The 288,358-nt window shown below is 41.8% G+C and overlaps 5 protein-coding genes and 10 non-coding genes across 52 annotated transcripts; 5 read left to right on the top strand and 10 right to left on the bottom strand.

Annotated features, from left to right (window-relative positions):
• Nucleotides 1-104,216: 104,216 nt before the first annotated feature.
• On the top strand, nucleotides 104,217-154,119 carry CEP295 (centrosomal protein 295). Of its 13 annotated transcripts, XM_027959480.2 has the most exons (30): nucleotides 104,217-104,347; nucleotides 108,851-108,987; nucleotides 109,622-109,822; nucleotides 110,848-110,972; nucleotides 111,800-111,893; nucleotides 114,324-114,416; nucleotides 119,274-119,414; nucleotides 121,063-121,246; nucleotides 121,500-121,667; nucleotides 123,331-123,552; nucleotides 125,493-125,585; nucleotides 125,733-125,836; nucleotides 127,368-127,505; nucleotides 127,975-128,072; nucleotides 128,295-131,721; nucleotides 132,724-132,856; nucleotides 133,020-133,163; nucleotides 139,672-139,824; nucleotides 143,158-143,249; nucleotides 143,723-143,825; nucleotides 144,198-144,446; nucleotides 145,243-145,382; nucleotides 146,143-146,317; nucleotides 146,884-147,530; nucleotides 148,158-148,298; nucleotides 153,162-153,255; nucleotides 153,346-153,510; nucleotides 153,601-153,701; nucleotides 153,855-153,914; nucleotides 154,005-154,119. In XM_027959480.2, exons 2-30 carry the CDS (start codon nucleotides 108,874-108,876, stop codon nucleotides 154,041-154,043), a joined length of 7,638 nt encoding a protein of 2,545 aa, XP_027815281.2. In that variant the 5' UTR covers nucleotides 104,217-104,347; nucleotides 108,851-108,873; the 3' UTR covers nucleotides 154,044-154,119. The 13 variants fall into 13 exon arrangements, 12 of the variants coding, with proteins under 12 accessions (XP_027815281.2, XP_060260182.1, XP_027815280.2 ...); XM_060404199.1 differs by lacking the exon at nucleotides 139,672-139,824; XM_027959479.2 differs by having other exon boundaries at nucleotides 153,855-154,119.
• Nucleotides 143,333-143,412, top strand: LOC114110219 (small nucleolar RNA U2-19). Its single transcript, XR_003586545.1, has one exon. It is a non-coding gene; the product is annotated as a small nucleolar RNA U2-19 (small nucleolar RNA).
• LOC114110217 (small nucleolar RNA U2-30) lies at nucleotides 143,564-143,635 on the top strand. Its single transcript, XR_003586543.1, has one exon. It is a non-coding gene; the product is annotated as a small nucleolar RNA U2-30 (small nucleolar RNA).
• Nucleotides 153,703-165,819, bottom strand: TAF1D (TATA-box binding protein associated factor, RNA polymerase I subunit D). 17 transcript variants are annotated; one of them, XR_006057569.2, is made up of 13 exons: nucleotides 165,601-165,751; nucleotides 164,104-164,245; nucleotides 163,159-163,543; nucleotides 161,993-162,168; nucleotides 159,746-159,803; nucleotides 159,321-159,494; nucleotides 158,539-158,595; nucleotides 156,800-156,851; nucleotides 155,851-156,587; nucleotides 155,200-155,338; nucleotides 154,840-154,903; nucleotides 154,419-154,455; nucleotides 154,045-154,185 (listed from the first exon to the last, which is right to left on the bottom strand). XR_006057569.2 is itself a non-coding variant. In XM_060404206.1 (7 exons), exons 2-6 carry the CDS (start codon nucleotides 164,160-164,162, stop codon nucleotides 158,539-158,541), a joined length of 735 nt encoding a protein of 244 aa, XP_060260189.1. In that variant the 5' UTR covers nucleotides 164,163-164,245; nucleotides 165,601-165,751; the 3' UTR covers nucleotides 153,703-156,851. The 17 variants fall into 17 exon arrangements, 3 of the variants coding, with proteins under 3 accessions (XP_060260189.1, XP_027815286.1, XP_060260190.1); XR_009597898.1 differs by having other exon boundaries at nucleotides 155,200-155,246; XR_003586421.3 differs by having other exon boundaries at nucleotides 155,200-155,246; nucleotides 156,552-156,587.
• On the bottom strand, nucleotides 154,261-154,387 carry LOC114110211 (small nucleolar RNA SNORA25). The gene has a single exon (XR_003586537.1). It is a non-coding gene; the product is annotated as a small nucleolar RNA SNORA25 (small nucleolar RNA).
• LOC114110215 (small nucleolar RNA SNORA32) lies at nucleotides 154,692-154,813 on the bottom strand. The gene has a single exon (XR_003586541.1). It is a non-coding gene; the product is annotated as a small nucleolar RNA SNORA32 (small nucleolar RNA).
• Nucleotides 155,042-155,114, bottom strand: LOC114110209 (small nucleolar RNA Z40). Its single transcript, XR_003586535.1, has one exon. It is a non-coding gene; the product is annotated as a small nucleolar RNA Z40 (small nucleolar RNA).
• LOC114110212 (small nucleolar RNA SNORA1) lies at nucleotides 155,357-155,490 on the bottom strand. Its single transcript, XR_003586538.1, has one exon. It is a non-coding gene; the product is annotated as a small nucleolar RNA SNORA1 (small nucleolar RNA).
• On the bottom strand, nucleotides 155,963-156,099 carry LOC114110210 (small nucleolar RNA SNORA8). The gene has a single exon (XR_003586536.1). It is a non-coding gene; the product is annotated as a small nucleolar RNA SNORA8 (small nucleolar RNA).
• LOC114110223 (small nucleolar RNA SNORD5) lies at nucleotides 156,684-156,754 on the bottom strand. The gene has a single exon (XR_003586548.1). It is a non-coding gene; the product is annotated as a small nucleolar RNA SNORD5 (small nucleolar RNA).
• On the bottom strand, nucleotides 156,899-157,029 carry LOC114110216 (small nucleolar RNA SNORA18). Its single transcript, XR_003586542.1, has one exon. It is a non-coding gene; the product is annotated as a small nucleolar RNA SNORA18 (small nucleolar RNA).
• Nucleotides 158,740-158,867, bottom strand: LOC114110220 (small nucleolar RNA SNORA40). Its single transcript, XR_003586546.1, has one exon. It is a non-coding gene; the product is annotated as a small nucleolar RNA SNORA40 (small nucleolar RNA).
• Nucleotides 165,820-165,900: 81 nt separating the features above from the next.
• On the top strand, nucleotides 165,901-194,151 carry C21H11orf54 (chromosome 21 C11orf54 homolog). 6 transcript variants are annotated; one of them, XM_042238392.1, is made up of 9 exons: nucleotides 165,901-166,022; nucleotides 173,788-173,873; nucleotides 175,400-175,498; nucleotides 183,479-183,552; nucleotides 183,732-183,833; nucleotides 184,822-184,998; nucleotides 186,154-186,303; nucleotides 192,000-192,116; nucleotides 192,989-194,151. In XM_042238392.1, exons 2-9 carry the CDS (start codon nucleotides 173,819-173,821, stop codon nucleotides 193,160-193,162), a joined length of 948 nt encoding a protein of 315 aa, XP_042094326.1. In that variant the 5' UTR covers nucleotides 165,901-166,022; nucleotides 173,788-173,818; the 3' UTR covers nucleotides 193,163-194,151. The 6 variants fall into 6 exon arrangements, with proteins under 6 accessions (XP_042094326.1, XP_004019429.1, XP_042094327.1 ...); XM_004019380.5 differs by having other exon boundaries at nucleotides 165,901-166,052; XM_042238393.1 differs by having other exon boundaries at nucleotides 165,901-166,052; nucleotides 173,769-173,873.
• Nucleotides 194,152-206,486: 12,335 nt separating this feature from the next.
• On the top strand, nucleotides 206,487-235,426 carry MED17 (mediator complex subunit 17). The gene is made up of 12 exons (XM_012101554.5): nucleotides 206,487-206,891; nucleotides 210,320-210,486; nucleotides 211,197-211,416; nucleotides 213,320-213,456; nucleotides 213,547-213,631; nucleotides 214,806-214,958; nucleotides 216,514-216,644; nucleotides 217,970-218,154; nucleotides 228,872-229,009; nucleotides 231,584-231,701; nucleotides 233,348-233,507; nucleotides 234,858-235,426. The coding sequence occupies exons 1-12, from the start codon at nucleotides 206,642-206,644 to the stop codon at nucleotides 235,067-235,069; spliced, it is 1,956 nt and encodes a 651-aa protein (XP_011956944.4). The 5' UTR covers nucleotides 206,487-206,641; the 3' UTR covers nucleotides 235,070-235,426.
• Nucleotides 235,427-238,380: 2,954 nt separating this feature from the next.
• VSTM5 (V-set and transmembrane domain containing 5) lies at nucleotides 238,381-273,494 on the bottom strand. Of its 5 annotated transcripts, XR_009597908.1 has the most exons (6): nucleotides 273,364-273,494; nucleotides 246,908-247,234; nucleotides 246,671-246,811; nucleotides 243,228-246,564; nucleotides 241,717-241,843; nucleotides 238,381-239,152 (listed from the first exon to the last, which is right to left on the bottom strand). XR_009597908.1 is itself a non-coding variant. In XM_027959608.3 (4 exons), the coding sequence occupies exons 1-4, from the start codon at nucleotides 273,452-273,454 to the stop codon at nucleotides 246,521-246,523; spliced, it is 603 nt and encodes a 200-aa protein (XP_027815409.1). In that variant the 5' UTR covers nucleotides 273,455-273,494; the 3' UTR covers nucleotides 238,381-246,520. The 5 variants fall into 5 exon arrangements, 1 of the variants encoding a protein (XP_027815409.1); XR_009597907.1 differs by having other exon boundaries at nucleotides 238,381-241,843; XR_009597909.1 differs by lacking the exon at nucleotides 241,717-241,843.
• Nucleotides 273,495-288,358: the final 14,864 nt, after the last annotated feature.

Here is a 288,358-nt window from a genome sequence, read left to right as displayed (position 1 = left end):
TAAAATAAACAACAAGGACCTACTGTATAGCGCTGAAAACTATTCTCAATATCTGTGATAACCTATAATGGAAATGAATGTGAAGTAGAATATATAAATGTGGAACTGAGTCACTTTGCTGTACACTTAGAGCTAATACAACATTGTAAATCAACTATATTTCAATAAAATTATTAAAAAATAAAATTTAAATGCTTTAGAAACTATACTCCAAAATATTTTGATATTTTGGATATCTTTCCCACCTTAACATGAGTTCAGTGGACATAAACCCTTCTTTGCTTGATGACTCAGAGTCATATTTCTCTGTGCTATAATATAGAAATATATGGAGGGATTCTTGAAGCACTTCACCCTCTATGTCAGAGACTCTGGAGTGGCAGATGTTGAGTTTGGACATCTGCTAGCCATAGTGGGCTATAGCTGCTCCTTCTATTAGAATTACAGGTGATACTACCAGCACCTTAATGGAACAAGTTGCTGCTAATCTTTAGTTCGCTAAGAGACCAGAAACCACTCATCAAAGTGAGTTAAAATTGTGTCCAATATAAGAATAAATAAAAATAGTACAGATGAATCTATTTGCAAAGCAGAAATAGAGACACAGATGTGTACAACAAATGTATGGACACCAAGAAGGGAAAGGGGGTGGGATAAATCGGGAGATTGGGATTGATGTATACACACTGCCATGTATAAAACAGCTAGTGAGAACCTATATAGCACAGGGGATAGAAAAGGAAGGCACAAAACTGTGTGTAGGACATACATTAAGTTAACCCTAAAAATGCATTCCAATATACATTGCTCAGTCACTTCAGTCATGTCCAACTCTTTGCACCCCATGAACTGTAGCCTACCAGGCTCCTCTGACCATGGGATTCTCCAAGCAAGAATACTGGAGTGGGTTGCCATGCCATTCTCCAGGGAATCTTCCCAACACAGGGATCGACCCTGCAGCTCCTGTGGCTCCTGCATAGACGGCAAATTCTTCACCATTGAGCCACCAGGGAAGCACAATATGCAGACAAATACTGTTTGATTCCACTTACTTGAGGTACCTAAACAGTCAAACTGAGAGTCAGAAAGTACATTGGTAGAGGCCCAGGGCTGGGTGGTGGGGAGGGGTGGGAAGGGAAAATAGGGAGTTAATGTTTAAGGGGGACAGAGCTTCAGTTTAGGAAGGTGATGAAAATTCAGGAGATGGATGATGATAAAAATTGTACAACAATGTCAATGTACTTAGTGCCATGGAACCGTACAGTTAAATATGGCTAAAATAGTATGTTTCATATTATGTAAATTTTACTGCAATAAAAAACTTAGAAAAAAAATTTATCGACTCTGAGTGAAGAATCATGAAGCTGGACTCTTAAGAAAAGCGCGTGAGCTTAAGTTTGCTGATTTGAGTCTATCTGTTTTACTCACTCTGTATTTGGTTTTGCTTCAGGGTTTTTTGTTACTATTTTTGTCTTGAGGGACACTGGCTTTGGGGTTTTTTTTCTTCTTTGTCTTTATTCTAGGTCATCTACTTTTTTCAGCGAGTCAAGGCTGCCACTTAACTGCCTCCTGGTTACTCGCTGTCCCAGGGCCTAATCCCAAGCTTCTCTGTGTCTTTTCAGGGAGCATATTTTGATATTAGATGATTAGAATACTAGATTACAAAAATCTCTTTTCCCAGGTGGTTGTCCTGACTGGAACCGACAGTGATTTGTAATTAGCATAGTGACTGTGCATGCAGTATGTCGAGATTTATAAATTCTGGATTCTAACACCAAATCACCTAATCCATGGTCTGGAGCACAGCATACATTCAAAAAAAACCAATTCACCTCCCTTGAGACCATGTTCTTATCACTATGCCCAGACCTTATATGACATTGTGGCCTATAACTTGGTGATAACTTGCTGTTTTCTTTTTCCTGAGTTAAAAATAAAATGGCTAAAAATATATATACAAATGTGCACACACACACACACAAATAAATCCTCCTTGAGGTCCCACTAAATTTTAATTCATGGAAGAGAGACATGAATAAAGCTTATTCCTAAAAGTTTACTTACTAGAATAAACAAAGTTGCAGGAAGAATCCTGAGAGTAAAAAGTGTGCTTAAAGACAGCCCTTCAGAAGCATCAACATATTGCACACACAGGCCCTATGCTAACTACAAAGCATTGTCAGCTTGTCAGGACACCCACCTGGGAAAATGTATACCCATACTGGGCTATCATTGAGTTATTATTTGCGTTTAGGAGTATAAAAAGTGAATTTCTTTGAAAATATTCCATAAATCAGACAATTCTTCTCCCTAGCTAGTCTCAGTAGCCAGGCTTGGCAGAGTGGCCTACAGAAAGGGATTGAACCAGAGCGATGCTGAATACACACTTTCTTCATCGTTCCCTTTCATCTTACAAAAGGAGATGAATTCTAGTCTTTTGATTTGCCTGATGTACTTTGACAGCATGGATGTTCAGCTGCTCTTCCAAAGATGCTGAGTCCCAGTCAGACCTCTAATACAGCCATTAGTTCTTCCCCCTACTCCCAAGTATGGCATGCTCCCCAGATAATGATCCTTATACAAATAAGACAGTCTGTATTTTAAGACTCTCTTATGTAGTTCAATCGACATAATGGGTATACTGCAGGAGAGATGCATTTTAAAGTATTATTACCAGGAGAGTATTTCACAAATCCCTAAGTCATAAGGATAGATACAGCAATTTAGAAAGAGTTGAGCACAAAGTCTTTACGTGTGCATTTCATGAAGTGGATTGGACTTCATGAATTTCAATGTGGCAGAATCTTCCCTCTGCTGTCCTGCCATTACCAAACAAGATGCTTGTTATAAAAAAGAAATATGCATGACTGGTGAGGACATTGTGTTATTAATGACTGTGTTCTGCTCTCTGTAAAATCCTTCATTGGAAGTTGTCACCTGCGCTAAAAGATATGCACAAACTTTCTTACCTAAATTATCTTGCCGAAGACAGCCAGAAGATGCTAACTCCACAAATCTCTGAATAAAAAGGCAGTTTAACAAACCCTCATGTCCTTAGATTTAATGTAGGAATAAAATGCCAGAATTCTGACATCTATGGATGATTCTTCTCTAGTGAGCTGCAAGATATTTCTCTTTGTTAATTGCTCCGTGAAGTTAGTTTTAATAAGCAAAAGCTGTGTAAAAAGCCAAGAGACTTATATTTTTAATTTGTGAAAGTATGATTGGCTTATGAGGTGCTGTTTGTAATAAAATGCATGGAGCTAATTACTCTGAGGATATTAGGGAGGACATCTACAGAAGAGGTCAGGATTACCTCCACTGTGGGCAGGGAGGGGGTGTATCTGTGAAAGAAGCCCATGTGTCTTCCTTCTGACAGCAACCCCTCCTTCTGCTGAGCTCTTGGTTTCACCTTTCCAGGCCCTTTCAGGGTATTGTCCTTTGTAACACTGCCAGCCTTTCTTTTTTCTATCGGCTCCGCCCTCTCTGCACACAATCCTGCTCAAATCTTCCCTCACCCAAGGACTCTCCATGGTTCTCCACGTGGACAGATGGCTCCACTAGCCTACTCCTGCCGCCATCACTGTTTTAACCTGCTGCTCATTTCTTCAGGGCTTCCCTGGTAGCTAAAGAACCTACTTGCAATGCAGGAGATCTGGGTCTGATCCCTGGGTTGGGAAGATCCCCTGGAGATGGGAATGGCTCCCTACTCCAGTGTCCTGGCCTGGGAAACCCCACAGACAGGGGAGCCTGGTGGGCTACATAGTCCATCGGGTCACAAAGAGTCAGACACAGCTAAGTGACCAACAGTTCATTTCTTCATGTCGAAAGAACTGTGTTCACCTCTACCTCTCTTTGGAAATTACACTATGCAAAAATACAAATGGGCTTTTAATCCCAAATTTAACAGCAGGTGTGCTGTGTCCTCAATCTCCTCGTCTCTCTGGATCTACCGTATGGCTGGTGTTTCTGAGGAAGGAGGACCTCTCGGACTAAGCATGTGCAGAAAACCTCCTTCAACGTCAAAATGGGAAGAGGGGTGCCATCCCATAGTAAGTGATGCTAACTACCCACAGGCCTTTTCAGTAGAATCCATTTTAGCTAAGATGTGCACACATAGGAGGATCCTGAGACATAGCAAATATGGACTCAGAACCAGGCAAATCAAAATGATTGGCTATAGGAAACCCAGACGAAATGCCCCGTAAAAGTGATTCAAACTAACATGAGGGCCCAACTCTCTCTCTCTCTCTCTCTCTCTCTCTGAGTTCAGCTGTGTGTCTGTCAACATGTACTGTACTCTTTTTTTTCCTCCAAATAAGACACTTTACTTGTTTCGCTACTTTCCCTTTTCATGCGAATTCTTTGTTTGCAAAGTGAAGAGCAGGACCTGGTCACTGACCACTGGTCTCAGTTCAGTTTACTCACTCAGTTGTGTTTGACTCTTTGCAGCTCCATGGACTGCAGCACACGAGGCTGCAGAAGAAGGCTTCCTTGTCCATCACCAACTCCCAGAGCTTGCTCAAACTCATGTCCATCGAGTCCAGCCATCTCATCCTTTGTCATCCCCTTCTCCTCCTGCCTTCACTCTTTCCCAGGATCAGGGGCTTTTCCAACGAATCAGTTCCTCGAATCAGTTGGCCAAAATATTGGAGCTTCAGCTTCAGCATCAGTCTTTCCAATGAATACTCAGGACTGATTTCCTTTAGGATGGACTCGTTGGATCTCCTTGCAGTCCAAGGGACTCTCAAGAGTCTTCTCCAACACCACAGTTCAAAAGCATCAATTCTTCAGTGCTCAGCTTTCTTTACGGTCCAACTCTCATATCCATACATGACTACTGGAAAAACTAGCTATGACTAGATGGACCTTTGCTGGCAAAGTAATGTCTCTGCTTTTGAATATGCTGTCAAGGTTGGTCATAACTTTTCTTCCAAAGAGCAAGCGTCTATTAATTTCATGGCTGCAGTCACCATCTGCAGTGATTTTGGAGCCCCAAAAATAAAGTCTGTCTTTGCTTCCATGTTTCCCCATCTACTTGCCATGAAGTGATGGGACTGGGTGCCATGGTTTTAGTTTTCTGAATGTTGAGCTTTAAGCAAACTTTTTCACTTTCCTTTTTCATCAAGAGGCTCTTTTGTTTCTTCACTTCCTGCCATAAGGGTGGTGACATCTGCATATCTGAGGTTATTGATATTTCTCCTGAAAATCTTGATTGCAGCTTGTGCTTCATCCAACTCAGCATTCTGCATGATGTACTCTGCATATAAGTTAAATAAGTAGGGTGACAATATACAGCCTTGACGTGCTCCTTTCCCAATTTGGAACCAGTCTACTCTTCCATGTCCAGTTCTAACTGTTGCCTCTTGACCTGCATACAGATTTCTCAGGAGGCAGGTCAAGTGGTCTGGTATTTCCATCTCTTTGAGAATCTTTCACAGTTTGTTGTGATCCACACAGTCAAAGTCTTTGGCGTAGTCAATAAATCAGAAGTAGATGTTTTTCTGGAACTCTGTTACTTTTTTGATAATCCAATAGATGTTGACAGTTTGACCTCTGGTTCCTCTGCCTTTTTGAAATCCAGCTTGAACATCTGGAAATTCATGGTTCATGTTCTGTTGAAGCCTGGCTTGGAAGATTTTGTGCATTACTTTGCTAGTGTGTGAGACGAGTGCAATTGTGTGGTAGTTTGAACATTCTTTGGTGTTGCCTTTCTTTGGGATTGGAATGAAAACTGGTCTTTTCCAGTCCTGTGGCCACTGCTGAGTTTTCCAAATGTGCTGGCATATTGAGTGCAGCACTTTCACAGCATCATCTTTTAGGATTTGAAATAGCTCAACTGGAATTCCATCACCTCCACTAGCTTTGTTCATAGTGATGCTTCCTAAGGCCCACTTGGCTTTGCACTCCAGGATGTCTGGCTCTGAGTGATCACACCATCATGGTTATCTGGGTCATTAAGATCATTTTTTCAGTGTCCAAGGCAAGGCAAATTAGGTTTGAATCAACATCCAGACTTAATCAGCCCTGGTTAAGTCCCATGTCACAGCACATCTGGAGTCCCAGTTGGGAAAAGGTCCCAGGCAGCACATCCACTCCATGGGAGAGACTTCAAAGATTACAACCACTAGTTTAGGGACTAGAATTTGGTGCTGTCACTGATGCATCCCAACCTCAACCTCTTCCAGGAACCCTGTTTCAAGCTGCTTCGACCAAGGCCACCCAAGATCATTTCCTTCTTGAGACTCTACTTCATCTGGCCCTTATTGCCATCTGTGATCGTGGTTCCCAGTTTCTTTCTATCTCAGAATGATATTTATGTCCCTTTGCTCTCAGAGTCTCCCTAGATGTGGGCAAAAGCCTGGGTCCAGTCCTCTCCTCTTTCTCCACTCTCTAGAATCCACCTATTCTCATGCCTTCCACAGACACATGTTGTTGCTATTGTCGTTCAGTCACTCAGTTGTGTCTGACTCTTTGTGGCCCATGGACTGCAGCATTCCTGGCTTCCCTGTCCTTCACCATCTCCCAGAGTTTGCTCAAACTCATGTTCATTGAGTCGGTGATGCCATCCAACCATCTTGTCCTCTGTCGCCCCCTTCTCCTCCTGTCCCCAATCGCTCCCAGCATCAGAATCTTTTCCAATGAGTCAACTCTTTGCATCAGGTGGCCAAAGTATTGGAGTTTCATCTTCAGCATCAGTCCTTCCAATAAATACTCAGGGTTAATTTCCTTTAGGATTGGCTGGTTTGATCTCCCTGGTGCATGACCATCAAATCTTTCTCTCTGTGCTTCTGCCCAAGAACTAGTAAAGCATTTCCGGCTGCTTGTTAGAAAGTTCTCCCTACATGTGCTTCCAGGATCTCTCATTCATCTAAAACTAGATCTGCCGGATTTCCTTCAGACCAGCTCTTTCTTCGAACTTTCTTTTCTCTTTCTCTTAAAGATATCCAGCAGCCTAGACAAGACACGTTTTGATCCTCTTCTGTTTGGCCCCTTCATCCAGCCAGTCACCAACCCCTGTCCTTGTCTGCCTTCTTGAGGCATTTCCCAAGTCCTCTGCTTATCCCTACTGTTACCAATTGTGGCTAATTTAGTTAGGCTAGAACTTAATATTTTTCCCTATATGGTTTCAGGTTGACTCATTGGAAAAGACCCTGATCCTAGCAGGGATTGGGGGCAGGAGGAGAAGGGGATGACAGAGGATGAGACGGCTGGATGGCATCACACACTTGATGCACGTGAGTTTGGGTGAACTCCGGGAGTTGGTGATGGACAGGGGGGCCTGGCATGCTGCGGTTCATGGGGTCGCAAAGAGTCAGACACGACTGAGCAACTGAACTGAACTGAAGACTTGATCAAGAGAAGAATGTGGTGGCTATGAGAAGATTCTTGGATTTCCAGCTACAAGGAGGGGAACTGACTGGTGCCAGATGCTGGATTCTGAAATCCATCACCACATAAGCACCCAGGCTTCACTTCCCATGGGCCACTCTCAGTGACTGAGTGTGGCAGGGATACTAAAGCAGCTCATATCTATGAGATGAAAGGTTCCTCTGATGAACATGCCTCTGATTTTGCTTAAGGAATCCTGTGGTTTTGCCAAAGTCTCTTAGAACTATGCTGATCCATCCAACCATCATTTCTCCCTTCTCTCTTTCACCCAGGACCAGATATGCGTCATGGTCTGATGGCTCTTTCACCTCCCTCCTACCCTGACTCTCCAGTTTCCTGCAGAGTTGGTTCCCTTAAAAGTCTCTTGCATCATTAACCCCATTTTGGCTTCTACTTCGCAGGGGACCTAGAGTAATTCAAAGAATCTGTGCAAGTCTTGGAAGGTGGAGTGAATTCGCAGCCATTGCCCTCTGAAGGTCATCATGATGAGAAGTGGAGACAGATAGATGCAGAGGAAGAAGGGTGTTCCTTCTTATCTGGACTGTCTTGCTCTTGCATACTAGATGATTAGATTTCACTCCCAGTTGTTGGCTCTGATGACTAACAGTAGCCCAGGCTCACTACCAAATACATGGTTGCAGACCAGAGAAAGAGTAGCTACACAGAAGTGCCAACGTCCCACAGAGTTGCCTGCCACCTCTCCTTTGGGGTCCCACCCTGGAGGCTATGCACACCTATCCTCCAAGCTGAAGCTCTAACTTTCCACCCATGCCAGTGCTTCAGGTGGACTAGTTAGTGACTTTTCCTGAATGTCCCAACTCCCCCTGTTGGACCCTTACTTCCATGGCTTCTCTCATGATGCTTAAGGTCTTTATCTACGACAAATCCTTATTCCATATGCTCAGAGTAGCTCCGCTTTCCAGATTAAACCTTGACGGATCCACCAGCCCTCCAGTGCCTTTATTGTCAAGACTAAAACCACTGCAACAGTGGCCTAACTCTCTCCCGTCAATGCATCTGGACCATTGCTGCTAGACTCATCTTTATCATGACACTCAAAGGATGAATGGTAGCTCTCTATTGCCTACAAAACAAATCTGAACCACTACCAGGATCCTCTCCACAGGCTAACTTTCCATGTTTTTGTTCCTCAATCCCCCTTCATGAATTTTTTCTTCTGCCAAATTGACATACTCACTTCCCCCAGATACTTCTTGATTTTGCTCATTCTGCTTCTTTGGCAACACGTCCTATCTTCTGTTTCTCTGATCCATTTCTGATCCATTTATTGAAATCCAGTACATCCTAGAGAAGCCATTTCAAACTCAACCACCTCTGCAAATGCTCAGTAGGATATGATTGCTGTTTTTATTGAGCAATTTCCTAAAATTAGGGCCTTCTCTTGACATTTCTCTCCTATCATATGTGCCAGAAACTCTAATAAGGAATTTCATTTTTAATAGACCATAGTCACCACTAAAAAGGAAACAAGTATCATATACTGTTTAAATGTACATTTAAATCAAATAAAATGTATTTTTATATGAAGTTTTATAACCTTGTTTTATGAAATGAATTGCATCCTTATTCAATGCTGCAGACTCAGCTAACTTCAGCCAGATAGGTCATCAGGACCAGTGTGGTCAGGCTTGCGGGATTGGGGATGAAGAGACATCCTGCCCAGTTAGGAGATTGCCTAAATACAGAGGGATACAGAAAATAAATGAATATATTGACGACGATGATAGGGAAGGGGAGACTGGGATAAACCCATGGTGACTGGCTGGAATTGGAAATGTTGGTCTGAACTTGTATTTTTTTTGTCTTCTATCAAACCTCAACTTGAATCAGCCATGCCGCTGCTACTGCTAAGTAGCTTCAGTCATGTCCGACTCTGTGCAATCCCAGAGATGGCAGCCCACCAGGCTCCCCCACCCCTAGGATTCTCCAGGCAAGAACACTGGAGTGGGTTGCCATTTCCTTCTCTAATGCATGAAAGTAAAAAGTGAAAGTGAAGTCGCTCAGTAGTGTTCAACTCCTAGCGACCCCATGGACTGCAGCCTTCCAGGCTCCATATATCCCCTCCCTTTTGAACCTCCCTCCCCTCTCCCTCCCCATCCCACCCCTCTAGGTTGATACCGAGCCCCTGTTTGAGTTTCCTGAGCCGTACAGCAAATTCCCGTTGGCTATCTATTTTCATATGGTAATGTAAATTTCCATGTTACTTTCCGTATATCTCACCCTCTCTTCCCTTCTCCCCATGTCCATAAGTCTGTTCTCCATGTTTCTCCTTTGCTGCCCTGTAAATAAATTCTTCAGTACCATTTTTCTAGATTCCGTATATATGCGTTAGAATACGATATTTATCTTTCCCTTTCTGACTCACTTCACTTTCTATAATAATCCACTCCATTTGAGAACTGACTCAAATGTGTTCCATTTATGGCTGAGTAACTTCATTATCCATTCGTCTGTCAATTGACACCTAGGTTGCTTCCATGTTCAAGCTATTGTAAATAGTGCTGCCATGGACAATGGAATATGTGCGTCTTTTTCAATTTTGGTTTCCTCAGGGTGTATTCCCAGAAGTGGATTTACTGGGTCATATGGTATTTTTAACCTAGCTTTTTAAGGAATATCCATACCATCTTCCTGGAGAAGGCAATGGCACCCCACTCCAGTACTCTTGCCTGGAAAATCCCATGGATGGAGGAGCCTGGTAGGCTGCAGTCCATGGGGTAGCTAAGAGTCGGACACGACTGAGCGACTTCACTTTGATTTTTCACTTTCATGCATTGGGGAAGGAAATGGCAACCCACTCCAGTGTTCTTGCCTGGAGAATCCCAGGGACGGGGGAGCCTGGTGGGCTGCCGTTTCTGGGGTCACACAGAGTTGGACACGACTGTAGCAACTTAGCAGCAGCAGCAGCAGCATACCATCTTCCATAGTGGCTGTATAAATTTAATCCCCAGCAACAGTGCAAGGATACAAAATTGCAGGATACAAAATTGCAGGATACAAAATCAATACACAGAAATGACTTGCATTTCTATATGCTAACAATGAAAAATTAGAGAAATTAAGGAATCAACCCCATTCACCATTACACCCTCTCCAGCATTTATTGTTTATAGACTTTTTGATGATGGCCATTCTGACCTGTGTGAGGTGATATTTCATTGCAGTTTTGATTTGCATTTTTCTAATAATGAGCGATGTTGAGCATCTTTTCATGTGTTTGTTAGCCATCTTTGGAGAAATGTCTGTTTAGGTCTTTTCCCCATTTTTTGATTGGGTTGTTTGTTTTTCTGGTATTGAGTTGTATATTTTTTGTATATTATACAAATGAGCTGGTTGTGTGTTTTAGAGATTAATCCTTTGTTAGTTGTTTCATTTACTATTTTTTTCTCCCATTCTGAGAGTTGTCTTTTTACCTTGCCTATAGTTTCCTTTGCTGTGAAAAAGTGTTTAAGTTTAATCAGGTCCCACTTGTTTAAACTTATTTTTATTTAGGAGGTGGGACATACAGGGTCTTGCTTTGATTTATGTCATTAAGTGTTCTGCCTACATTTTCCTCTAAGCGTTTTATAGTTTCTGGTCTTATATTTAGATCTTTAATCCATTTTGAGTTTATCTTTGTGTATGGTGTTAGGAAGTGTTCTAATTTCATTCTTTCACATGTAGCTGTCCAGTTTTCCCAGCACCATTTATTGAAGAGACTGTCTTTGCCCCATTGTATATTCTTGCCTCCTTTATCAAAAATAAGGTACCCATAGGTGTATGGGTTTGTTTCTGGGCTTCCTATATTATTCATTGGTCTATGTTTCTCTTTTTGTGCCAATACCATACTGTCTTAATGATCATAGCTTTGCAGTACAATCTGAAGTCAGGAAGGTTGATTCCTCCAGTTCCACTCTTCTTTCTCAAGACTGCTTTGGCTCTTCGGGGTCTTTTGTGTTTCCATATGAATTGTGAAATTTTTTGTTCTAGTTCTGTGAAAAATGCCATTGGTAATTTGATAAGAAGTGCATTGAATCTGTAGATTGCATTGGGAGTATAGTCATTTTCACAATATTGATTCTTCCTACCCAGGAATATGGAATGTTTCTCCATCTGTTTATGTTTGATTTCTTTTGTTGGTGTCTTATAATTTTCTGTGTACAGTTCTTTTGTCTCCTTAGGTATTTCTAGATATTTAATTCTTTTTGTTGCAATGGTGAATGGGGTTGATTCCTCAACTTCTCTAATTTTTCATTGTTAGCATAGAAATGCAAGTGGTTTCTGTATATTGATTTTGTATCCTGCAATTTTGCTAAATTCACTGATTATCTCTAGTAATTTTCTGATACTACCTTTAGGGTTTTCTATGAACAGTATCATGTCATCTGCAAACAGAGAGAGCTTTACTTCTTTTCTGATCTGGCTTCCTTTTATTTCTTTTTCTTGTCTGATTGCTGTATCTAGGACTTCCAGAACTATGCTGAATAACAGTGGTAAAAGTGGACACCCTTGTCTTGTTCCTGATCTTAGGGGGAAAGATTTCAGTTTTTCACCATTGAGAATAATCTTTCCTGTAGGCTTATCATATATAGCCTTTATTATGTTGAGGTAGGTTCCTTCTATACCCATTTTTTAAGAGTTTTAATCATAAAAGGGTGCTGAATTTTGTCAAAGTCTTTTTCTGCATCTATTGAGATGATCATATGATTTTTAAACTTTCAATTTGTTAATATGGTGTATCACATTGATTGATTTGTGTATATTAAAGAATCCTTGCATCCCTGAAATAAACCCAACTTGATCATGGTATATGAGCTTTATGATGTGTTGCTGAATTTTGTTTGCTAAGATTTTGTTGAGGATTTTTGCATCAATGTTCATCAGTGATATTGGCCTATAGTTTTCTTTTGTGTGTGTTGTCTTTGTCTGGTTTTGGCATGAAGGTGATGGTGGCCTCATAGAATGAATTTGGAAGTGTTCCTTCCTCTGCAATTTTTTGAAAGAGTTTTAGAAGGATAGGCATTAGCTATTCCCTAAATGTTTGATAGAATTCTCATGTGAAGCCATCTGGCCCTGATCTTTTGTTTTTTGGGAGATTTTTTATCATAGCTTCAATTTCAGTGCTTGCTGAGTTGTTCATAAGTTCTATTTTTTCCTGGTTCAGTCTTAGAAGATTGAGCTTTTCTAAGAATCTGTCCATTTATTCCAGGTTATCCATTTTATTGCCATACAGTTGTTTGTAATAATCTTTATATTTCTGCCTTTTCAAAGTTGTAACTTCTCCTTTTTCATTTCTAATTTTGTTGATTTGATTCTTCTCTCTTTTAGTCTTGATGAGTGTGGCTAAAGGCTTGTTGATTTTGTCTGTCTTCTCAAAGAACCATTTTTTAGTTTTATTAATCTTTACTACCATTTCTTTCATTTCTTTTTCATTTCTTTTTGCTTAGATCTTTGAGATTTCTTTCCTTCTACTAATTTTTGGGGTTTTTTGCTCTTCTTTTTCCAGCTTTTCTTCTACTCCAGCTTTCTTTTGCTTCCCATTTGCATGGAATATATTTTCCATCCTCTCACTTTCAGTCTATATGTGTCTTAAGGTCTGAAGTGGGTTTCTTGCTGCTGCTGCTGCTGCTGCTAAGTTGCGTCAGTCGTGTCTGACTCTGTGCAACCCCATAGATGGCAGCCCACCAGGCTCCCCTGTCCCTGGGATTCTCCAGGCAAGAACACTGGAGTGGGTTCCCATTTCCTTCTCCAATGCATGAAAGTGAAAAGTGAAAGTGAAGTCGCTCAGTCGTGTCCGACTCTTAGTGACCTCATGGACTGCAGCCCACCAGGCTCCTCCGTCCATCGGATTTTCCAGGCAAGAGTACTGGAGTGGGTTGCCATTGCCTTCTCCAGTGGGTTTCTTGTAGACAGCATATATATGGGTCTTGTTTTTGTATCCCTTCAGCCAGTCTGTGCCTTTTGGTTGGAGCATTTAATCCATTTACATTTAAAGTAATTATTGATTTTTTTTTCCCTCTTGCCATTTTCTTAACTGGCATTGATTTTGTAGATCTTTTTTCTTCTCTTGTATTTCTTGACTATATAAGTGTCTTTAACATTTGTTGTAAAGCTGGTTTGATGGTACTGAATTCTCTTAACTTTTGCTTGTCTGAAAAGCTTTTTACTTCTCCCTCAATTTTCAATGAGATCCTTGCTGGGTACAGCGATCTTGGTTGTAGATTCTTCCCTTTCAGTACTTTAAATATATCCTGCCATTCCCTTCTGGCCTGCAGAGTTTCGGCTGAAAGATCAGCTGTTAAGCATATGGGAGTTGTATGTTACTTGTTGCTTCTCCCCTGCTGCTTTTAAGATTCTTTCTTTGTGTTTCAGTTCAGTTCAGTTCAGTTGCTCAGTCGTGTCTGACTCTTTGAGACCCCATGAATCGCAGCACGCCAGGACTCCCTGTCCATCACCAACTCCTGGAGTTCACTCAGATTCACGTTCATCAAGTCAGTGATGCCATCCAGCCATCTTATCCTCTGTCATCCCCTTCTCCTCCTGCCCCCAATCCCTCCCAGCATCAGAGTCTTTTCCAATGAGTCAACTCTTCTCATGAGGTGGCCAAAGTACTGGAGTTTCAGCTTTAGCATCATTCCTTCCAAAGAAATCCCAGGGCTGATCTTCTTTGTATTTAGTCTTTGCTAATTTGATCAGTATGTGTCTTGGCATGTTTCTCCTTGGGTTTATCCTGTACAGGACTCTTTGCACCTCTTGGACTTGACTGACTATTTCCTTTTCCATGCTGAGGGGATTTTCAACTATAATTGCTTCAAAAATTTTCTCATACCCTTCCTTTTGCTCTTCTTCTTCTGGGACCCCTATAATTTGAATGTTGGTGTGTTTGTTATTGTCCCAGAGGTCTCAGAGAATATTTCCAGTTCTTTCCATTCTTTTTACTTGATTCTGTCCTTCAGAAGTTATTTCCACCACTTAACTTCCAGCTCACTGATTTGTTCTTCTGCTTCAGATATTTTACAATTGACTCCTTCTAGAGTATTTTTAATTTCAGTAATTGTATTGTTTGTCTCTGTCTGTTTATTCTTTAATTCTTCTAGGTCTTTGTTAATTGATCATTGCATTTTCTCCATTTTGTTTTCAAGGTTTTTGACCATCTTTAGTACCATTATTCTGAATTCTTTTTCCAGTAGTTTGCCTATTTCCTCTTCATTTATTTGGACATCTGTGTTTCTAGTTTGTTCCTTCATTTATGTAGTATATCTTTGCCTTTTCATTATTTTTTTTTAACTTATTGTGTTTGAAGTCTCCTTTTGCCAGGCTTCAAGACTGAATTCTTTCTTCCTGTTTGTTTCTTCCCTCCTAAGGTTTGTCCAGTGGTTTGTGTAAGCTTTGCATAGGGTAAGATTTGTGCTGAGTGTTTTGTTTGTTTTTCCTCTGATGGGCAAGGCTAAGTGAGGTGGTAATCCTGCCTGCTGATGATTGGGTTTGTATTTTTGTTTTGTCTGTTGCTTGGATGAGGCATCCTGCATAGGGTGCTACTGCTGGTTGGGTGATGCTGGGTCTTATATTCAAGTGGTTTCCTTTGTGTGAGTTCTCACTATTTGATACTCCCTAGGGTTAGTTCTCTGGTAGTCTAGGGTCTTGGAGTCAGTGCTCCCACTCCAAGGGCTCAGGGCTTGAACTTGTTGGTGCTTTACCATCAGGAAAACAGGGTGCTCACATGCTGCTGATCCACGCGTGGACTGTTCAGATTTTTGGGAAAACAATGTGTCACTCCATCCTTCAGCTCAGGAACTCCTCTTGGACCTGAGTTCACTCCATAGAAGAAAAGAGGAGCAGGAGAACCCCAGCACCTTTCACCATTGAGGACCCCGCAAAGGCCTCACTGCTCCTGTGGACTCCTGCAGCTTCTGCCAGTGAGAATCTCCCAAGTCTTCACTAACATGAACCGCAGCTAAGGAGATTCTGAAAGCCCCTGCCACTCAGTCTCTCTGGAGCCAATATTACTGTAAATCAACCACCTCCCTCCAGGCCCTGTATGAACTTGTATTTTTATAAGTGTAGAAATAGGAGTGTGTGTGTGTGTGTGTGTGTGTGTGTGTGTTGCAGATTGCATTCTCTGGAAACAAACACTGAGATGAAGTTTGGAGTGTAGGATATTTATTAGGGGTCAAAATACATAGAAGGGGAGGGATTGGGCTGAAGGGGACACTGAACTGCGATGCTGGCCCAGGACTGTCTTGGTCAGCTCGGCTCTGGAGCGTACATGGCCTCTCAGAGTTGCTCCCTTTGTACCAAGATGGCTAATTTTATCCCCTGTCCTCAATCAGTCATTAGATGAGGGCTGGCTGAAAGGGTGAGATTTGGGCAAGGCCTGTCTCTGCACCAAGTCCTTTCTTGCAGGGGGTCTGAGTTGTGCGTTTTCATGTCTACCACGATACCTGTGTGTGTGTGCATGTGTGCACACACACATGTTTCTTAGCTCTGAGAGGGCCTAAGAATAACACCCCAGCAGACTCAGCACATACAGATATTCCTTCAAAGGAACCAATGCTCCTCAGAAAAAGGCTAATTACAGGGCTGATGCAGGGAAAGCATAAGATACGCCTTCAATGTTTTGTGCCATAAAGTAAGAAACTTCTAAAAATGATGAGTATCTGTCAAAGGAACGTGGGCACCATCTTAAAAGGGCTCATCCTCGCCAAACCTGCAACATTTCAGCATCAAAATAAATAAGGATAGTAACAAGTTATAAGCCACAGAATAAAACAGGGATTCATGAATGCACACTCATAATAATTAAGAAATTAAGGGAAAAGGAAGGATTGATCTTATCATAGAATAACAGCTAATAAATATAAAGGGTTAATGGAACTAAACAAATTGGAAATTATAACAAGAACAATTGACTCAGCAAGATTCATCAACAGATACTAAAATTAGTAGGCAAAAATTTCAGGACATGTAAAAAGTCTTGAACTATCTCCTATAAAATGCGTATTGATGACTTATGAAGTATGAAAGTCTTTTCGTTGTGCATTCACTAAGTTGTGTCTGACTCTTTGCAACCCCATGGACTGCAGCACACCAGGCTTCCCTCTCCTCCACTGTCTCCTGGAGTTTGCTCAAATTCACTTCCATTGAGCTAATGACACCATCGAAACATCTCATCCTCTGTAAATCTCTTCTTTTGCCTTCAATCTTTCCCAGCATCTGGGTCTTTTCCAATGAGTCAGTTCTTCGCATCAGATGGCCAAAGTATTGGAGCTTCAGCTTCAGCTCCAGTCCTTCCAGTGAATATTCAGGGTTGATTTCCTTTAGGATTCACTGGTTTGATCGCCTTGCTGTCCAAGGGACTCTCAAGAGTCTTCTCCAGCACTACACTTCAAAAGCATCAGTCCTTCAGTGCTCAGCCCTCTGTAAGGTCCAACTCTCACATCTGTACATGACTACTGGAAAAACCATAGCTGGGACTATATGGACCTTTGTAGGCAAAAGGCTTACAGTTCATCTTTAAAGCAGAGAATTCTGGTTAGACACTATCTTAACGCATGATAACAGAATGGAACATCTCTTTTACCATCTCTAGTGATCAGACAAATCACCACCACATGCCTCTTGATATGATTCACTGAGAAGAACACAGCATCACTTCTGTGGTATTCCTGCCACAAAGTGTGTAAACTAAATCTAAGCATAAGCAAGTATCAGGCAAACCTCAAATGAAAGACATTCTAAAAAGTAACCGGCCTGTACTGTTAAAAAAAATTGCGCTATAGTCATGGAATACCGAATTAAGATGGAGGGAGCTTCCCTGGTGGCTCAGTAGTAAAGAATCCACCCGCCATTGCAGTAGACATGAGTTCGATCTGTGATCCAGGAGGATCCCACATGCCATGAAGCAACTATGCCCTCGCTCCACAGCTACTGAGTCCAGGAACTCTGGAGCCCGTGAGCTGCTGCAAAAGATTAGCATGATACAGCGAAGATTCCATGGGCTGCAGCTAAGACCTGGCACAGCCGAATAAATGAGTAAAAAGCCATAATTACAGAAAGCAAATGACGAGGCACATGTAGTAAAAGGTTAATCCCACATGAGGGAAAAGGGATTAGGGGATGGGGTGGAGGCTGTACAGAAGTTCTTTTACTATTCTTGCCACTGTTCTGAAATAATTTCTGCAAAATTATATTAAAGAATTGTATTTTAATCAAATGATGTTCAGCCAGATTGTGGCTCCCCTCCTTTTCTGCTGGATCTGCTGGGAGTTCAGCCCCTTTCACCTTCTGCAAAGCTGGAGAAATACTGAAAATCCATCCATGTCTCTTCTGTCTCCTGTGTTGACAGGTGGGTTCTTTACCACTAGCACCACCTGGGAAGCCCAAAGGAAAGACATGAGCACAAGCCTCCATCTGTGACCCCATGTAACTAAAGGCAATCTCTGGATTCTTGCCACCTCCTCCTGTCTGTGGAGAAGTGAAGAAGCTTCTCTTTCACTCCTTTCCTCAGAAAGCTGAGTTTTTCAGGGAAATACTTTTCTGTTTGTTTTGTTATGAGCAAAATAGGTAGCAAAACACTGATAAAGTAATGTCTGACGTGCATTACTAGAAATTAAATGTGGTTTCTTTAAAATGCTAAGTCATTAGTTTTTTAAAAAAATATTAAGCATTGAAACTCTAAAAATTCATCTTAAACAATTCAACTTAAAAGCCATGATCAGGGGTCACATGAAAGCAGTTCTTTTACTACCTCTGTTTTGGTGCAAATGAGCTTGTTTGCAAACAGATTCACAGCCTTAGAGACCGAACTCCTGGTTACCAGAGGGGAAAGCTGGAGGAAGAAGGGAGAGTTAGGGGGTTTGGGGCAGACACGCACACCCTGCTGCGTTTAACACACGCAGCCGACAGCCCTACCGCGCAGCACAAGGAGCTGTTCCAGGGCAGCCTGGGCGGGAGGGAAGTCTGGGGAGAACGGATACATGTCCATGTGTGGCTGAGTCCCTTCACTCTTCACCTGAAATGATCACAGCATTGCAAATTGGCTATACCCCAATACAAAATAAGAAGGTTTTAAAAATAAATAAAATGGATAACCAAGTCCCTACTGTATAGCACAAGGAACTCTGCTCAATATTATGTAACAACCTAAATGGGAAAAGAATTTGGATAAGAATAGATACATGAATCACTTTTCTGTATACCGAAACTGACACAATGTTGTTAATCGACTATACTCCAATATAAAATAAACAGCTATAAATAAAATAAAATTACCTCCCTTTCCCCTCTCTTCCTTCCTTCGCTCTTTCCATCCTTTCTCTCTTCTTTCCTCCCTCCCTTTCTTCCTCGCTGCCGCTATCCCTTCCTTCCTTCCTTTTTGATGGCAATTAAGCACTGTGTGTGTAACCTCCCCAAGCAGATTCCCTGAGGTAGGGCTTCGGGTTCACAATGTTGTCCCCCACAACACCTGCCAGCAGGTCTAGCCTTTCCCGTGGGTGACTGGCTGCTCGATGAGACAGCAGAGGTCCCTGCCGGTGCTGAGAAGGACAGTGAGTCCCTTCCAGAGATTCACCTGAACTGTCACCATTGCTGATCTGAGAGTCAGGGTGGAACCAATCCTGACAAAGAGCCCACACTGCTCCGATGGAAGCAAAGTTCGCCTCTACCACTTCTGATCATGGAGCAGTTTACTGCGGAAGGCAGGGAAGTGAGGAGCTGGCTGTGAACCCACTTAGCAACATTTTTCTCTTGGGCTATTCAGTGTCAAAAGCTCTCAGCCTGACATTTTCAAGGGCCCTGCTGTGTTTCTCCTTAGGGAAGATTAATAATGCCAATCAGGATTTTCTATGCCTGTTTACTTGTTGTCAGGTAAGTTCCATCTCTTCCTTAAACTCTACAAGAAGAAAGTTCAGGGCTGGTTATGTGAGTAGTTCATTAACAGACTCTGCGCAGCATAAGCGCAATGGTGAGGAAACCACTAGTCACCACCTGTCCCCTAAGGGGACCAGGGAAGCCTGTAGACCTGAGCGCAGGCTCTCAGATTCTGTCAGAGCCTTTGGCCTTGGGCATGAGCATCAGGGGGTAGTGTTTCCAGGGCAAGAAAACACACAGTAACACACAGTAAGAAAATGTATGTGAACTATCTTAAAATCCTAAATACATATATTAAATCAACTTAATTTTTTTCGATATTTAAAATAAACTTTTCTCTGCATTTCGGTAACTTCCTAGTGACATTGCACTGCAATGGTTTTGCAGATGAATGGACCTCAGGTAGATGTTGCTCAAGGAGCAGAAAGAAGCCCCCTTTCCTTTGCTCCAATGTTTCTTCTTTCTCCACCAAGAGACTGTACTCAAACTGACCAACGATTAATATTTTTAATTGAGGTATAATGTATATACAGTAAAGCCAAAAATTCAAATTTTTAATTATTAATTGTATTAACTAAGTAAATAATATTAAGTGATTATATTGGAATGATATTAAAGTATATCAATGAAAAGGGATACATCCAGGCATATTGGAATTTACCATCTCAAATTCCATCACTTTGTTGTCTCAAGACTTCTCCTTCTCCCTAGAATTTATACACATTAACTGGTATTTTTTGGAAAAAACAGTGTGCTCTAAATGATCACTTTATGGAAACTAACAAAGCAAACAGTGTGGCATGTCGCCCTCTCAGTGTGCCTTGGGGAGCTAATTTTAAGCGTTTATCCAGGTGTTTTGCAACTGTGCTGCTGCTGCTGCTCAGTCGCTTCAATCGAGTCCAACTCTGTGCGACCCCATAGACGGCAGCCCACCAGGCTCCCCCGTCCCTGGGATTCTCCAGGCAAGAACACTGGAGTGGGGTGCCATTGCCTTCTCCACAACTATTCTAAATGTGTCTAAATTTTAAAAACTTCTGAATTAAAATTGTTCCCCTCTGTCACCTTTTTGAAGCTGGTTTTTCAGTCAGTTCAGTCGCTCATTCGTGTCCAACTCTTTGCAACCCCATGGACTGTAGCACGCCAGGCTTCCCTGTCCGTCACCATCTCCCAGAGCTTGCTCCAACTCATGTCCATCGAGTTGGTGATGCCATCAAACCATCTCATCCTCTGTCGTCCCCTTCTCCTCCTACCTTCAACCTTTCCCAGCATCAGGGTCTTTTCCAATGAGTTGGTTCTCTGCATCAGGTGGCCAAAGTATTGGAGTTTCAGCTTCAGCATCAGTCCTTCCAATGAATATTCAGGACTGATTTCCTTTAGGATGGACTGGTTGGATTTCCTTGAAGTCCAAGGGACTTTCAAAAGTCTTCTCCAACACCACAGTTCCAAAGCATCAATTCTTCAGCTTTCTTTATAGTCCAATTCTCACATCCATACATGACTACTGGAAAAATCAAAGCTTTGACTAGACAGACCTTAGTTGGCAAAGTAATGTCCCTGCTTTTTAATATGCTGTTTAGATTGATCATAACTCTTTATTCCAAGGAGCAAGCATCTTTTAATTTCATGGCTGCAGTCACAATCCACAGTGATTTTGGAGCCCCCAAAATTGACATGAAGTGATGGGACCAGATGCCATGATCTTAGTTTTCAGAATGTTGAGTTCTAAGCCAACTTTTTCACTCTCCTCTTTCACTTTCATCAAGAGGCTGTTTAGTTCTTCTTGGTGTTCTGCCATAAGTGTGGCATCATCTGCATATCTGAGCTTATTGATTTATCTCCCAGCAATATTGATTCCAGCTTGTGCTTCATCTAGCCCGGCATTATACCTAATAAATTCTCACACTGTTAAGAAAGTTCTAGGATGAACAACAGATTTCCCAACCTGGGGATCTGGCAAAGGGACTGGGAACCCTCTAGGAATTTGATTTTGGAGACCAGTGGGATTTGATTACAGAACTTCCACAGGACTGGGAAAACAGACTCTTGGAAGACACAGACAAAACCTTGTGTGCACCAGGACCCAGGAGAAAGGAGCAACGACCCCACAAGAAACTGAGCCAGACTTCTCTGTGAGTGTCCAAGAGTCTCCAGTGGAGGCGTGGGTAGGTGGTGGCCTGTTGCAGGGTTGGGTGTGGCACCGTGTGCACAGGACCTTTTGAAGGAGGTTGCCATTATCTTCGTTACCTCCACCATCAGGTCAAACAACAGGGAGGAAACACAGCCCTGCCCATCAACAGAAATTGGATTAAAGATTTACTGGCTATTTTAGTATAGCCATTTAAAGCACCTTTTAATTACATACTGCCAATCAAATGCTTGGCACCATGCTGTGTTTTATCCCAGGGAAGACACCAGTCTTTAATTACGGTTGCATTGTTTCTAATTCCACTTCCAAAGCATATCCACATCTGGGGGTGACAAGATGTAAAAAAAAAAAAAAAAAAAAAAAAAAAAACCCTACATTTCACGTTTTGCACTTACAATCGAAACTGCACAGGACACAATGGTAATCAGACTGTATTGTTTCGATCCTAAGCATAACGGTAGTGGGAGACGGGGCTCCTAATGGAAAGAATTAATCATGGGCTTGTTTGATATTCGTGGCAGGAGGAGATAATGTTGCTGCAGAGCAACACCCTTTTGAGGCAGCCCAGCCTCTGGCTGTGAAACCCATTCCCATGGGGTTTCTTTCCAACACGCCAGAAAGCTGCTTTACTCTTTAAATATGGAGCATTGTGCTTGCAGTATCCAAGGTAGGCAAGTTCTCCTACTGAGGTTCTAAAGCAGACAACAATAAGAACCTGGTTGTTAATGCCAGGCTGATGTCAGCTCTGAAATCCCTTTTCACTTGGTTGAGCCATTTTGTCCTCTGAATCACTTTGTTCTATTCAGCCAAATTTCTTCCAGCTCCTAAGAATGAGCAGCACATCTAATCTGTACTTTTCCCCAGGGGCTTCTTGTCGGAAGCAACGGCCCAGTGCAACAGACATGTTATTCCACAGCCAAACTCACATAGCCCTGGGACAGCCCGGTAATTCCTCTCCACACAGTTCCAGGCTCACTTTTCCAGCTGCCCCACAAGCTCTGAGATTTCCCAGCCTGCTGTGGGGAGTATGTCCACCCCCACCATACAGAGTCCCCTGGCCCCCAGACTTTCCTCTTTGCCTGAAAGAACCAGCAAGATATTGGTTTTCAAAAAGTTTTGCATAATGTAGTCATGCCATTTGAGGAGCCATTCAGTAAAAGTCTCCTGTCTCAAATAGAAGTAAGTGAACCAGAGAAAATACCTCTCAGAATGAAGATCTACTAGATCTAGACAGAGTTGGAAAAAAGGAAAGTCCCACATTCTTATTGTTTTTCGCTCGCTTGGTTGCGTCTGAGTCTCTGCAGCCCCATACACTACAGCAAATCAGGCTTGCCTGCCCCTCACCATCTCCCGGAGTTCGTTCAAACTCAAGTCCATTGAGTCAGTGACGCCATCCAGCCATCTCGTCGTCTGTTTCCCCCTTCTCCTCCTGCCCCCAATTCCCCGCAATCTAATTTACACGCACAGACACACATGACAGATTCGAGACACTGAACAGTCTGCAGTGTGGGGTGTAATTTAAGTCTGGGGAAGTCCCCAAACTTCTACCATCAGTCTCAAGCTCATGTTAATTGCTTTACCGATTAACATCACCAGATGTGAACAATCAGTCTCGAATTATCTTTGCATCCCAGCTTTGGGCCACAGTTGCATTCTCTAGGCTTCATAATTTGAGGCAGATCCTGGGACCCCAGGATCCTCCATTCAGTCCACTTATATCACTTAATCTCACTGCTTGTGTTAGTTCCCTAGGACTGCTATACCAAATTATCAGAAATTGATGCCTAAAAACAGTAGAAATTTGTTCTCTCATAGTTCTGAAATTCAGAAGCCCCAAATCAAGGTGTGGGCAGGGCCATACTTTCTCAAGAGGATCTCAGAAATGGCCCAGTCCTTGCTTGTCCAGCTTCTGGTGGCTGCTGGCACTCCTTGGCTTGTAGCCACCTCATTATAATTGGTGGCTCTATGGCCATTTTGCTTTCTCTTTTTATCTGTGTCAAATCTCCTTCTGCCTCCCTCTTGCATGCTACTGCTGCTAAGTTGCTTCAGCCATGTCCGACTCTGTGAGACCCCATAGACTCCCACCAGCCTCCCCCATCCCTGTGATTCTTCAGGCAAGAACACTGGAGTGGGTTGCCATTTCCTTCTCCAAGGCATGAAAGTGAAAAGTAAAAGTGAAGTCGCTCAGGCCTGTCCGACTCTTAGCGACCCCATGGACTGCAGCCTACCAGGCTCCTCCGTCCATGGGATTTTCTAGGCAAGAACACTGGAGTGGGGTGCCATTGCCTTCTCCAATGCATGAAAGTGAAAAGTCAGAGTGAAGTCGCTCAGTCGTGTCTGATTCTTAGCGACCCCACGGACTGCAGCCCACCAGGCCCCTCCATCCATGGGATTTTCCAGGCAAGAGTACTGGAGTGGGGTGCCATTGCCTTCTCCGCTCTTGCATGCTAAGTGGCTTCAATTGTGTCCCACTCTCTGTGATCCTGTGGACTGTAACCTACCAGCCTCCTCTGTCCATGGGATTCTCTAGGCAAGAATACTAGAGTGGGTTGCTATTTCTTTCTCCAGAGTATCTTCCCAACTCAGGGATCGATCCCGCCTGTCTTATGTCTCCTGCATTGGCAAGCAGGTTCTTTTTTTTTTTTTTTTTTTCCAAGCTAAATTTTCTTTGAGGCAAAATGCAGACCGCAGCCCAGGAGGCAGCAATCCAGATGCTGAAAGACTTCGCCAAGGATGCAGTGGGGGAAGGTCAATAGATAAGGCTTTTGTGAAGGCAGAGTTCAGTACCATTAAGCACTCAGTTGACAAAGTTATTCTGCTAGTCACAAGGATCTGAAGTCACCATGAAGGGATTTAGTGCTTCTCTAAATATGAGGACATGCAAGGACTCAGATCATAAAACCTGTTCCTGAAAACATTCAGCTACCTCAAGACCTGTCCCACCAGATTCGCTGGAGCACAGAGTGCCTCACTCCACCCTGAACCCCCTCGGGGGTGTTGAGGGTCAGCAGCTGCAGCGGCGCGGGGTTCAGCCTCTGCAGGGGCAGATGGCTAACGTTCTTGCTCATTCGTTTGGCGATGCACTTGGTAAGGGCGAATTTGTAGTCGACAGGGCCCCCTTGTGGTCAAAAATCCGACCACACTTTGGGGGTATTTCCTGACCATTTTGTCCCACATTGCCAGGAAGACATTCTCAGTTCTGAAAAAGGGTTTTGTTGATAAGCCACTCAATGGGCAGGCTGGTTCTTTACCACTTGGGCCACCTGGGAAGACCCCCTTCTTATAAGGATATAAATGATTTCATTTAGTCCCCACCCAGGCTTCCCTGGTGGCTCAGAGGTTAAAGCATCTGTTTGCAATGCGGGATGCTTGGGTTCGATCCCTGGGTTCGATCCCTATGTTGGGAAGATTCCTTGGAGAAGGAAATGGCAACTCACTCCAGTATTCTTGCCTGGAGAATCCCATGGACGGAGGAGCCTGGTGGGCTACAGTCCATAGGGTTGAGCGACTTCACTTTCACTTTCAGATGATCCAGGGTAATCGTCCCATTTTGAGATCCTTAATTTAATCCTATCTGCAAAGTTCTTTTGTTCTTCCATTTTTTTCTTTGTGCCAGAAAAGGTAACATTCATAGGCTCCACAGATTAAAACAAGGATATTGGGAGACCATTACTCAGCCTATCACACTGCTGCTGATTGCTAAAGCATTTCTCGTCTGTCATTTGAAGGCAGGGGCTGCTTAAGAGATGAGAGCTGGGCACTGCATGCCAGTTTGGGACACCCTGTAGGGCATCCCAGGGCTTTCAGGTGGCGCCAGTGGTGAATAACCTGCGTGCTGGGAGGTGGGAGGGAGATCCAAGAGGGAAGGGAGATATGTACACCTATGGTTAATTCATGTTGCTGTATGACAAATCAAACCAGTATTGCAAAGCAATGATCAATCAACTAAAAACAAATATTGAAGAAAAAAAAAAGAGACTCAAATTCAGTCCCTGGGTTGAGAAGATCCCCTGGAGGAGGGAATGGCAACCCACTCCCGTATTCTTGCCTAGAGAATCCCATTGACAGAGGAGCCTTGTGGGCTACAGTCCATAGGGTCACAAAGAACTGGACCTGACTGAGGTGACTTGGCACACACATGCTTGCTTAGGGCACCCCAGGGTCCTAGAGCCTTCCCTGATTTAAACTACAGAGTAAGGCAGAATACTTACTCCAGTTATGTTGAGAACCTCCAGACAGTGCAAGTAAATTACAGGAGGGTTTCAAGCTACCTTAAATTCCCTTTAGGAAGAGCCATACAGAGCTATTTACATTTGGCCTGTGTTTGATTCAAACAAACATCCCATGGGCAGTGTTTATATTTAAAGTTGTACAGAAAGTATACCATACTATTTGACCATCTCTCGGGTCACTCTTTGTTTGAGACAATAGTTCATTGTACAGGGAGGGCTTCAACAGCCTTTCAAGGGCTGGACCAGAGGTTAGTGACATTAGAGTGTTTAGGTTCGAGTCTTGAATTGTTTCTAGCATGACCTTAATCTAAAATCCACTCTGACCTATCATCCAGTTGCTGGCCTATGCCAATCAAATATACCAGATATTTATGCAATATTGGACTTTGTCTCAAGTGAGTACACACATTTAACTTATCTAAGAGAGAGCAGCAATGCAGCTAGGAAAGGAGAAACACCAGACCTCGGCTCTGGCGCCAGATTTAATGGACACTGCGTAGGTAGTGAGAAAAGCAATAGGAGAGAAATAAAACCCGGGGACCATGAAGCCCTGCTAGTAAGCTGGTGAGACACTGAAAGCTTTCTTCAAGAAACGTCAGCGTCTGCGGGTTTGGCTTACAACTTCTCCCCACCTTTACCATTATAGTCAAGTTTGTTGTGTACCAATTCTGAATGCATTCATATTGAAAATGCCCAATAATAATGATGTCCCTGAGCTGCTAATTGATTGTGAAATGCTTTAAGAGCTTTATAACAGAAGGAAGGTATAATTAGTTATTATTAGATCATGCAATTAATTAACTTTAAAGGGCAAACAAAACCTCGATGGCAAGTGTTTAGTCGTACAGTGGAAAAACAGACTTATCAGGCCACTATTCTCTGCTATTAGCAATGTTACCACATTACCAGAATGGAAAGTACATATTTTGTCACAACATGAAGTTTTGTAAATATTGTTGTGAGTAGAGATTTAAGTGTTTGTTTAGATACGATGCTTCATCGAAAATACAATTTGGCCATCAGATCTCCTGGTTCATTTCAGTTCAGTTCCGTCGCTCAGTCGTGTCTGACTTTTTGTGACCCATTAACTGCAGCACACCAGGCTTCCTTGTTCATCACCAACTCCTGGAGCTTGCTCAAACTCATGTCCATCGAGTTGGTGATGCCATCAAACCATCTCATCCTCTGTCGTCCCCTTCTCCTCCTGCCTTCAATCTTTCCCAGCATCAGGGTCTTTTTCAATGAGTCGGGTCTTCACATCAGGTAGCCAAAGTATTGGAGCTTCAGCTTCAGCATCAGTCCTTCCAATGCATATTCAGGACTGATTTCCTTTAGGATGGACTGGTTGGATCTCCTTGCAGTCCAAGGTACTCTCAAGAGTCTTCTCCAACACCACAGTTCAAAAGCATCAATTGTTCGGTGCTCAGCTTTCTTTATGGTCCAGCTCCCACATCCATATATGACTACCAGAAAAACCAGATCTCCTAACAGCACTCAAACATAAATGCTTTTTAAGTGTTTTACACAGCATACAGTTAAAGGCAAGAAGGGAATTCATGAATTCAACACTGTTAGAAGCCCATCAAAGGGGTTCCATATCTGTATATAGAAAAAAAAGGTCGAATATGAAAGCTTACTTTAAGGAAAAATATGTAAATAGTACTTACACAATTCTTCCTGTATGAATTAATATTAATATCATCCCCTTTCCTATTTTTGGAAACATCTTCATAGTTCCTCTGGGAACCATCAGCCTTCAGCTATAAGCTAGCAGAGAGTGACAGAGGGTGAGATTGTTGGATGACATCACTGATTCAATGGACATGAACTTGAGCAAACTCCAGGAGATGGTGACCTGGCATGCTGCAGTTCATGAAGTCGAAAAGAGTAGGACACAACTTGGCTGAACAAATTGAAAAGAGGGCTTCCCAGACTGCTAAGTGGTAAAGAATCTGCCTGCCAATACAGGAGGAGTGGGCTTGATCCCTGGGTCAGGAAGCTCCCGTGGAGAATGTAATGTCAACCCACTCCAGTATTCTTGCCTGGGAGATCCCATGGACACAGAGCCTGGTGGGTTACAGTCCATGGGGCCGCAAAAGAGTCTGACATGACTTGACTGAACAGCAACAGCACAACAAATTGAAAAAGGTCCCCAGGAAACAAAACTAGAAATTAAAATTTGGGCCCTGAGATTAGTTACCTTATTGACTAGACAGTAAGTTTGCTGAATGTGTTTCTATTCTATTTACTGGGGAATTATCTGGATTCTTTGCCAGTGACAGTTGCCCGATTCCACCGCCCTAAAGTGGGAGATGGGTCGGATTATATGGTCATGGGTGGAGCTGGTCTTGGAGCCCCGCAGGCAGGGACTCTGACCCTCCAATCTGCTCTGCTCCCCTTTGCATCTTGGTCTCATTATTTTATTGCAAGGGGGATTCCTCCACTCCGCAGGGACATGGCACAAGCTGCTTAGGGCCTCCAGACTTCAGACTTCATGATCTAAAGGAAGGAGGACTCTCGCTCTCAGATGGATTTGAAAAATGCTAGGGAAGGAGTCTTGTTGGCTGAGTTTGAGTTATATGACCCTACATGGACCATTCTCTGATGACAGGGGCATGGTATATATAACTGATGTCCTACTAAGTCATGTGCTTATTATAGTCTCCATGATTGGTAGGGCCAGATCTTTATTTTAAAATAAATAATGGCTGCGACGACGTGCAGAGTGCGGCCGAGAGGAGCTACCCTGCATCGGAGGTCAGGGGCGGCAGCCTAGAGGAGCTGCCCCACGCCCGAGGCCAGGGGCGGCGGCCAGGAGGAGCTGGCCCAGGACTGAGGCCAGGGGCGGCGGCTAGGAGGAGTGACCCCACGTCCAAGGAGCGGTAGCTGCGCGGGTGCCCGAGGGCCTAGAGGAGCTATTCCACGTTCAAGGTCGAAAGGGGCAGTGGTGAGGAGATACCCCTTGTCCAAGGTAAGGAGCAGTGGCTGCGCTTTGCTGGAGCAGCTGTGAAGAGATATCCCACATCCAAGATAAGAGAAACCCAAATAAGACGGTAGGTGTTGCAAGAGGGCAGACACACTAAAACCATACTCACAGAAAACTAGTCAATCTAATCATACTAGGACCACAGCCTTGTCTAACTCAATGAAACTAAGCCATGCCCTGTGTGGCCACCCAAGATGGGCAGGAATGGTGGAGAGGTCTGACAGAATGTGGTCCACTGGAGAAGGGAATGGCAAGCCACTTCAGTATTCTTGCCTTGAGAACCCCATGAACAGTATGAAAAGGCAAAATGATAGGATACTGAAAGAGGAACTCCTCAGGTCAGTAGGTGCCCAATATGCTACTGGAGATCAGTGGAGTAATAACTCCAGAAAGAATGAAGGGATGGAGCCAAAGCAAAAACAATACCCAGCAGTGGATGTGACTGGTGATAGAAGCAAGGTCCAATGCTGTAAAGAGCAATATTGCATAGGAACCTGGAACGTCAGGTCCATGAATCAAGGCAAATTGGAAGTGGTCAAACAGGAGATGGCAAAAGTGAACGTCAACATTCTAGGAATCAGCGAACTGAAATGGACTGGAATGGGTGAATTTAACTCAGATGACCATTATATCTACAACTGCAGGAAAGAATCCCTTAGAAGAAATGGAGTAGCCATCATGGTCAACAAAAGAGTCCGAAATGCAGTACTTGGATGCAATCTCAAAAATGACAGAATGATCTCTATTCGTTTCCAAGGCAAACCATTCAATATCATGGTAATTCAAGTCTATGCCCCAACCAGTAACGCTGAAGAAGCTAAAGGTAAATGGTTCTATGAAGACCTACAAGACCTTTCAGAACTAACACCCAAAAAAGATGTCCTTTTTTTTTTTTGATTTTTATTTTTACTTTATTTTGCTTTACAATACTGTATTGGTTTTGCCATACATTGACATGAATCCACCATGGGTGTACATGAGTTACCAAATATGAACCCCCCTCCCACCTCCCACCCCATATCATCTCTCTGGATGTCCTTTTCATTATAGGGGACTGGAATGCAAAAGTAGGAAGTCAAGAAATACCTGGAGGAACAGGCAAATTTGGCCTTGGAATACGGAATGAAGCAGGGCAAAGACTAGTAGAGTTTTGCCAAGAAAATGCCCTGGTCATAGCAAACACCCTCTTCCAACAACGCAAGAGAAGGCTCTACACATGGACATCACCAGATGGTCAACACCGAAATCAGACTGATTATATTCTTTGCAGCCAAAGATGGAGAAGCTCTATACAGTCAATAAAAACAAGACCAGGAGCTGACTGTGGCTCAGATCATGAACTCCTTATTGCCAAATTCAGACTGAAATTGAAGAAAGTAGGGAAAACTGCTAGACCATTCAGGTATGACCTAAATCAAATCCCTCATGATTATACAGTGGAAGTGAGAAATAGATTTAAGGGCCTAGATCTGATAGACAGAGTGCCTGATGAACTATGGACGGAGGTTCATGACATTGTACATTGTACGGGAGACAGGGATCAAGACCATCCCCATGAAAAAGAAATGCAAAAAAGCAAAATGGCTGTCTGAGGAGGCCTTACAAATAGCTGTGAAAAAAGAGAAGTGAAAAACAAAGGAGAAAAGGAAAGATATAAGCATCTGAATGCAGAGTTCCAAAGAATAGCAAGAAGAGATAAGAAAGCCTTCCTCAGCAATCAATGCAAAGAAATAGAGAAAAAGAACAGAATGGGAAAGACTAGAGATCTCTTCAAGAAAATTAGAGATACTGAGGAAACATTTCACGCAAAGATGGGCTCGATAAAGGACAGAAATGGTATGGACCTAACAGAAGCAGAAGATATTAAGAAGCGGTGGCAAGAATACACAGAAGGACTGTACAAAAAAGATCTTCAGGACCCAGATAATCACGATGGTGCGATCACTCACCTACAGCCAGACATCCTGGAATGTGAAGTCAAGTGGGCCTTAGAAAGCATCACTATGAACAAAGCTAGTGGAGGTGATGGAATTCCAGTAGAGCTATTTCAAATCCCGAAAGATGATGCTGTGAAAGTGCTGCACTCAATATGCCAGCAAATTTGGAAAACTCAGCAGTGGCCACAGGACTGGAAAAGGTCAGTTTTCACTCCAATCCCAAAGAAAGGCAATGCCAAAGAATGCTCAAACTACCACACAATTGCACTCATCTCACAGGCTAGTAAAGTAATGCTCAAAATTCTCCAGGCCAGGCTTCAGCAATACGTGAACCGTGAACTTCCTGATGTTCAAGCTGGTTTTAGAAAAGGCAGAGGAACCAGAGATCAAATTGCCAACATCCGCTGGATCATGGAAAAAGCAAGACAGTTCCAGAAAAACATCTATTTCTGCCTTATTGACTATGCCAAAGCCTTTGACTGTGTGGATCACAAGAAACTGTGGAAAATTCTGAAAGAGATGGGAATATCAGACCACCTGACCTGCCTCTTGAGAAATCTGTATGCAGGTCAAAGCAACAGTTAGAACTGGACATGGAACAACAGACTGTTTCCAAATAGTAAAAGGAGTATGTCAAGGCTGTATATTGTCACCCTGCTTATTTAACTTACATGCAGAGTACATCAGAAGAAACGCTGGGTGGAAGAAGCACAAGCTGGAATCCAGATTCTGGGAGAAATATCAATAACCTCAGATATGCAGATGACACCACCCTTATGGCAGAAAGTGAAAAGGAACTAAAAAGTCTCTTGATGAAAGTGAAAGAGGAGAGTAAAAATGTTGGCTTAAAGCTCAACATTCAGAAAACGAAGATCATGGCATCCAGTCCCATCACTTCATGGGAACTAGATGGGGAAACAGTAGGAACAGTGTCAGACTTTATTTTGGGGGGCTCCAAAATCACTGTAGATGGTGACTGCAGCCATGAAATTAAAAGACTCTTACTCCTTGGAAGAAAAGTTATGACCAACCTGGATAGCATATTGAAAAGCTGAGACATTACTTTGCTGACTAAGGTCCACCTAGTCAAGGCTATGGTTTTTCCTGTGGTCATGTATGGATATGAGAGTTGGACTGTGAAGAAAGCTGAGCACTGAAGAATGATGCTTTTGCACTGTGATGTTGGAAAAGACTCTTGAGAGTCCCTTGGACTGCAAGGAGATCCAGCCAGTCCATTCTGAAGATTAGCCCTGGGATTTCTTTGGAGGAAATGATGCTGAAGCTGAAACTCCAGTACTTTGGCCACCTCATATGAAGAGTTGACTCATTGAAAAGACTCTGATGCTGGGAGGGATTGGGGGCAGGAGGAGAAGGGGATGACAGAGGATGAGATGGCTGGATGGCATCACTGACTCGATGGATGTGAGTCTGAGTGAACTCCTTGAGTTGGTGGTGGACAGGGAGGCCTGGCGTGCTGCAATTCATGGTGTCACAAAGAGTCAAAAACGACTCAGCGACTGAACTGAACTGAATAATGAGGAGAGAGAACACAGCTACAGCGACACCCTCCTCCTCGCCCAATTAGGACCACTGTATCACCTTCACACATAGACAGGCAGACATCCCTGTTTGCAATGCAAAGGGAATGGTCTTTGATCTCAGACAGAACAGCATTTCAGTCATACCTCTAAATAGTTTCACGCGTGTGTGCTCAGTCGTGTCCAACGCTTTGCAGTCCCATGGACTGCAGCCCGTCATCCTCTTCTGTCCATGAGATTTCTCAGGCAAGAATACTGGAGTGGGTTGCTGTGCCCTACTCCAGGGGATCGAACCCATGTCTCTTGTGCCTTCTGCTTTGGCAGGTGGATTCTTTACCACTTGCGCCACCTGGGAATCCCTCCTGTTAAATAGTTTTATAACCTTAAATAGATTACTAACCCATTCAGACTGGTTCCAAATTGGGAAAAGAGTACATCAAGGCTGTATGTTGTCACCCTGCTTATTTAACTTATATGCAGAGTACATCATGCAAAATGCTGGGCTGGATGAAGCACAAGCTAGAATCAAGATTGCCTGGAGAAATATCAATAACCTCAGATATGCAGATAACATGTAGCAAAGAAGAACTAAAGAGCCTCTTGATGAAAGTGTAAGGAGAGTGAAAAAGTTGGCTTAAAACTCAACATTCAGAAAACTAAGATAATGGAATCTGGTCCCATCACTACATGGCAAATAGATGGGGAAACAATAGAAACAGTGACAGACTATTTTGGGAGGCTCCAAAATCACCACAGGTGGTTACTGAAGCCATGAAATTAAAAGACGTTTGCTCCTTGGAAAAAAAAATTATGACCAAACTAGACAGCATATTAAAAAGCAGGGACATTACTTTGCCAGCAAATGTCCGTTTAGTCAAAGCTATGATTTTTCCAGTAGTCATGTATGGATGTGAGAGTTGGACTATAAAGAAAGCTGAGCACTGAAGAATTGATGGCTTTGCACTGTGGTGATGGAGAAGTCTCTTGAGAGTCCCTTGGACTGCAAGGAGATCCAACCAGTCCATCCTCAAGGAGATCAGTCCTGGGTGTTCATTGGAAGGACTTATGCTGAAGCTGAAACTCCAATACTTTAGTTACCTGATGTGAAGAACTGACTTACTGGAGAAGCCCCTGATGCTGGGAAAGATTGACGGCAAGAGGAGAAGGGGACAACAGAGGATGAGATGGTTTGATGGCATCACCAACTCAATGGACATGAGTTTGAGTAAACTCTGGGAGTTGGTGATGGACAAGGAAGCTTGGCATGCTGCAGTCCATGGGGTCACAAAGAATCAGACAGGACTGAGTGACTGAATTGAACTGATCTGCACTGAACCCATTCAAAACCTTAGTTTTCTCACATTAAGAAAAATCAGGCGACTTCCCATGTGGTTCAATGGTTAAGAACCCACCTGCCAGTATAGGGGACACAGGTTTGATCCATGGTTGGGGAACTAAGATCCCACTTGAGGAGGAGCAACTAAGACTCAACACAGTCAAAAATAATTAATTAAAAAATCAGGAATTATAATACCTGCTCTATACTATATGATGATTAAATTAAATAATACCTGTGAACAAGTATTAGGTGCCCAGTAAATATTTATTGAATAAACGAGTAGCAGGAAGGGATCAGACACTAGGACTTAACAGGCGAAAAAGAAAAAAGACAGAGACCTCATTCCTGCCCTCAGGCAAACTGGTCAAACTACCTCTCCTTCTGGACAAGACCTTAAACAGCTGTGAGACCTCCAATCCTTCTGATATTTTCAAACTCCACATGACCCACCATGATGTTGTCCACATCCTGGGGCTGGATTCCAGCCGGGCTGCCTGGACCTGGTCTAGACAGCTCTCAGTTCCCTGCTCCAGGTCCTTCAGTTCTCAGCAGAGTGAACAGCTAACATATGGGTGTTAACTGCAATAATACTTTGGGTACGTTGTCTTCCTCCCCATGACTCTCTAAGTTGTCCCCATTCCACAGAGAGAATGGAAGCCCAGAGAAACTGTGCCATTTGACCAGATGATACAGCCAGAAGGAAGCAGAGTTAGTGTTCAAACCCAGATCTATCTGACCCTGGAGCCACCCTTCAACACTCCCTGATGTGGCCTCCAGCGCCTGAATCAGTCTTCCAGCCCACGGTGCCTGACTTTGCTCGTCTGCTAGCCCTCACCTCTCAGGGCTGGCTCTCAGCCCCTTTCCATTGACAGAACTCCCAGCCCTAAGCCCAGGGTACAGCTGTCACCACCCAAGCCCGGGGTACAGCCGTCACCTCCTAGGCCCAAGTTACAGCCATCACCTCCTAGGCCCGGGGTACTGCCATCATCTCCTGGGCCTGGGGTACAGCCATCACCACCTAGGCCCAGGAAACAGCCGTCACCACCCAGGCCCAGGGTACAGCCGTCACCAGCTGGGATGCCACACGAATCACAGGACACCAACTTCTCTTACCTCTTGCTACATCAGTGGCAGATGGGATGGGATTCTTCTGGTCCTCACTACTCGTTCCGTTCAGGAAGGGGCTTCCTCAGTGAGAGCCTTTGAATAAGCTCCTGCTTCCCCTTCATTTGCAGAACGCATTTTTCTTCAGTCAGAGGGGGAAAGAACGTGTTCTGTCATGGGCTGTGATGGAACACCCACCACGCTCCAGGATCCTACGTTGAAGTCCTAATGCCCAGAATCTCAGAATATACTTGGAGATAGAGCCTCTAAATAAGTAATTAAGTTTAAATGAGGAGGGGACATATGTGTACCTATGGCTGATTCATATTGTTGTTTGACAGAAACCAACACAATACTATAAAGTAATTATTCTGTTAAAATTAAATATTTTTTTAAAGTTTAAATGAGGCTCCCAGGATGAGGCCTGATCCAATATGACTGTTGCTGCTGCTAAGCTGCTTCAGTCACGTCTGACTCTGTGTGACCCCATAGATGGCAGCCCACTAGGCTCCCCCATCCCTGGGATTCTCCAGGCAAGAACAGTGGAGTGGGTTGCCATTTCTTTCTCCTCCAATATGACTAGAGTTCTTATAAGAACAGGAAGATGTGGGCACAGGCACAGCCAGAGGGACGGCCCTGCACAGATGCTGGGGGAAGACAGCCATCCACAACCAGAGAGAGAGGCGAGGGATAGGTCCTTCCCTCACAGCTCTCAGCAAGAAACAACCCTGCAGACACTTTGGACTCCTGGTCTCCAGAACCAGGAGAAAATAAATTGCTCCTATTAACCATGGACTTCCCTGGTGGCTCAGATGGTAAAACGTCTGTCTACAATGCGGGAGACCCGGGTTTGATCCCTGGGTTGGGAAGATCCCCTGCAGAAGGAAATGGCAATCCACTCCAGGACTATTGCCTGGAAAATCCCATGGATGGAGGAGACTGGTGGGCTGCAGTCCATAGGGTCGCAAAGAGTTGGACACAACTGAGAGACTTCAATTCAAATTCAACCATGCAGTCTGTGGGACTTGGTCAGGGCAGCCCTAGCAAATGAATACATCCTCCCACAATCACCCCCATCACCAGCAAACGAGCTTCTCTTGCCCTTCTCCTGGAAGGGGAATCCATTCAACAACCAGCTGCTGTGCAGGGGCCAGTAAGGCATCAGGGGCCACACTGCCATGGGGAAGGAAATAAGGCAGGTGTTTTTTTGTTTGTTTGTTTTTCTTTAAACTCTCTAATTATCTGGCTAACATAACCAGGAACAGCCAGTTCAAGGCGCACACATACAGATCATAACCCTCACTCTCATGACAAGGATCAAGATCAATAATCAGCTGTTGCACTCTACACACTAAGCCCAGATCTTTGCCTCAGAATCTTTTTTTAACACAGTGCTCTAGGAAATCACTACAAATAAGATAAAATTGCCACTTGAGATGAAACTTACTTGCCCTATGAGGCAGAAGCTGATTATTGCCCATCCAATATATATCTTCTTCCTTAATGAGACATCCTTGTTTTTATTCAATAAAAGCAGTATTTTTTCACCTTGTCTTCTCTCTAATACTGGTCAGTGAGACATAGTGGGAGATACTGTTTGGACGATGCCTCATAAGAAGGACAATTATCTGGAATTTGCTATTTTGCCATCCTTCCTCCTTTCTGGAATGAAACTGTGATGGCTGGAACTTTAGCAGCCATTATGATTTATGAGTTGACAATGAGGATAGATGCTAACACTAAGAATAAAGGGAAAGAGATAAAAGGAATCTTTTCTCGTGATGATTATACCAGCCTTTGATTGCCTACATCCATACTCTTATCTGTTTAAACTATTATTTTGTTTGTTTTCTCAATGCATGCTGCCAGTCTTAAAATTTGACCTGAAACAGTGGTATTTTAGAGCCACTGTAAAACTGTTTACTCAGCAACAATTACCAACTTCTCATGTGTGTCCTCCTATTACATTCTATTTTAGAGGCTGGAAAGCAAAAAATATAAAGATCTATGTTCCTTCCTTGTAGCTGGGGACCATATGAAATGTCAGCCAGTTCTGACCATGAAAATCTAAGAAGTCTGCTGGTGATTTTTGGAAAAGGCTCTTCCTTTTTCTTCCCTCCTCTTTCTGTCCAGAATGCAAATATGTGGCTGAGGGGCTCAGGAGCCAACTTCAACCATGAAGCAATAAGCATGAGGACAAAAGATGCCAACAAGTTAGAGATGGCAGGATGGAAATATAGGAAGGGCCCGGGTCCACTAGAGCATGGGCAATTACACAGGCCCTGGACTGCTCGTCTCTGAACCTCTAGTCATGTGGAAACAAAGGAACCTTATTTGTTTAATCCACTTTGGATGGGGTTGTTCTTATTTGTGGCTGAACATGTTCCTGACACCATCTCTACTCTAGCCCTTCACATCTCAGTTGAGACATCACCTCCACTGGAATCACCCCGAACCTTAGGTTGTGTTGATTTCCTAGGGTATCCAGAGCAAATTATCATAAACTGAGTGGCTTAAACCAACATAAATTTATTCTCTCATGGTTCAAGAGGCCAGAAACTCAGGGTGTCAATGGGGCTGATTGATTCCCATTGACTCTCCTAGAGGCTCTGAAGGAGACGTCACCCCCCAGGCCTCTCTTCCAGCTTCTGGCTGCTCTGGCAATCCTGATGTTCCTTGGCTAGAGCTGTATCATGCCAATCTCTGCTTCTGTCTTCACATGCCCTTCTTTCCTGTGCGTGTCTGTGTCCCTTCTCCTCTTCCTGTAAGGACACCAGCCACTGGATTTAGCGCTTACCCTAATCTAGTTTGACCTCATCTTAACTTGATCACATATGCAGAGACCCTATTTTCAAATAAGGTCACAGTCACAAGTACTGGCGGTTAGGACATATCTCTCAGGGGGACACATGTCAAACTACTACTGTGATGATAGTAATTGCTCCGTTGGGGACCCTTGGTATTATAATACCACATACCACACTCAACTCATTATATTGCAAACAGTGTTAAATTGGGGCTTCAGAACAGGTTATGGGTCCAGAGACCTCACCAATCATTTTGATGCCCTAGCCCCATTTTAAACCTCTCAATGACTCCACTTCTTTAACAGTAACAGGGAAATAAAAATACCTGCTCTGTCTATGGGCTTGATGTGAAAAGTCACTGAAATAATAGAGATGATGCAACTTTGAAAAACATAAAGATTTTTCAAGAAGTAAGGGCTTCTGGACTTCCTTTCCTTCTTCAACAGCATCATCATTATTTATCTCTGGTTTTCAAATTTCAAAGGATGAAAAGGAGAAGAAGAGTGAACTTGGGTAGCTGGGATTGATCAGTAAAAATAAGAAAAGGCTTAACTTGTTTTCCACTTGCAGAGGGTATCGCCAAAGGCAGCTTGGAGAGCGGGTCAGAGGAAAGCAGCAGAGGAAACAGGCTGGAGCTCTGGCTGGACCAGGGCTGAGTCTGACAGATGTGCCTCTGGGACAGAAGGCCGATGGGCCAGCAGGCCATTCACAAGCATCCCAGGCAGTCTACATCCTCCAAATTCTCTCTCTCATACCCACCTGGACCTCACAGCCTCTTTTTCAATATTTATTTATTAATTTATTTGGCTGCAGTTAGTCTTAGTTGTGGCATGTGGGATCTAGTTCTCTGACCAGGGATCAAACCCAGGGCCCCTACACTGAGAACTCAGAGTCTTAGCCAATGCACCACCAGGGAAGCCCCCTTGCTATCATTATTCAGGGGTTCTAAAAACATTAACTTTTTAAAACAGAAGAAAAATATAGTAATTTAATAAAAGCACATGTTACCCTTATTTAGATTAAATACATATGAATATTTCAGCATATTTAGCCCCCTAAATATGATCACAATTATGATACAAATCATAAAGAAACATTTGAAGACTTTTATATCCAAGGAGCGGTGGCTGTGCGGGTGCAGGAGGGCCTTGAGGAGCTATCCCATGTTGAAGGTCAGAAGGGGTGGCAGTGAGGAGATACCCCTCATCAAAGGTAAGGAGCAGCTGCTGCACTTTGCTGGAGCAGCCATGAAGAGATACCCCACGCCCAAGGTAAGAGAAACCCAAGTAAGATGGTAGGTGTTGAAAGAGGGCATCAGAGGGCAGACACACTAAAACCATAATCACAGAAAACTAGTCAATCTAATCACACTAGGACAACAGCCTTGTCTAACTCAATGAAACTAAGCCATGCCCTCAGGGCAACCCAAGATGGGCAGGCATGGTGGAGAGGTCTGACAGAATGTGGTCCACTGGAGAAGGGAATGGCAAAACACGGCAGTGTTCTTGCCTTGAGAACCCCATGAACAGTATGAAAAGACAAAATGATAGGACACTGAAAGAGGAACTCCTCAGGTCAGTAGGTGCTACTGGAGATCAATGGAGAAATAACTCCAGAAAGAATGAAGAGATGGAGCCAAAGCAAAAACAATACCCAGCAGTGGATGTGACTGGTGATAGAAGCAAGGTCCGATGCTGTAAAGAGTAATATTGCATAGGAACCTGGAATGTCAGGTCCATGAATCAAGGCAAATTGGAAGTGGTCAAACAAGAGATGGCAAGAGTGAACATCAACATTCTAGGAATCAGCAAACTAAAATGGACTGGAATGGGTGAATTTAACTCAGATGACCATTATATCTACTACTGTGGGCAGGAATCCCTTAGAAGAAATGGGGTAGCCATCATGGTCAACAAAAGAGTCCGAAATGCAGTACTTGGATGCAATCTCAAAAACGACAGAATGATCTCTGTTCATTTCCAAGGCAAACCATTCAATATCACGGAAATCCAAGTCTATGCCCCAACGAGTAATGCTGAAGAAGCTGAAGTTGAATGGTTCTATGAAGACCTGAAGACCTTTTAGAACTAACACCCAAAAAAGATGTCATTTTCATTATAGGGGACTGGAATGCAAAAGTAGGAAGTCAAGAAATACCTGGAGTAACAGGCAAATTTGGCCTTGGAATGCGGAATGAAGCAGGGCAAAGACTAATAGAGTTTTGCCAGGAAAATGCCCTGGTCATAGTAAACACCCTCTTCCAACAACACAAGAGAAGACTCTACACATGGACATCACCAGATGGTCAACACCGAAATCAGACTGATTACACTCTTTGCAGCCAAAGATGGAGAAGCTCTATACAGTCAATAAAAACAAGACCAGGAGCTGACTGTGGCTCAGATCATGAACTCCTTATTACCAAATTAGACTCAAATTGAAGAAAGTAGGGAAAACTGATAGACCATTCAGGTATGACCTAAATCAAATCCCTTATGATTATACAGTGGAAGTGAGAAATAGATTTAAGGGCCTAGATCTGATAGACAGAGTGCCTGATGAACTATGGAATAAAGTTCGTGACATTGTACAGGAGACAGGGATCCAGACCATCCCCATGGAAAAGAAATGCAAAAAAGCAAAATGGCTGTCTGAGGAGGCCTTACAAATAGCTGTGAATAGAAGAGAGGTGAAAAACAAAGGAGAAAAGGAAAGATATAAGCATCTGAATGCAGAGTTCCAAAGAATAGCAAGAAGAGATAAGAAAGCCTTCCTCAGCAATCAATGCAAAGAAATAGAGGAAAAGAACAGAATGGGAAAGACTGGAGATCTCTTCAAGAAAATTAGAGATACTGAGGAAACATTTCACGCAAAGATGGGCTCGATAAAGGACAGAAATGGTATGGACCTAACAGAAGCAGAAGATATTAAGAAGAGGTGGCAAGAATATACAGAAGAACTGTACAAAAAAGATCTTCATAACCTGGATAATCACGATGGTGTGATCACTAATCTAGAGCCAGACATCCTGGAATGTGAAGTCAAGTGGGCCTCAGAAAGCATCACTATGAACAAAGCTAGTGGAGGTAATGGCATTCCAGTTGAGCTATTTCAAATCCTGAAAGATGATGCTGTGAAAGTGCTGCACTCAATATGCCAGCAAATTTGGAAAACTCAGCAGTGGCCACAGGACTGGAAAAGGTCAGTTTTCACTCCAGTCCCAAAGAAAGGCAATGCCAAAGAATGCTCAAACTACCACACAATTGCACTCATCTCACATGCTAGTAAAGTAATGCTCAAAATTCTCCAGGCCAGGCTTCAGCAATACGTGAACCGTGAACTTCCTGATGTTCAAGCTGGTTTTAGAAAAGGCAGAGGAACCAGAGATCAAATTGCCAACATCCGCTGGATCATGGAAAAGCAAGAGAGTTCCAGAAAAAACATCTATTTCTGCTTTATTGACTATGCCAAAGCCTTTGACTGTGTAGATCACAATAAACTGTGGACAATTCTGAGAGAGATGGGAATACCAGACCACCTAACCTGCCTCTTGAGAAACCTATATGCAGGTAAGGATGCAACAGTTAAAACTGGACATGGAACAACAGACTGGTTCCAAATAGGAAAAGGAGAACATCAAGGCTGTATATTGTCACCCTGCTTATTTAACTCATATGCAGAGTACATCATGAAAAATGCTGGACTGGAAGAAACACACGCTGGAATCCAGATTCTGGGAGAAATATCAATAACCTCAGATATGCAGATGACACCACCCTTATGGCAGAAAATGAGGTGAGGTGAGGTGAGGTGAAGTCACTCAATCATGTCTGACTCTTTGCAACCCTGTGGACTATAACCTACTAGGCTTCTCCGTCCATGGGATTCTCCAGGCAAGAATACAGGAGTGGATTGCCATTTCCTTCTCCAGGGGATCTTTCCGACCCAGGGATTGAACCCGGGTCTCCCACATTGGAGGCAGACACTTTAACCTCTGAGCTACCAGGGAAGTGAAGAGGAACTAAAAAGCCCCTTGATGAAAGTGAAAGAGGAGAGTGAAAAAGTTGACCTAAAGCTCAACATGCAGAAAACTAAGATCATGGCATCTGGTCCCATCACTTCATGGGTAATAGATGCGGAAACAGTGGAAACAGTGTCAGACTTTATTTTTGGGAGCTCCAAAATCACTGCAGATGGTGACTGCAGCCATGAAATTAAAAGATGCTTACTCCTTGGAGAAAAGTTATGACCAACCTAGACAGTATATTCAAAAGCAGAGACATTACTTTGCAGACTAAGGTCCATCTAGTCAAGGCTATGGTTTTCCTGTGGTCATGTATGGATGTGAGAGTTGAACTGTGAAGAAGGCTGAGTGCCAAAGAATTGATGCTTTTGAACTGTGGTGTTGGAGAAGACTCTTGAGAGTCCCTTGGACTGCAAGGAGATCCAAACAATCCATTCTGAAGGAGATCAGCCCTGGGATTTCTCTGGAAGGAATGATGCTGAAGCTGAAACTCCAGTACTTTGGCCACCTCATGTGAAGAGTTGACTCATTGGAAAAGACTCTGATGCTGGGAGGGATTGGGGGCAGGAGGAGAAGGGGACGACAGAGGATGAGATGGCTGGATGGCATCACGGACTCGATGGACGTGAGTCTGAGCGAACTCTGGGAGTTGGTGATGGACAGGGAGGCCTGGCGTGCTGCGATTCATGGGGTCGCAAAGAGTCGGACACGACTGAGCGACTGAACTAAACTGATGTACAATTCTATTTTCCTTCCTCGTTTCCATTGTTTTGAAGTTGGTCTGTATCCTCCTGTGCCTATTTTATGTTTATCTACATTGGGCTACAGTTCAAGTGGTTGCAAAAGAGTTGGCCAAGACTTAGCAACAACAAAATAATATATGTAGGTAACTATTTTTTTACGTTCAGTATCATTTCCTATGTTTAAAACTTTTCATAAAAGCCATAATCCGTTGTATATATTAAATTGTTTTTTATTTATTTTTAGCTGCAAGGGTACTTTGTTGCTGTGTGTGGACTTCTCTGGTTGCGGCAAGCAGGGGCCACTCTTTAGCTGCAGTGTGAGGTCTGTCTCTTCTCGAGAAGAGGTGGCTTCCCTTGCGGCAGAGCAGAGGCTCCAGGGCGCACAGGCTTCCGTAGCTGCCGCACACAGGTTCAGGGGCTGCAGCGCACAGGCTCGGTTGCCCTGCGGCATGTGGAATCTTCCCAGATCCGGCATAGAACCCATGTCTCTTGCATTGGGAGGTGGATTCTTAACCACTGGACCACCAGGGAAGCCCTCCACACCTAGTTTTTTGTGCTTCCTTTTTTCATTCACTATGATTTTAAGATTTATCTATGTTGCTAAATATAAATGTAGTTTATTCATTTTAACTGATAATATGATTACATTATATGAAAAAACCACAATTTATTTTGCTACTTCCCTGCTGAGGAGCAATTAGACTCTTTCTAATTTTTTACATCATGCTGTTTCAATGAACAACCTTCTATTCCCCCTCATGCCTACATGAGTTTCTCTAGATCTACCAGTAACTCAAGTAGTGGGGTTAAAAGGTATATACATGTTAAATTTCATAGATATTCTACCCTTCAATGTCATTTGAATTAACCATTTTCTTCAATATGGTTTGAACTTTTGTGCTTTTTTAAGACATCCTTTTCTACACTTAATGTTCTGGAAAGAGTCACGTCTCTTTTTTTCCACCTGTTTACAAATAGGCCTTTTATCCACTTGGTATTTATTTTTGTGTATGTTGTGAAGTAGGGATCTAATGTTGTACCTCTCCATTCGAATGGCTGGTTATCTAGAGCCATCCTTTGAAGGGTCCATGTCTTCTTCTTTGACTCATACTCCACCCTGTTGCTATACCCATTCTTCTACATGTGATTCTGTGTGTGGATAGGGCTGAGCATCAGCTCTCTGCTCTGCCCGCTCTGTCTATTTTGGCAGGAATACTACATTTTCAGGTTAAGATAGCTTCATAATAAGTCTTTATAGTTACAGAGCAAGTAATTTCTAAATGCTTCAAAAATCTCTTGACTCTTCTAACTGCCTTTTAAGGAAAAAAAAAAAACTTAACTAGGTGATTGAAGGCTGACAACTTAGAGGAATAACGTGTTTGATGGAACAGGCTTACCTAAAAACTTTTCAGCACCTTTTGTCACTGAGCAGAAAGCACATTTGGATAGAATCTCATCATCACACACCTTCAGACAAGGAGAGGAGTCAAGGTGTCTGACTGGTGTGGCCTAGGCTGGCAAAGAGCTGAGGCAGGCCCTCCCGGATGATGAGGGGAGGAGAATGGCACACAGGGGCAGTGGCTCCATCTAGCATCTCCATGGCTTGCTGCAAGGAGCCCCCATTTACAGAGTCTCTAAGCCCCAGTTTTGTAATATGTAAGGTGGATATAACAATACCACTCATTCAGAGTTGTATTCTAGAAGATAGAGATAATGCGTCTAACACCCTGCCTGGCATACATGAAAGGAGATGCTTAATGAAGAGTAGCTTCACTTTTTATAATTATTAATTACCATCAGTTTATCCACCACCCATTCAGCAATACTGACAACCCTCAACTTCCTAGAATATATTTTCAAGCATCAGTTCAGGGTGCATTTTACCACTGTGGCAGACATCTCCAAAGAAAGTTGCTCAGTCATGTCCGACTCTTTGCAGCTTCAAGGACTGTAGTCCGCCAGGCTCCTCTGACCATGGATTTCTCAGTCAAGAACACTGGAGTATGTACCAAGGGATCTTCCCGACCCAGGGATCGAACCTGAGCCTCCTGCATTGCCATCTGAGCCACTGAGGAAGACACCCTGTCCTAATCGTGCAAAGATTCTTCTCCCACCAAGAGGTGAAGTCAGCTTCCCTTTACCTTGAATCTGGGCTGGTGATGACACTTGCCTTGACCAGCAGAATATGGTGGAAGTGATGACACTGGGCCAGTGCTGGGCCTTTCCCTTAAGACTTTCAAAGGTCTGGCACTCTACTCTCATGCTCTTGGAAGCCAGTAGCCACGTTGTAAGGCAGTCCAGACTGCCTTCCTGGAGGATGAGCCTGTGTGGAGAGACAGACTGCCGGGAGAACGGAGGTACCCGACTGACTGTCAGCACACCCCGACCCCAGACATGAGAGACAGGGGCCTTCGTGGACCTACAAGCAGCACATCTGCCAGCTGAATGCATTTGCTGGGTGACCCCGTGTGGGGCTGGAGAACTGCCCAGTCAGCCCACAGAACTGAGGAAAATAAGAAATCTCAATTGTTTTAAGTAAGTTTTAGGGTGCTTTGTTACCCAGCAGTTTGTTGTTGTTGTTCAGTGGCTCAGTTGTGTCCAACTCTGCAGTCCCATGGACTACAGCATGCCAGTGTGCCCCGTCCTGCACCATCTCCCAGAGTTTGCTCAAACTCATGTCCGTTGAGTCAGTAATGCAGCAATAGATGACAAATAATTGTAGACACAACAGCTTAAATACGATGGTTATATTCCCCCAATACTAGCAGGAAAGCCTGCTTAATCCATAAACGTGATACATTTGCACTGAGAAATAATAGAAAATTGGACAGATGATTCCAGAATACCTAAAAAATCCAAGGGGGCCCTGGGTATTGACATGCAGATGAAGATAAGAATTCCCCATCAGAATCAGACAAAATAGAAAAGGACTCACTGTCTATCTGAATTCCTATTCTTTCCCCAGGGGCAATCTGTTTTTTAAAAAGGAAAGAAGAGAGAAAGAATCATTAACAAAAACAACAAAAATAACTTCAGTTCCAATCACTCTTCAAATTTAGGCAGAATGACTTTCACAGCCTCAGTCAAGTTTGTCAAAAAGTAATTTTCGACCTAATTTACTTTCACAAGATTCAGAGCTTTTCGGAGGCTGGAGGAAAAATCCCTTTCTGACAAGGGTGAGAATGCAACTAGCTTGCATCCAAGGTTCCCCTCCTTCTGGCTACTTTGTGGGTGTCAGAGGCACCAAGGACAGGCCCCGCTGAACCCAGTAGGTGCCCTGCTCCTAGGCTGCCTGGAGAAACCCTCCGTGGCAGGACTGGGAATCTACTTTTGATTCCCTGCCATGGTTGGTCTGTTAGCCTCATAGTCACGATAGATTAGAACCAGAAATCCTGGTTTCTTGGGGGCTGTTACATAGCTAAGAATATGAAGAAACTTGATGTGGTTTCTTGTTTACACAGGGGTCAAATAGAGGTGGCAGAAGCTGAAAACCAATTTTGACTTCAGCTTTACTAACTAATTTACAACAATACAGGCAGATAAAAATCTTCCCAGAAAAAGAAAGCAGGCAGGTAAATTACTGTGGCTTTCTAAGTGATCTGTCATTTTTTACTTATCTCCCCTCTCTGTCTTTTTTTCTTTTTAAAAGCTGCTCCTTTGCTTCATTATTTCTGGATATAAATGAAAGACTTTTTGTTAGTAAATGGCCCTGAGTGAATGACACCATTTCCCAGCACGATATCTCTGTGTTTGGTGTCCCCTCCCCATACTTGTACACCCCAACCTTTTCCTTTGTTTCCCAAATCCAATTGCAGGCTGTCATGAAGCATTAGTGATTTTTAATTACAGAGTCTAATTACCGTGATAGAAATGGTCATGCAGAGAATAAGTCGGGCATACATCAACACTCTCCAACCATTCCACTGGGCTTCTTTCCGTGCCTTCCTGGACTCCCTTATTTTCCATCAAGAAGATGGCTGAATCCCCTTGCAACTTCTGGAATTAAGATGCATAAATTATGGGTCCATACAGTCAAAGCTATGGTTTTTCCTGTAGTCATGTATGAATGTGAGAGTTGGACCATAAAGAAGGCTGAGTGTCGTAGAACTGATGCTTTCAAAGCGTGGTGTTGGAGAAGACTCTTGAGAGTCCCTTGGACTGTGAGGAGATCAAACCAATCCTAAAGTTAGGATTACAGTCCTAACTGTAATCAATCCCAAATATTCGTTGGAAGGACTGATGCTGAAGCTGAAGCTCCAATACTTTGGCCACCTGATGTGAAGACCCAACTCATTGAAAGAGACCCTGATGCTGGGAAAGATTGAAAGCAGGAAGAGAAGGGGGTGACAGAAGATGGGATGGTTGGATGGCATCACTGACTCAATGGGTATGAGCGTGAGCAAACTCTGGGAGATGGTGAAGGACAGGCAAGCCTGGTGTGCTGCAGTCCATGGGGTCTCAAAGAGTTGGACGGGACTGAGCGACTGAACAACAGCAAACTACAGGTAGTTTGACATAACAGAGAAGGAATGATCTTGGCAGCCTCTAAACTCAACCTGACCTTGGGAAGACTTGCTAAGTCTCAGGTTGGTTTTGCCACAGAAAGAAACAAGGGGAGAGAATAACAGAGTTGAGAGGGCAGAATGGGCCCCCTGAACTGCCTTTGGTCATCACCTGTCACAGACTGGGCTGGACACTTTATCCATGTATTTTTCACATTGATTGCACAATAGATCTCTGAGTTAGGTGGCTCTATCCCCATGTTGCTGCTGCTGCTGCTGCTGCTGAGTCACGTCAGTCTTGTCCGACCCTGTGCGACCCCATAGATGGCAGCCCAACAGGCTCCTCTGTCCCTGGGATTCTCCAGGCAAGAACACTGGAGTGGGTTGCCATTTCCTTCTCCAATGCATGAAAGTGAAAAGTGAAAGTGAAGTTGCTCAGTCGTGTCTGACTCTTAGCGACCCCATGGACTGTAGCCTACCAGGCTCCCCCGTCCATGGGATTCTCTGGGCAAGAGTACTGGAGTGGGGTGCCATTTTGCGCCTCCACCTGGAATCTCCCCTCTCTAGCCATCTGGTCTTCTCCTCTTTCTCCTCTGGGATCACTCAGTCATCACCTCAGAGCGCTTTTCCCTGACCTCCCTCCCCTGGGCTCCGAACTCTCACAGCAGCCAGCCAGTGGCTAAGGCTATTACAGCTGCTATTCTATTCTGTATGCTAATCATTTGTTTACTTTCTAATCAACCTCAACTAGATCCCTGGAAGGAAGAATTTGATCTTATTCATCTCTGAGGTTCTCAAACTTAGCAACATGCCTGGCACAAGGTCTATGCTTAGTAAATGGTTGTGGAATGAGCTGAATAAATTACCCCCCTCCCTTCCCACACACGCTCCATGGTAAAGAATCTGCCTGCCAATGCAGGAGACACAGGTTTGATCCCTGAGTTGGGAAGATCCGCTGGAGGAAGAAATAGCAACCCACTCCAGTGTTCTTGCAGGGAACAGAGGGGACTGGTGGGCTGCAGCCCATGGGGTTGCAAAGCATTGGGCAGGATTGAGTACGCGGGCACTAGACTCTTGGGGGGGAGCGGCATGGAGCTTCTGCAGGTCCTTTCGATTTCCAAAGTCTTACCACAATAGCTTCTGTTTAAGTCTTTTGATTAAGGAGTCGGAGTATGCAGAGCATTGTGTCTGAAAAAAGGAGAGAGAGAAAAACTCATTACCCAAGTTTAAATTGATGTTAAAGGTCCCAGGGAATTTTCTGGCACACTCGGAAGAGAGGCATCCAGTGATACGCTACAGATAAGAACCAGGGTTTGTCTTGCTGTCTGTGTAGAGTGAATTAGCTGCTTGTGTAGACATCAGAGCAAGCCCATCCCTTTCCAACCCATCTGTACCCCCGGGGGTCACTAGGACCAGGGGAACACAGCACCTCCTGCTGCCTTCCTTCAGAATACCGAGATTTCAGAACATGTTGAAAAATATCCAAGCTGAAAATTGAATCTCATCTTGTTTTGAGCAGAATTGTGTCTCTAATTTTCATGCAGACTGAGAGGCCTCACGAAATGTGGGACCTTAGTTTCCTGACCAGGATTCAAACCTGTGTCCTCCGCCTTGGAAGGCAGGTTCTTAGCCACTGGACCATCAGAGTTGGGAAGATCCCCTGGAGGAGGGAATGGCAACCCACTCCAGTATTCTTGCCTGAAGAATCCCATGGACAGAGGACCCTGGCAGGCTGTAGCCCATGGAGTCGCAAAGAGTAGGACACGACTGAGCTACAAAGCACAGCACAGTGTCTCTAATGGATGCATGTACAAGGCACGGCTGAGGCCCTTTCCAGTCCACCTGAAACTGTCACAGCATTGTTAATTAGCTACACTCCAGTACAAAATAAAAAGTTTAATTAAAAAAAAAACAATAAAAGCAGCAGGATAACTAAAAAAGTAAAATTAATGATAATAAAGCACACAAAAAAACAGCACAACCATATGACATCTGGAAAAGGCAAAGCAATGGAGATGATAAAAAGATCAAAGGTTTCCAGTGTTAGGGAGAGGGAAGGAGGACTAAGTGGAGCACAGAGGGTTTTCAAGGCAACAGAGGAAACAAGTCCATAAGATACTGTAATGATGGATATATGTCATTATGCATTTGTCCAGACCCACGGAATGTACAATACTGAGTGATCTCTAATGTAAGCCATGGACTTTGAGTAATATTGATGTCTCAATGCAGGTTCATATATTATAATGAATGTGTCATTCTAGCAGGGGATGTTGATAACAGGGGATGCTAGGTATGTACTGGGGCAGGTGATACATGGAAAATCACTGTGTCTTTTACTCAATTTTGCTGTGAACCTAAAACTGCTCTGAAAATAAAATCTATTAGAAGAGCAAAAAAATAATATTGTGTTCCTACCTCCACCCCCTACTCCCTACCCCAGAATTCATATGTTGAAAACCTAACCTCTACTAGCCCCAGAATGTGACAGTATTTGGAGATTCTTCAAAGAACCATTTGAGTAAAAATGTGGACCTATGAGAGGACCACGATCCAACATGGCCGGTGTTCTTATAAGAAGAGATTTGGATGTTACAGAATCAACCCTGATGCTCACCACTTACAAAACCAACACTCACAAAAGGCAGAAAGGAAAGGTGCTTTCAATCGGAATGCTGGCAATCTGGGGTGGATTCAGCATCCCCTAAAAGCCACATCTGAAGATTCTGCTCGCTGTGAAAGGTTTTGAAGGGGAATAGGGAAGTCATCTCAGTTAATGGGGGGGGGGGTCAGACTCATCACCATTCCCCACTGTGTGCAGGCTTGTGTGCAGGCTTGTTGATTCCTTGTCATCTTCATCTAGATGTTATCTTGCTCACAGTTTGGTCACACAGTTTGCTAGGGAGAAGCTAGGAAAGAAAGGGAAAGAAGGGGAAGCTAGGAAAGAAAGGGAAAGAAGGGGAAGCTAAGAAAGAAATCTAGTCATCTGTTGATTACTTATTTTTCATTTCTATGTCCCTGATCTTACAGAAAGAACCGACAAGTTAGGCAAGGTATTGTGAGATTAAAAGATTTGAAATGTGCACTTGGGCCAGAAAAGAGGAGAGCATGAGGGTGCCTGGTTTAAAAGATGGTTACAGTATAGCTTTGAGAAAGTGACAGGAAAGGGGGCCCCCTGCCAAAGCTGATTTCCGGCACATGCAAAGAAAGGACAACATGAAGACACAGAAAAAGACGGCAATCTATAAGCCAATGAAAGATACCTCAGAGGAAATCAACTCTGCTGACACCTCAATCTCAGGCTTCCAAGGTTCAAATGGTGAGAAAATAAATTTCCCTTCTTTAAGCCACTCCGCCTGTGGTATTTTGTTATGGCTGTCCTTGCAAACTAAGGCATCCCCAAAAGGGAAAACCAAAGGTGCATACTGAGTCACTCAGTTGTGTCTGACTGTTCGGGACTCCACCGACTGTGGCCTACCAGGCTCCTCTGAACATGGGATTTTTCCAGGCAAGAATACTAGAGCGGGTTGCCATTTCTTACTCCAGGGGATCTTTCTAACCTGGAGATCAAACCCGCATCTTCTGCATCTCCTTTATTGGCAGGCAGATTCTTTACCACTGCGCCACCTGGGAAGCCCCCAAAGCTGAACAAACAACTTCAGTTTTCAAGCCCTGACAAGATGTTTTTAGTGGCCAAGTGATAGATGGTCCAAATGAGTCTGTTTCCTACACCAAGAAGGTGTGGGAAAGGAGCTTAGGGAGACTGGCAGAACCCTGCATGGTAGGATAATGTTCTACTTCTGTCACGGCCAGTGAAACATCAGTTAATAGTCCAAGAACGAACCAGAATTTTATTCAAGGCAAACCAAGGATTATAACCAGGGAGACAGGAAGCTCCAAGGACTGTTCCACCCACTAGAGGTCAAAGCGCAGTCTTAATACGTGTTCTTTTTCCTTTTTTTAATATTTATTCTCTATTTTTTGGTTAGGCTGAGTCTTAGTTGCCGCACGTAGTCTCTCTGCTGCAGCACGAGGCTCCGGAGCACGTGTAGTTGAAGTTGGGTGGCTTAGTTGCCCCACTGCGCACAGGATCTCAGCCCCTAGACCGCGATCGACTCAGTATTTCTGCACTGGAAGGTGGACTCTTAACTACTGGACCACCAAGGAAGCCCCTCACACACCTCCTTGAGAGAAAGGGTTATACATCAGAATAACATACTGACAATTTGCATAGCCCAGACCTGCACGTACCAGGCACACAGTGGGTCACTGTGACCCCCTACAGCAGGGTTCCCCAACCTCTGGGCCTCGGACCAGCACCTCCTATCAGATCAGCAGCAGAATTAGATTAGAAATAAGGGGCACAGGACTTCCCTGGTGGCTCAGTGGCAAAGAATCCGCCTGACAATGCAGGAGAGTGGGTTCCATCCCTGGTCCGAAATGATCCTGCTTGCTGGGGAGCAAGTAAGCCTTGTGCCTCGACTCTTGAACCTGTGCCCTCGGGCCCAGGAGCCACAACACTGAGCCCAAAGTGCACACAGCAGCAAAGACCCAGCGAATAAAATAATAATTTAAAACAAAGAAATAAAGTGCACAATAAATATAATGCGCTTGAATCATCCCCAACCATCCCCCACCCCAGCCAGTCTACGGAAAAACTGTCTTCCATGAAACAGATCCCTGGTGCTAAAAAGGTTGGGCCTTACAGGATTGAGAAAAGAGTGCTATCGCCTAAGAAATTAGCATGCTGGCACCAGGATAAAATTGCTCTTGCCAGTCAAGCAGGCATTCCTGTGTCCTCTAAAATGTCTGGTTAAGTGAACACAGGTGCAGGATGCACACCAAAGAGGGATAGTGGTCCAAACGAGCAGAGAGAGAATTTATGTTTAAAGTTTTTCTAGTCCCACTTTCAAATTAGTTTTATTTCATCGAGGGGCAAGAGTACTTCAGTGGACCATGTTGCAAGTTAGAAACATGTTTCCTCAAGTGGATTTAGATTGTAATGTGTGTGTTTGTGTGTTGTTAGTGTGCCAGTGTGTCCAAGTGCCCTAATAGTTGTATCTAGGATCACTCAGGAAGCAACAGTTAGAATTGGACATGGAACAACAGACTGGTTCCAAATAGGAAAAGGAGTACGTCAAGGCTGTATATTGTCCCCCTGCTTATTTAAATTCTATGCAGAGAACATCATGAGAAACGCTGGACTGGAAGAAACACACGCTGGAATCAAGACTGCAGGGAGAAATATCAATAACCTCAGATATGCAGATGACACCACCTTTATGGCAGAAATGAAGAGGAACTAAAAAGCCTCTTGATGAACGTGAAAGAGGAGAGTGATAAAGTTGACCTAAAGCTCAACATGCAGAAAACTAAGATCATGGCATCTGGTCCCATCACTTCATGGGAAATAGATGGGAAACAGTGGAAACAGTGTCAGACTTTATTTTGGGGGGCTCCAAAATCACTGCAGATGGTGACTGCAGCCATGAAATTAAAAGACGCTTACTCCTTGGAAGAAAAGTTATGACCAACCTAGATAGCATATTCAAAAGCAGAGACATTACTTTGCCAACTAAGGTCCGTCTAGTCAAGGCTATGGTTTTTCCTGTGGTCATGTGTGGATGTGAGAGTTGGACTATGAAGAAGGCTGAGCACCGAAGAATTGATGCTTTTGAACTGGGGTGTTGGAGAAGACTCTTAAGAGTCCCTTGGACTGTAAGGAGATCCAACCAGTCCATTCTGAAGGAGATCAGCCCTGGGATTTCTTTGGAAGGACTGATGCTAAAGCTGAAACTCCAGTACTTTGGCCACTTCATGTGAAGAGCTGACTCATTGGAAAAGACTCTGATGCTGGGAGGGATTGGGGGCAGGAGGAGAAGTGGACGACAGAGGATGAGATGGCTGGATGGCATCACTGACTCGATGGACGTGAGTCTGAATGAACTCTGGGAGTTGGTGATGGACAGGGAGGCCTGGTGTGCTGCGATTCATGGGGTCGCAAAGAGTCGGACAGGACTAAGTGACTGAACTGAACTGAGGATCACTCAGAATGCTGAAGAGGCCCATGTGCACCTTGCCCCAGCTAAGAGACTTCAAAGGGGACTGCTGCTGCTGCTAAGTCGCTTCAGTCGTGTCCAACTCTGTGCGACCCCAGAAACGGCAGCCCACCAGGCTCCCCCGTCCCTGGGATTCTCCAGGCAAGAACACTGGAGTGGCTTGCCATTTCCTTCTCCAATGCATGAAAGTGAAAAGTGAAAGTGAAGTCGCTCAGTCGTGTCCAACTCTTAGCGACCCCATGGACTGCAGCCTACCATGCTCCTCCGTCCATGGGGTTTTCCAGGCAAGAGTACTGGAGTGGGTTGCCATTGCCTTCTCCTCAGTTCAGTCCAGTTGTGTCCGACTCTTTGCGACCCCATGAATCGCAGCACGCCAGGCCTCCCTGTCCATCACCAACTCCCAGAGTTCACTCAGACTCACATCCATCGAGTCAGTGATGCCATCCAGCCATCTGATCCTCTGTCATCCCCTTCTCCTCCTGCCCCCAGTCCCTCCCAGCATCAGAGTCTTTTCCAATGAGTCAACTCTTCGCATCAGGTGGCCAAAGTACTGGAGTTTCAGCTTTAGCATCATTCCTTCCAAAGAAATCCCAAGGTTGATCTCCTTCAGAATGGACTGGTTGGATCTCCTTGCAGTCCAAGGGACTCTCAAGAGTCTTCTCCAACACGACAGTACAAAAGCATCAATTCTGAACTATTCTGTTAAGTTTGAGTTGTTGGTACAACTCAGAGATTTTATGAATGTTATTAATGGGATTTCTGTGTTCCCAGTGTTTAGGGCCAGAGAAATCTCTGTTAAAAAGAAACAACAGGAGCTTCATTGATGGTCTAGTGGTTAAGAATCTGCCCTCCAGTTCACGGGACACAGGTTCAGTCCCTGGTTGGGGAACTAAGATCCCACATGTCTCACAGCATGGACAAAAAAAAGCCAACAGGCCCATAATAAATGGCTCTTTGACCCTGAGGGGTAAGATGGGGAGGGAGGTGGGAAGGGGGTTCAGGATGGGGAACAGTTGTACACCCATGGCTGATTCATGTCAATGTATGGCAAAACCACTACAATATTGTAATTAGCCTCCAACTAAAATAAATAAATTAAAAACAATTTTAAAAATTAAAAATTCATGATACACACACAAAAATAAAGTGCCACCCAACTTGCTAGTAAAAAAAAATAGTGATAATAATAAAGTAATTATTGATACGAGTAAAAAAACAAAAGGAGGAGTCTCTTGTGTTTAAGGGCCCAAGTCAGCCAACCAAACCAAGACATAATACTCAACCTAACCTCAGCTACAATCTTCCCTTGAAACGTAACCTTTAACCAGTCTACTTGGAATTATCCCAGTTAGCACCAAATAGGCCCCTTCCATTCCCCTTCGGAGGGCAATTCTGCCTAAAACAATGCATTTGGGGCTAATAATTTCCCTTTTCTGCCCCTTTCCACCTTTAGAAAACTTTTATTTTCTACCACCCATTGGAGCTCCTTCTTATTGCTAGGTGGGATGTTGCCTGGTTCATGAGTTGCTGAATAAAACCAATTCAATCTTCAAATTTCCTCAGTTGAACTTTTGTTATTTAACACCCCCAAGGGTGAGGAGCAGAATTCCCACTGAAAGGTGATGGTCTGGTACACTCTGAGCTTCAAGGGAAAATGTCTCCTCCCGAGGACGGCGATCCTGCCTGGGAACTGGGTGTGCCCCTGGGGTTCCCCTACAAAGGTGAGCTCTGCTCGAGCTTCACCATTGACGTCAAGGACAGACACGTGGAGGGTTATCCTGGGGCCCCTTCCCCTCACCGACCCCCGTCTCCTTTCATTATCTTTACCTCCAGTTACTCCGGCTCTTTGGCGAAGCCTGATACACCCATTCATTGGCTCTTGGGTGATGATGTTGTAGAAAGGGAAGGGTTTGGACAGCAAAGGGCATGTGAACACTGCCCACTTGTACTCCTCAGTGATGCCCCACACAGGGGCAGCATCCTATGGGAGGCTTATACCCTGGGTAAACCAAGAGCGAGGTGACCCACCTCAGAGCTAGGATGTGGTGAGCACAGGTGGCGCTGGTGGTGTTCAGTCCTTAAGTCGCGTCTGACTCTTTGAGACCCCATGGGCTGCAGCACCCCAGGCCTCCCTGTCCCTCGCTCTCTTCCTGGGGTTTGCTCATGCTCATGTCTATTGAATCTGTGATGCCATCCTCCTCTGCCGCCATCTTCTCCTTCAGGAGGACAGGTGAGCAACATGGAAACGATAATCCCGGTGACTCGGGGGACTTCAGGGGAGGATCTTGATTTTGGGGTTATAAGTATGGGTTGCAGGTGTGAGAGAAAAAGAGAATTGTCCTAACAAGCCTTTTCAAAAGTGGGCTGAAACTCCCTCCTAGCCCTCACTCCCTGAATGGAAAGAGCTAGATTTAAGGTGACTTGTTTCTCCTGGATGTCTGGTAGTCTACTGCCTGGATGTTTTCAGAACAGCTCTGTTCAGGAGAGGATGGAGGCCCCAGAAGCACATTGCTCCCCAGGACTTGTGCGTAAACCCTCACTCAGTCACAGGTGGCCAATGGGGTCCACCAGGTGCCCTTCTCTGAGGCCTGTCTGGACTCACAAATGCAAGATCCAGCAACAGCATCCACTCCACAGACACCCAGCCATCTCCACAGCCCTGATCCTGACCATCCGGGAATTAGCAAAGATTTGTGCTGGCTTCCACTGTCCCCCTATTCTTTCTTTCCTCTTTCTATTGCTGTAAAACTGGGTAATCTTGTGTAATGCTGGTCCTCAATAAACCATATACTTTATGTCTTCCATTTTTAGGGAAAAGAGGCAAAGCACAGGTAAACAAGTTAAGATCAGAAATTTATTATTTTAATAATTTTTTCAGGGCACAAAAGAGGGCAGAAATAATACCTTACTTTACAAAGCCTGTGCTTAACAGAATGCTTTCATATCTGTTAGCTCATGGTCTTCACGGTCTTCCAAGGTTAGATGTTGTCTCCATGTAACAATTAAGGAAACTGGGGTTCAGAGAAACTGACAGATTTGTGCAGGCCACGTGGTTGGAAAATGATAAACTGGGCCTCAAATCCAGCAATGTGATTCCATGTTCCACACTCTTTAATATTATATGAGCATTGGTTGAGTACCTACTATGTGCCAGGCTTCCCACTGAAAGTGTGGCTTATTATCTCATTAAATTGTGCATACCTCTCATTACAAACAGAACCTTAAGGTCACATCCAAGATTAGCAGCATTCCAAGAGTGTGCCAGGGTAGCTCCCTATTCAGAAGCTTCTTTTCTAATGGCTCAGGGGAAAGAAACAATGCTAATTATCATGACTCCTGGGCTTTGAAAATCTGTTCTGGGCATAGGATCTTAAAGTTGAACTTGAGTTTAGACTTCAAGAGTTCAGATCAGTGCTGTCCAGTGGAACTTTCTGTGATGGTGGAAATGTCCTGAATCTGCAGTGTCTAATACAGTGACCACTAGCTCCGCATGGCTGTTGAGCACTTGAGGTGTGGCCAGTGTGACTGAGGCCCTAAATGCTTTGATTTCATCTGTATATATTGCTTTAAATTTAAATAACCACACCTGACTAGTGGCTGCCAAATTGGATAGCATAGGATTCCAGACTATCAAATCATGCCAGTTCAGTTCAGTTCAGTCACTCAGTCGTGTCCGACTCTTTGTGACCCCATGAATTGCAGCACGCCAGGCCTCCCTGTCCATCACCACCTCCTGGAGTTCACTCAAACCCATGTCCATCGAGTCGGTGATGCCATCCAGCCATCTCATCCTCTGTTGTCCCCTTCTTCTCCTGCCCTCAATCCCTCCCAGCATCAGGGTCTTTTCCAGTGAGTCAACTCTTCACACGAGGTGGGCAAATCATGCCAACTTGGATTCAAATCTCAAATCTGTATGTAACAACTTCTCCAAGCATCTAAGTGCCCTAAACTGAGCATAACAAGATCTGCTTAATAGAGTCAACGCATGTAAAGTGTCCAGGAGAAAGCCTGGCACCTAGGAGGTGCTTTTTATTTGTAAAGAGTTGCAATCTTCTGGTTAATGTCTTTAATCCCTGCCAGATGGTAAACTCTATGAGAGCAGTGACTCTATCTTATTAACATATGCATCCCTAGCAATTAGCACAGCCTGAGATAATAAAAATAAATTTTGGTGTTTCTTCCTTTAAAGCTCAACATTCAAAAAACTAAGATCATGGCATCCGGTCCCATCCCTTCATGGCAAATGGATGGGGAAACAGTGGAAACCATGGCTGAGTTTAATTTTGGGGGCTCCAAAATCACTGCAGATGATGACTGCAGCCATGAAATTTAAAGACACTTACTCCTTGGAAGGAAAGTTATGACCAATCTAGATAGCATATTAAAAAGCAGAAACATTACTTTACCAACAAAAGTCCATCTCATCAAGGCTATGGTTTTTCCAGTAGTCATGAATGTATGTGAGAGTTGGACTATAAAGAAAGCTGAGTGCCAAAGAATTGATGTTTTTGAACTGTGGTGTTGGAGAAGATTCTTGAGAGTCCCTTGAACTGCAAGGAGATCAAACCAGTTCATCCTACAGGAAATCAGTCCTGGGTGTTCATTGCAAGGACTGATGCTGAAGCTGAAACTCCAATACTTTGGCCACCTGATGCAAAGAGTTGACTCATTTGAAAAGACCCTGATGCTGGGAAAGATTGAAGGCAGGAGGAGAAGGGAATGACAGAGGATGAGATGGTTGGATGGCATCACTGACTCAACGGACATGAGTTTGAGTAAACTCCTGGAGTTGGTCATGGACAGGGAGGCCTGGAGTGCTCGAAGAGTTGGACACGACTGAGTGACTGAACTGAGCTGAACTGAACTGAACCGTGGCTGCTGACTCAGGGCTCCTGAAACCCTTGTAATTAACTTCTTAAGTGTTAAGAACCCTGGTGGCTCAGAGGTTAAAGTGTCTGCCTCCGATGCAGGAGACCCGGGTTGGATCCCTGGGTCAGGAAGATCCCCTGGAGAAGGAAATGGTAACCCACTCCAGTATTCTTGCCTAGAGAATCCCATGGACAGAGAAGCCTGGTAGAGAAGCCTGGTAGGCTATAGTCCACGGGGTCACAAAGAGTCGGACACGACTGAGTGACTTCATTTTCACTTTCACTTTAAGAACCCTGGGGGCATATTTTGTTCTAGTATTTGGTGTCTGGCCCTGTCCTGACGTAGAGCCCCTAGATCCCACATGAATTCCTAAGGGAAAGGAGCAGAGCACTGGGTCCATATTTTGCTCTAATGGGCAAAATATGGGTGGGTTTCCAGATGGCTCCTGGTTGGGCACTGGTCACTAGAAAGATCAAGTCACAATTAGAAACTTGGAATTTTTAGCCCCTTCCCCTCTCTCCAGAGAGGGCAGAAGGGCTGGAAATGGAGGCAACAATAGACAGTGTTTACATGCGCAAGCTTCATTAAAATCCCAGTGGCATAGGGTGCAGGGGACTTCCAGGCTGGGAACAGATCCATACCAAGAGGGGAACAAACCCCAGCTCCATGGAGACAGAAGCTCCTGTGCTCAAGGCCCTCCCTGACCTCACCCTTCCCACCTCTTCATCTGGTTGCTCAACTGTATGCTTTATCACGGGCGTCCCCAAGCTACAGGCCACAAACTATTATCTCCTGTCAGATCAGCGGCAGCATTAGATTAGAAATAAAGTGCACAATAAACATAATGCACTTAAGTCATCCCGAAACCATCTCTCCAACCTCAGTTGGTAGAAAAGTTGTTTTCTGTGAAATCAGCCTGTGGTGCTAAAAAGGTTGGGGACTGCTGCCTTTTCATATCCTTTAATAAACTTATAAATGTGCTTCTCTGAGTTCTGTGAGCTGATGTAACAAATTAATTGAACCTGAGGAGGGGACAAGGGACACTCCAATTAGTAACCAAGACCGATGGAAGCTGTGGATAAACTGGAGACCTACTACTCGTAATCAGCCTCTGAAGGAGGAAGGGAATGTTCTTGGTGGCCTGAGCCCTTAGCTTGTGGGATTTGACACCATCTCCAGATGGAGAGGATTAGATATGGAGTTAACTTGTAGGATACCCGGCTGGTGTCTCAGAGAATCACTTGTTGACAGGGAAGCCCCACATAGTTGGTGACCTGAGGCGTCAGCTCAGCTCTGAGAAGGAAGACTCACTGGGAGAAGGGAAAATTGTAGGTTTTTCTAGTATATACAGTATACATAGTTGATTGGGCTTCCCAGGTGGTACCAGTGGTAGAGAATCTGCCTGCCAATGCAAGACATAAGAGATGCAGATTCAATCCCTGGGTCAGGAAGATCCCCTGGAGGAGGGCCTGGCAACCCACTCCAGTGTTCTTGCCTGGAGAATCCCATGGACAGAGGAGCCTGGCGGGCTACAGTCTATTGGGTTGCAAAGAGTCAGACACGACTGAAGTGACTTAGCATGTGCCCCCCGCTCCACACACACACACCAATGTCCAATAAATATTTCTTGAAAAGAATTGAACACAGAATGTTAAACTGGGCTGAAGCAAGGCCACTAAAGGGTGATTGGTGCTCTCTGTCTCCTTTGCCTTCAACATGCATTTTTCCTGGGCTGCGCTCAAGGTAACACCATCTGCCAGTATCGGAAGGTATTACAAGAAACGATGCTATAAAATTTGCATTCTGCTGTTGTAAAGATGGAGCTGAGGATGTTGTTCACTCTGTTATGGTAAACTGTGAGATTTTATGAGGATATTCAGGATAAATCTCTGCCTTAGTAGACTATCACTTCTTGCATAGTCACATTCTCTTTATCTCATGACTCTCTCAACTATATAATGATGAAGCTTCCATGTTCACACTGGCTACCATAGGGTGTCTGAAAAGTCTGGGAATCTAAGATAAACTTATTTTTAAACCGCGTGTTAGTCATTTTTAACTAATATGCTTACTAATATGGATATATGTCCAAAATAAATGCACCAAAATTTTTCAGATTGTTCACCTGAAAAAAAAAAGGAGAATAAATACATTGTCATCCCTTTGTATTGAAACCTTTATTTTTGACACTCTGTTTCATATTTATTGCACATTTTTCTGATTAACGATTGGACCCACTGCTTAAAATTTAGAGGTACTTCATTTACAAAGATGTCTGGAGCTTAAGCATATTACTTGAAAAAGTAGTTGACTTGCTGTATAAGAATAAGCTTCCTCTGCATTTCCCGACTTTGCACCTGCTATGGAAAGCTTGCCTCGGAACTGTGGGCCACTCGTGCCCTGCAAGTAGGATAGCCCCTGCTTGCAGAAACTGGAGAAAGCCTGCAGGCAGCAACAAGACCCAGAGCAGCCAGAAATAACTAATCAATTGATTGATTGATTAATTAATTTAAAAAATTTTAAACTGTGGTCTGGCTTATCAAGGATTTTGCTGTTGTTCTTGTAAAGAACAGAGAACACTCAAAATCATTTTTGTTGTAAAATGAAAGTATTTTATTATAAAATAAAATTTATAAAAATTATAAAGAAATAAAATATAATACATAGATAATTTATTATTTTATTACAACATAAATAAATATCAACCCTGTGGACTGTAGCCCACCAGGCTCCTCTGTCCATGGGATTTCCCAGGCAAGGATACTGGAATGAGTTGCCATTTCCTTCTCCAGGGAATCTTCCTGATCCAGGAATTGAACCTGTGTCTCCTGCATTGCAGATGGATTCTTTACTGCTGAGCCACTGTGTGTGAAGTCGCTCAGTCGTGTCTGACTCTTCGCGACCCTGTGGACTGTAGCCCACCAGGCTCCTCTGTCTAGGAAAATCCAAATAAATAAATTTATAAAAATATAAATAAATAAGTTATTATTTTATGATGAAATAAATATCCACATAATCCACTCAAACTAACTAAACCAAGAAAGAAGAGTTTCTAGAAGGAAGTGGCATCGAAGTGACACTGAGAACTGTCTCAGGAGAGTCTGATTAGCCCTGAACCCACAGCACTCTCCTGGCCCAATCAGCAGTGGCAGCAGAGCAGGGTCCACCGCAGCACAAAGGTGGCTACAGCAGGAGAAAAGGGAAGAAGCGGCTGAGACTGATTTGTCCTTAAACGTTGTCTCCTCCATTCTCTGTTTAAGGCGTCTTCCCTCATAAGCTATCTTCAATATTTTGGGGAAAAGATGGAAAAGAGAGGTGGCAGGAGGGACTGAGGATTTGGGGAAGCAATGATGCAATTATCATTTATTTAACAAATATGTACTGAATGCCTACAATGTAAAACTGTATAAGACATGGTCTTAGCAAACCCAGGCAAAACTTACTCTCGATGCCAACTTTGAAACAAGTCAAAGGTTACAGCACCTGCTCTTCAGTCTTCATCCTTTCAGGCCAGGATGATAAAAGCCAACATTTGCAGTGATAACTCAGGAAGCCCAAGAGCTTCTATTATCACAGAAAGATGAACTTCTATGTTCATAGGACTGTCTGAGGACAGAAAAATGTCCTTGCTCATTTGGAAATATTTTCAACAAATCTGGACAAAAGAGGCTTCATAGTTAATTTTAAGTTAACCTTCTAATAAGTAGAACATGCCACCCTCCATCTAAGCCCTTTCTGTAAAAGATCCATGTCAATGAGAGTAGATAAGTAAAGAGCTGGGGAAAAAAAAAACAGAAAGGGACTCCATGGAGGAACATCATTTGAGGGTAGATATAATCTGAGAAAATGCTGCCTGCATGGTTTGTAGAGTCCTGTAAAGCGTATGAAAGATAGGCCAAAATAGGGAAACATCAAACCGAGCCCACATTAGACTAAGAAACTTCAGGAAGATCTTACAGGGAGCTGCTGTTTGGTAATTACAATGACAGATAACACACCAGATACTACTATGCTAGACACTCGGTATGCATGCAAACTAAATCGCTTCAGCCATGTCCAACTCTGCGACCCCATGGACTGTGGCCCACCAGGCTCCTCTGTCCATGGGATTCTCCAGGCAAGAATACTGGAGTGGGTTGCCATTTCCTTCTCCAGGGGATCTTCCTGACCCAGGAATTGAACCCGTGTCTCTTATGTCTCCTGCATTGGCGGGTACGTTCTTTACTGCTAGCACCTCTAGAGTACAGGATCTTATTTAAATAAGATATATATGTATACACACACACACACACACACACATATACACATATGCCTTGTATATAACTCTGGGAAGTAAGAGTTATTATCATTCTGATTTTATAGATGTGGAAACAGTCTCAGAGTGAATAAAGCCTTTTGATTTCTCAACCCAGTCTCTTTTTAAGAAATTTGCGGCCTAATTTAAAGTCTAAAGAGCAGAACATAACGTTGAAAGTATTTTAAGTAATTAGTTAGTAGTTGTCCAGAGACTCAATGCAGATAATTCTGCACTGGAAATAGATTCTGGCCCTAAATTAGTGATTTATCTAAGTGGGTTTTAATTCTACGATTTAAATCACCAACAACTTCCATCCAAACTCATGCAGAGTAGTCACCACCACTTATAAAAATCCATAAGGAGTCTGACTCATGAGTTTAGTTGTGGAACTCAGCCAAGAGGCTTTTTAACTCAAGCACACATGTGGTGGGGTAGTATAAACACATTGAGTCAAGACCAAATCTGACAACACAGAGGCCATCTATTAAAGAAAATCATTCAAAGATCACAGTAGAATTGTTAAAAATGACCATAAATCATGATGCAAATATTGCTGCTTATTAATGTTTTTATTATTGTCATTTAAAGTGAATGGCTTAGCAAACCATTTGTTTGTGTGGGGACACCCCAACTTGCCTCTAATAAGTTGACTTTGTAAAATTAGTGAAATCAACTTTGATATGGTAAATATTCATGGTATGTGAAGAAGTATGATACATAGCTCTTCTCTTTTAATTACATAAAAATGGATGCTTAGTTGTGTAAATACACAAATAAGACCTAGAAGGACACATCAAACAGTAAACTGCTTGTAATTATAGATGACTTTGTTTTTTGCTTTTTGTGTTTTTTGGTTTCCTCTTATGCACGTGTTAACTTTTAAGAAATAAATATTATTTTCAGAACCTTTTAAAAAATAAATTAATGAAATCAGACTATGCTGTAAAAACCAGGGCTGAGCGGCCCGGTGAGGGCTTCTCAGCAAAATCAACAATCAACAACAAGGTTGTGTAATGGACCAGGACAATGCATGCGGGACCCAGAAGGAATGAAGTTGCCTTTGGCAAGAATGTAAGATGAGGTAGTTTGGGAGCAACAAGAGAGGAAATAGCACTTGTGTTTTTAGTCTTGCAGTCACCAACGTAGGGGACACTATCCCCGGTACCCTTTTACTTTCTTTTTATTAACTTTATTTTTTTTAACACACACAAAAAATTTTGTATGGGGGTATAGCTTATTAACAATGATGTAATAGTTTCAGGTGAACAGTGAAGTGACTCAGCCACACGTATGCATGTATCCATTCTCCCCCAAACCCCGCTCCCATCCAGGCTGGCACATGACATTGAGTAGAGTTCCATGTGCTTTAGAATAGGTTTTTGTTGGTTACCCTTTCACTTTCTAGTTGGGTATTTCCTCCTGGCCTTATAGGCCTTTGCTTCACTCTTAAACAGAAGGAGTCTTTCCATTTCTCTACCATTAACTCTTGAGCGTGTTACGCTCCTCTCTCTTGGCTCAGTTCAGCTCAGTTCAGTCGCTCAGTCTTGTCCTCTTGTCCAACTCTTTGCGACCCCATGAATCGCAGCACGCCAGGCCTCCCTTTCCATCACCGTCTCCCGGAGTTCACTCAGACTCGCGTCCATCCAGCCCGTAATGGCATCGTATTAGTGTGATTCGGCGTTACCTTGCTTCACCGTGGTCCGCCCACTAGTGGGCACTCTGCCCCCCGCTTCCCGGCCTGGCGTCCTGTAGGTTCCTACTGCTCAAGTTCTCACACCAGATGTGCCCCTACTTGTGAGCAGCTGGCAGACACATCATCCGACTCGCTGTGACAGTCCTGGAGGTTGTCCCCAAAAAAGGATAAAAGAGAACATATTCAGTTAGTTTTTAATGCAGGCTCAAAGGACAAGGGGATATTATGAAACAGGTTTTCATAGGCTAGAACATTTAGAATATATAAGAAAATGGATATGGTGATGGCCCCTTAGGAGAGAAACCAAGACTGAATGGAGATGTATAAATCCTCTCAGACATTTTTGCTATTGTATCATTTTTTAAAAACAAGGTGTTTTTTTTTAATAAAGTAGAGTTGATTTACAATGCTATGTTAGTTTCACACGTTCAGTACAGTTCGGTCGCTCACTGTGTCCGATTCTTTGCAAACCCAGGGACTGCAGCACACCAGGCTTCCCTGTCCATCACCAACTCCGAGAAGTGGAGGTGGAAGTCACTCACTCGTGTTCAACTCTTTGCAATCTCATGGATTGTCCATGGAATTCTCCAGGCCAGAGTACTGGAGTGGGTAGCCTTTTCCTTCTCCAGGGGATCTTCCCAAACCAGGGATCAAACCCAGGGATCAAACCCAGGTCTCCCACACTGCAGGTGGATTCTTTACCAGCTGGCCCACAAGGGAAGCCACCAACTCCTGGAGTTCAGTCAAACTCATGTCCATTGAGTTCATAAGGCCAACCAACCATCTCATCCTCTGTCGTCCCCTTCCCCCACCCTCAGTCTTTCCCAGCATCAAGGTCTTTTCAAATGAGTCAGTTCTTCGCATCAGGTGGAAAAAGTATTGAAGTTTCAGCTTCAGCATCAGTCCTTCCAATGAATTTTCAGGATTGATTTCCTTGAGGATTGACTGGTTGGACCTCCTTGCAGTCCAAGGGACTCTCAAGAGTCTTCTCCAACACCACAGTTCAAAAGCATCAATTCTTTGGCGTTCAGCTTTCTTTATAGTCCAGCTCTCACATCCATACATGACTACTGGAAAAACCATAGCTTTGACTAGATGGACCTTTGTTGGCAAAGTAATGTCTCTGCTTTTTAATACGCTGTCTAGGTTAATCATAGCTTTTCCTCCAAGGAGCAAGCATCTTTTAATTTCATGGCTGCAGTCGCCATCTGCATGATTTTGGAGCCCAACACAATAAAGTCTGTCACTAAAGTCTGTCAGTAAAGATTGTTTCCCCATCTATTTGCCATGAAGTGATGGGACCAGATGCCGTGATCTTAGCTTTTTGAACATTGAGTTTTAAGTCAGCCTTTTCACTCTCCTCTTTCACTTTCATCAAGAGGCTGTTTAGTTCTTCTTTGCTTTCGGCCATAAGGGTGGTGTCATCTGCACATCTGAGGTTATTGATATTTCTCCTGGCAATCTTGATTTCAGCTTGTGCTTCATCCAGCCAGGCATTTTGCATGATGTACTCTGCATATACATTAAATAAGCAGGAAGATAATGTACAGCCTTGATGTACTCCTTTCCCTATTTGGAACCAGTCAGTTGTTCCGTGTCCAGTTCTAACTGTTGCTTCTTGACCTGCATACAGATTTCTCAGGAGGCAGGCCTGGTGGTCTGGTATTCCCATCTCTTGAAGGATTTTCCATAGTTTGTTGTGACACACAACAAAGGCTTTGGCATAGTCAATAAAGCAGAAGATGTTTTTCTGGAACTGTCTTGCTTTTTCAGTAATCCAGTGGATGTTGGAAATTTGATCTCTGGTTCCTCTGCCTTTTCTAAATCCAGCTTGAACATCTGGAAGTTCACGGTTCACATATTGCTGAAGCCTGGCTTGGAGAATTTTGAGCATTACTTTACTAGCATGTGAGATGAGTGTAATTGTGTGGTAGTTTGAACACTCTTTGGCATTGACTTTCTTTGGGACTGGAATGAAAACTGACCTTTTCCAGTCCTGTGGCCACTGCTGAGTTTTCCAAATTTGCTGGCATACTGAGTGCAGCACTTTCACAGCATCATCTTTCAGGATTTGAAATAGCTCAGCTGGAATTCCATCACCTCCACTAGCTTTGTTAGTAGTGATGGCCCACTTGACTTCACATTCCAGGATGTCTGGCTCTTGGTGAGTGATCACACCATTGTGGTTATCAGGGTCATGAAGATCTTTTTTGTAAAGTTCTTCTGTGTCTTAATATCTTCTGCTTCCGTTAGGTCCATACAATTTCTGTCTTTTACTGAGCCCATCTTTGCATGAAATGTTCCCTTGGTATCTAGTTTCAGGTGTATAGCAAAGTTATTTAGTTATACATTTTTTCCATATTCTCTTCCATTATAGGTTATTATGAACCTGTGCTGTACAATAGGTTCTTGTTGCTTAATTTTATAAGCAGTAAAGGAGGGCATGGCAACCCACTCCAGAGTTCTTGCCTGGAGAATCCCCATAAACAGAGGAGCCTGGCGGGCTACAGTCCATAGGGCTGCAAAGAATTGGACACGCCTGAGTACCTAAGCACAGCACAGCAGAGTGTGCATCTGTTAATCCTAAACTCCTGATTTATCCCTCCACCACTCTTCCCCTTTGGTAACTATTAGTTTGTTTCCAATGTCTGTGAGTCTGATTCTGTTTTGCATAGTAAATAAGTTCATTTGTATTGTTTTTTAGAGTCCACATATCAGAGGTATCATGTAATATTTGTCTCTCTCTGACTCACTTCACTTAGTTTGATAATCTCTACGTCCATCCATGTTGCTTCCAATAGCAATATTTCAGTCTTTTTAGGCCTGAGCAATATTCCATTGTATAAATATACCACAGCTTCTTTGTCTATTCAGCTGTTGATGGACACTGAAGTCACTTCTGCGTCTTCGCTATTGTAAACAGCACTGCAATGAACATTGAGGTGTATGTATCTTTTCAAGTCAGAGTTTTCTCCAGAGATATACCTGAGAGTGGGATTACAGCATCAAATGGTGGCTCTGCTTTTAGTTTTTTAAGGACCTTCCATACTGTCCTCCATAATGGTTGTACCAATTTACGTTCCCACCCACACTGTAGGAGGATTCCCTTTTCTCTGCACCCTCTCCAGCACTTATTTGTTGATTTAGTAGGTTTTAAAAGACCTAGAGAGTCACCTAATTGAAGATGAGACATAAACCTGATTTTTTAATGGACTCCTGGACAGCTGTTGACCCGCTTCTCCCACAGGCCTTACTGGAGTCCATGACTGAGAGGCGACCCGTTCTCCTTCTCTGATATCTGCCCTCAGCCTGAAGGGAGTCGGGGGCACGTGTCAGTAGTGTTCATATTTCTTCTGAACCATTGCTCATGTGTCTTTAAATAAGAAACACTTCTTCAGAGCTCTTTCCCACCAGGCAGTAAACGCTAATTATATTTACCTTTATTGAGCTTTTACTGAACATATGGCGTTCTAAGTGCTCTGGATGCGTAATATAATTTTTTCCCATTTCAGGTGTCAGTGCTGTCATAAGAGAGGTCTTCCCTGGTGGCTCAGAAGGTAAAGAATCTGCCTGCAAACAGGAGACCTGAGTTTGATCCCTGGGTTGGGAAGATCCCTGGAGAAGGGCAAGGCAAGCCACTCCAGTACTCTTGCCTGGAGAATCCCACGGACGGAGGAGTTTGCAAAGAGTCGGATACGACTGAGCGACTAACACCTTCACTGTCACAGGTGCTTGCAGGCCTGCCATGCGCTGACGCTGGGATTAGACCTAGCTTGTGTCTGAAGCCCACCCGGAATCCCACCCTCACTCTCCCCTCCTCCCCCTGTGTCACCCCCACAGCCACTGAAAAGACACGGTATCTGCAGCCACTCCTCACCGCATCCTCATCCTGGGGCTAAAGGAGGAAGCTAGCAAGGGCAGGTAGGGAAGCTTAGAAGGTCATTCTGGGGCTTCCCTGGTGCTCCAGGGGTTAAGAATTTGCCTTGCAATGCAAGGAACATCGGTTTCATCCCTGGTTGGGAAGATCCCACATACGGGGGGGCAACCAAGCCCAAGTTCTGTAACTAGAGAGTAGTCCCTGCTTGCTGCAACTAGAAAAACTCAGCACAGCCTCAAATGAATCAATAGAATTTTCACTAAAAAATGGTCACTCTAGGTAGGGACAGGGGGGACAATCTAAACCATCAGGAAAAAAAAATAATCAGGGAGATGCAAGCACTGACTCCTCTTCATTCTCTGTCACCACATCTTTCCCTCACACACACACTCACTCACTCCTAAACATAAACACACACACACACACACACTCCTAAACATAAACACACACACACACTCACTCCTAAACATAAACACACACACACACTCACTCACTCCTAAACATAAACACACACACACACTCACTCACTCCTAAACATAAACACACACACACACACTCAGTCCTAAACATAAACACACATATACACATACTCACTCCTAAACATAAACACACACACACACTCTTGAATACACACACACACTAATGCTTGACAGTTATAGATCCCACCGTTGAGAATTTTGTCTTCTAAGAACCTTAGGTTTTGGCTTTTCATCTTTTGTCAGTAGCATCACTAGAAGAGCCATCAGAAGGGAAGTTAGAAGGACCTGCCTGGCGGGTGCCCGCTGAGTTGACAGAAAAGCGAGCCACTCTGTGGGGCGGCACAGTTCTCGAGGAGCAGGGCGTGGGGCTGGGCGCAGCGGCCAGCTGCGGTGGGCGGGAACCCGAGAGAGGAGAGCGGGGCCACGGGCACTCAGGAGGGCTGAGAGGAGAAGAGAGGATTTTTGTTTTCTGTTCTGAAATTTACAAAGCAGTCGTAGAAATGAGAAAGCTAATCATCTCCCTTCCCCTGCCCCTGGCTGGTGCCTTTGTGTCTTTGCAGTTTCCTACAGCTTGTATCCCAGGCAGAAAAGATGTTGTTTCAAGTTCTGACAGGGGACTGGCTTGAAAGAGGAACTCCGAAGGATTTAAACCACTTTCTGAATAAGGGAAAACTCAAACTGTCAACAGTTTCATATTTTTTTCTTATTTCCCCTCACTTTTCTTCTATTTTTTTTCTTTCATTTCTCTCCCTTGATGCACCCCGATCTTTTCCTTTTTCCTGCCCTCCTTCCCTTTTTCCCCTTCTTCACAAAAACCATAAAGATGGAGCAGCCAATTAAGAGTGCTTCACGGTATCACAGCGTTTGGAGAATTAGGAAGAGTAAATGTCATGCCTCATTAGAAGATCGACAGCCCAGTGGGAAAATCCAAATAAAAGCCCTGGAGCAGAATTCCAGAAGCAGCTGGAGAACATCTCATCAGCAATAGAATGAGGAGAGGCGCATCTTTGGGGCTGGTTTTATAAAATCTGCTGCACTGACGGTGATTTTCACTGAGGTCAGCACCATAAGTACAGGGCCAAGCCTCCTTCAGTTCTCAGTAAATATTATCCCTTAGGATACTTTGGTGGAACATATCAGCAAAGTCTCTAGCATTATACACTGCCTTGCAGGCCAGTGTGACCCTTGCGTCAGAAGCATGGTCCAAAAAGGATGTGGGTAACTGTAGAGATGTCACTCCTAAGTGTTTGCGCTTCCACCTGGACACCTCAGGGGGTCAGTAAAGAACCTTGTACTAGGAGTTGGATAAAGCAACTAATGCCTACTGTGTGTCCAACCTAGGTAGGTAAGCTTAGAGCCTCTACCCTGGAAGCCTCCAAGTCTGCTGGGCGGGTAACACACAAAAAAAATTACATATACCTATGTATGTATGTACATATATATATATATATATTTACACACACACACACACATGCACAGAGATTAATCCAACAATAAGGCTAAGAATATATATGGAAGGATTTACTCTGCTTTAAAAAATAGAAACAGCTTGCTAAGAATCTATAGCCTCTATTTTCCTTTCCCTTACCAGTGACTTTTCCTTCTCACCTCTCAACTCACATCTAGGCTCATCCACCCACCCAAATGTTGACCTTATTCCTATCAAGACAGATGCCAAGGGGAGGTGGGGGAATAAAAAGAAAGCCAGCTGCCAACATTCCTCACCTCTCTGAACTCCTCATCTGACCCTGACCTCGGCAGCTAAGAGGGTCATGGCTCTTTGTGATTCCCCAGCCCTCTCACTTTTAGCCTATTTCTGATCAGAAAATTAACCCATTTTCTCCCTGGCTCCTAGACTTCTGAGTCACCTGACTTCTGTCTGTTCCTGTCCACTGATATCCCATTCCCATGGGTCTTTGGCTCACCCTCACCCAGTGGTCTAGGTTAATGCCTAGACCCAGATGTTCCAGACTCTACCTTCCCTTGGCCTGATGGAGTCCTACTCTGTGTCTTACTGAGTGGAAGGTCAAGATTCAGCATTCTTTCCCCAGTTGACTGAGCTACACTATAATAATGGAAAAACGGGGAAACAGTAGATTTCCTCTTGCTATGATGGATTAGCCTCACCTAGGTGAAGTGAACCAAACAGTAAGGCATGTGATCCAGAAGAGATCTCTGTGGCTCTAAGGGGCCAAATAAAGGATCACTATATCAGAGTGAGCCCCTTCCCCTTTCTCTTCATAAAGTGAACCCAGAGAACACCACAGAAGTTGTCAAGCATTATCACTACCTTGAAGAGCTCCAAAAAGTGCTGTAGCTAAACCCTCTCAGTGTCAGGAGGTACCAATAAGCTAGGTTTCTTGCAATCTGCTTCCTTATGTGGCTCAGGTCTCAGGAGGAGGGAGCCGTGGAGAGCTAGCAAAGTGCATGCCAGCTACTTCCCTTCTCTTTCTCTTGATCAATAGCTAGGAAAATACTGCTCTTATTTTTCAGGGGAGGCTGAGGAAATATTGTGAGTCTTCCTGCTGGATTAGACACCTCTAGGATGAAGGTACCAGCAACTTACTTATCTTCATACCCCCATCTTTAGGTCAGAACCTAACACAGAGTAACAGCTTGGTTAATGTTTGATGAACATATGATTAGTCCCTGATCGCTCACTTGGTAAAGAATCTGCCTGCAATGCAGGAGACCCTAGTTCGGTTCCTAGATCAGGAAGATCTGCTGGAGAAGGGATAGGCTACCCACTCCAGTATTCTTGGGCTTCTGTTGTGTCTCAACTGGTAAAAAAAAATCAGCCTGCAATGCAGGAGACCTGGGTTCGATCCCTGGGTTAGGAAGATCCCCTGGGGAAGGGAAAGGCTATCCACTCCAGTATTCTGGCCTGGAGAACTCCATGGGCTGTATAGTCCAAGGGATTACAAAGAGTCAAACACGGCTGAGTGACCATCACTTTCACGTTTACTCCATTTTGCATCTTGTAGTTAAATATTCTTTCAGTCAACAGTTCTTGAATTCAGTTCAGACATCATTCACAAAGGTTAAGGGACCTTCCTAAAATGTTGGCTTACAAGATCCAAAATGTTTAACTGAAGTAATGATTCTCCTTCTGCTTATGCAGCATATAATCTTTGGCTAAAAACAAATTCACCTGGACCCAGTCGAATCCAGATCTTAAGGTTTCCTTTCTCAAGGTTGGTGTCATTGAGCTAAGACCTTTAATCTGATATTGAAAGGTTGGAGTCTCAGGTTCAAGGAAGGTTGAGAGCAACCAGTTGAAGGCAACAGACTAAGAATTTTGCATTTGGGCAAATTTCAAACATTGTTGTAAAAATTGATACTGGGTTTTCTTCTAACATGGTCTGAATACTCATAGAGAGATGCAAGTCTCTCCCCACGCCTTTCCTCACAGGACTAATTCTGAAGCACTTAATTGTCATCTTAAATAATAATGATAACTTGGACGTGGCTTCTGGAAGCAGTGCAAGTGCCCAGCAATCAGTTTCCCTGAGGCTGAAACCTATGCGATGCTGCATGTGCACACGGGGCTCACTGAGGACTAGAGGAGCCAGCAGCCAAGCCAAGGAGGAAAATGTGTTTCCCTCAATATACAAATCCATCCTCCCAGAGACCACGCTAGGCCTCAGGGAGTTAAGGCGTTTTTTAGCCTCTTAAGTAGAGAAGGAAATGGCATCCCACTCCAGTATTCTTGTCTGGAAAACCCCATGGAGAGAGGAACCTGGCGGGCTACTATCCATGGGGTCATAAAGAGTCAGACCTGACTGAGCGACTGAGCACGCAAACCTCTGAAGGGAGTGGCAGAGGATAAGACGGTTGGATGGCACCACAGACTCGATGGGCATGAGTTTGAGCAAGCTCTGGGAGCTAGTGAAGGTCAGGGAAGCCTGTTGTGCTGCAGTCCATGGGGTCACAAAGTGTCGGACTCAACTCAGTGATTGAACAACAAAAACTTCTTGATAATCTCCCAGTTGCAAGGCTACCCCCTATACAGTCTGGCCTGAACGATCACAGCTGCTTGCCAATGCTTGACTGCTTCCTAGTGCAGACTGACTCCAGGTAAAACTGTGAAGGTGTCCAAGTTTGTCTCTGTGATCCCCCAGCCCAGCTTTCTGGGCCTTCCCCTCCCCACTCTGCCGCCTCCCTCTGACCCATCACCTGGAGCTACAGGCCCTCGGGCACAAGTTCTCAAGAAAGGCTCGACATGGACATTTAAATGACTAGACTCCCTGTTCTAAAAAGTGTTCACTGTGGAATGACAGTGTTTTTCCCTCCTAGCGTGCATTAGAGGGATGGGGAGAGATGTGTGTGGATGGATGTAGTTCTTCCCCAGCACCCTCGCGTTCGGTGGATGTGTTTTGAGCACTTCGGGAAGGCAGGATAGCGCTGGGCAGGGACTCTCAGCCTTGACTACCTGTTAGGGTCTCATGGGAGGCTTTTGAAACATAATGATGTATTGCCCTTTCTCCAGTCCAGGTAATCAGAATCTCAGTCAAGGCTTTTTTCGCTTATTTCATATTCTTTTCCGTTAAGTTTATAACAGGATTTTGACTGTATCAATAGTTCCCTATGCTGTGCAGCAGGGCCATGTTTCTTGTCTGTTTTATAAATAGTAGTTTGTTTCTGCTTAAGCCCAAACTCCTAATTTATCCCTCTGCCATCCCCTTGCCCCTTCAATAACCATAAGTTTGCTTTCTATGTCCGTGAGTCTGTTTTGTAAATAAGTTCATTTGAACCTTTTTCTTTTAGATTCCACATCGTATGATATTCATCTTTGTCTGACTTACTTCACTTAGTATGATACTGTCTGGGTCCATCCATTTTGCTGCAAATGTCAGCCAGGGTTTAGAACCATCAGCATGGCAGAACACATTTGGGCTCTGGCACTGACAGATACATGCGCTTCCCAGGTGGCGCTAGTGGTAAAGAACCTGCCTGTCAATGCAGGAGACAGGAGACCTAGGACCAATCCCTGGGTCAGGAATACCCACTGGAGGAGGGCATGGCAACCTACTCCACTATTCTTGCCTGGAGAATTCCATGCACAGAGGAGCCTGGTGGGCTACAGTCCATAGGGTTGCAAAGAGTCAGACACAGCTTAGCATGCATACGCTTGACAGATATGGGTTCAGATCCCATATCTGATACTTACAAGTTGTATGATTTTGCAAGAATTACTTAACATTGGTATGTCTCCATGCCTTCCTCTGCCAAATGACATAATATTAGTGATACCAGTCCTACTGAGGTATAAGGCAGTTAGATGACCAACAGAGCACCTGACCCATAACAGGGATGCTGTAACTTCGGTTTCCTACCCCCTCTACCTGGTCTTGAACGAGGTACCAGAAATCACACATACGAAGAACCAAGTACTACGACTATATCTATCGCTTCATAAACAGATACCTCTCTTTGACCAAAAAAAAAATATATATATATATATATATATATATATATATATATTTCCTCTAGCAGTTCCCAAAACCTATTCCTGAGAATTGACTTCTCACTTCTGGAGGCACATTAGAATCACTCTAACAATTTTTTTAAATGCAGATGGATTTTGGCTCCATCCCAAAGATTCTGACTTAGTTGATCTGGGATAGGACCTGGACACCAGTATTTTTAAAAAGCTTCTAATGTGAGTATAGGGTTGAACAGATATCTTTCTAGAACAAAGACCGATATATTATTGTGGAAAGAGCAATAAAAAAGTAGTCAAAAGACAGTTCTGCCTTCAAGATCTGCTCCTGCCAGTATGACCTTGGGCACATCACATAAGCTCTCCAAAACTGAAAATGAAGATAATATTATCTGGCTTAGAGCAGAGTCATAATGATCAGATAATTAAACCATAAAGCACTGTGCAATTTTGACTTATCATTCTGAAGATGACAGAGCCTGGGATTAGCTGCATGGTTGGCCTACAACCCTTCCCAAGATTGTCCTATGCCTAAGGGGTGGGATGGAGAATTTGGACGTGGAATACAAATGAATATGGTGTTGACCATAACAAGAATTTTGCTTGCTTCCTACAAATGAGGAAAGAGAAATTTTTTCTCTAGGCCCAAAATCCATCAAACTTTAAGGCAAATAGAAACAGCAAATTTCTTGCCATCCCGAGCAACAATTTATGTGACAATGTAAACTGTTGGTGGGACTTTTTTAAACTTTTTATTTTGTATTGGGGTATAGCCAAATAATAAACAATGTTTTTACAATTTCAGGTGAACAGGGAAGGGCCCAGCCATACATACACATGTATCCATTCTCCCCCAAACTTACATAGCATCCAGACCACCACACAACATTGAGCAGAGTTCCATGTGCTGTATAGTAGGTCCTTGTTGGTTATCCATTTTAAATATAGCAGTGTGTACATGTCAGTTCCAAACTCCCTAACGGTCCCTCCCCCCCATCCCTGCCAACAACCATGAGTTCATTCTCCAAGTGTGTGAGTCTTTTTCTGCTTGGCAAGTTCATTTCTATCATTTCTTTTCAGATTCCACATATAAGGGCTGCCATACAATATCTCTCCTTCTCTGTCTGACTTACTTCACTCAGTGTGACCGTCTCTAGGTCCATCCATGTTTGCCGCAAATGGCATTATTTCCTTCTATTTAATGGCTGGGTAATGTTCCACTGTACATGTGCACCACATCTTTAGCCATTCCTCTGTCAGTGCACATTTAGGTTGTTTCCATGTCTTAGCCATTGTATCAGTTCAGTTCAGTTCAGTCGCTCAGTCGTGTCCGACCCTTTGTGACCCCATGAATCGCAGCACGCCAGGCCTCCCTGTCCATCACCAAACCCGGAGTTCACTCAGACTCACGTCCATCGAGTCAGTGATGCCATCCAGCCATCTCATCCTCTGTTGTCCCCTTCTCCTCCTGCCCCCAATCCCTCCCAGCATCAGAGTCTTTTCCAATGAGTCAGCTCTTTGCATGAGGTGGCCAAAGTACTGGAGTTTCAGCTTCAGCATCATTCCCTCCAAAGAAATTCCAGGGCTGATCTCCTTCCGAATGGACTGGTTGGATCTCCTTGCAGTCCAAGGGACTCTCAAGAGTCTCCTCCAACACCACAGTTCAAAAGCATCAATTCTTCGGTGCTCAGCCTTCTTCACAGTCCAAATCTCACATCCATACATGACCACAGGAAAAACCATAGCTTTGACTAGATGGACCTTAGTCAGCAAAGTAATGTCTCTGCTTTTGAATATGCTATCTAGGTTGGTCATAACTTTTCTTTCAAGGAGTAAGCGTCTTTTAATTTCATGGCTGCAATCACCATCTGCAGTGATTTTGGAGCCCAAGAAAACAAAATCTGACAGTTTCCACTGTTTCCCCATCTATTTCCCATGAAGTGATGGGACCGGATGCCATGATCTTCATTTTCTGAATGTTGAGCTTTAAGCCAACTTTTTCGCTCTCCACTTTCACTTTTATCAAGAGTTTTTTTAGTTCCTCTTCATTTCTGCCATAAGGGTGGTATCATCTGCATATCTGAGGTTATTGATATTTCTCTTGGCAATCTTGATTCCAGTTTGTATTTCTTCCAGTCCAGCGTTTCTCATGATGTACTCTGCATATGAGTTAAATAAGCAGGGTCACAATATACAGCCTTGACGCACTCCATTTCCTATTTGGAACCAGTCTGTTTTTCCATGTCCAGGTCTAACTGTTGCTTCGTGACCTGCATATAGGTTTCTCAGGAGGCAGGTTAGGTGGTCTGGTATTCCCATCTCTTTCAGAATTTTCCACAGTTCATTGTGATCCACACAGTCAAAGGCTTTGGCATCGTAAATAAAGCAGAAGCAGATGCTTTTCTGGAACTCTCTTGCTTTTTCCATGATCCAGTGGATGTTGGCAATTTGATCTCTGGTTCCTCTGCCTTTTCTAAAACCAGCTTGAACATCAGGAAGTTCACGGTTCACGTATTGCTGAAGCCTGCCTTGGTGAATTTTGAGCATTACTTTACTAGCATGTGAGATGAGTGCAATTGTGCGGAAGTTTGAGCATTCTTTGGCATTGCCTTTCTTTGGGATTGGAATGAAAACTGACTTCCAGTCCTGTGGCCACTGCCGAGTTTTCCAAATCTCCTGGCACATTGAGTGCAGCACTTTCACACCATCATCTGTCAGGATTTGAAATAGCTCTACTGGAATTCCATCACCTCCACTAGCTTTGTTCGTAGTGATGCTTTCTGAGGCCCACTTGACTTCACATTCCAGGATGTCTGGCTCTAGATGAGTGATCTAGCCCTGTATACAGGGCTGCAATGAACACTGGAGTGCATATATCCTTTTGAACCATGTTTTTCTCTGGATATATGTCCAGGAGTGAGATTGCAGGGTCATATGGTAGCTCTGTTTTTAGTTTTTTAAGGGGCCTCCATACTGTTCTCTATAACAGCCTACTAATTTACATTCAGTGGGAGGTATTTTTGAAATACAGTTTCCACTTCCCAAATTTGTCTTCTTCCTACTCCTACAGTACTTTGTACTGACAGGTCTTCCAGGGAGACTGAAATAGTTCATTGTTTTAATCACGCATGTCCTGGGGATTGAGTTTAATTTAACTGTTTGTGCAGTAGGATGCTAGGATATTGTCAAACCTTTAGCCCCTGGCGCTATAAATCAGTCTCAATGTCAGCCAAGGGAAGTGCTAGGGTGTGAGTTAGCCTTGTGTCCGCAACTACCACTCATTACTTCCATAATAAGAAAATATAAAAAATAAATCTATTTATACACTGCTCTGCAGCAGATCTAACATATGAATCAAGGAAGCTCTACAAATGCTGCTCTGATTCTCTCACCCTTCAGTGTTCGGACACTCACGGGTGCCTGTGGCCACTTGCTGGCCCAAGATTTCTTTAGACAGTGGTTCTCAGCCTGGGTCCCATCGCTTGAGAGTTTGGTAGAAATCAGATTCTCAGCCCTGGCTTCAGACTTAGTCATTCAGAATCTGTATTTTCAGCTGCCTTTCCCACAAGTGATTCACATACACATTAAGGTCTGAGGAGCCCCCGTGACAGAGCCTCCCTTCACATCCTCCCAGATCAAAGTGGCTGTTACTATTTCCCCATCACACGGAGGAAGCAGCTGAGACTCAGATGGAAGCATTTACTCAACTACATCAGGACCACACAGCTAGTCCCTGAGAGATGGAGACCTAATCCCGCCCCCGCTCTGCTGGTTCCAAGAGCAGAGTGCTGCCCCCAACCCCCACCCCGTGATATTGCCCTTGTTGTAGGAGCTGTTGGTTTTTCTTTTTTAAGTGTCATTGAGGACACAGGGCCTGTAATTTATTTTATATTCTCTTCTGCACAAAACAGCTTCTCAGGGATTATTCTTAACAAATTAATTGCAAGAACAAATAAAACAGAAAAGCGGTGCGAGACACACCATCCAGAAAACAAAAGTGGAGAAAAGTCAGATTTCCACTGACAAGGACTTTTACAAGAAAGCCAGAGAAAAGCTTCAATCTCTGGATTTCTGGTAACCCTGGAAACCTGCACCTCTATAGAACAGGGATAAAAGTCCTCAAAAGACTAGGATGAAGATTAATAACATAATTAGGTACAAGGCAGATGGAACCCTTTGAGAAGGAAGTCAATACCCACACAGATGCAGAAAACCAATATAGAAAGCAGTCCCTGTCCCTCCACCCCCAACCCCACTGCTGAGCTGGAGGAGGCCACACACCCCGGGCTCTGACTGATGACACCACCCCTACCATTTTGCACTTTGGCCCTGCCTGACCCAAATCCCAAGTGCCTGCAGTCCAGGTAGTGCCAGATGCTGAAAGAGCAGCACTGCATGAAGGACATGCACCGGAATAGGTATGGGGAGACCAGCTGTGTGACCTTAGAAAAGTTACCTAATGTCTCTGAATCTCAGTTCCTGCATCCATTAGATGGGAGCAACAAACCTGCCCTGTCCCCATCTTGCACTTTTTAAGGATCAACTATATTAATCCATGGGCTTCCCAGGTGGGAATCCACCTGCCAAAGCAGGAGATACAGATTCGATCCCTGGGTCTGGAAGATTCCCTGGGGAAGGAAAGGGCAACCCACTCCAGTATTCTTGCCTGGAAAATCCAGTGGACAGAGGAGCCTGGTGGGCTGCAGTCCCTGGGGTGGCAAAGATACAACTTAGCGACTAACATGCTAATCTGTAAGAAAGTGCTTAAGAGATCATGATTTTCTTGTTGTGAAGCCTGATGTTATGTATGCAGTTATAATTACTAGTTTCTTCCTGGCCACAGCACTTGAAATTCAGTCTGGCTGGAGGTAGCCCTGTACTGTGCAGAAGCCAACAGCGTCCACGCTGCTTGAATTGTGTGTCAAGCTGGGTGCCAACAAATGAGGATGTGATAAACACAGGTCGTTTAGAAGGGACTGGGAATGATCCAGAAATGACCCCCCTAACAAAAAAGATCCTCCCCAGGCAAGCCACACTGCCTCATATTCCACTATTATGGCACTATTTGTTTAGTCAAAGTGTTTTCCTGGGAAAGCTTTGAAATGCAAATATTTCTGGAAAAGGTTAACCTGTTAACTGATTACAGTCTCTTATACTTTAGTATGAATTAGTCTATCTACAGATTCCTTGGGTATTGCCCTTAAGCAAAGTCCCCAAACAAGGGAACTGAATGGACATTTTGATAGTGGAGAAGAGAGAATGTTAGAGACGAGACCCCAGCTTGAGAGGGTCTACCCTGGGTCTACTCTACCCAGCAGGTCTGAGTGAGCGGTGCAGGTCACATAAAAGGGTGCTGGGGGAGGAGGGCAAAGTGTCTCCAACTCGTGAGATGAACACTAAATACAGGAATGGTAGACAGTGCTGAACCAAACTCACTTTCTGCTTTTTCTCAAGGTCTAAAAGGCCAGTCATTAGATCCTGTTTTCCTCTCTCTGATCTGACTCCCTGTTTGCCTTTCCTTCTTTGAGCAGAGTATACCTTGCTATTGCTCTAGGTAATGGAAAAAGAAACAAAGCTCACAATCTTGATTACTGCTCATTGTAAATCATTATTTATCACAGACATGTTACTATCTACAAGTCTTTCCTAATTGCACCATCTTTTTGGGTTTCCCTGGTGGCTTAGATGTTAAAGAATCTACCTACAGTGCAGGAGACCTGGTTTGATCCCTGGGTCAGGAAGATCCCCTGGAGAAGGGAATGGCTACCCACTCCAGTATTCTTGCCTGAAGAGAAAGGAAGAGCCTGGCAGGCTACAGTCCATGGGGTTGCAAAGAGTTAGACGCGGACTAACACTTTCAGTTTATCAAAAACCCTTTAAGGTGAGTTGGAGCTCTCTTTATACATCATGTTGCTGCTGCTGCTGCTAAGTTGCTTCAGTCGTATCCGACTCTGTGCAACCCCACAGATGGCAGCCCATTGGGCTCTGCCATCCTTGGGATTCTCCAGGCAAGAACACTGGAGTGGGTTGCCATTTCCTTCTCCAATGCATGAAAGTGAAAAGTGAAAACTGAAAGGGAAGTCACTCAGTCGTGTCTGACTCTTAGTGACCCCATGGACTGCAGCCTACCAGGCTCCTCCGTCCATGGGAGTTTCCAGGCAAGAGTACTGGAGTGGGATGCCATTGCCTTCTCCGTATACATCATGTTACCACTAACATAATGTATAAAGGAAAAAAAATGTAAGGTTCTAAAAGGACCCTTTAAGGCTGTAGACATGGGAAGCGTTCTAGAACCCATCACTTGTGTAACAGTGTGCTGCCTCAGTTCCTCCAGGGTGATCCGTGTCTACAGAGCTGAAGACAAGACAGTGTGAGGGCAACTCTAATTTAGGCCAGCAAAATGTGTGGCTCACACTGCCCTGATGAACCCTAGTGAGTTCTGCTCCCCAGGCCTGCACATTCATCCAGTTCATCCATGTGCCACCCAGTCACAGGTCAGTGGATAAAAACCACCCAGGGTATCTATGGTCACCACCCTTGGGTCACCTTTGCTGTGAGTTCCTGTGTTCTTCCAGTTTTGGTGGAGTCCAGCTTCACTGGTCTTCCCTGCTAATTTGGCCTCCACTTTTACCCATTGCACATGGCTTCTGATTTTAGATCCGAATATGTCCCCTAGAAGTCTTGACTCATTGTAGTAGACTGATAGACTCATCACCAAATATTCTGACCCTTCTCCCTGAGAGGATTATAAAAGCCTGTCCTGTTGAACTCCAGAGCAGCTGTGGGCCCCCTCGGCCAACGGGAAGCGGGCGGAAATGACAGTAAGGACATAGTTTGCCATCTTTCTCTCCCTCTGTCTCACTGACCTGAAATATTCCCTGAAGAGTCTACTTCAGAAAACGCCTTTCCCCTGGAGAACCTGGTTTCAGTATGGAGAACAAATTGGCAGCTGACTCGTTTGGGGACATAGGAGTGAGAAGTAAGTCTTTATTATCATAAACATTGAAATTTGGTAGTCTTATTTGTTACTGCGTGTAGCATGTGCTAAGTCGCTTCAGTCATGTCTGATCTGTGCGACCCTATGGACCATGGTCCACCAGGCTCCTCTGTCTGAGGGATTCTCCAGGCAAAAATACTGAAGTGGGTTGCCATTTCCTCCTCCAGAGGATCCTCCCAACCTAGGGATCGAACCTGCATCTCATGCCTCCTGCACTGACAAGCAGGTTCTTTCCTGCTAGTGCCACCTGGGAAGCCCAAAGTTATGGGCTTCCCATAAGTTTCCAGTAGTCCCAGAGTTTTCCAGTAGTCCCAGAGTTTTCCAGTAGTCATGTACAATGTGACATGACTCACTGGAGAAGCAGTCGAACCCTTCCCAGCCCAGGGATTGAACCTGTGTCTCCGGCATTGGCAGGCAGATTCTGATTCACATATCCTTGGATTTCTACCACTTTCACCAACTTCAGACAAATAAACAGACTGACAGCCTGCTAAATTTAATTCTAGCCCCAACATACCATGATGTTCGGAGTGGGAGGATAGACCCACCAGCCAGGGTAATACAACATACTCAGGTGTTCTGTGACAACTCAACCCCTGGAGAGAGCTGTGTGGTCTTGAGTCCCTTGATTTTGTCAGTGTTTCTGGGTTTAAGGCTCTAACAAAATCTCATCCCAGAATCTAGCAGTCTAGGGACTTCTCTGGGGGTCCAGTGATTAAGACTCCACACTTACAATGCATGGGGCAAAGGTTTGATACCTGGTCATGGAACTCAGATTTCACATGCTGCAGCCAAAAAGTAAAAATTAAAAACAACTCCCCCCCAAATCATGGCTGCTCACAGTTAGCACATTTCCCAGGGCCTGGATTTCTTGCTTATTGATGACATATATTCCAGGAAGAAATATTAGGGAGAAGGATTTCCTTCATTAAGTGAATGTGCTAAACTTGTTTATTTTTGTTTTCCCTCGTGTCCTCACCCATCTCCCCCAGGAGATTGTGGTACCTTGAGGATAGAAGCCATGATAGACTCAAATACCTATCAAATGGCCTGGTGTGTGATAAAGGCTCAATCAGTTCAGTTCAGTCACTTAGTCGTATCTGACTCTTTGCCACCCCATGGACTGCAGCACACCAGGCTCCCCTGTCCATCACCATCTCCCAGAGCTCGCTCAAATTCATGTCCATGAAGTCAGTGGTGCTCAATACAGGCTATTAAAATAAAATATAGGCTATTAAATAAAATAATGAATGATTAGATTCAAAATAGGGGGTCAGAGAAAGACAGACATTACATGATATCACTTATACATCAGTTCAGTCGCTCAGTCATGTCTGACTCTGCGACCCCACAGATTGCAGCATGCCAGGCTTCCCTGTCCATCACCGTCTCCCAGAGCTTGCTCAAACTTATCTCCATCAAGTTGGTGATGCCATCCAACCATCTCATCCTCTGTCGTCCCCATCTCCTTCTGCCTTCAATCTTTCCCAGCATCAGGGTCTTTTCTGATGAGTCAGTTCTTCGCATCAGGTGGTCAAAGTTTTGGAGTTTCAGCTTCAGCGTCAGTCCTTCCAATGAGAATTGAGGATTGATTTCATTGAGGATTGATTGCTTGGATGTCCTTGCAGTCCAAGGGACTCTCAGGAGTCTTCTCCAACACCACAGTTCAAAAACATCAATTCTTTGGTGCTCAGCTTTCTTTGTAGTCCAACTCTCACATCCATTCATGACTACTGGAAAAACCATAGTTTTGACTAGATGGACCTTTGTTGGCAAAATAATGTCTCTGCCTTTTAATATATTGTCTAGGTTGGTCATACCTTTTCTTCCAAGAAGCAAGCATCTTTTAATTTCATGGCTGCAGTCACCATCTGCAATGATTTTGAAGTCCCCCAAAATAAAGTCTCTCACTCTTTCCATTGTTTCTCCATCTATTTGCCCTGAAGTGATGGGATTGGATGCCATGATCTTAGTTTTCTGAATGTTGAGTTTTAAGCCAACTTTTTCACTCTTCTCTTTCACTTTCATCAAGAGACTCTTTAGTTCCCCTTAGCTTTCTGCCATAAGGGTGGTGTCATCTGTGTATCTGAGGTTACACAGATGAGGTTAAATATTTCACTTATACATGGAATCTTTAAAAATGATACAAATAAGCTTATTACAAATCAGACTCATAGACTTTGAAAACAAACTTATGGTTATCAAAGGGTGGAGACAAATTAGGAGTTTGGGATTAAGAGAAATGAACTACTCTCTCTAAAATAGATAAGCAACAATGTCCTACTGTATAGTTCAGGGAACTCTATTCAATATTCTGTAATAATGTATATGGGAAAGGAACCTGACAAAGAATGGCTATATGAATATGTATAACTGAATCACTTTGCTGTATACATGAAACTAACACAAGAAGTAAATCAACTATACTTTCATAGAAAATAAAAATCAAATTAGGAAAAAATTTTGTTGATTGGTGGGACTATGCTCCCTCCCTGTTGTTTCAGCTGAGACCAAACTATGGTGGAGGTGATGAAGATGATGGCAACCTCCTTTAAAAGGTCCCGTGCACACGCTGCTGCACTCGGTGCCCAGACTCTGCAGCAGGCCACCACCAACCCACGCCTCTGCCCGAGACTCCTGGACACGCACAGGCAAGTCTGGCTTAGTCTCTTGCTGGGTCACTGCTCCTTTCTCCTGGGTCCTGGTGCGCACAAGGTTTTGTTTGTGTCTGCCAAGAGTCTGTTTCCCCAGTCCTGTGTAAGTTCTGTAATCAAATCCCACTGGTCTCCAAAGTCAAATTCCTGGGGTTCCCAGTCCCTTTGCCAGATCCCCAGGTTGGGAAATCTATTGTTCATTCTAGAACTTTCTTAATGGTGTGAGGATTTATTTGGTATAATTATTCACAGTTTGTGGGTCCAGCTGAGACCACCATAGTCTGGTCTCAGCTGAGACAACAGGGAGGGAACACAGCCCCACCCATTAACAGAAAATTGGATTAAAGATTATCTGAGCATGGCCCTGCCCATCAGAACAAGACTGACCCAGTTTCCCTCATAGTCAGTCTCTCCCATCAGGAAGCTTCCATAAGCTGCTTGTCCTTATCCATCAGAGGGCAGACAGAGGAAAACCACAATCACAGAAACTAATCAAACTGATCACATGGACCACAGCCTTGTCTAACTCAGTGAAACCATGAGCCATGCTGTGTAGGGCCACCCAAGACAGACGGGTCATGGTGGAGAGTTCTGACAAAACATGGTTCACTGGGGAGGGCAATGGCAAACCACTTCAGTATTCTTGCCTTGAGAACCCCATAAACAGTATGAAAAGGCAAAAAATGCAACACTGAAAGATGAACTCCCCAGGCTGGTGAGTGCCCAATATGCTGCTAGAGATCAGTGGAGAAATAACTCCAGAAAGAATGAAGAGATGGAGCCAAAGCGAAAACAGCAACCAGCTGTGGATGTGACTGGTGACAGAAGGAAAGTCCGATGCTGTAAAGGGCAATATTGCAGAGGAACCTGGAATGTCAGGTCCATGAACCAAGGCAAATTCGAAGAGGTCAAGCAGGAAATGGCAGAGTGAATATCACCATTTTAGGAATCAGTGAACTAAAATGGACTGGAATGGGTGAATTTAACTCAGATGACCATTATATCTACTACTGTGGGCAAGAATCTCTTAGAAGAAACGGAGTAGCCATCATGATCAACAAAGGAGTCCAAAATGCAGTATTTGGGTGCAGTCTCAAAAACGACAGAATGATCTGTCAGTTTCCAAGGCAAATCGTTGAATGTAACAGTAATCCAGGTCTATGCCCCAACCAATAATGCCGAAGAAGCTGAAGTTGAACAGTTCTATGAAGACCTACAAGACTTTCTAGAACTAACACCCAAAAAAGATGTCCTTTTCATTATAGGGGACTGGAATGCAAAAGTAGGAAATCAAGTAGGAGTAGCAGGCAAAGTTAGTCTTGGAGTACAGAATGAACCAGGTCAAAGGCTCACAGAGTTTTGCCAAGAGAACTCATTTGTCATAGCAAAGACCCTCTTCTAACAATACAAGAGAAGACTCTCCACATGGACATCACCAGATGGTCAATACTGAAATCAGATTGATTATATTCTTTGCAGCCAAAGATGGAGAAGCTCTATACAGTTAGCAAAAACAAGACTGGGAGCTGACTGTGGCTCAGATCATGAACTTTTTACTGCCAAATCCAGACTTAAATTGAAGAAAATAGGGAAAACCACTAGACCATTCAGATATGAGCTAAATCAAATCCCTTGTGATTATACAGTGGAAGTGACAAACAAACAGATTCAAGGGTTTATATCTGATAGACAGAGTGCCTGAAGAATTACGGACGGAGATTCATGACATTATACAGGAGGCAGTGATCAAGACCATTCCCAAGAAAAAGAAATGCAAAAGGGCAAAATGGTAGTCTGAGGAGGTCTTACAAATAGCCAAGAAAAGAAGAGAAGCAAAAGGCAATGGGGAAAAGGAAAGATATACCCATCTGAATGCAGAGTTCCAAAGAATAGCAAGGAGAGATAAGAAAGCCTTCCTACATGAGCAATACAAAGAAACAGAGGAAAACAATAGAATGGGAAAGAGTAAAGATCTCTTCAAGAAAATTAGTGATACCAAGGGACCATTTCATGCAAAGATGGGCTCAATAAAGGACAGAAATGGTATGGACCTAACAGAAGCAGAAGAGATTAAGAAGAGGTGGCAACAATACACAGAAGAACTGCACAAAAAAGATCTTCACAACCCAGATAACCACAAAGTGTGATCACTCACCTAGAGCCAGACATCCTGGAATGTGAAGTCAAGCAGGCCTTAGGAAGCCCCGCTATGAACAAAGCTAGTGGAGGTGATGGAATTCCAGTTGAGCTATTTCAAATCCTGAAAGATGATGCTGTGAAAGTGCTGCACTCAATATGCCAGCAAATTTGGAAAACTCAGCAGTGGCTACAGGACTGGAAAAGGTCAGTTTTTATTCCAATCCCAAAGAAAGGCAATGCCAAAGAATGATCAAACTACCACGCAATTTCACTCATCTCACAAACTAGCAAATTCATGCTCAAAATTCTCCAAGCTAGGCTTCAACAGTATATGAACTGTGAACTTCCAGATGTTCAAGCTGGATTTAGAAAAGGCAGAGGGACCAGAGATCAAATTGCCAACATCTACTGGATCATTGAAAAAGCAAGAGAGTTCCAGAGAAACATCTACTGCTTTATTGACTATGCCAAAGCCTTTGACTGTGTGGATCACAACAAACTATGGAAGATTCTTAAGGAGATGGGAATATCAGACCACTTTACCTGCTTCCTGAGAAATCTGTATGCAGATCAAGAAGCAACAGAACTAGACATGGAACAACAGACAGTTTCCAAATTGGGAAAGGAGTACATCAATGTTATCTATTATAACCTACTTATTTAATTTATATGCAGAGTATATTTGTCAGATGCTGGGTTGGATGCAGAACAAGCTGGAATCAAAATTGCTTGGAGAAATATCAATAACCTCAGGTATGCAGATGACACTACCATTATGGCAGAAAGCGAAGAACTAAAGAGCCTCTTGATGAAAGTGAAAGAGGAGAGTGAAAACGTTGGCTTAAAACTTAAAATTCAGAAAACTAAGATTATGGCATCTGGTCCCATCACTTCATGGCAAATAGATGAGGAAGCAATGGAAACAGTGAGAGACTTTATTTTGGGGGTTCCAAAATCACTGCAGATGGTGACTGCAGCCATGAAATTAAAAGACCCTTGCTCCTTGGAAGAAAAGCTATGACCAATCTAGATACTATATTAAAAAGCAGTGACATTACTTTGCCACCAAAGGCATGGTTTTTCCAGTAGTCATGAATGGATGTGAGAGTTGGACTATAAAGACAGCTGAGTGCCAACGGATTGATGCTTTTGAACTGTGGTGTTGTAGAAGACTCTTGAGAGTCCCTTGGACTGCAAGGAGATCCAAGCAATCAATCCTCAAAGAAATCAGTCCTCCATTCTCATTGGAAGGATTGATGCTGAAGCTGAAACTCCAAAACTTTGGCCACCTGATGTGAAGAACTGACTCATTGGAAAAGACCCTGATGCTGGGAAAGACTGATGCTGGTAGGGAAGGAGACGACAGAGGATGAGATGGCTGGATGGCATCCCCAACTGGATGGACACGAGTTTGAGTAAGCTCCGGAAATTGGTGATGGACAGGGAAGTCTGGCATACAGTAGTTCACGGGGTTGCAAAGAGTCGGACGTGACTGAGCAACTGAACTGAATAAAAAATTTAATACAGAGTGTTACAAATAATTCACTACTATTTATTCTTCCCTATTCCTCTCTCTTAGTTCCCTTTCTGTTCGTATATCTATCCTAGGTGCACTTGTAGCAGTGATCAAATAACAGGAATATGAGTATGCATGTATGTGTGTTACACCAAGGTGTGTTACACCTTGAGCTTTTGGAAGAAGAGGGTATTTCAAAAACACACCTATGTTAAAAAATGAACCCTGTTGAAATAAAATAGGAGACAAGAGCTGCCACATCTTGTGGCAGGTTATTTGTTCATCATTCTTTAACTCTGCCACACCCCAAGGGGTTCAGCAGTGAACAAACTGATTCTGCTGTGCTGGCTGATTTTTATTGTGTTCAGGGTGTACACAATTTATTAGCAAGAGTTACAGCCATCTAGTGATCTAAATTATGCATAATAAAAATTCTAAAAGGTAACCCACATCCCTGCCTGCATCCAGTTTTGTAGACTGTGAAAAATAGCAAGCTTTTGGGTTGTTTTTAAATTGATTCTGGGTCTTTCCCCTCCCTGGCCTCAGGATCTGTCTGGTACTCAATCAACCCTTATCCACCTGTGGTGGGAATCCTGAATGCTCTCTCTCAAAGTACTGGAGTGGATTCCAGGGGCTTCCAGGGAATCTGGGTCCAATGAGGTAGGGAAAGTCTTTATTACTATCAACCTAGTATGCATTTTGAAGTGCTTTGGAAATACAGGGTGGTTTCCTCCCCCAAAAGTACATTCAGAAAGCCTAGTAAAATAAGTGAAAAATAAACAACTAAAAATAAATAAAGAAAGTATAGTAAATGCTAGTGCTTTGCTAATTGTGCTCTGTGACTACTTGCCTCGAAATCCCTCAGATGAGTGAGTTAAAATGTTGATTTCTGGACTCTGCCACAGATGGGCTGCTGGTGGGAACGTAAATTGGTGCAGTCACTATGGAAAAGAGTATGGAGATTCCTCAAAAAGTTACAAAGAGAACTACCATACATTGTGTAAATTATGGATATTTACACAAAGAGAATGAAATACTAATTCAAAAAGATATAGGTACCCTTAAGGGCATTGCAGCATTATTTACAGTAGCTAAGACATGGAAGCAACCTAAGTGTTGGAACCTATTGATGGAATCAATAGGTGAATGGCTAAAGAAGATGTGGTATACACACATATAAATATATATATACACATATATAATGGAATATTAACCATAAAAAGAAAGAAATATTGCCATTTGCAACAAATGGATGAACCAAGAGGGTATTATGCTAAGTGAAATAAGTCAGACAGAGAAAGACAAATACTATATGATTTTATCTATATGTGGAATCAAAAAAACAAAACAAATGGACAAGCATAACAGCACAGAAACAGAGTTATAAATACAGACGGACAGGTGGTTGCCAAAGGGGAGGGATAAAGGGAAAGGAAAGAAATAGGTGGGGGAGATTAAGACGTACAAACTTCCATTTGCAAAATAAATGAGCCACAGATATTAAATGTATACTGTGGGAAATACAGTCAATAACTGTGTAACATCTTTGTATAGTGACATATTGTAACTATATGTTGATACATATAGCTATCACCACCAGGCATCCTGGTGATCATTTTGAAACGTACAGAAATATTAAATCACTATGTTGTGTAACAGGAACTAATGATACGTCACTGTACGTATGTACGTAATGTCAATTCTGCTTCAAAAACAAACTCCGATTTTGTGGTTACCGGTGGTGAGGTCCAGGGAAAGGAGGAATTGGGTGGAGACAGTCAAAAGGCACAAACTTCCAGCTATAAGATAAGTTAGCACCAGGGATGTTATGCGCCATGTGATACATATAATTAACATTGCTGTATGTTATGTATGAAAACTGTCAAAAGAGCAAATCCTGAGTTCTCATCACAAAGGAGAATACATTTTTTTCCTGTTTAATTTTGTATCTATACGAGTGTTCACGAAAATTATTGTGATAGTTGGTAAGAATGTAAAGTGATATAGCCACTATGGAAAACAATATGGAGTCTCCTTGAAAGACTAAAAATAGAGCTACCCTATGACCCAGCAATCTCCCTATTGGACATATACCCAGAGAAAACCATAATTCAAAAGGACACATGCTCCCCAATGACATATACCCAGAGAAAACCATAGTTTAAAAGGACACATGCACCCCAATTTACAATAGCCAGGACACGGAAGCAACCTAAATGCCCATCCCAGAGGAATGGATAAAGAAGATTTGGGTGACTTCCCTGGTGCTCCTATGGTTAAGAACCTGCCTTGCAATGTAGAGGACAAAGGTTCGATCTCCAGTGAGGAAGCTAAGATCCCACAGGCCGTGGATCAGCTAAGCCCACATGCCGCAACTAGGAACTTCAGGCACCACAAGAATGTTGTGGCACCACAGTTGCCACAATGAGCCACCACAGCCAAATAATTTAAAAAATATTTTTTAGAAAAAGAAGATGTGGTACGTATACACAATAAAATATTACTCAGCCATGAAAAGGAATGAAACTGTGTCATTTGCAGAGATGTGGATGAATCTAGAGAGTGTTACACAGAATGAAGTAAGTCAGAAAGAGAAAAAAAAATATCATATATTAACATGTATATGTGGGTCTCTTGAAAGGTATAGATGAACTTATTTGCAAAGCAGAAATAGAGACATAGGGAATGAATGTATGGATACCAAGGAGGAAAGGGGTGGGTGGGAGGAATCAGGACATTGGGACTGACACAGATACACTACTGATTGCTGTTGCTCAGTTGCTAAATCATGTCTGACTCTTTGCAGACCCCATGGACACGGATATTTTATATAAAATAGATAACTGCTGGGAACGTCCTGTATAGCACAGGGAACTCTACTTATCCACTGTGGTGACTTAGTTCAGTTCTGTTCAGTTCAGTCGCTCAGTCGTGTCCGACTCTTTGAGACCTCATGAATCGCAGCACGCCAGGCCTCCCTGTCCATCACCAACTCCCGGAGTTCACTCAGACTCATGTCCATCGAGTCAGTGATGCCATCCAGCCATCTCACCCTCTGTCATCTCCTTCTCCTCCTGCCCCCAATCCCTCCAAGCGTCAAAGTCTTTTCTAATGAGTCAACTCTTCACATGAGGTGGCCAAAGTACTGGAGTTTTAGCTTTAGCATCATTCCTTCCAAAAGAAATCCCAGGGCTGATCTCCTTCAGAATGGACTGGTTGGATCTCTTTGCAGTCCAAGGCACTCTAAGCGGGAGGGGAATCCAAAAGGGATGGGATACATGTATATGTATAGCTGGTTCATACATGCAGCAGAAGCTCACACAAGATTGTAAAGCAACTATATGCTAATAAAATCAATAATAAATAAATTTATTGTGATAATCATTTCCTGATGTATGTAAGTCAAATCATTATTCTGTACACCTTATACAGTGCTATAACTTATGCACTGCTGTATGTCAACTATATATTTCAGCAAAACTAGAAGAAAAAATTGGCATGGCAAGTGTGGAAAGATGTAGAGACTAGCGTTTTTTTAAAATTCTGATCATCCATTACATTCACTTGTGGAAGCATGAAAGGATTAGTTGCTCAGTCGTTTCTGACTCTTTGTGACCCCATGGTCTGTAGGCCACCAGGCATCTCTGTCCATGGAATTCTCTAGGCAAGAGTACTGGAGTGGATAGCCATTTCCCTTCTCCAGGGGATCTTCCTGACCCAGAGAATGAACCCAGGTCTCCCACGTTGCAGGCAGATTCTTTACCATCTGAGCCATCTGGAAAGTGTCTTATAATCACCTATGGTGCTTCAACAAATGCAGATGGTCTGGGCTCCCATGTCCAAAGATTCTGACTTTAGTATCTGTAAGGTGGAGCCCAAGAATTTATGTTGTTAAAATCCCAAAAGTGAGGCAGGGTTGAGAGCCATTGGACCTAAAGTAATTAATATATTGGATGAAATCTGTTTTATAGCCACTGAGAAAATGTCAAAATGTATCCCAAGTATAAAACTTTTAATCACCATTGATGGTAAATGAATATTTATATCTTCCTCAAATTCATAATCCTTGGAGGGTATTTGAAAGTGGGCCTTTGGGAGACGATTGGCTCATAGGGGTGGAGCTCTCATGAGTTGGATTAGTGCCCTGAAAGAAGAGGCCCCAGAGAGCTCCTTTGCCCCCTTCCACAGTGTGAGGACACAGCAGAAAAACAGGCATCTGTGAAGCAGAAGAGGAACTTCACCAGATAACAAATCTGCTGGCACCTTTATCTTGGACCCTCCAGCCTCCAGAACTGTGAGAAATAAATGTCTGTCTATAAGCCACCTAATCTATGGTTATTCAGAGCATCCTGAACGGACTATAGTGTACTGGAATGGCTGTGAAAAGAGAAAAGAGAAAACTTTGGTCTGAACCCCGAGACAGCTCTGACCACTCATTATGGGGCCAGTCTCCATTGCTCTTCTGCCTCTTACTGCACAAAGAAAGAAGGGTTTCAAGAGGTGAACACCATGGGGAACCCAACTCCATCACTGATTAGCAGTAGGATCTTAGGCATAATAGTTTAACTGCCTGCTCCTCAAATGCCTCAGCTATAAAACGGGGATGACATTTAGCCAAGGTATCTCATAAGGTTGTTATGAGAGTTAAATGAATACTCTAACACCCTGATACTCAAAGTATGGTCCATGGACCAGCAGTATCAGAATCACCTGAAAGTTTCCTTGAAAAGTAGAGTCTCAGAACCACTGAATAAGAATCTGCCTTTTAAGAAGACATCCCTCCCCATGGCCACCCAGTGATTCCTATATAAAGTTTGCAAAACACTGCTTTACAGCACTAAAAAAAATTGTAGGGAAGTGTTATGAGGTGAAATAATCCTCGTCCTTAGAATCCTACAGTCTCATTGGAAAGAAGCAAGCCTTATATTAAACATGAACAGTTAAGAGATGGGGACAAAGCCAACAAAATCAGGTGCTAAGTCATGTCCACAGCTTTTCCATTCAAAAAAACAGCAGTAACAACATTATTTAACATTCTTTCTAGCTCTAATTATAATAATCAGTGCTCTCCAAATGTTTTCACAATCAAAAAACAAATAGTAATAATCTTTATACATCACAGTTATTGTGATAAAGGATAGGACTGTTCAAAACCAGAGTCCACTGGGCATAGCCTCTGAGGCTTAAATGAGCAGACAATCACTTGTGAAAAAGACATCTTGTGAAAATGCAGATTCTGAGATGAAGGCTGAAATTCAGCAGCTTGCAAAAGACGCTGCTTATCCATGGACAATTATTTGAGGCATAAGAGTTGGGGGCTCAACCTCAGGCACTGTACCAGCAGCCCGGTCCAGGAGGGAATAAATACCTCAGGACACCTCAGCACATCTGCAGCACTATGAATGTGAATTGCCATCCTCACTCACATTGAGTGAGCTCGTCATTTATATTGGGACCAGTGTTGTTTCTGCCCCAGGGATATCTTTAGTGCCTGATGCACATAGGATGAGGGCAGATGGGGAGACACCTGCTTCTGTGTATAAATATAGCACCACTTTGTGTTGAGGCATATGTCAGCCAATACCGCTTGCTGACAAGGAAAGGGAAATAGCTGGTGATTAAATGGTCCTGCAAGCAAGGAAACCTGTCAAAGTAACACTTTCTGAGTCTCCAGAACTGCGTATGTAGTTCTGTTCCTTTGCAGGAGCAGAACTGTGTGAGCTCACAGCTTCCAGGAGCTATACAGTGTTCTTTTTCCGGGACCTGCTTTATGAATAGATGTTTAACAGCTGTAGTCAGTTTGTCCTTCCGTGAACTTCCTGGGGAACTGACTTTGTGGCATTTTGTCTTGGTATAACATTCCTTTACCCAGATTCCTGGAACCACATGTCTGATGGGCCAGGTAGTCCTAAACCATTTCCTTCTACCTGGACCCATGATATAATACTTTGGTGGGAAATTTATCCACAAGAAAAGAATATACTTAGTAGACATGTCCAAGAAAGCCTGAGCAAGCGCAATATAACCATATTCTTATTGGAGAAATAAGAAATCACCAGGGAAAAATGAATAAATCTGACTGCATAATACATTTTTAAATTTTCTTTTGCAAGAACACCAAAAATGAGGTTGAAAGACAAAAGAAAAACTGGGAAAAATATTGTCAATTCAAACAAAGGTTGAATATACAAAGAACAAATCAATAAGGGAAATAATCATAACAGAAAGGCAGACAAAGAACTTAATCTGGGGATCCACACAAATAATGCATGTGCAAATGGTCAATAAGTCTAGGCATAAAAACATGCAAATAACCCCAAAATGCAAATGAAAAGAAAATATTTTGCCTAAAAGATGACTAAAGATGAAAAGCACTGACAAAATCCCTTTTGGTGAGCATTGGTCAATAGCGCTATCACATACTCTGCTGACGGGAATATCAATTGTCAAATGTGTCAAATATGTCTTTAAAATTCATAACCTGGGAGTCAGCAATCCCCCTCCTAGAAATCTACCTGGAGATCATTGCCCTGGAAAATGAATATTCATTCATTCGCCAGATGTGTATTGAGCCCTGATAGGCGCCAGGCATTAGATCAGGAGTTAGGCGCACACTGAGAACAAAACAAGTACAATGCTGGCCTTTACAGAACACACATTATAGTCATGGGAGACAAGCGACAAATACATTGTGTGTGTGTGTGTGTGTGTGTGTGTGTGCGCAGGCATGCGCACACGCAGTGATGATGGTAAGGACAATTAAGCAGAGTGAGGGCAATAGAAAACAGAATATGCTGTTCCCAACAGGGTGACTAGGAAAGCCTCACTTATAAAGAGACACTGAGCAGGGGTTTGAAGATGATTCCAGGCAGAGGGTGGGGTCTGGGAGGCGACCAGTGACACTGAGCTGAGTGTGGGGTTGGGTAAAGTGGTGGGAGCCAAGGGGGTTGTGTGCTGAGACCACACAGGACCTTGTCAATCACTATAAAACCACTGGATTTGACTGTCAGGGAAACAGTCAGGGTTGGAGGGCTTTGAGCAGAGCAGTGGTGGCAGACGACTGGAGTTTATAAAGGTTCTCTGGTGGCTGGTGGAGAAAAGGCTGGAAGTTGGCCCAAGCCTGAGCAGGAAGACCACTTGGGGTGAGGTTACAGTAATCTAGGTGGGAACTAACAGGGGAGGGGGACACAAAGTGGTTGAGTCATAGATATGCTTTGAAGGTAGAGCCAACAGGATTTCCTGAAGAGCAGATGTGAGTCATAAGAAAAATAAGGGAATCAAGGATGACTGAGATTTGGGGCTGAGAAGTTTGATATTTACTGGGGTGAGAAAGCTTGTAGGAAGAGGATGAAGTGAGGTCAGAGAACCCAAGGCTTTCAACCTGTCAGGTTTGAGATGTCTATTAAATGTCAAAGTAGAACTGTCAGGAAGGCACTTGGCTATGAATCCAGAGTTCAGGAAGGTATTTAGTCCTCAAATGGGCATACATGGAGATCAGGAAGGAATTTAGGGAGATGAGATGGGATCCAGTTAACAAAAGAAGGGGGAGTTTTGGAGAGACGAAAACACAAAAAAATTGCTACAAAATTGTTCTAATGGAAAAAACTGAAAATTAATGAAAAGCTTATCAATAGGGACTGGATAAGTGATTTAAGGGGTCTAAATACAATAAAATAAAACACAACCATTAAAATTGATAGTTAATATTCTGTATTTACATGATAATGTGCACATGTAGCTACACGGATGCGTAAAAAAATCATAAAACCAAACAAAATAAAAACAATATCATAGGAGCCTAACTAAATATGGTTAAAAATGCTTTATCTAGACAATAAGATCTGAAGGCAGTGTTTGCTCTCTCCTTTAGATATTCTGTGTTGAATTTTTTTTTTAATGGTGAATATACATAATTTGTTTAAAGGTATTTTCTCCACTTACAGTGGCTAGCAGAGGACAGTGCCCAGCCCTGAAGCCCTCTTAGAGGGTTTGAACAGTAATTTACTGCTTAATTTCAGGCCATTTTGAGACTCCCCCCTCTTTTCCCATTGACCCCCTCCTTCACAAACATCAGCTCAAACTCGGTCTCTGTCACTTATTATTTACTTGCTTTAGAGCAACATATTTAACAAGTATATCTCTTCCCTTGTCGTGATCTTAAAAATACGCCTCAGAAGGCCCTTGTGAGGCTCACAGAAGATGCTGTGGGTAAAATGCCTAGTAAGCTGCCTGGCTGCTGCTGCTGCTGCTAAGTCGCTTCAGTCGTGTCCGACTCTGTGCGACCCCATGGACGGCAGGCCACCAGGCTCCGCCGTCCCTGGGACTCTCCAGGCAAGAACACTGGAGTGGGATGCCATTGCCTTCTGCTATAACAGGCACTAAACACCAAGCTAGTATCACCCGGGCGCTCCCTGCTTGCGGCCATAGGGCAAGTCCAGCTAGCGGCACACACAGAGAGGAGGAGGAGGACCGGCTCTTATCAGCAGCAGTTGCGCTGCCTTTGCTTTTTCCTATTTCTGATGACCTTGGTCCCTCTTCTCTTGTCTAATGGGGTTTGGGTGGGGGGTCGGAGGGTGGAGGGGACGTGAAACAAAAGTCCCCACAGCGTCGCAATGCCCCGCACGCATTTTAAATTTGAGCAGTCTGCCCTCTAGCGGTAGACATGATAATTTCCACCCCTTTCCCCCCAAGTGAAGTGAAGTCGCTCAGTCGTGCCCGACTCTTTGCGACCCCATGGACAGTGGCCTGCACCAAGCTCCACCGTCCATGGGATTTTCCAGGCAAGAGTACTGGAGTGGGTTGCCATTTCCTTCTCCAGGGAATCTTCCCGACCCAGGGATCGAACCCAGGTCTCCCGCATTGTAGACAGACGCTTTACAGCCTGAGCCACCAGGGAAGTCCCCTTTCCCCCCAAGTGGAGTTGAAACAGAAAACACCCATCAAGGCATAAAGGACAGCATCTGAGGTGTCGCCTCACCTCTCACTACTGGTCCTGCTGCCGCCATGTAAAGAGAGAAAAGTGACTAAAAGTTGCCCCATCGCTCACCTCCTTGTGTTAAGACTTTGAAGGGCCTTCTGAAAACGCACATCCGTGCCTTTGCCTGGGAGGAGTGGTCCGCCTGAGAATCCTTTAGCTTGAATGAAGCCAGCTTGAGGAATGAGACTCAGAGGGATGAGGTTAGGAAATCCCACGGGAAGTAAGCCCAAAAATGAGCCATGAAGGCGTCCCCTGGCTGTTCCAAATGTAAAGAACAGAGGCCAAGATGCGTAATACAAGCACACGCGTTCCCATCTGTAGCATGGGCATGATGCTGATAATTCTGCGGTCAGCGAAACGCTTGCTAAACACAGATGATGTAATAGTTTCGTTATTTTAAGTCTCCCTGGACATAGCATGTTGGAACTGGTGTTGAAGGTGAAAATGGTGTATGTATGTAAAAAGACACCTTTGTTTTGACCGGGGCTAGATGACATCAGGGCATGAATCATGAAGTCATCAGGCTCTTTAGTAAAAGCTGCCGAGAGAGCGCAGGATGAGTAGACACCGAATGGAAGGTTTGAGGGAAGTTCCAGCTGTGGAGTTCTAACAGTGAAGTCACAGGAACAAAGGTGGGAGGGTAGGGAGAGAAAAGGGAGGGGGAGAGCACAGAGATTTGACATCTGGGAAAGGCTGTTGGAGATGAGAGACAACTCAGAGAAATAGGACAGAGGCTCTTCCTTTTTAAAAAACTTTTTGGTGTGGACCGTTTAAAAAGTCTTTATTGAATTTGTTACAATACTGCTTCCGTTTTATGTTTTGGCCCCAAAGAATGTGGGATCTTAGTTCCCTGACCAGGAATTGAACCCACACCCCCTGCATTGGAAGGCAAAGACTTTAACCACTGGCCCAACAGGGAGGTCCCCAAGGGGCTTTTTCTAAAGGAGAAAAGTCAATGAGTCCTCATGATCTAATCACCTCCCAAAGGCTCCACCTCCAAACACCACCACAGTGGAGGTTAGGATTTAGTATATGAATTTTCAGGGGACACAGCCATTCAGTTTATGGCTCACTGTCTGCTTGGTCATCTGACCACAGATGGGCTCTGCATCTTGTTTTTCTTTATTCTCATGGTCTAAATCCTCTGGAGATGGGCATGGCAATCCACTCCAGTATTCTTGCCTAGAGAACCCCATGGACAGAGGCACCAGGTGGGCTACAGTCCACAGGGTCGCAAAGAGTCAGCATGACTGAAGTGACAACACAAACTCAAGAAAGAACCTGGGCACAGCAGGTGTTCATTAAATGCTGAGTTAATGCATATAACTGAGTAATACAATCATATCATGATACAATAGTTAACCTGTGTGACATCACTCTAGGTATAACATTTCATAGGTAGGAGAAAACCTTCTTCAATAGGAGAGAAGACTTCATGAATGAGATAGGATGTAAGCTAGAAAAGGAAGATGTGACGTAGTCAAGTATGAAAAGCGCTTGCTACAACAGCGCCGCGAGTGATGTGATGTGCCAAACGTTCTAAGGGCTTTACCCCGGGAGCCCATTCAATCCTCACTACAACCTTGAGGGCAAGTGCTGACCCAGACCCCAAGCAGTCTGGCCTCAGTGTCTGCTCTCCTCCTCACCGGCCTGGGAACTCACATAAGCCCCAACTCAGAGACAAGACAGATCACAGCACATTGTGGTCCAGTTGAAGGATGACATGAAATAATGCTGGATGGATCAAAGCACCAACATCACAATAGCACCAACATCACAATAGCACCAACATCACAATAGCACCAACATCATAATAATCACGTTTGCACAGTAACACTACACTGGTGGTTTGCAAAGTGCTGCTAGATGCATCATTTTGTTTAACACTGACACAGTCCTGTGAGTTTGATATGGTGGATATTATTATTCCTATTTTACAAGAAAACAAACAAACAAACAAACAAGGCTCAACATGATTAGTGATAAACTAAAACCCTGAGCTCTGCTCTCTTCAGTGCCATATTTTGGAGGTTCTGGAAAGCTAATAAGAGACATTAGTGTTGATGTAGTCTGTAAAAAGAAACACCGTAGGTTTCCAGCAGGGCGGGAATGCTTATAGAGGGCTGTTTGTCTCAAAGATTGTCCCATGCCACCACTTTCTAGAATGCTGAGGAGAAAAACAAGTCCAAATATACAGAGATTGAAGCAAGCACAAATTTGTTCTCTCAGCTGTGCTTGGCAGTATTATAGCAGTTCAGAATTCCCTTCAATATGCCTGTTTCACCACATTACAAGCATTTAAATAAAATATTTTACCCCATCAACACACAGTGACACCATATGCATTGTATTATCAATACACTGCTCCCTTTAAAATTGCTAGAATATCTTAAATTCCCACCTGTCTTCTTCCTGGTGCCAAAGATCTATAGCTGGAGTTCCTCTCTCTAGAAAGCATAGAGCGCTCACTATATGTGCTGGGTCTCTGGGGTAGCAGACACATCAATTGTATCCTCAGGAGTCAATGTTTCCTTCTTTCTGCTAATTCTTTCTGCTAATCTGAGCCTCAAGAAACCCATAGACTTCTGATGGCTGCCTCACTAGTTCACCGGTTATGTGGCAGCCCCATTTTTGGCTCAGACAGAGCTCTGGCTGGGAATGAAAGCGTGTAAAGAACAAGCAGGCTGTTGCACTTAATGTGAAGTATTGTGAGAGCCTGTTCACATGTCTGCACTGCCTTTTTGAGGGTAGGATAGCGTCTGTCTTGTGCATTTGTTGTATCCTCAATATCTGGTTTATCACTGTATCCTCAGCCAAAATGTTTGGTTGGCACTTAGTAATTGCTCAATGAATAGTCAATGAATGAATGAAAACAATGGAACCAAAATGGTTATAACTGGATGATTACTATCTTGGGGGGCATATGCCTCATGGCATATGGGATCTTAGTTTCCTGACCAGGGGATTGAACCATGTCCCCTATGCTGGAAGGCAGAGCCTTCATCATTGGACCACCAGGAAGTCCCCAGACTTCCCTGTCTTTTTAAGTATATAACTCATAGTCTACACCCTCATTGCTTAATAAATATCAGTAATATTAATAAAAATCATATCAGCTGAAACAGATTTAAAAGATGAAACAAAATCAATTCATTTTCCTATTCTCCTCTCAATTTTCACTCTCCTTAAATAAATGGCCCAATTCCTCCCCACCTTCAGATATACCCATACGCATTTTAAAGAAATATTTATAGCTTTTAAAAGCCTTTCCGAGCCCATCTTTCCTCTCCTGCTGGGCACTCTTAATCTCACTTCTGTTAGCAGCTGTAAATTACCCTGAGATCCTATCACTTGTTAAGCCTTTTTGGTGTTTATGCCAGAAAGAGAGAAAGGCCAGTTGGCAGATGGCAGATGGAAATCTGATTACTTCTGTTCTTGCAATGATTCCCTTTCATCAGGACTTTATACATGAGAATTATTGAGGGTCCTCCCCCACCTCGACTTTAATGCCAATCTCTCGTACTGAATGTGGATAAAGATGAAGGGAACTCAGAGCAGTGAAATGATTCCCCATCAGAGAAACATGCTAACTGCTCCAATCCTGAATGGCTTCCATTGCAGCTTGAGGGGCAGCACTGCATAGTGACTAGTCACACTAGCGCTGTTACTGCCTAGGGAAAATTCTTCTTCTTGACCGTTGCTTATTAATGTTCATTCCTAGTTAGGTAGCAACACTAGAAACTAAGCCTATACACCTAGCCCTAGGCCAACAGAGTACAAAGGGACCCAATTAAAAATTAAAAACTGAACACCAATAAACACATTTAAAAGGTGTTTTGTGTTTGTTTGGTTTGGTTTTGTCTCCTGCAGTCTGAAGTGAGTGTATTAAAATAAAAGCCACAAAAGATTCAGTTTGGAATATGTTCCTATCCTTGGGTCAATCTCAACAGCAAAGGAGATAAATAGAGAACTGTGATTTGCCCAGTCTGGGTCACATGCCTACCCTTGCGGCCTGGAGGGCTGGGCCTGTAATGAGAAGAGGAGACAAAGGTGCTTATATATATATAATAGCTTCTAATGTATGCCAACAAAGGTCTGTTTAGTCAAGGCTATGGTCTTTCCAGTAGTCATGTATGGATGTGAGAGTTGGACTGTAAAGAAAGCTGAGCACTGATGAATTAATGCTTTTGAACTGTGGTATTAGAGAAGACTCTTGAGAGTCCCTTGGACTGCAAGGAGATCCAACCAGTCCATCCTAAAGGAAAACAGTCCTGTTGAAGTTGAAACTCTAATACTTCTGCCACCTGATGTGAAGAACTGACTTATTTGAAAAGACCCTGATGCTGGGAAAGATTGAGGGCAGGAGGAGAAGGGGACAACAGAGGGTGAGATGGTTGGACGATATCACTGACCCAATGGACATGAGTTTGAGTAAACTCCAGGAGTTGGTGATGGACAGGGAGGCTTGGTGTGCTGCAGTCCATGGGGTCGCAAAGAGTCAGACACGACTGAGTGACTGAACTGAATGTATCTAACATGGTTTACTCGTGCTCTTTATGATTCATGACTTTGAGTTTCACAAGCAGCCTGTGAAGACAGCAGGTCAAGTATTACTAAGGAAATGGTGGTGAATTAAAGATGGCTGCAAATTCTTTGTCGCTTCACTGGGAGATGACTTTTTCTCCTTCACTTGAACTTGGGTTGGTCCTATGATACTTAATCAAGACAGTGTGGCAAAACTTCCCATTTCTCAGCCTTGCCTTTAAAAGGATTTGCAGCTTTCACGTTCTTGCCCTGGAAATACTCATTCTTTGGACATTCTCTCTTGAATCTCAGCTAGTAAGAATTCCAACCCACATGGAGAGGCTGCTTGAAGGCACTGAGATATGTCTGGGACCTGGGACCCTTGGCTGCAGTGCTGAAATATTTGCCCCTGGAGAAATACCTCCCTGAGTAACAAAATACAAAGAAACTGTATGGGACTAAAAATAACTGCGGGCATACACAGTTGGGGCAAAATTATGAACTGATGCAAAGAGACCAAAAAACCAAACTGTGATTTTCTTTTTAATATCTATACATTTATTTTTATTTGTTTAGCTGTGCTGGGTCTTGGTTGCGGTACATGGAATTTTTGATCTTTGTTGAGGCACGTGGGATCTAGTTCCCTAACCAGGGATTGAACCCCGGTCCACTGTATTGTGAGCACAGAGTCTTCGCCACTGCACCACCAGGGAAGTCCCTGAACTGTCACTTTTGAAGAGCCTGGAGCAAAAGCAGAGTACTGCAAGTACTGCACATGCCCTCTGCACGCAAGACCACAAAGTGCTGGGCAAACCACCTAAGCCATGCCTCTAGCCTGACCCCTACATGCACCCCTACCCTCATCCCCACATAAGGAACAAGCTCACCCTCCTTGAAGAGTGAGCAAGTAAGGGAACCGGCAGTTTGTTCTCACTCCACCCTGCTGCAGAAGGGACCCCAGGAGAGCTTTGCCTGAATTTCTTGTCTGGCCCCTGATAATTTTAATTGATTGAGGAGGCCAAGAACCCTGGTTGGTAACAGCACTTCACTCAATAGTTCCAGCAAAGTTTCAGCTGACAATCAGAATCAATTGCTAGTCATAATGAGTGAGCCATTCTGGACACTCTGAGGTGGTCTGGTTGGCAATAGCAGAGAAACAAATCAGAAACCAAGGCTCGTTGGCTTCATGTCCAACAGTTGGAAAGTCTCAGAGTTGTGACAATAGACCAAACATTCTGATTCTAAGCTCACTGAGTTTTCTTTGATTCCTCACTGCCTCCTATCAAAAAAAAAAAAAAATAGCCTTAATTCAAAATCTCCAATTGTAAGATATCTGCCCAGGATGCAGGTTGGGGAAGTGATGCATATAATTCATTTATTTATTCATTCATTCAACAACCATTTCAAAAGCTCAAAGTGGCAGGTGACTGAACAAAGTGCACTCCAGTTCTTGAGAATTCAGTCTAGTCAACACAGAGCCTAATCAACAGGTCATTTCAATAAGAATTGATAAGTGCTATGATGGGGAATGTGCTTGGTGCTTTTGGAAAACACAGTGGGCACCAAAATTAGCCTAAAGCATGAAATAATGGGCACATCTTTTGTTCAGTGTGGGAGAGTACCTATGGGTCTGTGTTGAGGATGTTGAAGAGGTTTGTTTAGAATATGTACAATTATTAAGATAAATGTGATCACGGACAGGGAAGCATGAAGGAAGAATCCTAGTATTTGGGATAAATACATGAATTCTAGTTTCGGTTTCACCTTTCCATGTGCTCTTGGCCAAGTCACCAAATTTCTCTATAATGCAGCTTCTTTGTCTGTAAAACCAAGGTGGTGGTTGTTCAGTCACTCAGTCGTGTCCACCTCTTTTCGACCCCATGGACTGTAGCACACCAGGCTTCTTTCACTAGGTCACTGCCTTCTTCAGGTCCATCGAGTCAGTGATGCTATCTAACCATCTCACCCAAGGTTGGTCCCACTATTTCTTCTTTGTATACTTGACAATTCCTTTCTCCACTTACTTTTAAGTGTTGATGTTCCTCCGAGTTTGGTCCTTAGCTCATTGCTCTTCTCACTCTGTTAATTCTCCCTAAGTGATCTCATCCACTTTCATAGCTTTGGTTGGAACCCATATGGAAATGAAACCCGAGTCTATATGCTAGCCCAGTTCTGTGGACTGTCCACCGTTGTATTCCTCTGCTTACTGTACATCCTTGCACAGGCACGTGAAGCTGAACATGTTCAGAGCTGAGCTCATTGCCTCGCCCACTAAAATGACTCCCATTTCTATTTCTCCCTTGGTTATTGGCACTACCATCAGCAGTGTTCCACAAGCCTGTGAAGTTAATTTCATTCTCCCTTTTCCTTCAACCTTCCAAGCAATTGTTAACTACTGCTAATTTTGCCTCCTAAATATTTCTGGATATTGTCAAGATATCCCAGAAACAGATCAAATTTAAAATATTCAAAGCTTAACTTTCGACTTCCCCCTCCCAAACCTGATCTTCTTTCTGCGTATTCTAGGAGAAAGTTATCCACATCCACTCAGTTGCCAAATAGAGAACTTCAGCATCGCCATTTATTTCTCCCTCTTTTTTTGTCTTCCGTAAGCAGAGAAACATCAATTCCGGATTTGCCTCTTAAATCTACCCACTTCTTTCCATTCTTGTTGTAATCGTCTTTCATTTCCTGCAATCGAATTCTAATTGGTTTACGTGCCTTGTCTTAGTTTTAACTTAGAGAAGACTCTTGAGTGTCCCTTGGACTGCAAGGAGATCCAACTAGTCCATTCTTAAGGAGATCAGCCCTGGGTGTTCTTTGGAAGGAATGATACTAACGCTGAAACTCCAGTACTTTGGCCACCTCATGCGAAGAGTTGACTCATTGGAAAAGACTCTGATGCTGGGAGGGATTGGGGGCAGGAGGAAAAGGGGGGGCAGGAGGAAAAGGGAAGACAGAGGATGAGATGGCCGATGGCTTCACCGACTCGGACGTGAGTTTTGAGTGAACTCGGGGAGTTGGTGATGGACAGGGAGGCCTGGCGTACTGCGATTCATGGGGTCGCAAAGAGTCGGACACGACTGAGCGACTGAACTGAACTGACCTCTTCTCTACAATGAAGCCAGAACTAATTATATCGGTAACTTCCCTCTCATCCACTCCCCATTTTGTAATGCTTTGATTCTTGGTATGTTTCACCCTCTAGACCAGCAGTTCCCGAACTTTTCAGCATCAGGGACTGGTTTCGCGGAAGACCTGTTTTCACAGACGGAGGAGAAGCAGTGAATGGTTTCAGTAGGATTCGAGCCCTCCTATGAGGCTCTAACCCAGGGCTGACAGGAGACGGAGCTCAGGCTGTACTCCCAGGGGTGAGGGGCTGCCATAAACACAGATGCAGCTTGACTCCCTCACCGCCTGCCCACTTCCTGCTCTGCAGCTTGGTTCTTCACAGGCCACAAACCTGTTCAAGACCCCCGCTCTGGACTACAAAATTTAGCATGAGGCCGTAAGCCACTCACCCTGGTTTCCGCTACACCTAGCACATTGTGCTTGGCACATAATAGGGGCTCAGTAAATATGAACCAGCTCTCACTCCCTTTCTGATTGTAGGTTATCTACAGCGGATAAATCCTTGACATGTTCTAGATGGTGCGGCCCTCTGGAGGCACAGCATTACGATACGGTTCCCTGTTGAGTGAATTGAAAACTATCAGAAAATAACTGCAGTGTGAGGAAAGTACCAAAAGAATTGTGTCCTCAGACAAGAAAGGCTGCAGCTCCCAAGGCATTTTCACAAAGACGCTTGAGACTGAAGCCACCCGGGTGGGCTGGGTTAAGTATCTTTCCCTTCCTGGACCTCCGTCTCGGATCTGTAAAGCGAGCCTGTCGGGAGACGTAAAGCAAGACCCCCGAGCCACGCCCAACACGAGAAATAATGGGCCCCGCGTAGGGGCGGCGCGCGCCCCGGGAGCGCTTCCGCCGCGGCCGTCCCGACGGCCCCCGGGGCGGGGCGGGGCGGGGCTCGGCGCTTCCCGCGGCCCGGCCGCGCCACTGGCGAGCGGTTTGAATGACGGAAGTGACGGCGGCTCGGAGATGGCCGCCTCGCTCACGCCCGAACGGCCGTTCGGAGGCAGCTGTGGGGCGGGCCGCCGGGCCTTCTGTGTCTGAGCCGCGATTCCTGAGGCCGGGCTCTCCTCTCCCGGGTGAGTGACGGAGGCCCCTGCCTCCCGACGGCCCCGAGCGTGCACTTCTCCGCGAGGCGGGGCGCCGGGGGTGTGCTGCGGCGGGGGGCGCACTCGCAGCGGCCGGGGGCGCACTCGCAGCGGCCCGCGGCTCTCCACAGAGGCCGGGCGCGAGGCCGGCGGGGCGCGCGTCCCCTCACGGGCTCGCCTGCGCCGTGTGGAGGCCGCCCCGGGGCCTTCGGCGCAGCCGGCCGTGCGCGTTCCCGTGGGGTCGGGCCTCGCGGGGGCCCTGAGCTTCCAAGGCCCGGCGGCCGGAAGGGTCTGCGGGGTCGCCACTGCAAAACTCCTGGGTGCGTCCTGCCCCCAGGTCGCCCGCGGAGCGGCCTCCTGGGAGCCGTTTAAGAGCCCAGCTTGGAAATCGTTTCATGCGGAGAGCATGCTCTCTTTTGGTGTCTCACCTTTAATTTCTTAGATACTAAGTCCTGCCGCAAACGTCTGCTTCGTAAAACAATGGGGAACGGCAGTCATTAAAATTTAGAAAGTATCTGGCAGTTTATATTTACTAAGACACACAATCAGAACAACCTTGGAGAAGATATTATGACTCCTTATATATTTCAAGGAAGTGAGACCAAAGTGATTTTAAGTGTCTTCCTGTTTCAAGTGGAATTGGGCCTTGAAGCCACATCTTCCTAATATAGGTGATTAAGAGGTGCCCGTTGCCATTTAATCCTCAGAACAGTCTTGCAAGATAAGTAGTATCACCTCTATTATTTGTCAGTAACAGTACTTAGAATTTGAGAATCTGTATTGATATGAATAAGTACTAAAGTGAGGGAGATGGTGATGGACAGGGAGGCCTGGCGTGCTGCGATTCATGGGGTCGCAAAGAGTCGGACACGACCGAGCAACTGAACTGAACTGAACTGAGGGAATGGGAGAAACTTACAGTAGGACTCCAGTTGGTAAGTGTAGAAGGAATAATGTAAGCAGAAAATACATTGTTTCAGGTAGTCATCAGTGGATACTAAATTTGGTTGGTAAATATGGTGGGGAACATGGTATTTACATAGCCTCAATTATCTCTCCACCAAATACTTTAAAAGAAATAGTGTCTATAGTGGGGGAACCTGTTAGGCACCTTCTTAATCAAGGGATCAAAACTCATTCTGGTGTGATGTGCTGAGAAGAGTACGTCGTGACTGCTGTGGTGGTCTTGCCAAAAATGCATAACCTCAGTCTAACTATAGGAAGGGATTAAACACATCCAGATAGAGGGACATTATGCAAAATAACTGGCCGGCATCTTTTTAAAATGTCAAGATGGGGTAAGGGGTGATGGGACTGAGGAACATATCAAGTTGGAGGAGTTGAAGGAGACAAAACAGCCTAGCCATTAGAACATGATTCACAGACCCTCAGCCCCTGTGTTCTGAAATCTGTTTACCTGGATGCCTCCCATAGACTGCTCCTATTAATGACAGCATGGGGTGGATGTGAAGGCAGGCCTGTTCCTGAGACACATGGGATTTTGGCTTAAGGACTCCCCAGCAATCTTCCTGAAGCTTCCTTAGACTCTACAGTTTAAGGGTCATCTACCCAACTTTGCCTTCCTCCTTCACTCAGTGACAGATTTGCATGAAAGTCTGAAACACTCCTAGCTTTCACCAGCTCCCTCCCCATTTTCCCTCACACAGGCATTTCCCCTAATAAAATCCTCATAGGTTTCATCCCATTTTGGCATCTACTTATTTGAGGACCCAGAGTGACACAACAGTCAAAGGATAGGTTTTCCTTGGCTTGGGACCTGGTCCAGAAAATGGACATTAGTGGGACAGTTGATGAAATTTGAATAAGGTCTGTAGATGAGCTAAAAGTATTGTGCTAGTGTTAATTCCCTGGTTTTGGTTGTTGTACTGTGGTTGACATTTAGAGAAGCTGGGAATACTAAATCAGACTATTTCCAAACAAGTGTAAAAATTAAGATGATAATATACAAGAGAAATCAGTTATTCTGTCACATCTTAGGTAAAAATAACAAATGTATACTTGTTCCTGTAATCCTCTAGGAAAGGAAATTGAGGATTACAGGATTACTTGTTTTCTCTTTGTTTAGTTCTTGTCAATCCCCTCTTGCAAAAAATACTGGCTTAAACAAAATTTTCCTCACTTCCTATATTTTAGCATTTCAGAAAGTTAGGAGCCATGTATAAGAAACACCAGATTCTTCTTTTATCTATCTGCTCTGCCAGTAGATATTGTCACTCAGGTCAAGTCCTTTAATCTAAGAGGCCTTTGATTCTTGTCTAAAATAGAGAATGGTTGGTTGGCACTTTCACAGAGTACATTACCAAAGCCTTGTGAATATCAGCTGAGTGGGTTGCAGCTGGAAAAGATTTTTCACAGTAAGCGGTTATTCCTTTTGTCATCAGGTTGTAACAGTGACCACATATACCTATCTGGCACTTAATATGAATTAACTCATTGAATGGGTCATTCATTCAGTCAACACACTGAAGGACCTACTTAGGAGCAAAGCAGTTTTTAGGCTCTGCACATACAACCATGAATAAGATCATTCCTGCCTTCTTTTTGATGGAGAGTTCAATGAAAAAGTTTTAGTTTCCATTTTTGTTTGTTCAGTTGATAAGTCATGTACCAACTCTTTTGCAACTCCATGGACTGTAGCCTGCTAAGCTCCTCTGTCCATGTGATTTTCCAGGCAAGAATAGCAAGAATACTGGAGTGGGTTGCCATTTCCTTCTCCAGGAGATCTTCCCAACTTAGGGATCGAACCCAGGTCTTTGCATTGAGAGGTAGATTCTTACCACTGAGTCACCAGGGAAGCCCTTAGTTCCTATTGCTGCTGCTAAGTCGCTTCAGTCGTGTCCGACTCTCTGCAACCCCACAGACGGCAGCCCACCAGGCTCTGCCGTCCTTGGGATTCTCCAGGCAAGAACACTGGAGTGGGTTGCCATTTCCTTCTCCAATGTATAAAAGTGAGAAGTGAAAGTGAAGTCGCTCAGTCGTGTCCAACTCTTAGCAACCGCATGGATTGCAGCCTACCAGGCTCCTCCGTCCATGGGATTTTCCAGGCAAGAGTACTGGAGTGGGGTGCCATTGCCTTCTCCGTAGTTCCTACTAGATAACCTCAAATTCTTCTGGCCGCTATTTGTACACCTGAGTGAAAACAGTATTTATTCTTAGTGTGTGACATACTGCCTGGTGGTGGTTATTCGTGGTTAATTTGGATATTAAAACAAAACAAAACAAAACCAGAGCCTCTGTCCTTATTGTTAAGGAATCTAACTAGAAAGGGCAAGTTATTGATGAAAAACTAGAGGAAGGTAGTATCCAAGGCAGCATAGGTTAGTCCTCATATGAATGTGGGGGTAACATTTCTTATGGACAGGCAGGTGGAGCAAGAATCACTGGAGGACAGTTTCACAGGGAGGTGCTGCTTAAACTGGTTGCAGAAGGGGATTCCCTGGTGGTTTAGTGATAAGGACTCTGCACTCCCATTGCTGGGGGCCCAGGTTGACCCCTGCTCAGGGAATTAGGATTCTCTCAAGCCAAGTGGGGCAACAACAACAACAACAAAAACTATCTTCAGAAAGATTTAAGTGTTCAGTTACCATATTTGCCTTCCTGGTCATTGTAAAGAGACTGATCTCAGATGAAATCATGGTTATGTACTGATTTGAAGTGTCTAATTTTTGAAAATGGCAATAATGGGAACAAGGAGATACAGAATCACCTGGGGAGGGTTTTTAAATTTTATGAAAACTATAAATTCTTAAATTCTTTCGTTTTTTCCCTGCCAGACTTCCCCAAATTGGGGCGTGTTATAATCTAGAGTCGCGATTGCGAACACCTGAGTGTAAACAGGAGCAATAGAATCTTAAGCCCTGGACTGAACCTAAAAACAGAACTTTGTTCTAGGAGGAGTTTTGTTTAATGATTTCATTTAAAAACCACACCACCAATCACTGAAGAGTTGTTTTACTGTAGAGAGGTTAATGTGATTCCCTAAGAGACAATGACACTTGGGATCATGTTATTTATCACAGACTAGGAGCTGAACTACGAGCCAGGAGCCCTTGCAGTGCAGTAGTCTCGCTGGTTATGAACAAGTTATCAGAGTTCTAGTGTTAACCTGCAACTGCGAAGCATTTATTCTGCACTGACACACCTTTTGAAATCTCTGTGGTTTTCTATATTTAAGCTGGGTAAACTCTGGAAATCTCAAATAGGAGTTAGTCAGGTCCCAGATACTACAGGTAAACAATAATCTGCCACAGATGAGGAAGCATTTTTTCAAGTAATGCTTGAAATGGTTTACTCACCACTAAATTGCTTTCTCCCCATCTGAGAACTACCAATTTAAGTGCTGGATTAATGATTACTATTTATAAATAAGTTGAACTTAGTTTACTCAAATCATTTTATTTCATGTTTACAGCCCTTTAAAAAGTGTTCTAATCTTTACTGCCTTATTTTAATATATATATATTTGTAATGCAGAACCTTCATATTTAAAGTACTATATGAAAATGAAAAGAAAGGGAGTGAATGCTGGCAAGCTGAGATTGAGTCCTAATGAGGAAGCCTTCATTTTAAAGGAAGATTATGAAAGAAGACGAAAACTAAGATTGCTGCAGGTGAGATTTATTTGGAACATAGTGTCAACTTCCTTGTGTCCCCCACATTATTAGTATTTTCTGCATTGTAGTTACTGTTGTTAAGTCACTGAGTTGTGTCTGACTCTTTGAGGCCCATGGACTGTAGCCTGCCAGGCTTCTTTGTCCGTGGGGGTTTTCCAGGTAAGAATATTGGACTGGGTTGCTCTTTCTCCCGCATCTCCTGCGTTAGTAGGTGGATTCTTTACCACTGAGCCACCAGGGAAGCCCATTTTTAACATTCAGTTCAGTTCATTTCAGTCGCTCAGTCATATCTGACTCTTTGCGACCCCATGGACTGCAGCACGCAAGCCTTCCCTGTCCATCACCAACTCTTGGAGCTTGCTCAAATCACAGTGATAATGGCAGTCCCCTTAGGTCTCTGGGGAGGAAACATAATGGCTTATCAGGGAACTTTGTAAGTAGTCTTATTTTTGGTTTTTCCTCCATCACCTGGATTTTCTGCTTTAAATAGGCCTTATCTAATATCTTGTGAATATTCTGGAGAATTGATATATCTAATACTTGAATTCATTTAGGATCCTGTTTCCAAAGAGCTTTTCCAAAAAGTTGAAGTAAGCCTCTTTTCATATAATCTTAAATATTCATCCTTTAGGTCCGAGAACAAGAAAGAGATATTGCTTTACAGATAAGAGAAGATATAAAACAGAGGAGAAATCAGCAATTCGCTCGTTTGGCAGAGGAACTAAGGACAGAATGGGCAGAATCACAAACTCAGAAAATCAAAAACTTGGAAAAACTGTATTTGGCAAGTTTAAGAAATATGGGAGAGGGGCATCAACAAGCCAAAGAAAATGTAAGTGAGCACTAATTTGACTACCTGTCTGTGGTAATGATACTTGTTAAAAGTAGATTAATGTTATTAGACAGACTGATAAAAATGTTTTCATGTATAGAATTTGCTGTGGGCAGCCTGAATGTTTTTGTAAATTTAATATAACTTAAGAATCCTACTTGATTCATTTCCTGGTAAGAGTCATGTCAAGGGAAATCTGCTTTCTATGATGTTTAAGTTAACATTATTCTCTAACAAACTTAGGGTTACCACAGGTGGGTGGTAAGGGATAATACATTAGGAGAATGGGATTAGCACACACACTACTCTATATAAAATAGATAACCAGCAATGACCTACTGTAGAGCACAGGAAACTGTACTCAATATTTCATAATAATCTACAAGGGAAAAGAATCCAAAAAAGAATAGCTGTGTATGTGTATGTATAGCAGAATTGCTGGCCATGCTGTATACTGAAACTAACACAGCACTGTAAATCAAACTATACTTCATGAAAAAAGCAAACATTATTCTTTTCCAGTCAGTAACAACTGGGTAAATGAAATAGTAACCTTCAGAATTACAGGTTGTTGCTCATTTCAGTCAGTTTGCACAAGTTCGGTGGGGTGAATTCAGATTTCTCATTTCATTATCACTCCTTCCTCATACCTCCAAAATGTGTAGTTACATGTGCATACACTTGAGTTCATCCTTTCACAAATGCAAAGTAGTACTTAACTCAGTATTTAAGACTACTCCCTGACCTTATTTTGCTTCTTCTGATTTATGGTTGGAAAATCCTAGATCGTGGTCCCAGAGATAGTCACACAAAATAAACAAGCTGGATTCCAAGAATGCATGTCTTTGTTACCAAACTTTTAGTCAGGAAGAAGAACTCTTTAAAGACTGTGTCAATCAAAATATTCTTGGTCCCTGGTTTTAGTTTGTGTTTATGATTTTTGCCCTGACAGAGTACCACACATATTATATATTTGGCATTTTAGTCTTGTTTAACATGACATTTTAAGTAATATTTGTTTTTAGGAGCCTGATTTAAATGCTCTGGCACACCGGGCAGCAGAAAGGAAAAAAAAGGCAGAAATGAGACATAAAGAGGCCCTGAAAGTACAGAAAAATCAAAAAGAAATGTTACTGAAACAAAAAACCTGGTAAAGTAATAGTAATTTTTATTGTATTCTCCACTGAAACTGATATGGCTGGAATTAAAGGGTACATTGTATACTTTTTTTTCTGGAGAAGGAAATGGCAACCCACTCCATTACTCTTGCCTGGAAAATCCCATGGATGGAGGAGCCTGGTAGTTGACAGTCCATGGGGTCGCAAAGAGTTGGACATGACTGAGTGACTAAACTTTAAAACTAAAACTTGGATACTTTTTAAAAGTTAAATAGTATATCGACGGTGTTTCTTAAACTTGGTTTAAAATAATGCAATGAGGGGAGTACGTACTAACAAGTGAACTTTCTTTTCTGTTCTGACTTTAGCAGCAGTTACTGAGTTTCTGAAGAAGTGTATTACTAGTTTAGAATGCAGGTCAACCAAAATCTGTCTACCTCTGATATAAAAAGAAAAAAATCAGTGCAATTACGAACATTAAACGAGGTTATAGACTCTGCAAGTCATTGATGAGATTTTTGCATATTGTAAAAATGAAAGAACCTATTAGCTAGTCAGAAGTGGTCATTTTATACAGTGGCCCCTCTTTATCATTTTTAGGTTTTTTTAATTCTAAATTATTTTAAAGAACATTAGGTGTTTGCTGGGTCAGTCCACATGGTGGAGCTTTATGTCTAGTTACACCTCTTTTACTCTTTATTTTCTCACATGTGTATGCACTCTTCATTAAATAGCATTTGAGCCTGTGGGATCAGGCTGTGAAGGATTTCTTAAGATTGTAATGGCTTTTATATTTTTAACTTTGAGTTGTACTGTAACATTATTTGAGAGATTAATTTATGACATTTTATTTTTTAAGGCATATAAAAGCTCGAAAAGAAGCTCTGCTTGTGGAAAAGGAGAGATCTGCCAAAATCGCAAGTCTGCCACCCCCTCCTCCAGCTCTCTTTGAGGTGAATTACTCTGGGTATGGGAGCTCGGATATAGTAATTCTTCTTTGCTGTTAGAATTCAGTGCACATCCAAATGCCATTTGTTTGAACTTAGTTTTTAACTGTACAGGTAATACACATCTAGAATATTTTAAAATAATTCTAGATAGCATTTTACCCACAAACGCTTTAGTTTGTATCTCTGATGTTTAAGGACTTTAAAGCACAATAGTAATATAATGTTGTTCCCAGTATAATCTGATACCCAGTCTGTGTTCACTTTTCTCCAGTTGTCTCAAGAGATTTTTTTGTTGTTGTTTGAAAAACTGAAACCTTTTTTATTTTATTGGGAAAGAAAAGGATTATTTGCCCTAAAGACTTTCCCACATTCAAAATTTGGCTATTGTAAATAGTGACCATTTTATAGACACAGAAATTAGGTCCCAATAATAACTTCACATAAGATTATGTGAAATGGTGAGAAAAGTCTGTTTCTTTGTGAAAGTAAAATGTGTGATTTTGTGATTTGAAGCTTTAAAAAAAAAAAACATTTAACTTATTAAGTGGAAGTTAATTTTGAAAGGTATTGCTTCTCCTGTTCAGATTATCTTGTTGTGGTTATTAAAATAGCTCATTAGGATCATTGTCAAAATTACATAGGTATGTTTATCAAAAAAGTTAAACAGAAATTTTAAAAATACAAATACAGGATATATTATTTTGTTGTATAGACAAGAGTATTTTATGTATGTGTGATCAGCCTCAGTACCAGATAGTCTCATCTTAAGCCTCTGGCTTTGTCAGCCTTCCTACTTTTATGTTAGACATCTGCCATGTGACATTTGATCCAGTAAGATCCAAACAGAGAAGTCAGATTTCAGCCACTCCCCTGGTACCTTGTTAAAAGCCAGGCAGTGTATTACCCATTTTAAAATTATTATTATTACTTTTGTCATAATTCTTAATGTTTCTAACAAGCTGAAAGTGAAACTGGCTCAGTCTTGTCCAACTCTTTCTGACCCCATGGACTGTATAGTACATGGAATTCCCCAGGCAAGAATACTGGAGTGGGTAGCCATTCTCTTCTCCAGGGATCTTCCCAACCCAGGAATCAAACACAGGTCCTCTGCATTGCAGGCAGATTCTTTACCATCTGAGCCATCTGGGAAGCCCTAACAAGGTCAAAATTTTAAACTGACCAAAACATTGTCTGTGTAAGTGATTTGGCAAATATGAATTATATGTTAAACTGTGGTGGTACTTTTTTCCCCAACATTTTTGTTATGAAAAATTATTAAATACAGAGAAGAGTATAAGAAATAGCTTGTGTGTAGATTTCGTTTTGCATTATGTGTAGATTCAAATGGTCGTGTATACATTTGAATATATAAATGTATACATTTGAATGTAGGTTTATAGGTTACAGTGCACCCCATATACTTCAGCGTACCTCTGCTAAGCATAAAGACATTATCTTTTTTCTAACAAAGCTCTAGGTTTGTTTTTGTTTTTTTAATTTCTTTATTTTTTGTCGTGCTGGGTCTCTGTTGAAGTGCGCGGGCTTGTCATCGTGGTGACTTCTCTTGTTGTGGAGCACCGGCTCTAGGTGCATGGGCTTCAGTAGTTACTCCTCATGGATCAGTAGTCACGGCTCCAGGCTCTAGAGCACAGCCTCAGTAGTGGTGGTACTCAGGCTTAGTTGCTCCGTGGCATATGAAATCTTCCCAGACCAGGAATTGAATGTATCTCCTGCATTAACAGGCAGATTTTTACCCACCATACCACCAGGGTCATCCAGGACATTCTCCTATGTGGCCACAATATCACACTAAGAAAAGTAACCAGGATCCAGTCAAGGTTTACCTCTTGCTTCTGTTTGCTTTGTGTCTTCAAAGTAAAACATTCTCTCCCCAACCCTGGCCAAATTTTTCATTTCAGAATTTTTGAATAGACTAGTTTCTTGTATTCTGTATTTGTCTGATTTGGTTATGTGGCTACAAGAGATCTCAATTATATTGGTAAATTTTTCTCTTTTCAATTTCCAAGTAATCTGGGAGATGATACTTAGCATCACAAGTATCTATCCTTCTGCATTTATTCATTGGCCTACTTCCTTTAGACAGAAGAGAACTTTCTCTTATCAGTGATTATGAAATGTCATAACCAAATGAGCAAACTTAAAATCAGTAATAGAGGCACACCTTGCCATTATGTGCCTCCTGATGTCATACAGTAAACTATAGAGCATCACCTATTCATTATTCTTACTGAAATATAATCTGACTTTTAAACCTAAATTCCGGATTAGTGGAAATACAGTGCATGCTCTCATGAAGAAAAAAAATAAAGAATAACTGATTAAAATACAAAATTACTTTCTTCATTGGATCCTGCTTCAAATGAAAATGAACACTTTCAACTTTAACAATCTATTTTCTGTTTCCTTTTTCAGAATGTTGAAGTAAAGAAAACTAATGTGAAGACAAACAGTTCTACCTACCATCATCTTTGTACTTTTGTGAATAGAGAGGTGGACACAAAGCAGGTGATTGATTGACTTTTTTCATGACTCTCGCTTTATTATTTCTCTGTCCATTGAATTGAGTTATATATTGTTCTACATATATTGTTCTCAGATATCAAAATTTGAACAGCTCTACCAACTGTCTTAGGGTAATAGTGATTAAAAAATCTTTTAAATATGCTTTAAATTACAATGTCATGTTGAATGTGAATGGAATGTTGATATAATATGAATGAAAGGAATTGGCTACTTAAATGGATATATTTAATTTTCTTAACCGCAAAAGTTTTTTGACATAAAAATAATACATACTCTAGAAATTTGAAACTAGCTGCATGTAAAACACTTAAGTTTTCATCATGAAAAAGTAATCGGTTAATACATCAATGGATTCATTATAGTATTTTTAATACATTTTCATTATTTGTGTCTAAACATATACACATGCTTTTTAAAATATGATTTTTAATAGCTACTTAAATATTTCATTATAGAGTTTATTTAACCATTATTTTGTGGAGGGTTTTCTTTTGCTTTGTAAATAATGCAAACATAATCATCTTGTAGATTTTTTATAGCTTTAAAAAAATTTTTTTGTTTATTTCCAGCTGCGCTGGGTCTTCAGTATTGCCCGTTGGCTTTCTCTAGTTGTGAAGAATGGGGGCTCCCCTTAGGTTGCAGTCCTCGGGCTTCTCACGGTGGTGGCCTCTGGTTATGGAGCACGGGCTGTGTGGCCCGTGCGCTTTAGTAGTTGTGGTGCATGGGCTTAGTTGCCTCACAGCATGTGGGATCTTCCTGGACCAGGGGTCAGACCGGTGTCCCCTGCATTGCAACGTAGATTCTTAACCATAGGACCACCAATAAAGCCACGTTGTGTACATTTTGTGTACAGCTCTGATTGTATATTTAAAATAAATGTCTAAAAGATAAATTATAGGTTCCACAGTGTATAACATTTTATCACAGATACTTGATATAGATCTTTAAATTTCCTTTTACAAAGTGACTGCAACATGTGAAAATGGCCGTCTTACCATACCCATGGGCTTCCCTGGTGGCTTAGTGGTAAAGAATCTGCCTGCAATGCAGGAGACCCTGGTTCGATCCCTGGGTGGAGAAGATCCACTGGAGAAGGGAATGGCTACCCACTCCAGTATCCTGGCCTGGAGAGTCCCATGGACAGAGAAGCCTGGCGGGCTATGGTTGGTAGGGTCGCAAAGGGTCAGACGCAGCTTAGGTGACCTAGCACACATGCACATCATACCCTTGTCTGTAGGAAATGATAGGGCTTAAAAATTAATTGTCTATATTAAGAGTGACAAACAATTGTTACTCCTTGTTATAATTGCTGTTTCTTTGTAACAGTGAATTTTCGCCTTTTTCACGTTAGGTATATTTATCTAGTAGATATATATATGCTATTTCACAGTGTAGCATTCATGTGGAAGTTAGAATGCAACAAATTCTGTAATAGCAAGTGTTAATATTTGATCAAGACACAAGATGAGTATTACCATCATAAAGTTAACTTCTAAGAAAGGAATAAATCTTGAAGCTTGTTTAAAATTGTAAAATACTATTATAACTTCAATACCTTATATTAGTATTAAACATATTTTATACTAAGATTGATGAAAGACATTTCTGTTTTTAGCTGTCATATAGGGTATCACTGATGCTGTCACAGTAAATTTTTAAACCTTTCTCTTTGACAGTAACTAAAAGACCTACCTTCCCTTCAGTTTCTGGACTTGAAGATTAGATTAGTAGTTATAATGCAGTTTTATAGAAACTGTCCCGCAAACTAAAGCATTCTGATATTTTCTTCCTTACACCATCACTTAGGAAAAATCTGTCCGTAAACCTTGGGTTTAAAATGTGATAGTGCAGTAATGTGCTTGATTACCCAGATAACAAATCTCTGTATTTTCATCTGCATCTAAGCTTATTTCACATGTGCAATAATTTAGAATCTTTCTTTGAGCAGAATGATAGGATCTTTATAGGAGGTATCATATAAAAACTACTTGCATTCTTGGCATATATTTCAGTTACTCCTTCAGCTGCTTTCTCCAAATAAGCACTTTCATTTTGTTCAGTCAGTCTCTTAGCATGTGAGGGTTGCTATCATGTTTTGTTTGAATATCTTGATAAAGTAGTTCTACTTGATAGAGTCTCTTGTATGTTATAAAGTTTGTCTTTGACAGAATGACGACATTGACCTGCTGTATTCCTATTTAGAGCCAGTTATTCTCTAAATTTTGTGCTACATTTACGTTCTGTACACACAAAACTTCATATGCTTCAAATTCCTAAATTACTCCTGCTCTTCATCCTTTATATTAGTATTAGAAAGTTGTTTTATACTTAAGGATGTTTTCATCTGATTTATTCCTTTGTCAATGACTGTACGCAGTACTTGTTGAAATGGATTTTTCATCCTGGAAATATTTTTCTAATCAGATCTGCTGTACTGTTTGCTGTAAGATCCAGAAATGTCAACAGACAATCAGAAAAGATTTCCACCTATATATGTCTTGGGTAGAAGATGCAGAAGTAGCATATTTAATCACTTATTGTTTTGTGCATTGCAGATTACAATTCATGGGAAAGGGGTTTTCATAAACATGTTTTCTAAAAAGTATTTTTGCTTTGGATTTACACTTTTGCATATTTCACATATATCTTTTGAGTTCAGCTGGTAAAAATAGAATCTTGCAATTATTTCAACCAGTACTTGTTTAAAATTTTAATTGCATTGACACAAAGTTTTAGTGGATTGTCTTCTTAAAGAAGATAGTTACTTGTAAAACCTTGTTTTGACATTGAGTGGTCAGATTACATGGTAAAGAACCCATCTGCCAAAGCAGGAGATGTGAGTTTGATCCTAGATCGGGAAGATCCCTTGAAGAAAGAAATGACAACCCACTCCAGTATTTTTGCCTGGAAAATTCCACAGAGGAGCCTAGCAGGCTACAGTCCAAAAGAGTTGGACACGGCTTAGCAATTGAACAGCTGCAGCAGCAGTCAGATTAAAACTTGTTTGGCATGTCTAATGTTTCTCTGACCCTTTATTGATACTCTTTATATATCTTATTATATCTGGACTCAGTCTGTTTATTATACATGTTGTGTGTTTTGAAGTTTTTCCTTCTCTTCAAATTTTGGTTTATCACAGTTGACATCAGTTTAGTTCAGTCGCTCAGTTGTGTCCAACTCTTTGCGACCCCATGAACTGCAGCACACCAGGCCTCCCTGTCCATCACCATCTCCCAGAGTTCACTCAGACTCATGTCCATCGAGTCAGTGATGCCATCCAGCCATCTCATCCTCTGTCGTCCCCTTCTCCTCCTGCCCCCAATCCCTCCCAGCATCAGAGTCTTTTCCAGTGAGTCAACTCTTCGCATGAGGTGGCCAAAGTACTGGAGGTTCAGCTTCAGCATCATTCCTTCCAAAAGAACACCCAGGGCTGATCTCCTTTAGAATGGACTGACTGGATCTCCCTGCAGTCCAAGGGACTCTCAAGAGTCATCTCCAACACCACAGTTCAAAAGCATCAATTCTTCGGCACATAGCTTTCTTCACAGTCCAACTCTCACATCCATACATAACTACTGGAAAAACCATAGCCTTGACTAGACAGTCCTTTGTTGGCAAAGTAATGTCTCTGCTTTTCAATATGCTATCTAGGTTGGTCATAACTTTTCTTCTGGCTTTTAATTCACCCTCACATGATGTGAAGAATTCTCAAATAACTTTTTTTCTTAAAAACTTCATGGCCTAAATGAAATGTTGCTCCTAAAATTCATTTTAATATTTTACATGTTAATACACTGAATAATTTTATAGAGGTTATAACTTTGATTTAATCTGACCTTTGTTAATAAGGATTTATATAAATATTTATTAGCTCAAAGGGAATATAATATTTTTCATACACTTATTTGGCCATTACACTCTTTCTTTCTTTCTTATTTTTTGGCTGCATTGAGCAGCTTGCAGGATCTTAATTTGCTAACCAGGGATCCAACCACATCCCCTGCAGTGGGAGGGCAGAGTCTTAACCAGTGGACTGCCAGGGAAGTCCTTACTCTTTCTTAATTCATTAGCTATTTCTTTACCTATTTATCTCACTACTTGAGAGTTATAAATAATTTTAAATATACGATTAATAGCTTTTGTGGTTATTATTTCATTAACTGATAGATTATCACCATGTAAAATATTTAAGATTTTTACTTAAAGTTATATTTGAAATGCTTACCTGTATTTGAAAGTGAATGTTTAGGTATAATAGGAAACCCTATTATACCATTCCCCCCCCCCCAACACACATGCATACGTTTAATATTGCTATGTTAATGAAATAATGGCTCACTGTACAACCACATGATCATTGATTTGCACAAGTTCTAGGAAGCCAGAAATTATGTTAAAGAAGGTGTTTTGATTATTTGGCCTTCCCGAGGTGCAAGCCAAGCAGCAAATTTTGGCTGAAAACCAAAGGCAAATCTTAGTGCTAATGGCTTTCATGACCTTTGATGTTTGTGGTTTCTTAACTATTATTTGTTTACCTTTCAACACTGTTGTTTTAGTAGAATTTCTTAATAAAAATATGTTGGAGGAATTATTTGGATGAGTATAGTGTACTTTCCTTTAAAATGAACAAGTTGTAAAACTGTTTACACTAACAATTTGACCTTTTTTCATACATACATGCTGTTGATAATTGTGGGCATTTAAAAATATAACGAAAAAATACTTAGCTGGTTATCATTTGATATAAATAGAAAAACATGATTTTAGGGTTGTTTTGCTTTTTAGTTACCACTTTGTTTCATACTTTATTTGTCTAAAATGTTATTGATTGACTGCTAGCCAGATCCTCATTTGGCTGCTGAAGAAGAAGCTAAAAGATTGGAAGAACTACAGAAGCAGGCAGCGCAAGAGAAAATGGAACAGAGTGAGAAGGCACATGCCCGGGGATTCCAAGCAATGAAAAAGATCCATTTGGCTCAAGTAAGCATTCAGTTCTGGCTGTGCCCATGGCTGATGGCCTTACTGATGGCACTATAGGACTTAACTGATGGTAAACAGTCTCAAAGGACAGAGTCCGTGGAGAATGGGAAAATACTATCTCTGATTCATGTTATTCCAAGTTTTCTGACTTGCTTTTACCTCCTCATTTCAAATTCAGGTTGGGTGAAACTGTTCTCATTTTTCTTCTGAAATTTGTACTAATGATTATATTAAAAGTTTAATGTATTAATCAGTTTAAAAATAGCCCAAGAAGAAATTAACCACTTTTCTAGTTTAGTTATTTGAATTACATTTGTGCTCTGTGGATTTTCAGATTCGATTCATTAAATATTTACCAAGCAAAGGACTTGTTGGCTTTGCAGAATATTGATTCAGAAATAGTCACAATCCTTGCTGTCAAGAAGCACTGAACTTTGTTGCAGAGCTGTGAAATATGTGTGGTGAAAGCTGGCTTTGTAGTTACAGCACTGCATCTGTTGTGCTTATTGTTCGGTGTTTATTCTTGAAACAGCATAGAAATGAGTCCTCTTCTTAGAAGTCTGATTTTCTTTTCTGAATTTGACTAATACATTTGGATTTTTAAACATTCATCTGAAGAATGAGTTTTTATGCACTTCTATGGTAATTGGATGCCACAGAATTAGATGCCTTAAAGTTTGTATAATTTGAACTGAATTATGACTTCCTGCCTTAAATTTTTAGTTTTTATCACTGGGACTTCCCTGTTGGCTCAGACAGTAAAGAATCTGTCTGCAGTGCCAAAGACTGGGTTGGATCCCTGAGTCAGGAAGATCTAGAGAAGAGAATGGCTGCCCACTCCAGTAATCCTGCCTGGGAAGTTCCATGGAGAGAGACTACAGTCAAGTTATGATTATCATGATAATCATAACTTACCCCTAGTTTATAAAAGCTAAAAGATGAATTTCATCCAAGTTTTAATCTACAGGCAAAAAAACATGAAGAGTAATATAAACTGAGGGCATTCTTGCATAAATTAGTAGTGTTTAGTGGTTAAGAAAGTGGACCCCACAGTCAATCTTCCCAGGGTTCTCCTCCCTTCTTCACTACTTAGCTGTTTAGTCACACGCATAGTGTGGAGTGACAGGAAATATTTGTTAAGCCACAGTGTCCCTGACTCTTGGTGCTCACTTGAGAATGGTGTCTGCTGCTGGCAGCATGGAGAACTGAAACAAACTACATTACAGGAGCCGTGACACCTTAATTAGAGTGTAGCTTTGTGACTGTCCCGAGGAAGGAGACCTGACAGACACGTTTGAAGCTTTGTGGCCTAACCAAAACCATCTTCTCATATTAGTTACCAGCATAATAGAGTTGACCCTTGAAATGTGTGGGTCAGCTTACACCTGCGTATTTTTTCGGTGGTAAATACTGTGGTGCTGCATGGTCCATAGTTGGTTGAATCTGCGGATTTGAAAGAACTGTGGCTATGGAGGGCCAATTCGTAGTGTCTTGTGGCATTTGATCAAATGGTAAAGGAGGGGATGGAACTACAGCCCCTGCCTTCATGATTTCTCCACTTTTAATTTCCTTCATGATTTCCTCACTATTAATGTTACTATCCAGAGTGTGTGACTCAGTTGTTAATTATTTTCTTTATTCTTGGAAGAATCAAGAGAAACTAATGAAAGAACTCCAGCAGCTCCAGCAAGAGGACCTGGCACGCAGGAGACTGATGGTAGCACAGATGCCACCACAACTAGTGGAACTTCCATACAAACGCAGTGAAATGAAAGAAGATTGGCAGAGAGAGCTAGAATTTGCCTTTGAAGACATGTACAATGCAGACAGAAGTAAGATATTTTCAGTAAACTTTCAAAGTTTACTGTGAAATGTTATTCAATATCATTAAAATGTTACTTATTAAATGTTTTTGTGGAAAAATACATTTATCTTGATGAAGCAGTTTTTGTTTTGAAAGGAGTTCTCATTTGAAAGAGGTGCTCATATTTTAGACTTGAAACTGTGATGATCTTTAAAATTTTATGTGCAAGTTCTTTTTAGTCATTTTGTAATGGAAACATGTCTGTGTATTTCTTTATTGAGAGGTGAAAGGAAACCTGATTTTGCACCTTGAACCAGAGCCTCTGCCTGCTGTGATTGATCAGATCCAAGATGAAGAACTGGACCTCTCAATGGAACACGAAAGTTTAGGGGAGACTGAAAACATCCCAATGACAGAAGCTGAAACAGTACATTCTAGTGAAGCAGACGGTAAAAACTTCTGACCTGAATATTGCTGTATTTTATAGGAAAAAATGTTAATCGTTTGCCAGCAGTTAGGAAAGGCTGGTCTAATTTAACTACAAACAGTGCCTAATACTAATGGGAATGATGAGAGGAGAAAACTTCAGATTTTCATCACTAAAGATCCTTTTCATATACATAGGAGGAATGTTTTATATATATATATATATATATATATATATATGTAGTCTCAAGATTTTTAGGTTACTTAGGTTATTTGATAAACTCAATTCATTTGAAAGGTCAGCATTTTTTTGTTTTTGTTTTTTAGACTTTGTGCTTCTACTGTGCTTCTAGGCACTTCATGTATAATGATGAACAGCACAAACTTAGGTTTCTTCTAAACTTCATCTCTGTCTCCACCTTCTGACTTTTTCACTTGACAGTGTCTTAACAGTATGTTTTTCATCTTCTCTTGCCTTGTCTTTCTGTCTTCCTCATGTTAATGATGATACCGCAATCTGCAGTAATCCAGGCCAGAGCGATGAGAGGCATCAATACCTCTAAAAAGACAAAGCTGTCTCTTACTACACATCTCCTTAGAGACCAAGTCTTCTTCCTTTTAACTTCTTTTCTCCCCATTCCTATGAGTATTGCCTTAGTTCAGAACCACTCAGCCTTTCTTTTCATCTTCACCATACACTGTGGATAGGTAGTCCTTGGGGGTTTCCATTTTATGTGGATCTCCTCTAAGACTCCTTGGGGTAGGGCTTTAGGCATTATCCCTGTTTCCTGTGTTCACACTGCAGTCTGAACAAAGTATAAGGTTACTACGATTTGGCATAAATTTCAGAAAAATGGGTTCAGGGCTCAATTGCCATGAATTCCCCTTTAAACTTCATTTCTGGCCTCTGCAGAACCTTTTATTTTCTTGCAAACCTTATAGCACATATTTTGAATGCTAGTCTTAACCACAGATTAAGAGATACACATTCTGTCTTCATTTAGCAAGTGGAATAAGCATCTTCCTGATACATTTTTAAGCTTGCTGCATGCCGATCATTGAGAAATACAGTTGACCCATGAACAAGGGGTTAGGGGTGCGAACCCTCCATATAGTCCAAACTCTGATGTAACTTGGGCCTCAGTATCCAGTATATCTGCAGATTCAACCAACCCTGGATCATGTAGTCCTGTGATAACATATTTATTTGAAAATAATCTGCAAATAAGTGGATCCCAGGTGGTGCTAGTGGTTAAAAATCTACCTGTTAGTGCAGGAGACGAAACAGATGTGGGTTCGATCCCTGGGTTGGGAAGATCCCCTAGAACATGGTATCCCACTCCACTGTTCTTGCCTGGAGAATCTCATGGACAGAGGAGCCTGGTGGGCTGCAGTGCATAAGGTTGCAGAGAGTCAGACATGACTGCAGTGACCTAGCATGCATGCACGTGCAATTCAAATGCATGTTCATGGGTCAGCTGTAATTGAATTTTGGTGTCCTTATTTAAATTTAAGTTGAAAAATATTATACCTGGTTACAAAATTGTGTTTAATTGTAAATACTGAGGAAAATACAGTTGTACTTTTGTTTTAACCAGTGGTAGTTGTGGTGACTAAGTGTAAAGATAGACTAATTTACCTTATTTGTAATAGGTGCTGAATAAATTTTATTTCCTTTTCTTTTAGTTCCCTCAGCAGTGAAGACCCACCAGATTCCTTCAAAAATTCTCTTTAAAAAATTATTAAATAAGATCCGAAGCCAAAAATCTCTCTGGACAATTAAATCCATGTCTGAAGAGGAAAGTGAAATGATTACAACTGTCAGTGAAGCTGAAAGTAAAGCCCTGACAGTTGAATCAGGACCAACTGTGAGTGAAGACAGAACATTATCCTCTCGGCAGGAACAAGGTAGATTTCTCCAGTCTCATATTGTAGTACATAAACCCTTTCCAAGTTGTTCAAAGATAAGCTCATTTCTGAAAAATCAAAGAACAGAGGTCAAAAGGAAGAAAAATGTTTCAAAGCCCATAATGCTGCCACTTAAAGGCAGTGAGTGTTAGAAACCTTACTGAATCCCCTTCCAGAGCACTTTCAGTGTAGTGAATTATTCATAGATATGTTTCCAAAGACATTGATGAACCAGAACTAGCCTGTTCCTTATGTTGAGATGTACAGGCTGTTTCTAATGTTTCTTATTACTTTTTTTGCGCTGTAATGAGCATCATTTTAGCAAAGTCTTTGCCTACATCTTTTATTATTTCCATAGGAACAAAGGAAAATAATTCTTGAATCAAAGGATATGAACACATTAACAGTTTTGAATGTACAGTATTGTGTGTTTATTTTACTTTCCCACCAGAGATTTGGTTTCTTGTTATTTTTTTTTTTTAAGTTTTGGTAGATAAATAGGCTATTTAAATATATTCCCAGAAGTTACTAAAATCAAACCAGTAGTATTTCCTTGAATTACATACTAGCAAACAAGAATCACGATATAACTGTTCTTTGATTTGCTTTTTGTCTTTGAGTTCTATCTTCTAGATTTTTTTTTAAACAAAGTAATTGGATTTAGGTGGAAATGTTTTGCTGCCAGCCTTCTTAAAGAAGTGCTTAAAGAAGTGCCTTGTACATAAAAGGTGCTCAGTTCGTATTTATTAACTTAATTGACCTGCTTAAAGCAAAGAGAGAGAAGTTTGGAAGTCAGACATATGATATTCAAGCACATGGGCGTGGAATAACTCTTAGTGGAAAGAATTCAATGAGAAAAGGGCTTATAAGACATCCAAGGAACTCAGGCATTTAGAAGATGTCTAGAGAAGGGGCAAGCAGTAAAAAGGAGTGAGAAGTAGGAGAGAGAATATGGCATTGGCATTTAATACAAGGCGACACTTTCATCTTTAATCCATAGCCAAGTAATTTTGGGAAAGGGCCTGGGTAGTAATCTTTCTCTAGCCTCATTTGACTGCATTCTTCCCCTATCTGAACCAAGTGTTTTGTTTTCTTTTTTAATCCTCACAGGGTCCTTAATGTCTGCTGACCTGTCTGGAAAGGTCTCTTGTTCATCTCACACTCTTTACCTGGTTGATTCTTCCTTACCTTTCGAATGCCCACTTAAGTGCCATTTCCTAAGGGAAATCTCATCTGAGCTCCTAGTCTAATTCAGATTTGTCTGAAATACTCTCTTGTATAACCCCTCTTTTTTTTTTTCTTATATAGTACTTAGCACTGTTTCTAATTTTATAATTTTTTTCTAAGATGATTATATAACGTTCCACTCCCACCTGCCGCATAAAACCCACTTGGAGGCCTTTCCTTCCTGAGCAGGCACACGTGCATGCAGCGCATACATACGTGCTGCATGATTGTGTGGGTGATACTCCGTGCAGTTTCTGGCTACCCTGGTATGATGAGCGTATGCTGCTTTAACTTAACTTTCTGCTCTGGTTTCATAGATAATAAAAATCCTAATATCTAAGTATGTTGAAGATACATTTAAGTTTCTTCAGCTGTTTTCTTTTTACACTTCGGTACCTTACTTCCTCTATTCTTTTTATGCTTTCCCATTGTGTTTGAAACTGTTGTAAGCCTGTCTTTAAGTCAGTTGTCTTTCATCTTTTCCTTTTTTGTTTACAATTTTAGTCTTACATCTTCTTGTATCTTCTTTATTTTCTTTTTGTGTTTGACTTGAGTTTATCAGATAAAATATGTGATCATCTGGAAGGTGGCTGGATCTTAACTAAATAAGACATTCAGGTGGACCAGTGATAATCTGAATGTAGATTTTTGTTACATTGTTCAGATTTAATTTTGACAGTGATAATGTGTTAATAATAATATATCTGTTACAGTTGTTGAAAGTGACATGCTAACGATTGACTCTGGACCACTTACAAGTGAAGATAAACCACTTTCATTTAGTACAGGCTCTGAAAAGGAACAAGGTATTTCTTTTTTTACATTCTTAAACGAACTTAATTCATCACATCTTTTTCCTAATAAAATTACATGTAATAAATGAACAAAGGACATTACAGTTGTGTTAAATTCTAAATTAGTGAAACTAATTTTTGCTTTGGGAATTCTCTTAGAAATGAAGACCACTCAGCCTATCATAGCTGTAGCTCCAAGTTCAGTTCTACTTCATCCTCAGGAAGAAGCAGTCAGAGTTAGAATGGCAGCGAGGCAGAAACAGGTAATTTGAAATTTTTATTTTTAAGTTTCTTTCTTCCCCTGGGTACTATAGTTTTGTTTGACCAGTTAGATTTATCTTAAAATCTGGCTACTTTTGATATCATTTCTTCTATCTTACACATTCATTTGATAAAGGCAGAGATTGTCTTTTTTAAAAGTCAATTTACCCTATATAGTTTCTTGTACAATGCCTTATATATAGTAAGTACTCAATAAATATTTGTTGAATAACTGAGTCCCTGTCATGATATTAAACATTTGGGCTTTGTGATCACAACAGTTTTTTTGAAAGGCTGCTTTTGAAAGAAAAAATTTTAATTCAGTTTCTGTAACTATAATATTGGTTCCTTCTACTTTAATGAAGAATTTTTCTTACTACAAATTAACTTGATAGAGGCTAATTGTTACTAAGCCAATCAGTTTATAGTCATAGCTTTTATAAAAATGCATCTGAGGAAAAAAAAAATGCATCTGAGGGTTGATAATCTTATGAGCCATTGTTTTTTCTCAGATAAGTGGTTCTTAATCTGTGTTGTAAAGCAGTATTTTCTAATAGATTCTTCCACAGTAATGGAAATATTCCATATCTTTGTCAAGTATGGTAATTGTTAGCTATGTGAGCTGTTGAATATGAGTAGTGCAACTGAAAAACTGAATTTAAAATTTTGTTTTGTATTGCTCTAAGTTTTAATCGTCACATGTAGCTAGTAACTACTATATTAAAGAAAGGTAAAGATAGGAACTCAGCTATAGTCACTCTTGCTTGATGAAGAATAGGTAGTATCAGGTTGAGACATTTTAAATTTTGAAAATTAGATGATATCTAGCAGAAGTGTGCCACCTAATAAAGCTTCACATAGATTCCCTTTTCTGTTTATTTGTTATTTCTTATGTATGTTTCAAGGACTAGAAGTTGTTGGATTTAGCAGGCAACCAGTTAGACTAGTCCTTGTCCTTATGAATCGTAGTTACTTTAACATAGATGTTTTTATTTCTTGGATTTGTGTGTGTGTGTTGGTATAATTTTAGAGTTTATCATCCTCTGCCATTGTCTTCCCATCTGTTTCATGCCTGACAGTAAAGACCGAATGTTGCTCAGTGTACTGTTACTTAGCTTCTAGATAACTGCACCCTTTTACAAGTATGTCTAAGAAATCAAAGTGTTGTGGAGGTCTTGATATTTAATTCCTTAGGCATTATCCTTACCGAGAACAAGACAAGAGCTAAAGATGTTAACAGAATTTGCTACTTCTCTGGAGGTGGTGCTTCAGTGGTGATCAAGGTTTCCCTGTGCTCTCAGGAAATAGAAATAGTTAATATGTTTATTTTTAAATTCTCTCCCTTCTCCTTTCCCCTTTCTCCATCTTGCTCCCTTCCTCCCTCTGGCAGTGGCAGTAACAGATAAAATATCACCACTTTCTTCTTGGAGAATTGCTACTCTTGGGGATGAGACCTACTACTTTTCAGTGTAATGCATGTAAACTTTGGTATGAGTTTGTTGTTAATAGATCAGTAGTATTTTTGTTACTTAGATAATGGAAATAGAAGAACAGAAGCAAAAGCAGTTGGAATTGCTTGAACAGATTGAGCAACAGAAGTTAAGATTAGAAACTGATTGCTTCAGAGCTCAGCTGGAAGAAGAAAAAAGAAAAACAACTCAACAGACTGGGGTAGGATGCAGGAAATCTCATCCCTATGTAGATTGTTGGAGGATAAGAACAGTCAATCTTAGTGTTCAGAAAAGCAAAACGCCTTTCTAAGTTGTTTATCTTTTTTTAAATTATATATGTATATGTTTATACAAACCTGATTGATACATATAAATATGTATATACATATAAGTAAGTTTATGTAAACCTGATGACTTTCATCTTTCAGTTTCTAGACAGTGCTGATATGATGACCGTGACTTGTATGCAGTGTGTGTGTTGAGCTTTTGAACTTCCTTGACACTAAGCAAGAGTGACAGATTACTTCATTTCTCGACAATGGACGTGCCAGTCTTTTTTATTAAAAAAAAAAAAAAAGGCTATATGGAACTATATGGAAGTTTACAATTATAGAACTTCAGTTTATGTAAAATACTCTAGTACTTGTTTCTGTATTTGCCTTTTGATTAGTAGCTTTGTCTTTTACTAGGTCAGCACTGCTCCAGCATCATACACCATACGTTCTGATGAAGATAGGCACAGACAGATGATTCGTATTTATCAACAACAGCTATTACAGCAAAACAGGTATTAATTAGGGTACAGTTTTTATGTGATATTGTATGGCTACATTTTCAGGGTGTATTATTTGGTGTATATGAAGATCTTACCAGGATTCTCTTTAGAACTATGACATGTGGATTTCTCGATTATGGCCACCCCTAGATTGAATGTAATGTATAAATACTTGAGAATGTAGGTTGTTTTTGTTTTCATCAAAAAGGAGTAACTTTTGTTTGTTTTGGGTAGGTTTCACAAGCAGTCTGTTGAAACAGCCAGGAAACGATTACTCGAATATCAGACAATGTTAAGAGGAAAGTACCCGTCCATGTCAGCTATACCAGTGATACCTGGTTCTGTTACATCAGTGCCACCACCAAAATCTGAAAGACCCAGTGTTCCATCAGAACATGAGGATCAAGGTCAGGGACCCAAGCTGAGTCCTAACAAACAACCTGTGCAGATCTCCAAATTAGAGCAACATTCTCAGGTTTCAAGCCAAAATTGCTTTCCACAAAGACAGGTAGAAACAACTGAAGTATTAGTCACTTCAGATGTTTTAGCCAAGCAAGCTTTGGAATCGCAAGAACACCAAAAGCAACTCTCACAGACTGAAGTACAACAGAGAGACTACAAATTGATTGCTACAGATTCTCAAATGCTTTCAAGGGCTTTATCACATGATAAGCCACTGACAGTACAGGATGCTAGAGAAAGAGCTGAAACATCTGGGGCAACAGCTTTTCAAAGTTTAGACTCCCAACAAGTGTTCTCAGAGAACAGTGAAAGTGTATCTTCTAAGTTAATTGAACCATCTTCATTCCTACCATTGGTAGCTGAGCATTCTTTCAGTTCTCTGCCTACTAAAGTCGAGTCTGGAGAAATCCAGCAACCCTTTTCAACTGTGAGCAAAAGTATAGTTTCTGTAAGCCATTCTGTAGCTGGCCAAATGCAGGATAAGTCTTTGCCATTCTCAGAAAATATCATAGCCCAGCAAAGTAATTTGAAGGCTCTCCAAAAACAGTTAGACCTACAGAAGGAAGTTCTTCGGACAAGACAGGAAGCTCAGGAACAATTGCTTTTGTGTAAACAGAAAGAGTTAGAAGGGCAAACTGGCCTTTCTATATTCCTTCCATTAATACCTCTGAATTCATTTGCTTCACTGCCTTCAGCCCAAGCTGAGTCAAGGAGAATCCAGGAATCTTCTCCAACCAAGAAAGAGACTGGAGTTTTCTCAGGCCATCCTGGGGTCCCACAGCTTCAGGATAGGCTTAATTTTAAATTTTTCGAAGAACAGTTAAAAGCGCAGAGGGACAGCCTTCAGGCTAGGCGGGAAGCCCAGGAAGTATTATGTGTGCATAAACAGAATGAGTTGGATGGGAGAGTATGGGCTGAACAGACTGGGTCCTCTTCTCTCCCACCTCAAGTAGCTCAGCATACATTTACTTCACTGCCTTCTGCTGGTCCTCAGTCTGGAAAAATCCAGGACCAGTATTCATCTAAGACTGAGAAGGAGCGTCCCTCAATCCAGACTGAAATGCCTGCATCTCAGGATGGGTCTTTAGGTTTCCCACAACAGTTCCAACCTTTGCACGATTGTTTGAAGTTGCTCCAAGAGCAGCTAATTACACAGAGGGATGCTCTCCAGGCCAGGCATGAAGCCCAAGTGGAATTACTTTCACGTAAACAAAGGGATTTGGAAGACGCTAAGTCTGTGCAGATGAGTTCTTCATTCCTGCCAGTGGTCGCTCAACATTCACTTGCTTCACAAGTTTCAGCTAAAACTGAGCCTAGGAGAATTCAGAACTTTTATTTCTCTGAGAGGGATAGTGTTATTCCCTCAAGTAATTTGGTAATGCCAGCATTTCAGGATGCATCTCTTAGTTTTCCACAGTATAGTCTGCCACAGCAGGAAAATTTAACAGCACTCCACAATCAGTCACACCTTCAGAGGGTAATATTTGGTGATAAACAAGAAACTCAGGAATTTGTACACAAACAAAGTGAATTAGAAAAAAATTTCCCTTTTGAACAGACTGGCACCTCTTTGTCTCAGGGAGCTGAATCTGAAAGATGCCAGGAATACATGTCATTCAGGAGTGACAGTACTGTTCCCTTGAGCCACTGGAAGATCCCAAAATCTCAGGAAAGACTTCTGGGATTTTCAAGATACACACAACCTCTGCAAGGTAATTTGGAAGGACAGCAAGAACAGTTAGACAGAGAAGAGGAGGCCCTTCAGTTCAGCCAGAGATCCCAAGGGAATATATCTTCTGAACAGACTTGCCCCTCATTCACATCCCGGTTAGGGCAGCTATCTCTCACTTCGTTGCCTTCTGCTGAATCTTGGGAACCTCTTTCAGCAGAGAGTGAGAGAACTACTTCAAGCCGTTTTCAGATCCCAGCATTGCAGGGTAGACTTCGGAAGTTATCACAGCTTATCCAGCCTCAGCAAGATAACCTGAAGTCACTCCAAGAACAGTTAGCTACACAGAGGGAAGCCATCATTCAGTCTAAACAGGAAGCTCAGCAAGAATTTCTTTTGCACAAACAGGATGAGTGGAAGGGGAGAGTGTCTCCCGAGCAGGTTGGCACTTCCTCCTTCCTACTCCAAGTCATACAGCCTCCTTTTGCTCCATTACCTCCTAGTGAAGCTGGTAGAATCCAAGAATCTTGTTCAACTAAGAGTGATAATATAGTCTCCTCAGGTCATTCTGAGATACCAAGGTTGCCTGATAGACTTTTAGGTTTACCACAGCCTGTTTTGCCTCAACAAGATTATCCAGTCACATTTCAACAAGAACTTTTGTATGCCCAGACAAACCCTCTTCCATGTAGTGAGAAAATCCAAAGAGAGTTGGTTTTGCCCAGACAATATACACTTGAGGGAAGGTCACCTGAGCATTTTCTCCAACCTCACCATGGTGATTTAAAGGCCTGTCAACGGCAGTTAGATATACAAAGGGAAGCTCAAGAAGAATTCCTTTTGCAAACACTAAATAAATTGGAAAAAGGGGTCTCAGCTGAGCAGACCAGCGCCTCTTCATCCTTATCCCATGTAGTACTGCCTGTTGCTAACTCTGAAGGAATGCCAAAGTGTTTTCCAGCCAGAAGTGACCTTGCTGTTTCCTCAAGTCATCCTGAGATTCTGAGACCTCAGGAGAGGCCTTTGCATTTATCCCAGGCTGTTCTGCCTCAGCAAGACCATGTGTCCACACAGTTGGGCTTCCACGGTGAAGTCCTGCGTTTTAGTGAAAAGGCCCAGGAAGAACTGCTTAGAGGCAATCAGACAAAACTGATTGAAGGTGATGCTTCTGGGCAGCCTGTTCCCTCTTTGCTTCTATCCAAGGAAAGAGAACATTCGTTTATTCCACTACCTTTTGCTGAGGTAAAATCTCAAAACGTTTGTGAATTGTATTCAGACAAGATTGAATGTGCAGCTCCCTCTAGTGCTTCTGTGTGCCCAAGACCTCAAGATAGAATTTTGAGTTTTTCACAACCCATCTTTGCTCAGCAAGATAACTGGGGACTTCAGAAGCAGTTGGAGCTACAAAAAGAAGCTCTGCATTTTAGTCAGAAAGCCCAAGAGGTATTGCCTGTACAGACACAGACAGCCTTGCAGCAGCAGACACAGAAACATTGGGAGACTCTGAAGGATTTCTTCAAAGACAGCCAGGTATGTATTAAACTTGAATATCTAAGAATTAAACATCACCAGTAACCCGATGACTCAGGTAACTCAGCCAAACTAAATACTTGTTTTACTCCTAGGCTGAAATAAGTTCTTAGTTATTGAGAATAAGTGGTTTGAACTTAACTGGGCTTTAATTTTCTACCTTAAATAACATGGGAGTTAAAACATAAAAATTCATCTGCCTAGTATGGTGTTTATGAGGTTAATAGTTATTTGAAACCCAACTAATTTCAGCCAATAGTTTGATACAACCAAATGCAAACATCATTAAAAATGTAGGCTTTGTTTTAAAGTTTTGTTATAAAGAGTTTTGAGCTTACCACAAGATTGAATTGTAAAATAACTAGTTAGCAGAATTTCTCTTAGGCAAACAGCAGACTTTGTGCTTTCTCTATAGCACTTTGTTGACATTTGTATAGAATCAAAATGAGTACCGTCTTTTTCTTTAATTGACAATACTAACACCTGGTATAAAAGTGGTGTGATTTTAGGCTGATGAACATTTGGACCTGCTGCTTGTGACTGAATTGTTGAGAGGACTCTGGTTTCTATTTATAGTTTCTCTATATGGGAGACAGTAGATCCCCCTATATATGAATGTGTCTATTGTCTTTTAAAAGAGTGTTTCCTAAATTTATGAGTTAGCCTGAACAGAATTCTACAGATCCTTTGATGCTCAGGAGAAGTTTGAATTCATGAGAATGTGAGGTCTGGGGATACTCAAATCTAATCTCAAAAGGTGCAGTGGAGGCTGTTCTTGAGGTTCAAGGCTGTGACTGGTGGTTCTTTTCAGTGGAATTACTACCCTTTCAATATTAGAAGTCCTTCTCATTTTTTTAATCTATAGATAAATTTGTAATAATGTGGTTGGAGCTGTTTGTTTGCTTGAGGTACTAATTGAAGAAAGGAGATACAAATCTAGTAACTTCTTCACGTGATCCTTCATCCTGTGTCATCCCCACCCTCATCTATCCTCTTTTTCAGGAAAGTAAGCCCACAGTTGAAAATGATTTTGAAACCCAGAAGCTCAAAGAATGGCTTCCTCATCTCCACTATCAAGAAAACATTGGTCCTGCAGACAGGAGCAACTGTGATGATGATCAGCTCCTTTCAGAAGGTAGTAATGCCAAACAAAGTGGTAAGATACTAATAATTGCATTCTGTTGCATTCATTATCCTGATGTTGATTCTTTGCTTTCACCTCCTACACTTGCTAGTTGAAGAAGTTCATTGTATTAATGGATCTGTATTGTGCCCAACTTTGTCTTTTGACTTGATAGGCGTGCATCAGGACAAAGAACTGAGTAGGAAATCCTCAAAACCACCTGTAGCAAAAATAAGAGGTGGATTGGACTTGAACCAACATGAACTTAGTGCCATACAAGAGGTAGAATCACCAACAAGTGGCAGAACTTCTATACTAGGTAAAAAGATGATTTGATAAAATGATTTTTTAATAGTTTGCTAGTTTTCTATAGTTATTTCAGGATGCTAAATATTTTGTGGCTGTTGAAGAAACCTAGACTATGAGTACTCATGAAGGGGAAAAAGTGGTTTATATAAACAGTATTTAAAATGTAGACTTAAAGAAATACATCATTAGGTAACTAAATTCTTTATATATGGGAGAAAGCAATTTATTGTAGACAAAAATTCTTTGTCTCCTTATTCTGACATTCTTGCTTCCCTCTGCTGCTTGCTGCTGCTGCTAAGTCGCTTCAGTCGTATCCGACTCTGCGACCCCATAGACGGGTAGCCCCCCAGGCTCCGCCGTCCCTGGGATTCTCCAGGCAAGAACACTGGAGTGGGTTGCCATTTCCTTCTCCTCTGGTTCCTTCCTAAACCAGTTTCTTTAGGATATAACTTTTTTCTTTTTTTTCCCTCTCTCTCTTTTCCTGTACTGCTCTTTCACCTCAGTACCTTCACTGCTCTTTTCTTATATCTTTCACAGGATAATTATGGTGTTTAAAATCCTGGCTCTAAAGACTGTTAGAACATGTATGTTTCTTTTCTGTGCTTCTTCAGAGATCCAGTTATCTGGAAAAATTTCTTCTGTTGATCCTTAATAAAAGTTTTATTTTCGTTTTATAGTTGTTTTTAGATTTTACACTCAACCAGATAGTTTTATTGATCAAATTTATCCAAGCAGACTCTTTGAAGGGGGAAAATAAGCTTTGTTAATAGAAAGGTACAAGGAAGTTTACTATTGATACTAGCTATTTAGGTCTTGTGAAAGTTGCTCAGTCATGTCCGACTCTTTGCAACCCCATGGACTGTATAGTCCCTGAAATTCTCCAGGCCAGAATACTGGAGTGGGTAGCCTTTCCCTTCTCTAGGGGATCTTCCCAACCCAGGGATTGAACCCACGTCTCCCGCATTGCCAGCGGATTCTTTACCAGCTGAGCCTCAAGGGAAGCCCATTTAGATCTTAAGCCATAAAATATTGTACTTTTGTTTCTGGCTAAAAGAGTTTAAGAAGGTATAAATTCTGAATAACTCTTAAGAGTCATTCCACATTTTGTTTTCTTCTTATGTCTTATGGAAATTATAATGTAAAGTAAGTGTTCTGTTTATTAGTAGGCTTTGGAAGCTTTGCTTCATTTTGCACTATTTGGTAAACACAACTATTCAGGAATAGAATGGTGATTTCCCTGATTCAGATTGAGCATTGGGAATTTCTCACCATTGATTCCTGTAAATTAATGAGTTGTGTTTGAGATTGCAAAAATGTCGTCTTGCTTAGAAGGGAAAGCTGTATATTCCCTCACCTACACTTCCTTACCCTTTAGCCCTTTTTCAATGAAAAGTACCCGATGTAAGTCTTGACAGTTTCCTTGTCTGTACCTCTCCAACACCCAACAGATTACCAGTTCTTTTCAATTCTAGATGATCAACTCTGTTTGCATTCCCACTGCCATTTCTAGTTGATTCACTTGTTTCCATTCCCACGACTACCCTTTTAATTCAGGCTGTCATTTCCTTCTTGAAAGACTGCTGCAAACCCCCATGTCTCCCTGTTTCTAGCCTAGCATTACTTTCGTTCATTTTTCCATGATGTACTCAGAGTAATTTGCCTCTATTGCCCTGTGTTTAAAACTCTTCGGTAGTTTCCCCTTGGCTGGAGGGTGAGTCTAAACTAAGTCTTAAGTCCCTAGCTTCATCCACCAGGGCCTTCATAGTCTTGCTCCCTCCCTTCAGGGTTGAGTTTGGTGCCACTTTGTGGCATAAACTTTGCCTGGACTATCATGTGACCTTCTCGTGTGCTCTTTGGGAGCTTTCATCATAGCCTTTATCACACTTCTTTGGGAAGTAATTTAATCACATAATTAAAGGCAACTAGTGCTAAAAGATTATAGCATGAAACAGCATTTCTTCTTGCCCCTACACACCCCTCACCCCTTAATCCTACTCACCAGACACAGTCACTGTTCAGGCCTCCTTGGTGGTGCTTCTTGTATTTGCTTCTTTAGATGGCAGTGGATTTTAGTAAAAACTAAGCGAAATACTAAACACCACTAAAATAATTTGAGATCACATTTTCTCTATTTGTGGGAACACCTTTCTTTAAGTTGGAAATTAAATGATACATTCTTTTTTTAATTGAAGGATAATTGCTTTATAGAATTTTCTTGTTTTCTGTCAAACCTCAACCTGAATCAGCCATAGGCACACATATATCCCCTCCCCCCTGAACATCCCCCCACCACCTTCCCCCATATCCCACGCCTCCAGGTTGACACAGAGCCCCTGTTTGTTTCTTAGCCATACAGGAAATTCCTGTTGGCCATCCACCCCACATATGATAATGTAAGTTTCCATATTTCTCTTTGCATACATCTCACCCTCTCCTCCCCTCTCCCCATGTCCATGAATCTATTCTCTATGTCTGTTTCTCCACTGCCACCCTATAAGTAAATTCTTCAGTACCATTTTTCTAGATTCCATATATATGCGTTAGAATACAATATTTTATCTTTCTTTTTCTGACTTACTTCACTTCGTATAATAGGTTCTAGCTTCATCCATCTCATTAGAACTGACCTGAAGGTGTTCCTTTTTATGGCTGAGTGATACTCCATTGTGTATATGCACCACAACTCCTTTATCCATTCATCTGTTGATGGACATCTAGGTTGCTTCCATGGTCTAGCTATGGAAAATAGTGCTGCAATGAAAAATGGGATACATGTGTCTTTCAGTTTTGGTCTCCTCAGGGTATATGCCTCGGAGTGGGATTACTGGGTCATTGGTGGTTTTATTCCTAGTTCTTTAAGGAATCTCCGTACCATCTTCCATAGTGGCTGTACAGTTTAATCCCCACCAACAGTGCAAGAGTGTTCCCTTCTCTCCACACCCTCTCCAGCATTTATTGTTTGTAGACTTTTTGATGAGGGCCATTCTGACTGGTGTGAGGTGATATCTTCTTGTCGTTTTGATTTGCATTTCTCTAATAATGAGCAATATTGAGCATCTTTTCATGTGTTTGTTAGCCATCTGTATGTCTTTGGAGAAATTTCTGTTTAGGTCTTTTTCCCACTTTTTGATTGGTTATTTATTTTTCTGGTAGTGAGTTGTATGAGCTGCTTGTATATTTTGGAAATAACTCCTTGTCAGTTGCTTCATTTGCTGTTATTTTCTCCCATTCTGAGGGTTGTCTTTTCACCTTGCCTATAGTTTCCTTTGCTGTCCAAAAGCTTTTAAGTTTAATCAGGTCCCACTTGTTTACTTTCGTTTTTATTTCCATTACTCTAGGAGATGGGTGGGTCATAGAGGATCTTGCTTTATGTCACCAAGTGCTCTGCCTATGTTTTCCTGTAAGAGTTTTACAGTTTCTAGTCTTACATTTAGGTCTTTAATCCATTTTGAGTTTATCTTTGTGTATGGTGTTAGGAAGTGTTTTAATTTCATTCTTTTATGTGTAGCTGTCCAGTTTTCTCAGCAACATTTATTGAAGAGGCTATCTTTGCCCCGTTGTATATTCTTGCCTCTTTGTCAAATATAAGGTACCCGTAGGTTGATGGGTTTATTTCTGGGCTTTCTATCTTATTCTGTTGGTCTGTGTTTCTGTTTTTGGGCCAGTACCATACTGTCTTGATAACGGTAGCTTTGTAGTATACCCTGAAGTCAGGAAGGTTGATTCCTCCAGTTCCACTCTTCTTTCTCAAGACTGCTTTGGCTCTTCAGGGTCTTGTGTTTCCATATGAATTGTGAAATTTTTTGTTCTAGTTCTGTGAAAAATGCCGTTGGTAATTTGATAAGGAGTGCATTGAATCTGTAGATTGTGTTTGGTAGTATAGTCATTTTCACAACATTGATTCTTCCTACACAGGAACATGGAATATCTCTCCATCTGTTTGTCATCTTTGAAGTCTTTCATTAGTGTCTTACAATTTTCTGTGCACAGTTCTTTTTGTCTCCTTAGGTAAGTTTATTCCTAGATACTTAATTCTTTTTGTTGCAGCAGTGAATGGGATTCCTTAGTTTCTCTTTCTGATATTTCATTGTTAGTATATAGAAATGCAAGTGATTTCTGTGTGTTGATTTTGTGTCCTGCAACTTTGCGAAATTCACTGATTAGCTCTAGTAATTTTCTGATACTGTCTTTAGGGTTTTCTATGTACACTATCATGTCATCTGCAGACTGAGAACTTTACTTCTTCTTTCTGCTCTGGATTAATTTTATTTCTTTTTCTTCTCTGATTGCTGTAGCTAGGACTTCCAGAACTATGTTGAATAATAGTGGGGAAAGTGGGTACATAATCTTTTTTTATTAATATATTTCTACTTTTATTTGTAGATAATGTGTGTATTTGTAAAAATAGTTTCATTTAATATTTGTCACCTTTTGTAGTTTCATACTTTGTGAATACTATCCCTTGTCTTTGAAAACAGAGCTTCTGAAACTGTCTTTGAAGGACCAGGGTGTTCTCTGTTCCTTTCAGACCAGTATTTTGTTAAGTTACAGACCATGTAGTTGAATGTCAAAGCAATGTTACACTGGTATTAAAGTTTCAAAATGTTTACTCTTCCCCCCAAAAAAAGATATACAGGATATATATATAGTTATTAAATTTCATAGAGTTGGGAAGCCATTAGGGGAAAAGTCTTTAAAAGCCTCCTTCCTTAGGTGGGTGACGATAAAGTTGAGAAAATCTGAGCTAAATTTCTTCTCTGTAGTTTATTTATTTTGCCTTTACCTCCTAAGAGCATTGTCTCCGCTTTTTTACTAACATTTCTTAGAAATTTTTATATTGGCTCTCAAAGTATAGTCTCTAAAAGCTTGTCCTCTTTTCTGTTTCTTTTCATAGCATCTTGCTCTTGTTCCATGGATTCAGGATACTACCTACACTGAATATTTATAGGATTTTGTTTGTTCAGGTTCCTGTATTTTCTGTCTGGGTCCTTCCTTGTTTGTTTGTTTTTCTCCTGTGTGAAATTTTAGAATTTTTAAAATCTAAAATCTTGCTTATTTCAGTGGAACACTGAATGGCTAATTGGAAATTCTATAGGTGGGGACCTTATTTACTTCCGGATTTCATTGAAAAGGTGGCTTTTCATTGAGGACTGTCCACTTAGTACCTGTGATTATTTTACCTGAGCAATTTACAATTTAGTTTCTTCAAAGAAAGGTCCTCTAACTTTGATACAAGCCTGGCTGTTGGTGCTATGGAGGCAGACCTGAGGGACCTGAGAAGAGGATGTAGACTTTCTTTCAATACCCCTGATTTCCTTATGCCATTCTTTTTCTTCCCTGCACCCTTGCCCCATTCTGTGCCTGTTCCCCCTGATTTCAGAGTGTAGCTGTGGCCACATGGCTAAGAGGATAGCGGGAAATCCATCAGGGTCTCCCCACACAGGCGTGAATCCTGTCAGCTGTGGCGCTGGTGCTTTTCCCCTTAGAAGGTGACCCTTTGACACTTTTGCAGTTTGAGGGTCTGCGATAAATTTGATCACAGATCTGTAGCATTCCATTTCTCCAGAGAATAAACCTTTCGTCTTCCCTGGGGATGATGTTGAGAGACAGGAATCTCCAGTGATGGGAGGGCTCTTTTACAAGTACATGTTTTTAAACCTTCTACCTGCTTTCAGTTCCCTAATACACACCTTTATTTTGTAATACATCTTGCCTCTTAATTCTCAAGTTTTTCTGGAGTTGCCTCCAGTAAATTAGCTTCTACTTCTGAGTGTCTCCCATTCCTTTGTTTCATAAGTGTTTATTTCAGTCATAAATATTAATAAGTACTTTGAAAATCACCCTCAGGTAGACACCATCCAGGTCAGGAATTGGAATGTAAGAGAACTCCATAAACTCTTCCTTTGTACTCTTGATAGTAACTCTTCTTTCTCAACATCATCCCCAAGGAAGACGAAAGGTTTATTCTCTGGAGAAATGGAATGCTTACACACTGTGATCAGATTTATCACAGACCCTCAAACTGCAAAAGTGTCAAAGGGTCACCTTCTAAGGGGAAAAGCACCAGTGCCACAGCTGACAGGATTCATGCCTGTGTGGGGAGACCCTGATGGATTTCCCGCTATCCTCTTAGCCATGTGGCCACAGCTACACTCTGAAATCAGGGGGAACAGGCACAGAATGGGGCAAGGGTGCAGGGAAGAAAAAGAACGGCATAAGGAAATCAGGGTAAACACCTGAATTGGTCCCTTATACCACAGATTAGCTGTGGCAGTTTTTGAATTTTACATTATGAATACATATTATACCTTTACAATATTAATGGTTAGTAAGTTCTCCAGGCATATTAAAAACTTAATAAAATTGAAGTAAAACAATGTAAAGGCTGTGTGAAAGTTAAGCAGTTACTTTTTCTTGAGACATTGATCAAACCTTTTAAGAGTTTAGATTTTTACCCTTTTTAGTTTCAAGGAACATAGGTTTCTAACATTCAGTAAGTCAGTTTTTTTTCCTCCCAGGTAAACCTGATTTTTGTCAAGACAGAGACCCCCTGAGGGTCTCAATAAGCCGAGAACAAAGTTTTCTTGGGAGCCCTCTGGACCGTGATCCATTTGGTTGTCTTCACCCAGTTGCTCAGGAGAACATCTGTGGTGATGACTCTGATAAAGCAGGTGAGAGAGAAAGGAATCAAAAGTGGAATTGCTGTGCATAAGAGTATGTGGGCAGAAGATAATTATTGTAGCGTTGCGTGTAATGAAAAATGGTAAATAACTTCAGTAAAACTGCAGTTTTGTGAAAGTGTTAAATGAGAGGAGAAAAGTCTGTTCATGCATTTGAAAACTGTCTGAAATAAGAATCAGCGTGTTAGTACAGGTTAACCCTTGTTGGAGATTGGGTTTCACTGTCTATTTCCTATGTTTACATACTGTAAAATTTTTTCCCATAAGAAGCCTATATTCCATAAGCAAAAAGTTGAATAAGGAAAGTGAAGCTTATTTAGATAATAAGTAATTTCACATCTGTGGCATTCTAAATGAGCTGCTTTATGTTTAGTTTTAAATGCTGAAAAGTATTAAAGAACAAGTTACAAGGAAAAAACTTTAAATGACTAAAATCTGCCACTCAAAGACAACTGATGTTAATTTTCTTGCTTTTGAATTTATGCATGTTTATAACAGGCTGTTTTTTATGTGTAATGTTGATCCTACAAAGCATAGTTCCAGTACTGCTTCATTACTTCTAAAGTATCTTTTTAAAAGTTGCCTTTTTCTAACCAGATTTCTTCTTATTTTAGCTATCACTTAGACTTGGATAACTGTTACCTTAGTTGTAGCTAGTGTTTAATAGAATGAGAAAAGAGCGAGACCTATTTTCTATATGGGAGTTTATAGAGAAATTGACTTCAGTATCTCCTTTTTAAATTGGAGATTGAAATAACTACAGATATAACTTCCGATGAATTATAGTTTTTGAAATTTTGAAATAAAACTATTAGCATTTTTTTTTAAATTTAGCCAGTGAATACTTAAGGGCTTCCCTGATAACTCAATTGGTAAATAATCCATCTGCATTGCAGGAGACCTGGGTTTGATTCCTGGGTCTGGAAGATCCGCTGGAGAAGGGATAGGCTACCCACTCTGGTATTCTTTGCTTCCCTGGTGGCTCAGCTGGTAAAGAATCTGCCTGCAGTGTGGGAGACCTGGGTTCAGTCCCTGGGTTGGGAAGATCCCCTGGAGAAGGGAAAGGCTACTCACTGCAGTATTCTGACCTGGAGAATTCCATGGACTGTATAGTCCATCAGATCGCAGAGTTGGACATGACTGAGTGACATTCACTCACTCACTCAGTGAATACTCGGATTCCTTTTTATTCTACCTGTCAGTGTCCTCTAGCCAAAGACTACCAGAGGACACACCTACACAAGAAAGCTGTGTGCTTTGACTTGCTGCAGTGAGAGAGCACGCACACCATGGGGAACCAAAAGTGAGTTAGTGACAGGGTATCAGAAAGGACTTACTGTAAGACTTGGGCTTTTATTAGGTGATTTTGGGGAGGGTTCAAGGAAATAGGGATTTGCTTATTTTAGTATTGGATACTATCAGGAAGCAAGTGTGATTCTATTATTGGATACCTACAAAATTCCTATCTAGGAGGTAGGAATAATGGAGTTAGGCAAAGTAAAGCTGTAATTGGTTAAGCAGCAGTCACTCACGTCAGCCAGGATAAGGAGATGGTTGTTTTTGTGGTTTGGACAGTATTCATGGTTTTGTCTATGTTCAGACATGAGAACTGATGGTCTGATTTTTGTGTTGACCCATCAGTCACAGAGTGTGGCCTTCTCCAATATTTGTATTCTGTAACACTGTACCTGTTTACCAGGAGAACTCCAAGGCATAGCCAGTAGTGCCAGGTCTGCTCCTGGCTGTCAGAGGCTGCTTGTCTCTTTCTCACAATCATCCTGAGGTGGTGTTGTTTCTACCTTGGAAGGGAGGGTCTTAGTGTTGTTACTGTCTTTTCCCTCCCTACCGCTTGATTCAGGTCATCACCTCACCTTGGTTTCTCAGCTTTTTAGGTGGTACTCCCTAGCTTTGCACTCTGTACCCTTTGCTTTTGTAGGAAAGCAGGAAATGGTGCTTTGCTTCTCAGGAAAGCAGAAAATGTTGCCTTCCTGTAGCAATATGGGAAGATTAATCTCTTTAAGGCATTGCTTTAATGATGTAACTTCCCCTTTTTAGGAACCTCTCACTGTGTCCCTGTTAATCAGTGAGCTGTTTTCAAACCAGTGATACTTCTCTTCCAGTTACTTTCAGGGACCTGTCCATTGAATTCTTCAACATCTTAAGTAACTTGACCTTGCTTCTCTGTCTCTCATTTTTATTTTTCAATTCTTATCACTACCCAAATGCTACCCTGGGCCACCCATCTCTAGGGGAATCTTTGGTTTGTTATAGATAATAACAGTTATAGAATTGTGATTCTGAATGAAAAATCCCTAACTTCTCATCTCAAAACTGGCTTTTGAGATGAGCTGCTTAAAAAAAAAACCTCTATTAAGTTTCTTACTTTCTTCACTTAAAATCTTAGTGTATATAGAAGCAACCAAGTAACAGTTTAATGGTTAAATTATGTCACAATATTTTTAATTCAACTAGGAGTCAAAAAATGTATTTAAAAACAAATTATATTTAAATATAATATTTTCTGTAGTTTTACTTAATTATCTATAATATAGATATCATTTTATGAATATCTATCTACACACATATATAGATGCATATGTGCCTGGGATATGTGACCTCTTAGAAAACATTTCTTACATAAACACTTAAGAAACATTTAATTAGCATGATCTCTTAATATCATGGTGATAATGAGATGAAAATTTTATTTTATATTTGGTGGAACAGTTTTAATTTTATTCTGTTTCAGAGCCACAGATGACATATGCTTTGGCCAGCTTTCTCACAAATGTTGGCTATTGAGAGTAAGAAAAAAACTAACTCAGAATACCCAGATTACTAATGGTGAGATAGTATAATTTGTATGTGTTTTTAGTATGTCAAATGTAATTAGGAATGATAATTCATAGTAAAGGCAGTACATGCTCCTGTGATTTTAGACAGCACTGCAAGTTATGAAGAAGTCAGATTTCTCCTTGTTCTACACTGGTTGCACTTTCTTTAATGTACATTTTTCTCAACTTTGAGATGAAAGTTGTACTTATGATTGAATATTCTTGCTTCTTTACTGAAAATGATGATAGAAGCATTTCCAATCACACTGGCTCTTTTTTAAAGGGTTTTTATTCATAGAATAATAACAACTACAATTTTTCATGAAAAAGTACATGTGCTAGCTATAAATATTATTAATGAATAATAACATGAATTTTTTTTCTTCTTAGTCAAAAAAAGAAAATTCTAGGAAAGCAGGAAATTATGCCTTCTGGTGCTAAGAATTTGATTTGTCATAATCCATTCCTTCCTCCTCCCTCCCCCTTTTAGTCAAAGTCAAGGAGGCTGTGGTTGAGAATTATGCAGTATTAAGCTATGCTGTGGAGAGAGAAGGCCATACGTACCTGGATCCAAATGTTAAGGTTAGTAATGTCTTGATGTGCCCTGCATCATTAGAGCTGCTTGGCTTCATCTGTGTTCTCTGAGATCTGCTCTTACTGAAGTGGATCAGTGATGAAAGTAGCCAAATCTGAGCATCAGAAGACCACTCAGTGTACCTGATGCATGATCTCTATAGTTCTGAGAAGCAAAAGAATAATTTAAAATAAGGGGTGTGAAGGGGTGTGTGTGTGTGTATAGGTGACTGGATAATTAAGGGGCTGGTGGGTAAGTGAGATACTGGTGGGTAAGTGAGAGTTGCTTGTGGGTGTGCTTGTATGAAAGGCTGATGAGTTCTGAGCAATGATGAAAAGATTTTACTGCGGAACTTTATATAACTATGAAGGTTTCTACACTTGATCTGAGCTCAGAATTAATAACTGCTACTGTTGGCAATTTGGGTTTTTTCTAGCTATTTCTTCCTACACAGTGACCTAATGTTCTCCTTAATTTTTAGGCTGAAACACAAGAAATTTATCATGAGCCATTATCTTCAGTAACTGTTTCCACTGGGAGTTTTTTAAGTTACGAAAACATAGATTTAAGCCTTACAGAGCCAGGTATGAGTATCAAAACGTTTATAAACAAATTGAAAGTCAAACACCAATTGAGTTGCAGTACAGTGATGAGAGCTAACCTTGTTTTTCAGAATGTGCTGAGAGGGATTGTTTTTTAAATCTCAAAAGTAAAGTAATCATGCCTTTAGAATATTGGACAGTATGATATTCTGAACATGTCTGGAAGTCACAGTGATGCTCTATCAATCTCCAGTAGCACATTGAGCAGGGTCTGCTAATATCGGTGGGAACTACCAAGCACGTTTCTTGGTTGTACTGATTCCTTATCAGTGTATGTTGCTATGTCTGTCTGCTAAAATCTGTGTCAAAGGAAGTACCCAGCCATTAAGTATTTTCATTAAACCCCATTTTCAGAGTCATTCCCAGAGCATGTGGACCATAGGGAACAAGAACCTCCTGCTGGTAAAGAACAGGAAACAAATGTTTTAAGTTCTAGAGTTCCTTCAACACAAGATATTTTTCAAAGACAGGACTCTCAGGACGTCCATAAACCTCTTTTATGTGCAGTGGAAACACTGACATCTGGTCAGACACACATTCAACAGATGAGAGACAAGTATATTAACGAAACAAATTTGATGACTGAAAAAACAGACTTTCGGGGTAAGTTTTATTTAAAAGTAAGACTTTTTAAATAAATATGTCTATGTAAACTAAGTGTTCTTCATTTTTAACCTATCATCCTTTTTAGTTGGGAGAAATTGGGAGCTTTGTGTTTTGATGGCTTGCTGTAGCAATTATAACGTGGAAAACACTGAGGAGGGCACTTAGTGAAAGGAGCTCTGGAATCAGACTGAAGACCATGTGGAAGAGATGAGCAGGTCTTCCTTTACCTTTGCAAAGTTACCTACAGCAGTGGAGGCAGTACTGCCTGTATTGAGCACATAAACTTAAGTCATACAGACCCTGTGACTGTTTCCTGAGACCACAGGCAGCTTACTCTTCATCTTCTGTAGAAGAGGTGTTGGAAATAATACACATAAAGTGAAATAATACATATGAAGTTCAGTGTCTGGCCCATGGTAGCACTCAGTATAGTGAGCTTTTCTTAAGTAATTGATCCCCAAATGACCTGAGAGTAACAGAGCTTATTGTAGCAAAGCAGTGACCCTAATGGCATCTTATTCCTAAACCCCCTAAAGACTTTGAGGCTAGTAGAAATGGAAACTTAAATTTGTCAAAGGGTTTGGAAACCCCCCACCCCCCACTTTTGCATCAGAAATAATGATAGGGCTTAATTTGACAGCATCTGCTGGTAGTGAGAAGAATGCAAATAATTTTGTTGAGTTGCAGTTACCTTAAGATAACCTTTATGAATATGTTCTTAGTACTCCTTTTCTAGGCTTTACTTTTAAGATAAATGTCTTTGTCTTTTTATTTTTCCTTAAAATTCCAACAGTTGACTTAGACTTTCCAGAATTGGAGCACAGTTTTCCAAATCTGCATCGTCAGCTATTTAAACCCTTAGAACCACATCCAGATTTTGATTTGTTATCATGTTTCTCTGGGATTTCTCAAGACAGCAAAGACTTTAACCAGGTAAAGTAGATGCTTCTTTGCAGTGAATTTCAAAACACAGTCTGTCTTTTCTTCTGTTAGAACAGAAGAATGATTCTTAGCCTTGGCTGCCAACTAAAATCATCTGGTGAGCTTTTAGCTACCAGTGCCCAGACTGTGGCAGTGGTGGTTTGGTCACTAAGTCGTGTCCGACTCTTGCGACCCTGTGGACTGTAGCCTGCCAGGCTCAGACTATACCTCTGACCAGTTAAATCAGAAAATCTAGGAATGGTCAGATAAAATGGTTACAATGTGGAACCAAGATTGAAAATAGGTGCATTAGAATTTGGTCCCAACCGCTTTATTTCTAGGTATTTTTTATGGGTCATTCCATAAAAACTTGAGAACATTTTAATCGTTAGTTTTCAGGGTTTTTTGGGGGGAGTTACTTTGATGGAATTTAGTCTTCGTCAGGTAAATAGAATGTTGTAAAATTTTGAAAGTCTCCTACAGAGTAAAGGAGCTAAGATTCAAACGTGGGTCTTTCTGTTTCCAGGCAACTCTGCATAGTTCCTGCTTATCAGAAAGTGATTGTCATGTTCTGAACTGTGTCTTGTTAGTTAATACAGTTTGTTTTCTAAATAAAAAGTCTCTTCCGTATTTCCTAAAGTGAAAGAATTGGGTTTGAATAAGCAAGTTGTTAATATGATAGTGAAATGGTAATTAAGGAAGTGCAATAGCAAAGAAACATGAGGATTTGTTGATGCAACTGGTAACACAGCCTTTCCCTGTTTCCCATCAGAGGTCAGGTTCTTCCTGTGAAAGCCTCCATGCTACTCCATCCCCCAAAAGTATGGCTTCTTTTACAGCACTGAGGAGGGCCAGCCTGCATTCTTCTAATACCAGTCTGAACCAGCAGCCTGACCCTATCTTGGCTTGTGACACAGCTCAGAGTTTTGCTGCAGAAGATATTGAGGGTATGCAGAAGTTCGGGAAAGTTAAATAAAACTCAACAGTTTCTCATGGTTGTTCATATCATTTTTCCTTGGAAATTGTGCCTAGTAGCTCTTGGTTTGTCTCCACTTACACCCTTATTCCTTTTAAGGGTAGTAAGTGCTGCCTCTTGTTCAGCTTCCCTACCTCAGCCTTCCAGTTAAAGTATCCTTCTAAAACTTTTTATACAAATTATGTGTGTGTGTATATATATACGTACACATATCACAACATACCCATCTGTGAGATATGAATGTGTTAGTCTGTCTTTCAGTTATAAAGTCAATATTCTGTTATGGGGGGAAAGTCCTCATTGTGTCTAATAGCTATATTTCCTTTATTAAATATTATAGGAGAAAATACATGGTGTGAGCAGTAATTATTTGAAAATCAATGACCGTCCTTTAGCTTCCTGTTCTTGTTTGTGTACCTCAGTTTTTGTTTCTGAACTTTATTAGTAACCTGGCTTTATTTATAATTTTCTCAGAAATTGTTAGAGACTATATCCAAGTTTTACAACACCTAATTATGATCAACTGATCTCTTACAGGGTCTGAACAATCTTTTCGACAACTTCAACCAGAATATTCTTCACAGGAAGGGAGCCAGCATGCCGATCAACCAAGCGTTTTTAGCATTGAAGCTAGAGCTTCCCAAAATGTGGAAAATCAGAACTGTTCGACTGAACAAAATGAACCGTTACAAAACGAGCAAAAAAGTGTTCACTTCCAGCTCTCAGAAGGAAATTTGCCAAGTTCGGTCTTCAGTTCATCTGGTGAGGCTGATGTATTTCATCAGTTAAATCTGCAGCATAGCACTACATGTGGTTCTACCTCTAGTGAGTGGTCAATAAAAGACCAACCAGAAGAAGGCAGAAAAGAAAGACTGGGCTTTGAAAAACTATCAGAAAGACTTGATACAGTGTTACAAGGTCAAGGACTCACTGATGATAAAAAAGAAACCTGTGATTTAAATCCACAGGTAGAGGAAATTGACTCTCATTTATGTGTAAGGACAGTAGAGATGGGAACTTCAATTCAAATACCATATTCACTCACTGTTCAGAATGAAAAATGTCTTCAAGACTCAACTATGGCAGGAATTCCAACAATTGTAGAACACCCATCTCAACTTGGACAATCAGAGCTCTTTGTAAATTCTGGATCATTTTCATTACAGAGATCTATTCCAGTCTGGGTAAGTGAAATCTGTGCTGTATACTTGAATTCATTTTCAGGAAAGACTTTGAAAACAAAATTGCAGGACATGCAACAAAGCTACTTCTTCACATTCCTATCTGAGATAGTCTCGTAATCACTGGAAATCTCCAATGAAATGCAGAAATGACAAATTTTTTAACTTGACCTCCCTCTGAATTTTACATATCTCTCTTTCCAATTTACATTTCTCTTCTCCAGCTTACTTGAAAAATTGTAGCTAAGCCTGTGCTTCAGCAGTCACCTAAACATAGCTTTTACCTTCTAGTACTGTTTGTCCTGCCATGGGTAAGCAGAAAATAAGGTGTTTTGGTCACCTTTTGGATTTTCTTGTATTCTTGTTAAGTATTAAAGGTTGTTCTCTTACAAAGGATGCTCTAGCATCCTACATTTGGCTGCAGCCCAGTAGCCAGCCACTGCTCCATTTAGGTAGGATGCAGACTCTGATGCTGTACAACCCCTACTCAGTCTGGCCACCTAGTCCTGTGAGCGTTTGGCTTTATAATGCAGAGTAGATCTTCTCTGGTGTCAGTAGTTGAACAACCTGTTCTTCTATAATGTACATTATTTTTTCCCTTCTGAATGTGGTTTCCCTTTTGTTACACAGGAAACAGAGTCTGGCCATGGTATAATGGAAGAACCAGAACTTACATTGACAAGCACCAGTGATATCAGTATTGCTGAAATGGATTTTGCAAACTTAACTCTAGAAGAAAAGAGAGAAGATGAGGCAAAGAGCTGTTTTCAGGTAAATTTCACAGCTCTCATTAATAAACCTCAATTATATAGCAACCTATTGTTGAAATTTAGGGGGTAAGGGTATTTTTACTTTGCTTTGTACATGACATTTCTTCTTACAGTATCACTGTATGAATGTGCTCACAATAGAAAACTGACAGTGGGTGAGCTGATAGGACTGCTGCTGCTGGTGCTTAGCCTTCAGTCATGTCTCCCTCTGAGCCACTCCCACCAGGCTCCTCTGTCCTTGAGGACAGACTCTTCTGTCCAGGCAAGAATACTGGAGTGGGTAGCCTATCCCATCTCCACGTAAACTTCCTAACCCAACAATCGAACCAGGGTCTCCTGCATTGCAGGCAGATTCTTCACCAGCTGAGCTATGAGGGAAGCACATGGTAGAAAACAGTGTTAACAAAGTGCTATTCAGTTTAGTCACTCAGTCATATCGGACTTTGTGACCCCAAGGACTGCAGCATGCCAGGCTTCCTTGTCCATCACCAACTCCTGGAGCTTGCTCAAGCTCATGCCCATTGAGTTGGTGATGCCATAAAACTAACTTGTCCTCTGTCATCCCCGTCTCCAGCCTTCAGTCTTTCCCAGCATCAGTCTTTTCCAGCGAGTCTGTTCTTTGCATCAGGTGGCCAAAGTAGTGGAGCTTCAGCATCAGTCCATCCAATGAATATTCAGGACTGATTTCCTTTAAGATTGGATCTTAAATGCAGTCTTAAATGGTTGGATCTCCGTGCAGTCCAAGGGATTCTCAAGAGTCTTCTCCAACACCACAGTACAAAAGCATCAATTCTTCAGCTTTCTTTGTAGTCCAATTCTCACATCCATACATTACCAGAAAAAAACATAGCCTTGACGAGATGGACCTTTGTCGGCAAAATAATGTCTCTGCTTTTTAATATGCTGTCTAGGTTGGTCATAGCTTTTCTTCCAGGGAGCAAGCATCTTTTTAATTTCATGGCTGCAGTTACCATCCACAGGGATTTTGGAACCCAAGAAAATAAAAGTCTGTTTCCATTGTTTCCATTAAGTGATAGGACTAGATGCCATGATCTTTGTTTTTTGAATGTTGAGTTTTAAAACAGCTTTTTCACTCTACTCTTTCACCCTCATCAAGAAGCTCTTCATATCCTCTTCGCTTTCTGCCATAAGGGTGGTGTCATCTGCACATCTAAAGTTTTTGATATTTCTCCTGGCAATCCTTGATTCCAGCTCGTGCTTCATCTAGACTGGCATTTCACATGATGTACTCTGCATATAAATTAAATAAGCAGGGTAACAATATACAGCCTTGACGTACTCCTTTCCCAATTTGGAACCAGTCCATTGTTCCATGTCCAGTTCTAACTTGATTCTCAGGAGGCAGATTAGGTGGTGTGGTATTCCCATCTCTTGAAGAATTTTACACAAGTTTGTTGTGATCCACACAGTCAAAGGCTTTGGCAGTCAATAAAGCAGATATTTTTCTGGAGCTCTTTTTTCTATGATCCAATGAAGTGAAGTTGCTCAGTCGTGTCCGATTCTTTGCGACCCCATGAATTGTAGCCTGTCAGGCTCCTCTGTCCATGGGATTTTCCAGGCAAGAATACTGGAGTGGGTTGCTATTTCCTTCTCCAGTGGATGCTGGCAGTTTGACCTTTGGCTCCTCTGCCTTTTCTAAATCTAGCTTAAACATCTGGAAGTTCTCTGTTCATGTACTGTTGAAGCCTTGCTTGGAGAATTTTGAGCATTACTTTGCTAGCATGAGATGAGTGCAATTGTGCTGTAGTTTGAACATTCTTTGGCATTGCCTTTCTTTGGGATTGGAATGGAAATTGACCATTTCCAGTCCTGTGTCCACTGCTGAGCTTCCCAAATTTGCTGGCGTATTGAGTGCAGCACTTTAACAGCATCATCTTTTAGGATTTGAAATAGCTCAACCTGGAATTCCATCACCTCCAGTAGCTTTGTTTGTGATGCTTCCTATGGCCCACTTGACTTTGCACTCCAGGATGGTTGGCTGTAGGTGAGTGATCATGTTATTGTGGTTATCTGGATCATGAAGGTCTATTTCATACAGTTCTTCTATGTATCCTTGCCACCTTTTCTTAACCATCTTCTGCTTCTATTAGGTCCATACCGTTTCTGTCCTCTGTTGTGCCCATCTTTGCATGAAATGTTCCTTTGGTATCTGTAATTTTCTTGAAGAGATCTCTGGTCTTTTCCATTCTATTGGTTTCATCTGTTTCTTTGATCTTTGGAACTCTGCATTCAGATGAGTATATCTTTCCTTTTCTCCTTTGCCTTTCTCTTTTCTTCTCTGTAAGGCCCCCTCAGACAGCCATTTTGCTTTTTTGCATTTTTCTTCAGGATGGTCTTGATCACTGCCTCCCATGCAGTGTCCTATAGTTTTTTAGGCACTCTATCGGATCTAATCCCTTGAATCTATTTGTCACTTCCACTGTATAATTGTTAAGGATTTGATTTAGTGGTTTCTAGTGATGTTTCCTACTTCCTTAAGTCTCAATTTGGCAATAAGGACTTCATGATCTGAGCCATAGTCAGCTCGTCTTTGTTTTTGCTGACTGTATAAGAGTTGCTGCATCTTCGCCTACAAAGAATATAATCAGTCTGATTTTGGTATTGACCATCTGGCGATGTCCATGTGTAGTCATCTCCTGTGTAGGATTAGGGTTGGAAGAGTGTGTTTGCTGTGGTGGTGGTGGTGGTTTAGTTACTAAGAAAGTGAAGTTGCTCAGTCATGTCCGACCCCATGGACTGTAGCCTACCAGGCTCCTCTGTCCATGGGATTCTCCAGGCAGGAACTGGAATGGGTTGCCATTTCCTTCTCCAAGGGATCTTCCCAACCCAAGAATTGAACCCAGGTCTCCTGCATTGCAGGAGCTATGAGGGAAGTTTCCTGTGTACTCTGCTTCATTTGGTAGTCCAAAATGAAACGTGCCCATTACTCCACTTCTCTCTTGACTTCCTACTTTTGCATTCCCTGTGATGAAAAGGACATCTTTTTGGGGTGTTAGTTCTAGAAGGTCTTTTAAGTCACAGAACTATTCAACTTCAGCTTCTTTGCCGTTGCTGTTTGGGGCATAGACTTGGATTACTGTGATAATGTATACTGTGATAACCTTTGGAAACAAGTAGAGATCACCGTTGTTAGAGACTGCACCCAAATACTGTGATAATGTATACTGTGATAACCTTTGGAAACAAGTAGAGATCACTGTTGTTAGAGACTGCACCCAAATACTGCATTTCCGACTCTTGTTGACTATGAGGGCTTCTTCTAAGAGAGATAATGGTCATCTAAGTTATATACACCCATTCCAGTCCATTTTAATCCATTTAGATTCCTAAAATGTTGATGTTCACTCTTGCTATCTCCTGTTTGACCACTTTCAATTTATCTTGATTCATGGACCTAACATTACAGGTTCCTTTGCAGTATTATTCTTTACAGCATTGGACCATCACCAGCCACATCCTACATTTTTACTTTGGCTCCATCTCTTTTGCTGACCTGAAGGAGGCAAGAATATACAATGGAGTAAAGACAATCTCTTTAACAAGTGGTGCTGGGAAAACTGGTCAACCACTTGTAAAAGAATGAAACTAGATCACTTTCTAACACCGCACACAAAAATAAACTCAAAATGGATTAAAGATCTAAATGTAAGATCAGAAACTATAAAACTCCTAGAGGAGAACATAGGCAAAACACTCTCAGACATAAATCACAGCAGGATCCTCTATGATCCACCTCCCAGAATGCTGGAAATAAAAGCAAAAATAAACAAATGAGATCTAATTAAAATTAAAAGCTTCTGCACAACAAAGGAAAATATAAGCAAGGTGAAAAGACAGCCATCTGAATGGGAGAAAATAATAGCAAATGAAGCAACTGGCTTTGTCAAAGATAAGGTGTCCATATGTGTGTGGATTTATCTCTGGGCTTTCTATTTTGTTCCATTGATCTATATGTCTGTCTTTGTGCCAGTACCATACTGTCTTGATGACTGTGGCTTTGTAGTAGAGCCTGAAGTCAGGCAAGTTGATTCCTCCAGTTCCATTCTTCTTTCTCAAGATTGCTTTGGCTATTCGAGGTTTTTTGTATTTCCATACAAAGCTTGAAATTATTTGTTCTAGTTCTGTGAAAAATGTGGCTGGTAGCTTGATAGGGATTGCATTGAATTTGTAAATTGCTTTGGGTAGTATACTCATTTTCACTATATTGATTCTTCCAATCCATGAACATGGTATATTTCTCCATCTATTAGTGTCCTCTTTGATTTCTTTCATCAGTGTTTTATAGTTTTCTATATATAGGTCTTTAGTTTCTTTAGGTAGATATATTCCTAAGTATTTTATTCTTTTCGTTGCAATGGTGAATGGAATTGTTTCCTTAATTTCTTTTTCTACTTTCTCATTATTCGTGTATAGGAATGCAAGGGATTTCTGTGTGTTGATTTTATATCGTGCAACTTTACTATATTCATTGATGAGCTCTAGTAATTCTTTTCATACTGTTTATGGGGTTCACAATGCTTCTCCAGTGGGCCATGTGTCCTCAGAACTCTCCACCATGACCTGTCTTGGGATAGTTTCATTGAGCCTTTCATCCTCAAGGCTGTAGTGAGTTAGTTAGTGGCTGGATAACTAAATTAAGTGCTATTGCTTTGTAAGTTATCCTTTACATTTTTCAGTTCTTGCTTGGCTCATCCTTTCAATTTTTGAAGGTCATCTGCTGTGGTCAACTCAAGATAACTTTAGGACTGAATTTTCTAGAAAGGCAGTTGCAAAAGAACTACAGTAAAGTCTATAAAAGTCTTCTCTGAAGTGGTAAAGTCTTCTATGACTTTCTTGCAATTAGGTGAGTGAATTTCTGCCTCTTCTGTCAGAAACAGAAAACTCGGATTATCCAGCTATGTCAGAACATCCACTGGAGAAACCAACTGTGTCTGCAGGTATGTGCATCAGATTGGTGAACCCACACCCATTCATGAGAACTTGAATTTGTGTACTGCTGACATACTTTTTAAAAATATTTTAAACAGAAACCTTTTCAAGGTGTACAGCTGCACCAGAGAGCTTACAAGAAGCATTCATAAAAAGAAAAAAGGCATTTATAGAGAGATCCTCACAGAGACATAAAGAGATAAAGGACAAAGTTCATGCCTCTGGAAATTCTCAAACCAAAACAATAACGGAGAAAACTACAGGTATCTGTTATCAAAAAGAATTATGTATTTACTTAGTGGTTTTACTCAGTGGCATTATGTATTTTACTCCATGGCTTGTTCTCCACTCAGGTTCCTTTGTGAGTCACCTAAAGGGTATGAGTAACGTTAGGGTGTCTCTCCCTGAAGATATGAAGACTGCAACCACCCCATACACACAAAAGGACACTAGGGTATGTATATGGATTTATATATATTTGATAGGCAAAGGAATGGCAACCCACTTCATGGGTTGCCTTGTCTACAGCTCATGGGGTTGCATAGTGAGATGCAACTTTAGTGACTATACATGTATCTGTCTTTAATTCCATACAAATTTCTTGTAGATTAGAGCAAAGCAAGATGCACATGCCCAAAACAGAGCAAGGACAAAAGAATTTCATAAGGTAAGCAGCATCCCATACATACCCCCAACTTTTCATGTCTAAGGCACATTCAGAGCCTGATATTAATAACTGATATTATTTCCTCCACAGAAAACATTAGAGAAGCTTCGAGCCAGAAATATATGCTGACTTTCTGCACAAAGGTTTCTTTTTATTCATAACATAGGCCAAGTTATTTAAGTCAATAAATTTTTAACAATTTTCACACTTCCTGATTCTTTGCACTGCCAGTCACCATAGCTCCTCCATAGTTGCCATCTTCAAGTTAGCCCTGAAGAAGAGTAGATACTGGTTAAATTTGGAAGACATTTACACTTTCCCACATCACCAGTCATGGATATGAGTAGCTTGTATCTCCATCAGGAAAACATAGCCCTATCGAGTGACTATTATATCCAGTGGAGAATTCAATCTTTGGTCACAGCGTTGAGGGCTCCAGGATTTGGTCCCATCAGCCCTCTTTGAAATGACCTACAAAAATTATTTTCCCTAATGTGTACATACCTTTCAAAAAGTTCTGCTCAATCCACAGCTGTGATGCCTGCATAACAGAAATATTAAAGGTTTCATTTTCAGAGATGCTCATGCAAAGTTCTGAAGCCAGCTTCCCCAGTAATAAACTAGAAAACAACTCCAGAAATCCAGGCATAGACTGTGTTCAATGCTAGGCATAGACTAGCAATGTCTGGGTATTATAAAACCTAATTAGAAAAATGGTTGTGTTCTATTTATACTAGAATGGTGCTGACCTTCACAAGTTGTTAATTAAGGCTAATAAAATGTTCCCAACAGGCTGAATGCTAACAAAGTAGCAGGAAGAAAAACCTAGTTGGGATTTGTTTTATGGTCATGTCCACAGCAAATGAGAAACTGCATTCTAAAAGCCTTGGTAATGACCATGAAAAACTGACATAAAACAAATTACTTGCCACAGTTGTTTTAGTTGGGCCTCTTAGATCTTCAGTGGAGTTCACTTCAAAGTTTGCCACCTACAGAAAAGGATTTTAACAATAACTGAAACTGATTCAGTTCCGCTTTCATTCATACCTAAACTTTGTTGCAAAACATAAATGTTCTCAGGCAACTTTAATCTTAGAGCTTTCATGTTTTAAGATATAGTTTAATACAGATGTTCAGAAAGGCTGTTTTCACTCAGCCCATTCAGAGCAGTTGAACAATTTGCCCATCATCATAACATCACTGAAAAAACAGTAAAACACCTAATAGGCTGTTTAACGTCTACTTTTTTTTCATTAAATCAAGGAGGGGAAAATGAAAATCTTACTTGTAATCTTCCAGATCCAATTTCCTCAAGCAGTTTACTATAGGATCCTAGAAGTAAAATATAGCAAGTACTTTGGTTTTATTCCTTCATCTTTCCTAATACTGAAAAGCCATATTATATCCAATTTTCACTCATGAGCCTAGCAAAAAAAAAAAAAAAATGTTACAGGTCTCATTGTCACCACTGCAATAAAATTACAGTGATGGAAGCAAAACCTGTGTTTTCAATGTAGCCGCATTAACAGTTTCATGGACCCCATGAACAAGTGCCCATTTGCAGTAGAATGAGGCTTTATAAGTAAGTTTTCCAAGCTAAGCGAATGTGCAGAAGGCTGCTTCTGCACCTGTACAGCTCCAATACTCTTGCCTGGAAAATCCCATGGATGGAGAAGGCCAGTAGGCTACAGTCCATGGGGTTGCTAAGAGTTGGAAACAACTGAGCACACTTTTCGTTTTCATGCATTGGAGAAGGAAATGGCAACCCACTCCAGTGTTCTTGCCAGGGGGAGCCTGGTGGGCTGCCGTTTACGGGGTCACAGTCAGACATGACTGAACTGACTTAGCAGCAGCACCTGTATAGAAGTTCCACTTTGCTAAGCATGCTATCAGTAAAGGAAAGCTGCTAAAAGCAACAAAGTGAAAAGCGAAATACCTGTTTAGGGTCAGGAGATGGGATCTGTCTAGTTTCTGACAACCGTAGGAAAAAAAGTATTAGTTACTATTGAAGATTATGTCAAACTGAACAGTATCAGAAACTAAAAGGATACTGTATCAGTAGAAATACCAGGTCTAACATGCACAAAGCAAAAAAACCAACGATGCCAGATACTGAATTTATATCGCACTGTCTTTTGAACAGCCAGCAGGAACAAACTGCTGAATGCAGATACCATGCAGTGCAATTATGACTGAACTGGAACCACGCCAACCTCATTCTGTAATGATACTATCTGAGAAATTTACTTTCACACACCTTTAAAATTTTTGTAACGTGAAATAATTTTTTCCTATTTGTCATTACAGCAAGACAACTACATTAACTCTTATCTTAAATTATAAACTTAGTCGTTACCTTTTTACCCTCTCTATACCTATAAAACTTTCACATAGGAAACTATACATGTTTAACAAAGGGACTACGGCATTTCCATGCCCTACACATGCTGTGTCTTCATTTTTTTTCCAATTCTGTAAGTACAAATATTACAGCAAATTTTTGGCCAAAATCTTGCTAATTCTGTTTTACACCTAAACAACTAGCAGTCACAACAGTAATGGAATGCTATACTCAAAATTTCATTGTCGTCAGAACTTCTGAATCCTACTTGAATAGAAATTAAATATTCTACTTACCTCTAAAAACTTACCAAGTTCAAATCATATTAATTCCTGCAGATACCAAATAAAAGACTATGGGTTACTTACTCATGATTAAAAAACAAAAACCTAAAATATATGCTTATTTAAATGTTTTGTTATACTCAGCTCTATCAGAATTGAGTTTTAGTTCATATCTGTATCATTCAGCAGTTGAACATTAAATTCATCATCTGAACTGGAATGGTAACCCCACTCCAAATTAGTCACTAACTAAAACTTACCCAAGTTATCACACCCTAAAACTTGACAGAGATCACTGGGATGTGCCAATACCTAAGATTAAAAAAAAATTGTTAGGTTTTTCATAGTTTAATTGGCAGCTATGTCTTGTAGTTCTTTCCCACAGATCTAACAGGTAGTTCTATGAGTAAAGGAAACTACAGAGTTACTCTATGAGGCGTTTCCAACGACGTAGGTTTATAGAAAAAGCCCCATCGGGATAGACCTCAACTGTTACTTAATCAGTTTAATTAATTTTAAATTAAGTAATATAAGGAAATCATACTATGAATTAATCACATGACATGTATTTTTAAATCAATGCTTAGGAAACATAGTACAAAGTACCAAGTAGTTATTACAGCTGAACCAAAACATTGCATACGTAAATTTAAACTTGACTATTAAGAACCACATTACTACAATGTGTTTAAACTATGCAGTGCCCAGATTACTACAAAACTATTTAAATGAATTTTTGGCTTTAAATTGAGAACTAAAATGTAAAATATTTTCTCATTGATAACAATTATGAAAATACAGAAAAATGTTAATATGCCTGATGTTCTGACCATTTGGGGATCACGAGGACAAATTTGGCATTTGTATATCATTCAGATTTATGAAATTATGTTTCCTGTGTAGTCATTTCTAGCATTACACTGTTAAATTTTCTACTTCATTTTAGTATATGCATCCCTTAAAAAATAGTGGGACTTCCCTGGTGATTTACTGGCTAAGACTCAGCACTTCTGCTGCAGGGGCTGTGGGTTCTGCTCAACATCACTATTAGAGAAATGCAAATCAAAACTATAATCAAGTACCATCTCACATTGGTGAGAATGGCCATCATTTAAGAGTCTACAAATAAATGCCAGACAGGGTGTTGGAGAAAAAAAGGAACCTTCTCTTACATTGTTGGTGGGAATGCAGATTGGTACTGCCACTACAGTAGAGCTACCACATGAGGAGCAATCCCACGCCAAGAAAAACATGGTTGGAAAGGATACCTGCACCTGTGTTCACTACAGCACTATTCCAAGATATGGAACCAACATAAATGTCCACTGAGAGATGAACTGAACTGAGATGAAAAGACGTGTGGGAGAGGTGTATGAAAATGGTGACATTTGTAGCAATATGGATGGACCCAGCAATATACAAAGCAAACTAAGTCAGAAATAGGTATCACTTATATGTGGAATCTTAACTACCACACAAATGAACACATCTATGAAACAAACAGATAAGAACTTGTGGTTGGACAGGTGGTGGGGGTGTGGGGGAGCCATGGACTGGGAACGCTGGATTAGCAGATACAAATTCATAAGATAAACAAGGGCTTACTATATAGCACAGGGAATTAATATTATGTGATAGCTCATAAAAGGAAAATTACATAACTGAGTCACTTTGCTGTACAGTAGAAATTAGCATTGTAAATCAGCTATACTTCAATAAAATTTTTAAAATAAATTGTATAGGGGGTGTTAGGAGATTAAAAATTCATATGCTTGAAGAGGGAATATCCAAGATTCTGATAGCTTATAGTTCTGGGACCCTTTCCTGAAAGCAAATCCTGGCACAATGTCACTGTAAAACGTGCCAATTCTGAGATTCATTGTCTGAAATTACATGATGAATAGAAATTTAAAGTTGGCAAAAATGCCTTTCAAAAATTAAACCTCTGGAGAACTTCTGACAATGTTACCACATTTACACAAATCTGAACCAAACTCACCTAAAGCATTAGACATATCTTTGCAAAATCCAGACACTGTATTCCGAAGATAAAAGCCTAAAAAAAGAAGCCCATCTTTGTTTTATGTCAACATGAAAACTGAGTACTAGGATCAATACAGCTGGTAATTCAGAAGCTTATTTAACTTTACAGCGCTGGAAGCAATCTTTATGCTCATCAATACACACCCATTTTATGGATCATGTTCCTTCTTATCTGTATCAAAACTCATACTGAACAATGAGTTGTGGGTTGCAAAAGAGGATTTACTTTCGCACTTGTTTGTTAAGTCTTTGTCCACAAATTAAACAAAACCAAACACAAGTGCTACTGTAAAATACATTATATACAGTGGTGATGAAAATGATATTTGAAATACAGGTAATTAGGAAGGGAAAATTAAGTTATTATAGTAGTCAGCATTTCACACTAAACTCGTCTAAGTAAAACAAAAACAGGAAGTTGTAGGTCCCCTAAGGTGAAAAAAAAACCTTGTTTATGCAAACTTTTCAAGATTACAATCTGTTCTTTGATTCAGTGCTCAAATGGTACCTTTAAGTTCTCTTACCTATAAATAAACCATCATAGGCAAAAACAGTAGGGACTTTTATTATTTGTCAAGTCAATCTCTGCAGTAACAGCTTCAATTTTTTCTACATAATTTTTCTTATTACTTCAAGAGTTTCACAAATCTGTTTAAGTATTCTTTATTTTCTTACAGGGTTGTTTTTTTCCAAGGCTGGCAATATATAGACACTTATCTTCGCTTTTATTCTGTTTACCTTGTCTGGTATTTATAATCCTATCTCTCTTCAGGCCATTTTGTCCTCTGTCCAGTGTTTAGATTTTGATACTCTCTTTTTAAGCAAAGCAGTTTCTTCAGTATATTCCTCTTGATCCAGATATACATTCTTCTTCTTTGGAAATTCAGAGCTTATTATGAAATAACTATTCTCCTGCATGAGAAATATTTGTAAGACATATGACCAATTTCACTGCACTAGTATTTACATATAACTAGGTTACTTAACCTGAAAATTCCATTTGGATTTTTAAAAATTTGATATCCTAGTAACAATAAAACACATTAAAACTTACAATACTACTGACCCAGTACTGCTAATTGATGTTCTCAGTTATCTACACGATAAAAATCTCCCTTTGTCAACTCCTGCCCTCCCAAAATGAAATGGAATATGTCACTTACCACCAACTTAATATCACATTCATCATGTTCAAGGTTTGCTGCAATCTCCTCCTCTGCTCTGTAATATTAAAAACATTATCACTCAGTTGACAATAAATTCATAGCATACTGTTATGACATACAACTGAACCAGCAATACCAGTTGATCATCACTATTAAGTATGAATACTTACTTAATATTAAGTAACATGGAATGAGGTTTGTGACATTGTACAGGAAACAGGGATCAAGACCATCCCCATGGAAAAGAAATGCAAAAAAGCAAAATGGCTGTCTGGGGAGGCCTTACAAATAGCTGTGAAAAGATAAGCGAAAAGCAAAGGAGAAAAAGAAAGATATAAGCATCTGAATGCAGAGTTCCAAAGAATAGCAAGGAGAGATAAGAAAGCCGCCTTCAGCCATCAATGCAAAGAAATAGAGGAAAAGAACAGAATGGGAAAGACAAGATCTCTTCAAGAAAACTAGATACCAAGGGACCATTTCATGCAAAGATGGGCTCGATCAAGGACAGAAATGGTATGGACCTAACAGAAGCAGAAGCTATTAAGAGGTGGCAAGAATACACAGAAGAACTGAACAGAAAAGATCTTCATGACAGATAATCATGGTGATCACTAATCTAGAGCCAGACATCTTGGAAAGTGAAGTCAAGTGGGCCTTAGAAAGCATCACTACGAACAAAGCTAGTGGAGGTGATGGAATTCCAGTTGAGCTGTTTCAAATCCTGAAAGATGATGCTGTGAAAGTGCTGCACTCAATATGCCAGCAAATTTGGAAAACTCAGCAGTGGCCACAGGACTAGAAAAGGTCAGTTTTCATTCCAATCCCAAAGAAAGGCAATGCCAAAGAATGCTCAAACTACCGCACAATCGCACTCATCTCACACGCTAGTAAAGTAATGCTCAAAATTCTCCAAGCCAGGCTTCAGCAATACGTGAACTGTGAACTCCCTGATGTTCAAGCTGGTTTTAGAAAAGGCAGAAGAACCAGAGATCAAATTGCCAATATTCGCTGGATCACGGAAAATTCAAGAGAGTTCCAGAAAAACATCTATTTCTGCTTTATTGACTTCTGCCTTTGACTGTGTGGATCACAATAAACTGTGGGAAATTCTGAGAGAGATGGGAATACGAGACCACCTGACCTGCCTCTTGAGAAATCTGTATGCAGGTCAGGAAGCAAGTTAGAACTGGACATGGAACAACAGACTGGTTCCAAATAGGAAAAGGAGAACGTCAGGCTGTGTATTTTCACCCTGGTTATTTAACTTCTATGCAGAGTACACCATGAGAAACGCTGGACTGGAAGAAACACAAGCTGGAATCAAGATTGCCAGGAGAAGTATCAATAACCTCAGATATGCAGATGACACCACCCTTATGGCAGAGAGTGAAGAAGAACTAAAGAGCCTCTTGGTGAAAGTGAAAAAGAGTGAAAAAGTTGGCTTCAAACTCAACATTCAGAAAACTAAGATCATGGCATCTGGTCCCATCACTTCATGGCAAATAGATCAGGAAACATGGAAACAGTGACAGACTTTTATTCTCTTGGGCTCCAAAATCACTGCAGATGGTGACTGCAGCCATGAAATTAAAAGATGCTTGCTCCTTGGAAGAAAAGCCATGACCAACCTAGACAGCATATTAAAAAGCAGATTACTTTGTCGATAAAGGTCAGTCTAGTCAAAGCTATGGTTTTTCCAACAGTTATGTATGGATGTGAGTGTTGGACCATAAAGAAAGCTGAGCACTGAAAAACGCTTTTGAACTGTGGTATTGGAGAAGATTCTTGAGAGTCCCTTAGACTGCTAGGAGATCCAACCAGTCAATCCTGAAAGAAATCAGCCCTAAATATTCCTTGGAAGGACCGATGCTTAAGCTGAAACTCCAATACTTTGGCCACCTGATGTAAAGAACCAACTCCTTGGACAAGACCCTGATGCTGAGAAAGATTAAAGGCAGGAGAATGGGATAACAGAGGATGAGATGGTTGGATGGCATCACCGACTGGAGAGACATGAGTTTGAGTAAACTCCAGGAGCTGGTGACGGACAGGGAAGCCTGGCATGCTGCAGGCCATGGAGTCCCAAAGAGTCAGACATGACTGAGCGACTGAACTGAACATTTAATATGAATTTTAAACATTAAAAAAGTATTAAAATCTAAACAAACTGATAGTATAATGTGGAGCAACATGAAAATTTAAAAGCATACTAATGTTCAAAGTTGTTCCAATGTCTGAACTTACGCTGACTCTTCAATAGGAGAGAGAGATCCATCATCATCCAAGTATCTGTATCTTCGACTATCAAGGTCTTCTTTTTCTAAATCTTCAGCAACATTCATCTGTTTCAAGGATTCCTTGAGGTAGTATTCATACTTCAGTTTTTCAAGGTAGTTAAAAAATCCTCTTGCCACTGCTTGCTATATACCAGAACATCCTGTTGTAAGTCACAGACTTGGAAAAAAATTTTTTTCTGCCACAGCTTAGCAGATAGATGCTTATGTTCTAAAATAACAAGGAAGCTCTAACTCTGCCATATGGCGATCACCTCTATCAAACACTGCTTATAAAAAGAATTCACTTTTCTACCAAGCAAGTTACCAAAGTTGGTACACCAAGAAAAACAAGCACAAATCTTGTATATGGTTTGGATGCTTCTAAAGATTTTTTTTTAATGCAAATTGAAAGGTCTGTTTTAGTCACTTTTAAACATAAAAGGTTAATTACTAATGCTTTCCAATAAATCAGATTTTAGAACAAGTGACTCTACAAATTCTGCTGCTGCTGCTAAGTCACTTCAGTTGTGTCTGACTCTGTGCGACCCCATAGACGGTAGCCCACCAGGCGCCCCCGTCCCTAGGATTCTCCAGGCAAGAACACTGGAGTGGGTTGCCATTTCCTTCTCCAATGTATGAAAGTGAAAGGTGAAAGTGAAGTTGCTCAGTCGTGTCCGACAAATTATGTAGTCACTTAAAATTCAAATATTTGAGTCTACTGCTATGAACTGGCTGATCTGTCAGGTGATTCTGTCAGAATGAAATCTACTAAAGCCACTGAACACAAAAGTCAGGTGTGGGTTTGACTTAGGTTATAGTAAAATAACTAGACATTATTTGAGTTTTAGGAATGATGTTTAAAACCTGTTTGGGTAAGAGCAAGGTACAAAAACGTCCTTGGATTTACATGCAGATATATCCACCCAATATACCAGTAAAGATTACATCCAGAAGCCCAAGTCAACTTTGAACTGAAGGATGGAGGTGGCATTTAAGTGGCAGTATAGTCAGGATAAAGAAGTATTATCAAAGTTGCAAATTGCATGTTCCAGGTGTTACCTAAATTCTAAAAGTGACCAACAACTCATTTCACACATTTAAGCTGTGTATGAGCATATATAAATAATGACTCACCTCAAAGGTTAAAATTTTTCTCCAAGGTAATGGTTTTCTTCCATTTTTTGATTCTAAAAATGGGAAACCAGGTCTTTTGTCTTTAAATTGTTTCTCAGTAATTTGTGAGTATCTAGTGGTTCTCCTTCCTTTTGGTCTTCCCACTGATCTTCCTGTTGGCTTGTATTTCCTCTTTTTACGTTTATGTTTCTTATTTTTGAATCTTTCAAAAATAGCCTTTAAAGTCAGTGGTCTTGGCTCTATAGATGAGTCACTAGATGTCTCTGTTGCCTGTGTACTTTTGGGTATATGAACGAATTTTCTGATAGTGTTTCTTTGCCTCCGTTTAGGTGGGACAGGAACACACTGAGTTTTAAATAAGCTGCTACCAGAGGAAGAGCTGTCACTAGAAAACAGGGAAAGATTAATCGCACCCTCTCAAATTACTGAATGTTTATTACCAGTAATGTTTTAAAAATCAAAGCAGGAAAACATGCTTAGAATAATTTCTTAAAAGATGGGCTCAGTACTAACAAACTGAAGTGGGCCATAATGCCACTGCCGTGGTGATCTTCCTTTAAGTTCCATAAAGGCATCCTGTTCACTGCTGGATCCTAAGTGAAACAGGACAAAGCCTCCTCTAAATAAAAGTATCTTACTAGAGACGTATCTGATGAATATACTAGAAATGCTCATGTGATTTACCAGTGAGATCAGTGATTTAGAATAGATACCTTTCATCTTAACACATAAGCCAGCATCCTTGCTAACATGAAGTAAGAACAAATTGATTTTAAAGCAAGACTAATACCCATCTTCTTAGTTCAAAAACTTCAAAGGCCTGTCCAAACCAAGTTTTCCTTTTCTGTTCCAATTCTTATGCCTTCCCAGTAATTCAAATACAGTAAATATTACCATCCAGTCTCTTATCCACGAAAAATCTTTTTTTTTTTTAAAGGCACTTACCTTTGATTCTCAGTTTCCACAGCTAAATCAGATGCCGTTGTATAGTTAAGAGAATCCATTCTTGAACCAAGTCCCTCTCAATTATCTTTTGCTTTCAATAGATTTCTGACCATATAAAATCTGGTAAATGTGGTGTAGTTTCCTTGAACAAATTAATGTCAACAGTTAGTAATCAGAGTAATGCAAATTTTGATGTAGCTGTGAGTTATGTAAATAATATGTAAACTAAGACCATATCACTGACAAAGCCTTTAATATTTTCTGGTAGTAACTGTAAATTCAGATCAATTCTAAAATCTAGAGATTTGATTCACGGGTTGTTTCAGTTTTGCCTCCTTCATCTGTCCAATGGAATAAGATTCCAGAAGAGTAGGTAATTTCCAACAGTATCAAGGAACTTTCCCAACAGGAAAAAATGTAACTTTAACCCTTAGCCATAGTAATGTACAATGAAGAGTATCAGTGTTCAACAGAAGTTAACTACTATGTGTGGCCCAGTATAGCAGGGAAAATAATCATTAGGTCTTACTACCTCAATCCAAACTCCTGGTCTGGGATTTACTATTAGGGTATTAAAAGTTCTAAATTCTCCAAATTCTCAATAAAAGGCTTGCAGATAATGCCCGTTGTCTTTTTTTCACTTCCATGGATACAGTGTTTTGGGCAAAATTTTTTAAAGGATAATAATGTCTTTACTTCTCAACCTCCCTTAGAGAGGATGCCATCATTCTCCCACTGTTCGTTTTTAGCGTTTTAAGAGCGACATATTTCAAATACAGGAAGACAATAGGTCACAAAAATCTCAAGCTTTGCAAAATCTAAGTCATGAAGTGAAGTCGCTCAGTAGTGTCTGACTCTTTACGACTGTAGCCTCCCAGGCTCCTCCGTCCATGGGATTTTCCAGACAAGAATACTGGAGTGGGTTGCCATTCCCTTCTCCAGATCTTCCCAACCCAGGGATTGAATCCGGGTCTCCGGCTTTGTAGGCAGATGCTTAAGTGGATCCAATGGCAGCGATGGGTATTATCAAAACTAAAGCTAACACAAATCTTTTCCGGAATTTGGAAAGCAATCCTGTGGAAGTACTGCTTCCTAGTCGGGGACTCTGCTGACCGGACCACGCGGCCGCGAACAACTCGCCCTTGCGCGATCCTGGGGCAAGCGTCTCCAGGAGGCACCTACGTCGAGCGAGGATGGCGTCAGCAACGGCTACCTCGCACTCAGCCGCCATTTAGAGAATAAGCATTGTTTCATGCTCCATTTTAACATCCACTTCACGGGCCACGCTCAGGCCACGGTCGCAGCGCAGCCCTAGGCCCGCAGTCCACAACCACCGCGTGCCCTCCGCCATCAGGGCTCGACCCCCGCGGCTGGACCGCAACCCCGCCCCGCCCCACAGGGCCCGGGAAAAACCACAGGGCGACCCCTCCGCCGACCCCAAGGCCCGGACGCCCGTGTCCTTTCCGACCCCTCCAGAGACAGATGGCGTATACCAACCTGCGCCGGCTCGGCACGGACCTCTGCTGCGGACAGCAACCTACCCGACCATAGCACCCCGAAAGAAAGACTGGAGACAACCACCGCCGCCGCCGCGCGGGAGGAAAGGCTGGGCGCGCCGCGCGCCCAAGCTAATAGTGGGGCGGAAGTCTCGCGATAACAACTGGACTCCGGGATGAACGGGAGAGCTGGGAGGTGGCGTGACGCGGCCGCCATGTTTATCCCCGCGAGGGGAGGTCCGATTCCAGTGGGCGGAGCCTTGGACGCCCTAACCCTGGAGAGGCGGAGTTGAGTGAGGTCAGAGCAGGCGTCTGATGCAGGCTTGTCTAACCGACTGCTGCTGCTAAGTCACTTCAGTCCGACTCTGTGTGACCCCGATAGACGGCAGCCCACCAGGCTCCCGCGTCCCTGGGATTCTCCAGGCAAGAACACTGGAGTGGGTTGCCATTTCCGTAAGTGGAATAGCCTGGGACGTTTAGGCCAACGTTTCGGGATTAAATTGTGGGGTCAGGCGGGTGGAATGCACGTGAACTGCAAGGAAACAGGCACTCCGCCTGACTTGCTCCCAGTGGCCTCGCCTCTGCTGAGGTTTCCTATAACTGTCCAGAGTCACCGCGGGTCTTATGGGGGATGTGCGAGTGTGTGTCTCCGGCCAGGTGTGTTTTGTCGTGTTGTGTCCGCTTTTGCCTTCAGAAATCGCTTCTCCGTTAACTTGTGAGAGGATCGTACCTTGACCGTGACTCAAAATGTGTAACCTTTGTACTGGAAGCCTGTTACGCAACTACTCCCAGCTTCCCGCTCCACCTTCGAACTGTCCTCCCTCAGAACGAAGGGTCAGCCTCCCAGGAGTTGATTAACAGATCACAGGAGACACCCGCGGCTGATTTTTGTTGTTCGTTTTCTCAGTTCCCTAAATGGTTCAGTTTAGTTCAGTTCAGTTCACTCAGTTGTGTCTGACTGCGAATCGCAGCGCGGCAGGCCTCCCTGTCCATCACCATCTCCCGGAGTTCACCCAAACCCATGTCCATCCAGTCGGTGATGCTATCCAACCATCTCATCCTCTGTCGTCCCCTTCTCCTCCTGCCTTCAATCTTTCCCAGCATCAGGGTCTTTTCAAATGAGTCAGCTCTTCGCATCAGGTGGCCAAAGTATTGGAGTTTCAGCTTCTACATCAGTTCTTCCAAAGAACACCCAGGACTATTTCCTTTAAGATGGACTGGTTGGATCTCCTTGCAGTCCAAGGGACTCTCAAGAGTCTTCTCCAACACCACAGTTCAAAAGCATCAATTCTTCAGCACTCAGCTTTCTTTATAGTCCAACTCTCACATCCATACATAACCACTGGAAAAAGCATAGCCTTGATTAGACGGACCTTTGTTGGCAAAGTAATGTTTCTGCTTTTTAATATGCTGTCTGAGTTGGTCATAACTTTCCTTCCAAGGATTTCATGGCTGCAGTCACCATCTGCAGTGATTTTGGAGCCCAGAAAAATAAAGTCAGCCACTGTTTCCACTGTTTCCTGAATGGTTACTGTGTAAAAAGCTAAAAGTTTAAACTAGTTTAGTTTTGATGTTTTTAGTTTTCCCCAAAGTACTTACAAAAAGGAATGAGCTGAAAAAAAATTTTTTTAATTAAAAATTTAAAAAAAAAAGGAATGATCTGGCTTGATCTCTAGTCCAACTCTTTGCCAACCCACGGACTGTATAGCAGCAAGCTCCTCTGTCCATGGGATTTTCCAGTCAAGAAAACTGGAGTCGGTTGCCATTTCCTCCTCCAGGGTATCTTCCTGACCCAGGAATCAAATCCTCAGCTTCTTGTATCATATAATAAAACCAGGAAAGCAGTCTAGTCTTATTTTGTGGATAGTGTCATGTTGGGATGAAATAGATCTGGAAGGTAATCTAGCCTCTTTACTCAATTTTGCTCTAAATGTTGAACAATTCCAGGCACAGATAGTCAAGTCTTGTAGGGTGAAGTCTTGTGAAGTACAGTAAGTTCCAGAACAGGGATTGCATGCCTTATCCCCTGCCATATTTCCAGAGTGCACTTGCCTCTAATTTGTGAGGCTCAGTACCAAATGAAAATGCAGTGTCCCTTGTTCAAAATGCAATGGGAAAGTGCCATTAAAGCTACTAAAATATAAGCTGTCTCATTTCTTCTGTAGTATCTTTTTCAACTTGTCATGATGTTTTAACTAATAGCATTAATTTGCTACTATTATCAAGGGCATTGCTATTTTATTAATTATTAATCACTATATTATTAATAGTAGCATTAATTTACTCTTTATTGTTGAGAAATTAAAACGTTAATTCATTAGCATGAGATTTACCAGTCTATATTGTGTAATACCAGTTTTAAATACAAACATAAGATTTAGCTTATATGTAGAATCACTGAAATTTCAGTTTGTATTTTGTAGTTCATACAGGCTTATGTATTTTGTTCTCATTCTAACACTGAACAAAACTAACACCCTTGTTTTTATTTCACTTCTTGATGACACTTCTGTATTTATTTTACTTCTTGATGCGTGCTCATTCTACCGACTCCATGGAATCCAGGGAATTTGATTCTCAGTGAACTCTCTTGGATTGTGGGTCCAACAGCATTTTACATTCACAGGACTTAAATAATTTATGTGAATGGGAAGCAAGAATTTGTTGCCAAAATCTTGACTCTCTGTGCACTGATGCCAACCAGAAACATGGAGACAGTTATGGCAAAGGAAATAGAGGCTTGCTTTCTTTGGCAGGCATAGAGGGAACACAGTAGGCTAGTGCCTCAAGAACTGTGCTCCTCTCCCTGGGTATTAGGGAGAGGTTATGCTCCACTCCCTGGAGAAGGGAATGGCAACCCACTCCAGTATTCTTGCCTAGAGAATTCCATGGACAGAGGAGCCGAGTGGGCTACAGTCATGGGGTTGCAATGAGTCTGACTGAGTGACTAACACACAGTGTAGTCAAGTCTGGAGTATGTGACATATTATATCATGGCAATAGCAGTCTTGCATTCTTCTTCTGCAGAGTTTCAGAAAGGGTGGGGTTCCTGACAAGATTAGGGTGTATGCAACTGAGACCCAACTCATCCAAATAAATATTTTAGAAAAAAAAAAAAATAAAATGACATTTGCTTTCCATTTTAGAATAAATCTTTTAATTCTGTATGATAGCCATTTATTTTAATTATTATCACCAAGTAAACTGTTCCTGGATACAGAGAATTAAATTTTGGCTATCATCTGATATATATATATATATATATAATTTAATAATGCTATATTTGCTAAATAAAATTAAATTTAAATTAAAATATTTAAATGTTACTATATCTTATTTCCAAGTATTTATAAGTGTGTTAATGTATATGTATAAATATTCTATATTGTAAAAGGAAACAATGTTAAAAAATAAATGATGGGCAAGAAAAAAAAATTTTTTGCACTTTTAAAATTTTATTTGTTTATTTTTTAGTTTGTTTATTTTAATTGGAGGCTAATTACTTTGCAGTGTTGTGGTAGTTTTTGCCACACAGTGACATGAATCAGCCAGGAGTGTACATGTGTCCCTCCTCCAGAACCCCAACCCCCCCGCCCGCTTCCCTCCCCATCCCATCCCTCAGCGTTGTCCTAGTGCACCAGCTTTGAGTGCCCTGTTTCATGCCTGGAAATTGGACTGGTGATCTGTTTACACATGATAATATACATGTTTCAATGCCATTCTCTCAAATCATCCCACCCTCGCCTTCTCCACAGAGTCCAAAAGTCTGTTCTGTATATCTCTTTTGCTGTCTCACATATAAGGTTGTTGTTACCATCTTTGTAAATTCCATATATATGTGTTAATATACTGTATTGGTGTTTTTCTTTCTGACTTACTTCACGTGTACCCCAGTGTTCATTGCAGCACTGTTTATAACAGTTAAGACATAGAAACAACCTAGATATCCGTTGGTAGATGAATGGATAAGAAAGTTGTGGTACATATACACAATGGAATATTACTCGGCTATTAAAAAGAACACATTTGAATCAATTCTAATGAGGTGGATGAAACTGGAGCCTATTATACAGAGAAAAATAATTTGTAAAACAAAAAAAATTTGTAAATGTGTATAAGATGATGGTACTTCCCTGGAGGTATAGTGGTTAAGATTCCATGCTTCCACTGTAGGGTGCTTGGGTTCTATCCCTGGTCAGGGAACTAAGATTCTGTGGCTTGTTCATGTGTGCTAAGTCACTTAAGTTGTGTCTGACTCTTTGTGACCCCATGGACTATAGCCTGCCAGGCTCCTCCGTCCATGGATTTCTCCAGGCAAGAATACTGGAGTGGGTTGCCATGCACTTCTCCAGGTGATCTTCCCAACCCGGGGATCGAACCCATGTCTCTTGTGTCTCCTGCATTTATTGACAGGCAGGTTCTTTACCACTAGCACCACGTGGGAATCCCTTGCATGAAGTGTATACAAGATTGTATGTACTTTCTTTCTTTGTATGTTTTTCTGTCCATCTGAAATTATTTCAAAAGTTAAAATGGCTTATTCCTAAACAATTATAGTTTATTTCAATTTGAAAATATATTTCAGGGAATTCCCTGGAGGTCCACAGGCTTCCCAGGTGGCACTAACGGTAAAGAATTCAGCTGCCAATGCAGGAGACACCAGCACGTGTCAGAGATTCACGTGTGATCCCTGGGTCAGGAAGATTCCTCTGAAAGAGGAAATGGCAACCCACTCCAGTATTCTACCCTGGAAAATTCCATGGACAGAGGAGCCTAGTGGGCTGCAGTCCACAGGGTCACAAAAGAGTCAAACATGACTGAGCATGCACACACCTAACCACCAAACTATGTAAGGGGATGGATGTTACCAAGATGTATTAGAGTGCTTTTTGTTTGTTTTGCTTTATATACAAATATAGAATGACTTATGTTGTAAACCTGAGACAAAGGTAATTCTGTGGTCACTTACATCTCAGCACCGTGGGTGGGAATGTAGACTGCTGCATATTAAGTAAATAAAGGGCTTCCCTGGTAAACTCAGTAAAGAATCTGCCTACAGTGCGAGAGACCAAGTTCCTTCCCTGGGTAGGCAAGATCCCCTGAAGAAGGGAATGGCAACCCACTCCAGTATTCTTGCCTGGAGGTCCAGTGGTTAGGACTCCAAGCTTCACTTTCACTGCTGAGGGCTCAGGTTTGATGCCCTTTTCAGGGAACTAAGATTCTGCAAGTGGCATGTTGCTGCCAAAAAGAGAATATATTTGAGGTAATTAAAATATGATGGTATAGGGTTTGGGGCCCAGTATCAACAGTTTACATTTTATTTGGGAGACCAAATTATGCATATTAAGTAAATAAAGGGCTTACCTGGTAAACTCAGTAAAGAATCTGCCTACAGTGCGAGAGACCAGGTTCCTTCCCTGGGTAGGCAAGATCCCCTAAAGAAGGGAATGGCAACCCACTCCAGTATCCTTGCCTGGAGAATCCCATGGACAGAGGAACAGGGTAATAAATTTTGGTATTTGATCAAGTACTAAAGAAGTGTCGGGTCTTAAATATATGTTTGTGAAGGATGTGGTGTTTGAAACTATTGTCATAATTAGAAATCCAGTTTCTAAGAAAATTATGAATCTTTGGAAAATTAAAAAAAAAATTTGGAAGAGTATTTCAAATGTTTCCAAAGGACCACCTTTCACTTAGTAAGTAATGATATGTCAGACATTATTCAGATTAATGAGTATTCATAAACAATTTTAATGAGAAATCCAACAGTGTTCTTAGAAACACCCTTAAGAGTTTTGTCTTTATTCCTTGCTGTGATTGGCCTAAAGTGGGATTTCTCCACCCACCTAGTATTACTTTTGTTTGTTTGTGCTTTTTGGCTCACATTTTATTTAACTCTGTCTGCTTGCGCACCTCATCACCTGTACACTTGAGGTAAGGTACTAATCTCTGCATAAATGTCTAATTATTGTAAAATACTTAGCATATATTTTTTAAAAATCAAATTCTACGTCATTAGTTATCAGCATAATTGAACATTAAAGTTGTTTACCAAAAAAGAAGTTTATTTGTAAATGAAATGATTTGAATATCAAAAGCTAATCATTTGTAGAAATTTCCATTTTTCTTAGTAATTTAAATTTTCTCTTGTAAAAGTGATAGTGTAAGAAACTCATGTAATTTTTAGCCTAATTGTCAAATACAGAATAGAAAACACAAGTAAATGATCTATTACAGAAGTACCTGAGCATCCTACAACCAACTGTTATTCTACAACCACTTGAACACTCATAAACCTTAGCAACTAACTACCTTGGCTTCAGCATCTATCTTCCTTAAACCAACTGTTAGAAAGCTGCATGTTCAGTCCAGGTACATGACTGGAGAAAAATGAATCATGTGCCCTCTTGGTTTGGTATTCCTTTTGTCTATTTAAATGTCAGCTATTTAAGGTGTTAGTATTAAAAGAGGTTACTTGGACATTTCTCACTCTGATTATTAAATTCTAAAAGCTGTGGTTACCTTTCTGTGAGGACAGACACCTAAATGCCCTTTTGCCTTCCTTGCATAACTGAACTCTTTCATTTCCAGAGCTTTAGATGTTCATGCTTGGTGCACTGTGAACTCTTGCAACCATTAAGCTACACTTGCTTTATCTTGTAAATCCTCATGAAACCTCACAACTCAGGTTGGGACTTGAGCCCACTGTCTTTTGAGATCACACACTCAGGACTTAATGAAGCTCAAGTCTTTAGGTCTTATCTAAAGAAAGTATTCAGTGAGAGACAAAGTGATAGGAAGTAGATTTATTTACAGAGATATTTCAAAAATACACAGAACTGCACAAAAAAGATCTTCATGACTCAGATAACCACAATGGTGTGATCACTTACCTACAGCCAGAGATCCTGGAATGCGAAGTCAAGTGGGCCTTAGGAAGCATCACTGTAAACAAAGCTAGTGGAGATGATGGAATTCCAGTTGAGCTATTTCAAATCCTAAAAGGTGATGCTGTGAAAGTGCTGCACTCAATATGCTAGCAAATTTGGAAAACTCAGCAGTGGCCACAGGACTGGAAAAGGTCAGTTTTCATTCCAGTCCCAAAGAAAGGCAATGCCAAAGAATGTTCAAACTACTGCACAGTTGCACTCATCTCATACTCTACACTAGCAAAGTAATGCTCAAAATTCTCCAAGTGAGGCTTCAACAGTACATGAACCGTGAACTTCCAGATGTTCAAGCTGGATTTAGAAAAGGCAGAGGAACCAGACATCAAATTGCCAACATCTATTGGATCATTGAAAAGGCAAGAGTTTGAGAAAAACATCTAATTTTGCTTTACTGACTATGCTAAAGCCTTTGACTGTGGATCACAACAAGCTGTGGAAAATTCATCAAGAGATGGGCGTACCAGACCGCCTGACCTGCCTCTTGAGAAATCTGTATGCAGGTCAAGAAGCAACAGTTAGAACTGGACATGGAACAACAGGATGGTTCCAGTTCGGGAAAGGAGTAAATCAAGGCTGTATATTGTCACCTTGCTTATTTAACTTACGTGCAGAGTACATCATGAGAAACGCTGGGCTGGTAGAAGCACAAGCTGGAATCAAGATTGCCGGGAGAAATATCAATAACCTCAGATATGCAGATGACACCACCCTTATGGCAGAAAGCGAAGAACTAAAGAGCCTCTTGATAAAAATGAAAGAAGAGAGTGAAAAAGTTGGCTTAAAACTCAACATTCAGTGATGGACAGGGAAGCCTGGCATGCTGCAGTCCATGGGGTTGCAGAGTCAGACACGACGGAGCAACTGAACTGAACTAATTTCGTAAACAGAATGCCGTCTGTCTCAAAAAGCAAGACGGCCTTGGAGAAGAGATGGACAGTGTGGGCCAGCTCAGAAAGCTAGAGGTCCCAAAATGTAGGATGGTTAGTATTTATGGGCTGGGTAACTTCATAGGCTAACAAGTGGGAGGATTAATCCAACTATTTGGGGCAGAGATTTTCAGGAATTAGGCCACCACCCACTTTTTGGCCTTCTATGGTTATGGTGCTTATGGGTGTGCCATTTAGATGCTAATGTTTTACAAGGAGGCTCAAGGTCTACTGGAAGTTGAATCTTTTGCCATCTTGGACTTAGTTGGTTCAGACTAATTTTTCCCCAACAGCTATGTTATTCTTTTAAAGGTTGTGCCTTGTCCCCTAAGGAAGAAAGAAGATGGCTTGTGCTGAATATTCTTTTCATGTGCCAAGTCTAGAGGAGCTTGTTGGAGGTAAATACTATACTGAGTCTTTTTTATTATCCTAAGAGAAAAAAATAAAACATTCTAAGATATGAGAGTCCAAATCTCTGCCTCTCAAAAAAACCTAAATTCACCATTCAAATAGTCTTGATGAGATACTAACTTTACAGAATGAAAATGAATATGACAATCCAAGATTTAAATGTATGTGGTGCCCAAAGAGTACACAGTTTTGCTTTATTAACTTTTTACCAGTTGCAGTACTCTTGAAATAATCTACTGTGATACATTAATCATGTTCCCAATCTACTACTTTTTCCCCCCTCTCCTGATATGACAGACTGCCAGTGAACCTTGCTTAGTTTTTTCTGTCTGTGTATATTTTTAGGTATCTCACCTTATTTGAACAAGAATTTAAGGAGTGTCAGAGGATTAATTCAAGGGAAGGGATCTACTAATAAGTAAGAAAAAGAAAGTGAAGCCAGGAGAGAGAAGGAATATATATATATATATTTGTATAAAATATATATATTTGTATAAAATCATGACAGATTCAAGTTGATGTTCAGCAGAAACCAACACAACATTGTAAAGCAATTTTCTTCCAATTAAAAAATAAATAGATCCAACATGCCTCAACTAAGACCTGTTGCAGTCAAATAAATAAATATTTTTTTAAAAAAAAGACTCTGGAGGGGTGCACAGATCCTTGATCGGGGAACTAAGATCGCACATACCACCCAGCATGGCCAAATAATAAACTTTTTAAAAAAAGGTATAAACTGTTTCCAGTATCCCAGAAGACTCTTCATACTTTCTTAGTCAATATCACTTTCCCAGGAAGTGACCATTATTCTGACTTGTGTGACTTTAGATTAGTTTTCTTTGTTTGAAATGCAGATAAGTAAAGTCATATAGCACATACTTTCATGTCCTCTTTTGCTAAACACTTTGCCTGTAAACATTAATGAAGGTGTGGCATGTAATTGCTTACTCTCTAGCAGTTTAAATATTTACATTTCAATTCCTGGAATCCTTTCCCTAAAAGAAAATAAGTGCAGTGTTTATCTTCAGTGGTTTATAATCACTACAGCTTACAGTGGTACTTATGAAAGTATTTATGCATAGTAGTATTCATATCTTATGATTAATTATGTGTCTAATTATGTGTCTAAATAAGTCCATTAGCAAGATTGTTCCCCCCCTTTTTGTTTTATATGATTTTTTTGGCAGCGCAGCATGCAGGAGCACCCCCTTCAGTAGAAGCATGGGGTCTTAATTGCTGGCCTCCAAGGCTCCTTTTAAATTACTCAAGTTTAGGAACTTCCTGGCACTCCAGAGGGTAAGACTCCTTGCTTCCACTGTAGGTGGCAAAAATTCCATCCCTGTTGTGGAACTAAGATCCCACATGCTGGGCGGTGCAGCCAGAAATTAAAAAAAAAAAAAATTTACACAAGTTTAGGTTGGAAATAGGACACACAAAAAAATCGGGGGAAGACTTGATATGTGGTGGCAAATTTCTACCTAATGTTAACCCTTTCTTTTGTCTTCTTTAGTTCTGCAGAAGGGGCTAAGGGATAACTTTGCTGAAGTCCACGTCTCTGTAGTTGATTGCCCTGATTTAACTAAGGAGCCATTTACCTTTCCTGTAAAAGGTAAGCAGTCTTTGCAATTAGCTTTTCCTTTTCAGACCAAATCTTTTCCTGAAACCAAAATTATTTTTAAGGATTATCTTAAATTATCTCTAGATAAAGGATATTGCCCCAACTTTTAGATTAAATTGTGCGTCATTTCTGTGTTTTCTAATATTGGTCAAATTTCATTTTATACCTTTGTAGGAAAATATGGTGTTTTATGTACTTCTGTAACTTTCATAGGTTATATAATAGCTATTCAGTAGGCTAGCATCTGACTATCACGTGAAAATTTTATTTTTAATTGTTCAAGTGACTATTTTGGAAACATTATAATTTTTGTTTCATTTATTCAATATCTGAAGGCTTTTAAGAAAAAGCCTTGTATTTATTTGAATCATCTATTAAATATTTACATCCCTTCAACAAATTTGTCAACTGATTACCAATGTTCAAAGTGAGGAGGGACATTAATATTGATACTGAAACAGCCTCTGTATAGCAGCGTCAAATTGACTCTCAGAGACAAAGAGTTTTCCATGAAGTAGAAAAGAATAGCTTTATTACTTTGCCAGGCCAAGAGAGACATAGCAGACTAATGCTCTCAAAACTGTGGGTCCCAAACTGAAGTGGGGGTTTGGGGAGTCTTAGGGAGGAGTTAGTCATGGGGAGGGGTTTCTCATAAGGATCAGGGTACTCGCAAGGCTTGCATTCGTTCAGTATAGAGATCGTCTCGGGCGGTCCATGATCTGTGGTTCTCAGGGTCATTGAACTGTAGCTTTCTCTTTGGAGTGAAGACTGTTTCATCAAGTAGTTAACATCTTCCATTTGGCGGGGGTTTTAGTTCTGCAGAAGGGCTCAAGAATACTGTTCTGTATGTCCCTTACTGGAAGGACCCATTCAAAAAGACCCTGATGCTGGGAAAGATTGAAGGCGGGAGGAGAAGGGGATGACAGAGGATGAGATGGTTGGATGGCATCACCGACTTGATGGACGTGAGTTTGAGCAAATTCCAGCAGTTGATGGACAGGGAGACCTGGCGTGCCGCAATCCAAGGGGTCACAAAGAGTCAGACACGACTGACCGACTGAACTGAACTGGTATCACTTAAGGAATAACCTGCCCCAAGGCTACACTGTTTATTTTGGCTGCTCTGGGCCTTCGTTGAGGCTCGTGAAATCATCACCATAGCATGTGGATTCTTGGTTGTGGAATACGTATAGTTCCCCGACCATGGATTAAACCTGGGTCCCCTGCATTGGGAATGTGGAGTCTTCACCATTGGACCATGAGGGAAGTCCCCTTAAAATATAATTTTAGCTAAAGCCCTCCACTCCCACAAAAAAAAAAAAAAAAAAAGACTTTTAAAGGGCTAAGTCATTACAGACTAATATAGAAACTTCATCCAATCCAGACATTGGCCCCCATTCTAGCCCTTGCCTTACCATTAATTCCATTGCCTTTATGTTACTAACTATATCAAGTCATACTTGGTTATGACAGTATTAGAAACACAAGTAGGGAACTCCTCAGCAATCCAGTGGTTAGGACTCCTAGTCAGGGAACTCAGATACCATAAGCCAAGTGGCACAGCCAGAAAAACAACAAAAAAGGAAAAAAACACAGGTAGTTAGAATAGGACAGGGGTCCTAGCTACTTTTAGGTTGGCCAAAAGATTCGTTTGGTTTTTTCCTTAAGATGGCTCTAATAGCACTTAGTTGCCTTTAGCTTCATTCAGACAATTTTGTTAGATTATATTCTGACAGCTGTCATATCAGCATACGTTTTTTAAAAACTTATCAAAATGGATAAGTTTTGTGTAACCATTTTATTTTTTTAAATATAATTTCACTTATTTTAATTGGAGGTTAATTACTTTACAATATTGTATCAGTTTTGCCATACATCAACATGAATCCGCCACAGGTATACACGTGTTCCCCATCCTGAACCCCCTCCCTTCCTCCCTCCCCACAGCATCCCTCTGGGTCCTCCCAGTGCACCAGCCCCAAGCACCCAGTATCATGCATCGAACCTGGACTGGTGATTCGTTACATATATACTATGATACATGTTTCAATGCCATTCTCCCAAATCATCCCACCCTCTCTCTTTCCCCCAGAGTCCAAAAGACTGTTCTATACATCTGTGTCTCTTTTGCTGTCTCGCATACAGGGTTATTGTTACCATCTTAAAAACCATTTTAATATTGAAGATAGAAGAAAAAAAGCAACATTTTCAGCATATTATGCTTTTATTACTTGACGAAAGGTAAAAACACAGTTTCAGTTTCAGTTCAGTCGCTCAGTCGTGTCCGACTCTTTGCCACCCCATGAATCGCAGCACACCAGCCTTCCCTGTTCATCACCATCTCCCCGAGTTCACTCAGACTCAGGTCCATTGAGACCGTGATGCCATCCAGCCATCTCATCCTCGGTCGCCCCTTCTCCTCCTGCCCCCAATCCCCCCCAGCATCAGAGTCTTTTCCAGTGAGTCAACTCTTCTCATAAGGTGGCCACAGTACTGGAATTTCAGCTTTAGCATCATTCCTTCCAAAGAAATCCCGGGGTTGATCTCCTTCAGAATGGACTGGTTGTATCTCCTTGCAGTCCAAGGGACTCTCAAGAGTCTTCTCTAACACCACAGTTCAAAAGCACCAATTCTTCGGCGCTCAGCCTTCTTCACAGTCCAACTCTCACATCCATACATGACCACAGGAAAAAACATAGCCTTGGCTAGACAGACCTTAGTCGGAAAAGTAATGTCTCTGCTTTTGAATATACTATCTACGTTGGTCATAACTTTCCTTCCAAGGAGTAAGCGTCTTTTAATTTCATGGCTGCAATCACCATCTGCAGTGATTTTGGAGCCCCCAAAAATAAAGTCTGACACTGTTTCCACTGTTTCCCCATCTATTTCCCATGAAGTGATGGGACCGGATGCCATGATCTTTGTTTTCTGAATGTTGAGCTTTAAGCCAACTTTTTCGCTCTCCTCTTTCACTTTCATCAAGAGGCTTTTAGCTCCTCTTCACTTTCTGCCATAAGAGTGGTGTCATCTGCATATCTGAGGTTATTGATATTTCTCCCAGCAATCTTGATTCCAGCTTGTATTTCTTCCAGTCCAGCGTTTCTCATGATGTAGTCTGCATAGAAGTTAAATAAGCAGGGGGACAATATACAGCCTTGATGTACTCCTTTTCCTATTTGGAACCAGTCTGTTGTTCCATGTCCAGTTCTAACTGTTGCTTCCTGACCTGCATACAGATTTCTCAAGAGGCAGGTTAGGTGGTCTGGTATTCCCATCTCTTTCAGAATTTTCCACAGTTTCTTGTGATCCACACAGTCAAAGGCTTTGGCATAGTCAATAAAGCAGAAAGATGTTTTTCTGGAACTCTCTTACTTTTTCCATGATCCAGCGGATGTTGGCAATTTGATCTCTGGTTCCTCTGCCTTTTCTAAAACCAGCTTGAACATCAGGAATTTCATGGTTCACGTATTGCTGAAGCCTGGCTTGGAGAATTTTGAGCATTACTTTACTAGCATGTGAGATGAGTGCTATTGTGCAGTAGTTTGAGCATTCTTTGGCATTGCCTTTCTTTGGAATTGGAATGAAAACTGACCTTTTCCAGTCCTGTGGCCACTTCTGAGTTTTCCAAATTTGCTGGCATATTGAGTGCAGCACTTTCACAGCATCATCTTTCAGGATTTGAAACAGCTCAACTGGAATTCCATCACCTCCACTAGCTTTGTTTGTAGTGATGCTTTCTAAGGCCCACTTGACTTCACTTTCCAAGATGTCTGGCTCTAGATTAGTGATCACATCATCATGATTATCTGCATCGAGAAGATATTTTCTGTACAGTTCTTCCGTGTATTCTTGCCACCTCTTCTTAATATCTTCTGCCTTTCTTAGGTCCATACCATTTCTGTCCTTTATCGAGCCCATTTTTGCATGAAATGTTCCCTTGGTATCTCTAATTTTCTTGAAGAGATCTCTAATCTTTCCCATTCTGTTCTTTTCCTCTATTTCTTTGCATTGATCACTGAAGAAGGCTTTCTTATCTCTTCTTGCTGTTCTTTGGAACTCTGCACATTCAGATGCTTATATCTTTCCTTTTCTCCTTTGCTTTTCACCTCTCTTCTTTTCACAGCTATTTGCAAGGCCTCCTCAGACAGCCATTTTGCTTTTTTGCATTTCTTTTCCATGGGGATGGTCTGGATCCCTGTCTCCTGTACAATGTCACGAACCTCATTCGATAGTTCATCAGGCACTCTATCTATCAGATCTAGGCCCTTAAATCTATTTCTCACTTCCACTGGATAATCATAAGGGATTTGATTTAAGTCATACCTGAATGGTCTAGCGGTTTTCCCTACTTTCTTCAATTTCAGTCTGAATTTGGCAATAAGGAGTTCATGATCTGAGCTACACTCAGCTCCTGGTCTTGTTCTTGTTTTCTGTACAGAGGTTCTCCATCTTTGGCTGCATAGAATAGAATCAGTCTGATTTTGGTGTTGACCATCTGGTGATGTCCATGTGTAGAGTCTTCTCTTGTGTTGTTGGAAGAAGGTGTTTGCTGTGACCAGTGCATTTTCTTGGCAAAACTCTATTAGTCTTTGCCCTGCTTCATTCTGCATTCCAAGGCCAAATTTGCTTGTTACTCCAGGTGTTTCTTGACTTTTGAAACCCCAAAAAAGATTTGTGCAATGTATGGAGAAGGTGCTATGACTGAACAAACGTGTCTAAAGTGGTTTGTGAAGTTTTCTGCTGAAGATATACTGGATGATGCTCCATGGTCGAGTAGACCAGTTGAAATTGATAGCTATCAAATTGAGACATTCAGTTCAGTTCAGTTCAGTCGCTCAGTTGTGTCCGACTCTTTGCAGCCCCATGAATTGCAGCACACAGGGACAGGCCTCCCTGTCCACCACCAGCTCCGGGAGTTCACTCAAACTCATGTCCATTGAGACCATGATGCCATCCAGCCATCTCATCCTCGGTCGTCCCCTTCTCCTCCTGCCCCCAATCCCTCCCAACATCAGAGGCTTTTCCAATGTGTCACCTCTTTGCATGAGGTGGCCAAAGTACTGGAGTTTCAGCTTTAGCATCATTCCTTCCAAAGAACACCCAAGGTTGATCTCCTTTAGTATAAACTGGTTGGATCTCCTTGCAGTCCAAGGGACTCTCAAGAGTCTTCTCTAACACCACAGTTCAAAAGCACCAATTCTTCGGTGCTCAGCTTTCTTCACAGTCCAACTCTCACATCCATACATGACTATTGGAAAAACCATAGCCTTGACTAGATGGACCTTTGTTGGCAAAGTAATGTCTCTACTTTTGAATATGCTATCTAGGTTGGTCATAACTTTCCTTCCAAGGAGTAAGCGTCTTTTAATTTCATGGCTGCAGTCACCATCTGCAATGATTTTGGAGCCCAAAAAAATAAAGTCTGACACTGTTTCCACTGTTTCCCCATCTATTTCCTATGAAGTGATGGCACTGGATGCCATGATCTTTGTTTTCTGAATGTTGAGCTTTAAGCCAACTTTTTCGCTCTCTTCTTTCACTTTCATCAAGAGGCTTTATAGTTCCTCTTCGCTTTCTGCCATAAGGGTGGTGTCATCTGCATATATGAGGTTATTGATATTTCTCCTGGCAATCTTGATTCCAGCTTGTGCTTCTATCAGCCCAGCGTTTCTCATGATATACTCTGCATAGAAGTTAAATAAGCAGGGTGACAATATACAGCCTTGACATACTCCTTTTCCTATTTGGAACCAGTCTGTTGTTCCATGTCCAGTTCTAACTGTTGCTTCCTGACCTACATATAGGTTTCTCAAGAGGCAGGTTAGGTGGTCTCGTATTCCCATCTCTTTCAGAATTTTCCACAGTTTATTGTGATCCACACAGTCAAAGGCTTTGGCATAGTCAATAAAGCAGAAATAGATGTTTTTCTGGAACTCTCTTGCTTTGTCCATGATCCAGTGGATGTTGGCAATTTGATCTCTGGTTCCTCTGCCTTTTCTAAAACCAGCTTGAACATCTGGAAGTTCATGATTCATGTATTGCTGAAACCTGGCTTGGAGAATTTTGAGCATTACTTTACTAGCATGTGAGATGAGTGCTATTGTGCGGTAGTTTGAGCATTGTTTGGCGTTGCCTTTTTTTGGAATTGGAATGAAAACTGACCTTTTCCAGTCCTGTGGCCACTTCTGAGTTTTCCAAATTTGCTGGCATATTGAGTGCAGCACTTTCACAGCATCATCTTTCAGGATTTGAAATAGCTCAACTGGAATTCCATTGAGTTATACCATGCAAGAGATTGCTGACACACGCAAAATATCCAGTGCTGAAAATCATCTGCAGCAGCTTGGTTATATTCATTGCTTTGACGTTGGGTTCCACATAAGTTAAGCAGAGAAAACCTACTTGACTATATTTCCACATGCGATTCTCTACTTAAATAACATGAAAACATTCTTTAAAAAAAAATTGTGATGGGTGAAGAAAAGTGAATACTGTACAATAATGTGGAATGGAAGCGATTGTGGGGTAAGTGAAATGAACCACCACCTACCACACCAAAGGCTGGACTTCACCCAGAGAAGGTGATGTTATGAATATGGAGAGATTGGAAGGGAGTCCATTCTACTATGAGCACCTTCTGGAAAATCAAACAAGTTAATTCCAAAAAGTACTGTTCCCAATTAGACCAGCTGAAAGCAGCACTTGATGAAAAGTGTCCAGAATTAGTCAACAGAAAATGCATAATCCTCCATAATGCAAGGCTACATGTTTCTTTGATGACCAGGCAAAATCTGTTTTAGCTTGACTGGGAAATTCTAATTCATCTGCCATATTCACCAGACATTGTATCTTTGGATGTCCATTTATTTCAGTCTTTACAAGATTTTCTTCATGGAAAAAATTTCAGTTCCCTAAAAGACTGTTAAAGGCACTGAGAACAGTTCTTTGCTCAAAAAGATAGAAAGTGTTGGGAAGATGGAATTATGAAGTTACCTGAATAATGGCAGAAGGCAGTGGAACAAAATGGTGAATACTTTGTTCAATAAAATTCTAGGTAAAAATGAAAAATGTGTGTTTTATTTTTACTTGAAAAACTGAAGGACATTTTTGGCCAACCCAATACAGATTCTGACCCCTGCTATTTGTAAAACGATGAGAATGGAAAACTTACATACTCTTTAAAAATATATGTATAGTTGATTTACGATGTTGTGACAATCTCTGCTATAGAGCAAAGTGACTCAGTTATACACATATATACCTTCTTTTTCTATATTTTCCATTATGGTTTATCACAGGATATAGAGTAAATTGTGTATACTCTCTTAAAAAATATTTATTTATTCATTCATTTATTTCGCTGCACTAGGTCTTAGTTGTGTTATGCAGAATCTTTAGTTGCAGCATATGGGATCTAGTTCCCTGACCAAGGATTGAACTCAGGCCCCCTGCATTGGGAGCTCAGAATCTTAGCCACTGGATCACCAGGGAAACCCCAAAAGTTATTGTTGTTCAGTCGCTCAGTTGTATCCAACTCTTGGCAATCCCATGGACCTTATACAGCATGCCAGGCTTCCTTGTCCATCACTGTCTCCCGGAGTTGACTCAAACTCATGTCCATTGAGTTGGTGATGCCATCCAACCATCTCGCCCTCTGTCGTCCCCTTCTCCTCTTGCCCTCAGTCTTTCCCATCATCAGGGTCTTTTCCATTGAATTGGGTACTCACATCAAGTGGCCAAAGTATTGGAGCTTCAGCATCAGTCCTTCCAATGAATATTAAGGGTTGATTTCCTTTAGGATGGACTAGTTTGATCTCCTTGCTGTCCAAGGGACTCTCAGGAGTCTTCTCTAGCACTATACTTTGAAAGCATCAATTCTTCTAAAAGATACATACTCTTAATAAGTGTGTTCTGGTATTTTATACTTAGATGTAGATGTTCACTTATTTTTAAGGTCTATTTTCTTTTTAGGCATCTGTGGAAAAACTAGAATTGCAGAAGTAGGAGGTGTGCCTTACTTACTGCCTCTTGTAAATAAAAAAAAAGTAAGTGTATTTTTACTTTTCACATTCACATGAAGATTATGGAAACTGATTCCTGTTTTTATTCTTAGAAGATCCACTGACCAGTGTGACAAGCAAATGTTAATGGACTCAGTAACAAACAGTAAACCTGGGAATTTACGTAAGTCAGTTTTAAATAGTATGCTGTTTCTCTTACTTAGGTTTATGATTTAAATAAGATTGCAAAAGACATCCAGCTTCCTGGAGGTTTTATTCTTGGAGCAGGAGCAGGCCCATTTCAGACTCTTGGATTCAATTCTGAGGTCAGCATATTATCATGTGTTATATATAATATGTAGTATATATTAATATAATTATTTTTATTTATTGATTTGAGACTTTGTTTGCCTTTTTCCTTTTACTGCCTTATCAGAAATCTTGTCATCTGAATGAATTGTAAATGGTTGATATCATACCTCTCTACAGATTTGATACTGTTTGATACTGATTTAGAGTGTAGAACATGCTACAGTTAGTTGAACTGAAATGGAGCACTAATCTCTAATTTAGATTTTCTTAAGATATACATTCAGTCATAGATGAGTCTATCAAAGGTCCTGCTGTGATTTGCCGAGGACTCTGGACTGTGAAAGATTTTGGTCCATACACATCAGAGGATTCCTAGCTTCTCTGACCTTGGCTAGTTCAAAGACAGCTTTCAATCAGAAGATGCATGAAATGTTTAATGACCTAGTCAACTCCCTCCTTCAGACCAATACTAGGGATCTAGCCCAGTAGTATGATTATTATTTATAAAAGGTAATCTCCATCACTGTGTATGTCAACACATTTCCAACATAAAAATATCAGTGCTTCTTCACATCTCATGAACAGAGAGTGAATAACCTCCTCAGTTTGCATATTCTCTCTCACTGCCTCTTACAGATGTGACTGTTAGTCAATAATCATACAAGTCCTTTTAGAGAAACATTAATATAAATTTCCTAGTGTTCAAGATAGAAAAAGTTAAAAATTGTAAATGAGAAATTTTAAAGCAAATGTCACAATCTCATAGAAACACCATAATACTGTAAACATTTTATAAAATGTTTTTTTCCAGTTTTTTGATATTTGTAAATCTTTAACATTTTAATCTAACATTAAATATTCTATTTTTCATGTTTTATTATTAGATCTTAAAATAAAATGTCTTAAAGTCTAGGGCAAAATATTTTGTCACATTTTCAAGATATTCTGTTTTGCATAGAGATTCTAGGATTGACTAAATACCTTATTTACTTTTCTTTTCAGTTTATGCTACTTGTTCAGGCAGAAAATGAACACAAACCTCCTGTGAATGGAAGTTACTTTGCTCGGGTTAACCCTGCAGATGGAGGGTGTCTACTAGAGAAATACAGTGAGAAATATCATGATTTTGGGTGTGCGTTACTGGCTAATCTTTTTGCCAGTGAAGGCCAACCTGGGAAGGTGATGTTGTTGATAAATGCAATATTCTCCAAAATTTCTCAGAGAGCTAAAAATCTGAATGCTTATTGCTACTGTAATTTTCTTAAGAAAATCCAAAGCTACCCAAGTCAAAGCTCTTTAAATAATCCAGTTATGAAAGATTCAGAAAGTACTGCAGGCAGAGTGAAAGTCTCATTTAAAACTAAGGTTAAGAATAATACAATAAACAGTAGCCTTTTTCCAAGGAACTAAAAGGTAATGGGATATTCTTGTGGGGAGTGAGTTAGTCAAATAGATGAACCATGCAGCTGAAGAAGATAATGTCTGCCTACAGTTAGTACATATGTAACTTGCTCATTCCTGACTGATCAGACATTAATTGAGATAGCTAGAAATGATGGGATTATATTATAGAGTATAGAAATTATAGAAAGAAGAGATAAGGAAAATTAATGCCCCACTTCATATTTATTTCCTGTTAGTACCAACAAAAAAAAAAGATTTCATATTCCAAAATTGTAATGATGGTCACACAGCTCTGTAAATATACTGAAAGCCATTCAATTGTTTACTTTAAATAGGTGGATTGTATGGTATGTGAATTATATCCCAATAAAGCTGTTTTTTTTTTAAGATGATTTCAGTTTTAGCAGTTGTGAGAACTCTCAGATTTTGTAAAGAGATAACTACTTCAGCCACTTTGAGAAATGAGGTGGTGAAGCAAAAATACCTACTAAAGTGGAGGTAACAGAAGTCCAGAATTTTAAAGGAAATAAGAAAATATAGTCATTTCTCCTCTCTAGTTATCAGAAATTAATCTTTTAAATCAAATAATTCTCAGTCTTATACCATATTGACATATAATAAGAGTCTCAAGAGTTCAGTGTTGAATATAGCTATAAATTTGTAAAATTAAGCTATAACTCTCTTTCTCAGTCTAAGAAAGCATGAATAAGACATTATTAGAGTAAATGATATATATCATATATATATATATATGATATATATAATTAAGACTTAGAGGACTGAGATACTTCTGCTTATATCTGGGTGCTCAAAACAAACAATTGAATATTTGCTTGATGGCACTGAATTATATAATGTTTCACTTTGGTAGTTATTTGCATAATATTTTACAGCTTAGAACAATGGTATGTATATTTATATTCTCTCTAGGTCATTGAGGTGAAAGTCAAAAGAAGAACTGGAAAACTTAACTTTGTGACATGTATGAGGCAGACTCTTGAAAAACATTATGGAGATAAGCCTGTAGGGATGGGAGGTGCTTTCATAATTCAGAAGGGAAAAGTGAAGACTCACATTATGGTAAAGGCCTCTGCACGTGTGTGTGTGTGTGTGTGTGTGTGTGTGTGCATGTGCTTAAGATTGTAGGAGATTTTAAGATTACATTGAGAATTTAACCTTTAAAGACTTTCTGAACAGATCCTTTTACTATGATCATATTACCTTAAAATTTAAATGACAAAGAATACTGTAAAGCATGTTATATGATAAGGTCCTGCTAGAGTCCTTTCTTCATGTTAATAATATTAGAACTTTCTTCTTAGTTTCAAAGATCAAGATAGCTGTGAGTATAAGCCTTGAAAGTGCAAGTGAAAGTTGATCAGTTGTGTCTGACTCTTTGTGACCCCTTGGAATATACAGTCCATGGAATTCTCCAGGCCAGAATACTGGAGAGGGTAGCCTTTCCCTTCCCCAGGGGATCTTCCCAACCCAGGGATTGAACCCAGGTCTCCTGCATTGCAGGTGGATTCTTTACCAGCTGAGCCACAAAGGAAGCCCAAGAATACTAGAGTGGGTAGCCTTTTCCGTCTCCAGAGGATCTTCCCAACCCAGGAATCGGACTGGGGTCTCCTGCATTGCAGGCGGATTCTTTACCAACTGAGTTATCAGGGAAGCCCAAAGTTAAATTGGAGTCAGGCTCTCCTGCCCTGACGCCACCCCAGCCTTAGAAACTGATCATTTCCATTGCTAGAATCCCAACCTCAGTAAATTGAGTTAACTGTTAAGATGGTTGTCAAAAAAAAGATGGTTGTGGTTTTAGGGAAAAAATTCATTATGAAAATTATAATCTTATATGATGCTGTAAAAGTGCTACACTCAATATGTCAGCAAATTTGGAAAACTAAGCAGTGGCCACAGTGCTGGAAAAGGTCATGTTTCATTCCAATCCCAAAGAATGCTCAAACTACTGCACAATTGCACTCATCTCACACGCTAGCAAAGTAATGCTCAAAATTCTCCAAGCCAGGCTTCAACAGTACATGAACCGTGAACTTCCAGATATTCAAGCTGGATTTAGAAAAAGCAGAGGAACCAGAGATCAAATTGCCAACACCTGTTGGATCATGGAAAAAGCAAGAGAGTTCCAGAAAGACATCTACTTCTGCTTTATTGACTATGCCAAAGCCTTTGACTGTGTGGACCACAACAGACTATGGAAAATTCCTCAAGAGATGGGAATACCTGACCACTTGACCTGCCTCTTGAGAAATCTGTATGCAGGTCAGGAAGCAACAATTAGAACTGGACATAGAAAAACAGACTGGTTCCAGATCGAGAAAGGAGTATGTCAAGGCTGTATATTGTCACCCTGCTTATTTGACTTATATGCAGAATACATCATGACAAATGTTGGGCTGGATGAAGCACAAGCTGGAATCAAGGTTTCTGGGAGAAATATCGATAACCTCAGATATGCAGATGACACCACCCTTATGGCAGAAAGTGAAGAACTAAAGAGCCTCTTGATGAAAGTGAAAGAGGAGAGTGAAAAAGTTGGCTTGAAGTTCAACATTCAGAAAACTAAGATCATGGCATCTAGTCCCATCACTTCATGGCAAGTAGATGGGGAAACAGTGGAAGCAGTGAGAGACTATTTTTTGGGGCTCCAAAATCACTGCAGATGGTGAGTGCAGCCATGAAATTAAAAGACACTTACTCCTTGGAAGAAAAGTTATGACTAACCTAGACAGCATATTAAAAAGCAGAGACATGATTTTGCCAGCAAAGGTCCGTCTATTCAAAGCTGTGGTTTTTCGAGTAGTCATGTATGGATAGGAGAGTTGGACTATAAAGAAAACTGAACGCCGAAGAATTGATGCTTTTAAACTGTGGTGTTGGAGAAGACTCTTGAGAGTCCCTTGGACTATAAGGAGATCCAACCAGTCCATCCTAAAGGAAATCAGTCCTGAATATTCATTGGAAGGACTGATGCTGAAGCTGAAGCTCCAGGACTTTGACCACCTGATGTGAAGAACTAACTCATTAGGAAAGACCCTGATGCTGGGAAAGATTGAAGGCAGGAGGAGAAGGGGATGACAGAGGATGAGATGGTTGGATGGCATCACTGACTTAATGGACATGAGACTGAGTAAACTCTGGGAGTTGGTGATGGACAGAGAGGCCTGGAGTGCTATAGTCCATGGAGTCGCAAAGAGTCAGACACGACTGAGTGACTGATCTGAACTGGACTGGACTAACTGTAACAACAACAACAAAAAAAGAATATATTTATAAGATATTAATGATGAAATACCACATGAGGACAAACCAGGTCATCTAGGATTTTCAAAAATAATTTTTAGGACTTCCCTGATGGTCCAGTGGTTAAGTATCCACTTGCCATTGCAGGGGACACAAATTCTATCCCTGGTCCTGGAAGATCCCACATGCCACAGGGCAGCTAAGTCCATGAGCCACGACTACTGAGCCCACACACTCTAGAGCCCATGCTCTGCTACAAGGGAAGCCATTGCAAATGGGAGGCCCCCACACCAAGCTGGAGAGTTGGCCCTTTCTTTCAGCAACTAGAGAAAGCCCTCATGTAGCAACAAAGACCCAACACAGCCAAAAATAAACAAAAAAGTCATTTAAAAATAATAATTTTTGGTAGGTGAGTGAATGAAGTGTCACTGTTGTTCATTCCCAAGTCATTTCAGACTCTTTGTGATCCCATGGACTGCAGGACGTTAGGCTCCTCTGTCCTCTATTTCCCGGAGTTTGCTCAAATTCATGTCCACTGAGTCAATGATGAACAAAATGTAAAAGTGTTACACTTTAATGTTGTTTTGTTTTAACAATGAAGCTGTCACAAAATATATTGTTTTAAAGTTTTTAGTCTGATAAATTTAAATGGCAAACCAGCTGATCTCCCATATAAAAACATATTGTGAAACTACTTAATTACTTTTCCAAATTATTTACAACAAAATTATAGGTCAATCCATTTGTAAACACCAAATGATTATAGGATTTTTAAAAAATTAAGTAAACAATACTTCATTACAAACTGTAGTTAACATGATATACATTAGATCTTTAAACTTACTCATCTTACGACTGAAAGTCTGTACCCTTTGATCAGCATCTCATTTCACTCCCATCCACCTCAGCCTCTGACAACCACCACTCTACTGTTTTTCTAAACTGGACTTTTTTAGATTCCACATACAAGTGATATCACCCAGTATTTGTCTGCAACTGGCTTATTTCACTCAGTATAGTATCCTCCAAGTTCATCTGCTGCTGCTGCTAAATCACTTCATTCGTGCCCAACTCTGTGTGACCCCATAGACGGCAGCCCACCAGGCTCCCCCGTCCCTGGGATTCTCCAGGCAAGAACACTGGAGTGGGTTGCCATTTCCTTCTCCAGTGTATGAAAGTGAAAGGTGAAAGTTCATCTACATTGTTACAAATGGTGGGATTTCCTGCTTTTTAAAGCCTGAATGATATTTCATATATATCACAACTAGAAAGATAGGTAATAATTTTTTTGTCCATTCATCCATTATTGTTGTTATTGTTTAGTTGCTAAGTTGTGTCTGACTCTTTGGCACCCCATGGACTGTAGCATACCAGGCTCCTCTGTCCTCCACTGTCTCCGAGAATTTACTCCAATTCATGTCCATTGAGTTGGTGATGCCATCCAACCATCTCAGTGTCTGTCGCCCCCTTCTCCTTCCCTTGGTCTTTCCCAGCATTAGGGTCTTTTCCAGTGAGTTGTCTCTTCGTATGAGGTGGCCAAAATATGGGAGCTTCAGCTTCAACATCAGTCCTTCCAATGAATATTCAGGGTTGATTTCCTTTAGGATGGACTGATTTGATCTCCTTGCAGTCCAGGGACTCTCAAGAGTCTTCCCCAACACCACAGTTTGAAAGCATCAATTCTTCAGTGCTCAGCCTTCTTTATGGTCCAATTCTCACATCCATATATGACTACTGGAAAAACTATAGCTTTGGCTATATGGATTTTTGTCAGCAAAGTTGTATCACTGCTTTTTAATGCTCTGTCTAGGTTGGTCATAGCTTTTCTTTCAAGGAGCAAGTGTCTTTTAATTTCCTGGCTGCATTCATACATTGACAGACACTTAGGTTGTGTTTCCCAGTCTTGGCTATCACGAATAATGCTGCAGTGAACATAGGAGTCCAGATATGTCTTCAAGATGGTGATTTCATTTACTTTGGATATATACCTAGAAGTAGAATTGCTTGATCATATGGTAGTTTTATTTTTAATTTTTTGAGGAACTTCCATAATGGTTGTACAAGTATACATTCCGACTAGCAGTGTACAAGGGTTGTCTTTTCTCTACATCCTCACCAACACTTTATCTCTTGTCTTTTTGGTAACAGCTATGTTCACTAAAATGAGCTGATGTCTCATGGTTTTGATTTGCATTTACCAAATGAATAGTGATATTGAGTGCTTCTTCATATACCTGTTGCCCATTTGTATGTCTTCTTTGGAAAAAATGTCTAATTCAGTTCTTTGATCATTAAAAATATTTTTTTTGCTCGTGAATTACTTATATATTTTAGATATTAACCCCTTATCAGATATACGGTTTGCAGATATTTTCTCCCATTCCATAGGTTGCCTTTTCATTTTGTTTGCTGTTTTCTTTGCTGTACAAAAGCTTTTTAGCTTAATGTAATCCCACTTGTTTTCCGTTTGTTACCTGTACTATTGATGCCAAGTCTAAAAAGTCAAATCCAGTGTCTTAAAACTTTCTCCTGATGTTTTCTTCTAAAAGTCTTTATAGCTTTAGCTCTTATATTTAGGTGTTTTATCCATTTTTAGTTTTTGTATCTGGTATGAAGTAAAGGGTCTAACCACTTTTTTGCACATGGACATCAGTTTTCCAAGCATTGTTTGTTAGAACGATAGTCCTTTCCCACTGAATGGTCATGGCATCCTTGTCAGAAACCATTTGACCATATATGCAAGGATTTACTTCTGGGATCTCTTCTGTTCCATTGATCTGTATGCCTGTCTTTATGCTAGTATCACACTGTTTTGATTACTACAGCTGTAGTAAGCTTGATATCAGGAAATGTGAGACTTCCAACTTTCTTCTTCTTTTTCAAGACTGTTTTGACAATTTGAGGCCCCTTGAGATTCCATATGAAGTTTTTGGTGTTTTTTTCTGTTTCTGCAAAAACACCATTGGGATTTTGATAGGAATTGCAGTGAATCTGCAGATCATATTTGATAGTATTGACATGTCAACAATATTAAATTGTCCAGTCCATGAGCACAAGATGCCTTTCCATTTATTGGAGTCTTTTAAAATTCATTTCAGCAATGCTTTGCACTTTTCAGTGTACAAGTCTTTAGCCTCCTTAAGTGTATTCCTCAATATTTTATTCTTTTTGATGCTTATACTCCACTTTCAATGCCATGCTTTTTTTTTTTTTTCTATCTAGCAATAGCAATAATAACATTTAAGACTGGGATGAGGATATGCTCATAGGAAAGCTGAGAAGCTATGAAAAATAAAAATACAGCAATAGACTCCTTTATTTATTCACTCATATCTTTCAGTGTGTACACACTGATTGGCAGTCCTTTTGAAAACTAGGGTATATGAATCTCCTGGGGCCAAAAATAGCACTAGAATGTATAAGAAAGCTTAAAGCTTTGAACAATGAAATTATATGTAAATTTTTAGCTCAGTAATATTCAGCATGTTTACATGTTTAATGTCCTTTTATTGTAGCCTGCAGAATTTTCTTCCTGTCCATTGAACTCTGATGAAGACGTGAATAAATGGTTGCGTTTTTATGAGATGAAGGCTCCTTTGGTTTGTCTGCCAGTTTTTGTCTCCAGAGACCCCGTAAGTCTGTGTCTGTCTTTTACATTGCAAGATATTACAGTGGTAATGCTTGATTTTTAGAATATTCGTTTAGAATAATTAAGCTCTTTTTGTGTTCTTAATTAAGAACTAAGATAGTTTCTAGAATTACCTTGAAAGGTAAGGAAGCAAGTAGCTGACTACTTAAGATCTAGGCAAAGTAGATTTTACCTTTGGAGAACTGAAGCCACAAACATTTTAAATAGCATCCAAAGTTATGTTATTAAATAGTAGAATCAGGACAGGATTCAGATCTATTTGCTGTTCTTCATACTATTCATTATATTCTAGTTTTCTACCCTTGGAAAGTAATAATATAGACTAATTCCCAAATATCTACCACCGTACTGACTAGCTATATCTTTTGAACTAGTGATTACATGTCTAGGAATTAATCACTAAATATATGCTTACATGATAAAATGATTAGTGAAAAGGGTTATTCATGACATCATTGTTGTAATAGCAGAAGAGCTGGAAATAATCTAAATCTGATTTGGAAAGAATTAGGAAGCTCTCATGATTTGAAAGCTATATTGTTAATTTAAGAAAAACAACATACAGCATAGTAGATGCAGAATACTACCTATGAGTAATAAAAAAATAGATCTTTCTGGCAGGATATAGAAGATACTGCTTACTGTGGTTGCCTTTAAGGAAAGGAGTGGTAATGGCAGGAGTTGGAAAGATACATTTTACTGAATATAAACTTTTGCACCCTCTGAGTTTTGATTCCTGTGACTGTATTACCTACCCCAAAAAATTACTGTAGCCTAAATTAAAAAGATCTCCTATTGCCTAAGTTCTATGCAGAATAATTGGAAGACTAACAGATGGCTTCTCTGCCATTCTAGGGGTTTGATTTGCGGTTGGAGCACACTCATTGTTTCAGTCATCATGGAGAAGGTGGACACTACCATTATGACACCACCCCAGATATAGTGGAGTACCTCGGATACTTCTTACCTGCCGAGTTTCTCTATCGCATTGACCAACCAAAAGAGACCCATTCATTTGGGCGAGATTAAATCATCTGGTACTTGTTTAGAAAAAGTAATAATTAAGGTTAATTGATTGATTAACTCATTAATTAATACTAATATAAAGTCTAATAGAAATGATCTCACTACTTAAGCCCTATTTTGGGGGCCTTTGAAATGAAAGTTATGTTAACATTGGGTTCTGTGTTATTTCACAGATCTATCTGAGAGGGACTATTGGGAACACAATACACATAATGGAGATGTTCTTCATTATTTTTATTCTAAAAATCATTCTTATGTTTATAATTAAGTACAAACATGATTAAGAATCAAGTGATTATTTCTACTAGCTAATAGTAATTTACATTTGTATAACATTATTCAGTTTTTCAAATTAGTCTCACAACTGCTAAGTGGATGTGTCTGGGTATTAGAAAAATCAGTGTTGGAATATTGATTATTGTTAAATCTTTCTACTGAATTTTAAAAATCCATTTTAGAAGTCAGAGTACACTTTTTTTTTTTCATGGAATAAGGTGGTCAGAGGGAGCACCTTTACTTCTTTTGGTGAAGGGAACCATAATTAGAAGTTTGCAGTTTGCCTTTCACAAATGTCAGTTGTAAGCAGTTTGTATCTTGTTGGTTATTTGCAAGAAAAGAAGGGGGAAAAAAAGCATCAAAATATAACTTTGAAGTGTGTATAATTTATAAATGAAGCTGTTGCTAAATATGACTACTGTCCTTTGTGAAATACAAAATTATACTTTACCAGTTGTAATGGTTGAGATTTTCCTCAGTGTATTTTTATAATAATCATTTGCAAAAAACAACTCTCTAATCTTATAATACCAACACTACAGATTTAGGAGCTTTTTGGTACTAAGCATATAATAAATCATCACGAAATATGTTTTGATTGTCTTTCGATGTTAACTATAATGTGTCCTATGAGTATAAATCCCTAAATATTACTTTTAAGTAAACACTACTCTGTAACAAAAAAAATGAATAAAAATTTTATATTCATAATATGACACTGTGTTTCTATTTTTTAATTTTTATTTGTGTATTTGGCTGTGTTGTCTTAGTTGAGGCACTGGAGATCAATCTTCATTGTGGCATGGCAGATCTTTGGTTGCAGCCTGAGAACTCTGGGCTGTGGCATGTGGAATATGCTTCCTCCACTAGGGATCCAACCCAGACCCCCTGCACTAGGAGCCTGGAATCTTAGCCACTGCACCACCAGAGAGTTCCTGTGTTTCGTATTAATACCTTCAGTTCAGTTCAATCGCTCAGTCATGTCCAACTCTTTGCGACCCCATGGACTATAGCTCGCCAGGCCTCCCTGTCCATCACTAACACCCAGAGTCTATACTCAAACTCATGTCCATCAAGTTGGTGATGCCATCCAGCCATCTCATCCTCTGTCGTTCCCTTCTCCTCCTGCCCCCAATCCCTCCCAGCATCAGAGTCTTTTCCAATGTGTCAGCTCTTCACATGAGGTGGCCAAAGTATTGGAGTTTCAGCTTTAGCATCATTCTTCCCAAAGAACACCCAGGACTGATCTCCTTTAGTATGGGTTGGTTGGATCTCGTTGCAGTCCAAGGGACTCTCAAGAGCCTTCTCCAACACCACAGTTCAAAAGCATCAATTCTTCAGCACTCAGCCTTCTTCACAGTCCAACTCTCGCATCCATACATGACTACTGGAAAAACCATAGCCTTGACTAGATGGACTTTGTTGGCTAACTAATGTCTCTCTACTTTTGAATATGCTATCTAGGTTGGTCATAACTTTCCTTCCAAGGAGTAAGCGTCTTTTAATTTCATGGCTGCAATCACCATCTGCAGTGATTTTGGAGCCCAGAAAAATAAAGTCTGACACTGTTTCCACTGTTTCGCCATCTATTTCCCATGAAGTGATGGCACTGGATGCCATGATCTTTGTTTTCTGAATGTTGAGCTTTAAGCCAACTTTTTCGCTCTCCTCCTTCACTTTCATCAAGAGGCTTTATAGTTCCTCTTCACTTTCTGCCATAAGGGTGGTGTCATCTGCATATCTGAAGTTATTGATATTTCTCCCAAGAATCTTGATTCCAGCTTGTGCTTCCTCCAGCCCAGCGTTTCTCATGATGTACTCTGCATGTAAGTTAGATAAGCAGGTTGACAATATACAGCCTTGACGTACTGCTTTTCCTATTTGGAACCAGTCTGTTGTTCCATGTCCAGTTCTAACTGTTGCTTCCCGACCTGCCTATAGGTTTCTCAAGAGGCAGGTCAGGTGGTCTGGTATTCCCATCTCTTACCTCCAGACAAAAATAATGTTAGTATTCTTTTGTTTAATAACTACGTACTGAATGAACAACATAGCCTATCCTCTGGAAACATCGGCTCCATGGCAGGGGCTTTGATCACCACTATACACTGTGCCTTTAACAGAATCTGCCCAAAGTAGACACTCAGTAAATATTTGTTGAATGAATGAATGGGTGAATGACTATGACAGATACTTCACTAGATGCTGGAATTGATCATTCAGCCTTTACATGGTAGGAGAAGGCAAATAAGCAAATACATATTATATCAGGTGGTCGTGCTCTGAAGAAAAATGAAAGGCTGAAGGAGGATCTGTTTTGTTGTGGGCATCCCACGCTGAGAAAAGGTGAACTCCACACCGAGCTCAGTCGTTGAGAATGACGAAGTCACACACCAAGGGAGTCCAAAAGACTTCATGATTCCCATAATGAGGCTTTCTGGAGTAGCAGGGCAGCTCCCAGGCAAGTCCAAAAACAGCCTGTGAGAACAGGGAGAGAAGACTGGCTTGGGGGTTTTATAATGCTTAGCAGGTCGGGTCAGGGTGATGGTTGTGCATGCAGTTTGAATTTTCCACAGGTGTCAAAGCAAGCAGGAGTCAGGCTTTTTTTTTTTTTTTTTAAATAATTTTATTTGTTTTATTTAGTTAGTTTTGGCTGTGCTGGGTCTTCATTGCTGCACGGGCTTTTCTCTAGTTGTGGTGAGCAGGGGCTGCTCTCCAGTTGCAGTGTGTGGCTTCTCGTCGCGGTGGCTTCTCTTGTGCTGCACAGGCTCTGGGGCACTCAGGCTTCCGTAGTTGCGCACGTGGGCCCAGGAGCTGCAGCTGCAGGGCCCTAGCGCACAGGCTCAGCAGTTGCGGTGCACAGGCTTAGTTGTTCTGCGGCATGTGGAATCCTCCCAGACCAGGGATCGAACTCGTATCTCCCGCATTGGCAGGATGATTCTTTATCACTGAACCACTCGGGGAAGCCCACAGCCAGGCTTTCTTATCACACAAACGTGGGGCAGAAGGGGAGGAAGGATTGGGGTAAGGCTTAGTATCTGTCAGCAATCAAACATTAGAAGTGGAATCAGACTCTTACACATTTTATAGAGAGGGATCAGGGAAAGCTGCTGATACAGAGACATTTGAGCCAAGTCCTGAAGAAATGAGAGAGTGAGCCATGAAGTTATTTGGAGAAACATCCATTCTGGCAGATTTAAAGGTTCAGCCAGAAGAGAACTTGGTAGTTTCAAGAAACCGCAAAGAGGCCATTGTGAACAAGGCAGGATCACCTGAACTCCATGAAGCTAACATCTAGTGCATATTCTGAGAAGCAATTTTTAAAATGCTAGCTAAATACAGGTATTTGCAAAATTATGTTAATACCATATTCACTTTAGGAATGTGACAAGGATGCCCAATATCATTAACTATTGGAGTTTCAACCAGGAAAAAAGACAAGAAAGAAGAGGTATAACAACTGAAAAGGAAGCAAAAAATCAGTTTTTCAGCAGAAAACATGGTTGACCTCTTGAAAAACGCAAGAGAATCTATAGTTATATTATCAGACTGAGTTCAAAGACTTCCCTAAATATAAATATTATCGTTGTTCAGTCGCTCAGTCATGTCTGATTCTTTGCAATCCTATGGACTGTAGCCTGCCAGGCACCTCTGCCCATGGAGATTTCCAGGCAAGAGTACTGGAGTGGGTTGCCATTTCCTTCTCCAGGGAATCTTCCTGACCCAGAGACTGAACCCATGGCTTCTGCATTGGCAGGTAGATTCTTTACCACTGAGCCACAAGGGAAGTCCAAATATAAATATTATTCAGCCATAAAAAAGATGAAATATTACCATTTGCAGCAACATGGATAGACCTACAGAATATCATAGTATGTAAAATAAGTCAGAGAAAGACAAATATTAAATATCACTTAAATGTGGAATCTAAAAAGTAATACAAAAATCTATATACAAAACAGGGACAGACTCATAGACAGAAAACATACAGTTATTTACCAAAAGGGAAAGGGAGTTGGGGTGGGGTGGGGGAGTGTGGGGACGGATATGGGCTTCCCAGGCAGTACTAATGGTAAAGAACCCACTTGCCAATGCAGAAGATGTAAGAGACAGGGTTCGATCCCTGGGTGGGGAAGAGCATGGCATCCCTGGCAGAGGAAATGGCAATCCAGTCCAGTATTCTTGCCTGGAGAATCCCATGGACAGAGGAGCCTGGCAGGTTACATTCCATAGCATTGCACAAAGTCAGTCAGGACTGAAACGACTTAGCACACACACACATAAAGTAGATAAGCAACAAGAATTTACTGTATAACAAAGGGAACTATAATGAAAAATAATCCGAGAAAAAATGTATATAACGAAATCACTTTGCTGTACACCTGAGACTAATACAATATTGTATCTATACTTTAGAAATAAAGTTTCTAAATGTAAAAATCAATATACAGTAATGAGTTGTATTTCTGCATACCAACAAAAAAAAATGGTTAAATATATAAATTTGGAAGGAATTCCCTGGCAGTCCAGTGGTTAGGACTCCACGCTCTCAGTGCCAATGGCCTAGGTTTGATCCCTAGTTGATGAACTAAGATCTGGCAGTGGTGCCGCCAAAACAAAAAAGTATATTTGAAACAGATACCAATTGCATGTTACTAAAAGTACACAGCAATATTTTTGTTTAAAAAAAATTACATGTAACCTTTATGGAGAAAATTATAAAATTGTTGAAAATGCAAAGAAATAAAAACAAACGGTTACATCTAGGAAGACATAATCTCTAGAAGTATCAGTTCTTTTCAAATCTATAAATTCAATGTCAGTCTAGTCCCAGTAGGGCTTTTGATAGAACCTCACCAGTTCATTTAAAAATATATGGGAAAGCAAAGGGCCAAGATAAGCAAAGACAATTTTCAAGATAGCAAGGTCAGGTTTATTTGAAAGATAGCAACATCTTTAAACTTACTATTTAAGTAAGACAGTGTGGTTTCAGTACAGTGAGGACAGTCAAACCAAGAGCAGAAGCAGGTCCTCACATGTGCAGATGTTTGATTTTTCTGACACAGCAGATCGATAGGGAAAGGAGAATGTGTCCACAGGGTGCTGGCACACCCAGTCATTAATGTGGAGAAACCAGACCGGGCTGAACTCAATGCCTGGCAAATTAAAGACCTACAGGTGAACAAGAAAACTTAAAGTTTTAGAAGAAAATATGGGAGGTATCTTTATGACCTAAGGGCATGAAAAAATTTTCTAAACAACATAAGGCACAGACTATATAAAAGATAAACAAATCTGATCTGACAACATTAAAATGTAACAGATGGTCAAATGTAATGGTCAAATGATAATTTAGGAAGAAAACAAATCACAGACTAGGAGAACATATTTTCAAAATACAGCTGATTAAATTCATGATGCAAAGAACTGACTCCTTGGAGAAGACCCTGATGCTAGGAAAGATTGAAGGCAGGAGAAGGGGACAACAGAGGATGAGATGGTTGGATGGCATCACTGACTCGATGGACATGAGTTTGAGTAGACTCCGGGAGTTGGTGATGGACAGGGAAGCCTGGTGTGCTGCAGTCCATGGGGTCACAAAGAGTCAGACTTAACTGAGTGACTGAACTGAACTGAACTATTCAGGATGCATTAACATCTATACATCAATAAGGAAAAGAGGAACTTCTAGTAGAAAAATAGGCTGAAATTACGAACTGGTATTTGGCAGAAAAACCAATGGCCACTGGCTGCACTCAGTCTTATTTGCGGTAGTGTGCATGTGGGATCCTTACCCAACCAGGCATCGAACCCTGGCCTCCTGCACTGGGAGTGCCGAGTTTTAGCACTGCACCACCAGGGAAGTCCCCAGTGGTCCCTGTTAAATTTAAGATTTCTATTTCCAGTAATAATAGATTAGATAATTCAGATGAATCATCTCACCAAAGATAATTTTAAAAGCTTCAAAACATAAAACGTATCTTCTTGAAGGTACTGAAGAGTTAACAAGAAAGGCCAGTATCTGGGAGAGAATGGAAGCCCAGCTAACCTTCAGGACATAAAGAATCTTCAAATATGAGTGATTACTGTTGTAAGCCTGTGACTTCTGGGATGCTTTGTTACATAGCAGTAGGTGACTAACTTTAAAAATAAATAAAAAGAAATGACAAGGAGTGGTTATTTCTAGGAGGAAGGGGGAAGTGAGCTAGGAAGAGCACAAAGGAACTTCAACTATATCAGTAGGCATTATTAAGCTGGGTGTGAAAACACAGGTGTTTGTTGTTATCTTCTTTTTGACAAATATAAAGTTAAGGACATAGTATTGTGAATCTCTTTTTTAGAAGTATTTTCTTTTGTACTTAATTTTCCACACATTTTCTTAAAATACTTTTCAGTTTATACTAAAGAATTATGGTGATTTGTAATTAATATTAAATTACTTTCAAATTAAATACTTCCCTTTTGTTCTTTTTTTCCTTTTGTTTTCTTGACTGGATTAGAATTTTTTCTGACACTTTGCTATCCTATTCTTATATATGACTTTTTCCCCGAAGGAGTTATATGTTCAGTGGCCTGCATTTATGACATGTGGGAAGTGGTAGACAGTAATAGGGAGAGAGGACTATGCTGGGTAAGAATATTTTATTTGCCTTTAGAAAGGCTGATAAAATGTCAATGACAATATATTATGTGATGTTCTCCTATGAAATGTACTGGAATATCTGTTTTAAGTAAGAATGGGTCATGATATACCAATGGATCTTAGACACTAGTGAATTCCTATGGGACAAATTATGAATGAAATGACAAGTCAGCTTTTTAAGTGTCTGTCCTGTTGCGGTGACATAAAAACTCAAAAGAAGTGTAGATAAAGGGTGAAGAGGATTTGGCCCTGAAAGAAGAGGATTAATAAGCAGGGGGTTCTATATATAGTGAGTGAGAACAGTGAAGTGTGAAACAGCACAGCCACTAAGAACCTGTTCTAACAAAGCTGTGAGGGGGATTGAGTTACTTAGGCATTACAGCCCTTGGGAGAAGTGAAGTGTCCTACAAACCCGCCTGGTGGGGAGTTCTAGATTTGCCTTAAGGACCTGAGCTGAGAACCCCTGCAATATTAAAGCAGTTCTAGAGTGAATTAGCTGCAGTTCTACTCTCAAGCTGCTTCCTATCAGATTTCTTACGGCATGGGGGCGGGAGCAGGGAATTGTCCTCTGAAAGGGTCTGGAGCCACTTCCCCTGATGACTGTGTGAAAACCGCCTTTCCCTTTCCACTGGTGCTCTCCAAAGAGGGGTGCAAGAACCTCAGCAACTGCAAAGGACATCCCAAGTGGTGCAGGAGTATTAGAATGCCTTTACATATTTTATTTCATCCTTTTAATTTCTATTTTTGCATACATTTCTGAAGTTACATTCTGTTAGGGGTTTCAGCTAAAAAGTTTTGTGATTTTCAGTTCAAAGAGCTTGGAGATCAGATAAACATACATCACCTTTCCAAACCTAAAATAAGAACACAATCTGACACTATAAAGGCAATTATGTGACTAAAGTAATAAAATATTAAATAGAGTTTTCTACAGAAAATCTGGTATATTCATTCATTGGTCAAATACATGGTTAGTATTCCTGGAACTTCTACCTATGGCCCATTTCTTTTGATATGTCCCATTTGTCTGAAACATTGTGTTTTTCTGAAGTGTGTTAAGTGTGGCAAGAGAAACTAATTTCTTTAAGTTCACAATAATGCTTGGGTTGGGGTTCCCCAGTGGCTCAGTGGTAAAGAATCTGCCTGCAATGCAGGAGATGTGGGTTCGATCCCCAGGTTTAAACTTACCCTCCAGGGAAGATGCCCAAAGAAGGTCATGGCAACTCACTCCAGTACTCTTGCCAGGAAAATCCCCATGGACAGAGGAGCCTGGCCAGCTACAGTCCATGGGGCTGCAAAGAGTTGGACACAACTGAAGTGACTTAGCATGCAAGCAGAGCTTGGGTTAGTTACATTAACAATTTAATATGTGCCACTAGAACAGATACCTAAAAGCAGACACTCAGTTGCTTTTGATTTTAAAAGCCCAGCTTCCTTTTAGATTCTCTGTGAAGCCTCTGTATGTCATGTTCTATTGCTCATTCAATGTCAATTTAACGAACATCATCCACATGCCAAGCATTGTACCAGGGATACAGATCAGACACTGACTGACATATGAACAAATAGTTAAAATAGGGTAAGTCCTATTAGTATTACTCTGTAATGTATTGTACATTATAGAGGAAACTTCATCTCACAAACACAAATATAAATTTACTAAACACTTGAATTTCTGGTGCTGGCCAAGATGGAATAAGCCCACAGCAGCCCAGTTCTTTAACAATTACAAAATACAAAACTTTGGACAAAATGCAGACAGCAACTCCCAGAAGACTGTTGAAAATTAAACCATTTTGACTGAATGGTTGAAGAAGGAAGTCCAAACTTGAAAAATGAACAATACTGATGACGAGTTTCCTGATTTTTCTCTCCTCTTTTATCCGAGGCAGACTGGGTCATAGAACAATGCAACGGGCATGGACAGCAAAAACTCCCAACATGAACGTGAAGTCGCTCAGTTGTGTCCGACTCTTTGTGACCCCATGGACTGTAGCCTACCAGGCTCCTCCGTCCATGGGATTTCCCAGGCAATAGTACTGGAGTGGATTGCCATTTCCTTCTCCAAGGGATCTTTCCAGCCCAGGGATCGAACCCAGGTCTCCTGCATCATAGACAGACGCTTTACTGTCTGAGTAAACCAGGGAAGTCCAAAAACTCCCAACAGACAGTTCATTTTGGCTAGAGAAGCAGGAAAGGGGGGGCCAGCAGGCCACAGTGTGAAAGTCTCCATTTTTCTCTTGCTCCTCTTCTATCTCTTGGCTCTGCCCAAAGGCTTTACTCCAGTGCAGTCAGAGCAGCACCGCTGCATCGGTGGTTTTAGTTGAGCTGTTACCTAAAAGAGCAAGAGAAAAATGATTCCAGAGGAATCTGGAAATGGACTTCTTGGGGTCCCATTTTTCTGTCTCTTTTCTCTTGGTGCTTCAAGAGTAATTTACAGCCTGGGATATTAAGAGGGCACTATAACTAAGAAAAACTGGTATTTGTGGAAAGAAGCAGGAAAAGAGGTGCTGTTCACAATATTCCCTTATTAGACTTTTTTTTTTTAAAAATTAACCTTTAATGTCTGTAAGAATTTTGAAAGTATATCCCAAGTTATCTTACATTCTGTTCTGTTCTGTGTTTTGGATTTTTTCATTGACTGAACTTTGAGTTCACTAATCTTGTTCTGTGCTATGTCAGATCTCTTAGTAAACCTATCTTAGGCTAAGTCACTTCAGTCGTGTCCAGTTCTTTGCAACCCCATGGATGCACCACCAAGCTCTTCTGTCCATGGGATTCTCCAGGCAAGAATACTGGAGTGGGTTGCCATGCCCTCCTCCAGGGGATTTCATGACCCAGGGATTGAACTCAAGTCTTTTTAGGTCTCCTGTATTTGGCAGGTGGGTTCTTTACCAAAGTACCACCTTATTAGCTATTAATTTCAGTTACTTTGGAGATGTCCCTGGTGGTCCAATGGTTGAGTCTTCACCTTCCAGAGCAGGGGGGTGTGGGTTCAGCCCCAAGTTGGGGACCTAAAATCTCATACGGCTTGTGACCAAAAAACCAGAACATAATCTTGGCCAAAAAATCAGAAGATAAAAACACAAGCAATATTGTAACAAAATCAATAAAGACTTTAAGAATAACCCATAGCAAATAAATAAATAAATAAACATTACTTTTAGTCTAGAATGTATATTTTGATTCTTTTCTTAATAGACAAATGTTTCTATTGAAACCCCATTTTTCATTAATTTTGTCCGTTTCCCTCTATTTTCTTTAACATACTAATCTGTTAAAGTTCTTTCCTCCCATCTCCAGTGTTTTGATCATCCATGACTACGTTCCTGACTATGAGTTTTTGTTTTTGGTTTCAGCCACTATTTCACGACTTACTACTACTAAATTAATTTTCCAGCAGTGAGGATTTCCACTTTTGTTAGGCAGATGAAAGACTGTAATCAGAGATCCAGCTGGGGTGGGGCCGAGTTTCTTTTTAAATAAAATTCAGGCCACATTTGAATGCAATCTCTCCCTCTTAGGTCCTGAAAGATGGTAGGAGGTGCAGTTCTTCTCTTTGGAAGATCTGAGTATCATGAACCCTCAAAATCTGACAAATATACTTCCCTCTAAGCAGATCTTAGTTTCATATGTATCTGAATGTGCAGAACACTTCACTTTGTGTGTGTGTGTGTGTGTGTGTGTGTGTGTGTGTGTGTGTGGTTTTTTAAAAAAATTTGTGTGTGTGTGTGTGTGTGTGTGTGTTTTTAAACTTAATTATAATTTTATTTGCGCTAGGTCTTCCTTGCTGCTATTGGGCTTCCTTGCTTCAGAGACTGGGGGCTATTCTCTAGTTGTGGTGTGTGGGCTTCTCATTGTTGTGGCTTCTCTTTTTGAAGAGCACAGGCTCTAGGGCATGGGCTTCAGTAATTGCAGTTTGGGGGTTCAGTAGTTGTGGCTCTCAGGCTCTAGAGCACAGGCTCAGTAGTTGCGAAGCGTGTACTTAGACGCTCTGTGGCATGTAGAATCTTCTTGAACCAGGGATCAAACTCATGTCCCCTGCATTGGCAGGATTCTTAAGCATTGCACCACCAGGGAAGTGGGCTTTCCTGGTGGCTCAGAGGTTAAAGCCTCTGCCTGCAATGCAGGAAATCCGGGTTCGATCCCTGGGTTGGGAAGATCTCCTGGAGAAGGAAATGGCAACCCACTCCAGTGTTCTTGCCTGGGAAATCCCATGGACGCAGGAGCCTGGTGGCCTACAGTCCACGGGGTCACAAAGAGTCGGACACGACTGAGCGACTTCACTTTCACCAGGGAAGTTCCAAGACTTCACCGTTTTTCACACTTAGCTCATTAATCCATTTGGAATTTATTTTTATTTAGGATTTGACATAAGGGTGCAACTGTATTATTTTCCATATGTGATAGGTTTTTGGTCCTGCTCCTCCCATTATCCACACCCTTTTCTCTGTAAGTCTTCAGGTTCTGCAACTAAAAAGGCTGAATATAAGTCCTCTCCCATCCTTGACTTTTGGCTTTGGCCATAGTACCTGTGGATTTAGATATATAATGGAAGCAAGGCTTAGATATTGTATCGCTACCGTTTCCATGAAAAGAACATATCCTTGACCAGCTTGCTAGTACAATAAAAGACATATGGCACAAACGCTTCAGAGTAATCTGTAGATCTATAACTGGAATTAGAACTGTTGCAGGAATGGGGATCCTTTCCAGGGCCTGAAACTGGGCTAACACTCAGAAATGAATTGTCCGAGGAGACACACGTGCTGACAAAGCAAGAGATTTTATTGGGAAAGGGCACCCAGGTGGAGAGCAGTAGGCTAAGGGAACCCAGGAGAACAGCTCTGCCACATGGCTTGCAGTCTCAGGTTTTATGGTGGTGGGATTAATTTCTGGGTTGTCCTTAGCCAACCATTCTGATTCAGAGTCTTTCCTGGTGGTGCACACCTTGTTTAGCCAAGATGGATGCCAGAGAGGAGGATTCTGGGAGGTGGTTGGACATGTGACGTCTTCTTTTGACCTTTCTCGAACTTTTCCTATTGGTGGTGGCTTATTAGTTCCCTGTTCCTTAGCAGGATCTCCTGTCCTAAAACAACTCATGCAAATAGTTACTATGGTGCGCCTGGCCAGGGTGGGCAGTTTCAATCAGTGTGCTTCCCCTAACAGAATCAACCAGCTGAGCCCAGCCTAGATCAAGGGATCCTCAGGTCCAGTCCAGCTGAGACAGCAAGTTGCCCCAGGCAAACCGCAGAAGTATGAGCACCTTATAAAGATTAAATGAAAAATGTATTTAACACACTTAGCACAGTTACTGGCACAAATAGACTCCATGATAAATAATCAAATTTTGAAACAAGGTATTAAAACCTTTTACAAACTGATGTATAAAGAGTAAGCACAGTAATTCTCAAACATGATTGTCCAGCAATATCAGTTGAGCTTGCAAAAATAGGTTCCTCCTGGAAATGGCAATCCACTCCAGCATTCTTGCCTGGAAAATCCCATGGACGGAGGAGCCTGATAGGCTACAGTCCATGGGGTCGCAGAGTCGGACACGACTGAGCGACTTCACTTTTACTTTCACGTGAAAATTCACAGAACCCCCCCAACACACACATGTATTGCTTAGGCAGACTGATACCATGGCAACCGTATTTTCCCAAGTACCTTAGAAAACTTTAAAACGTAAACACTTAAACTTAGCACAAAACTTGGAAAGGCCGTGATAAATGATATACATAATTCCTTTAAATAGTTTTGTAACAAAAGAATTCCTTGTCCCCCTTCATAATTCCCAGTGGAAATACTACTGATGAGATACTTTCTTAGGAACTCGGAGACTTAAGTTACATCACTGCTTGTTAACCGTACACATATTACTTTAAGTCAGGCATGAAATTAATATTACATGCCTGAGATTGTTGCCATCCTAGAGTTTAGATTATGCAGTATAATTTTATAAAATTTATAACTGTGCTTTAAACACAATTCATTGTTTTCCTCAAACTACGCCCTTATTTTATAACTCTTTAGACTTGTCTGATGAGATTATACAAGTCTTCAGATTCGTCGTTTCTCCTCACATCTCCTCACCTCCTCACTCTGGGAGGGCCTCTCGTTGCTAAGATGCAGGGACCCATTCATCTCCTTTTCCCTATCCATTTTCGGCCGACTTCTTGCCTTCCTCCATCTCTTTCCAACAAGCAACAGTTAAAACGGAGGAAGACCGCAGGGATCCCGCCTGCCCGCGGCCGGCCACGCCTTTCACAGACCGACAAGCTCTTCCGCGCGCCGCAGCGGGATTTAACCCAGGCGCGCGGCCGGAAGTGTGCGCCCCGCGCCGGCCGCTTTCCTCCCGCGAGACTGCGAGCAGGGCCGGGGCGAGGGCCGGGGCCTGCGGTGCATTGTGGGAAAGCGTCCGGTGTGGCCTTTGTTTCCGCACCTGGAGCGGCGCTGAGTCTCCTCGGGCGCTTCCGCTGCGCCGTGGTCCTGGGTGCCCTGAAGCACTCCCACTCCCTCCCTCGGTTGTAGCCCGGTGCGGGCGCCGAGCCGACGCCGCCAGCATGTCTGGGGTGCGCGCTGTGCGGATCAGCATCGAGTCGGCCTGCGAGAAGCAGGTCCAGGAGGTGGGCCTGGATGGCACCGAGACGTACCTGCAGCCTCTGTCCATGTCTCAGAACTTGGCGCGCCTGGCCCAGCGGATCGACTTCAGCCAGGGCTCCGGCTCCGAGGAGGAGGAGGCAGCGGGCGCCGAGGGCGATGCGCAGGATTGGGCGGGCGCGGGGTCCAGCGCTGACCAGGACGACGAGGAAGGTGAGGCCGCGGGCGCACCCGGTGAGGCGCCGTGGACATGGCCGCGTGGGGCGGCGGCGTCCGGACACTTTTGGGCGCTGCTCGCCTCTCAGTCCTCGTTTCTGCGCAGGTTTCCTTGAGAGACAGCGTGTGAGACCTTGTCGCTAGGGGAGTGTTTGGGTTTTCAGTTCAGTTCAGTTGCTCAATAGTGTCTGACTCTTTGCGACCCCATGAATCGCAGCACGCCAGGCCTCCCTGTCCATCACAACTCCCGGAGTCCACCTAGACCCATGTCCATCGAGTCCGTGATGTCATCCAGCCATCTCATCCTCTCTTGTCCCCTTCTCTTCCTGCCCTCAAATCTTTCCTTCAAATGAGTCAGCTCTTTGCATCAGGTGGCCAAAGTATTGGAGTTTCAGCTTCAACATCAGTCCTTCCAATGAACACCCAGGACTGATCTCCTTTCTTTAGGGTGGACTGGCTGGATCTCCTTGCAGTCCAAGGGACTCTCAAGAGTCTTCTCCAACACCACAGTTCAAAAGCATCAGTTCTTTGGCACTCAGCTTTCTTAATAGATCCAACTCTCACAATCCATACATGACCACTGGAAAAACCATAGCCTTGACTAGACGGACGTTTGTTGGCAAAGTAATGTCTGTGCTTTTTAATAATGCTGTCTAAGTTGGTCATAACTTTCCTTCCAAGGAGTAAGTGTCTTTTAATTTCATGGCTGCAATCACCATCTGCTGTGATTTCGGAGCCCAGAAAAATTAAGTCAGCCATTGTTTCCACTGTTTCCCCATCTATTTGCCATGAAGTGATGGGACTGGATGCCATAGTCTTAGTTTTCTGAATGTTGAGCTGTAAGCCAGCTTTTTCACTCCTCTTTCACTTTTATCAAGAGGCGCTTTAGTTCTTCTTCACTTTCTGCCATAAGGGTGGTGTCATATGCATATCTGAGGTTATTGATATTTCTCCCGGCAATCTTGATTCCAGCTTCTGCTTCCTCCAGCCCAGCGTTTCTCATGATGTACTCTGCATATAAGTTAAATAAGCAGGGTGACAATATACAGCCTTGACATATTCCTTTTCCTATTTGGAACCAGTCTGCTGTTCTATGCCCAGTTGTAACTTGCTTCCTGAGCTGCATACAGGTAGCATCCCTAATGTGGTAACCTGGTTAGGAGCCCTCGAGTTCGCGCCTCGGTTCTGCCGTGACTTTGAACTAATCACTTCGTTTCCATGTGCAAGATGCATGATGTTACTAACTCCTACTGAGAGGAGATTATATTGACAGGAGGATGTGATAAGTCCTAGGAGGTAGGTAGAGGCCAAATCAGGTAGATCCAGTCAGCCAGGGTAAGCGTTTGGCTTTTATTAGGACAGCTGAAAGCTTTTGAAAGATTTCAAGTAGACAGATGATTTTGTTTACAGAAGATCACGCTGGATGCTGTATATATATATATATATATATATATATATAGTAAATGGATTATAGGGAAAATAAAACTAGTTATAGAAAAAGTATGAGTGGTTTTGGATTCTTATTGTCAAAAATAAAAAAAATCTAGCAGTTCTTGATTTAGTTATGTGAACAGACACTGTGTAAATCGGAATTTAAAGATAGCATTTCAAGCCAGCTGTGTTAGGACAATTAGGGATCCATTTGGTAAATACTGCGTCAGAACTCACACAGAAATATTTCCACAAGGATTGAAATGAAGATGAAGAGAATAAGGTAAATTATTGGAAGAAGTTATAATCATGTCACTTTGGCACTAGGAAAGACCTTTTTCTCGCCCCCGCCCCCGCTAATGTTTATTTACTTTTTTAGCTGGGCTGGATCTTTGTTGTATGTGGGATTTAGTTCCCTGACTAGGGATCAAACCCAAGCCCCCTGCATTGGAAATACAGAGTCTTAGCTATTGGCCCACCAGGGAAATCCCAGGAGAGACCTTCTTAAGCAAGATAGGAAACAGACCTTATGAAAGAAAAGATAGGTGTATTAATTGCATAAAATTTAAAAATAGTAATGGAAAAAGATGCAACAGACAAAGTAAAAAGATAAATGACAGGCTGGGGAAAGTATATACTACACATATGACACACAAATGGTTAATATCCCTGATATTCAGAGTCCCTTCAAACTGAAAAGAAGACAGTTCATTGAAAAAATAGGCCCAGACTGGCATTGTTGGAACCAGTCTATGTGCCCATCACACAGAAATAGTTAAACTTATTGCACATTGTTCAATTATTATTTTTGGCCACATCGCCCAGCTTGCAGGGATCTTAGTTTCCCTGCTGCTGCTGCTAAGCCGCTTCAGTTGTGTCCGACTGCGCGACCCCATAGCAGCCCACCAGGTTCCACCGTCACTGGGACTCTCCAGGCAAGAACACTGGAGTGGGTTGCCATTTCCTTCTCCAAGGCATGAAAGTGAAAAGTGAAAGTGAAGTTGCTCAGTCTTGTCCGACTCTTGGCGACCCCATGGGCTACAGCCTACCAGGCTCCTCCGTCCATGGGATTTTCCAGACAAGAGTACTGGAGTGGGGTGCCATTGCCTTCTAGTTCCCCTACCAGGGATCAAAGCTGGGCCCCCTGCAGAGGAACAGTAGAGTCCTAACCGCTGGACTGCCAGAGAATTCTTGAATTTACTGTATGTCTGTGCTTCAGACCTGCCTGAGCGATTGAGAACACAGTGCATGCTCCAGAATATCTTATAGTGTTAAAAGAATGAAGTAGATCTATATTCTGATGTGAAGGTGTCTTTAGGACATATTGAGGGGCAGGGGAAGCAAGTAATGGGAAATTGGGGGTATATGTATATAAATACATTAAAAAAAATTTGGATGAGGATACCCCAACAGTTATTAGTGATTGCCTCTCAGGGGGAGAGAGAATTAGGGGTGGGGAATAGAGGAAAACTTTCACTTTTTACTCTGTATTTCTGTTGTTTGAACTCTATGGTGAGGATCTATATGTGAAATTTAATTCCTAAAAGTGATTAAGAGATTGGAAGAGAATAGTGTTTACTATCAGAATGCTGCCATTATAGGTCATTTGTAGTTTTGTATTTTTCTATGTATTGAAAATTCTCAACAATTAATTCTTAAGGTTTTAAAAGCTGGAAGAAAAAAAGGTTATTAAGAAGGCTTGCTTAGATTTTAAAAGATTTGAATGCCTACTATCATGCTGTAATGTTAGATTTAACTTAGGAAATTAGAAACCATATTTGTTTTGCCATTGTAGGAATGCCAACTTAAATGTTAACAAAGATTCTAGAAAGGGTGGAGTGAATGGGATAAAAGGGAACAATTTGAAATAGAATTCGTTATTTCTTCTTTTAGTACTTTTTTTCTTGGTTTTTTTTTTTTTTTTTAGTACTTTTGGATCTCTGAGTTTTTTATAACTAATATCTGGGTATTTATTTTTTTCTTTCACTTTTTAGGATTGGTGAAATTTCAACCCTCCCTTTGGCCTTGGGATTCAGTGAGGAACAATTTGAGAAGTGCCCTGACAGAGATGTGTGTTCTCTATGATGTTCTCAGTATTGTTAGGGATAAAAAATTTATGACTCTTGATCCTGTCTCTCAGGATGCACTTCCTCCAAAACAGGTATTTGTGGGCTTTGATTGAATAATGATGCCATTTTATTAAGTCTCAATACCATCTTTTAGGCTATGTGTCTGTTGTTTCCTTTTCCTTAGATGCAAAATGAAGTCCACATGAAGTTTTAAAGACTGTCGTAAGCTCTCCAAAAACACAAAATTAGGTTCTGTAATGTGATCAGAAATTGTGACATTTTTATGAACCTTTATTATTTTGATTGTTATGCAGCCAGAAAGCTTCTACTAAACTTGGCTTTTTGGAATTGATAGTGCGTGGATTGATAGTGACTATGGATATTTATGTATGTACATATAATACATAGGTTTTGATTTCTCATCAGTTTTCCAATTATAGACTTTTCTTTGAAGTATTAATGAGTGCTTTGAAAGGGTGTTCTTGTGGGTGATACGGAGAGTGCCATACATAAAGAGAGGAATGGCAGTGCAGAGAGGGGAACCTAACCTAGGCTGGGCCAGGTTTATGCAGAGTTAAGTTCTGATGGTGTAGTGTTTTAGTTTAGCATAAGTCTATTACAAGTGACCAAATAAATGGGTTAAGGTTATTATTCTTTTCAACATTATGTGCTTTTCTCCCTTCTCCTTGCTTTTCTTTTTTAATTTTCCCTTGAGTAGGTATTTTATTATTGAGGAAATGTATCATTTAAAAAAATCATTTAAAAATAATACAGCCCTACACTTCTGGATTGTTTCTGATAGAATCCTCAGACGTTGCAGTTAATATCTAAAAAGAAGTCACTTGCTGGAGCAGCACAGATCCTACTGAAGGGGGCAGAGAGACTGACAAAATCAGTCGCTGAAAACCAAGAAAATAAGCTACAAAGAGACTTCAACTCTGAGCTTTTGAGATTGAGGCAACACTGGAAGCTTAGAAAAGTTGGAGATAAAATTCTTGGAGATCTGAGCTACAGAAGTGCAGGTATAGATAACTGTTAAAAAAACTCTGGTTTTTAACAATAGTTTGTTAAAAACTATAAATGTTGATTTTTATAATAATATTCTCAATTACATGTTACATTTTGAAGTTTTAATTTTTGTACACATAAGCCTGAAAAAACTCAAATTATTCTCATCATAGCCTTATATGTGTGTATAGGTTCAGTGTCTGACTCTTTGCAACCCCAAGGACTATATAGCCCACCAGGCTCCTCTGTCCATGAAATTTTCCAGGCACGAATATTGGAATGGGTTGCCATTTCTTACTCCAGGGGATCTTCCTGACCCAGGGATCGAATCTGCATTTCCTGCGTCTCCTGCATTGGCAGGCAGGTTCTTTACCACTGGTGCCACCTGGGAAGTCAGCTATATATAATCTGAAAAAATTTTAGGTTCATTTAACAGAAAGTTCAGAGATAGAGTTTATGTGTGAACACACCCTGAACCATAATTGACGTTTTAGTCAGAAATAGGAGGCGGGACTGGACTCCTCAGTTGGGGACTTTGATCAATCCCTTAAACACTGAGCATAAAAGAAAAAAAGAAACATTTCTATTCTTTCTTATTCTGTTTTTCTTGCTTAAGTCTGGTAAGCTGTTTTTAACTCCTGGGTAAAGAGATATAATGGTGAAAACACTTCACCTTTTTTTCCATTCAGCCAGGGCTGCAACCCTAACTTAAGGAATATATTTTGTTGGAGTATATAACAAAGTTGGATGTTTCGACTTCACATCTTCTGGTATAAATTCTTTGTTGCTGAGCTATCATATGTAATAGCAGGTTTCTCAAAGCAATTGTGGCAATGTCTTTAAGCTGCCGAACTGTATTCAGAGGAGCTATACAGTAGAAGTTTATAAGATTCACAGCTCAGTGGGGTAAAAGCTCTTGAGTGTCAAGTGATAAAAAAAGGAAGGAGCCCTGGCTGTCATCACTGAGATAACAGTAGTGGAGTGATATTTGAAAAGGATTCATTTTCCAGAGCAAGCCATGAGTATCTTCAAATTAAAGGAATATAATTTGAAGTGGTTAACTCAAGGACCTGCATGCCTTAGTATGATGTGAATTGGAAAATTTTGAGTTCTAATGGTAAAGTTCCATCAAAAGATGAATTAAGATGACAAAGACATTTTTACATTTTAATAGATAGTTTATAGAAGCAGTACTTTTCGGGCTCTGGACATTGTAAGCTCTTCTCAACAAATAATTATGCATAAGAACTTTAGCTAAAACGGTTACTTCTGTTATAAGAGGATTTGATTAAATTCTGTTTTTAATTGCAAGAAAATCTTGAGCAGCAGTTACATTCATCTACGCCCGCCTCAGGTAATTCAGCAGCCCAGGGCAGCTATCTTAAACTTACGCACTACATACAAAGACATCACATAAAGTCTAGGAGTTGGTTGACAAAAAGTGGTGTATATGCTATCTTTTTGTCTCTTGTTGAATTCAGAATCCTTCAATCTTAACCTTATTACAGAGGCTGAGCTCCAGAAGTGTTTAGCCTCCAAGGTTTAAATATGTATAAGTAGATTATATTACTTATATTACTGTGAATATAGATATACATATATCTAGTCTAGAATTATATTCATTTTATCAAAACTCCATTGGAATAAAACAGTTTGGATAGCCTGTGGAGTCCTTATAATGACACCATTAGACTAAGACATGTTTTTTTTTTTAAGGTAAATAGCTGTTTTCTCCTGCTTCTTTCTTCTTTTTGTTTACCATGCCTTTTCCTCCCCACTCCCCTGAAACACATATTTTTGGTGGGAACTTAATGTATACGTCACGATATGTAGGTGAGATATTATTATATACTCAGTAATTTCTGTTGAATAAACATGTTAACTGTTTTGATTTTCCTCTTTTTAATATCCCATTAGGGTCTCTGTTTCCCCATCATGGTACATTTGAAGTAATAAAGAATACAGATATTGATCTAGACAAGAAGATACCTGAAGATTACTGTCCCCTTGATGTCCAGATTCCTAGTGATTTAGAAGGGTCTGCATATATCAGGGTATTTGTCTAAGTATTTTTCAAGTAATTTCTTATTAATAGCCCTGAAGCTACTTAGCTAACATATTTTTGTGTTATTATTTTCACATAGGTTTCAATTCAAAAACAGGCTCCAGACATAGGTGACCTCGGCACAGTTAACCTCTTCAAGCGACCTTTGCCTAAATCCAAACCAGGTATAGTTCTGTTCTCTAACTTCTGGTCTTGTCTGCCCTGACTAAAAGTAAATATAGTTAGGAAAAATAGGTACTTTAAATAAGAGCAATTGGAAATATGACTTTATAATTTGTTAATTATTTTTTATAATAATTTTTATTACAATTTGTTAATCAATTATGATCAATGCTATCTAAGCATATTCAAAAGCAGAGACATTACTTGGCCGACTAAGGTCCGTCTAGTCAAGGCTATGGTTTTTCCAGTAGTCATGTATGGATGTGAGAGTTGGACTGTGAAGAAGGCTGAGCGCTGAAGAATTGATGCTTTTGAACTGTGGTGTTGGAGAAGACTCTTGAGAGTCCCATGGACTGCAACGAGATCCAACCAGTCCATTCTGAAGGAGATCAACCCTGAGATTTCTTTGGAAGGAAGGGTGCTAAAGCTGAAACTCCAGTACTTTGGCCACCTCATGCGAAGAGTTGACTCATTGGAAAAGACTTTGATGCTGGGAGGGATTGGGGGCAGGAGGAGAAGGGGACGACAGAGGATGAGATGGCTGGATGGCATCACTGACTCAATGGACATGAATCTGAGTGAACTCCGGGAGTTGGTGATGGACAGGGAGGCCTGGCGTGCTGCGATTCATGGGGTCACAAAGAGTCGGACACGACTGAGCGACTGAACTGAACTGAATCAGTTATTAGTGAATAGCTGTGCAGTCCTTTTGTTTTTTGGCCACACCATGCACCTTGTGGAATTTTAGTTCTTTGACCAGGAATTGAACACAGGCCCTCAGCAGTGAGGGTGCAGAATCCTCATGACAGGATCACGAAGGAATTCCTGTGTAGTCATTTTTGAAAGGTTGAACTTATTTACCAGTTTTCTCTGTGTAGAAGAAGTAAAAAATTCTATAGTTTGGAAGGGGTATGCTGTAATACATAGTTTTCTGAATTTTTGTTGTATGTTGATCGTCATTTAAGCTAGTTAATGCCTAAGGTAGGTAATTAAGGGACTTCCCTGGTGGTTCAGTGTTTGGGAACACAGATTTGATCCCTGGTCAGGGAACTGGGATCCCACATGCCGTAGGGTAGCTAGGCCCAAGAGCTGCAATGAAGACCTAGTGCAACACAAATCTTAAAAAAGTAATAACAATTAGGTAATTACTATATACGCATGTTCCCTGTCTTTCAGGTTCCCCACATTGGCAGACAAAATTAGAAGCAGCACAAAATGTTCTCTTATGTAAAGAAATTTTTGCACAGCTCTCCCGGGAAGCCGTTCAAATTAAATCACAGATCCCTCACATTGTGGTGAAAAATCAGATTATCTCTCAGCCCTTCCCAAGTAAGTGCAGCCTACCCTTTTGAGTGATAATTAAAACTTTGTGATTTGGGAGCCAGGACAAAGAGGGCAGCAGTTTGGGTGTGTTGAAGGAATGGTAACAGCAGAGAAGTAGTGTACAGCCTCTAACGACAGCCGTAACAGCCAGCGGAGTGTGCAGCCCAGTCTGCACTGCTGACTGTTCTGTGTCCTCAGTGGTGTCACTCCTGGCTTTAAATAATACCTGTTAAAGTTTGCCCTAGCAAACCTGTTATTAGGTAACGGTTGCTTTGAGGTGTCTATGCCAACACTATTTGTAGAAGATTTCCTAAGGTCCTCTTATTATCTAGATGAGATGTCAATTAGAAAATGCTTAATTTAAAAAATTTTTTAATTTTTTATTGAGGTATAGTTGATGTATAAGTTTCAGGTATACAACAGTGATTTACAATCTTTAAAAGTTGTGTTCCATTTATAGTTATAAAATAAAGATCCTTGTAACTTATTTTATACATAGTTTTTACTTCTAAAAGTTTTTAAAATAACATTTATTTCTTAAAAGTTAAGATGTACATAATAGGAAACCAGAAAAAATACAAGAAGCAAAAAACTCATTCATAATCACAAGTAGTTTTACCATTTGATGTGTCCTTCAAGGTCTTCTGTGTATTCTTAATCCTCTGCCCCTATGTACCCTTCCCTGCTTCCCTCTCCCCACTAGTAACCAGTAGTATGTTCTCTGTGTCTGTTTCTTTTTTGTTATATTCACTAATTTGTTTTATTTTTTAGAATCCATTTGTAAGTGATACCGTGCAACATTTGTCTTTCTCTAATTTCATTTAGCATAATACTGTCTTAAGTCTATTCATATTGTTGCATATGACAAAATGTCATTGTTTATGACTGAGTAAGTACTTTATTGTATTTATACATACTGCATCTTTTTTATCCACTCATCTGTTGCTTCCATACCTTGGTAATTGTGTATAATACTTCTGTGAACATTGGGGTCATGTATCTTTTTCAGTTACTGTTTCTATTTAGAAAATGCTTAATTAAATATCCATAATATCCTAAATTTGTGGAAATTGGATTTAAAATATTTTTCAGAAGCAGTTAGATTTAACAAGAGATCAATTTTTAATTAGCTCCACTTGTTTTTTTACATAAATTCTCAGTATCTTAGATTTTGTTAAGAGAATGGGTTTCTGGAGTGAAAAATTTCATCCTGATTCTCATGGGAACAGGGAAGGTCTTCTAGTCAGTAATACCAGTTATTAACTCTGTTTTATTTTTTAATGTAAAATCTAGAAGTAACAAATTACAGTTTCTGCTCACCTGTCTTTAGCCATAGCTGAAGGTCAGCAGCCGCATTGTAAGTCAATAGAAATTGAATACATGGGAGTTTATCATATTCATGGGTAGTCATTTTGGTGTAAAAATGTTAATCACAAAATCCTCCTCTTTGAGTTCAGAATGTATTTTTTGAAAATGGGCTGTGGTAATACTTAATGAAAACAGTTTGTGCTTTTCCATATTATAAGTTATTTATGTCTGTCCTGCTTATTTTTATAAATAGGCTTGCAGTTATCTATTTCTTTGTGCCATTCTTCAAATGATAAGAAATCCCCCAAATCTGCTACCGAGAAGCAAAGTCCAGAGGACCATCTCTATGTTCTAGAGCATAATTTGCATCTACTGATTAGAGAGGTAATGGAGTAAATGTTTTCTTTGCATTGTGGTAAGTGTACGTACAGCAGTGGAAGTACACAGCCTTCTCACTGCTGAGTCCTCGTTATTCATAAAGCAATGACATTCACTAGTAGTGCTGTGAAAGATCTTGTTATGGCCTCAGGGAACACAGAGAATATGAATATAGTCTCTGTGGCCAAGCATAGCTTCTATTCTGCAAGTTTTATAGAGAGGTGTAAGAAACGCATGCTAAAGGTTGATTCTGATTGGGTAATCGGAAAATGTCTTGCCAGTGCCTGTGAACAGGATTACTTGAATTATTTCAGGATGCATTCTACTTACAGGTCATTTAGAACTGTCCTGAGACTCTTTTAATAGGAATATATATTCCAGCTGCCCATGTCTCACCCCCAGATCTGGTCTGTAATGGTGCAAGGATCAGTGTTTTTTTATATTCCTAAGGGGTTCTATTGTACCCAGGCTTTAGAACCTCTAATCCAGGATATAGTAGAATAACTGATTGCATGTGTTCTGTCAATGGGACTTACTGAAGAATATTTATTTTTGTTTTTTATAAAAGTTTTAACATAAAAACGACAGCTGGAGAGAGACCCTTTTCTTTACCAACACATTTAGCCTAGTAGATGTTAGGAGAAGGCAATGGCACCCCACTCCAGTACTCTTGCCTGGAAAATCCAATGGATGGAGGAGCCTGGTAGGCTGCAGTCCATGGGGTCACTAAGAGTCAGAAACGACTGAGCAGCTTCACTTTCACTTTTTACTTTCATGCATTGGAGAAGGAAATGGCAACCCACTCCAGCGTTCTTGCCTGGAGAATCCCAGGGACAGGGGAGCCTGGTGGGCTGCCGTTTATGGGGTTGCACAGAGTCGGACACGACTGATGCAACTTAGCAGCAGCAGCAGCAGATGTTAGGAGAAGGCAATGGCACCCCACTCCAGTACTCTTGCCTGGAAAATCCCATGGGCGGAGGAGCCTTGGGGGGTGCAGTCCATGGAGTCGCTAAGAGTCGGACACGACTGAGCGACTTCACTTTCACGCATTGGAGAAGGAAATGGCAACCCACTCCAGTGTTCTTGCCTGGAGAATCCCAGGGACGGGGGAGCCTGGTGGGCTGCCGTCTGGGGGATCGCACAGAGTCGGACATGACTGAAGTGACTTGGCAGCAGGAGATGTTAACATGTTATCTGTGTGCCTAGACTACCTTTATGTGTGCCTGCAATCCATTACTTTCATGTTTCCAAACTGTGAGCCATGATTGGATCGAACATTGTGTAGCTAATATGTGGGTACTGGTTGTTGAAAATGGCTGTTCTTGTTACAGTTTCATAAACAGACGTTGAGTTCCATTATGATGCCACATCCAGCAAGTGCACCTTTCGGCCACAAGAGAATGAGACTTTCCGGTCCTCAAGCTCTTGATAAAAATGAAATTAATTCAATACAGTCGAGTGAAGGGCTTCTGGAAAAAATAATTAAACAAGCAAAGCATATATTTCTGAGGAGTAGGTAAGGACAAAGTTACTATCTTTCTTTGAAACTGCAGTCCTTTTTTCTTTCTATTACCTTATGTACATTATTTTTGGCATACTTTAATCTTTTTCCCAGGGAGAGGGAGGTGACTGCAGTATAAGAGTTTATGGTTGTAGATGGCCCTGTCAAGTTTGGGGAAGCCTTAGATCTATTGCCCATGTAACTTTTTTGTTTCCAACACTTGGCATTAAAGTTTTGAAAGATAGCTGAGTAGGAAAGTGCCTTGGAACACCAAACTTTCTATGATAACCCATCCATGAGCTACTTTTCCTGAACTGGTTGAAACCTTTTTTGAAGCTTTCCATATATTTTTCGGTTGTCCCGCATTTTAGGATTTTGGAAGGCACTCTCCTATATGTTGACTTATTTAATACTTTGCTGTGGGTCAGGTCGTGTTAGCAAATTTTTTACTGATGGTAAAACTGGGATTCAGAGAAGTTGTTCCACTTGCTCAAGGTTATACAACTAAAAGATTAGCAAAGTCAGTCTTCAGGCCTAACTTCAAAGCTCATTTTTGTTCTTTTTTAAAAAATTTATTTATTTTAGTTGGAGGCTAATTACTTTACAGCATTGTAGTGGTTTTGCCATACATTGACATGAATCCGCCATGGGTGTACATGTGTCCCCCATCCTGAACCCCCCTCGCACCTCCCTCCCCATCCCATCCCTCAGGGTTGTCCCAGTGCACTGGCCTTGAGTGCCCTGTTTCATGCCTCTCAATTGGACTGGTGATCTATCTCACATACGGTAATATACACGTTTCAGTGCTATTGTCTCAAATCATCCCACCCTCGCCTTCTGCCACAGAGTCCAAAAGACTATTCTATACATCTACGTCTCTTTTGCTGTCTTGCATATAGCGTCATTATCAACTTTCTAAATTACATATATATGTGTTAATGTACTGTTTTGGTCTTTTTCTTTCTGACTTACTTCACTCCGTATAGTAAGCTCCAGTTTCATACACATCATTAGAACTGATTCAAATACATTCTTTTTAAGAGCTGACTAATATTCCATTCTGTATGCGTACCACAACTTTCTTAACCATTCGTCTGCTGATGGACATCTAGGTTGCTTCCATGTCCTGGCTGCAATTGTAAACAGTGCTGTGATGAACATTGAGGTACACGTGTCTCTTTCAGTTCTGGTTTCCTTGGTGTGTATGCCCAGCAGTGGGATTGCTGGGTCATATGGCAGTTCTATTTCCGGTTTGTTAAGGAATCTCCACACTGTTCTCCATAGTGGCTGTACTAGTTGCATTCCCACCAACAGTGTAAGAGGGTTCCCTTTTCTCCACACCTTCTCCAGCATTTATTGCTTGTAGACTTTTGGATAGCAGCCATTCTGACTGGCGTGAAATGGTACCTCATTGTGGTTTTGATTTGCATTTCTTTGATAATGAGTGATGTTGAATATCTTTTCATGTGTTTGTTAGCCATCTGTAGGTTGTCTTTTGAGAAATGTCTGTTTAGTTCTTTGGCCCAATTTTTGATGGGGTTATTCATTTTTCTAGTGTTGAGCTACATGAGCTGCTGGCATATTTTTGAGATTAATTCTCTGTCAGTTGCTTTGTTTGCTATTATTTTCTCCCTTTCAGAAGGCTGTCTTTTCACCTTGCTTAGTTACCTTCGTTGTGCAAAAGCTTTTAAGTCTAATTAGGTCCCATTTGTTTATTTTTGCTTTTATTCCCATTACTCTGGGAGGTGGGTCATAGAGGATCCTGCTATGATTTTATGTCAGAGAGTGTTTTGCCTATGTTCTCCTCTAGGAGTTTTATTCTTGCCTTCTTTGTCAAAGATAAGGTGTCCATAGGTGTGTGGATTTATCTATGGGCTTTCTATTTTGTTCCATTGATCTATATTTCTGTCTTTGTGCCAGTACCATGCTATCTTGATGACTGTGGCTTTGTAGTAGAGTCTGAAGTCAGGCAGGTTGATTCCTCCAGTTCCATTCTTCTTTCTCAAGATTGCTTTGCTTATTCGAGGTTTTTTGTATTTCCATACAAATGTTGAAATTATTTGTTCTAGTTCTGTGAAAAATACTGTTGGTAGCTTGATAGGGATTGCATTGAATCTGTAGAGTGCTTTGGGTAGTATACTCATTTTCGTTGATTCTTCCGACCCATGAACTTGGTATATTTCTCCATCAGTTTGTGTCATCTTTGATTTTCTTTCATCAGTGTTTTATAGTTTTCTGTATATAGGTCTTTTGTTTCTTTAGGTAGATTTAGTCCTAAGTATTTTATTCTTTTTGTTGCAATGGTGAATGGAATTGTTCCCTTAATTTCTCTTTCTGTTTTCTCATTGTTAGTGTATAGTAATGCAGGGGATTTCTGTGTATTAATTTTATATCCTGCTACTTGACTATATTCATTGATTAACTCTAGTAATTTTCTGGTAGAGTATTTAGGGTTTTCTATGTAGAGAATCATGTCACCTGCAAACAGTGAGAGTTTTACTTCTTATTTTCCAGTCTGGATTCCTTTTATTTCTTTTTTTCTCTGATTGCCGTGGCTAAAACTTCCAAAACCATGTTGAATAGTAGTGGTGAGTGGGCACCCTTGTCTTGTTCCTGACTTTAGGGAAAATGCTTTCAGTTTTTCACCATTGAGGATAATGTTTGCTGTGGGTTTATCATATATGGCTTTTATTATGTTGAAGTATGTCCTTTTATGCCTGCTTTTGGAGGGTTTTTATCATAAATGGATGTTGAATTTTGTCAAAGGCTTTCTCTGCACCTATTGAGATAATCATATAGTTTTCATCTTTCAATTTGTTAATCTGGTGTATCATGTTGATTGATTTGCAGATATTGAAGAATCTTTGCTTCCCTGGGATAAAGCCCACTTGATCATGATGTATGATCTGTGTAATATGTTGTTGGATTCTGTTTGCTAGATTTTTTTAAAGGATTTTTGCATCTATGTTCATCAGTGATATTGGCCTGTAGTTTTCTGTTTTTGTGGCATCTTTGCCTGGCTTTGGTATTAGGGTGATGGTGGCCTCATAGAATGAGTTTGGCAGTTTACCTTCCTCTGCAATTTTCTGGAAGAGTTTGAGTAGGATAGGTGTTAGCTCTTCTCTAAATATTTGGTAGAATTCAGCTGTGAAGCCAGCTGGTCCTGGGCTTTTGTTTGTTGGAATATTTTTGATTACAGTTTCTATTTCCATGCTTGTGATAGATCTGTTAAGATTTTCTATTTCTTCCTGGTTCAGTTTTGGAAGGTTATACTTTTCTAAGAATTAGTCCATTTCTTCCAGGTTGTCCATTTTATTGTCATATAGTTGCTGATAGTAGTCTCTTATGATCCTTTGCATTTCTGTGTTGTCTGTTGTGATTTCTCCATTTTCATTTCAAATTTGGTTCATTTTGATTCTTGTTGTTTTTTTGCTTGATGAGTCTGGCTAACAGTTTGTCTATCTTCTCAAAAAACTAGCTTTCAGTTTTGATTTTTGCTATAGTCTCCTTTATTTCTTTTTGTTTTATTTCTGCCCTAATTTTTATGATTTCTTTCCTTCTACTAACCCTGGGGTTCTTCATTTCTTCTTTTTCAAGTTGCTTTAGGTGTAAAGTTAGGTTATTTATTTGAGTTTTCTCTTGTTTCTTGAGGTAAGCTTGTGTTGCTATGAACCTCCGCAGAGCACTGCTTTTACTGAATCCCATAAGTTTTGGTTTGTCGTGTTTTCATTTGTTTGTATCCATATTTTGATTTCTTCTGTGATTGTTGTTTATTCAGCAGCGTGTTGTTCAGCCTCCATATGTTGGGATTTTCAATAGTTTATCTCCTGTAATTGACATCTAATCTTACTGCATTGTCTAATCTTACCGCATTATGGTCAGAAAATATGCTTGGAATGATTTCAGTTTTTTTGAATTTACCAAGGCTAGATTTATGGCCAGGATGTGATCTAACCTGGAGAATGTTCCGTTTGCCCTTGAGAAAAAGGTGAAATTCATTGTTTTGAGGTGAAAACAATGAGGTGTCCTGTAGATATCAATTATGTCTAACTATATCCATTGTATCATTTAAAGGTTGTATTTCCTTGCTAATTTTCTGTTTGGTTGATCTATCCATAGATGTGAGTGGGGTATTAAAGTCTCCCACTATTATTGTTAATTTCTCCTTTCATACTTGTTAGCATTTGCCTTACCTATTCTGGTGCTCCCATGTTGGGTGCATATATATTTATAATTGTTTTATCTTCTTCTGGGATTGATCCTTTGATCACTATGTACTATCCTTCTTTGTCTCTTTTCATGGCCTTTATTTCAAAGTCTATTTTATCTGATATGAGTATTGCTACTCCTGCTTTCTTTTGGTCTCCATTTGCGTGAAATATCTTTTTCCAGTCCTTCATTTTCAGTTTGTATGTGTCCCTTGGTTTGAGGTGGGTCTCTTGTAGCCAGCATATATGAGGGTCTTGTTTTTATATCCATTCAGCCAGTCTTTGTCTTTTGGTTGGGACTTTCAACCCATTTACATTTAAGGTAATTATTGAAAAGTATGATCCTGTTATCATTTACTTTGTTGTTTTGGGTTTGAGTTTTCTACACTTTTTCTGTGTGTATGAAAGGTTTCCTGTCTAGAGAAGATCCTTTAGCATTTGTTGAAGAGCTGGTTTGGTGGTGCTGAATTCTCTCAGCTTTTGCTTGTCTGTAAAGCTTTTGATTTCTCCTTCATATTTGAATGAGATCCTTGCTGGGTATAGTAATCTGAGTTGTAGGTTTTCTGTTTCATCACGTTGAGTATGTCCTGCTATTCCCTTCTGGCCTGAAGAGTTTCTGTTGAAAGAAGAGTTGTTATCCTTATGGGGATCTCCTTGTGTATTGTTGCTTTTATCTTACTGCTTTTAATATTTGTTCTTTGTGTTTGATCTTCGTTAGTATGGTTAATGTTTGTCTTGCGGTGTTTCACCTTTGGTTTATCCTGTTTGGGACTCTCTGGGTTTCTTGGACTTGGGTGGCTATTTCCTGCCCCATTTTAGGTAATTTTTCAACTATTATCTCCTCAAGTATTTTATCATGGCCTTTCTTTTTGTCTTCTTCTTTTGGGACTCCTATGATTCGAATGTTGGAGTATTTAACATTGTCCCAGAGGTCTCTGAGGTTGTGTTCATTTCTTTTCTCTTTTCCTCTCTGCTTCATTTATTTCCACCATTCTATCTTCCATCTTACTTATACTATCTTATGCCTCAGTTGTTCTACTGTTTGTTACCTCCAGATTGCTTTTGATCTCAGTTATTGTGTTATTCATTATTGGTTGACTGTTTTTTATTTCTTCTAGGTCCTTGTTAAACATTTCCTGCATCTTCTCAATCCTTGTCTCTAGTCTGTCTGTAACTCCATTTTGTTTTCAAGATTTTGGATCATTTTCACTATCATTATTCTGACTTCTTTTTCAGGTAGACTCCCTATCTCCTCCTCTTTTGTTTGGTTTGGTGTGCATTTATCATGTTTCTTTACCTGCTGAATATTTCTCTGCCTTTTCATTTTGTTTAGATTGCTGTGTTTGGGGTACCCTTTCTGTAGGCTGGAAGTTTGTGGTTTCTCTTTATTGTGGAAGTTCCTCCCTGTGGGTGGGGCTGGACGAGTGGCTTGCCGAGGTTTCCTGGTTAGGGAAGCTTGTGTCTGTGTTCTGTTGGGTGGAGCTGGATCTCTTCTCTCTGTAGTGCAATGAAGTGTCCAGTAGTGTGTTTTGGGGCATCAGTGGGTTTGGCATGGTTTTGGGCTGCCTGTCTTTTAATGCTCAGGATTGTGTTCGTGCTTTGCTGGAGAATTAGTGTGGTGTGTCTTGCTCTGGTATTTGTTGGTTCTTGGGTGGAGCTTGGTTTCTGTGTCAGTATGGATGCTTTTGGATGAGCTCTTGTCTATTAGTGTTCCCTGGGATCAGGAGTTCTCAGGATTTGGATTTAAGCCTCCTGCCTCTGGCTTTCAGTCTTATTCTTACAGTAGCCTCAAGACTTATCCACCCATACAGTGCAGATGATAAAACATCTCAGTTAATGGTGAAAAAATTCACACTGAGGGACACCCAGAGAGGTTCACAGAGTTACATGGAGAAGAGAAGAGGGAAGAGGGAGATAGAGGTGACCAGGAAGAGAAGAGGGGGAATCAAAAGGGGCGAGAGCAGTCTAGCCAGTAATCAATTCCCTATGTGCTCTCCACAGTGTGGAACACTCAAGAGAGGTTCATGGAGTTACATGGAGAAGAGATGAGGGAGGGAGGAGATAGAGGTGACCAGGAGGAGAAAAGGGAGAGTCAAAAGGGGAGAGAGTAATCAAGCCAGTAATCACATCCATAACTGAAAATGGATACTGGAGATTAGATTCTTAAAGGTAAAAATTGATAACAAATACCAGAAAGCCAAGATTAAAAATCTAGAGTAGAGAATAGAGTCTCAAAAATACAATATTAAAAATACAAAAGAAAATCAATCACAAAAATTATTAAAAATATTTGTATGAAATTTGCTTTAAAAATAGGGTCTTTTTTTTTTTGCAAGGTAATAGTAGGTTATAAAAATGAAAATTAAAGGAGCAATCAAGAACTTGAAAAAAATTGTAAAGGGATAATAGTAAAAATATATCTAGGAATTTCTCTGGAGCTGTTGCAGGCAGTGTAGGGTCAGTTCAGTTTCAGATAGTTCCTTGTTTCATACCATACTTCTCAAAGTCTATAGGCCCCCTCCAATTCTTAGTTAACTATAGGGTTTTAATCTGTTGCACTTGTCACTTCCAGAGCAGTTCCCTCTTCTTTATTTCATTTGGCTTCCTCTGTTTGCAAGTCTCTTCAGTGTCTAATTTCTGCCCTGAAACAAGGAGGTGAAGGTGGTCCATTACTTAGGCTGACTTGTTCAGTTGTGCTGTGGGGAGGGAGGAACACTGCAAGCAAATACCACTGGTGTATGTGGGGAGTACTCACAGTGTGTGGACCACACTGAGTTTGCCCGAACTCATGGCATTTGCTGTACAGGTCTACACTGCTCAGGCTCCAGGGTGCTCTGCAGGGCACTGTCCAAAATGGGCCCTGCGTTTTGTGCACTTTCCAGGTCTAAGCTGCTCAGGTTCTCAGGTACTTCACAAGGGCACAGACTTGGTTGGGTCTGCGTTTTGTGCCCTTCCCAGGTCCGAGCAGCTCTGGCAACCAGGTGCTTGGTGAGCACACTCCCCCAGGTGGACCATGTGTCTTAATCACCTCCCTGGTCCTGGACACTTGGTTTCCTGGGTGTGCTGTGTATATCCTCTGGTGAGTTAATCTCAGGCTGCAACCCTCCTGGCAGGTGTCAGCCATCCAGGACACCAGGAGGACATGGTTAGCAACTAGGAGCCCACTCACAATTTGGTCAAGGATGCCAGGCCCTGGGGCTGAGATTGCCCCTTGGCTTCTGGCTCTGACTGTCGCCTACCTGCCTCTTTAACTCTGGCGGAGGGAGGAGCCGGTCTGCAGCCGGCCAGCTCTCCTTTGGTGATCGCTCAGTTCTTTGTTTTGTGAGCGGGCTAGGCTGCACCTTAGGTTAGAGCCCGCGCCTCCCTGTCCAGCCCCTGCTCCTGATGGCAGAGGCGAGTGTCTGGGAGGCTTCTCCGCTGGGAGTTGCGGTTAGGTGTGTATTCTGTGGGTTTTTTTTCCTTGCGGTTATGTTGCCCTCTGACATTCCAAAACTCCCCACAGACCCGCTGGTGAGAAGGTTTCCTGCTGTGGAAACTTCTCCTTCACGACTCCCTCCACAAGTCAGGTCTCTGTCCTTAACTCTTTTGTCTCTTTGTCTTTTATATTTTGTCCTGCCTCCTTTTGAAGTGAATGGGCTGCCTTTCTGGGTGCCTGGTGTCTTCTGCCAGCATTCAGAAATTGTTTTGTGGAAGTTGCTTAGCATTCAGATGATCTTTTGATGAATTTATGAGGGGAGAAAGTGGTTTCCCCATCCTATTCCTCGACCATCTTGGGACCACCCTCTCATTTTCTTTCCTCTGTACATCATTTACTAAAGGACTTGGCGTGATAGGACCTAAACAAAATCTTTTCCAAATGCCACAGGGTACTCTTCTGTTTCATTATTGGCACTTAGTAAAGAGGTCTGTTTACTTCTTTCAGTGATTTTGCCTTGATTGTACTCAACAGGTGAGGGCACACTGTTTTTGTGGATGACATTTTACTTTGAATTTTATTTTTCCTGTTAATACAGTCATAGCTTTATTTGTCATGGTTTTATATTAGTCTTTGGTCTCAGGATGGAAACTTTCAGTGAAATGAATTAGGAAGACATGTTGAGACAACAGCATGATACATTGAAAGGAGTACGGAATTCAGGATGAAAGATACACTTCAGCCAGAGTTCAGCCACTTGCTGAGTAATTTGGGGCAAGTTAAGGCAATGGCACCCCACTCCAGTACTCTTGCTTGGGAAATCCCATGGATGGAGGAGTCTGGTAGGCTACAGTCCATGGGGTCATGAAGAGTCAGAGATGACTGAGCAACTTCACTTTTACTTTTCACTTTCATGCATTGGAGAAGGAAATGGCAACCCACTCCAGTGTTCTTGCCTGGAGAATCCCAGGGACGGGAGCCTGGTGGGCTGCCGTCTATGGGGTTGCACAGAGTTGGACACAACTGACGTGACTTAATTAGCAGCAGCACTTAATATCTAATCCTCTCTCAATTGGGGTTAAAGGACTCTGGTCAAATTGAATAGTGGATACACAGGTTCCTTATAAACAGTAGGGTTAGGGTTAGATGACTGTTACTTTCCATCTGTACATTTCAAGTATAAAAGCTATTAATTAATTTGACTATGTTGTTAATGTTGCAAATTTCTGATTAACCGTAAAGTTAAATATTCCCTGAAATAAATGAGGGGCATGGGAAAAGTTATCTTTAAAACCATTTTGTTTCAGAATTGGTCTTCCCTGGTGGCTCAGGCAGTAAAGAATCTGTCTGCCTGCAATGCAGGAGACCTGGGTTAGATTCCTGGTCGGGAAAATCCCCTGGAGAAGGGAATGGCTACCTACTCCAGTATTCTTGCCTGGAGAATTCCACGGACAGAGGAGCCTGGCAGGCTACAGTCCATGCAACCATGGGGTCTCAGAGAGTCAGACATGAGTGAGCAGCTAATGAGTTTTAGAATAGTAGTTGTAATCTTGGAAGCAGCAAAACTTTAAAAAATGTTCCCTTTTCTCCCCTTAGGTATAGAAATTATGTTTTAAATGTATCGACCCATCTGTGTAATTCCATACAGTTAACATTCATATATTTTTATATACATCTGACCACTGAACAACACAGGATTTAGGGGTACTGACCCTCTGTGTTGAAAATCCAGGTGTAAGTTATGCTTGGCCACAAAACAGGCAGTTCCTCCATTTCCCAGATTTTCCATTCCTGGATTCAAGCAACCATGAATTATGCAGTGTTACAGTAATTATTTTGTGAAAAAGATTCTCTTGTAAGTGTACAGGTGCAGTTCAGACCCATTGTTCATGGGTCAACAGTGTATGTGTCAGGGCATTTTTTTTTTAAGTAAATATGGTATCATAAAATTTTATACCCTCCCTTCAAAGATATTTTAATAGCCATGTGATAGCCCATTGTGTGAATATTCCATGATTTCTTTTACTAATTCTCAATTACTATGTGTCTTTTTCTAATTTGTTGATATATGTTAATACTGAGATGAAAATTCTCACAAGTTTTTCTGCTGTAAAAATTTTTGGAGCACTGCCAGGGAAACAAATCACAGAAGAAAGGAAAGTTAAAAATGGACTGAAAGAAAGTAGTACTAGAGCAGAAGCAGGATACAAGAACATATAAAAACTGATATAAAAATCCCTTGTCCTCAGTAGCTATTCTCATCTCTTCCGTTTCCTCATGCCTTTTCCTTCTCTAGCCGATACAGTGCTAATATCAGATTTTAGACACTGAGGGTCTCAGTAGTTTGGTTAATTTACGTAATTTATGCTTTGTTTATAGGCGGTGGCTGTTCATTAGTGTGTATAAAATGTAAAGGAAAGATTATTGACTCTGGAGTTAGACTTCCAGGTTTTGTGCCCCAAACAGCTTCAAACTTTGGGCAAGTCATTAAACATTGCTAAACTGCTTTTGTTCTTTCTGAAGAATGGAGGTAATAATAGTAGTGTCTACTTTTGTTGTTTGTAAGGTTAAAATCATGAAAGCACTTATTACAGTATTTGGTACATAATAATCACCTGATAAATCTTATTTCTCACTATACTTATCTTTCTTGGGATATAGGTTTTAATTGTGCAGTAAATCTCTCTAGCTTTTCTTGAAAATACTAATTCCATGACAGTAATAGTTCTCAAGTGTAGGTATGTCCCAAGTTATTTGTTACCAGGGATCAAATACTGATATTTATGAATAATTTATATTCTTTTTAGAGATTAGATTAGTACCCTAGAAGTATGCCTTTCACTTGTGTTCTGGTAAGATTTTCTGAGTGGCAGAAAACAAATGGAATTAAAAGGAAATCAGTGTGGCCTGAGAATGTGTTGTGATGTGAAGTTGACAACCAGTACATCAGAGCTACATCTGACTTTTCTTTTAAATCTTTGCTTTTCAAATAGTGGTATTTTCAGAAAGTCGCCATCTGTTTTCAAATAGCCATAAAACTGATAAGCAGTTTATCACCTTATTATTTTATATGGTGACTATAAAAACTTGAACTTCTTTTCTTTAAAAGGACTGCTGCAACCATTGACAGCTTAGCAAGTCGCATTGAAGATCCTCAGATACAGGCTCATTGGTCAAATATTAATGATGTTTATGAATCTAGTGTGAAAGTCTTAATCACATCACAAGGCTATGAACAGATATGCAAGTAAGTATTGAAAAGAAGTTGTTTAATACATTAAGTTGCTTTTTATGTATTGATGTTTGAAGAATGATTACATCAAGATTTGGGGTTTTATTTGATAGGGAAGCATAACATTCCAGTAAATTATTTGAGCTGTAGAGTGTTTTTAAAAGTAAGAGATAAGGACTTCCATGATCGTCCAGTGGTTAAGACTCCATGCTTCCTCTGCATGGGTCATGGGTTCTGTCCTTGGTTAGAGAACTAAGATCCCACATGCCACATGGTGAGGCCAAAATATACAGGGAAATAAAAAATGACAGGTAAGAATGTCGAAAATAGTTTCTATTTAATAGTCTCTAGTCACAGAGACTATTTACATAGTCTCTATGTAAGTGCTGCATATTTGAGCTATGGTCAGGAGTGAACCCCAGCACTGAGCGGAAAGCTTCCATGCTTCCTCAGACTCCGATCCACTTCAGTTCTTGCCTGGAGGCCATGGCCAGTCTCGGGTATTTGAAGTGAAGGGGGTCGTTTATGTTAGAGCCCATACTTTCCGTAATGTTTAGCCTAAAACAACCCTTGTGTCTATTCCAGTTCAAGATTGTGCCCTTAATGACTTCTGTCCCCAGCATTCCTAGAGGAGCTGTCTACTTGATTTACGTTCATAAATCACAAGTTAATACACAGATAGTAGATTGGTTGTTTTCAGTAGTGGGATGTTGGTGAAGGTGGTCAAAAGGTACAAACTTACAGCACTAAGGAGAGGAAAAGCAAAAATTGATCAACTTGGAATTGTTTGCATCTACAACTAAGATGAAACAACTGTGGGATTATGGGCATTGACTCCAGCATACACCTTTTAAACTTCTGTGAAGAGAAGTCAGTGTCAGGACAGGAGAGAAAGTGGAAGGAAGTACAGAATGTCCTTACCTACCGTCTGTAGCTGGTAGGGTCATCTTACACTTTTTAAAATGGAAAGTAGTTCTCTTTCTTAGAACCAACCCCCAACTTCCTGTCATTGAACATTTTAATTGGATGCCAGAACAGTGATTTGTACTAGTGCAACCGTGTCTATAGGATAAAGTCCTCCAAGCGTAATTGCTATGTCAAAAGATGAGGACATTAAAGATTTTCATTATTGTTACCGATTTGGTTTTCTTTCTTCTTCCTTTTTAAAAATTCTTTCTTTCTTTGGCTGTGTTGGGTCTTAGTTGTGGCACTTGGGGCCTTTGTGCAGCATGTAGGACCCTTCTGTGGTGGTGCTGCTGGTGTGCAAGGTTCTCTCCAGTTGTGGTGCGTGGGGTCAGTTGCCCCACAGCATGTGGGATTTTAGTTCCCTGACCAAGAATTGAACCCCAGTTCCCTACATTGGAGGAAGGATTCGTAACCACTGGACCACCAGGGAAGTCCCCTGATTTGGTTTTCAGAGTAATTGCCACGTGTATGCGCCCACCAATAGTGATACAACTTTCTTTTTCCTTATACCTTTGTTTAAAAAAGAAGATTCAGAAATGTGGTTAGATTATAAGTCTTTTTCTTCTTTAAGCCTTGTGAATTTTGCTTTTTTTCCCTTCAAAAGAAATGTATAAACTTTAATTCATCAAAATTACAGTTTTATATAGTTACCAAAATGTTTTTTATTCTTAAATATTTGCTGTAAAAGCAAAGTTAGGAAAAAAGAGGTACTGTCAGATGTGGAAAGCTATAATGCTGTTTTTTTCGGCATTTGTTCACCTGGATTATTTGAGGAGTTTTGTGTTTCTTGTACGTATCATACGCTAAAAATTTCTGAACTGACTTGGAAGAGATTTGTGACCTGTATATGTATATTCATTGGCTATTTTATGAACTTGTTTGACCTAAGCTGAGTTAGTAGAGCATACATATTTTGACTTGTTAGCTGATTATTTCAGAAGAGAGTGAAAAGTTAACCGTTTTTCCTTTCTGTATGAGAATTTGACCTTTGGCTAACTCTCACTCTAATTACCTAGTAACTTGATAAGGAAAGATGCCATGTGTGTTACTAGGCAACACTGCTTATGGCAAAAATGATCCCCAGTTGGTAAAATGGTTCTGGACTGGGAGGAATTACAAGCGCTTGCTGGGGGCGGCTTTGGATGTCCCAGGGTGGGGTGAGTGTTATCAGTGGGCCGAGTCTCCTGCGGGGGCCCTGGAACGCGGGTCTGTGAAGCTGTTGCAAGAGCGCATGGCTCCTGTGAGGACCCAGGTATTTGGGTCAGGGCAGGCCTCACACGCTCGCTCTCAGTGCACATCGCTTCTTATTTAACACAGGTGTGTGGCTGCCGTGTTGACGGCCTCAGGGTCCTCCGGAGAAGAGGAACAGGGGCTCTTGGCAGGGTGACAAGCTGTGCTTCCTGCCCCACATCCTTCTGAGTAGACTGGTGGTCCGTGACCTATGGTGTCAGTAGTTTAGTGGGAGTCTGATAGTTTTCACTGAACCTGAGGAAACTCTTCCCCGCATTGGTCTTGGTATAGATTATCAAAACTGTTGTATTGTTTTTCTTTGCTCTAAAGGTTCTTGACATTTGTATAAGGTAATTTTGGACATTTCTGATTTAGTGTATGTTGTCTATAAAGGTCCATTCAGCTGCAGTTGAATATTGGAGTTGAGCAGATCCGGGTCGTGCACAGAGACGGGAGGGTGATCACACTGTCTCATGAGGGCCAGGAGCTTCAGGACTTCCTTCTGTCCCAGGTAACACAGCTCCTGAGCCCTTTCCACTCTACCCCTTGAAAGAACAATGTCGATAAGAAGTAACATTATTTTTTAAAAGCCGTTTCTTCCTGCCAACTAATTTCTAGTGCAGAGCTTCCTGGGTAGCTCAGTTGTAAAGAACTCGTCTGCCAGTGCAGGAGACACAAAAAGATGCAGGTTTGATCCTGGATCAGGAAGATCTGCTGGAGCAGGGCATGGCAACTCTTCTTGCCTGGAGGGTCCCCATGGACAGAAGAGCTTAGAGCGCAACAGTCCAGGGGGTCACAGAGAGTCTGAAACAACTGAGCGACTAAACGATTTCTAGTGCACATTTTACCACCTTTTGGCTAATTGAAAATGTTGATAAACTGTCCTAGGTTTGTTTCAGCTGTTCGTTTGTATTTAAGATGCATGACCAGTTTTGAGACTACCAAACTTAAAATTTCTCCTGTTAGCTGAGATTTACAACACCTCCAGGACCACGTGAAAGTGAAGTATTAATCCAAGAAAACCAGAGAAAGGATGATCAAATACAAAACTATAGTATCCATTCTCCATTATGATGAATGGAACACTTTATGCATAAGCCCTAGGACAGCGTTCCTCATAGTAAGGGACAGTATGGAAAGCATTGAGTTCTAGTACCAGCTATACCGCAGACTTGCTTTGTGACACTAGGCAAGTTTTTTGACCTTTTTTCCTTTCATCTATAAAGTAAGAAACATATTTTTCCTACCTTCTTCATGGAGTTGTGATGATCCATTGAAATACTGACTTATGGGATAAAGGGTCGGTTTTTGAAATGCTAATATATCTTTCACATGAAACACATATTTATATTTTGCAGAAATTTTTACAAAAATACTGACCCTCTTCATCCTAGAAGCAGTAATCTGTTATATTGATTGGCCTCTGTGGTGCCTTTATTTAAAGGGCATTTGTGATGTATGGCAGCTCTTGGTTGATTGTACCTAAAATAGCTTTGGTTAGCTTAAGAACATGTGCAGAAGTCTAATAAAAGCCTTTTAAAGAACTTCCAGAATTGCTAAGAAGTCTAGAGAATAAGGCTTGCGAATGGCTCAGGATCAAAGGAAGCTGGATGTGAGAGCCACGGGCAGGTGGGGCCCCTGCTGCTGCATCCCAGCACCACCACCCTCCTTGTCAGTGGCAGGCGCACTCTTTATTGTCCTGTGCATCCGTCAGGTCTCTCAGGGTGGTTTCAGGGTTGTCTCTTTACTAAGGATCAATATAAAAGCTGTTAGTGTGACAGCCTCCCAGAACAAACTAGGTTGGAGAGTGGACTTGACAGGGCCAGTGGAAGATACTCAGCTACTCTGCTGTTCGAATGTTCCTCCAGACTCAGTGATCCAGGTGGGAGGCTCCAGCTGGCCAAGTTCAGCTTGTGGGCTGTGTTCCCACTGCCAGTGTACAGGAAAGCAAGTATCAGGCTATTTTAGCTTCTGCAGTGGAAGGTGGGATCTTGTTCCCTTGCCCCCGACAGAGGAGAATTCCTGAAACATAAGATAGCGTTCCTTTGCTAGGCAGTGAAAACTCCAATGAAAGTTCACTTTACAGTCATGATGTCAAGTTACTGCCAAGTAAATACCTGTTCTGATTGTCAATGAAATTTCCTTTTTCATCTACAGATGTCACAGCATCAGGTGCACGCAGTTCAGCAGCTAGCCAAGGTTATGGGCTGGCAGGTCCTGAGCTTCAGTAATCACGTGGGACTGGGGCCTGTAGAGAGCATTGGCAATGCCTCTGCCATAACCGTGGCCTCCCCAAATGGTGACTATGCTATCTCAGGTACTTTCTACTTCTCTGAATGTAAAGAGACCTTTGGGAGTTTGGCCTTTTCATTTAGCTTTAGTAGTTACCATACATAAGAGTAACTTAACCTCTATAGTAGGTGAGTTCCTTTATTAATTATGTTGAGTATTTATCTCATCATAGCTATTATTCAGAGCAACAGGTTATTTTTAAGTAGTTATAAAATATGTTTTGCTTGGCAACACATTTTCCTAGGAGATTATCTGAAAAATGCCATCAGCATTATTACTCCTGCCTTAATTAGGACTCACTTTCACTGCTGTGGACCCAGGTTCAGTCCCTGGTCATCTAAGATCCCACATGCTGCATGATGGGGCCAAAAATTTTTTTTTAAGTTTATAAATACACTGCTGCAAATGTGCAAGAAGAATAGTATCTGATCCTAAAGATGGTCAAGAAATAGAACAGAGAGGTGTTTTGTGAAGCACCTGCCATGAATGGGGCACTTGGATAGGCATGTATACATTTTGTCTTGTTGAAAATTATATATCGTTTCAGTGTGATCTTCTTTAATACTTGCTCTAAATATTTGAAAGAGTAGGTAGTTAGACATTCTTCCCCACAGGATCACAGCTTGTAAATCTGTAGGCTTGATCATTGCAAGACCATTATAGATAAGAATTTCTAAATACCCTTTCTTCTTGCCTGAGTTATAAAACCTCATTAAAACCTACAGTTCATATTCAGAATAATCTTTCATCCATCCTTTCCAGTTCTGATTTTGAACATTTGACTTTCATCACATTGTGGGTGTATATTAACTAAGTTGTTAAATGATTAGGTTATCAAGTATTTTAGGAAAAAAAATGATGTTCTGAAAATATATAGAACATGTGATTTTCCTAAACCAGCACTCATCTTTGCCACATTTTTATATTACAAACATTAATTCATAAATATTTTTACCAGCCTAGTATCTATAAGGGGCTTTCCAGGTAGCACAGTGGTAAAGACTCCGCCTGCCAGTGCAGGAGATGCAGGAGACGTGAGTTTGATCCCTGGGTTGGGAAGATCCCCTGGAGCAGGAAATGGCAACCCACTCCAGTATTCTTGTCTGGAAAACTATACATGGATAGAGGAGCCTGGCTGGCTACAGTCCATGGGGTTGCAAAGAGTCAGACACTACTGAGCACATGCACAAATACACACAGTATCTATAAATTAGTAAATTTTATTTTAGCATATTGAACCTGAAAAGTATTTTTAAATAAGCACTTTCAAGTTGGTAGACAAGGCTTTTTATGCTCATGGAAAGTGAAGTTGTGTGATCTTTGTTGTTTCTAGCTTGAAAAATGAATATATTGATATTTTGGTTTCGCTCCACAGTTCGTAATGGCCCTGAGAGTGGCAGCAAGATTATGGTTCAGTTTCCCCGTAACCAATGTAAAGACCTTCCAAAAAGTGATGTTTTGCAAGATAGCAAGTGGAATCATCTTCGTGGGCCATTCAAAGAAGTTCAGTGGAATAAAATGGAAGGCCGAAACTTTGTTTATAAAATGGAGCTGCTTATGTCTGCACTTAGTCCTTGTCTACTGTGATTTTTTTTTTCTGGACCAGTTTCCAGATTTTTTTTTCCCCAGAGAAGCTTCCAGAAACGTTAAGGAATGTTTGCAGATCAACAATAAGCACAAAGAAGAGGAATCTTCTAAAGAAATATTGTTTTTAAAAAATAATAAGTAGCAAATGTTTGCTTGGCATTTTGAAACCTTTCACTTTATAAGTGATAAGTGCTTTAAAATGTAAAAGTTTATGTACAGTTATAGGGTATACAAACATGAGAGATGTACTTTTTTTATGTAGTTGACTTGAAATATTACTAACATGGATTGACATTAGCTTTTTAAAATAATCCCTTTGATGTTGACATCAAATAAAGATTATGGTTAAAAATTCCAGACACTCTGAACTCTTAACCTAAATGAATTATGTCATATCATTCCACTGTTTGTTATTGCTTAAGAATATTTAAACACTCTTAAGACCCAGCTTTCATACAGGAATTCCCTCACAATGAGAGGAGCAGATCCTTTCTCTTAAGTGCAACAAAGTACTTTCCAACCAGTGGAGCCTGTCCTGCCCTCCCCACTGCTGCTATTGCTGCTGCTGCTGCTAAGTCACTTCAGTCGTGTTCAACTCTGTGTGACCCCATAGAAGGCAGCCCACCAGGCTCCCCCATCCCTGGGATTCTCCAGGCAAGAACACTGGAGTGGGTTGCCACTTCCTTCTCCAATGCATGAAAGTGAAAAGTGAAAGTGAAGTCGCTCAGTCGTGTCCGGCAGTCCATGGGGTCGCTAAGAGCCCTCCCCACTAGACCTATTAAAACCAGCTCTTGTGTTAGTGGATAAAGTACTTTTCCCTCTGATTGTCTTCGTTACGCATGCCTGGGTCTCAGTCCGCTGAGAAATTCCTTAGAGCTCCACCTGAAGGCTTAGAAGGCAGATAGTATTGTATCTTTAGGGTTTCTTCCATTTCTCCTTCGTCTTTTTTCCCACTTGAATGACCTCATTTGCCTTGCTCTGCTCCTGCCTTACCCTGACCTTGGCAGTCCCCAGCCTCAGCCAGCAACCCTGGATTGCTTCTCATTAAAGATTTGTTCCGTCTTATTTCACTAGGTCTCTGCATTTTCCCAGGAAAAGTACTAATGGATTAATGGAATACATTTTGCAAAGAACAGATAACATGATTTAGAAATAGTGCCCCAGCCCTAAAATGTGTCTGAAGAACTTCCCTTAATAAGAAATTTGGGCTTATGGGCCTTTTGGTGCCACTAAAAATAATCTGTAAGTAATCTGTAGTTTCCTTATGAGGAAGGCTTTCAATTTTTAAAAGATGGGTATCTTAATAATTTATGACTGAAGTAATTAGAAATCCTTTGTATTTCTCTTTTAAAAGATAAGTGGAGCTTGTAAGCCATGAAATACCATAATACTTTTGTGTTTTTGTGTGCTTTTTGCCTCTGATTAAGCTGCATTTTTCTATCCATGGAAATTAAAAGGTTAATATAAATCTGCAAGTATTTTAAAATTTTCCAGTGCTTTCTAAGTTATGGTGTCCCAAAAGTTGCTTTGCAAAGTATAGGAAGCTAATCTGTACACATCTCCTCACATATGGAGTCTTATGAAGGCTCAAACTACAGTACAATGAATCTCAAACTTTCAGCAAAGGACTAGTTTTTATTATTTTTTTCATTTCCATCCTTTGCTGATTGATACTTTTGGTAAAATACAGTTAAGTGATTTATTGGGGGGACTTCCCTGGTGGTCCAGTGGTTAAGAATCATTCAGGGGATGTGGGTTCAATCCCTGGTCAGGGAACTAAGGGGCAGCTAAGCTAAGCTAAGCTCATGTGTCTCCACTGCGGAGGAGCCTGTGTGCCACAGCTGAGCCCATGTATTCTAGAGCCCATTGGTCACTACAAGAGAAACCCACATGCCACAACTGGGAGAGAAGCCCGTGAGCCCCAACTAGAACCTAGTGCAGCCAAATTTTATATATATATATATATATATATATATATATATATAATAAAAATCGAATTACTAGACAAATCTAAAAAGATATAAAATGAAAGCCCCCTCTTTATTATAGTGGACATAAATTGAATGTCAAATACAAAAATGTTTGAATGTTTTATTTTGTTTCTATGATGATCTTGTCACAAGGACCAGTCTTGGAGTAGAACGGATGAGAATATGTGCATAATTACCACCCACTCACGTATACTTCGTCGGAATGGACAGGGGTGATCAAAGGCCTTCCTCACCCTGTTGTTCTAAGGCACGTTCAGAGATCAGTCACTTCCTGTCTGAGAGGAGTGGAAGCTAAGGTAAGCATGGGAAAGTGGCTGGCAGATCAGTTGTGGTGGCAGTGGTTCAACCTGAGTTACCCATAGTTGGAAGGATGTGCTGTGGCCTTTGGGAGAGAGGTTGGAGAAAACCAATTAGCCCCTCACCAAGTGTTTAATAGTTGGCGAAAGAGCTGTGTTGGAATGTTGGCTCTACTTCTGCTTAGCTGTGTGCTTGGCAGTGTTATCCTCTTTGAAGCTGTTTCCATAAAATAGGAAGAAGGAATGCCTCTGCTAACCACAAGGCTGGTTCAAAGGCTTAGTTATGGTTGGTGATAGATACTAAATTCTAAGATGTGCATATGTAAAACATGAAGCAACTGTAAAAACCCAGCTAATTATGAGGCAGGAGGCAGATGGACCCCCCTCCCCTGCCAGGGTAAAGCAGTTGGAGATTCATTCCCTATTGACTGAAACTCCCAAGATGAGAGCAGCTTGATGATTAAGGGAGGATGCTGGCCTTGCCCAGACCATATACTTCTCGTTCACAAAGTCAGAAGACTTCCCTGCACCACACGTGCACAGAAAGGCTCCTTGCAAGCCAAGGGGGTTACCATGTCAAGGGATGCTCTGCCCGAATGCCTTTGTGGTAGGATCCATCTTGGCTAAGAGATGTGTACACACAAAAGGATCCTGAGATATACCAGATAGGGACTGTGAATGAGGCAAATCAAAATGATTGGCCAAGGGAAAATTGTAAGAAATACCTCATATAAGTGATTTAAACTGCCATGAGGGTGCAACTCAGGGACTCTCCATTTGAGTCTGCCTGTGTGTCTATGCACAGGTACTGTACTCTTTTTCCTCCTAATAACTACTTCATTTGCTTCACTACTTTCTTTGTGGAAATTCCTTTCTGCAAAGCCTCAGGGCCAGAGCCCTTGTCACTGACCACTGATCTAGTGGCTAGGTTAGGTGCTTGCACTGCTGCGACCCAGCCTTGACCTCTGGCTGGGAACCCAAGCCCTGCTTCAAGCCATTGCAGGTCGAGGCCACCTGAAAGCAATTAGAAGTTGGAAAAAAAAATTTTATTCATCAGTAGGAGAAGGTGTTTTAGATGTTTTAGCATGTCCTGTATGAAAAATTTCTAGATGGTGAAGATAGAACATTTATGGGTGGAAGATTTAGTTTTTCCATGTCCATTGTTAAAGCCGATCTCTCTGGTTGACCTCTCCTCACACCCTCTGCCTTGGTCTTTCATTGAGTTTCACTTTCCTACTCCTGCTCTTTGTTGATGCCTTAAATACTTGGAGCTAAAGTCAGCTTTCTTTATATCTCACTTTAGGATGGGAATGAAAAACAGTTCACCACAGAGAAAGCTCTCATGTTTTCAAAGCAGCAAGCACAGTAACACAGTTCAGTTCACTTCAGTTGAGTCCAACTCTTTGCAACCCCATGGATTGCAGCATGCCAGGCCTCCCTGTCCATCACCAACTCCCAGAGTCCACCCAAACACATGTCCATCGAGTCCGTGATGCCATCCAGCCATCTCATCCTCTGTCTTTCCCTTCTCCTTCTGCCCTCAGTCTTTCCCAGCATCAGGGTCTTTTCAAATGAGTCAGCTCTTTTCATCAGGTGGCCAAAGTATTGGAGTTTCAGCTTCAGCATCAGTCCTTCCAGTGAACACCCAGGGCTGATCTCCTTTAGGATGGACTGGTTGGATCTCTCTGCAGTCCAAGGGACTCTCAAGAGTCTTCTCCAACACCACAGCTCAAAAGCATCGGTTCTTCAGCACTCAGCTTTCTTTATAGTCCAACTCTCACATCCATACATGACCACTGGAAAAAACAGTAACACAAGTGGTACTCAAAAGTCAGTGACCGCTACTGGGTTTTTGCCCTGAAGTTTGCTGTTAACTATCTACAAGGTCACTTCCAGAAATTTGTTTACAGTCATACTTCACAAAGATCATTGTTTAAGGGTTACTCAGGAAGTCTGTAAGTCTGAAAAACTGAGACCAATGTAAACGCTGGAAAGAATGACTGAAATTATGGTGCAGGGCTCCCAAATGCAGGTACTCATTTGTACTTCTCTAAAAGTTGGGCCTGAATGACTGAAGAGTTTTCCTACTCCTGATGTTCTGACTTGCCTTGCTTATGCACCAGAGAAACGTCCATGTTATGCTACTTTCCTTTCCTTATTTAGTGATTGTGAACTATTGTTTCAGGCTATACTTGGCTTGAAATCTGGTAGATGAAGGGGAGAAGTTTGAGGTAGAAAAGTAACATACAATCTGGAAAACTTCCTGATGACTTAGCTATACACCAAGATGAGGCCAGGGGCAGAATCTCTTCTTCCACTCAGTTCGATTCATGGCCTCTCTTTTAACCTCTACACATAGTCCCATCCCGATCCCCTTGAGACCCAAAGAGAGAGCTGTGGTCTGTGGTAACCAGCCACAGAAATCATACATTTATCCTCTAACTTCACCATCAGATTTCTTTGTCAGAACACCATGAAATCAAAGTAAAGAGTCCTGATAATTTCATGCTGACCAGGAATTCTAATTGGCATTTGTATATCATTGTTGAATAAAAACAGAAAACTAAATTATTATTAAATAAGTTCACTTTAGTGAGAAAAAGTCCTTCAAACTGTGAGGTACCTTAGCATATTTATAGATAGAATTTCCTGAACAACCACTGGTCTGTTGTATCAAATGGACCTATGGCTGCACTTGATAAGGTCAAATCTGAAGCTAAATCCTTTGATTTTACATTAGTAGTGGTCTTTCTCTCTCTTCCAACACTCAGTCTTTGCTAAATTTTACAGAAACCCCACCAATATTAGAAAACATTAAAAAAAGACAGACAACCCGATCAAAATATAGGCAGAAGACCTAAATAAATTTAAAATAAAATGTACCAATGGCCAACAGGCACATGAAAAGATGCTCACCATCACTAATTGTTAGAGAAATGCGAATCAAAACTAGAATGAGGTATCACCGCACACCAGTCAGAGTGGCTATCATCAAAAAGTTTACAAGTAACGCTGGAGAGTGTGGAGAAAAGAAAAGCCTCCTGTGCTGTTGATGGGAATGTAAATTGGGGCAGCCAATGGAAATTATGAAGGACAGTATGGAGGCTTCTTAAAAAACTAAAAATAGTTACCATATGATTCAGCAGTTGTACTCCTGGACATATATCTGGAGAAAATCATAATCTGAAGACACTTGCACCTCAGTGTTCATTGCAGCACTATTTGCAATAGCAAAGACATGCAAGCAACTTAAGTGTCCATCAACAGGTGACTAGATGAAGACGCTGCAGTATAGCCACACACACACACAACACACTGGAATATTCGTCATAAAAAAAGAATGAAATAATGCCATTTGCAGCAACATGGAAGGACCTAAAGATAATACTAAGTGAAAAAAGACAAAAGACAAATATCATAAACGTGGACTCTGCAATACAAATGCACTTATTAAAAAGAAAGCAAGAAGAAAAAACAACAACAAACATATACATACCAGTACATATAAAATAGGTGAGTAACAAGGACTTACTGGATAGCACAGGAAACGATAATATCTTGCAATACCCTATTGATTGTAGAAAACAATCTGAAAAAGGATGTGTGTGTGTGTGTAAACTAACACAGCATTGTAAATCACCTATACTTCAAAAAAAGTTTTAATCTTACAAAAAATTGAATTTCCTAAGAGGAAGTGATTCATAGATGATAGTTGAACACCTTAGTTAACAAGAGGAGGCCATCTTGGCAGAAGGAACAAGTCTGATATAATTGATTGCCCAAGATATTTATTTTTGTATATACCACTTGAAATAAAAATTCTTAAGTGAATGAACAATTATAATGTGTCCATGCTATGAATTACATTGTGGAGGCAGTAAGAATATTTAGGAATAGGTAGAGACATGAACTAATGCCCAAGAAACATGAAAGGAGAATAAGCAAGTTGTAAGGTAATGTGTGTAATAGAATCCCACTTGGCCTCAAAAGAGAACAGTGTCAATATGCGTATTGTAGTATGTGTATATATAGACATTCATATATAGCAGGTCCAGAAGGATACACTCAAGTTTATTGGGTAGGACTGAATTTTTCTTTATATGTGGACTTCAATATCATTTTAATTTTAAAGGATTTATCTCCTTTGTGAACACCTACCTAATGTGTAAAAGTTAGTGGAGACAGCACAAGTGAAATCTAATTTTAAAAATTACACAAATGCACTTATTTATTAAACAGAAACAGACTCACAGATCTCACACTGATGGTTACCAAAGGGGAAATGTAGAGGGAAGGGATAAATTAGGAGATGGAGATTAACATACACACTACTATATATAAATTATGAATAAGAACCTACTGTACAGCGCAGCTGCTGCTGCTGAGTCACTTCAGTCGTGTCCAGCTCTGTGTGACCCATAGATGGCAGCTCACCAGGCTTCCCCGTCCCTGGGATTCTCCAGGCCAGAACAGTGGGTCGCCATTTCCTTCTCCAAAGCATGAAAGTGAAAAGTGAAAATGAAGTTGCTCAGTCTTGTCCGGCTGTTCGTGACCCCATGGACTTCAGCCTACCAGGCTCCTCCGTCCATGGGATTTTCCAGGTAAAGAGTACTGGAGTGGGGTGCCATTGCCTTCTCGGGTACAGCACAGGGAACTGATCAATATTCTGTACTGTATATGGGAAAAGAATCTGAGAAAGAACGGATGTATATATATATCAGCTTCCCTGGTGGCCCAGATGGTAAAGAATCTGCCTGCAGTGCAGGAGACCTGGGTTGGGAAGATCCCCTGGAGGAGGGCATGGCAACCCACTCCAGTCTTGTTGCCTGGAGAATTCCATGGACAGAAGAGCCTGGTGGTCTACAGTCCATGGGGTCAGAAAGAGTTGGACGCGACTGAAGTGACTAAGCACGCACGTGTGCGCATGCACACATACACACTCACTGGTGAGACTCTGCCTGCCAGTGCGGGAGACTAGAGTTCAATCCCTGGGTCAGAGAGATGCCCTGGAGAAGGAAATGGCAATCTGCTCCAGTGTTCTTGCCTGGGAAGTCCCATGGACAGAGGAGCCTGGCGAGCTACAGGCCATGGGGTCACACAGAGTCAGACAACTGTGTGTGTGTGTAACTGATACATAACAGATTCACTTTGTTGTACACCTGAAACCAACTGAACATTGTAAATCAACTACTGAGTCAATTCCTAGGCAGATTGACAAATCTGGGGTCCCTGAGGAGAGAGGGGTCTGGGGTTCTCGAGGAGGAGACAGGGATCTGGGATTCTCAAGGAGGAGGAAAGGACGAACTTTTTTTCCTCTACATTCCTTAGTCTTAGTCACATAAAACGTTTTTATCTATCAGCCCAGAATTGATGATTACACAACAAGCAACTCAGTTTAAACTCTGTACTAAGGGTTATATAACAACAATGTATCCTGCTTGAGGACAGTTTCTCCTTCCTGAAAACCTGGCTAATCCTGTTCTCAAAATATAAATTATGGGAGTGGGAGTGGGTCTAGTAACATCTTTACAACCTTGAGACACTGTTTTGATTTATTGTAATAACTAATTAAAAAGTATATAACTCCCTGCTTAGACTAGCAAGGGGGCACTCTCCATCCCCCTTCTGGTGTCTATGTCAGAAGCTTTCTCTGTGCCTTTTTATACTTTAATAAAACTCTGCTATACAAAAGCTCTTGAGTGGTCAAGCCTGGTTCCTGGTCCCGAAGCTAAATCTTCAAAGATCACAAATCTGATATCGTTCACTGTAAGTTATCACTACACTACACTACAATAAAAAGTTTATTTTAACTGAAAAGCAGTATAAATAGTGGACCCAGTAACTGTGTTCCGAAGGGTTGGAAAAGCTTACAGTGGGGGCGGGTGATGGATGTACAGACAGGCGCAGGTGCTGGAGATTCACGTTGTTCCTTATCAGAAGCTGAGCTGTGGATAGACACACTGCCCGTAATCACAAGGACATACTCTGCTTTCAGCAAACTAGAAGCATCTGAATCTTCCCTGGAACCTGGGCAGAAGAAACAAACTGGACATAGAAAGGCTAATGATGGAGACAGGGTTTTCCTTCACCCAATGGCCCTGCAGTTTCACTCCATCACATTTGACTCCTCATGGTTCCATCTCCTAGCATTCGAGTCTGCCACCTCTTCTCTGCCCTTAGTACAGACATCTAGCCTTTCTAAACCCAATCCTCTCTCAGGCCTTGTCTCTGCATCCCTGAACTGAGCCAGACATGCTGATAACCTTCCTATCTCTCACTGCCTGGGCTCCTCAGCTGTGTGTGGTTCGATTTCAAATCAGGGAGCATGCAGTCCCGCGGGGTGTTTGGCATCTCCCTTGACTCCAGAGGACTGAGGTTCTCTTGCAGCAATCCTTGCCCACCTGGAACACCATGAAGTGAGAGAGAAGCGTACACACGTCTGGGTTTTTGAGATCACAGTCTCAGACGGGACATTCTGTCCACAGGGCACATATGTTCTGTCCTGCGTCCTGTGCACTGTTGACTGGGTGATACACCCGCCACATCCTCGATTTGGCCCCTTCCAAAAGCAGGAAGGGCTCTACTGAATTGTAAGTAACATTCTGGAAGCAAGAGCTTCAAATTAGTCTGGTTATAACGCAGGGGAGAATAATGGTGTTTTTCTGACTTGCTGAAGAATATTTATGGTTAGAATTAGTGTGATTAATTGCACTGTCATTTAAAACTTTGCCAGGCCCCTGGCTCTGGCTGAGGGTTTTGCTTGTCTGCAGCCGACGGAAACCTCTTCTAGGCCTCTGAGTTCTCTGCAGGGATAGGCTCACAAAGGATCGGGGCTTTATTTTTAGGTTTTATTTCAGCCTTTAAAAGTTTTTTTTTTTTTCACAGCTTGAAACATAACTTACAGTTTAACATGTTCAGTGGCTAAACCTCTATGATTTAATATTTTCTATTTTGGAAAGTAGAACTCCCAGGCTCAAGAATCAAGAACTTTCCACAGGAATATTCAAACTGGGGGAGCTTTCAAAGTGCAAAATAGAGACATGGAAAGCTGAAGGAACAACCTTTGATGAAGATTTGGGGTGGGGGAGCAAATTTAATTTATATCTGGATTGGTACATCTCGCTGGGTATTCTTTTCAGCTTCTCCTTTAATATGAAGATTTCCACCCTTGACTTCTGAGAAGCTGAGAGGCAGAGTTCTGGAAAGCAGGTAAGGTGTCAAGAGGACAGAGGTTCTGGGAGCTAACTAGATTTAATCCGATTTCCTGCTGATGGGCTTGCTGTGTGAAAAAGGGACCGTCAGGTTGATCCTTTCTGGCCTGTCTCATCCTGCTTCCTCATGGTGCCGGAGACCAGCACAAGAAACCCATCCTCTGTGGGGAGGTCTGGTTCCACTGGCTGCTGCATGGGGAAAGGGCACTGGTGTGTCTGTGTACGCCTCCGTGACCGAGAGGCGGCCTGAGGTGACCCATGTCTGTCATGCACTTGGGCTACAAATCAGTCATGCAGATTAGCTGCTCTTTGGCATTCTGAATCAAGTAATGCCTCTGGATCAATGATAGCTCCCGTAACCCCAAAAGATTCCTTGCTGTAACCCTGGAGACAGTATGTAGGCAAAAGCCTCATACTGATGTCTCCAGACAACTTTCTGGAAGTGATATGGACACTTGGGACTTGGAGGGAGGGAGGAGAGAATGTTCTAGGTCTCCTTCATGTGTGAATGGGTGAATCTGCAGTTGAGGGCTGGGGACACAGCTAATAAGGTCAAATTCCACCAATAAACGGAATGGTACCTTTGACTTGTAGCTAAGAATGTTGGAGAGAAAGAGGAGAACAGAAGATAAATTCAGGCCTGCTTTAGAGCTTGCTGAAAGGAGGCTGGCACGGAGAGATACAGGTACCCATGGTGGCCAGTGACTTCGGAGGCTAAGGGCCGGGGCCAGCTGTGGCCCATCCCCAGTGGCACGTGAAGCCCCAGCACTCCAGGGTGCTTGACTTTCTCCAGGACCCGGCACAGCGCTCATTGCGTCCTAGGCTCTGGAAGATTCTTCACAGCTTCCTTTAATTGCTCGGAGTGCTCTGTGCTACTGTGGGCTTTGCTTGATACTTTGAGGGTGAGGTAGGCGAGGGCCAGGTGTTCCCCAACCCGCTGGGAGCCAGTGAGGCCCTGGCGTGCTAGGAAGCGTGAGTGACTGAGGGAGTAGGTTTGAAGCCCGCAGTGACTTTCCTGCCCATCCTGCAGCCGCAGCCTTCACACAGGTGGTGTCCCCAGCTTGTCATGGGGCCACCTGCGTGGAGATGAGCTGCTCTCCTCACAGTGGCCTCCCCTGGGGCCTCAGGAGGGAAAGTCTAATTCACGCTGGAGTGAGAGAGGAAAAGAAAGGCAATTCTCTCCCTGTCCCTTGTTCCCAATGGTGGTCCCCCCCAGAATAAATTTAGCTCTTCTCCCTAAAGCTCCAAGCCGCAGGGAGGAGGGGGTGCTCTCCCTGCTCTGAGAGGTGCTCACAGCAGTCCCCACAGGAGAAGCTGGAGGCGGCCACAGGCAGAGAAGACCAGAGCACAGAGAGCGTGTTACAGCGCTGCACGCTTGGTCTGGAAACACTCCCGCCTCTGCTACAGGGCTTCTTGATGGCTCAGGAGGTAAAGAACCCAACTGCAAGGCACGGAGCCACAGGAGATACGGGTTCGATCCCTGGGTTGGGAAGACCCCTTGGAGGAGGAAATGGCAACCTTCTGCAGTGTTCTTGCCTGGAGAATCCCATGGACAGAGGAGCCCGGTGGGCTACAGTCCATGGGGTCACAGAGTCAGAAATGACTGAGCACAAGCACACGGGCATGGGGACCCCTCCAGTGCCCCCCGCCCCGCCAAGCAGAGTGCAGTGAGGAAGCAGACAGGGCACTGGGCCGCCGCGGCCCCACGGCTGAGCACAGCGCCAGCTCACAGCCCCGCCCTCCTCCTCATTGACCTCCACGCCACTGGGACTGACGTGGTCCAATCCAGAGTCCAGCTCCAGGCGGTCAGCTTCGTCAACATGCAGCTACCCCAGCAGCAACGTGCGGCTATGGCAGAACAAAAGGCTCGGGCAGGACTGGCCATGTGTGTTCCTTTCGTTGGAAAATCACATCTTCCTCTTGAGGTAGGAATGTCACTGGGTCTGGCCTTGGCTAACACTCTACTTCCTGCAGCTCAATCTCCTCTGTTGTGCTTTCTGCAAAGCAAAAGACACACTGACTGTGAGTTGCCACTCAGCTGGGGGTGCTTCCTTGGTAAGAAGAAGGTAACATGGGCATCAATTACAAGGCCCAGAGAATTACCTTTGAGTTTGTGTCTTCTCTTCCTTTGGAATTTATAGGCACACTTATTACAAACCCACATTAGGCTGATCAGCAGTGCAGCCACAGCAACAAGAAAAGCAAGGAAGACAGCGACAAAGTGGAGGTCTTCATAGAGGATCTCTACAGGTGGGGGGCAGATAACATCTCTTAATATCAGGTTGGCCTCCCACACACTCCGATTTTCTAGAGGCACCAGGGCCCCCGGGAGCATCTCACCTGAGACGTGCAACACGATGGTGCCAAACTGGCTGCTCCCCAGGCGCTCGGTCACCGTGATGATGTAGGAGCCGGAGTCCCGCACGCCCACGCTGAAGAGCTGGATGGAGCCGTTGTCGAAGGTGCACACCCTGTCCTTGTGGCTCTGGGAGATGTTGGCCTGAGTCCCCGGCTTCCACTCCACGATCTTCTGCACTCCCCAGCTGGACGTGTACTTCCATTCGATGGTGGGGATCCCATGGCAGGAGTAGTCAACCGAGAGCAGGATGTCCTCTTCCACCGTGGCGTTGATGGCGGGCTGGGGAATGTACAGCGATACGCCCTGGCCTGTGGGATGGAGTGCTAGATGTGGGGCCACTTACACGGGCTCGCAGGGAAGTCAACTTCTATCCTGCATTCGTTTACTTAGCAAGTATTTATTGAGTGCCTATTACATGTCAGGGGCTTCCCAGGTGGCGCTAGTGGTAAAGAACCCGCCTGCCAATGCAGGAGACATGGGTTCGATCCCTGGATTGGGAAGATCGCCTGGAGGAGAGCATACCAACCCACTCCAATATTCCTGCCTGGAGAGTCCCATGGACAGAGGAGCCTGGTGGGCTACATACAGTCCATAGGGTCAAAAAGAGCTGGACACAACTGAAGCAAATTAGCACTCATTACGTGTCAGGCTCTCTTCTGGGTTCTGATGCTGACACTACAGAGGTGAATGTTTATAGTCCCCTTCCCCCCAATTTCTATGTTGAAGCCCTTCCCCGCCCCATCCAGGTGGCTATATTTGGAAGTGGTGTCTCTAAGGAGGAATAAGGGTTAAATGAGGTCATAAGTGTGGGGCCCTGCTCCAGTAGGATTAGTGGTTTGGCTTTTTTGGGTTTTTCTTGCCACGCGACATGATATTTGGAATCTCAGTTCCTCAACTAGGGGTCAAACACACTCCCTATACTGAAAATTGTGGAATCTTAACTACTGGGCCACCAGGAAAGTCCTTAGGGATTAGTGTCTTTATAAGAACAGTCTCTCTCTCATATGGAGGAAGGACCATTTGAGGTCACAGTGAGAAGGCAGATGTCTGCAAGCCAGGAAGAGAACTCTCCTTGGAAACCAAACCATGCCAGAACCTTGATCTGGGACTTCACAGCCTCCAAACTGTGTGAAAATAAATGTGTTGCTTAAACTCCCCAGTCTGCCATATTTTGTTATGGCATCCCAAGCTAGAACACTGAACAAAGCACAAGGTTATCACTATTTCCTAGAGCTTCCATTGTATGAGGGAGACATACAAGAGTTAAATAAACACACAAGATCACTTTATAAGTGCTTTAAAGATAATGAAACAGGTAGGTGGTGATGGAGGTGGTACACAGCATTAGACAGGATGGTCAGAGAGAACCTCTCTGTGGAAATGAACTGGAGCCAAGGGACAGAGAGGAAAAGGAGGCAACCATGTGAAGACATGCATTTCAGGCAGAGAAGGCAACTGAAAGACTGAAGTGAGAGTGAACTGGCGCGTCTGAGGGACAGAAGGCGGGCCAGAATGTAGAGCCCAGGGAGCCGGGGGGAGTCCAGAAGGTGAGGCTGGGGGCTGGGCGGGGTGATGTGAGAGTCAGGGTGATGGGAAGCTGTAAGAAGCCTGAGAAAGGTGGCATTCTCCACCGAGCTTGAGAAAGCCCACCACGGAGAACGTCTGGGGGTGAGGGAGCCAGTGTGGAGGCAGGAAGAACAGTCAGGCGGCTGCCGCAGCGGCTACAAATGGAGACAGCCTTGAAAAGAGTGAGGGGGTCTGACTTAGGATGTGTGTGGGAGCAGAGGACAGAACCTGCTGATTACAGCTGTGGGAGGAGCAAGGCAAAGAGGCATCAAGCAGAGACTTCTACGTGAGTGTGCAGATGAAAAGCTGAGCCACTGGCTAGGATGGTACATGTCATGATACATTTATTAAGTAGGTGCCAGGCACAGGCCCTGTGCTAACTGCTTCACACACCACTGTGTCTTTAAAGCATCACACAACCCCCTGCAATTCTATCCAGGCTGTAACAAACTCCAGCACCAACAGGATTCACTAGCTGGTTTAAGTTCACCCTGCAAGGCTGAGATTCTCACAAAGGTCGCCAACTCCAAAGCTCAAATATTTAACCTCTATGCTCAAGTCAAAGGTCGGTGGTTGCCAGTGGAGGGCACAAAATGTGACAAACCTGTGCCAGCCCCTCTCCCTGCCAACCACACACACAGAACGGCCAGGGCTGCTTGGAGACGGGGTAGGGCAGGATTTGGGCTTGGAGCCCATGCCTGGGTTTCCACCTCCACTTCCTGTTTAAGCCCTTTACTTGTTGGGTGCCCGGTCGCCTCAGGGCTCCTGCTGTGTGGCTGCAGGTGACCACATCTGTCACTTTTCTCATTGTCTTCTGTCCCCACAATATGGGCTTCCCCAGTGGCTCAGGGGTAAAGAATCTGCCTGCAATGCAGAAGACACAGGAGATTCAGGTTCTGTCCCTGGATCAGGATGATCGCCTGGAATAGGAAACGGCAACCTATTCCAGTATTCTTGCCTAGAGAATCCCATGGTCGGAGGAGCCTGGTGGGCTCATGGGGTTCATGGAGTCGCAAAGAGTTGGACACGATTGAAGCAACTTAGTACCTGCACATGTATCCGCAGAATATCCTATTACCATTCCTCTCCTAAATTTTTGCTAAGTGGCTGGGGATAATCCAATAGGTTCTACGCTGAAAAACTGGGAGGTAATAATGGCTTTTAAGAATTACAGCTGCCAAGTAACAAAAAAATATTTTCGCCCCAACTTCATTTTTAAAAATGTTAAACTCACAGAAAGGTTGAAAGACAAGTATAATTAATATCCATGTACCCTCTACTAAATTCACCAATTACTAACATTTTGCCACATTTGCTTTCTCTCTCTCTGGAAGGAAACAGAGGTTAAGTTCCAGGTCAGCCCTTGGAGGGTAGGAAGTAAAAGTGCTTTCTTCATCTCAGTATTCCCTGTACCCAGCATAACGCCTGACACCCAGCAATTGACCAATAAATGTTTGTTGAATGAGTAAGTGAACAACTAATAATTATGTGAACAAGGAGGTGAGCCTTGTTGAAATGGTCTCATAGAAATGTTGCTGCTTGGGTGGTTCAGCTTTCCTGGTGGTCAGTGGCAAAAAATCTGTCTGCAATGCAAGAGACACGTATTTAATCCCTGGGTCAGGAAGATCCCCTGGAGAAGGAAATGGTAACCCACTCCAGTATTCTTGCCTGGAGAATCCCATGGACAGAGAAGCCTGGTGGGCTATATAGTCCATGGGGTCACAAAAGACACAACTTAGCAACTAAACAGCAACAACAAACAAAAGTTTCTACACACACAGAAAAAAAGTAAAGTGTGTTAGTCGCTCGGTCATGTCCAACTCTTGTTGGCCCCATAGACTATAGCCTGCCAGGCTCCTCTCTCCATGAGATTCTCCAGGCAAGAATACTGGAGAGGGTTGCCATTTCCTTCTCCAGGGCATATTCCGGGCCCAGGGATCAAACTCAGGTCTCCCGCATTGCAGGCAGATTCTTTACCATCTGAGCCACCAGGGAAGCACTTTAATAGGGGCCTCGGGAACCTCCATTTCGAGCCTTTCAGTAACTTTGGCTCAAGAAACAGCAAAACTGAAAAACAAAAATAGGAAGCCCAAGAATTTCAGATGCTGACACAGCTGCAAACTGGCCAACTGGTCCTTGTTAGTTTCTGTATTTTCTTTTGATCAGAGAAACCTCCTCCTAATCTGACAAATGAATCAGGCATTTAATTAGGTTTTAGGAACAAAGAGTTCCTCCTCTTCCTGATACATAGAATCAGGAATGAACTGTCTATGGCAAAGATTAATAGGAAAATTAATAGTTCTAAGCGTTTAAAGGCAAACTGTTTGTCAATTGTTTAAAAAGTTGAATTAATGAGTAACCACCCCTGCACCATATGCCAAAATCATTCCAGAACAAGTCCAGAGGAACTGAGTGGCCTGGCCAACATTCAGACCTGGCTCAAACGTTCTACTCAAGGAAGCTGATGCAGTAAATCAGATTTCACTTGTAAAATGGATGCCAGGCAGCCATGAACAAGAATGAATTTTGTGTGGGCCAAGGAAGATATCTATGACATGGTATTCAGTTAAAAAATAAATTTATAGGCCTTCCCTGATGGTTCAGTCGTTAGGAACCGGCCAGCCAAAGCAGGGAACACGGTTTCATCCCTGATCCGGAAGAGTCTGCATGCCTCAAGGCACCTACGCCTGAGTACCACAACTACGGAAGCCCGCGTGCTCTCGAGCCTGGCCCCACACCCAGAGAAGGCGCAGCGAGGAGAAGCCAGCATACCACACCTCTAGAAAGCCTGTACGCATCAGTGAAGGCCCAGCACAGCCAAAAAAATGTTCTTTTATATTTGCAAAACAGTATGCTATGATCTTATTTACATATGAGTAAATATGTGCTAATATGTATATATTCTGTATAGAAAAATATTGGAGTAATATGTGCTCTATTAATAGGGATTGTGCATTAGAGATTGGATGGCAACAGAAAATTTAAGTTATACATTTATATCATTTTGAATTTTCACGCTAATTAAACTGATAATTAAAAAAATGTTTAAGAAATCTTTTAAAGTTCTCCTGATTAGACCAATATGGTGAGCAAAGTTTAAAAGTTTACCTTGCTCTTTATATTTACTCGAATTCTTTATGGAGAGAAGAAAAGAACTAAATTCTACCAATTTCCAAGATAGATGCAGATGCTTCCTTTAACTGAAGACATCAGCAGGACAGAAGTCACTGGAACCTGAACCAAAGGGCTTCCTGAAAACCAGACTTCCTAGAGCTGCTGACACGCACTGGAGACCAGTCAAAGAGAAAGTATCAGGCAAGTGCCACCAGCTACCGAGCAGCAGGCTGGAAAATAACACTCAGGATGGGTCCTTACTCCTTTTCCTACAAGTAAATTACAGAGGTAGTGCTTCACTGCCTTTAAAAATTGATTATTTAAGGATATATTCCCTTAAATATATCCTCCTTGTGAGAAAGCCAAGCCAAACCACAATAAAGGGTAATACTGTTTAGTATTTGGGCCACAGTTTCGGGAGACAAGAATTAATGGGGAGATACATATTACCCGTTATGGAGGATGCGCCTTAATCAGCACAACTTATTTTCACCTCACTTATCTAGAAAGCCACCTATCCAGTCTGTGTGATCATCAGGAGAGACCCAGGAAACAAGCGTCATCGTCATGAGCCTCCTTATCAAGACTGTATGCAGCTAAGGGGCCTCCCCAGTGGCTCAGTGGTAAAGAATCCACCTGCCGATGCAGGACCCATGGGTTTGATCCCTGATCCAGGAAGATCCCACATGCCTTGGAGCAACCAAGTCCGTGGGTCACAACTATTGAGCCTCTGCTCTGGTGTCTGGAGCCACCGAGCCCATGTACCTGGAGCCTATACTCCACAACAGCAGCCACTGCAGTGAGAAGCCTGGGCAGCAGTGGAGAGCCAGCACAACTGAAACTAACTAACTGAATAAAAATAGATAAAATTACATTAAAAAAAGGCTGTATGCAGCTACACTATGAGTCAGAAAGGCAAGTCCCGGAGTCCTAACTTGGAAGGACTGGAGCAGGGTGCTGGAGTGATGAGTCCCGTCACAGAGGGGTCATTCCAGGTGTGGTGAGGTGTGGTGGAGACACCTGGCGTGGGTGGGTCTACAGGGGCTCACCCTGGGGACCTCACAGCTGTGAGACCTGCAGACAGAGCCTTCACTGCTGAGAGCCTCGCTTCCTCCGCGGTGGAATGAGAACTGGAACACCCCCAGGGGAGGGCTGCAGGGATGAGGCAACCCAGCACGTGTAAGGCCCAGCCGGACTCAGCATGCAGAGCCTGCCCAGGGCCTGCAGCCCCCCATCCCCTCCCCATCAGTGGGTCACTGGCCTTGAGTGACCAAGACTCCTGGTTTGCCCAGGGCTGCAGGTTTTCCCAGGTTCAAGAGCTTCAGGGCTAAAATTAGGATGGTCATGGGCAAAACAGAACAGCCGGTCACCCTCTCTGAGATTCACAGAAACACTGAAGAATAAACCAGACAAACAGCAGCTGGTTCCTGAGGTGCTCACGGGGCTTGACAGTGGGCACAGAGGCAGCTCTAGGTAGGCAGGACAGAGCCGTTCTGCCCTGTGCTCTCTCGGCTGTGCTGAGCTGCGGAGTGTGGGCTCCAGGTGCGATGGTTCAGTACCTGTGGTGCTGGACTTCTCTAGCTGAAGGCATGGGCTTAGCCGCCCTGCAGCATGTGGGCTCTCAGTTCATGACCAGGGGTCAAATCCTCATCCCTGGCATTGGGAGGCAGGTTCGCAACCACTGGACCACCAGCTAAGTCCCAAGTCATTCTTCCTCAACCCTCTGTCTTCCAAAGGCATCTCCACAGCTCAGCAATCTCATTGCATCTCCTTTTCAGTGATCAAGCCCAGCCCTGCACTCCCCACTCCCCCTCCACAGCAGGGCACTGGCTCATGGGTGTTGGCTGGAGGAAAGTATAGCATCATCCCCGTTTTAAAGAGGCGGAAAGTCACTGAGGCTAAGTAATTTGTGCAATAGCACAGTCAGAGCAGAGATGGAAATCCAGGGTACTCCTCAACTGTTCCGGTAATAAGCCAGGATATTTGCAGGAGCTGGGAAGAGGCAAGACATCATTAAAGCTGAGGCTTGAAGACTAAGACTTTGAAAGGGAATAAGGGCAATCCCAGCTGAGAAAACAGCCCACCTAGAGGGGCATGATGGGTGCTTATGTTTGAGGCTTGGTGAATGGGAAGCACAGACGAGCTGTACCACGAGGAATCTATCACAGGCTTGGATCAACTGCATGTGTTACTGCAGGCATTGAGGCCCCAGGATGGTGTTCAAGAGGAAGCGTGTGCTCAGTTGCTCATTCACGTCTGACTCTTTGCAGCTCCCTGGCCTGTAGCCCACGAGGCTCCTCTGTCCATGGGATTCTCCAGGCAAGAATACTGGAGCAGGTTGCCACCTCCTCCTCCAGGGGATCTTTCTAACCCAGGAATTGAGTCTGCATCTCTTATGTCTCTTGCACTGGCAGGAAATTCTTTACCAACTAGTGCCATCTGCATGACATATCTAAACTGGGCTTCAGAAGGGGCAATCTGGCTGCAGAATCCACGATCTTATCATCTGTGCACCTCACCTGCACTGCCCTGGGCCCACCACATGTCCCTGACCTGTGCACCTTCAGGAGAACTCATGGCTGGAGCCCAGTTGGGAGCACCCTGCAATGCTGAGTGTGGACAGACCTGGGCCCGCCACTGACCAGCACTGGGGAGACAGCAGTGTGGGGGGGTGGGGTAGGAAGTGCATACACGCGGGGCAGAGCTGCCTTGGACAGGGCTCTGCTGGGATAACTCATTTCCAGTTCATTTCAGAAATACTAGTGCCCAGCACAGGGCCCAGCACTTCGTAGTTGCTCACAATATACTCGTAGGAAAGAACAAATAAAGGATAAATAAACACACATGCCCTGCTGCTTGAACTGCTGCCCATTGGGAAAGAACAGGAAAGTGTGGGGTTGGACCTGTGCTGAGGAGGCAACAGTTCTGATTGAGGGAGGTCCTGACAAGACTCCTTTCCCTACTAGAGTCAAATAGCTAAGACAAGAAATAGAACAATTTTAAGTTGAAACTAAGATATGCATGTACCCTTCATTCTTGAAACAAGCAAGTCTGGAGTTTAAGAAACATAGCTTCATGAGGAGCCAACAGAGCAACCCCAAATACTGGCTTTCTGGTTTAGATGCCATGAATAGTGTTAATGATTGACATCCACACATCATTTATAGGGTACCTATCCCTCCTGTTAGCTCGGGTAGTAATTCCTCAGCTTGGTGCCTGATTACTCAGAGACCAAAGCTCAGCTCCTCCCTGAGGGAGCTCCTCCCATCCCCTTGACATTGCTATATAATGGCCTTGGGAAGTCACCCAGATGTCAGCCAAGCCCAAACAAAAGAGATGCAAGCTGAGATCAAGGCTGGCAGGCTGCTTTTCTTTAGGTTTCTGTATTTGTACCCCAACCAGAAATATCACTTCAAAACAGCAAGGTCCACCATTTCTAGTTGCAACACTTGTTAAGTATTACCTGTCATATACATTTATCACAGTCCATTGAAACCTAGGCTGGGAAAGCTGATTGACTTGGCTGCTATCAGACTAGGAACAGTGAGAAAGTTTGATAACATGTTGTCAGGGGTGTGTAGAAGTTATACTGAATCATTACTGTGGTGATTATAAGTGGGCGTGACCTGCTTGAAGGGCAATATGGTGAAACCTATAGAAATATTAAATAGCACATACCTTTTGACCCAGAAACTCTATTTCTAGGAAATTATCCTACAAGTAGTAAGGGCACAGAGATGCAAAGATACAAGTGCAGATATTGTCACTGAGGCATAGTACAGTCAAATGCAGTAGCAAAAGATTGGTGACAATGTATGCGTTAGCTGGTGAGGAACCAGTAGAGGAAAACTGTTTCTTACTCCATCAAGAATGCTTCTGACACTTACTACCAGAAGTTAGTGCAGATCCCACAGGTTAAGGGCTCAGTCTTACAAGACTGCTCCCCACTTCAGACACCAATCACAAGTCCAAGTGTCTGTACTTCCGACCAACTGGGTATAAATTGGAGGTTTCCATGGTTCATCAGGTTTGATAATTTGCTAGAACATCTCACAGAACTCAGGAAAACACTTTACTTACTATGAGCACTTTATTATAAAGGATACAACTCAGGAACAGCCACACAGAAAAGATGCCACAGGGCAAGGTATGTAGGAGGGACGTGGAGCTCTCATATATCCTCTCTGGCCACACCACTCTCCCAGCATCTACATCTGTTCACCAGCACAGAAGCTCTCCTCTTCCAACTTATTCAGTTAGTGTTTTAGGGGGAGGTCCCATAACATGCTTCTCTGGTGGCTCAGATGGTAAAGCATCTGCCTACAATGCAGGAGAACTGGGTTTGATCCCTGGGTTGGAAAGATCCTCTGGAGAAGGAAATGGCAACCCATTCCAGTATTCTTGCCTGGAAAATCCCATGAATGAAGAGCATGATAAGTTACAGTCCCTGGGGTCACAAAGAGTCAGACATGACTGAGCGACTTTCACTTTGACATGAGCATGATTAAATCATGGCCACTAGTGATTAACTTAATCCCCAGGGTTTCTTCCTTCAGGGGTAGGGGCTAAAAGTTCAGGTTTTCCTTTCTTCTTTTTTTAAAGTTATTATTTATGGCTGAGCTGGTTTTTTGTTGCTGTGTGGGCTTTTCTCTAGCTGTGGCGAGCAGGGGGCTACTCTCTAGTTGTGGTAAGCACATTCTCATTGTGGTGGCTTCTCTTGCTGTGGAGCACAGGCTTTAGTAGCTGCAGCACATGGGCTTAGTAGTTGCAGCTTTCAGGCTCTAGAGCACAGGTTCAGTAGTGGTGGCACATGGGTTTACTTGCTCTGTAGCATGTGGGATCTTTCTGAATCATGGGTTGAACCCATGTCTCCTGCATTGGCAGATGGCTTCTTTACCATTGAGCCACCAGGGAAGCCTTGAAAGTTTGAACTTTCTAATCCTTGCCAGTGAGCCCTCATCTTCCAAGAGTCACATCATTAACAAACAAACAAACAAAAAAAGCATTCATGACTTTGGAGAATCCAAGGGTCTTAGAAGCTTATATGTCAGGAACCAGAGAATGGTCCTGGGACTTTCCTGTTGGTCCAGTAGTTAAGATCCTGCACACCCACTGCAGGGGCCATGGGTCTGATCCCTGGTCATGGAAGTAAGATCTTGCATGCCACAAGGTACAGCCAAAAAAAAAAAAAAGTTTCTACCACTGATATCACCCAGGAAATTACTAGGTTTTCGGGAATCAGGAGCAGAAAACAAATACTTATTTCCTATTATGTCACAACTGATTAAGTGCATCATTAATATTTATACTTTGAATATTACACCAGCACTTTAAAAATGAGATAGATCTGTAAGCATTGATATTAGATTATCTCAAAAATAATGAAAAAGCACAGAGCAGAACAGTGTGTACAAACTGTTCTATTTGAGTAAACTAATGATATGTATATGTGCACGTGTACACGCACAGATATGCACATTTATCCATAACACGCACAAAATATCTCCCAAGGGCATTCTAAAAATCAGGTGTCTTTGGTTGTCTTCAGGGAAAGGACTGGGTGTCTGGGATGGGAGAAAACTTTACATTTCACTTTATATCCTTTCGAACAGTTAGAATATTTTAGTGAGTAAGAGTATTATTTAAATAAAACAATAAATAAAAAAATGCATGCCAAGATTGGGTCAGAGTCCCAGATTTTTCACATTTGAAAATGTTGGCAATTCACATTTATATTAATACAATTGACAAAGTACTTCACAAGCACTATCTCAACCTGTGAGGCAGGCAGGGGATTAGGGTAAAGGACCCATGCTTTTTGCTTCACAGGTACTTGCTTATTTGATCACTAAATATATGCACTCAACACAGGAGCACCTAAATATAAAGCAAATATGAACAGACATAAATGGATATATATATATACAGTAATAAGTATAGTAAGGTGCTTTAAAACCCTACTACAGCAATAGACAGATCATCCAGACAGAAAATCAATAAGGAAACACTGGCTTTAAATGACACATTAGACCAGAGGGACTTAATAGATATATAAATAATATTCCACCTCAAGGCAGCAGAATACACATCTTTTCAAGTGCACACAGAACATTCTCCAGGATAGATCATATGCTAGGCCACAAAACAAGTCTCAGGTAATTTAAGAAAAGTGAAATCCTATCAAGTATCTTTTCTGGTACAACACTATGACACTAGAAATCAACAACATGTGAGAAACACAGCAACCATCACAAGCGCATGAAGGCTAAAGAATACACTACTAAACAACCAATGGTTCACTGAAGAAATCAAAAAAATACCTGGAAACCAAAAAAAAAAAAAAAAAGAAGAAAACATAATGATCCATATTCTATGAGTTGCAGCAAAGGCAATTCTAAGAGGAAAGTTTATAGGGATACAAACTTACCTCAGGAAACAGAAAAAAAAATCTCAAATCAATAATGAAACAAGAAAAAAATCTCAAATCAACAACCTAAACTTGTACCAAAAGGAATTGGAAAAAGAATAACAACTCTCTCCCAAATTAGAAGGAAAAAAATCATAAAGAACAGAGCAGGAATAGAGACTAAAAAAATAGAAAAAAAATGAAACTAAGAGCTGGTTCTTTAAAAAGACAAACAAAATTGATAAACCATTAGATAGAGTCATCAAGAAAAGAAAGAGAGGGCCCAAATCAATGAAGTCAAAAATGGAAAAGAAATTACAACTGACACTATAGAAATATAAAGGCTCCTATGAGATTACTACTAACAATTATATACCAACAAAATGGATAATCTACAAGAAATGGACAAATTCTTAGAAACATACAATCAAGATTGAGACAAGAAGAAGTAGAAAATATAAACAGAGCAATTAGCAGTAATGATGCTGAATTCCTAATTTAAAAAACTCTCAACAAACAGAAGTCCAGAACCAGGTGAATTCTACCAAACATTTAAAGAAGAATTAACATCCAGCCTTCTGAAAATATTCCAAAAAACTGCAAATGAACAAAGTCTTCTGAATTTATTCTACTAGGCAAGCACCATCATCATATCAAAACCAGACAAAGATACCACAAAAAAAAAGAAAACAGGCCAATATCACTGATGAAGAACACAGATGCAAAATTCCTCCAAAAATAAAAAAAATACTAGCAAACGAAATCCAACAATACATTAAAACAATCATACACCATGATCAAGTGTGATTTATCCCAGGGATATAAAAACAGTTCAGCATTAGAAAATCACTATGATATGCCACATTAATAAATTGAAGAATAAAATATGATCATCTCGATAAGATGCAGAAAAAAGCTTTTGACAAAATTCAACATCCATTTATTATAAAAATCTCTAGAAAGTGGGCATAGAGGGAACACACCTGACCATAAAAGGGTCATACATACATAAAAAGGTCATATATGACAAATCCACAAATAAAATCATACTCAATGAAAAATTGAAAGCATTTCCTCTAAGATAAGGAATAGGACAAGGATGTCCACTCTTGCCACTTTTATTAAATATACTATTGTAAGTCCTAGTGACAGCAATCAGAGAAGAAAAAGAAATAAAAGGAATCCAAATTGGAAAGGATGAAGTAGAACTGGGACTGTTTGCAAAAGATGTGATACTATACATAGAAAATCCTAAAGATGCCACCAAGAAAATTATAGAGCTCATTAATGAATCTGATGATTGCACATACAAAATTGATACACAGAAATCTGTTGCAATTCTATTCCCTAACAACAACCTATCAGAGAAAAATTAAGGAAACAATCCTATTAAGTATCTTTTAATATATATCATGATAAGATGGACTGAAAGAGCTAATATTGTTAAAATGTCCATGCTATATAAAGCAATCTACATATTCAATGCAATGACTATCAAAACAATGGCAATTTTCCCAGAACTATAACAAATAATTTAAAAATTGGTTCAGTTCAGTTCAGTTCAGTTGCTCAGTCGTGTCTGATTCTTTGCAACCTCATGGACTGCAGCACACCAGGCTTCCCTGTCCATCACCAACTCCTGGAATTTACTCAAACTCATATCCATCGAGTCGGTGATGCCATCCAACCATCTCATTCTCTGTCATCCCCTGCTCCTCCTGCCTTCAATCTTTCCCAGCATCAGGGTCTCTTCAAATGAACCAGTTCTTCACATCAGGTGGCCAAAGTATTGGAGTTTCAGATTCAACATCAGTCCTTCCAATGAATATTCAGGAGTGATTTTCTTTAGGATAGACTGATTAGATCTCCCTGCAGTCCAAGGGACTCTCAAGAGTCTTCTCCAACACCACAGCTCAAAATCATCAATTTGTATGAAAACTCAAAAGACCTTGAAAGAGCCAAAACAATCTTGAGAAAGAGGATCAAAACTGGAAGTATCATGCACCCTGATTTTAAACTATACTACAAAGCTACAGTAATCAAAAACAAGTGTAGTACTGGCACAAAAATAGACACAAGGATTAAGAGAACAGCATCAAGAGCTCAGAAATAAAACCATGCAACTATGGTCAATGAAGAAAAGGCAGTCTCTTAAGTAAATGGTGCTGGAAAAACTGGACAGATACATGTGAAATTAGAACATTTTCTCACACCATACACAAAAATAAGCTCAAAATGTATTAAAGACCTAAAGGTAAGACCTGAAACTATGAAACTCCTAAAAGAAAACATAGGCAGAACACTCTGACATAAATTGTAGCAACATTTTTTTAAATCTAAGGTAAAGTAAACAAAAATAAACAAATAGGATCTAATCAAACTTAAAAACTTTTGCACAGCAAAGAAAACCATTGACAAAGTAAAAGGACAACCTACTGAATGGGAGAAAATATTTGCAAATGATATAACCAATAAGGGGTTAATATTCAAAATGTATAAACAGTTCATACAACTCACTCTAAAAAGAAAACCCAAAGAATCCAATTAAAAAGTATACAGAAGACTTGAATAGACATTTTTCCAAAGAAGACAGGCAGATGGCTAACAAGCCCATGAAAATCAGATGCTCAACATGGCTAATCAGGGAAATGCAAATCAGAACCAAAATGAGCTACCACCTCACACCTGTTAAATGGCCCTCATCAAAAATTACAAATAAATATTGGTGAGATGTGGAGCAAAGGGGACCCTTGTACAGTGTTGGTGGGAATGTCAACTGGTGGAGCCTTTATCTAAAACAGCATGGTGGTTCCTCAAAAAACTAAAAATAGAATCACTATATGAACCAGCAATCCTACTCCTGGGTATACATCCAAAAAAACAATAACACTAATTTGAAAAGATATGTGTACACCAATGTTCACTGAAGCATTATTTGCAATAGTCAAGATATGGAAGCAACCTAAGCGTCCATCAACAGATGAATGGATAAAGAAGATGTAGTATAAATGCACAGTTTATACTGAAAAATACTTAGCCCTGAAAAAGAATGAAAATTTGCCATTTGGGACAACATGGATGAACTTGGAAAGCATTATGCTTAGTGAAATAAGTAAGACAAAGAAAGACAAGTACTGTATGTTATCACTTATATACGGACTCTAAAACATTACACCAACTAGCAAGTATAACAAAACAGAAATAGACTCACAGATACAGAGAATAAACTAGAGGTTATTGTGGGAAGAAGAAAGTGGGGAGAGGCAAGATGGGGTAGGGGAGTATGAGATACAACTACTATTATGAAATAAATAAGCTACAAGAATATATTATATGGCACAGGGAATACATCCAATATTTTAAACTATAATTGGAATATAATCTCTAAAAGTTTTGAATCATAATACCTAAAACTAATCAGGTATACCTCAATTTAAAAGATAGTCTGTGATCAGAATGTTTTAGAGCAGAATCTTATTAAACCAGCAGTACATTTATTCATTAAAAAAAGAAAGAAAGAAAAAGATGAGGCATGATATGTGTCCAAGTTTCTGCCGAGTAGAAGATCAGAGCTGGAACTGGAGCCCAGCCCTCCCTTCACCACTCCACAGCTCTCTCATTTCCCAGCATAGCACATCACTCAGTGCTGGTACAGACTTGGGAGGCAGATGTGACAAGAAGCAGGAGTCTAGGCCTGGGCTTTCTGAGACAGGAGCTGCACATCACAGTATCTACTGAGCATTTGAAATTAGCCAGTCTGAAATGAGATGTGCTCTAAATGTTAAATGCACACCAGATTTGGGAGACTTTGAAGATTCTGTTTGATGTATTAAGATATGTTAAACAAAATGTTAAATAGATCATTAATAATTTTTGTATTGATTATACATTGAAATAATATTTTAGACATATTAGGTAAAACAAAATATATTGTTAAAATTAATCGTGCCTGTTTCTTTTTTTATTTTTTCTTTCTTTTTTAAGGTAACCACTGGAAAATTTAGAATGACATATGTGGCTTGTGTGTGTGTGGCTCGCATTATACTTTTTTTGGATACCACTGGTTTAGACCATCACTCCTCCACCCTCTCCAGAAAATTCCTATACCTTTGAGTTTGGTCCACCCTCGTCGATGTGAGCGCTTTGTTCCCCTCAGACTTTCCTTTTCATTCTTCCAACAGGCAGAAATCTGCCGTGAGGTCCGGCATCAGCCCCCATGCCTCCAGCACCCTCATCTACAAGAACCTCCTCCCTCTCCTTGGCCAAGATTCTTCAAACTCTAGCGGCCTCTCTCATTTCATCATCTGTGCCTGAATGCCTTCACCCTGGTTCAACTGTTCTTCACTTCCTCTCTGCCCAGACCTGAGGCCTGAGCAGTTAACATGGCGGCACAAAGCCCACAGCAGACAGTCTCCAGAGCCACGGAGCACAGCGTACCCTTGAGATGGTCCTCCAGACTGTCTTACTCTACTTCTCATGTAAATTCCCTCCTTCTTTCTCTATGATTATTATGAGCAATTTTCCCCAATCTCTCCAGACCTCCAAATTCCTCCTCATTCCCAGCAGATAACCTTGTCCATCTGGAACACTGCAGAGCACCCTTTCCTGCTTGAAACGCTCAGTGGCTTCTGGGCCACTGTATTCACCCGGGTCTCTTCTCAGTTCCATCTCTGACTGCAGAGTGGAAATGCTGCCCTTCTCTCCAGATGCCCAGAAGGCACACCTGTCTGTGGGGGCAGAGGGCGGCAGATGCTGGCTGGGGAAGCCCCAGAATCTGAAGACCCCAGTCTTGTTTTGGCTGCGCCATGCCCTATCTGGGCGACTGTGCAAATCTCCTCCCTCTCTGAGTCATCCTTTCCTCATTTGTAACTAAGGATCATCACGGCTTGGCTTCAGTGCTTCAGTCTTTTAAAAAGCCCATACACATGTGAATGAGAGCACTTGAGCACCAGGAACAATCCCAAGGGCGCAGAGGAGCTCCCTTTGGTGATTTTTCATCCAGACTTAATCCAGTCTCCTCTCATTCAACAAGCATTTGGGAAGGAAGTGAAAGGGTCTAACCCTGATGGAGCACCAACCCAGAGTCACACACGCCACATGAAAGTCCACCATTCGCTACTTGGCTAACCAACTACTCTGCATCCAAACAGCACCACCCAACCTCTTCTCAGAGCCCCGCAGAGAAGGCCCTGCAAACCCACTTCCCCAGTCACAGGAGGCTGGACCAAGGTGAACCACCTGATCTAATCTAGTTATTATCAATCTGTGAATATCAGACCATTTGGGGAAGTTTTTAAAAAGCCTACCTTGGACTTGTGAGTTCAGAATTTTTAGGGGTGAGACCAAAGCCTCTGTGCTTTTTAAAAGTCCCTATGTGATCCCAGTGTGCAGCCAAAACTGAAAACCACTGAGCGAATCCACACTAAAGGTTTAGCAGCTGAAGTGCAGACCCAATTGGGCATTAACAATGCCTAAACCAAAAGAATGAAGGGCCATTGTGTGAAAAGGAATGCTTGAGACCCCGTGACAGCCTTTCAGCAAGATTTCTGGGGGAAATGGACTCTTTCTGGCATCAGTCAAATTTGATTGTATCCAGTCCTATTTCTAGACATGCTTGGGGTTAGGCAGGAGGAACAGGTGAGCTAAGCAACTTCCTTTGCCTCCTTCACCCCCTGCAACTCTGTAAAGCAAAGGTTCTCTATGTTTGTATGCGGGCTAAGTCTCTTCCAACTCTTTGACTCTTTGAGACTCTATGTTCTGTAGCCTGCTAGACTCCTCTGCCCATGGGATTCTCCAGGCAAGAGTACTGGAATGGGCTGCCATTTCCTCCTTCAGGGGATCTTCCCGACTCAGGGATCAAACCTGCATCCCCTGCAGCTCCTGCATTGGCAGGAGCATTCTTTACCACTGAGCCACCTGGGAAGTCTGAATGAAGTTTAAGGGAGGCAATACATATAAGGAGCTTATCATAGTTTCTAACATTTGGTGACCATTCAATAATATTAAAGTGAATATTATTTTCTTTACAGATAATTTCTCTTTTATTAAAGAGAATTCTTTGAAGATGCTTATTGAGGTGGTGAGCTCCCCATCGTCAGGGGTATGTAAGCAGAAGCTGGCATTGTACCAGGGACTGAGGCAGTAAAGCTGAGGCTGGGAGCTGGAGTGTTGAGTGAAGGAGGCTCATTCTTTCAGCTCAAATTGCATAACAGGTGTAGAACTTGAATCAGCATTTGTAATTCTGTGATTCACTTGCAGACGTGTGGCAAGAATTGGGTGACCTGAATTTCCTCCCTGTGGAATTCCTTCTGGAATCTTTTTAACTTAAGCAAGAGCCATCCTTGCTGGAAAGCTGAACACTTTTCGGGACAGCCACAGGCTACAGTCACATCACTGCTGTGTTTCTACTTGGAGGTTAAGAAAGCAAGGTATAGTGGAGGTGGCTAAGGGCAGGAGGCCTGCCCCTGCCCAGTCTTAGAGAGTGAGGTGCCCCTGGGTTTACCCTCTGCAGAGCTGGGCTGCAGGACTTACAGTGGGCCTGGGAAACTGGGAGGGAGGCGCCTCCTCAGACACTTCTGTGGAAACACGTGTGCAACAGGAGCGTGAAGGTGGAGATGAGGCTCTGACCTCCAACATTTCTTCTGGGAGGACTTCCCAGGATGCCTGAAGGCACTTGGGAGACGGGTGCAGAGTGAGCAAAAGACAGCTCACACGCATGAGTGACTAGGTACCGCAGTGAGAGTACACAGCTTCTCCTTCAGTGAGACTGAGGGCCAACCCCTCTCCAGCCCACAGGTCCTTAAACATCACTTCTTCCAGGGAGCCTTGTGCAGTCTCAGCACCAGGGGCTCCAGCTCCAGGTTCCCAGAGCTGCGTGTTCCTCTCTTAACCCAGTCCGTTGTAATTTCTCTTTTTTTGGCCGCGTCACACGGCCATCCTTCCCCGTTTACGGATCGATCCCCCCCCCGGCAGTGGAAGTGCAGTCTCGATCCCTGGGCCACCAGGGAAATCCCCCGCTGTAATTCCTCTTGATTAATGGTCCATCCTCCTAGATCAACTGTCAGCCATGAACCCAGGGGGCTAGTCTACCTTCTTTTCTATGGGATCCCCAAGGCCTGTACAGTACCTGGCACTGTAGGCTTCCCATAAACACATGATGAAAGAATGAAGGTCTTTAGGCAAGCCCCTCGATCTCTCTGAGCCTTAGTTTCCCCATCTACAAAATGGGGACTAATAGTCCCCATTGGCAGGATTACTATGAAGAGGGCTTCCCAGGTAGCATTAGTGGTAAAGAACCTGCCTGCCAATGCAGAAGACATAAGAGACACAGGTTCAATCCCTGGGTTGGGAAGATCCCCTGGAGGAGGGCACGGCAACCCACTCCAGTATTCTTGCCTGGAGAATCCCCATGGGCAGAGGAGACTCTTGGGCTATACAGTCAATGGGGTCGCAAAGAGTAGGACATGACTGAATGACTTGGCATGCATGCAAGCATGCATGGAAGGCAGCAGTTAATGTGCTTGGCACAAAGCATGTGATTGACAAACAGTCACAGGTATTGTCTCATTGTCAAAAAACAATTGTAAACCCTTGGGAGGTACTGGCTTTTCTTCTGTTCGTTGGCTGGAGGCTATTGTTAGTAATCTCTCTAAACCCACCTGGCTGTGTCTCCTCTGAAAGACCCAAGAAACCTGGCCTCACCCTCCTTTTCCTGCCCCATCGCCCAAGACTAGTCACCTCTCCCTACTTGCTGTTGCACAGACTGTGGCCCACTCCCCGCTGCGGCCTCTCCTCTGTAACTCGGCTCACATCACCCTCCCCGTTGTCAGGTTTCTGCTCACTGGAAGGGTCCATCTTGAATGTCCCCTCCTCTGCCAGGCCCAAACAGCCTGCACGGTGCAGCTCCCAGCGGGCTTTCCATTCAGGCTCAGAGAGGGAGTGCCCATTCCCCCACTGGAAGGAGCAGGCGAGCACACAGTCCGGTCCGGATTGCCGGCACCCCGGCAGGGTACGACGTGATGGACGGTTCACGCAGACTGAGGTGCTCGAGCTGAGCTGACAGTCTACCTGCATAAAGGAACCAGTTCTTGTTGAAGGACCCCTGGCCGCCCATCCCAGAGAACGTGGAGGGCTTGCTTGATGGTGAGAGGAGAGAGAGGGTCTGGTGCCCCGTTTCTGGGCACTGGCTTTCAAAAGGAATGTGCCCCAGCCCCACAGTGAGTCTGGGCTAGGAACCCTGCCACAGGGCCAACAGCACGCCGCGGGGAGCCCCACGGGGTCCCCGGCAGGGTCCCCTGTGGAGGACTCACATCTCCCTCCCGACCCCCGGTGCTGCTGTAAGCCTATCAGAGGAACTACTCTTGGCACCTAAGATCCAAGACTTTCCCAATTCCATTTCTCTAGACAATCTATCAGATTGAATATGAAGAAACTGACCAAGGCTGAAAAACCTCATTTGACTAAGGCACTGCCACTGGCTATTGGCCTCAAGGGCGAGAAGACGGTGTTGCCATGTCTGTGCTCATTATTCCTGTTGCTCAGAACCTGTTCCTCCCTGCTCACCTGGCTTCCTCCTACTATGACTTCGAGGCTGCTGCTTCAAGAAGCCTCCTTCCAGCTCTCAGCTGAATGCATCTCTCATACTCCCCGAGCGTCTGACCACTGAACGTCCAGGTTTCATGTGATCCCAGCTGCAGGGACCGTGCCGGGTGTCCCTGGCCCCTGGCACAGTGCCCCTTCCTCACTAGGTGCTCAGGAACCATTTACTAAACCAAACCAAACTTCAAAGAGAAACATTCTTGTCTCCTGACCTAAGCCTGGTGGCAGAATGTCCGCGGGGCTGTCAGGATTAAACTACCAGTAAGGGAGAAGCGAGACTCTCCTGCACACAGTGGTAGATGTTCTGAGAATGGAAGACGGGAGAGAGGCACACACTTCCTGCCAGGCTGTTTCCTTGAGACAAGAAGGAGCAGGGTAGGCGTCTGTAGGTCTTACCAGCCTTCCAAGAGGTTCTTAGATGCAGCCCCGATTGAGAACCACGAACCCAGCCCACCCTCCTGGCCCCGTGCGCTCAGAGAAGGAAGGTGACCTAATACACAGGGCTTGCCGCCAGCACTGGGACCAGACCTCAGGCCCTGCCCTTCCCAGCAGGGGACTTACGGGATGCCCCAGAGCCATGGGGTTCCTCTGGGGGTACAGATGGTATCAGCCTGAGCTGCCCCCAGGGATGTGCCTCCGCAGGGGCAGGCCATTGAGCTTCCTGGACCACGGTGAGCAGCTGGAATATTCTGTGCTCACTTGACGGTCTGGCATGTCCCTTTAGGGCTGACTGGTGCCTTCCCAGCCTGGCAAACCAGTTATAGAAGAAAATCATTGCCCAACATTGTACTTGCCAACTGTGCCTCTCTCCTATTCCCATTTCTGCCGGATAGATACTTTCTTAACCCAAGCCTGTGTCCTAGGAAAAACCCAGGTGCAGGCAGACGAGGGTCCTGAGAGCACAGGCTAAGGGGGTGCAGGGTCAGCGGGTCTCAGATGGGGGACCAGTTAAATCCCCAGTAAGTGCTTGCTGAGGCAACACCCTTACTGCTTCTGTCACTTAGCATGCCCAGACTGTGTCAGGTGCCATGAGGATCTGTCCTCCTAGCTTCTGAGCACCTGCTGTATGCCTGGAGCTCTCTTCTCCACCCTGTCCTGCTGTATGCACTTGCTCATCCTACAAGACCCAACCTCAGCTTCTCCATCCCACCCTCCACGGAGGAGGATGCTTCCTGCCGACTGTGACTGACAGAAGCAACATGCGTTCTCTCGGGAAGAACTCAACTTCAGTCCAGGCCACAGAGATTATAGCAAAGCTACTGATTTATAATATGCACTGTGAGTTTAGATACATCAGAGTACTAAAAGGAAAGAAAGCCTGAGAGCAGATAGAAGAAATAAGTGGCCTGAAGCCCCGGGGACGATGGAGAGAGGGTCTCCTGACTGTAGCCCTTTCCCAGCCCAGCACAGCGTAGCCTCAGGACCCTCTTGGAAACCAGGGATGAAGCCATTCGGGTGACTTTCTGGTGATGCTGCCCCTCCCTCAATAACTTCAGTGTAAGCCCCAGGCATTTCTGAGCACCACCCCCAGGGGAAGCGTGAGGAGAGGGCACCCGTCAGCCTGGCTCGCCTTCCACACGGTGTCACATCAGCAGCGCCACATTCACCCCGTATCAGGGCTCTGCTCTCCCCATGGGAAGGGCTGCCAGGCACAAGATGCCATGTCCCTCAGGACGGGCTAGCTAAGAAGAATGGATAGGACATACGAATAGTATTAATAGTTGAGAGGCATGAGCAAGATCTCGGCTATCAATGTGGACAGAGCTAAAAAAAAGATTGCTATAAAAAGTAAGTTGCTGAGTAACAAGCACAGTATGATTCCATTTTTTACTGCATTTTTTAAAAGCATACCCAAGCACCATTCTTGTGGGTGGGTATGTTTATTGATTCATGTTGATGTATGGCAAAACCAATACAATATTGTAAAGTAAAAAAATAATAAAAATAAATAAAAAGGGGACATAAACAAACAAACAAACAAAGACCACTGTCTGTAAATCAGAGAGAGCCCACACCTCATTCGTTGGTTTCGCCTGGGCCAGTGGAGTGCACCTTACGTGCTCAGTAACAATACTCGCGTGCCAACACGGACGGCCAAGCAGGTGCCAGTGGGGCCATATCCTGTGGTGATGGATCCTGGGGTCTCCCCAGGGATTCTCCCTAGGCTGGCTCTCCCTTCCCGCCCACCCCACGCCACCTCCAGCTAAGCCAAAACCTTGGCTCCACGCAGCTGTGGTCGCCCCGGCCCCCCCACTGGTCCCCAGGCTGAGCCCCGGCCCCGGCTGCTCCTCCGTTCTCCTGGGCTCTGGCCAGGAGCGACTCAGCAGGGCCAGCTCCTCCACTCCGGCTCCACCCTGGGAAAGCGGGGATGTGAAATAGTTATGTGTATGTTCATGTGTGCATGTGTGTGAGTGGGTGTGGGTGTGGGTGTGTGCTAGGGGAGCAGGCTGCTTTTTAGAAGCTGGGGTTGAAATGCAGGCAGCAAGCTGGCTTGGCTCAGGCCACCAACTAAATTGTTCTACTTAACAACAGGTCCTACTATATAGGTTTATATCCTAGGGTAAACCACAATGGAAAAGAATATTAAAAAAAGAATGTATATATGTGTATAACTGATTATCACTTTGCTGTATGGCAGAAATTAACACAACATTGTAAATCAACTGTACTTCAATTAAAAACAACCAACCAACAACGAAAAAACCCAAGGAGTTCCTACTCGAGTCTTGGATCATCTGCGTCCAGATGAGCAGGGCATTGATCCTCAGAGGCCTGATGGCTAACTTCTGGTGCTGAGAGCTGAGACCGGAGATGAACAAGGTCCTGGAAAAGCACTCCACCTGGCCAGGTGCAGGAGACCTGCCAGCTTTCAGGGCTTTTAAGGCCCTGTCTTAGTCAGCTTGAGCTGCTATAACAAAATATCATGAACCAGGGCCCCAAACAACAGATACTTACTCCTCACAGTTGTGGAGGCTGGAAAGTCCAAGGTCAAGGTGCCAACAGACTCAGTTCTTGCTGAGGGCCCTCTTCCTGGCTTGTAGACGGGCACCTTCCTGCTGAACCATCATATGCAGCGAGGGGGATCAGTGGTCTCTCTCCTTAGAGAGACACCACCCCCTCACAGAAGTCCTGCCCTCGTGACTTCAACTCTAAACTTAATTGCCCCCTCAAGGCCCCGCCTCCACATATCATTATATTGGGAGTTAGGGCTTCAACATAATGGCTTTCTGGAGGGGACAGAAACATTTAGTCCATAACATTCTGTCCCTGGTCCCCCAAAATTCATGCAATGAGTTCCTGCATGAATAATAATTTTAAAAAAAGACAGTAGAGCAGAATGCCCTCTCCAAAGTAGGTGGGCCTCACCCAATCTGCTGAATGCCTGAATAAACAGTTGAGTAAGAAAGAAAAAAAAATTAATTCCATCTCAACAGTTCCAAAAGTTAACTCATTTCTCCTTCAGCTCTAAAGTCTCATCTATGATAAATCAGACTGGGTAAGACTTGAGGTATGATTCTTCTTGAAAGAAAATTATTCTCCAGCTGAAAACCTGTGAAACCAGCTAAGTTATGTGCTTGCAAAATGCAGTGGAACAAGCATAGGATATACACTCTCATTCCAAAGAAGGAGCGATCAGAAGGAAGAAAGAAGGGACAGGTCCCAGGTGAGTCCAAAACCTAGCAAGGTAAATCCATTAGCCCTTAAGGCTCACTCATAATCCTCTGCGGTGCCAGGCTCTGCCTTCAGGACCCACTGACGCAGGGGTCAGCTCACCCCTGCAGCTCCGCTGGACATCCCCAGACTCCCCGGGGGGCTCAGCAAAGCCTCCGCTTTGCCTGTTGAAACCAATACCCCGCCCCGCTCCCCTCACATCTGAAACCAAGGAGATAACTCTGATGCTGGCTGAATTGCCTTCATTCTTTTCTTATCCTGAAAAATAGCATACACAGCTAGACAGCGATACATCCATCAAGTCCGATGGCCTCCCCTCATTTCCCTCTGTCTTCACCCCTGCAGTTACACTGGAGTTGTTCCTTCTGGGGGGCTGATTAGGCCCATGGTTCACACCCAGGCTAATCTTATCAAACAGTGGTTGGTCACAATCTCTGTGCTCTCTTCTGAACATGCTCTTTTTTTTATAATATAGACAGGTTGACAATTTTCCACATCTTTAAGTTCCTGTTCCTTTTTGCTTAAGAATTCCTTCTTCAAGTTATTTTTCTCTTCTTGCATTTTACTCTAAGCAGACAGGAGGAACCAAGCTGATCCTTCAACACTTCGCTTAAGAATCTCCTCAGTTAATTATCTAATTTCATCATTTCCAAGCTCCACCTTCAACGGGAGCTCTGGAACATGAACACAGCTCAGCCAAGTTCTTTGCCACTTTCTAACAAAGATCACCTTTTCCTTATTGTCCAACAATTTGTTCCTCATCTCCATCCGAAACCTCACCAGAACGGCCCTCAGAGTCTGTATTTCCAGCATGTACTTCAAAACATGTCCAGCTTCTACCCATTACTCAGTTCCAAAGCTGCTTCTACATTTTGGGGGTATTTACGACATCAGCACTTTTTACTTCCGTCTTAGTCAGCTTAGACTGCTGTAACAAAATACTATTGACTTAAGGAGCATAGCTCTGGAGGCTGAGACAGCCAAGATCAAGGTCCTGGCAGATTTGGAGGACTCTTCTCCTTCCCTGCAGACAGCTGCCATCTCGCTGTGTCCTCCTGAGGCAGCAAGACAGGAGGGGCTCTCCGGTGTCTCTTTCTCCCTGTCAGGGGATCGCAACATCATGACCTCCTCTAAACCTAATGCCTCCCAAAGGCTCCACATCCAGATACCATCGCTTTGTGGGTTAGGGTTTCAACATGGGAATTTTGGGGACACAAGCATTTGGTCCATAACAGTCTCATTCACAGAGAAAAGGCTTCACATGCAGGGTGTGTGTGTGTGTGTGTGTGTGTGTGTGTGTGTATGTGTGTGTGAGCTTGTGGCACGTGCTTTCACGCAGGCTTCAGTGTCAGTGATGCGTATCTGGCTTTCTGGGTGGAGGCTTTGGGCAGAGGCTGCAGAAGAAGAGAGTGGAGGGAGCTGGTGAGAGGGTGGAGCCCCCCTCCCCACATCATGGGGGCTAGCCTGGAAACATAGCCCCCCTCAGGCAGGGACACAGGGCAGACGCTGGCTGGCACTGGGCAAGTGCTAGGGACCTGCCTTCCTGCAGTTTACAGCTCTGCAGAAGTCGCTCCTCAATGGAGAACTGCAAAACGGTGACCTTTCCTCCCGGTTTTGCATGTATTTCCTCTTCATCTAGGATGTCCTGTGTCCCATTGTCCCATTCCTGGGCGGCTCTGTCTACCTGTCACTGGGTAGGCACAGCTGCCTTTGGGAATCTTGGTCTAATTCCCCACCTCTGGGTTCTGAGCCTCTAGAGCTTCCAGAACTTTGGCACTCCCTCCTCTCAGGACTGGCCACTCCCAGCCAGCACTCTTGTTTGCTTGTCTGACGGCAACACTGAACCACAGAATCCCCAGTACCACTGCTGCCTGCTTCCTGGAAGCAGAGGGGGCCGTGAATGAGTGAGTGAATAAACGAAATCCGCACTGTGGTGAACGGCTGACCCCTGAACGTCAGGGACAGCTGTACAGATGTTACGTGAGAATGTCTGGTTGGAAACACGTTGGAGGGGTGCAAAATGATAGGAAAGGTCACTGCGACGCAAGACGCACCCACTCATCTCATGGACTAACCTACTTCCTGCTCCACAGACAGCCTGAGACGCACGGTCTCTACCAGTCTTTGTGGGTTCCTGAGATTCGCAGCCTTCGAAGCTGGGCTGTAGCTGGAGAGGTGTAAAGGTCAACCGTGCCACATTAACCCGGGTTTAAATACTAACTCTATGACTGCCTGGTGGCGACAGCTGTGCCTCAGTTTCCTCACTTGTGAAATCGGCATGAGAGCGGCACTTTTTGATTCCCTTTGCTGTCCAGCAGAAACTAGCAGAACACTGTAAAGCAGCTACACTCCAAAGAGAATTAAGGGAAAATCAGAAGAGCGGCACTTTGTACATAGAGTTCCTCTGAGGATTCAATGACAGACGTGCCGTCAAGCCCTGGGGACAGTGAGCGCAAAGGTGCTTAGTAAGCAGCGGCTCTTCTAGAGGTCCTCCCCCGCCCGCGGCCCTGCGCTGGTCATTCTGGAAACCTCGGATGACTAATCTGTAAAATGGAATGACTAATCAAAAGGGGAATGACTAAATGAGAAGGTGCAGCTGCGCTCTGATCTGTGGTCTGGGTCACTGGGATCCAGCCATCTGAGCCCTGCGCCCGGGGCAGACCGGTGAGGGCCATCTCCAGCCCAAGGAGTTCAGACCCCGACCCCGGCCCCGACCCCCTTTCCTCTTTGAGAGGGTCTGCTGGGAGTTCCTCTAAGAGGTGGGGGGGCCTAAAGCACCAGGGATCAGGCTGGAGACACGAGAAGGCGCGGAGGGAGAGGGGGTCCCCACAGCAGGGGCGGGGCGCGGTGCGCCGGGATCAAGGATGCCAGGGCCGCAGCCGGGTTATTCCAAGAAAAAGGAATACAGAAAGCAGAGGCGGAGGGGCCACTGGCAGCCGGCTCTTCCCCGGCGGCTTCCGGCTCCGATCGCACTCGGGGCCGCGCCCCGCCCCAGGCCGCGCCCCGCCCCGCTGGCCGGTGGCCGCGACCCCTACCCAGGATGGGCCGCCCCGCGCCCGGCCCCGCCCGGCCCGCGCTTACTCTGCAGACAGCGGGCGGCGGCCACGCAGAGGGCGAGGACTCCCAGCGAGAGGCCGCGGCTCCGCGTCCTTCCGCCCGGCGGCGGCCTCATGAGCGCGCCCGCCGCGCCGGCCGCCCGGCACCGGCGTCCCGGGCGCGAAGGCGCGGCCCGCGCGCGCCCCGCCTCCTCGGCTGCGTCCTGCCGGCCCCGGGGGCAGATGCCGAGCACTGCCGGTGCTCCGGTTGAACCAGTTCCCAGGGAGCGGGCAAGGAAGAGGAGCGAGGAGGGAGGGAGGAGAGGAATGCACACACTCGGGGGTAAATCATAGCAAATCATGTAGTCTCCTTCCGTTCACACCCACTTTACTGGTGTTGATTCAGGATTCAGTTGGGCGGCAAGGGAGGGAGACTATCAGCTGTTGCCTGAGGACCGAGAGGGACCATCTAATGGCTCCATTGAAACGAGAAGGCTTTCAGAAAAGTGAAATGACAGTCTGGAATGAAAGGGATGAGAAGAGGATGAGGGAGCCTCAGGCTACTCTGGGTTGAGCCGTTGGGCAGTGGTGATAGTTGTCCACCAGGTACCATCCATGCATCTCAACACCATCCATCCATCCACCCATCATCCATCCATCCACCCATCCTCAGTCCATCCACCCATCTATCCATCTCCCATCCACTATTTATCCAGCCACCATACATACCTCCATTCATCCATGCATCCGAGATGTGTTCAGAGAGCCCATTTATTTGCACAGGGCTTAACACATGGTAAATACTCATAAAACACTGATGGAATGAAGCTGGGCACTGTGCTAAAGGCTGGGAGTACAACCATGAACAAGATAGAAGTCCTTAGAAATCCTAGCAAGAGGTAGGGGCTAGAAAAACAAACCATTGCTGTACAGAGCATGTGTATCTTTGATGAGGGAGGCCCAGGAAGCTACACAGACTCAGATTCTAATGTGCAGCCAGAGTGGAAAACCACCGCTTTAGGTTAGTTAGAAGCTTCTTGTGCCATATTTAAAGACACTCTGATCTGAATCTATCAGATCCTTTATTAGAGTAGGATTTCATAGAGGGGAGGAGCATGATAGCATGAGTTCATTTAAGCCATGATTATATCTGCTGATAGACTCTACACATGGGCATCACCAAATGGTCAACACCGAAATCAGATTGATTATATTCTTTGCAGCCAAAGATGGAGAAGCTCTATACAGTCAACAAAAACAAGACCAGGAGCTGACTGTGGCTCGATTATGAACTCCTTATTACCAAATTCAGACTGAAATTGAAGAAAGTAGGGAAAACCACTAGACCATTCAGGTATGACCTAAATCAAATCCCTTATGATTATACAGTGGAAGTGAGAAATAGATTTAAGGGCCTAGATCTGATAGACAGAGTGCCTGATGAACTATGGAATGAGGTTCGTGACACTGTACAGGAGACAGGGATCAAGACCATCCCCATGGAAAAGAAATGCAAAAAAGCAAAATGGCTGTCTGGGGAGGCCTTACAAATAGCTGTGAAAAGAAGAGAGGTGAAAAGCAAAGAAGAAAAGGAAAGATATAAGCATCTGAAAGCAGAGTTCCAAAGAACAGCAAGAAGAGATAAGAAAGCCTTCTTCAGCGATCAATGCAAAGAAATAGAGGAAAAGAACAGAATGGGAAAGACTAGAGATCTCTTCAAGAAAAATTAGAGATACCAAGGGAACATTTCATGCAAAGATGGGCTCAATCAAGGACAGAAATGGTATGGACCTAACAGAAGCAGAAGATACTAAGAAGAGGTGGCAAGAACACACAGAAGAACTGTACAAAAAAGATCTTCATGACCTGGATAATCACGATGGTGTGATCACACATCTAGAGCCCGACATCCTGGAATGTGAAGTCAAGTGGGCCTTAGGAAGCATCACTATGAACAAAGCTAGTGGAGGTGATGGAATTCCAGTAGAGCTATTTCAAATCCTGAAAGATGATGCTGTGAAAGTGCTGTACTCAGTATGCCAGCAAATTTGGAAAACTCAGCAGTGGCCACAGGACTGGAAAAGGTCAGTTTTCATTCCAATCCCAAAGAAAGGCAATGCCAAAGAATGCTCAAACTACTGCACAATTGCACTCATCTCACATGCTAGTAAAGTAATGCTCACAATTCTCCAAGCCAGGCTTCAGCAATACGTGAACCATGAAATTCCTGATGTTCAAGCTGGTTTTAGAAAAGGCAGAGGAACCAGAGATCAAGTTGCCAACATCTGCTGGATCATGGAAAAAGCAAGATAATTCCAGAAAAACATCTATTTCTGCTTTATTGACTATGCCAAAGCCTTAGACTGTGTGAATCACAATAAACTGTGGAAAATTCAGAGAGAGATGAGAATACCAGACTACCTGACCTGCCTCTTGAGAAATCTGTATGCAGGTCAGGAAGCAACAATTAGAACTGGACATGGAACAACAGACTGGTTCCAAATAGGAAAAGGAGTATGTCAAGGCTGTATATTGTCACCCTGCTTATTTAATTTATATGCAGAGTATTGGAGAAGGAAATGGCAACCCACTCCAGTATTGTTGCCTGGAGAATCCCATGGACGGAGGAGCCTGGTGGGCTACAGTCCACGGGGTCGCAAAGAGTCGGACATGACTGAGCGACTTCACTTATGCAGAGTACATCATGAGAAACGCTGGACTGGAAGAAACACAAGCTGGAATCAAGATTGCCAGGAGAAATATCAATAACCTCAGATATGCAGATGACACCACCCTTATGTCAGGAAGTGAAGAGGAACTAAAAAGCCTCTTGATGAAAGTGAAAGAGGAGAGTGAAAAAGTTGGCTTAAAGCTCAACATTCAGAAAACGAAGATCATGGCATCCAGTGCCATCACTTCATGGGAAATAGATGGGAAACAGTGGAAACAGTGTCAGACTTAATTTTTCTGGGCTCCAAAATCACTTCAGATGGTGACTGCAGCCATGAAATTAAAAGACGCTTACTTCTTGGAAGAAAAGTTATGACCAACCTAGATAGCATATTCAAAAGCAGAGACATTACTTTGCCGACTAAGGTTCGTCTAGTCAAGGCTATGGTTTTTCCAGTAGTCATGTATGAATGTGAGAGTTGGACTGTGAAGAAAGCTGAGCGCCAAAGAATTGATGCTTTTGAACTGTGGTGTTGGAGAAGACTCTTGAGAGTCCCGTGGACTGCAAGGAGATCCAACCAGTCCATTCTGAAGGAGATCAGCCCTGGGATTTCTTTGGAAGGAATGATGCTAAAGCTGAAACTCCAGTACTTTGGCCACCTCATGTGAAGAGTTGACTCATTGGAATAGATTTCGATGCTGGGAGGGATTTGGGGCAGGAGGAGAAGGGGACAACAGAGGATGAGATGGTTGGATGGCATCACTGACTCGATGGGTGTGAGTCTGAGTGAACTCCGGGAGTTGGTGATGGACACGGAGGCCTGGTGTGCTGCGATTTATGGGGTCGCAAAGAGTTGGACATGACTGAGTGACTGAAATGAACTGATCTCCTATTTCATTTTTTCATTCTCTCTCTCCATCCCTCCTTCCTTCCCTTCCTTTCTTTTTACAATTATTAGTTTGGTGCCTAAAAGGTCCCAGGTATGGCAATAAATCTGGTTGAGGCAGAGAGGAAGAATAGGGAAGAAAACTAGAAAAGCATGTTGGGACTAAGATTTGAGAGGTCTATGTACTGATACTGGAGGATTTTTTGGTGGCTCAGTGGTAAAGAGTCTGCCTGCAATGCAAGAGATGCAGGAGATGTGGGTTTGACCCCTGGGTCAGGAAGATCCCCTGGAGGAGGGCAAGGCAACGCACTCCAATATTCTTGCCTGGAGAATCCTATGAACAGAGAAGCCTAGTGGGCTACAGTTGGTAGCCAAACAGTCAGACATGGCTGAAGAGACTCGGCACACACACATACTACTACTGAGGATGCTTGCTTTTTTCTATAAGGATTATAATTCAAGATACATAATGAGTATGAAATGTAGTCTTCTCCTTTGCAATCTCTGACATATACTTTCTCCCTCAGGTATTTGGTAATTCTTCTCACCAATCAACCACTTGGTTTAAAAAGAAAACTCACCAGAGTTTATTTCCTCAAAACCTTAATAGCCATTCTTCACTTCCAATGGAAGCAAATGACGTGTGTTTATAGTGACCTAGCTTTATGACAGCCATATATCCTCAAACAATTCTCATGTTCAGAGACAGTTCTGATTTTCATTTTATTTTTTAAAATTAATTACTTTATTTATTTTACTTCAGAATATTGTATTGGTTTTGCCATACATTAACTTGAATCCATCATGGGTGTACGTGTGCTCGCCATCCTGAACCCTCCTCCCACGTCCCTCCCCATCCCATCCCTCTGGGTCATCCCAGTGCACCAGCCCCGAGCACGCTGTATCATGCATCAAACCTGGACTGGCGATTCATTTCACATATGATATTTTACATGATTCAATGCCATTCTCCCATCTCATCCCACCTTCGCCCTCTCCCACAGAGTCCCAAAGACTCCAATACATCTGTGTCTCTTTTGCTGTCTCGCATACAGGGTTATTGTTACCTCCTTTCTAAATTCCATATATATGTGTTGGTATACTGTATTGGTGTTTTTCTTTCTGGCTTACTTCACTCTGTATAATAGACACCAGTTTCATTCACTTCATTAGAACTGATTCAAATGTATTCTTTTTAATGGCTGAGTAATATCCCATTGTGTATATGTACCACAGCTTTCTTATCCATTCATCTGCTGATGGACATCTAGGTTGCTTCCACATCCTGGCTATTATAAACAGTGCTGTGATGAACATTGGGGTACATATGTCTCTTTTGATTCTGGTTTCCTCGGTGTGTATGCCCAGCAGTGGGATTGCTGGGTCATATGGCAGTTCTATTTCCAGTATTTTAAGGAATATCCACACTGTTCTCCAGAGCGGCTGTACTAGTTTGCATTCCCACAAACAATGTAAGAGGGTTCTCTTTTCTCCATACCCTCTCCAGGATTTATTGCTTGTAGACTTTTGGATGGCAGACATTCTGACTGGTGTGAAATGGTACCTCACTGGTTTTGATTTGCATTTCTCTGATAATGAGTGATGTTGAGCATCTTTTCATGTGTTTGTTAGCCATCTGTATGTCTTCTTTGGGGAAATATCTGTTTAGTTCTTTGGCCCACTTTTTGATTGGGTCATTTATTTTTCTGGAATTGAGCTCCAGGAGTTGCTTGTATATTTTTGAGATTAATTCTTTGTCCATTGCTTCATTTGCTATTATTTTCTCCCATATTGAAGGCTGTCTTTTCACCTTGCTTATAGTTTCCTTTGTTGTGCAGGAGCTTTTAATTTTAATTAGGTCCCATTTGTTTATTTTTGCTTTTATATCCAATATTCTGAGAGGTGGGTCATAGAGGATCCTGCTGTGGTTTATGTTGGAGTGTTTTGCCTATGTTCTCCTCTAGGAGTTTAATAGTTTTTGGTCTTACATTTAGATCTTTAATCCATTTTGAGTTTATTTTTGTGTATGGTGTTAGAATGTGTTCTAGTTTCATTCTTTTACAAGTGGTTAACCAGTTTTCCCAGCACCACTTGTTAAGAGACTGTCTTTTCTCCATTGTATATTCTTTTCTCCATTGTATATTCTTGCCTCCTTTGTCAAAGATAAGGTGTCCATAAGTGCATGGATTTATCTATGGGCTTTCTGTTTTGGTCTATTGATCTATTTTCTGTCTTTGTGCCAGTACCATATTGTCTTGATGACTGTGGCTTTGTAGTAGAGCCTGAAGTCAGGCAGGTTGATTCCTCCAGTTCCATTCTTCTTTCTCAAAATTGCTTTGGCTTTTTGAGGTTTTTTGTATTTCCATACAAATTGTGAAATTATTCTATTTATCTGAAAAATACCATTGGTAGCTTGATAGGAATTGCATTGAATCTATAGATTGCTTTGGGTAGTGCACTCATTTTTACTATATTGATTCTTTTTATCCATAAACACGGTATACTTCTCCATCTATTAGTGTCCTGTTTGATTTCTTTCACCAGTGTTTTATAGTTTTCTATATAGGTCTTTTGTTTCTTTAGGTAGATATATTCTTAAGTATTTTATTCTTTTTGTTACAATGGTGAATGGAATTGTTTCCTTAATTTCTCTTTCTGTTTTCTGATTGTTAGTGTATAGGAATGCAAGGGATTTCTGTGTGTTGATTTTATATCCTGCAACTTTACTATATTCATTGATTAGCTCTAGTAATTTTCTGGTGGAGTCTTTAGGGTTTTCTATGTAGAGGATCATGTAAACAGTGAGAGTTTTACTTCTTCTTTTCCAATCTGGATTCCTTTTATTTCTCTTTCTGTTCTGATTACTATGGCCAAAACTTCCAAAACTATGTTGAACAGTAGTGGTGAGAGTGGGCACCCTTCTCTTGTTCCTGACTTTAGGGGAAATGCTTTCAATTTGTCACGATTGAGGATAATGTTTGCTGAGGGTTTGTCACATATAGCTTTTATTATGTTGAGGTATATTCCTTCTATTCCTGCTTTCTGGAGAGTTTTTTTTTTAGTCATAAATGGATGTTGAATTTTGTCAAAGGCTTTCTCTGCATCTATTGAGGTAATCATATGGCTTTTATTTTTCAATTTGTTAATGTGGTGAATTACATTGATTGATTTGCAGATATTGAAGAATCCTTGCATCCCTGGGATAAAGCCCACTTGGTCATGATGTATGATGTTTTTAATATGTTGTTGGATTCCGTTTGCTCGCATTTTGTTAAGGATTTTTGCATTTATGTTCATCAGTGATATTGGCCAGTAGTTTTTTTTTTTTTTTTTTTGTGGCATCTGTGTCAGGTTTTGGTACTAGGGTGATGGTGGCCTCATAGAATGAGTTTGGAAGTTTACCTTCCTCTTCAATTTTCTGGAAGAGTTTAAGTTGAATAGGTGTTAGTTCTTCTTTAAATTTTTGGTAGAATTCAGCTGTGAAGCCATCTGGTCCTGGGCTTTTGTTTGTTGGATTAGTTCTGATTACAGTTTCAATTTCCATGCTTGTGATAGATTTGTTAAGACTTTCTATTTCTTCCTGGTTCAGTTTTGGAAAGTTGTACTTTTCTAAGAATTTGTCCATTTCTTCCAAGTTGTCCATTTTATTTGCATGTAGTTGCTGATAATAGTCTCTTACGATCCTTTGTATTTGTGTGTTGTCTGTTGTGGTCTCTCCATTTTAATTTCTAATTTTGTTGACTTGATTTTTCTCCCTTTGTTTTTGATGAATCTGGCTAATGGTTTGTCAATTTTATTTATCTTCTCTAAGAACCAGCTTTTCGTTGTGTTGATTTTTGCTATGGTCTCTTTTGTTTCTTTTGCATGTATTTCTGCCCGAATTTTGAAGATTTCTTTCCTTCTACTAACCCTGGGTTTCATAATTTCTTCCTTTTCAAGTTGCTTTAGGTGTAGATTTAGGTTATTTATTTGACTTTTTTCTTATTTCTAGAGGTAAGCCTGTATTATTATGAACCTTCCTGTTAGCACTGGTTTTACAGTGTCCTATAGGTTTTGGGTTGTTGTGTTTTCATTTTCATTCATTTCTATGCATATTTTGATTTCTTCTGTGATTTGTTGTTTATTCAGCAGCGTTTTGTTCAGCCTCCATATGTTGGGATTTTCAATAGTTTTTCTCCTGTAATTGACATCTAATCTTACTGCATTGTGGTCAGAAAAGATGCTTGAAATGATTTCAGTTTTTTTGAATTTACCAAGGCTAGATTTATGGCCCAGGATGTGATCTATCCTGGAGAAGGTTCCGTGAGCACTTGAGAAAAGGTGAAATTCATTGTTTTGAGTCGAAATGTCCTCTAGATATCAATTAGGTCTAACTGGTCTATTGTATCATTTAAAGTTTGTGTTTCCCTGTTAATTTTCTGTTTACTTGATCTGTCCATAGGTGTGAGTAGGGTATTAAAGTCTCCCACTATTATTATGTTATTGTTAATTTCACCTTTCATATTTGTTAGCATTTGTCTTACATATTGCGGTGCTCCTATATTGGGTCCATATATATTTATGATTGTTATATCTTCTTCTTGGATTGATCCTTTGATCATTATGTAGTGTCCATCTTTGGCTCTTTTCACAGCCTTTGTTTTAAAGTCTATTTTGTCTGATATGAGTATTGCTACTCCTGGTTTCTTTTGGTTTCTATTTGCATGGAATATCTTTTTCCAGTCCTCAGTTTCAGTCTGTATATGTCTGTTGGAGATTACGAGTGAAATGACATAAAACAAGACACACACACACAAGAGACAGACGATACACACACTCCGGCCGGAGGAACAGAACTGCACAAACTATTTGAGCTTTATTATTATTAAGCCCCCCTAGGCAGAATTCCAGACTGCATGAATAAGCCTTTTCAGTACAGCGCAGGTGCATACATGTTATCGTACAGCAAGAGGGGGTGAAATTCCGGCCTACTGCAGAGTCTGTCCAGAGCCCTTATCACAGGAAGAAAATGTTCCCTCGTTTGCAAGGGACCATTAGTCTCAAGGCTGTGTCCATCTCCTTGGCAGAACATTTTGTTTGTAAGCAGCACATCTCCACTTTCCCTATTGTGGCCGCATTAACCCTTCAATGTCCCTTGTTTAGAGGCGGATCTCTTGTAGACAACATATATAGGGGTCTTGTTTTTGTATCCATTCAGCCAGTCTTTGTCTTTTGGTTGGGGCATTCAACCGATTTACATTTAAGGTAATTATTGATAAGTATGATCCCATTGTCATTTACTTTATTGTTTTGAGTTTGAGCTTATACACCCTTTCTGTGTTTCCTGTCTAGAGAGCATCCTTTAGCATTTGTTGGAGAGCTGTTTTGGTGGCGCTGAGTTCTCTGAGCTTTTGCTTGTCTGTAAAGCTTTTGATTTCTCCTTCATATTTGAATGAGTTCCTTGCTGGGTACAGTAATCTTGGCTGTAGGTTTTCCTCTTTCATCACTTTAAGTATGTCCTGCCATTCCTCCTGGCCTGAAGAGTTTCTATTGAAAGATCAGCTGTTACCCTTATGGGAATCCCCTTGTGTGTTATTTGTTGTTTTTCCCTTGCTGCTTTTAATGTTTGTTCTTTGTGTTTGATCTTTGTTAAATTGATTAATATGTTTCTTGAGGGTGTTGTGCCTTGGGTTTATCCTTTTGGGGACTCTCTGGGTTTCTTAGACTTGGGTGATTATTTCCTTACCCATTTTAGGGAAGTTTTCAACTATTATCTTCTCAAGAATTTTCTCATCGTCTTTCTTTTTGTCTTCTTCTTCTGGGACTCCTATGATTCAAATGTTGGGGTGTTTCATATTGTCCCAGAGGTCTCTGAGGTTGTCCTCATTTCTTTTAATTCTTTTTTCTTTTTTCCTCTCTGTTTCATTTATTTCTACCATTCTGTCTTCTACCTCACTTATCCTATCTTCTGCCTCCGTTATTCTAGTTGGTTCCCTCCAAAGTGTTTTTGATCTCATTTATTGCATTATTCATTATACAGTGACTCTTTTGTATTTCTTCTAGGTCCTTGTTAAACCTTTCTTGCATCTTCTCAATCCTTGTCTCCAGGCTATTTATCTGTAACTCCAATTTGTTTTCAAGATTTTGGATCATTTTCACTATCATTGTTTGGAATTCTTTATCAGATAGATTCCCTATCTCTTCCTCTTTTGTTTGGTTTGGTGGGCATTTATCCTGTTCCTTTACCTGCTGGGTATTTATCTGCCTTTTCATCTTATTTATATTGGTGTGTTTTGGGTGGCCTTTCTGTATTCTTGCAGTTGGTGGTTCCTTTTTTTTTGAGGAGGTTCCTCGCTGTGGGTGGGATTGGATGGGTGGCTTGTCAAGGTTTTCTGATTAGGGAAGCTTGTTTCGGTGTTCTGGTGGGTGGGGCTAGATTTCTTCTTTCTGAAGTGCAATGAAGTGTCCAGTAATAAGTTTTGAGATATCAATGGATTTGGTGTGACTTTGATCAGCCTGTATATTGAGGCTCAGGGTTGTGTTCCTGTTTTGCTGGAGAATTTGCATGGTATGTCTTGCTCTGGAGCTTGTTGGCCCTTGGGTGGTGCTTGGTTTCAGTGTAGGTATGGAGGCATTTGATGAGCTCCTATAGATTAATGTTCCCTGGATTCAGGAGTTCTCCGGTGTTCTCAGGATTTGGACTTAAGCCTCCTGACTGGTTTTCAGTCTTATTCTTACAGTAGGCTCAAGACTTCTCCATCTGTACAAAACCCATGATAAAACATCTAGGTTAATGATGAAAAGTTTCTCCACCATGAGAGGTACACAGAGTTACATGGAGAAGAGAAGAGGGAGGAGGGAGATAGAGGTGACCAGGAGGAGAAGAGGGGGAATCAAAAGGTGCAAGAGAAAGCTAGCCAGTAATCACTTCCCTATGTGTTCTCCACAGTCTGGATCCCTCAGAGATGTTCATGGAGTTACACAGAGAGGAGAAGAAAAGAGGGAGGAAGGAGACAGAAGTGGCCAGGAGAATAAAAGGGGGGATCAAAAGGAGAGAGACAGATCCAGCCAGTAATCAGTTCCCTAAGTGTTCTCCACAGCCCGGAACAAACAAAGAGATTCATCTAGTTGGGTAGAGAAGAATAGGGGGAGGGAGGAGATAGAGGCGACCTGGTGGAGAAAAAGGAGAGTCAAAAGGGGGAGAGAGCAATCAGGTCAGTGATCTCACTCCCAAGTAAAAATGGGTACTGAAGATTGGATTCTTAAAGGTACAAAGTTGATCACAAATACCAAAAAGCAAAGATTAAAAATCTTGAGTAGAGGTTAGATTCTCAAAGATACAATATTTAAAAATAAACAAAAAACAAACAAACCCCCCCACAAACTCACAGAAATTATCATATATATATATATGTATATATATTAGGGTCAGTCTTTTTTTTTTTTGCAAGGTAATAGTGGGTTATAAAAATGAAAATTAAAGGAATAATGAAGACTTAAAAATAAATTTTTAAAAATTTTAAAAATGATATAGTAAAGTTGCAGGATATAAAATTGACACACAGAAATCCCTTGCATTCCTATACACTAACAATGAGAAAACAGAAAGAGGAAATTAAGGAAAAAATTCCATTCACCACTGCAACGAAAAGAATTAAATACTTAAGGATATATCTACCTAACGAAACAAAAGACCTATATACAGAAAACTATAAAACACTGGTGAAAGAAATCAAAGAGGACACTAATAGATGGAGAAATATACCATGTTCATGGATTGGAAGAATCAATATTGTGAAAATGAGTATACTACCCAAAGCAATCTATAGATTCAATCCAATCCCTATTAAGCTACCAATGGTATTTTTCACAGAACTAGAACAAATAATGTCACAATTTGTATGGAAATACAAAAAATCTTGAAGAGCTAAAACAATCTTGAGAAAGAAGTATGGAACTGGAGTAATCAACCTGCCTGACTTCAGGCTCTACTACAAAGCTACAGTCATCAAGACAGTATGGTACTGGCACAAAGAGAGAAATATAGATCAATGGAACAAAATAAAGAGCCCAGAGATAAATCCACACACCTACAAACACCGTATCTTTGACAAAGGAGGCAAGAATATACAATGGAGAAAAGATAATCTCTTTAACAATTGGTGCTGGGAAAACTGGTCAACCACTTGTAAAAGAATGAAACTAGAACACATTCTAACACCATACACAAAAATAAACTCAAAATGGATTAAAGATCTAAATGTAAGACTGGAAACTAAAAACTCTTCGAGGAAAACATAGGCAAAACACCTTCTGGCATACATCACAGCAGGATCCTCTATGACCCACCTCCCAGAGTATTGGAAATGAAAGCAAAAATAAACAAATGGGACCTAATTAAACTTAAAAACTTCTGCACAACAAAGGAAACTATAAGCAAGGTGAAGAGACAGCCTTCAGAATGGGAGAAAATAATAGCAAATGAAGCAACGGACAAAGAATTAATCTCAAAAATATACAAGCAACTCCTGGAGCTCAACTCCAGAAAAATAAATGACCCAATCAAAAATGGGCCAAAGAACTACACAGACATTTCTCCAAAGAAGACACACAGATGGCTAACAAACACCTGAAAAGATGCTCAACATCACTCATTACCAGAGAAATGCAAATCAAAACCACAATGAGGTATCATTTCACACCAGTCAGAATGGCTGCGATCCAAAGGTCTACAAGCAATAAATGCTGGAGAGGGTGTGGAGAAAAGGGAACCCTCCTACACTGTTGGTGGGAATGCAAACTAGTACAGCCACTATGGAGAACAGTGTGGAGATTCCTTAACAAACTGGAAATAGAACTGCCATATGACCCAGCAATCCCACTGCTGGGCATACATACCAAAGAAACCAGAATTGAAAGAGACACGTGTACCCCAGTGTTCATCACAGCACTGTTTATAATAGCCAGGACATGGAAGCAACCTAGATGTCCATCAGCAGATGAATGGATAAGAAATCTGTGGTACATATACATAATGGAGTATTACTCAGCCATTAAAAAGAATACATTTGAATCAATTCTAATGAAGTGGATGAAACTGGAGCCTATTGTACAGAGTGAAGTAAGCCAGAAAGAAAAACACCAATACAGGATACTAACTCATATATATGGAATTTAGAAAGATGGTAACGATAACCCTATATGCGAGACAGCAAAAGAGACACAGATGTATAGAACAGTCTTTTGGACTCTGTGGGAGAGGGTGAGGCTGGGATGATTTGGGAGAATGGCATTGAAACATGTTTATTATCATAGGTGAAGTGGATTGCCAGTACAGGTTGATCTATGATACAAGGTGCTTGGGGCTGATGTACTGGGATGACTCAGAGGGATGGGATGGGGAGGGAGGGGGGAAGGGGGTTCAGGATGGGGAACACATGTATACCCATGGTGAATTCATGTCAGTGTAAGTCAAAACCACTACAATATTGTAAAGTAATTAGCCTCCAATTAAAATAAATAAATTTATATTTAAAAAATAAATAAAAATCATAATAGTAAAAATATATCTAATACTTTCTCTGGAGCTCTTGTGGACAGTGTGGGGTCAGTTCATTTTCAGATAGTTCCCTGGTCCGGTTTGTACTTCTCACGGCCCTTTCCTATGTTCAGTTCAGTTCAGTTCAGTCGCTCAGTCATGTCTGACTCTTTGCGATCCCATGAATTGCAGCTCGTCAGGTCTCCCTGTCCATCACCAACTCCCGAAGTTCACTCAAACTTAGGTCCATCGAGTCGGTGATGTCATTCATCCATCTCATCCTTCATTGTCCCCTTTTCCTCCTGCCCCCAATCCCTCCCAGCATCAGAGTCTTTTCCAATGAGTCAACTCTTCGCATGAGGTGGCCAAAGTACTGGAGTTTTAGCTTTAGCATCATTCCTTCCAAAGAACACCCAGGATTGATCTCCTTTAGAATGGACTGGTTGGTTCTCCTTGCAGTCCATGGGACTCTCAAGAGTCTTCTCCAACACCACAGTTCAAAAGCATCAATTCTTTGGTGCTCAGCTTTCTTCACAGTCCAACTCTCACATCCATACATGATTACTGGAAAAACCATAGCCTTGACTAGACAGACCTTTGTTGGCCAAGTAATCTCCTGCTTTTGAATATGCTATCTATGTTGGTCATAACTTTCCTTCCAAGGAGTAAGCGTCTTTTAATTTCATGGCTGCAATCACCACTGCAGTGATTTTGGAGCCCCCCAAAATAAAGTCTGACATTGTTTCCACTGTTTCCCCATCTATTTGCCTTCCTATGTAGTCGGTGCTAACTGCAGGGTTTTAATCTATTGCACCTGTCACTTCCAAAGCGGTTCCCTCTGTTTATGTTCGCTTCTTCTGTTTGCTGGTCTCTTCAGTATCTGATTTCTGCCCTGACACAAGGCAGGCTCGCTTGTTCAGTCGTGCTTTAGGGAGGGAGGAACACTGCAAACAAATACCGCTGGCGTGTGTTCACAGTGATTCAGCCACACTGGGTTTGCTCCCACTCGCTGTGCTTTCCCAGTCTACACTGCTCAGATGCTAGGTTGCTCTGCCCGGAACTGTCTGATGTGGGCGTTGGTTTGCATGCGCTTCCCAGGTCTGAGCTGCTCAGGTTCAGGTTCTCAGGAATTCCACAAAGGCACAGACTTGGTTGGGCCTGCGTTTTGTGCCCATCCCAGGTCCGAACAGCTCAGGTGACCAGGTTCTTTGTGCACGTAGTTGCCCCCAGTTGAAGACTGCAACTTATCCCCTCCCCCGTCCAAGCCGCTCAGTTTTCTGGGTGTACAATGGGTGCACCTCTCTTCTGGGAAGCTGATCTCTGGCTGCAACCCTCTCGTCGGATGTCGATCTTCCAGAATCCCAAGAAGTCTTGGTTAGCAACAAAGTCTGCTTGCAGCTTGCTATAGGATGCTTCTCTGGGGCTGTGATTGCCCCCTTCCAGCTCTGGCTGCCTTGGCCTGCCTGTCTCCAGCGGGGGATGGGCTGGTCCACAGCCGGCTAACTCTGCTCAGTCCTTTGTTCTGTGAGCGTGCCTGGGAGTGGTGAGGGCTTTTCGAGGGATCACGGGATAGCTATCCCACAGTCTGCGTTGCTATCTCAAGCTAGTTCCCTCAGATTGCCCTCAGGGCATTCAGGCCCGGTCCTTATCCTAAGCAATGTCACCTGCTCCTCCCTGTCCCTCCCCTGCTTGCTAGTGGGGGGTGCAAGCATCTGGGCTATTGCACCGCTGAGAGTTGCTGTTGGGCACATAATCTGTGGGTTTTAATTATTTATTTATTTTTCCTCCCAGTTATTTTGCCCTCTGAGATTCCAACGCTTGCCACAGACCTGCGGGAGAGAGTGTTTCCTGATGTTTGGAAACTTATCTCATTTTTAAGACTCCCTTCTCAGGACGGATCTCCATCCCTACCTCTTTCGTCTCTTTTTATCTTTTATAATTTTTCCTACCTCCTGTCAAAGACAATG

The sequence above is a fragment of the Ovis aries genome, chromosome 21, assembly GCF_016772045.2.
Source record: "Ovis aries strain OAR_USU_Benz2616 breed Rambouillet chromosome 21, ARS-UI_Ramb_v3.0, whole genome shotgun sequence".
In the NCBI taxonomy this organism is placed as follows: domain Eukaryota; kingdom Metazoa; phylum Chordata; class Mammalia; order Artiodactyla; family Bovidae; genus Ovis; species Ovis aries.
Note: the sequence above shows the minus strand (reverse complement) of the source record. Positions and strands in the feature narration are given on the sequence as shown.

What these genes read in the sequence shown, in the direction of transcription:
- MED17 (XM_012101554.5), top strand. Translation starts at nt 206,642, where the DNA reads ATGTCTGGGGTGCGCGCTGTGCGGATCAGCATCGAGTCGGCCTGCGAG. An exon ending in ATGCACTTCCTCCAAAACAG is followed by an intron (nt 210,487 to 211,196) that starts GTATTTGTGGGC and finishes TGTTTCTGATAG; the next exon opens with AATCCTCAGACGTTGCAGTT. An exon ending in AAGGGTCTGCATATATCAGG is followed by an intron (nt 213,457 to 213,546) that starts GTATTTGTCTAA and finishes ATTTTCACATAG; the next exon opens with GTTTCAATTCAAAAACAGGC.
- TAF1D (XM_027959485.3), bottom strand. Translation starts at nt 164,162, where the DNA reads ATGGATTCTCTTAACTATACAACGGCATCTGATTTAGCTGTGGAAACT. An exon ending in GAAAAATTTTAACCTTTGAG is followed by an intron (nt 162,169 to 163,158) that starts GTGAGTCATTAT and finishes TCTGGTATATAG; the next exon opens with CAAGCAGTGGCAAGAGGATT. An exon ending in TCTCCTATTGAAGAGTCAGC is followed by an intron (nt 159,804 to 161,992) that starts GTAAGTTCAGAC and finishes TTAATATTACAG; the next exon opens with AGCAGAGGAGGAGATTGCAG.
- CEP295 (XM_060404195.1), top strand. Translation starts at nt 108,874, where the DNA reads ATGAAAATGAAAAGAAAGGGAGTGAATGCTGGCAAGCTGAGATTGAGT. An exon ending in AAACAACTCAACAGACTGGG is followed by an intron (nt 127,506 to 127,974) that starts GTAGGATGCAGG and finishes GTCTTTTACTAG; the next exon opens with GTCAGCACTGCTCCAGCATC. An exon ending in ACCTGGATCCAAATGTTAAG is followed by an intron (nt 143,250 to 143,722) that starts GTTAGTAATGTC and finishes CTTAATTTTTAG; the next exon opens with GCTGAAACACAAGAAATTTA.
- VSTM5 (XM_027959608.3), bottom strand. Translation starts at nt 273,454, where the DNA reads ATGAGGCCGCCGCCGGGCGGAAGGACGCGGAGCCGCGGCCTCTCGCTG. An exon ending in CGCCGCCCGCTGTCTGCAGA is followed by an intron (nt 247,235 to 273,363) that starts GTAAGCGCGGGC and finishes TCCATCCCACAG; the next exon opens with GCCAGGGCGTATCGCTGTAC. An exon ending in CATCGTGTTGCACGTCTCAG is followed by an intron (nt 246,812 to 246,907) that starts GTGAGATGCTCC and finishes CCCCACCTGTAG; the next exon opens with AGATCCTCTATGAAGACCTC.
- C21H11orf54 (XM_042238392.1), top strand. Translation starts at nt 173,819, where the DNA reads ATGGCTTGTGCTGAATATTCTTTTCATGTGCCAAGTCTAGAGGAGCTT. An exon ending in CTCTTGGATTCAATTCTGAG is followed by an intron (nt 183,834 to 184,821) that starts GTCAGCATATTA and finishes TTTTCTTTTCAG; the next exon opens with TTTATGCTACTTGTTCAGGC. An exon ending in TTTTTGTCTCCAGAGACCCC is followed by an intron (nt 192,117 to 192,988) that starts GTAAGTCTGTGT and finishes CTGCCATTCTAG; the next exon opens with GGGTTTGATTTGCGGTTGGA.